General features: G+C 42.6%; 2 protein-coding genes across 3 annotated transcripts; both read left to right on the plus strand.

The window, feature by feature from the left end:
• The first annotated feature begins 2,282 nt into the window (after window positions 1–2,282).
• Window positions 2,283–109,999, plus strand: PLS1 (plastin 1). 2 transcript variants are annotated; one of them, XM_033958793.1, is made up of 16 exons: window positions 2,283–2,359; window positions 36,670–36,746; window positions 44,828–44,991; window positions 55,924–56,053; window positions 57,910–58,042; window positions 59,614–59,695; window positions 63,408–63,573; window positions 63,674–63,816; window positions 66,179–66,274; window positions 70,320–70,515; window positions 88,649–88,727; window positions 93,664–93,778; window positions 97,194–97,327; window positions 102,207–102,330; window positions 102,941–103,065; window positions 109,124–109,999. In XM_033958793.1, the coding sequence occupies exons 2-16, from the start codon at window positions 36,680–36,682 to the stop codon at window positions 109,257–109,259; spliced, it is 1,890 nt and encodes a 629-aa protein (XP_033814684.1). In that variant the 5' UTR covers window positions 2,283–2,359; window positions 36,670–36,679; the 3' UTR covers window positions 109,260–109,999. The 2 variants fall into 2 exon arrangements, with proteins under 2 accessions (XP_033814684.1, XP_033814683.1); XM_033958792.1 differs by lacking the exon at window positions 2,283–2,359 and adding an exon at window positions 3,419–3,570.
• Window positions 110,000–119,768: 9,769 nt separating this feature from the next.
• TRPC1 (transient receptor potential cation channel subfamily C member 1) lies at window positions 119,769–179,645 on the plus strand. The gene is made up of 13 exons (XM_033959499.1): window positions 119,769–120,466; window positions 131,226–131,380; window positions 138,248–138,349; window positions 141,928–142,130; window positions 143,504–143,635; window positions 147,194–147,389; window positions 149,272–149,608; window positions 152,174–152,313; window positions 155,457–155,600; window positions 170,753–170,931; window positions 172,754–172,955; window positions 174,964–175,158; window positions 177,531–179,645. The coding sequence occupies exons 1-13, from the start codon at window positions 120,340–120,342 to the stop codon at window positions 177,756–177,758; spliced, it is 2,340 nt and encodes a 779-aa protein (XP_033815390.1). The 5' UTR covers window positions 119,769–120,339; the 3' UTR covers window positions 177,759–179,645.
• Window positions 179,646–215,767: the final 36,122 nt, after the last annotated feature.

The raw sequence follows: 215,767 nt of genomic DNA on the forward strand, positions 1-215,767 counted from the left end.
CAGGAAGGCCGAAATCAACAACCGATGAACGATGTGTGAAACTTGTGGCTGATGCTCTTGAACAAGATATTCGTGCGGCGTACGAGGATCTTTCTGAAACCACAGGGATTCCACTGACATCAGTATACCAAATTCTGACAAATGATTTAAAAAAGATAAAAATTTCTTCACGATGGGTCCCCCATTTCTTGACTGCTGAACAGCAGCAGAGACGCCTGGCCAGTGCAACCGTGCGGAAACAAAAATTTGACATTGAAGGTCAGGCGTTCTTGAATTGCATTGTTGCTATTGACGAAACGTGGGTCAGAGACTTTGAGCCGGAGTTGAAATCACAGTCCAACGAGTGGAGAGCCCTATCTTCCCCATGACCAAAAAAATTTTGATGAGCTCAATCAAAAGTCAAACAAATTATGATTTTTGCTTATGATCATGAAGGTATCATCATCATCATCACAGACAAAGTTCCATGTGGAAGAAGTGTCACAGCAGTGTATTATTGTGATTTTTTGCTACAAAATGCACAAAACCTGACCTCAGTTGCTCTTGGCTGGGCCACTCGTTCTTCACAGCAATGCTCAGCTGCACATAGGGAATGTCGTCACTGAAAAACTATGCAAACCACAAACCTCAAATCGTTTTCTCCGATCTAATACACAAAATCTATTAATGGTCCCCTCATTAAAAACAATAGGAACGAGACGCCACGACATCTTCTCAGTTAAGGCACCGCTTGTTTGGAATACCCTTCCTTTGTATATTAGAAATACTAAAGATCTTAGCTCATTTAAAAATAATTTAAAAACATTCCTCTTTAAAGCTGCATTTAACCTCTAAATTCTTATCCTTCCATGTAAATTTTAATTCCAGAATTTTTGTACCCAAATCCTAATGTTCTTAACCTCCCCCCTCCAACCCTCTTTTTCTCCGCACTAGGAATAAAAATTTTGTAACTTTTTCCCTCACGTTTTCTCCACCTTATTCCAGTTTTGTAGTATCTGTCAATATTGTCAGTCTGAAATTGCCCTGTGTTATTTATTGTAGAAATTTTATTAATATTTTTAATGTTTTACTCCAATTGTACATTTTATGTAATTCGCTTAGAAATATTAAGCGAACCATCAAATTTAAATAAAACTTGAAACTTGAAACTTCAAATACGGCTGTGAGGTGTTACCTCATGCTCCCTACAGTCCAGACATGAGTCCACCAGACTTTGACCTTTTTCCAAAGTTGAAACAACCTATGCGTTGACATTGTTTTGCATCTCTGGAAGAGCTTTCTGCTGCCATTACCCGAACCATTTGGCAACTGAACAAAAACAGTGTCTTGGATGGAATAATGAAGCTTTCCGGACATTGGGACTCAGTCATTACAAAGCAGGGAGACTATATTGAAGGATTATATAGAAATACTTGAGAAAAAAAAAATAAACATGTAAATTAAAAAAAATAGTGTGTATTATTTATGAAATGACCCTCGAACAATGACTAGTAATCAGTTACTCTTATGTATTTTCCGTATCTGTCCCTGCAGGCTCACAATCTAACAGTGGTATCTGGGGCAATGGAGGTGACTTGACCTGCTAGCTCTTTCTGCAATGCTCTACTTGAGTTGGCACATTAGGACCCCTTTTCCCTCTGCACATTTCAAGTGCTTTCCTAACCAGAATGGAAAAAGTATGCTATGCTGTAGATATTTAACACACATATCTTCTACCTATTTGAGACATGAAGGATTAATTCAGCTTGTTGGTCTTTTTATCAGGGTAGTGGCTCCATATGGGTTATTTTTGTGTATACCCTAAGCCAGAGTAAAGAGGTCATGGATTTCATATACAGTACTGCTTTTCTGTGATACAACCAAACATATACAACTGCTTTAGATAGATTGTGATCCCACAATCTATGCCAGTGGTTCCCAAACCTGTCCTGGGGGGACCCCCAGCCGGTCAGGTTTTCAAGATATCCCTAATGAATATGCATGAGAGAGATTTGCATATAATGGAAGTGACAGGTATGCAAATCTCTCTCATGCATATTCATTAGGGATATCTTGAAAACCTGACTGGCTGGGGTCCCCCAGGACAGGTTTGGGAACCACTGATCTATGCTCAAGTACCTGAAAGTAAACTGCTTAGACCAGTGGTTCCCAACCCTGTCCTGGAGGACCACCAGGCCAATCGTGTTTTCAGGCTAGCCCTAATGAATATGCATGGAACAGATTTGCATGCCTATCACTTCCAATATATGCAAATCTCTCTCATGCATATTCATTAGGGCTAGCCTGAAAACACGATTGGTCTGGTGGTCCTCCAGGACAGGGTTGGGAACCACTGGCTGTTGGGAACCTCAATTGGCAGGTAGTATATAAATAACTTAAAAATAAAAATATTATCTTATCACTAACATGCTATTTTTGAATGGGTCCTATTTTATGCTATGAGACCTACTCACGTTTTTTTAGCACCAGTCATGGCGGTAACAGCTCCGATGCTCACTATGAGCTGCAAAAAGATTCATAAGGCCTCCCTTACGAATCTTTTTGCCACAGCTGTTAGACAAAGTTCTTAGTGATTCCTTCGTTTCTGATTAATGATGGTATTCCTGCAGAAGGGGCTCATGTCCCTGAAACCAAGCCTGGCTGAACCTCTTCTTGGTGGCTTCTTTGCGAACAGTGGCCCCTGCATTTTGATAATGTTAACTTTGGATAACAGAAAGAACAATAAGTTAATTGTTGCTGTTAAGATTTAAAATTGCTGCAGGGAGGTGTGGAACAGGCGGGAGTGTTGCATTTATATATGGAATAGATTACCATATGGCTCCAGAAAAAGGAGGACGGATTGAGACATCCGGGTTTTACTTCCATTTGTTTCAATAGAAGTAAAGCCCAGATATCTCTATCTGTCCTCCTTACTTCCATTGTTTCAGTAGAAGTAAAACCCAGATATCTCAATCTGTCCTTTTTCTGGAGCTATATGGTAACTCTATTTCCAATACAAAAATGAATCCCTCAGGCTGCTAAAGATACTTAAAAGCCATATAGAAAAAGCAGCATATGCCCACCTAAACAGGTGATAATTACACTTAATAGTGCACTCAAAATAAAATTTATAGACCACCATATATAAAGCTTAACAAATAAAACATAATATGTGTGGTATAAAAATGTTTGCTAAACACTGATAAGGTGATATATTTTTAATGTCCTAACTTAATACAGTACATTTATTGATTATATAATGTGGGAACTAATGCTTCCTTTTTAGGCTTGGAAGTCTGCAATTGAAACATCGCGACCTGATTGAGAATTAACTTTAAATTCTGTAGCTGCCTACTGAACTTAGCTAGCCAGTGTCTTTTTTTCAACCATAGCAACCAGGACAGCTAATTGCGTCATGAATGTTAAATGTTTAGGAACTGCCAATCAAAGCTGCTTAACTCTCCCATCTTGTGCTGTGATTGGTCTATATGGCTGCCTGTCCAGCAGCTGCCTACCTCTGTGTGCAGGTGGCTGGGAAGACAGTTTCATTGAGATTGTGGGCTTGGCAGCTGAAACTGGAGCGGGGATCAGGTACTGTAAGTAGTAAGAAATAAGGGAGTGGGGGAACGAGACTTTGTTGCGTTACACTTTTCCACGGAAGTGCCTTTATCCTTGGCTGATTAGAAAAGTTTTATTTTGCTTATTTCCTCACATGAAGCATGCATTCTCTTTTTTTATTCATGTGTTCTTTCAACTTGGAACATAATGGTTTTTGTGTCCTTTTGACCGTAGCACGGCAATAAATGGCTGATGTGCTGAGAGTTGTTTATCTTCTGGTGGAATATGATCTGGTCTAATGCATTGCTTTACTTGTGCAGAACAGAACAAAGTGTACCCTTTATACAGTAAAAAAAAATTTTTAACAACACATATAACAAATATGTTTTTGCAGAAATGTAAACACTTTAAAATGCTTGAGTCGGATTGTTTAAGAAAACATGTTGAATAATATACTTTGTGTAAATTTCCAGGACTTGTGTTTTTTTGTGGAATGTGTCTGTTTTTGTAGCAAACATGGAAAGGTTGTGAATATCCTCTCAGGTACGGTAATATCGGTTTCTAATGTGAACTCATGGTGGAGCTTCATCTAACTTGTCAGACCTTTGAAAGTTGACACACCTAGTGTTTTATGCCAATTCGTTCAAGCTTGTGTCAAATTTTTTAAAGAGTCTGAGTGTGTTTGTTTTCCACCAGTTTAGGCAAAATATTTTTAATTGTGACCTACATTTTTTGATCTTTTATACTGAACTACAAGACTTTCTGACCCCTCATGCAGACAGACACAGAAACATGGCCCCTGTTGGGTCCATCATTAAAGTAGGATTACCAGGAACTTGAAGGCCCTTTCTGCTTTTCTTGTGTTCCTTATTAAACATTCAGATATTTCCAGAGTTGCAAGTAACAAGAGGATTCACTGGGGATGAAGAGTAATCCCAATTTTTATTCAACAGAATAAATTATTTATTTGTTTAGTCCTACCTTGGTGGTTTTTTTAAATTACAATCTAATAAGATAAGAAACTCAGACAAGACACACAGGGGTCCTTTTACCAAACTGTTCTGAGTACTAGTGTGTGCTTATTGTAGCTTAAAAATGGCTTACTGTGGGGCACACTCAAATGTCCTGTGGTAAGTTCTGGGTTCATGCATGCACACCACAATTTTTTTTTTTTTTTAACCACAGGAGTGTGTCTGGGGGCAGAAAGTGAGTGTTTTTGTAATAATCAATGATTGCAGCTACACTGATGTGTGCTAAGGCCCAGATTCTGTAAATAGTGCCATTATAGTCGGCCGCCTTAAAAATGGCCACTGATGGCATGTCAATTATGCAACGGTGCTGTTTACAGAATTGCGGCTGCGTGAAAGGTAGGTGCCGGAAATGTAGGCCAGGGTTTTAAAGGCCTAATTTCTGGCACCTACCTTTCACAACAATCTCGCCTACGGAGGCAACTTATGATGCCTAATGGCACTTCTATTGTTAACCACGCCTGCAGCGGAGATAGACATTATAAGGTACCTCTATAGGTGGGAAAACGATGACCTTTTTGAAGGTGCCCTTAGGTGCTTCTATTTAAAAAAAAAAAAAAAAAAATTGAATTTAAATCAGTTTATAATTGGCACAGCCAGTGTGCTGATTAAACCAATTAAGTTAGGCAGGGTAGGGCACCATTTTTAGAATCTGGCCCTAAATGATTAGCGCATGAGCCCTTCTATTGCTAAAGTATACACATGGGGCCTGATTCTATAAATAGCACTCTAATCAAAGATGTTTAGTATTGCCTAACTTATGGCCGGATTCACTAACCTGCCCGATCGGGCCCGATCCGGGCAGGTCCGACAAATTCACGAAAGTAAAATATGCAGATGGGGGCGATCGAAGAAATACCCCCATCTGCCTGCATGGATCACGCATGCACAGAACATTGGAGCCGTGATCTTTTTTTTTTTTTTTTTTAGTAGTTTTGAGCCCTGCGAGCCCATAGTTTTAACCATCTTTAAACCCGTGGGTTAAAACCACGGGCTCGCAGGGCGGGGAAGGGCAGGGCAGGGCGGCAGGACTTCGGGGCAGAGAGCAGGATATGCAATCAGAAACCACTGAACAACTGGTCTCCAGCAGTCGCTTTTGGAGTTGATCGGCCAGCCCAGTTGGATTGGATAGATTGTGTAACGAATCGCTGCCTTCCCTACTTTTGAATGTCCCTCCCCTCATTTGCATGCGCGGATCGGAGGATGGTTGGCAGAGAGGTAAGTGAATCGGGCTAGAGGGGAATTTGGTCGCTAAGGGGTCGCAAATCGATTGGTACACGATTGGTTTGCTTTGAATCTAGCCCATAAATTCACACAGAACTTGTTTGTTAATGGGTTAAATGGCGTGGTAATCGATCACGCAATTAAAAACTCATTAAACAATTTTTAAAAAGTATCAATTAAGGTTACACATGGATATTGGTGCGGCGACTCCTTCGATGCTTAACGCCACCTACCTGAAAAGTAGGCATGGTTAGGGATGAAGAATAGCCATGGTTGACTTGGACATTGCTAGTCATTTTAGTTAGGTGCTGGTATATTAGGCCAGGAAAACCCTACCACAAGGACACCCAATGACACCTAAGAGTGACTAGGTGCCGCTAGGTGAGATTCTAAAAAGGATGCCTAGTAATTGATTGACAACTGAGCAGAACGACGCTTACAAGCTAGGCATTGCTAGATGTCACATTTAGAATCAGGCTCTTGGAGGCTCAAAATGTTGCCATTATTTCTCACATTTCAATCAAGGCTTCAAATACAGATAGTGACTATTTGTGATTTTTTTTTTTTCATAAATATAATTCAGTTATTTTCAATATTAAAATGTTGAAAAGTAAAAGTGAAAATTTTTTAATCTAAATGAATTTGAATGTTTATGGAGGATGGGTGAATGATCAGTAGCAAAAGCCTTGGCCATTGGTTCTACGGTTAAATTTTTAAATACTGTAGTTCAAATTCAGCCACTTAATGTTAATGTTTGTACAACATGTGCACATGTATTGTTGTATGGCAGAAAGAGTAAATAATTTCTACCAGAATTGTTCTGCTAAATATATATTACTCCTAATTGTCTATAAAGGATCTTCTTTTGGTTGCCTACTGAACTAGTTCACTATGGAACTAGTTGGCATCTTCCTATTGACACAATTGGACTTGATATACTGAGGAAGACATATTAGAGCAGTGGTGCCCATGTGTATTATATGTTTTCCAATGCCATCTTTACATGTGCAAGATGCATGGAGGGGTATTTTCAAAAATATGTCAAAGCCAGAGACATCCAGCTCATGTCAAAATGGATGTCCAACTCACAAGTATTTTCCAGCGGGAAATAGTCAAGATTTCCTGTTCGATAATACATGAGATGGACGCCCTTGTGCTGAGGATGTCAAGCATGAACAACCATTTTACAAACTGGAATGTCTGGTAGTGCTATAGAAATAATAAATAGTAATAATAGTAGTAGTAGTAGACTCAAAGGCAGAGACATCTGTCTGGCAACATTCTTAGAGGAATGGCCACCCAGACATTCCTGCAGAGCAGAGGAATAGCTTAGTGGGTAGTGCAGTCAATGTTAAACCAAGGTATAGTAAATATTTTTCTGTTTCTGGAGGGCTCGCAATAAAAAAGAGTTAAAGTGGGATCTGAACTTTGGTCCATTGCACTAACCACTAATCTACTCCTCAAACCTGCTGATAGAGCATGGTATCCCATTTCAGTCTCATTGGAGAGGGAGGGGGACAGCAACCACTGGGGTATTAAAGAGGTGTCATGTCTTAATCCCTCCAGTGGTCAGCTGCTCAATCGGAGCATCTTTTTTGTACCCTGGACTTAAGTGAAACGGGTCTAATTTGGTATATTCTTCTTTTTAGACCTGAATGTTTTTCCTCATTTTGGTAATTGCTGTTGGACCTCCTGATTTTGTGCTTTCCCTAGTCCCGCCCAAAACATGCTTATAACACACCTGCCCCCCTTGCAATTTGGATATACTGCAGTGTTAGACATCTCTTTTCTGCCTTTGCAAAACTGGGAGTTGAACATTTCAAACACATAGATGTCAATTTGGGCATTTTGAGATTACTGTATGCTTTGAAAATAAGTGCCATAGGTTTTATGAGGGCATGATCTAGGCATGTTTTGAACAGTTCAGACAGCATACATATACCAAGTCTATAAATGACACCAAAAAAATCTTTGTCAAAAGAGCACACTAAATAAGGTGATATTCTGCTTCATTTGTTTATAGCACTTTGATAGTAGCATTGATGCTTCTATAAGGGTTGAAAATGTGTGGAACAGTCTCCCGGAAGAGGTGGGGGAGACAGACTTTTAAGTCCTAGTTCACACTTGCTGTCTAACACCAGCTCTGGCAGGATACACATTTCAAGTTTGACATATTGTAATCACAAAATAGAAAATAAAATTATTTTTTCTACTTTTTGTTGTCTGGTCATTTTGCTTTTAGTCCCAGTTTCTCTTTCTGACTTTGTCTATCTTCTAATTCTCTTCCAGTGTCTGTCCATTTTTTTTTTTCCCTCTTCTCTCTTGTTCCAGTCCCTGTCTCCAACATATTGATTTTTCCTTTTCAACTTGTCTCCTTTTTTCTTTTCTGCCTCTGTCCACTCAAATCTCGCCCACTTTCTCATCCTTCTCATTTTTAAATTTTCAGCTACCTATCAATTTTCCATCTTCTCTTATTCTGTAGCTCTCCCATTTCCCATCTCACTCCTTTCCCAGCCTCCTATTTCCTTGTATCTCTCCTCCTCTCTCCTCTTGGTCCAGCATTTTGCTCCCTCTCTTTTCTGTTGTTCTTCTTCCCTCCCCTCTTGATGCTGAACAATGAAATGGAAGGAAAAAAGTAGATGCTGCATCTCTCTCTCTCCCTTCCACCCCCAGGCCTAACATTTCTCCCTCCCTTCTATCTCTATCTCCAACTTCCTTTCTCTTCCCAACTGCCCCCCATCCCATCTCTCCCCTTGTCTGCCTGCCTGCCTCCCTCCCTCCCCCCAGGCCCACCATTTCTTCCTTTTTCTTCCCAACGGTTCTCCCTTCAAGTATCTTTTTCCCTCTTTCTCCACACTACCCCAGATCTAGCCTCTCTCCCTCCAGCTTATCTTTCCCTCCAGTGCCGGTCCCAATCTCCTCACAGCCCAGCATGCCTTTCCCTCCAATGCTGGTCCCTCTCTCCTCACAGCCTGGCATGTCTTTCCTTCTGGCGCCAGTCCAATGTCACCGCCAAGCCAAGGAATCTGTCGGCCTCAGCAATTTGGCAGTGTTGTACGTGGCTACCCCTCCTGCTTTTTGCCTGCTGCGATCTGTCTCCAATGATGCGCAACTTCCTGTTTCCGCCTGGGTGGACCATGGCGCATGGAAGACAGGCGTGGGAGCCACGGACAACACTGCCAAATCACCGCCAAAGCCGGCAGACTTTCTGGCATGACGTTGGACTGGCGCGGGAGGGAGGACACGCTGGGCTCTGAGAAGGGGAAGTTCAGGAGCATTGCTGCGGGCCACATAAAAACTAAACTAAACTAAACTAAACCTTAGGTTTATATACCGCGTCATCTCCACGGAAGTGGAGCTCGACACGGTTTACAGGAATTAAAATAGAGAAAGGAACTCCAATGGGAAGGGCTGTTAGATAGGAAGGAAAGAGGGCTTTGAATAATGGGGGATGGGGGGGTGGTTACATTTTGGAGAAGAGCCAGGTTTTCAGATGTTTTCTGAAGTGTTGGAGGGAGGTCGAACTCCGAAGATGGGCGGAGAAGCTGTTCCACAGCTCGGTGATCCTGAAGAGGAGGGATGTTCCAAGTTTTCCTGTATGAGAAATGCCATTTAGAGATGGGAAGGATAGTTTAAATTTCTGAGTGGATCTGGTGGAGTGAGTACTCGAGAGCCAGGATAGTGGAAAGAGGGGAGGAAGGATGCCGTGAAGAGATTTGAAGGTGAGACAGGCGCACTTGTAGCGAACCCTGAGGGTGATTGGGAGCCAGTGAAGTTTAGACAGAAGCGGGGAGACATGGTCGAATTTGCCCTTTGTGAAGATTAGTTTAGCCGCGGTATTTTGAATCCGTTGGAGTCTGAGGAGACTTTTCTTTGTTAGGCTTAGGTAGATGGAGTTGCAGTAATCAAGTCTGGATAAGATGATGGATTGGACTAGGACAGCGAAGTGTTGTTGGTGGAAGCAGGATCTGACTTTTCTTAGCATATGAAGATTGAAAAAGCATTTTTTTACTAGGGAGTTGATGTGGTCGTTAAAGGACAGTGTAGAGTCGATGATGATTCCCAGAACTTTGCTAGAGTGCTCAAGCTGCAAGTTGGTGCCAGAGGGAAGTGGGATGTGGGAGGGTAGCTGATCCAGTTTCGGGCCGAGCCAAAGTAGTTTTGTTTTGGTCTCATTTAGCTTCATTTGAACGGTGAGGGCCCAGGATTGGAGATTTGTTATACAAGATGAGATGTTATCAGAGAGGTTGGTGAGGTTAGAGTCGGTCTCTAGAAGTATAAGGATGTCATCGGCGTAGGTGTAAAGTGTTTCAGAGGTGGATAGTTGGAGGAGTTTCAGGGAGGACATATAAACATTGAAAAGAATCGGGGATAGAGGTGAACCCTGAGGGACTCCGCAGATCGGTTTCCAAGGGGAGGATGAGGTACCATTCGTGCTAACGAGGTAGGAGCGGGAACGTAAGAATTTTGAGAACCAGTCTAGGACTGTGGAACTTATGCCAATTTCAGAAAGTTGGAGGATTAGTATGTCATGGTGGACAATGTCGAAAGCTGCGGAGAGGTCAAATTGAAGAAGAACAGCAAACTTATTGCGTGAGTGGAGTTGTTGGACTTTTGAAATTAAAGAGGCTAAGAGGGATTCCGTGCTGTAGTTGGGTCTGAATCCATGTTGGTAGGGTAGGAGAATGGAGAATCTCTCAAGATAGGATGAGAGTTGGGTGGCTATGATGGACTCCAGCATTTTGGTCAGGAGAGGGATGTTAGCTATTGGGCGATAGCTGGAAGGAGTGGAGGGGTCCAGATCAGCTTTTTTCAAAAGAGGGGATAGGGAAATGTGTCCCATTTCTGTAGTAAATAGGCCTGAGAGCAGGGCGGAATTTAGAAGTTTGGTAAGAGATGAGATGGCCTGTGCTGGAATGTTCTCGTATAAGTAGGAGGGGAAAGGATCCAAAATACAGGCGCAGGATTTTAACTTGAGGCAGAGTTTAGAGACCTGGGAATCAGAAACGAGCTCGAAGGCGGTCCAGAATCTATCGGCTGGAATGTGATTGGTCTCGGTTAGATTAGGGTTGGAGGTAGTGAGCACCAGAGAGTTGTAGGCGGGTGGATTCAGCAGGCTGGATTCAGCAGGCTGGATTCAGCCCCCGGGCCTTATGTTTGATACATGTGCTCTAAAGGAAAGAAGCCACCTACATTGCCTTTTAGAATACTAGCATAGCAAGCAAATTTGTATGTATATTTTAGGCAGGACCATCTAACACCAAGTGTAGAACTGGTGCTAATGCTTGCACCTAGATAGCTTAAAATGTATGTTTAATTGTACAACAGCAGCAAAAGAGACAGTCAGTTCTGCGCATGGAACATCCAATAGAAAAGAGCAGAACAAGCCTGGTCTTCAAAATCCGTTTTTATTGCAACCAATAGTGTATTTATGTATTTTGATATTATATATTTTAGGACTCCTGATGCAGGCGTGTTAGCGGAAACATGTTGCACGTCTAGTCCATAACTTAAACATATGATTTTATGACTTATTGATTGATTTGTTCATATGCTGCACTGTTGGTTGCAATAAAAATGGGTTTTGAAGATGAGGCTCATTCTGCTCTGTTTAACTTTGTACCCTGTTCACACTACACCCAGCTCCACCCATATGTATGCCCACCTTCAAACTACACGCTATAGCATTTGGGTACTATTTTATAGCATAGCATGTGGTCAAAATATTGCCATTTACGTGCATAAGTATACACATTTGAACTTATATGCAGTATTCTAATCCATTTCATACATTCATGGCACTAAGATGATGATGCCCTCCTGATAGAATTCCCTCCCATGTGATCAATTTAAAATATAAGTTGGCAATACCAACAATCTATTATTGAAGTTGCATTCTGTCGAGTAATGTTTTCTGACACACCTGTAGTCAGCTCCTCCATTAACTGGGTTGATAGAAATTACAAATAATTTGCACAATGTGGTTTATGCACTTCTCCAAGCAAAACTTCCCTGGTTGCTAAGAGAGCTCTTTTGTAGGCAACTCTTTTCTAAAACTCTTTTGTAAGGAAAGCCTATGAAGTTGAAGCAAACACCTATTGTGTGCTTTCTGAATGTAATTGGATTCAGTGGCAGGTGTAATGAGCATTTTTCCATAGGTACAAAATGGTAAAAGCTCTTTAGTAGATAAGGTCCTTAGTAATATAAATTACCTTGTTATTGGATATTCATCTAAGCTCAGTTTTTTCCATTTGGTTTACATCAGTGCTCTCAAACTTTTTTAGCTATGGCACACTAAACAGAGCAAATGTTTTTTGCGGGGCATTATAATTGAAATTATAAAATTGCAAAACCCAAAAAATTAAATTTGAGAGTTATTTATTTAAAGTTCTTTAAGCTATGTATGGGTAATTGTAACACAAAAAGGAACCAACAAAACCAGCAGTGAAGATGCAAAACAAAAAAACTAAACTGCAGGGAAATGTACAAGGTGTAGGAATTTATTAAAATGACAAAAATCTTAAAAACATATGATATATATAAAACATAGACATGAGCTACAGTAATTATATCCAAGGAACTGGTCCCAATTGTAACAACAGTGAAACTGAAGTAGATAGGATAGAATTGCAAATCAATACTATGGGCTCCTTTTACTAAGCTGCGCTAGCGGATTTAGCACGCATTTAGCGCACGCTGCAGTGCCGCACGCGCGCTAGACGCTAACGCCTCCATTGAGCTGACGTTATTTTTTCCGTGTAGCGCGGGGGAAGGGGCAGAGCGTGGTAAAATGCTACCTCAGCTTAGTAAAAGGAGCCCTATGGTTTTCTTGATTTTGAGTGCAAATTAACTCAAAATATGTCTCCACAGTCGTCAAGCAAACACACATTTCATCATCCATCATCTGAAGTCATTCTCTTTTTTTTTTTTTTTTTTTTTTTTTAATTTAATTTCTGTCAGAGCTGAAAATCCAAGTTCGCAAAGATAAGAAGATCCAAACGGTAACAAAGCCTTGATTGCTTTGTTTCTCAAGATAGGATAACTAACGCATAAAAAATGAAACTAAAATGACTTGCTGTTAGTTTTCAAGGACCAACCACGTCAAAGAATGATGCTTGTCTGGTCAGTTGTATCTTTATATACACAAATGCTCATAACATTGACAGACTCTTGCATGCATGACGTACATGTTATCTATTCTATTCTTATGAAGGGAATTTTTAAAAACAAAGTAAAATTCTGGAATCTCTTGTGGCACACCCAGAATCTCTATTTTTTTTCAGCTAAGCTATTCAAAACATTTTTTCTAGAAGTCAATGACATTTGCAATATTGATTTCTAAAGTAATATGCAATAACACTGCACAACAATTTTTTGGTTAAGTCTTGATTCCTGAAAAGTTTTTGGTGATTATGACAGGTACCAACTTGGTATGCTCAAATATGGTTTTGGTTTTACTGCATCACGTAAGAACTATGAGAAATAGACATTTTTATGTTTACTGACAATAAAATATATAGTCAAGTTTACGTTTCGCACAAACGACTAAATGAAACAGAATTAAAAGTGTTTTGCTCCCGAGTTTCTTTTATATTCAGTGTCTGGTGCATCACGTTGTAGCATCCAACAATAGTCGGCAAGCATTGACGGATTCCAATTGCCCTGGTATCGTTTCTCCATCGTAGCTATGTCTTGATGAAACCTTTCACCGTGCTCGTCACTCACAGCACCGAGATTTGCGGGGAAGAAGTCCAAGTGTGAATGGAGGAAATGAATCTTGAGTGACATATTGCACTTCATTCTCTTGTATGCTTTGAGAAGTTTGTCTACCAGCTGAATGTAGTTTGGGGCTCTGTAATTGCCCAGAAAATTGTCAACAACGTCTTTCAAGGCTTTCCAGCCAATTTTTTCCGGCCCAACTAACAGATCTTCAAATCGCTTGTCACTCATAACATGTCTGATCTGGGGGCCAACAAAAATACCCTCTTTGATCTTGGCATCAGTTATTCTTGGGAACATCTGTCTTAAATAACGAAAACCTTCCCCTTCCTTGTTCATTGCTTTCACAAAATTCTTCATGAGTCCCAGTTTAATGTGAAGAGGAGGCAAAAATATCTTTGTCGGGTCAACAAGCGATTCATGTGCTACATTTTTCTGTCCTGGAACTAACTTTTTACGGAGTGGCCAGTTCTTTCTAGAATAGTGCGACTCTCTGTCTCGGCTGTCCCATTCGCAGATGAAACAGCAGTACTTTGTATAGCCAAGCTGCAGTCCTAGTAACAGAGCAACGACTTTGAGGTCTCCACAGATATTCCAGTTATACCTGGTATACTGGACATACTTTAGTAACATTTCCATATTCTCATATGTTTCTTTCATATGTGCTGCATAGCCAACAGGTACTGAAGGATAAATGTTGCCATTGTGCAACAGAACAGCTTTCAGGCTTAACATTGACGAATCAATGAAAAGACGCCACTCTTCCGGGTTGTGATCACAACCAAAGACCGAGAACAATCCTTCAATGTCACAACAGAAACAGAGACTGTCGACTTGTGCAAAAAATTTGGTTATATCATGATGCCGGTCTCGAAACACAGAAATTTTCGTACCTGGTGATAGCAAACACCATTCCTGCAGTCTCGAACCTAGCAGCTCAGCTTTTGCTTTTGACAGACCCAAATCTCTGACCAAATCGTTCAATTCGGACTGTGTTATCAGATGTGGATCGCCTGATGAGGATGGTTCAAAATCCGGGTCAATGTCACTGTTAGAACCCTGCACTGCAGTTTCTTCATCTGGTTCGTCTAAGGTCCAATCCTCTGGTGGTTTCGGAACTGGAAGACTGTCATCATGTGGCATGGGTCTCATTGCTGAAGGCAGATTAGGATATTCAATTGACTTCTTGTTTTTGGCAGAGAAACCAGACACATTAGTCAAACAGAAATAACAGTCCGTCACATGGTCTTTCTGTTCTCGCCATATCATCGGAACAGCAAATGGCATCGTCTTTCGAGTACCTCTGAGCCAGGCTCTCAGACTAACAGCACATGTCGCACAGCAAATGTGAGGCGCCCATTGCTTGTCTTGATCACCTATTTTGCAGCCAAAATACAGATGATAGGCTTTCTTTACAAGGGCAGTCATCGAACGTCTCTGAGGCGTAAGTGTATATTCCCCACAGATATAGCAGAATGTGTCGCGGCTGTTACGACACCGACGAGACATATTGCCCGACACCAAAACGTCTATAGCATCAAGCTTACTTACTGTTATATTGCTACAGCTACTATACTACTATACTTTACTATACTGATACTATATACACACACGGACTATCTATATTAACCAAATGAGCAGGATCGGTGTATGGAAGCCACCATTATAGCATGGTGAGACAGCGCAAGCTCGTTCAGACCTGCCCAGACATGCCCAGGATGTCATCTTCCATAAAACAGCTTCCAACCTGGCTAGATTTTATGCATGGACATACCCAGGCGGCACAAACCGTTGTTGATAAGACACTTATGGGAGAAAAAATTGTTTGCATCCAAATATAAGAAAAAATCACGACAAAATTGAAGATTTCTCTGAAATGGTACGTGATGGGTAATTTTTGATGTAATATTCATGATCAGCACCCAAAATTCTATAAGAAACACCCAGCAGTGTTCAGGAAGCAAAAACTTTGTTGTGCAGTGTAATTGGATAGGGAGACCTTATACTTAGGGGTGTTACCCCAATTAGTCTTCAGGTCTCTGAGCATACATTTTCATAGATATATTGCACATTGTGAAAAGTGTTTCAGTTCATAGATTTCTGGGTTTTCTTTTGTGATTATAAGTATTTTCCCAGACTTCATCTTCAAGTGAATTTTTTCACATATTCTTTTTTTTCCCCTTATGTAATTGACTGAAGATGGTAATTGATCATGCCAGTTTTCAGTCAATGAAAAAAAATTAAAATGAGTAATTAAGAGTTTGGCGCTGAACTCTCAGGATACCTAGTGATGCCTAAGTGGAAGTGCCCTTCGACGCCTACTCTGAAAAGTAGGCATGGTTAGGGATGGAGAATAGGCGTGGTTGACTTAGGTGTTGCTAGGCATTGTGGTTAAGCTCATTAGCCAATCTATTTGCATGCACAAAGGTCTAGATTCACTTAGCAAACCGATCGTGTACCAATCGGTTTGCGACCCCTTAGCAACCAAATTCCCCTCCAGCCCGATTCACTTACCTCTCTGCCGACCATCCTCCAATCCGCGTAGCAAATGAGGGGAGGAACATTCAAAAGTAGGGAAGGCAGCAATTCACTACACAATCAATCCAATCCGACTGGGCTGGCCAATCAATTCCAAAAGCCACTGCTGGGGACCAGTCGTTCAGTGGTTTCCGACTGCATATCCTGCTCTCTGCCCCAACTCAAGCACAAATCTCCTGTTCTCTACCCTGAAGTCCTGCCGCCCTGCACTGCCCTTCCCCGCCCTGCGAGCCCGTGGTTTTAACCCGCGGGTTTAAAGTAGTTTAAAACCACGGGCTCGCAGGGTTCAAAACTACTAAAAAAAAAGATTGCGGCTCCGATGGGCATGCGCAGACCATCTACAGATGGTCTGTGCATGCGCACAGATCGCATATCCATGATCCATACAGGTAGATGGGGACATTCCTCCGATCGCCTCCATCTGCATATTTTACTTTCGAGAATTTGTCGGACCTGCCCGGGTCGATCAGGCAGGTTAGTGAATCTGGCCCAAAGTTGGGCACAGAAATTCGGGCATGATATATAGAATTGTAAAGATAATCCGCCCCTCTTGTAGTCCAGGATCGCCTTCAGTCCTGTCAACCTTTTCAACTTTCCCCTCCTTTTGTTCTAACCTTAGATGTCGTCTTCTTTATTTATTGTAGTTCTTCCCTTTTCCCTCTTGTTTTAGTCTGTCAGTTTTTCGTAAGTCATTTTTTTGTCTTTTTAAATTACATGACTCCCCCGATATTTTATTGTACTTTGCCTAGAAATCATGATAAGCAATTAATCAAATTTTAATAAACTTGAAACTTTTAATAGTAAGACTAACCTGGATGGTGAGTGGGAGTGCTATACACTGCCATGTGGAAGACCTGTGTTTGAATCCTCACCCAAGCTGCTTCTCTCTAGACAATTGAGGCAGAGGATGCTCTAGGCCAGTGTTCTTCAACCACCGGTCCATTGACCGGTGTCAGTCCGCATAAATTTTCTGCCGGTCCACAGGGCCTAAATGTCCATCGGGTCCAAGACAGCGTTCTTCAGCTGCCGGTCCACGGTGTGATCAATGCAGCGTCTTCGGGCCAGCTCCCTGAGTGCTGCAGTGCACAAAGCCATTGGAAAAGGCTTCTATGCGTGGCCTGTGTCTGATCCGGAGGCCTTCTCTCTGACGTTGCAATATCAGAGGGAAGGCTTCCAGATGAGGCACGGGACGCTGCCCACAGCTTTGTGCATTGTAACACTCAGGGAGGCGGCCCGAAGACACTGCGTTGATCGCACAGTGGACCAGCCCAAAGATAACACCAGGGGACAGGCCAGAAGGCAAGGCACATGGAGGGAGAGAGACAACGGAAGAGGAAATGCTTTTATTGTTTTTTTATTTAGTGATTGATTTGTCTGTTCAGGAAGAAATGCATTTGTTTCTTTTCCTCTGGGATTGTACTGCTTGCAGAGTCTTGCACCTTAGGGTTTGTTTGTGAATATTAGTATTTTTAGTTTTTGCATTTGCATGGGGTTATCTGTTTTCCGGTAGGAATGAATGTTTAAAAGCATACAGTGTGCTTTGTGTATTTTAATTTTGTGGTTAACCATTATGTGTTAATACAATTATATTGTGTGTATATATGAAAAATGAATGGAAAAAATGGTGTTACAATTAGTACTGTTATAGGGGCGGGGCCTGGGGCAGAGATTGAGTGGAGATGGGCACAACTTAGCCCAGTGTTCTTTAACTGCCGGTCTGCAGACTGATGCCGGTCCACAAAATAATTATTTTGTTTCTGCCGGTCCATAGGTGTCAAAAGGTTGAGGAACACTGCTCTAGGCCAAGGTTGTATATTCACTGCAGAGGAATCTCAACCATTGCAGAACAGTGCCATTTAGGACCATCCCTGCAACAGTTTAACTAAGTAGGTGAAGGGATATACAATAAAGGAAAACCCACAAGTACCTTTTAGTTAATAAACAAAAATATAAAACAGTAGCCCAGTAGAGCCTGGTTCTCATTGAGCTGGAAGTGCAAAAGGGCAGGAAGATACTGTCAATTTGAAAAAATTCCTAATATTACAAATGTAATCTATAAATCAGTGCCTTCATTTAGTTATTTGGATTTTATTAACTACCTTTGTGAAGTGATTCACCCAAGGCGGCATACAGCCAGATTTTAAAATCAGGTAATCTAAGTATTTTCCCTATCTGTCCCGGCAGGCTCACAATCTAATTATGGTACCTGGGGCAATGGAGGAGAATAACTTGCCTAAAGTCACAAAGAGCAGCGTTGGAATCAAACCCACAACCTCATGGTGCTGAGGCAGCAGCTCTATCCACTAGGCCACTCCTCACCAATGGGTGCCAATTCTATAACGGCATCTGTGCACCAAGATGCCATTTATAGAATACTCAGGGCAGGATTAATCCTAGACACACAAGTACACTGGGCCCCACTCCCACCCTACCCACAGCTCTGCCTCCACCCCTATCTGGCTATGCTACTGAACAATTCAAAGCTAACTATCCCAGTTAATACATTCCAAAATAAAATGCCTTTTCTTCTGTCTTTGTTGGACATTTTATTTTTACATCATGTTGGTCCCAGTTTCTCTTCTGCCTTTCTGTGTCTTCTACTAATTCTCTTTCCAGTGTCTACTATCCATTTGGCTTTTCTCATCTCTCCTGGCTTGTTTCGCTACACCTGTTTCTGATATACTGTTTATTCCCTTTTAGTGTTTTCCTTATTTTTTTTTTCTTTTCTCTCCTTTCCATTCAAATTTCATGCTCTTTCTCACCTTTCGTTTTATGTTTCAACTTTTATCTATTTTTCTCATGCTCTAGCTCTCCCATTTCCAATCTCACTCCTTCCCTACCCTCCTGTTCCCTATCTTTTCTCTATACCTCATCACATTTCTACCTTTTATAATCACTATCCTCCTGTCATTCTTCTCCTTGCCACCTCTCCCCTTATTCTCTCCCACATGTTTTTCACCATTTCCAGTATCTCTTATCCCTCCACTCTTAGCTCCACATCTCCTCTCCCTTCCTCTGCACTATCCTCTTGGCCCATCTCTCTTTCCTCTCCCTACCATGGTCCATCTCTCCTCTTTCTCCCCCATTCAGTTCTGCTCCTTCTTTCCTGCTGTTTTTCCCTACTCCTGCCCCATTATCCAAAATAGCTCCCTCCCTCCTCATCAAACATTTCTATCTCTCTTCCCTCCTTGTCCAGCATTTCTCCCTCCCTCCTTCCCATCCACAAGACCAACATGCTTTTGTTTCCTGATTGCAGCTCATTCAGCATCTCTTTCATCCCCTCTGCATCTTGTATATGTCTACCATCACTCTTTCTCTCCCCTTTCTGGTCTGGATCACACTCTCTTCCTCTCTACCATCTCCAACCCCACTTGTGGGTCAAGCATCCATATCCCCTCAAAACCCCCCCCCCCCCACCACACACACACACGCACACACACACACACACACACACACAGCCAACCACTTATCTCACTTGTACCCAGAATCCCTTCCCTGCTGCCCATGGTCTGGCATCTCTGTCTCCCTCTCTCCATGTCAAGGATCTCTTCCTTCCTTCCCACCACTCCTTTCTGGTCTGAGAAACTCTCTTCCTCTCTCAACTTTTCCAGCATTCATGTCCCCTCACCCTATCCCACCCCACCCTATCACCTCTCTCACTTTCATCTGTTCCTCCCCACCCTCTTTTCTGGTCTGGGTCTCTTTCTCTTCCCCCCCTCCCCACTTATGGGTCCAGCTCCATCTCCCCTTCATCCTGCGGGTCTAGAATCCATGTCCCTTCCTCCCTCCCCACACTTTTGGTCCACCATCCATGTTCCCTCCTGTCCCCCCCCTGCAATTGTGATCCATGGTCCATGCCCCTTCCCCTTCTGCAGGTCAGCCCTCTTTCACTCTGACCGCCCTCCCAACCGTGGCATCTCCCTGCCATCCTGCTTCTGACCCAACAGCCTCCCTCCCTCCCCCACATCGGTCTGGTCTCCAATCAACCCCCCTTACTGTCTGGGGCTAGTATCTTACACATAGACCCTCCCAAAACAGCGGTGGCGGCTGGTCAGTGGAGGCAGTGCTGTAAACAGGCTGCTTGCAGCCAGCCATGCCAGGGCTTTTCCTCTGCTGCATCAGACGTCCCGATGCAGTGGGGGGGGGGGGGGAAAGCCCTCTTTCAGCTGGGTTTCTGGTATTTTCTTATTGTAGTATACTTTCAAGAGTACAACAGGACACTGCACACATGCAGCAGCCTAAACTAAACCTAGGCGGAGAACCTGTTGAATGAAGCATGTTAAGAGAACAAGGTAAAAGTGATACAGCTGCTCTGAATGCCGGGGAGTGAAGAGTTGTTCAGAATGTTTTAACAGTGGGAGAGATAACTTCAGTCTCTGACAGCAGGATTGTTATTTGGCTATAACTGGACCCACCCTTGTTTGTTTTTAACATGCAATGTGGTGGAGACATTATTATTTATTTATTATACAAAGAAGAATCGTGGAAAAACTAAAGCAAGTTTAATTCCATGACTTTTACCTGGACTTCTGTACAGTGTCCTCACAGCCAATTATGTCTTCTGAATTCGGCTTACTTTTTCAGATTTGTAATGAGTGATCACAACTAATTTTGACCTTTCCACCTAATCATTTTTTTGTGAAAATGCACAGTGTTGACAGTTCCTTAGATTCCTGTGTAGGTTAGACCTCCTGCTAAAAAAGGTGGGTTTAAATTTGGTCCGGACTGCTTCCACAGTTGCATAGCTTCCACTATTTGACACCTTTAAGACTTTTTTTGAGGGAAATTCTATAAAAGGTGCCGAAAGATAGGTGCTAAATGGTGCCTAAGTTAGACAACTAACTTCATCAGTATATTGGCTTCAATTATGAGCTTTAATAAGCTCATAATTGAAAAAAATTTAAAATGAATTGGGCGATAAGCGTCTATCTTATGGCGTCTAATGGTGCCTAACTCCAAAGTAGGTGTGTTTAGGGGCGGAGAAGGACTTAGGCACCATTAGGCACAATTTTCTAAAGTATTTAGTCACCTATAATGTAGGTTTTTAAAACCCTGGCCTACATTGTAGGCACCTAATAAGCACCTAAGTTTTAGTTAGGCATGATTCTGTAATGGGCACCTAAGTATGACTGGCATGAATAAGGGACCTAATTTTATACACCTATCTTTTTAGGCACCCAGGTACAATAGATGGAGTGTGAGCCCACCAGGACAGATGGGGATAAATGCTTGAGTACCTGCATGTAAACCACTTGGGCTATAAGTCAGGGGTGTGAAACTCAATCACATAAGGGGCTGAAATCTAAAAGACTAAGTCACGGGCCAAATTTTTTATTAAGATACTTAGGGGTCCTTTTATTAAGATATGCTAACCGATTTAGCGTGCACTAAATGCGCACCTTAATAAAAGGAGCCCTTAGTCTTAGTAGAAGTATAGGGTTACAACCTCTCCAACCCCAGGCTGGCTCTGTGATGTAAATAAAAATCTTTTCCTCTCTCTTTTAGGTCCTAGTTCATGCCTGCTGTCTAACACCACCTCTGGCAGGATTCACATTTCAAATCTGACACATTGTAATCACAAAGCAGAAAATAAAATTATTTTTTCTACCTTTTTGTTATCTGGTCATTATCAAATCATGTTGGCTGATAACTCGCTTTCCAGGGTCTCCTTTCTTCTTCCCTTCTGTTTCCCTTCCCTCCTCCAGATGTCTGGCATCTTTCCTTTTGGCCTGAGATTTGGCCCTCTTTTCCTTTCCTCCCTCCATCCCAGATTCCTGCTCTCACATTAAAACAGCCTATATAGGATCGCCGGTCAGCTGTAGTGATCCTAGCAGGTTGCCGTCGGCCTCTGCAACATGTTCCCTCTGCCGCAATCCCGCCCCACCTCTGACGTACGGGATCGCAGCAGAGGGAATGTGTTGCTGAGGCTACGGCAGCCTGTTAGGATCGCTACAGCCGACCAGCGATCCTCTGCAGGCTGCTTTAATGTAAGACCGGGAAGCTGCATGAACCTACAGCTGATGCGGCGCTTGTACCTGATTGGGTAACAAAAATGTCTGCCGGCAGGCCAGCTTAAGTGCAAATTGGTAAATGTCTGGCGGGCCAAATTTTATTACACTGCGGGCCAGAGTTTGACATGTCTGCTATAAGTGGTGTATAAATACTAAATAATAATTTACGTATGGCAGATTTTAATTGCAGCCATTGACAGAATTGAAAATTTAGTAAGCGAAACTTGGTTTGCAATTCACTGAAAGTAAGCTATTTATTTTGCTCATTGTGCAATGATTTTAGATCCCATATATTTTTGTGTTGTCAACTGCACCATAATGTTTGATTTTTATCGATTTTTAATATGTTACGAGTATACCATAGTGAGCAATGAAATTGATACTAACCATGGATGCTCTGTCTAGAGACTGAACTATTTTGAATATGGTAGAGATTATGGGATTATAATGTGTAAAGAACATAAGAGCCTTACTGGGTCAGACCAGTGGTCCATCTAACCCAGTAGCCCATCTTCACGGTGGCCAATCCAGGTCACAAGTACCTTGCAAAAACCCTAAATAGTATCAACATTCCATGCTATGTTCTTATAAATCTGTATAAAGCAGGGGTGTCAAAGTCCCTCCTCGAGGGCCGCAATCCAGTCGGGTTTTCAGGATTTCCCCAATGAATATGCATGAGATATTAGCATACAATGAAAGCAGTACATGTAAATAGATCTCACGCATATTCATTGGGGAAATCCTGAAAACACGACTGGATTGCGGCCCTCGAGGAGGGACTTTGACACCCCTGGTATAAAGAAATAGGATCAAGGAGATCAGAGGTCAAGTTGTAACCATCTCGATGGTTTACTGAGATCAGATAAGCATATCCATTTTGCTCCTTATAGTAAAATAAAGGCTTTATGATATGTTAAAAGCTCTGGAAAATTTACACCGCCATCTTCTTTAGTAGCTTTAAGTTTTATGAGAAATTCTAGGAGGTTTATTATTCCATAAAAATGATGTTAATAATTTATCTAATTGTTTATAAAAGGAAGTAGGAAATAGTAAAGGATAGTACATATGGTATTTTTGGGACGACCATCATTTTTAGAGTATTGAGTCTCCCCATTAAAATAAACATAAGGGTGACTATGATATTGTTTCTTAACTCTGGTTTTATTTTCTGACTTGCTGTTAGTGATGTGTAACCTGTCACTAAAATCATCTGTAGTTCCTGAAGATTGTTACGCCGATTTTTAAAAAGTGTTCCAGGGGAGATCTGGGAAATATAAAAAATAAAACTGAAACACGTAGATAAACATGATTTAATGAGACTAAGTCAGCATGGGTTCAGCCGAGGGAGATCTTGCCTCACTAATTTGCTTGACTTCTTTGAAGGTGTGAATACACATGTGGATAAAGGTGAGCCGGTTGATATAGTGCATCTAGATTTTCAGAAAGCTTTTGACAGAGTTTCTCATGAGAGGCTCCTGAGACAATTAGAGTCATGGAATAGGAGACAAAGTTTAGTTGTGGATTAGGAATTGGTTATCAGATAGAAAACAGAGGGTAGTGTTTAAATGATCATTTTTCTCAATGGAGGAGAGTAAACAGTGGAGTGCCGCAGGGATCTGTACTTTGACCGGTGCTATTTAACTTATTTACAAACAATCTGGAAATTGGAACGACGAGCGAGGTGATTAAATTTGCAGATGGCACTAAACTGTTCAAAGTTGTTAAAACGCATGTGGGCAGACCTTAGGAAATTGGAAGACTGGGCATCCAAGTGGCAGGTGAAATTTAATGTGGACAAATGCAAATTGATGCATATTGGGAAGAATAACCTAAATCACAGTTACCAGGACGCTAGGGACCACCTTGGGGGTTAGCGCCCAAGAAAGGGATCTGGGTGTCATTGTAGACAATACGATGAAACCTTCCGCCCAATCTGCGGTGGCAACCAAAAAAGCAAACAAGATGCTAGGAATTATTTAAAAAGGGATGGTTAAGAAGACTAAAGATATTATAATGCCTCTGTATCACTCCATGGTGTGACCTCATCTGGAGTATTGTGTTAAATTCTGGTCTCCTTATCTCAAGAAAGATATAGCAGCATTACAAAAGGTTCAAAGAAGAGCAACCAATATGATAAAGGGAATGGAACTCCTCTCATATGAGGAAAGACTAAAAAGGTTAGGGCTCTTTTGCTTGGAAAAGAGACAGCTGAGGGGAGATGATTAAAGTCTACGAAATCCTGAGTAGAGTAGAACGGGTACAAGTGGATCGATTTTTCACTCCGTCAAAAATTACAAAGACTAGGGACACTTAATGAAACTTCAGGGAAATATTTTTAAAGCCAATAGGAGGAAATATTTTTTTCACTCCACTTAAGATCTGGAACGCGTTTGCTAGAGGTTGTGGTAAAAGTGGAAAGCGTAGCTTGTTTTAAGAAAAGTTTTGACAAATTCCTGGATGAAAAGTCCATAGTCTGCTATTTGGCAGGTCCTGTTCTTATATACATTACAGAAAGTTACCGAAATCAGTCTTGTTTGTAAAATTTTTAGAGAATTGAATTGATTGATGTCTACTTTGTAGTTCACTGGGAATGTCCAGTTTTCTATTTTTGTGAACTGCATCGATCCGTGAGGTATTGCAGTCTAGAAATGTAATGTAATTGATAGCATGGAATGTTGCTATTCTTTGGGTTTTGGCCAGGTACTAGTGACCTGGATTGGTCACTGTGAGAACGGATTACTGGGCTAGATGGACAATTGGTCTGACCCAGTAAGGCTATTATGTTCTTATCCCAATTCACTTTGTAACCAGACATGGAAGAAAATTGAGATATTAAATTCACTAAGACTAAAAGAGATGATTGTGGGCTGCATAAATATAATATGTCATTAGCATAAACTGATAGCTTAAATTCCAGGTTGCCTATCTTTGATGGAACTATTCTGTCTAATTACTGCTAATAGGGGTTCTAATAGTAAGTTAAGCAAAAGAGGGGGACATAGGGCAGCCTTGACGAATACCTCTATATAAGGTAAACGTTTGAAATACTATAGTTCTTTGTTTGCCATGATTCTAGCATTCAGCATATTATACATAATATGAACCATATGAATAAACTCACCTGGGAAACCAAAATGTTCAAGGACACAGAATAGATATTTCTATTCTACCCTATCAAAAGCTTTTTCAGCATTTAGTGAAACAGTCATTGTTAGTGCTTGCTGCTTTGATAGAGTGGAATGGAGAACATGACAAAATAATCTTGTATTATCTGCACCAAACCTATCTTTTAGAAAACCTACTTAATCTCTGTGTGAATTAAATGTCATTATTTTTATTTCAAGTCTAGTAACTAGTAGTGTAGCAAATATTTTATAGTCAAAATTTAAAGGGCGATGGGATGAATGAGGGTCTCTATTAGATTTTGTTAGAATGATGATATTTGCTTCAAGAAACATAGAAACATAGAAAGATGACGGCAGATAAAGGCTATAGCCCATCAAGTCTGCCCACACTATTTACCCACCCTCTTAAGTCTACTGACCCCCTAAAGTATAATTGTAATTATACTGTCACTCTACTGACCCGCTCATTCAAGTCCTAGTGACCCTATCCCTTAGCATGACCTCGTAGGGATCCCACATAGGTATCCCATTTGTTCTTGAAGTCTAGGATGCTGCGTGCCTCGACCACCTGCACTGGAAGCTTGTTCCAATGCTTAATCACTCTCTCCGTGAAGAAGTACTTCCTGGCGTCTCCACGAAACTTCCCTCCCTTGAGTTTGAGCGGATGTCCTCTTGTGGTCGAGGGTCCCTTGAGAAGAAAGATATCATCTTCCACCTCGATCCGTCCCGTGATGTACTTAAATGTCTCAATCATGTCTCCCCTCTCCCTACGCTCTTCGAAAGTGTAGAGCTGCAATTTGCTCAGTCTTTCTTCGTACGGGAGACCCTTTAGCCCCGAGACCATCCTGGTGACCATCCGCTGAACCGATTCAATTCTGAGCACATCCTTACGGTAATGTGGCCTCCAGAATTGCACACAGTATTCCAGATGAGGTCTCACCAAGGCTCTGTACAATGGCATCATGACTTCAGGTTTCCTGTTGACGAAGCTTCTCTTGATACAACCTATCATCTGCCGTGCTTTAGATGAAGCCTTCTCCACTTGAGTGGCTGCTTTCATGTCAGCACTGATGATTACTCCTAAGTCTCGTTCTGCCGTAGTCCTGGTTAAAGTTTCTCCATTCAGGGTGTAAGTTCTGCAAGGATTTCCGTTACCGAGATGCATGACCTTACATTTCTTGGCGTTGAAGCCCAGCTGCCAGTTCAAGGACCAACTTTCTAAAGTATGCAGGTCTTGCTCCATAGCATCCTGTAGATTATAGCCGTTTACTATATTGCATAGTTTGGCGTCATCAGCGAAAAGGGCTTCAAGGCAAAGTAACCTTAGAGTAAGATCCCCAATGAATATGTTGAAGAGGAGTGGGCCCAGGACTGAACCCTGTGGCACTCCGCTAGTCACCTCCGACATTTTAGAGAGGGTACCGTTAAACACCACCCTCTGAAGTCTTCCACTAAGCCAATCTTTAACCCATGCAGTTAGAGTCTCTCCTAATCCCATCGATTTCATCTTGTTCAGCAGCCTGCGGTGTGGGACGCTGTCAAACGCTTTGCTGAAGTCCAGGTACACGACGTCCAAGGACTCTCCTGAGTCCAGTCTTCTTGTTACCCAGTCAAAGAAGCTGATTAGATTGGACTGGCATGACCTACCCTTGGTGAATCCATGTTGGCTGGGATCCCGGAGATCTTCCTCGTTCAGGATCGTATCTAATTTATACTTAATTAGTGTTTCCATGAGTTTACACACTATTGAGGTGAGGCGAGCACTGCCAACGGTTCCGCCAGAACATCTTTCACTTCTCTGAGCACTCTTGGGTGTAAATTGTCCGGTCCCATGGCCTTGTTTACCTTTAGCCTTGCCAGTTCGTTGTAGACGTCCCCAGGTGTGAACACAAAATTCTGAAACGGGTCATCCACGTCTTGTTTTATCATCAACTGTGGTCCGTGTCCCAGTGCTTCGCAGGTGAAGACTGAGCAGAAATATTCATTTAGTAGTTCTGCTTTTTCTGAATCCGCCATCGCGTAGTTTCCGTCCGGTTGTCTAAGGCGTACTATACCATCTGTGTTCCTTTTCCTATCGCTGATATACCTAAAGAAGGATTTGTCCCCTTTTTTAATGTTTTTTGCCAGAGTTTCTTCCACTTGAAGTTTGGCCTCCCTAACTGCTGTTTTAACCGCTGCAGATCTAGTCTTATATTCTACTTTTAGTTTCTCTTCTCTGCGTACGTTTGTAGGAAAGAAATGCTTTTTTCTTCTCCTTAATGAGGTGCGAGATCTCTTCAGTGAACCATTGGGGTTTGTTGTTTCTTTGTCGTTTATCTACTGATTTTATGTAGCGATTAGTTGCTTCGTGTGTGGATGATTTCAGGTACGACCACATAGTTTCCACATTGCCGGTCTCTGCTTGGTCCTGCAGCGTCTGATGAACGAAATCTCCCATGCGTGTGAAGTCGGTGCCCCGGAATTTGAGCACCTCTGTTTTTGTAATTGATTTAGGGGACCCTTTCCCAAGGTTGAACCATACCATGTTATGGTTGCTGGAGGCTAGCGTATCTCCTACCGAGACCTCTGAGACGCTTTCCCCGTTGGTGAGTACCAGGTCTAGGATCGCCTGGGCCCTAGTGGGCTCCTTTACCATCTGTCTGAGATGTACACCTTTTATGGAGGTCAAAAGCCTCCTGCTGCTGCTGGTTGTTGCCGAAAATGTGTTCCAGTCTGCATCAGGCATGTTGAAGTCCCCTAGCAGTACAGTGTCGCCCCGTAGAGTTATATTCTCTATGTCTTCAATTAATTCTGCGTCCATGTCTTCCGGTTGTCTTGGAGGTCTGTATACCACACCAAGATACAGGCATTTTTTGCCACCTCTTGCCAGGTTTACCCAGAGGGACTCCCCGGTATACTTGACATCAGTGATCCTGGTGGTTTTGATGTCCTCTTTAATGTATAGTGCTACCCCTCCACCTAACCTGCCCTCTCTGTCCTGACGAAGTAGATTGTACCCAGGTATAGCCATATCCCACCCATGTGTGTCCGTGAACCAAGTCTCGGATATTGCCACCACGTCCAGGTTGGCATCCCTTATTTCAGTTTCCAGTTCTAGAATTTTATTGCCTAAACTGTGTGCATTAACATACATGGCCCTCCACACTTTGTGTTTGTGTTTGCTGAGTCCCTGTAAGGCTATTCCTGACTGAGTCTGTGTGGCTCCTAGAGAACTGTTTGCAAATTGGGTCCTTACTTCGGAAACAGAGTGTCGACTCGTCCCATCAGGATAGTTCCTTTCCACACCAGTATATGAGTAGGTCCCCTCCCCCAACTTACCTAGTTTAAAGCCCTGCGAAGCAGGCGGGCTAGTCGGTGTCCGAAGATGTTCTTACCTCTGCTGGTCAAATGGAGTCCGTCTGGTCCCTGTAGTCCCTGTAGCGCCTCTCTATGATCCAGGAATCCGAAGTTCATATCTCGACACCATCCTTGTAGCCATTCGTTCGTTCTCAGGATGCATTCATCTCTGGCTCTTCCCTTGCCTCTAACTGGGAGGATTGATGAGAAGACTACCTGCGCACTTGTCTGCTTCAGCCTCTCACCCAAGGCTCCGAAGTCTCTGGTGATGGTCTCCGGGGTGTTCCTGGCAGTGTCATTCGTACCTATATGGATAAGAAGCATAGGAAAATGGTCATGAGGTGTAAGTAGTTTACCCAGGCTGGTGGTGACGTCCCGTATTTTGGCTCCAGGCAGACAGCAAACCTCTCTTGATTGTGCATCCGGTCTGCAGATTGGTCCCTCAGTGCCCCTCAGCATGGAGTCCCCAATGACTATAACTCTGCGCTTCTTCCGTTGTGGAGGGGGAAGTCGGTCAGCAGATGGGGTTGCGTGTTGGGCCTGCTCCTGTTCTTCGAGTTCTTCGTGCTGGGCCTGCTCCTGTACCTTGTCGGCAGCTTCTTCCTGAAGAATCTGGAATCTATTCTTCAGGACGAGTTGAGGGGTTGATGTAGGGTTGGCCTGTTGGGAAGAAAAAGAAGAAGAGGATGAAGAGATTGAAAAAGGGGGGGGGGGATTTTCTATGTTTACCTGTGGAAGAGGTCACCAACTGCCAGGTGTCATTGCCGCCAGCCATTTCCTGTATCCCAAATGTTGGCTTCAAAGCTGATGATTTGGGTGTCTCGAGAATGGACTTGTCGTGGGTCTGCTCTGTAATTTGGGACAACTCCTGAACGACTCCGTCGATGTAGGCTTCATCCTCTCGGATGCTTCTCAGGCGAACCACCTCCTTCCTGAGGCTCCACAGTTCCTGCATGAGGGCTCCATCCAGCTGAGCAGCCTCCTCTGTCTGCGTGGAGACTGTAGTGTAGTGCCGGGGGGTGGATTCGGTCTGCACGGAGACCTCTGTCCGCCGTCCTGAGTCCTCCTCCCTTCGTACGCCGTCCGTGATCTCTTCCAGGGTTCCCATTGTGGCTGGAATGCTGGATTTGATTGTAGCCTTGGCGCTTCTAGTCCTCCCTGCCATTTCCAAGTTGTGAATTAGGTCTGCCTGTCAGTAATTAGAAAAAGAAAAGAGAGTTAGAAAGATCCTACTGAGGGCTAGTGCGAGATTATGAAAGATTTGGGTGTCTGAGAGAATAAGAAGTTAAGAGCTGAAGGTATCTTAAGGGTTGGCTGAGTGTGAGTTAGCTATTAGGATTCCCAATTATATGTTGATAGGAAAAGTCTTACAAAATTCTGATGGCAGGCTGGGTCTAGGAGCTTTAGCAGAGGCCATGGATTTTATTGCTGCAATTATTTTTCTTTTTGTTGATGGGTTGTTTTAATGCTGGGATATGTTGATTGTCAACCTGTAGTAGACTAATGGATTGTAAGAAATCCTTAATTGTTTGATTTGTACAATCACTTTCATAAATATATATTTCAAGGGATTCCTAAGCACATCTTGAGATATTTATATCCTTAAAGAAAGCTACAATGAAATTATTACCATGGCAAGCAGTATGTGATATTGATTTTGAAAGTACCATCAAGTAAACACACATTACAATTAAGTAGAGTTTTTTTTTAGACTGATGATGAGGTCTCAGGGTTTATGTATTTGACCCTTGTGTGCCTATTTATTGAGGTTTTTTTTCTCTACAATTAGTAAATATTGATTAGTATATATGATTGTTTTTGCGTTTGCATATTTTTCATTTTTTGCTGCAAGGTTTATCAACTGTATGCCTTCTAAATGATACACATTTGAGTTTTATATATATATATATATATATATATATATATATATATATATATATATATATATATATATATAAGATCCTCACTATTAAACATACAGAAAAGGTGAGAAGCTGGGCAAATGAAGGGAAAGGGCAAGGAAAAAAGGGGGCAAGAAAATCCCAATCAAAAAAAGAAGAAACCAACACAACAAAGTGGGAAAAATAAGGATCCAGTATCCAGGCAGACACAACTACTACTGCTACTAATCACTTATATAGCACTGAGACAGACAGATAATCCATATAGGGTTGGGGAAGCAGAACCCAAGGTGAGAGGAGTTAGGAGTCGAAAGCACTCTTGAAGAGGTGAGCTTTTAACTGGGCCTTGAACACTGTCAGAGACAGAGCATGCCGTAGGGCTTCAGGCAACAAGATAGAAGGGATGGAACCTGGAGTTGGCAGTTGAAAAAAAAGGGCACAGATAGGAGGGACTTACCAGCTGAGTGGAGCTCATGGGAGGGAACAAAGGGGGAGATAAGTGAAGAGAGATGTACTCACTCAGCTGCCCCTCACATTTGTAGGTCAGTAAGAGGAGTTTGAATTGTATTTGGAAACAGATGGGAAGCCAATGAAGATTTATTATCACAATGCTAAATAGTAATGTCCTAATCAAATTTCCATTGCTGAGAAGTCCATATAGGTTAGACAAACAAACAACCAGGATCCAACATGGTCTGTGTTTTGGCAAATTGCCTTCTTCAGGAGTGTGTGTGGAACACTAACCAACTGTCTTGGGTGGAAAAGCTGGATACTGGATCCCCTTTTTCCCCCACTTAGTTGTGTTGTTAAACAAGAAAATTTAAATATAAAAAATGACATTTAGAAGGACTACTCAGATGAGTCTCACTGAATGGGTCACTTGCCTGACTAATTCTACAGAAAATTTGGGCAGATTACCTCAGCACTATCTAGGTAGGGGGGCCAGTTAGGGGGGGGGTGGAGTCTGACCAGAACCAGGAAATATCTAGTTAGGGGCTATATTCAATCCAGGTAACTGCCAGAATAAAGCTAGGACAGCCAATAAACTGTCTTAATTTTATCTGGTTACCTATCCAGGTACTGGTATGAATATTGCTGATATCTGGATAGGCAGCACCGTCAAGTTATACCCAGATATTCAGTGTTGGCTGGTATCTTGGTTCTGATGCTATCTGGGTAAAAAACTGCAGTGGCAAGTGTATAAACAAACCTTGACTGTTGTGGGTCATATCTAACAGTTTCAAAGAGGGAAAACACCTGTATCTATTGAACCCATGTATACACTCTAAGGGATTAAGTTAGCATTTTTGGTGCTGCTACTCAGAAGTTTCAATCATCAAGAGAAGAAAATCAAATCTTACAATGGATAGCAAAATACCGGTAGTGTACAAATAATATTGCCCCAATAGTAAAATAATCAGGTGCTTACTGTGCTATAGGCAACTGATGGGTCAAAGTCCTTAGTGGGTACCGAGATCACCAAGGTGGAATTCCAGGTTGTAGCAGAGTCAGGTTCAGAGCTTATAAACCAAACGATCAGTTCAAGGAGTAATCAGTTAAGAACAAGCCAGAATTCCAGGAAAGCAGAAGCAAAGTAAGAATGCAGGCAAGGAAGCAGGAACAAGGGTAGGACAGGACTTCACAAAGTGGGTCCTTGGAATTTTGTGGAATTCAGTGCACCAGCAGGGAGTTAGGGCTGTTCAATCTAGAAACCAGTGGTTAGGTGGAGCTATAGCAACCCTCTGAGAAGGTGAGTTTTTATTAGGAGGCTCTTTTGTCTGAACCTAGATTTGTGGCTCAATTGTTTCAGGAGCCAGAAGCCATTAAGAACAGGAGAGCCTCACAATGATACAAAAAAACATACATACCATGACACAATCTAAAATCAAAGGCAATACAGCCTAGGTAGAAAATGACAGTCATTGAGGTCAAGTGGCAGCATCTCCAGCCTCATGTATACATAGTAACATAGTAGACGATGGCAGATAAAGACCCGAATGGTCCATCCAATCTGCCCAACCTGATTCAATTTAATTCTTTTTCCTCTTAACTATTTTTGGGCAAGAATCCAAAGTTCTGCCCGGTACTGTGCTTAGGTTTCAACTACTGAAATCTCCGTCAAAGCTCACTTCAGCCCATCTACACCCTCCCAGCCATCGAAGCACTCCTTAGCCCATCCTCAACCAAACGGCCATATACAGACATGGACAGTGCAAATCTGCCCAGTACTGGCCTTAGTTCTTCAATATTTACTATTATTTTCTGATTCTAGATCCTCTGTGTTCATCCCATGTTCGTACAATGTAGATGCAGCAGTTACTTGATCAAATGAGCATCTATAAAAAGCAGGCGGTATCGAGCTTCACCTTTGTATCCATACATACACACAGCCATGCAAACCACTGAAGCATTATTAGACCTTAAACTCATTTCTTTAGGTGCTAAATGTAATCAGGCAGTTGCAGCAGAAAAGATCTATATACCTAACTATTAAAATGTTTGTGTACTCAGCAGAAGAGATAGGTGTACACCTTGGGTGAATCTCTTAAAGGTGGTTAATAAATTCCAATAAATAATTTAAAAAAAAAAGATAGGAAGTAGAAAAGAGCATCTGAAATAACTCTTTCCCGGCATGTTTACAGCTATAGATTTTACTCATATGAATATCATTCCTGTAAGAGTTCAATAATGTATGCATTATTTGTTGATGATAACTACATCAGCCATGCTCTCTCTGTAATACAAATCCTTTACTGCATGGCTAATAAACTCATTGATGTGTCAGGCCAAATTGGGAAAATATTTACTTGAACTGGACTGACTAAAGAGGAAGGTGTATCGTTCCAGTGATTTGGCTGACTGACTCTGCAAGTGCTTCCCCCTGATCTACAGGATGAGGCAAATACAAGTAACCCTTTAGAGTTGGTTTTGTTTTTTTACTATTTTCTCAGCAACTGATTTGGAATTTCAGTGAGGAAATTTTATATACTTATTTAGACATTGTATTTATGTATTACTGCTAAACAATATTAGTCTTAAGCTATGTTGATCTTACTCACATTTTAGCATTACTACCTTGGGCAAATTTTTTGTGCATTAAAAATGTTCAAGCTAAAACACGGTAAATAATAATTCAAATGATTAACAATTGTGTCAGAATTTTGGTCACCGTGAATGCTCCAAGGGAGAAATTCTATATGCCAGGGGTAGGGAACTCCGGTCGTCGAAAGCCATATTCCAGTTGGGTTTTCAGGATTTCCCCAATGAATATGCATGAGATCCATTTGCATGCATATTCATTGGGGAAATCCTGAAAACCCAACTGGAATACGGCTCTCGAGGTCCGGAGTTCCCTACCCCTGCTATACGCGGTGCTTAAATTGTAGGTGCCTAAAGTGTAGGCACCTACATTAATAAAATTCAATTTCAAAATTAGGGTTAATGGTATCATTAATGAGCTTTAAGAAGCTCATAATGATTAAAAAAAAAAAAATTAAGGTCAATTGTGTGGTAGGTGCAAAATGACAAAATTTGTGCCAATGTTATCGATATGAAAAAATGAATTCAGAAATATTGTGTCACAATAAACTATTCAAAGCAATATGGGGTCCATTAACTGAATTTGTTAAATCTGAGTAATTGTATAAGCCTTTAATTCCTATTTGATTTGCACACACATCCAGGGAGGGAGGGGGGGGAAAATATATTTTGTAGTATTCTTTGATTGAATGTAAGTGCTGTTCAAGATATTGTGATCCCGATGTCTAAAACTACAGTATGTCCTTATGACTAAAGAGTCATGATCTGGGTGTATTTCAGGTAGGACTAGGGAGGAGCCAAATATGGATGTCTAACTCAGATTTCAGAAAGGGAAGGGACGTTTATGTACAAAAAGATGGATGTTGTTGTTTAGGCTTGATACCTGGCACATTCAGGTGATTGATCCCACCACAAAGTGAAACTGGTAAGGTATTCTGGTACTGACAGTTTGAGGAACTATGGACGTTCAATGCACTATTTTTTATTAACTTCTTAATAGACTTCCATGTGAAGTGGAGGAGTAGCTTAATGGTTAGAGCAGTAGGGTGAGAATCAGGGGCCTATTGTTCAAATCCCATTGCAGCTCTATGTGATTTCTTTGTTAATTGTGAGCCCCTCAGGGACAGAGAAGAATATTTAAGAGTATATAAGAAGCCCGAAAGCTATTGAAGCAATGTACATTCAGGTACAGCAGGCACCTTGGATGGTTCACAAAAAAAAAAAAAAAATCATAAAGAGATGCAAAGGGGAGCAGCTTGCTGGGCTAACCATTAGGCTACTCCTCCATGCCACATGACCATGATTAAATTAAAATCTCAAGGAGAAGGGAAACGTGAATCCAGATTTATTTATTTTTTTAAGTAGTTGACGGTGCCTCTGAAGCATGTTATTGCTACAAAATAAGGCACTGAAGCATGAATTATTTCCTTGTGCATTCAAATTCTTGCAAGTTTTAGCAACAGAAAGTAGAAAAACAACTATATTATTTTCACCTTCATATAGCAACAGAGCTCTCAACTTTATCTCCCATCATCAACTTTCCAATACTTCAAATTATGGGATTACAGCAGGAACATTTTATTTGTACATCCTCAGAATAACTATTGATACTAAGCCAACCATATATAATAGGGTGTAATAAAACCAGCAACGTGACTTCAGGGTTTGTATGGGAAAGGGCTCTTAATTAAGATTACAATACTTCCATGCTGAACATAATGCTATAAAAACTGAAACTGAATATGGCAGGGGCAGGAGTATCCTGCCTGTGCTGGCTGCACTCTTAAAATGGCTGCAGCGACCTCCAGAGGAAATCTCATGAGATTGCCACTGGAATTTGTGACAGCCATTTTAACTGAGGAGACAGCCGCTAGGGTGGAATGGTAAGCCCTGGTGGGGGAGTTGGGTGGGGGAGAGAGAGGGATAGGGATGGGGGAGTTCTTTTGGTTTTGGGTGGCAGAGCCAGCAGCAGAGGGATACAAAGGAGGAGGGAGGGAAGGGGAGGAATGCCAAACACCCCAGGAGAGAGAGAGAGAAGGCAAGGGAGGAATGCTGGATTTCATGGGGAGAAGGGAAGGCTCAAATATAATTTGAGATGCAGTTTGACTTTTTTTTTACTTTTTGCTAATAAAATTTCTGTTTGTTTGAATATATACAGTAAGCAAATGGCATGCCTATTTTTTTATAAACATACGGTAACTAAAATTAAGGTTATTGTTCAGCTGAAAATAGGGCATAAGTTTAGGAGCCTAAATTTAGGAGCTTAGATTTTTTTGAATATCATGCCCATGAAAGGCAATTCTACATACCAGGCACTAATATTTACATATGTGATATGCACTCATATATGTAGATATAAGCCAGTCTTCCACCTATGAATGCATGCCTATCGTGCATAGCATATTGTATTTGCAAGACAGGTATCACATCAGCAGAGCATGGGTAGAATATATGCAGGGTTTCCACTAATATAATTTATAGAATACTAATACTAGGTTACACTATATTACATAATGAACCCATGCGCCTACCATAGAGCCTCGGGGTGGGGGTGTGTCTAAATGGAGGCACCCAGTTATATAGAATTAACCCCATAATTCTTGTTATTAGGTTTATATCAGTGGTCTCAAACTCGTGGCCCACAGGCCACATGCGGCCCGCCATGTACTATTTTGAGTCCCCTGGTATGTTTATCATAATCACAAAAGTAAAATAAAACAGTTTCTTGATCATATGTCTCTGTAGCTATAAATTACAATATTATAGACTTAGCCAAAAGGAAAGATTTATAAACGATAGAGTTTTTACCTCATGCAAAACTGTAATTTCTTTAATAAGACATTAACTATTTTTTTCTGAGGCCCTCCAAGTACCTACAAATCCAAAATGTGGCCCTGCAAAGGGTTTGAGTTTGAGTCCACTGGTTTATATTATACCACGTTAAAATATGAGGAGCAAAAGATTTTCCTATGACGGATCCTTAGTCATTGTTTCAACAAAGGGCTGTGCTGTCATCTGGGCACAGTAATTATGTGTAGTAGCAGAGGCAGGTCAGCAGTACTTGAGTGATTAAGCTCAATATTTACCTTGTATGCCTTGATTCAGGCTACATGGTTAAGCAAACACTTCTTTCCAATGGACTTTCTGTAATGCTGTTCACTGATTTTTTTTTCCCCCTGGAATACTTACATCCGATGTTCCCCAACTGCAGGTGTTAGAAGATGAACAACATTACTGTTATTTCACGTGACGAGCTGGAAGAACTAAAGGAAGCATTTGATAAAATAGGTACGTCTTATATATAATGAACAGAACTAACTTACAATAGCCCAGATGCACTAAATACATATATACAAAATGGTAAAGAACATTTTAGTATACCTTTCTCAATATGGTATAATACTTCAAGGAGAACACGTCATTAACTAATCTTATTTGAGCTACCATATTTTTCACTCCATAAGACGCACCTGACCATAAGATGCACCCTAGATTTAGAGGGGAAAATAAGAAAAAAACATTCTGAACCAAATTCTCCTTGCAAGGCTCTGCACCCAACCCCACATTCTGTGCCAAGCTTTGCACTCTGTCCCTCCTCCCTGCCAGGCTCTGTACTTTGTCCCCCCTCTGGTGGTCTAGTAGTAGGCCGAGACAGGGCACAGGGCAGACAGGCCTAGTGGCTGGCAGGCAGGTAGGGACAGGGCACGCAGGCAGGCCTCCCCCTCCCAGGCCTGAGTTCTTTCGGGAAGGCAGCCGTGTGCTGCAAGGGAAAAGAAGAGGACTCAAGCCGCATCAGCCGTCACTGCAAGGGAGGGTGACGGAATGAAAAAAAAGGTAACGGGGGTTTGGGGGGATTGGGTATTCGCTTCATAAGATGCACCCTTATTTCCACCCCCTTTTTGGGGGTGGAAAAAGTGTGTCTTATGGAGCGAAAAATAAGGTAACTGCTTAGGATGTGTGCCATAGATAAGTGATCTTTGTTTTCCCTTCTAGATTGAGAAACAAATTTGACTATTGCTACATCCATCTACTGTAAGAGGCCATATTTACTGGGTGTGGTCTTCTTTTATATATGTGTATGTGTACCGTATTTTCACGCTTATAATGCGCATATGTGTATAACACGCATACGCGTATAGCGCATGGGTCCAAAGCATTTCTGTAAAAAAAATTCTATATAGCACGCACACGCGTATACCGCGCATGCTGCTAAAACCTCCTCCCGCCTCCTCCCTCTTCTGGCCTGCGAACCGGCATCACCCCCAGCACCGCAAAGACATCTCTTACCCGATTGGGCACCGGCACCAGCACCAATGCACAGGACGTGCCAGTGCCCCAAGATCCTCCCTCATTGGGCTGGCCTGGGCTGAGCGGTGCGAGGGAGATCCTCCTTCTTCCCTGTGCCGGGCTGGACTGGGCTTTGAGCATTTGCGAATGCTCAAAGCCTTCTGATCTCGCTCTCTCCGAGATTCTCAGATTCAGAATCTTGGAGAGAGTGAGACCAGAAGGCTTTGAGCGTATGGCCTCTTACAATACATGGAAGTAGCAATAGTCAAATACATATATAAATATATGTGTGTATATGTAAATGCGCATATATATATATATATATATATATATATATATATATATACACACATATATATAAAAGACCACACCCAGTAAATATGGCCTCTTACAGTACATGGAAGTAGCAATAGTCAAATACATATATAAATATGTGTGTATATGTATATGTGTGTGTGTGTATATATTTTATTGATTTTCCATTAATATACACCATAACGGAATACATGTTTGTACAAATAACCTTTGAAACAACAGAAAATGTAAGGGTACCCACGTGGATTCTTCATGGAAGCTTTAAGTAATGTAATGAATAACACTGGAAACTAAACAACTCGCCTCCCACCTCTCCCTTACCCTTCCCACCCCCTGAGAGCTCCAGCATCATGAACTCAATAGTAAACTACATGCCCTATGGGACAAACCATCCCATATAGGTGACCAAATTTCTTTATACCATTTCCACAATCAAAGTGACTCTTGCTTAACATCCAAATATTCAATTTTTTAACAATGTAAACATTTAATTTCTCCATAAGGTGAAAGTGGAGGTTTCAGATTGTTTCCGATGTAAAAGAATACATCTTTTTGCTAATACTAAAGCTTTATGCGGCAATGCATCCCTTCCCCCTAGACAGATCCAATGATTTGTTTTGTATTTAGTCCTGTTTTGGTTTATAGAAAGTTAGTGCAATATATAGTAATATACGTACATAACCATATGGCCTGTATCTATGAACTAGAGTTGCCTTTTCCGAGGTTAGAACAGATTGCAGCAAGAGTGCTACTGGTATAGGCCATGTGAAAGGACTCCTGTATGGAGTCTACAGGATATGAAGCACCTCGTGTGGTGGGAGGAGATATCAACTGTCTGTGTTCTAATGTCATAATATTCTACTTTTTGAGAGGTCAAATCTTTCTTGTTTATTTTGTGGGCTGAATTCTCAGTGTAGTTGTGTTTTTTGGTGGTATGCAAAAAGGTAGTATCATAATTACTATTTTTGTTAATATGGGTTTAGCATATTGAAAATGAGCTTGTAAATATAGACTGTGCTTATCCATCTTTCTTGATATAATGAAGTGATAAAACAAATAGCCATAGATATATATCACACACTAAAATATCTGTGCAAAGTCCTAACTGGGGGGGGACCCTTTTACTAAAGGATGTTAAACCCTAACACATGCTTAGTGCATGGAATCACTTACTGCAAAACAGTAGTTTGTCTTTTCCTGTGCAGTACATAGGCTAGTTTATTTTTCAAAAATATTTTTTGTAGGGGTGTGTGTCATGGGCAGGGAATGAGCACACAAGTGTTATGATTAGTGTATACTATCTCAATAACAGACATAACTCCCTCTTTTACAAACGCACGGTGTGGGTTTTAGCGCCAGCAGCAGCGGTAACTGCTCCAACGCTCATATGAGCGTTGGAGCAGTTACTGCCACTGTCGGCGCTAAAATGCATGCTATGTGTTCATAAAAGAGGGGGATAATGCGGGAGCATTCAGGGCCAGATTCTATAAACAGCTCCTAATTATCATACCATGAACAGATCAACGTAGTGGTTAAACTATTTTCATAAACTATGCATGATAAGATCCTTGGCTAGGATCCTCGATCTACCATCACTAAACATTCTAATCCACTCACTCGTAATTCAAAATTGGATTATTACAATTCTCTATAAAAAAAGAATCACGCAGAAAGAATTAAGATGATTAAAAATCATCCAGAATACAGCTATAAAATTATTACAAACTCCAAAAAGTTTGATCATGTCACTCTTCGCTTAAAAAACGCTCACTGGTTCCCGATATCGTACAGAATAACATGTAAACTTGCTCTCTTAACCTTCAAAATTACCCGTTTTTCTTGATAAACTGTTTATACTGTACTGCTCAATGAGGGCTCTTAGATCAAATGAACAACACCTTCTCTCCATTCCATCGTTGAAGGTGATCAACACGAGACGCACTACGATTTTCTCAGTCACAGCCCCCCCCCCCCCCCCAACTCTGGAACTCTCTACCTATTTACCTCAGGGAGGAATCTGTACTAAATAGATTTAAAGGCTTTCTCAAATGTTTTCTCTTCGAGGATGCATTTGAAAGCTATGATTTGGGCGTTAGTAATACTCAGCATACTTTCCTAACCAGCAGAGTTTCTTAACTTATTTTCCTCGTTTTTATTGAATCCTCCTTTAGTTCATCTCTTAAATGTTTCATTTTGTATAAATTGTAGTTCTTCCTTCTTTTTCCACTTGTCTCTAGTTAGTCTAGTTTTAGTGAATGTCCAGACATGTAGATTTTTTACGTGTCCCCCATTTTATTTGATGTATATTGCTTAGAAATATTTATAAGCGTTTAAATCAAATTTTAAATAAAACTTGGGAACTTGGAACTCGGTGGGTACCTAGCAAAGCAGCACCTACTGCATGTCAATCAAACTGAAGCACCGTTTGTAGAATTGTGCCTAGCAGCACCTAAATCAGCTTAGGTGCTGGTAGGCATCACAATATTAGGCACCAGTATATTAACCAACAACCCTAATAAAGATAGGCATTATCTGGTACAAGCCGGTCTTAATTGCTTTATGTTTTCATAAATTTTTAGAGACTGAAAGACTTCAAGTGCATGCGGTTACTTGATTTTAGAACTTGTCTTTGTAAGTGACCTAAATGCGAGCTATCACTGGTCAAAAGTCTCTTTTTTTTTTTTTAACTTTTTTTTGTTTTTATGAATCTGAAATATTCTTATAAATAATTGTGTGAAATCTTAGTCTTCAAATAAATCACCCCTTTGTGTACATTTAAGATTTTTTGTGCTATTTCTTTAATTTTTGTTTTACTCCTAATGGAGACCCATAATTTAATCTATATACTTAGCTTGGGTTTTACTCTGTCAAGCTGAATAGCTGAAATACGATGGAAGATCTCCGTTTCACTCTATGATTGTCTACAGAGCTTCATCAGGAAATGGGTATTCTCATAGTTTTTGAAACAACGGGAAATCAGAAGAAATACATGATATGAATTCTTATAGATTAATCTATAAAATTAATATAAGATTAATATAAAACCAGACCAGTATATTAAGCCTGGGTTTTCTTGGCCTAATATGCAGACGCTTAATATAGATGCTTACTAGTGCCTAACTCAATCTACACCCAAACTCTGCCCCTAACCAAGCCTAACTTCCAGGTAGGCACTTTGGTATGGACATCTACTGAGTTAAGTTGTTTTTTAATTGGTATTTCATGGTGCTTTCAATTAGCAGGGCCAATTTAACCAATTAAAAAAAAATAAAGTTAGGCATGTAACTCAGTAGACGCCTTTTATAGAATCAAGGTCTCAGTGCCTCCTAAATAGAAGGTGGTAAGTCCTCTTATGTTAATGTTTTGCAGGTCATGCACACTAATGGACAAATTTAGTGTGGGACCTGAAAAAATTTAACAAAGAGCCCTATTTTACTGCCACATTAAAAATGGGCTTAGTGCGCAGGGACAATCCCACATTAAACCAAGCTAAGCACATTTTTTTAATACATTTTAGTAAAAGGGCCCCTAAATGGGTAGCTGGCAAAGCATTATATGTTTATTTTTAACATGGTGGCATACTGATTTTAGCAAAATGTCATTGACATCCTTCGATTGAAGTGCAGTCTAATGGATAAAACATTAATATACAGTACAAACAGGTTCTGCTCTCTGATTATATCAATCCGAGCATGTCACTTTATGAAAATGTTATACTGGCCTATCTAGATGGGCTTGTGCAATACAACATTATTTCTGCACACTTTAAAATCTGTTCATGTACCAAAAGTGGTAGCAGGCCATCAGCCATAAATGAAACTGCACTTCTACCCAGCCAAGAGCTCCATAGCATTTTGTTAAACATTTTTATAATCTGGTGTATTATAAATCAACAGTGATATCAACATTTTTTTATTGTCAACTTTATCATGTTGTTTCACTGTCATACATTATGGCAGATAATCAAATGTTCTAGTCTACTCCACCATTTCCTGGTTTCTTTTGCCCCTCCTCGCATGTCAGCAATGTAGATCCTAGCAGGAGTGCAGGCTTCAAGCTTATTTTGTATTTGATATACTGCCCAATGGTGCAGACATTTGAGTAGTTCAGAAGCTAATCAGGTAATCTAAGTATTTCCCCCTATCTGTCCTGGCAGGATCACAATCTAACTATGGTATCTGGGGCACAAGGAACAGCACTAGGCCACTCCTTGACTTACTATGTGGGTAGTTGTTCTGTTGTAATCACTCTAATCTATTGCTGGAAGGGAAGTCAGAACCCTGTGCAGCCATGTCATAAGATCTAATAATTAAACAGCACCTTTAAGCCCAAAGACTCTCTCAAAGCTATTAATAACAAAGAAGATATGGGGAATATCGGGCTATAGCGAAGAAAGATTTAAAGGGCTGTGAGCACATATGTTCATAGTCGGATAATATTGGTTTTATTACAAAGAGACTTGGTTCAGTGAGCACCTTGACACTGAATTGCTATCGTACATTGAGTAGGGAAGAAAGGACAACAGGAGATGTAAAACTTTAAGTAATAAAATATTAAAGCAGCTGAAATGCAGGGGACATGGGAAAAGGTGGAGGTGCTATGGGTCATCTTTCAATGGAAAGATGGCACTTAACGTTTACAACAGATTGAACTACTGTACAGACATTTAAGCACTAGTAGAAAGGCTAGACAGATCTTTTCAATTAACTATATACATACAATTGCCATGAAAGGAAGTTGCTGCTGGTGAAATTTCAATCTACCAGATGTAGACTATACAATCTGAAAGAGAGAAAGGCTGGACTTCCTTCCTAGAAAGCTCATAATGTGAATGGTAATGGACTTCCCCCCCCCCCCCTCCCTTGCAAGATAGAAGCATCCCTAGCTGGAAATGTGCCCTGTGTGACATGCCCCCTAGCGCTCCTGCCTTACCTACTACATCATGGTGAAGCAGGGGAGGCAAAGGATACAGATTTAGGCATCCCTTGCACCCTATGTGGCCACACTAGCTGCAGATACCTCGATACGGCCCTACCACAAGATACTTCCCAGTGGAGAAAGTATCCTAATATCTAGGCAGGTGATTATCCAACACAGTATAATTTAATAAAGGAGAAAAGGCAGAATGGTGTCGTACAATGTTGTTAAAATGGGGTATACCTTAAGGCAGGGGTGTCCAATGTCGGTCCTCGAGGGCCGCAGTCCAGTCGGATTTTCAGGATTTCCCCAATGAATATACATGAGGTCTATTTGCATGCACTGCTTTCATTGTATGCTAATAGATCTCATGCACTATTCATTGGGGAAATCCTGAAAACCCGACTGGATTGCGGCCCTTGAGGACCGACATTGGACACCCCTGCCTTAAGGTGATGCTGAAAGGGTGTGGTTATCTTTATGTCGTAAAAGATTAGTGGATTAAATTGAAAGAGCGGGGAAACTTTCTCAGAAAATAAATAAAGCTAGGAAAAACAGAGAACAGTATGGTTTTCTAAAAAAGGTGGCTGAAAACGGGCAAACATGAATCAAAACACACCAGGGCAGGGCCAGGTTATTATGTTCTGAGGCGATGCGTAAGAGGCCCCATGTCATTAAAATGAATATATTATTTTCACAGAAAGGATATTAGACATCAACAACATACACAGAAGTTCCTGCCTGGTAAACCATGCTGCGCTAGCTGGCTGCTGATAGTAACACTTAATCAGGTAGTATCACTGAATATCACTGCTAACTGGCTAGGTTAGGGGTAGTATATAAACTAAATATAGTCAACCCAAGTGGTCAAAATATCCTATACTCGTATACGAAGTAGTTACCACTTAATATGAAAAATACACTGTATAGGTAACATAATCCTATTCAGGAAGAAAAGGCCTCAAATTCGGAGCATACGCGCAGTCCTATCATGGACTAGACGGTCAGCGTATTTTTACAGCTCCATACTCCAGTCATAGGCCAAACAACCTGGACTTAATTTTTTTGAAACTTTTTCTTAAGTGAAACTTAAATACTGTGATAAAAAGTCCAAACTTTTTTTAGGTGAAACTTAAGTATTGTGATTAAAAAGTCCAATCGTATACAATTTAAACTTAAGCTTGAAACATATTCAGAGTGTATTATTTGCTTAATAGGCAGCTGAGTTACTTATCTCAAGCAGTTTTTCTTTGTAGCTTGAACGTCCTGTTCTTTATTTATTATATAGCCTATTTAATGGCTAAGCCGATGCGGCCAGCGTTTCGTGGACACCATTATTCGTCCACTGCGTCAGGGCCAATAGCCAGAAGATCTTGAATGCTTTATAACTGCCAAATTTTCACAAGGCTTGGGGTGGAGCAGCAATTTAGCCAGTTGGTGGCGATATTCAGTGTTTCGGAAATATGGGAATGTGCAGGTAGGCTTCCGTCAAGTCTAAGGAAGCTAGAAATTCCCCTGGAGCTATTGCTGTGGTGATTGACCGCATGGTTTCCATGTGAAAGCATGGAACCTTCAGATCTAGAATGGGTCTCAGTCCTCTGAGCCTTTATTTGACACTATGAAAAATATGGAGTATCTGCCGGAGCCCAATTCTTCTGGCAGCACTGGCTCTATGGCCTGAATTTCTACAAGTCTTTATACTGTTGCCAAGACTCTGCATGTTTCCAAGTTTATTAGTCATTTGATATACCATCTATCGTAAATAACTAAACAGTTTACAATAAAATATTAGTAAAAAGGGTAAAATAACAACTCTCTGTAATTTTTTATTTCATTATTCACACCTGCAGACATTGACAACAGTGGCTATGTCAGTGACTATGAACTTCATGATCTTTTTAAAGAGGCAAGCCTTCCCTTACCTGGCTACAAAGTCAGAGAAATAGTGGAAAAAATTCTAGCAGCTGCTGATAGCAACAAGGATGGTAAGATAAACTTTGAAGAATTTGTGTCGGTAAGTAAATTAGTGCTAAGAAAATACTTTTTGGTGTAAATAAGTTTTTATTTCATTCAGAGCCTCTGATGTGTATACAACAGAATGCCAATTCTATTAGAATAGCCAAAGGCAGTTTTCTTATAGTAGCACTCTCTAATATCCCATCAATCATTCAATATGTTACATTAAATAAAATAATTTAAACACAATTTATATTATGTGGAGCAGGATCTTCAGAAGTGCTTCTGATTGGTATTTTTGCACCACTTGGGACTGCATATTACAATCATCATTATACGTTGTATATTAGCTCTTTATCATTTAACTTTTACTCATCCATCTATTTTATTTCCTTTATTTCCTTCTCTGTTAATATGCAGAGAAGCCCAGAATTGTAATGAGACATAGGGGCATATATAGGGGACATCCTTGAAAAAGCCGGTAGGCAAAACATGTCAGATGGTGTCCTCAACCGACAATTTTCAAAGCACATAAGTCTTTATAAATGTATATAAAATCTATAAATAATTAATTGAAAGGAAATAAAATAGCTGGATAATCAAAAGTTAAATGATAAAGAGCTAATATACCATACAATATATCAATGGCAATTGTAATGGACAATCCTGAGTGGTTCAAAACTACCAGTTGGAAGAGCTTCTGAAGATCCTGCTCCACATAATATAAAAACTGTGTTAAAATTATTTTATTTAATGTAACGCATTGAATGGTTGATGAAATTCAATTAGAATTGCACACTGTACTCAAGGTAAGGTCACACCATGGATCAATACAGAGGTATAATAACTCTTGAACATTACTACCTGTCCCTTGGATCCTTGCCCTGCCAGCTGCATAAAGGTTGTCCAGATGGTGATAAGAGACATGTGTATTAGTCATGTCTAGAAGATCTCACTGAGCCTGAAGCAGTCTAATGTTCATCCAGTTTTGAAGGGCCTTACTTTAGATATTCTCCCCTCCCCCCCAGTTCTTATTGGTCTATTTCTAGTTTGCTCCTTCCTACAAAATTGATAGAGCAGTTGGTGCTGGCATATTTGGAGAATCATCTTAAATGAACCCTTTCCACTGGTCTGGATCAACATCATCATGGGTTTCAACACTGTCATATTTTTATGCTTATTTAGTAAAGTGATTAATATATTGCTATTCACAAAGCATCAGAGTGGTTTACAATAAAAACAAAGGGTTAAATAATCAAAGCAATTTAAATGGCCAGCACAAGGTCCTGAACATTTAAATAGCTTGTTTCTTGCTAAGCGACGGTATTTTGTGGCACTTAAACAGACAGCACCACTGAATATTGCCTTTTAACAGCAACTCCTAATCAGCAAAATTAGGGGCAAGCATGGGAAGTGTGTGGCGCAGTGGTTAGAGCCACAGCCTCAGCACCCTGAGATTGTGGGTTCAAATCCTATGCTGCTCCTTGTGACCACGGGCAAGTCACTTAATCCCCCAGGTACATTAGATAGTGTATGAGCCTGCCAAGAAAGATAGGGAAAAAATGCTTGAGTACCTGAATGTACCACTTAGGCTATAAGTGGTATATAAATACTAAAATATGCTGTGGGCAGAGTTTGGGTGGAGTGACCACCTAGCCAGTTAGTGATGATATTTTTTATCAGAGGTATTGGAAAAAGTTGTACTTTCTCAGTTACAAGAATTTGGGGATAAATACGATATCATGGACAATTTTCAGTTTGGTTTCAGGCCAAAACATTCTACAGAATTATTGTTAGTATCAATACTGGACTTTTTGAAATGTAGTCTTGCTCAAGGGAACTGTTTTTCAAAATTATTTTCTTGGACATTTTATCAGCATTTGATACGGTCAATCATGAGATATTGCTTACAAAACTGGACTGGTTTCAATCATTATCTGAAAGAACATTTCAGGTAGTGATTGATCAAGATTTTTCAGAATGGTCTACTCTTGGTAAAGATGTGCCACAGGATTCAGCATTATCAGTTGTGTTCTGTAATATATGTCTACTGCCTCTATGTCAAGAATTTAAAAAATTGGATGTGAATTTTCAATTATATGCTGATATATAGTTTTTGATACCAGTGATTGACTGTGTTGGATGCATCTTCAGAATTGTTTTCAAGCTGTTAAAACTTGGTTACATCAAAACCAGTTAAAGTAAAACCGAGGTGCTATGCTTAGGTCGTAAAGAGAAGCTGATACAGTTTCCATCCAATATATTGTTAGATAAGATGGTTGTTCCTGTTTTACATCAATGCAAATAGGTGTTTTGTTAGATTCTACACTATCATTTTTTTAAGTACCAATTTGCAGAAATGAAATTATGTTTTGACATTGTTTCAGATCATTGGTTGGGCTGAGAACTTTTCAGCACCCCCTTGTAAATATTTTAGAGAACAAGTTTCAAAAATGTGCTCAGCTTGCAAAGTCTGTGGGTAGTTTGTTCTCCTAATTCTTGTATGTATTTTTAAAAGGAAAAGTCTCCCTGTACACTCCTTCAAAAATTATCTACAAATAAAACTAATCCATGGACTTTGCACTGAGGCCTAGATTCTATAAAATGCGCCTAACTTTAGGCGTGCTTTAGTCGTCCTTGTGGCGAAAGTGTCAATCAGCGTTATTTAGGCTCTATTTAGGCATCGTATAGGCACCGTTTGGACTTCCCACCAGAAAACTTTCAAATCTGATTGGGCGTGCTTTAGGTGTGGTTTGGGCAAACACACCTGTCCTGACTTTTAATCAATTCCTTCCCTTCTTAAAGCTTTTACTAGAAGCCATTTGTCATCTGCTTAGTCTGTAGAGGCACTGTTACCAAATTCTAAACAAAGTTCCTTCTATAGCTCTATGCCTTAAGATGCTACTTTTATCTTCCATAGGTCAGTTAGCAAATATTTCATATTAATTTTTCTACCAGAAAACCTTCAAACTCTTTGGCCATTCCTTTTCTTAAACATATTTGAGTTGATCTTTAAAATGATCTGCAGCAATTCTCAGATGACTAAAGCAGCCTGTTCTCTCTTCCTGAACCCCCCTCCCCCACCCCAACACACACTCCTCAAGCATGAAACCACAAACAGCCAAGCTGAATATACCAACAGGAATGTCTCTAGGGTACATCTCAAAAACATGTACCTTCCTTCAATACCTGTCCAAGCCCTCTGAAATTTTAGTAAACTCTTCTATCTGTTGCCCTGTGCAGATATTGCATAGAAGGAAATCCATTCCTACCACAATGGTTTATAGCAGAGAGAAGATGAATGTATCTGATGCACCTGTGCCTGCAATCTGCAGAATGTTGATGAAAAACAGCAAAGTCTACCACTTATGAGAGCTGTTAAAATGAGTAAAGGTGAGGGTGGGATTTGAACCCAGGAGCTTCAGAAGATAGACAAGGTGCAACAAGGTGCATTAACATGGTGAGCCACAAATGGCATCTTTCTGTTAGAAGAGATGTTTCCTCCCATGACAGCTTAGGATGTCCTAGCCATGGGAAGGAGAAAATAAGTTTGCCTGGAAAAGGAAATGTGCTGATAAAAACGGCAAAGTCCACCATCTAGACCAGGGGTAGGAAACTCCGGTCCTCGAGAGCCGTATTCCAGTCGGGTTTTCAGGATTTCCCCAATGAATATGCATAAGATCTATTTGCATGCACTGCTTTCAATGCATATTCATTGTGAAAATCCTGAAAACCTGACTGGAATACGGCTGTCGAGGACCGGAGTTCCCTACCCCTGATCTAGTCCCTCTTCAAGTTTCAAGTTTATTAGGATTTTATATACCGCCTATCAAGGTTATCTAAGCGGTTTTTTTTACAATCAGGTACTCAAGCATTTTCCCTCTTATGACAGCTAATAGGAAGCTGTTAGGAAGTTGGTAAAATGAGTAAAGGTGAGGGTGGGATTTGAACCCAGGAGCTTCAGAAGATAGACAAGGTGCAACAAGGTGCATTAACATGGTGAGCCACAAATGGCATCTTTCTGTTAGAAGAGATGTTTCCTCCCATGACAGCTTAGGATGTCCTAGCCATAGGACGGAGAAAATAAGTTTGCCTGGAAAAGGAAATGTGCTGCTAAAAACGGCAAAGTCCACCATCTAGACCAGTGGTTCTTAACCTTGTTGGAGGTACTGAACCCCACCAGTTTCATATGCGTGTTCACTGAACCCTTCTTTATTGGAAAAATAAAATATGATTTTTACAAATTCAAAACATAGGTATACAGTGAGGGAAAAAATAATATTAATTTTGAAAACAAAAAAGTTCTCCTATATTTCGAATAATAATAACATAATAATGAAATTTACTGCAAATCAGTGTGACTTCTGCTGTTGCCTCTCAGAGACCAGTTCAGAAATGTGCGGCTTTACCTTGGCAAGTGACACTCTCATGTCATTTTCGCAACAAAGTCTGTTCCTTTTCTTCGTTTTTATGTCCAGCATCCTCGAAAAGGATTGCTCGCAAAGATATGTTGTAACAAATGGTATGAAAATTTCCAGAGCTTTCTTAGCAATAACAGGGTACGTTACCAATTGTTGACACCAAAACGTTGAGAGCGTTGTTGTTGTTCTGAAGAGTTGCTGTTGAACCTGGCTCTGTGAATTTCAATGATTTCATCGAGGTATTCATCATTGACATCTGTTGTCTCAATACTAAACGTGAACGGCTGTCTCACCCATGCTGGATATGACTCTCTTGTAGGGAAGTATCCATCGAGAGACTTTGCAAGCTCATCTAAGTGCGTGGCAATAGTTTGCTTCAGTTCCGCGGGTACAGAAATGTCTCCGATTCCAGATACATTTTCGATCTTACTTACACAGTTGTCTAGCAGGGGAAAGTTTGCGAAGTTATCATTTTCTGTTCGTCATTTCCATAATGGTAGCTTTTTTTTTGAAAAGCTTTCAGGTTTTCTTCCGCTTCGATGATGTTGACTCCACCACCCTGCATCTACTTATTGAGATGATTGAGAGCTGCAAAGATATCAGCCATGTACGCTAAAATGAGAATGAACTCAGAATTTTTGAAGCAATCTGCATGACAATGTTGCTGCTCTTGCAAAAACAGAGCTAATTCCACACGCATGGCAAAAACATGATTCAGCACCTGTCCCTGGGATAACCACCGAACGTTAGAATGGTACAGAAGTACCTCGAATTCAGATCCCATTTCTTTACACAGCTCCTTGAAGATGCGGTGCTTCAGAGCATTGTTTTGCACATAGTTCACGCATTCCACAACAATTTTTAAAACTTCTGCCAGTTTTGAAGGCAAGGTTTTTGTTGCCAACGCGTGCCTGTGCAGAATGCAATGCGTAACAATGATGTGTGGTGCATCGGCATTTACTAGCGCACCAAAACCGGACTTTCTTCCGAGCATGGCTGGAGTTCCGTCCGAACAAACTGCAGAAACCATATCCCACGAAAGATTGTTGTCTTTGAAGAAGTCATCCACAAGTTTCTTCACATCAGTTGCCTTAGTTGTTGTTGTAAGAGGCTTACAAAATAAAAAATCTTCCTTTATCATGTCGTCTTTCACATAGCGCACGAATACTGCAAGCTGGCTTAGATTGGAAACGTCTGTGGTCTCGTCAAGTTGAAGGCTGAATTTTGCCGGGCTTGAAATCAGATCTCCAACTACTTGAGCCAAGATGTCTTTGCTCATGTCCTCTATTCTGTTGCTGCTGACGTCATTTGAAAGAGGAATTTCAGATAACTGAACTTCAGCCGCTTTTCCCAGCATAATATTCGCCATCTTCAACACAGCTAATTTTATGAGTGTTTCACCAATGGTGTGTGGTTTGCCCTGCTTTTCGATCAGGTAAGCAACTTTGTGATGCTGTGAGGATCGGTTTGTTGATGGGTACAAAGCCGAGAACAGGCAGAGTAGCCTTTTCATCGAATCTTGCTCTCTTCACCTTGAATTCAGCGAGCGTTGTGTTCTTGTATTTTCCATCTCCATGCAGCTTAAGGAAGTGTTCCCTTAGTTTTGCCGGGGCTAGACTAGAATTACTCAACTTGGCATTGCAAATAATGCAATTAGGACGCTGACTCCCATCATGTTCCGTTATACATGTGAATCCATATTGTACATATTCGTCCGACCACTTTCGTATTTTGCTCGACATAGTTAGTAAGGGATTAAAATATTAAGATAGGTATCACACGACATACCATCACAACAGTTACAATTCAACTACTGTGTGCATCAAATCCCCTGCAGCACAGATAGGCCAAGCGATGTTGCGTGATCATCTGCAGCCAATTATGGACAAGCGGGGCGTATCATCACGAATCATAAGCGCTTCGGTCACGTTCAATCATCTATCAGCTATTCAGTGATTTTGATCAAGACTGATTGTGTACTCGGTTTCTTGATCTATCAATCTGTAACTAACGCCTTATATACATCAATCAATTCCTGATCAAAATTTGTGATTTAACTGATAGATGATTGAACGTGACCGAAGCGCTATATGAGTCGGAGGTGTGTTTTGACCTCCGCCGAACCCGCGAGACTGACTCATCGAACCCCTGGGGTTCAGTCGAACCCAGGTTAAGAACCACTGATCTAGACCCTCTTATGACAGCTAATAGGAAGCTGTTAGAAAGTTGTTAAAATGAGTGAAGGTGAGATTTGAACCAGGGTACTTAAGAAAATGGACAACGTGAATTAACCTGGTGAGCCACAAATGCTTTCTTTGTGGTGATTGTGATATGATAGCTAATCAGATGATACATAGGCAGGACAGTCAACTAAGATATGAAAGGGCAGTGAGATTCACCTGAGTAGAAGCTGATGTAGCTCTATGGGTTAAAGTCCTGTGCTGTCATATGGAGGTTGTGAGTTCAACACCCAGTGCATCTTTTAATTGTGGCATACTGCCTTGAAGGTGCAGCATGATAATCTCACAATGAGGTCAGCTTTGTGAAGCTGAAGAGCTCCATTTTGCAATGAGGGAAAATGCATATTAAGGTTTGTATCTGGTTTTTCTCTTTAAGCGCTGAGAAATGAAGTAATGTGTGCAATAATGATATGTTTTTCATGTTCTTTCTTTGCTTTCAAGAAACAGCTGATTGCAACACTGTTTGTTGAGAAAAAAGGGGGTTATTTTTAAGGAGGAAAGCCAAAGGTGGTGTAATAACTAAATTATATTACTGTTTGAGCAGAAAAGTACTATGTTTTTCATCCAATATGTTTATATTGATGTGCTCTATTGATATGGTGGTTTATTAAATCTATTAGGAGGGAGAAAGAAGGAAAAAAAACCCATATTCAAACTCACTATAGGAAATATTGTGAAAGCTGAAAGCACACCTAATCTGTGTCTATAGGAAGTCTCCGGCTACGAAAGCTGAAACTGCATAGAAATGAAGCAAAAGCTACACTTAGACCAGCTTTTCCTAAAGTTAGGCTTAGGATTCAATGCTTACCAATGCCCACGAGCTCTTAGGCACTGCTAGGCATGATTCTGTGAACAATGCCTAGCATTTGATTGACAGCTGCACGAGGCCTGTGAGAACTCATGTCAACCAATCACTAACAGCTCTCCATGGGGCAGGAGCGTGGGAAGGCCGTTACTGCTGCGGTTCACTACAGGACCACCGGGAATTGTAAAAGGTGTGTGAAGGAAGTGGGAGGGAGATAAAGGAAGGCACAGTCAGCCGGGACAAGAGGCGGAAGGGATCCCTCCTGTCCTGGCCCACCACTGGACCACTAAGGATTAAGAAGGTACATGGGGGAGATGGGAGGCTTAGTAAGAGTTTTTTTTGAGTTGGCTGGGAGAGGAGGCGGGAGGGATCCCTCCTGTGTCGGCTCACTGCTGATCTACCAGGTCTTACGGCAGGCCTGGCAGAGGGCGGATGGGTGCTGATCCGAATATAAGCCGAGACACCCATTTTTGGCCCAAATATCTCGGCTTATATTCAAGTATATACAGTGAGTGTGTGCAGGCCAGATTTGATTAAGAAATATCACATGCACATTTGAAAATACAATGTTTCCAAATCCCACCTAGAACATTCCTTAAAGAATACCTTTCTTTAATTTGATAAAGTTGCAGGTGCTGTGGAACTCTGCAGGTACTTTTCAATTTTCAAACCACCCTTTTATCCAGAAAATCGAGTTGAAAATTGTTCTCTCCATGGTGAAAAAGTAGTCTGACTTTACAGTCTACTGCATTAATCACTAGGCTACTCCTCAGACTTGCAGTAGTCTGGGATTAAAAAGAAATATATTTTTTCACTGAATTTTTATTCTGCCTTGGTGGTTGGACAGCCATTGTGTACAATACTTGGAAACAAAGTATAATACAATTTAAAAAAAAAAAATTCCCTTCTATAATTCCTCCTGCAGGCAGTATATTTAGTAAAATACCCTGCCCTCACAGAATAATTAAATTAACTTATTGTACTCTAAGCACTGGAGCCGAATCCTGGCTCAAGTGTGGAGCTAAATTCATATCCTGATCATGTTCATCCTCAGCTACTGGACCGACTTTAGGGTTGCCAAGGTAAGGAAATATATGGTGTGAGGAGAGACTGTTTGTGTACATAGCTTAATCCATCTTTAAAGGAGTCTTGCTTGCTCCTTAAATAAACAGGGTTATAGAACTTGATGTGCATAAAAATAAGCTCAGAACTGCTTCCTGTTCATGTATTGTGACTGAAACTAGCTGACACCTGGTGAAGTTCACTGAAGGGAGCCACCAGTCCGTGTGGTTGTCAGTCAATCACTAGGCATCCTTAGGCATCTCTAGGCATTGTTGAGGTAGGTGCCAGTATATTAATATACTGGTGCCCATCTCGCATGCCTAGTGACTCCTAAGTTTCCCATAACTATTCTCCACCCCAACTAAGCCTACTTTCCAAGTAGGCATCATTAAGTATCAGAGAGTGCCTCAACTTAGGCATTACTAGGCACTACGGCCCAAATTCTGTAACCAGCGCCTATGTTAGGCACCTATTTTGGAGGCGCCCAACTAGATAAGCGCCTATCTAAATTGAATAACAAGCTCAATTAAGCTTTTTAATCAGCAATAATATTGATGCCTATCTAGAAGGAGCTATTCTGTAACAAGGTGCCTCTAAAAATTTAGGCGGCCTTCAAAAAAATAGATGCTATGCATGTTAGCCATGGGTGTGGCTTTGTGTTAGGCTCCTTGTTACAGAATCGCTGCTCTTAAGCATGCATAAGCGCTCGCATGGCCGCCTAACTTTTGGTTGTGCCTAGAGCTGGCCTATTTATTGGGTGCCTCCAAAATAGGTGCCGCTCAGCGTAATTCACTAAACAGCACCCAATTTTACTTGAATCGCGCTGTACGGTGCCTAACTTTTGGGCGCATATAGAATTTGCCCCTATGTGGAAATCCACATGTAACATTAATTGATTTTTAGTTTTTTAATCGGTTTTTAATGGCATGATCAATTACCATTCCAATTAAACAATTAAAAAAATTAACTTGTGCACGGATTTAGGTTAGGCATTGCTAGGCGTCCTTGATGAGCGTGCCTAGCGGCACGAAACCTTGGTACCACATATAGAATCGGGCCCACACCTGCATAAGTACTAGCAAGGTGCCTAAGATCTATTCTACAAATGCCTGCTGGACTTACATACCACTACTACTACTACTATTTATTTCTATAGCGCTACCGGACATACGCAGTGCTGTACAGAATCACGAAGAAGACTGTCCCTGCTCGAAGGAGCTTACAATCTACACAGACAAGACAGACAAATATAGAGCATATTTGCAAAGGGGGGAGGCATATACAGATGTGGCATGGGTGGGTCTGCCACTTACACATGTAACTTACAGAATACAGTAAGTTACATGCATCTCTTCTGCATTTAGATGCCTATACATGCCAGCTTTATGGCTGGTGAACTGTGGGTGACTAAATGGGTTTTATGCTACAGTATTTGTCTAGGTTCCATTATGAAATAAGCTCCTATCACATACTTGGAGAGCCTACATGGTAACAATTAAATGTATTTGTTCAGTTAGACAGTTAGGGCTCCTTTTAGGTGCACTAGCGTTTTTAGTACACGCACCGGATTAGTGCGCGCTGTAGCGCACGCTACCCGAAAAACTACGCTTGCTCAAGAGGAGGCAGTAGTGGCTAGCACACGCCGCATTATAGCGTGTGCTATTTCGCACATTAAGGCCCTAACACACCTTTGTAAAAGGAGCCCTTAGTGGTGGAAGAAGGAGTTAAAATGAAAAGGAGGTAGGGGAGATATGGTTTAGAGCAGGGGTGTCCAACCTGCAGCCCGAGGGCAGCATGTGGCTCCGTGAAGTATTTGGTGCGGCCCTGGTTGAGGGCGATGCAGTGTTTTCCTCTGCTGCTCCCAGGTGTTTACCGTCTTGCCAGCTCCCTCCTCTGTCTTGCTGCAGCGTCTGCGCGTTTGTGTGGCCTCAGAAAATTTTTTTTCGGCCAATGCAGCCCAGGGAAACCAAAAGGTTGGGCTTTTCTTTCTATGATGGAGTTCTTTTCAAACTTTGAATGCATCTTTTTTTTTTTTTTTTAAATTGTAAACCACTCTATTTGCTTTTAGAGAGTCGGTGTTGTATGTGTGTGTGTGTGTGTGTATATATATATATATATATATATATATATATATATATTTTTTTTTTTTTTAATATGTTTATTGACAAACAGGCAGTACAGCCAAAACGCAGTCACAAAACAGAGCAACAGTAGGTCAATCCAGAGCGGAACATAATATAATAAGTTTTCAAATCAAAGGTAAATCTTCGACAGGTCCTGGAGCGATTCTTCAATACCCGGCCCGAGTACACCTGTTTTATCAGGGGAAGAATCTCTCCTTTGATTTTGTCAGTGGTATTTTAAATAAACGAAACATGTAACTTTTTTAGAGTGCAGCATATACACATCATGTCGGTAACTGATTCTACAGCCATAACACTTTTTCTCTGTCTTGGGAAAAGGTCATGCAAGAGTTGAAAAGTAAGGAAATAAGCAACTCATTTAGAAAATCAATCAATAAAAAGGAGGGAATTACTGCAATTGGAGGTGTATCGGCAATATCCAGTGAGGGAACACAGCACTCTTATTCAGGTAAAGACTGTGGACTTTTCTTGTTAAAATCTACTTTTCTTTGGTTTCTAAGCTGTTATATTGTCTGTATAAAGGCAAAAAAACCCTAAGATTGCTAAAAAAAAATCTTTAATAAAATATCCTCAACAATTTGGCAATCAATATGGAGAGAGTAAAAATCTCTCACTATATACATCCCGCTACAAAGAGATTATACTGTGCAATGTTGAAATTCAACTCAAACTTAAAAGTTTTTAGGGAACAGACTTCAGTACTGGGGAACTAAAGATTCTATAAGATCCCCTGGGCTGGCGACTTATATGGGAACAAGCCCTGTAATCTAAAATGAGTCTGCCCCGTACATCATAATGTCTGAGCATTTTTAATGATAATTATAAGTGAAAAATCACCATCCCAAAACAAGTAAAATCACATATGCACGATATTCCCTCCTTGAGTAGGAGAAAAAGTCTTCAGTTTTCTATATCACTGTATATAATTCCACAAAATCAGCACAATGAAATATATCCAAGATATTAAAAATATCAACTTATCTGTGTTGAAAGGCAAGAACGGACTTTCCTTTTAACGCAGATAAATTGATCTTTTTGATATCTTGACTGGATGGAGGGGAAGAGAAAAGAGACAATATTTTACGTATGGATGGAGGGGAAGAGAGTTGGAGAAGGGTCTAGAAAGATGTGTAGGAACACCTAACCTCACCCAAGGCTAGGTGTGGGCGTGGTTTCACCCAGAAGTGGCCTTGGATGAGTTTAAGTGGTCCTAAGCTTCTCCCTAGTAGGCATACCTCAGGCCCACCATACTATAAAAGATACTGGGGGGGGGTGTTCAGGTCTGGGATGTGTGCCAAGGTGGGGGTTTCAAGTTTGAGGAAGGTCATAGATTGGGGATGATGGGTTTGAGTGGGGGGGCCTGCTGGCAGGAGGGAGTGGGCTCATGCCTATTGCAGATAGGGGTGTTCTTTTAGGGGTTCTGGCAGGAAGGATTGGGCATTCCTTCTGCTGCAGACAGTGTCGAGTGAAAGTATGGGGATGGCGGCAAGAGGAATTGGGCAACCCTCCTGCCATGGACAGTGTTTCGGGGGGGAGGGTCCGCTGACACTGCTGCTCAGTTGATCACGGCAGAGAGATTCCCTTTCCATGATCAACTCAGCAGCAATGCAATTCTATAATTGGGCGCCTGTGACATGGTTAGGGGGGTTAAGCATCTGTCCCTTAGGACAGACGCGATTCTGTATAGGACTTTGGTGTGCGATTCTTAGGCAGCTGCAGAAACTGGCGTCCTATAAAGAATTTCTCCCTGGATGTCTACATCCATTGGTAGATGTCATGGTCCCATGTAAGATACACGTTGGCTCTCCTTCAGCCCTTCTAAACCCAATATGGCCCCCCACTTAAAAATGAGCGAAGTCCACCGGCTTAGATGTATAAGTTCAGGCATTCTAATCCATGTGTGCAGCTGCCATACATGCCTTGCGGTTAGCACATAAAAACTTACTGTGAGCTGTCACAGGTACAGATAGCATGGATGTAGTTATTGTGCATGGGAAGATGTAGGGTATGTCCCCCCGCCTGCAGGTACCACAAAAGCTTTGCTTTTACTGTGTGGTAATTTGAGTGCTTATTGTGTGTTGCAAAACTTCACTGCACTTCAGCAAAAGGGCCCAAAACACTTCACTAAGTGGAGCAGAACTGACCAGTCTTTCCCAACATGAAACTGGTAGTGACAAAAGCTCTTTGCTAAGAAACTGGCAGTGGCAGCGAATCACCATTTTGGGTCAGCCTAGCAGTTCAGAGCTACAAAAGTATTACAGTTCATTTCTTTCCTTAACTAAAATGATGATTTTTGTCCCTCAGAGGAAGAAAAGTTTGCTTTTGTTAACTGGATAAATAAAGCTCTTCAGGACGACCCAGATTGTCGGCATCTATTGCCTATTAACCCTTCAGATGCTAGTCTATTTAAGTCACTCAGAGATGGCATCCTTCTTTGGTAAGTCCAGTAGGAATGGGTGAAAATGTCCTTCCATCTTGCACAGCTACTTGATTTGAGCCACTCACGGGTGAGGGAGGATCAGAGGGTAACAAGACAACACACATATGAAGTGGCTTCTTGTGTTTTATATTTCTCTTCACCAGTTATGGTCAATCAAAAGGGTTTTGTCTCCATAAGTGCTACTACCAGTAGGACTAGGTGGGCATCTGCAGTACCAAATTTGACAGAAAGGGAGAGGGAAAGTTAGGTGCTGGGGAATCTGCACTAAATTAGTATTCTCAAAGGGCATTCTGCTTAGAGCGCCCTGTGGAGAATACTAGCTTAGTGCCGATCTTGCGTCTAATTTTGGCCATGAGCACTTACGCCTGCTGAAAACTGGTGTAAATGCTGGTGTGTATCTAATGGGGTGGTTGGGTATGTAAATGATCCTGTTCTCTAACATCACACCTAAATTCTTGGAATGCTCTTGACCTGTCTATGCTCCTCCTATGGCCATTCACTTTCTTGAGTTATGCGTCACATGTTGGGTGCATGGCAGATCCACACAAACCCAAATGAAGGTTGATTAAAGCCAATTATTGGTTGTTAACGGCTCATTAAAGGCCCTTTTTACAAAGTGGTGGTAGTGATTCCTGGTGTGACAAATGCAAAAAAAAAAAAAGCCCATAGAAATTGTGCCAGGAATCGCTACCATGGCTTTGAAAAAAGGAGCACTAAATAATTAAGTTTGCACATGGATCTGGGATCCATGCCCAAATTTGTTCACCCAGCTTTGGTCGACCTAATTTGGTGGAAAGTGTCTTGACTAAAAGAATCTTACTTTTGTGCTTTCAACTGGCTTTTCTTTGAGATTAAGGAGACTTTACTTCAGAGATACCATCTGATATAGGGCTCCTTTTACAAAGGTGCGCTAGCGTTTTTAGTGCATGCACCAGATTAGCATGCGCTACCTGAAAAACTACCGCTTGCTCAAGAGGAGGCGGTAGCGACTAACACGCGAGGCAATTTAGAGCGCGCTATTCTGCGCGTTAAGGCCCTAACGCACCTTTGTAAAAGGAGCCCATAGTGTGTATGTGAAAGGTGGTCTTAACTGCTCTGTGTGGTTGTATAGTGGCCTTTCCTATTTTAATGGAATTCTTTTCAATCTTATTTTAATATTTTGGAAACCAGTTTGATCCTTTACTTTTAGCTAAGTGGTATATAAAGTGCTCTAATAAACATAAACAAACTCTAATAAATTTTCATCTATATTTGCCTATTCAATGAGACACAGTTTCCAGTTTCCTTGCTTCTGCTGTCACAAGAAAATAGAGAGGGGCACAAAGGAGATTTAACAAAGACCATTAACCTTTGTAGTTTTATCTCATGAATATTACATGAGATAGCAAAGAAATGTAATAGAAAAAGCATTTAATTAAATTCTGGCAGTATACTGAATTCAATAAAAATGTCATCTCGGGTTTTTGGGGTTTTTTTTTTTTTAATCTAGAAAACATCTCTGCTGTTTTAACATAAGTTCCCTTGATTTTGTTTAGTTAAAGTAAATTTCTATGTTTTTGTACCTTTAGCAAATTGATTAATTTATCACAGCCAGACACAATTGATGAAAGAGCCATCAATAAGAAGAAATTGACATCCTTCACTATTTCTGTAGGTATTTAATAAGACAAATAACCATAAGCTTCTACATTATATTCTAATATAGCCACATTTTTTTTTTCAGTTTGTTGTCAGGTGGATTTTTAGCCATAAATAGAATTTTATAAATTGTCTTTGTGCATAAAATTGGGTCACGCCTAAACGTTGGCAGAATGCAAGCTGGTACATATGAGTGTACCTATACAGCAGGAATAGTGGAACATGGGCAAAGATGCAATTTACGCATCTACATTTTAAAATACACCCAATTGTTTATATTGGAGGAAATTCTATAAATGGTGCTCAAAATTCAGCAACCCTCCCAAAATTAGCACTGAATACTATTTTATAATGGCTGTTCCCGGATAGGTGCAACTTCTAGAACAGCATTTAATGCCAGGATTCATGCTCAGTGGCGTAATAAGGGCGAGAGGTGCCCCTACCCCACCATCTTCCCCACCTCCCCTGCCACGCATGTGCCCTTTTCCCATTCCCCGTACCTTTTTAATTTCTCCAGCACGAGCAGCATGCCTATGTCGGTGTTGGCTCACTCTTTGACATCACTTCCTAGGCGTGGGTCCCGGAAGTGACATCAGAGAGAGTGCCGATGCTGACGTGGGCAGCAACCTCATGCCGAGGAAGTAAAAAAAAAAAAGTATAGGGAAAACAAGGAGCACATGCGTGGCAAGGAGAGGAGTGGGAGAGGAGGAGGAATGCCACACCCTCAGTGAGACTGCACCTGGGGTGCAGCATGCAAGTTGGGTGCGGGTCATCCGTATTCTATAACACTGCACATATTTTTAAGGGAACGCCCCTGGCCCGCCCATGCTTCTCTCATGGCCACACCCCCTTTGCAGATCTGCATGGAATACTTACAAGTTATACTATAAATAGGCACGTAAGTGTGTTTTCATGCAGACCTACCATTTCTGCCCTATTTTGGTACCTTGCATCTATTAGAAAGCTTTTCTAAACCAAAAATTCAGCATGGAAGTAGCACCTAATGTTTGGTGTCGTATATAGAATTTCTTCCATTGTACATGTGTACATATACCGTACTCTCAAGCAGGCATAATATCTATGCCTTCAATGTGGGCACAATATTTCTACTACTATTTTATAATGACACATAGGCATCTATGTGTCTTTATAAAATAGGTACCTTCCTGCCCTATTAACCTAAGTCTCCTGTTATAAAATAACTCTTAAAGACTGTACAGTTAGATAAGTCATTTTTTAGTGAGAAGCTCCTTTCATTTTCACCTGTATTGTAACAGATGTAATGTTTGATATTTTATTTGCTCAGCAGGGGGGGTGGTCCGCCCCGGGTGCACAGCCAGCCACCCTCCCTATTCTGCCGCTGCTGCTTTCCTTAATCAGCAGTAGCGGCAGTAAACAGTGGTGTCCGTGGGTTCTCACTCCGGCATTGTACAGCTTTTGGCCGGCTCCCCTGTTCAAAGCTGCGGGCGTTTACACCTCATGCGATCCGCGGCTGCGTCGTAAACGTTCCCTCTGACGTCATGACATTGGATAGAAGGCTTCTGACGCAGCCGTGGATCATGTGAGGTGTAGACGCCCGCGGCTTTGAGCAGGGGAACTGGTCAGACATGTTGGGCAGGGAAGAGAAATGCTGCTGCACAGGGAAGGGGGGAGGGTAGAAATGCTGCACAGAGAAGGGGGAGAAGGTAGAAATACTGTACAGGCAAGGGGGGGAGAAATGCTGCAAAGGCAAGGGGGGGAGGAAGAAATGCTGCACAAGCAAGGGGGGAGAAATGCTGCACAGGCAAGGGGGGAGAAATGCTGCTGATGCACAGGCAAGGGGGGGAGAAATGCTGCTGATGCACAGGCAAGAGGGGGAGAAATGCTGCTGATGCACAGGGAAGGGGGGAGAAATGCTGCTGCTGCACAGGGAAGAGGGGGAGAGAAATGCTGCTGCTGCAGCACCCAATTGGGGAGAGAGAGGGAACGAGGGAGAAGGAAGATAAGGGAGAGGAACCAGAGATGCCGAATCCATGGGAGGGAGGGAAAAGAAAAGAAGGAAAGGAGATACCAGACCATGGAGGGGGGAGGAAGAGATGCCATGGCATGGGGGGAGGGAAGGGAAGGAGAGAGAGATACCACACCATGGTGTGGAGTGGGAAGGAAGGAAGGAAAGGAGAAGAGAGAGAGATGCCAAAACATAGGGGAGGGGGTGGAGACAGAAAAATGGAGAGGGGGTGAAGCTGAAATGAATCGTGTGCAAAAGAGAGAAGGGACCCCGGATATACAGTTTATTGAAGGGACATAGAAAGAGGGAAGATGCCATATGGAAGAGAGAGAGGGTGGACAGTAGATGGAAGGGGTAGAGAGAGAGGGCTGAAGCTGGGTGGAAGGGGTAGAGAGAGTGTTGGTAGTAAATGGAAGGGGTAGAGAGAGAGGGCAGAAGCTGGGTGGAAGGGGCAAAGAGAGGGCAGATGTTGCATGGAAGGGAGAGAGGACAAACGCTGTATAGAAAGAAGAGAGCAAAGAGAAGATGATTAAAGCAGAAACGACAAAAGGTAGAAAGTTTTTATTTGTTAATTTGTAAGTGGTGATATGTATCAATTTTTGTCAAATTTACATCTACTGTCTTTATATTTTGCACAGTATTAGGTGACATGTGTCACTGTTTTTGGTAAATTGTATGCAGTCTAGTTTCTTGGCGGTTCAGTTTAACTTTTGTCTACATATTTCTATTTTTAGTTTGTGATTATTCCATATTGTGCGAGGGTGTATCTCTGTTCTGTGTGTATGAAAAGGACATAGTTTTCAGTTGGCATTGACTACAGGATCAATTGACTGTGCGGGATCTAGCTTGTTTAGTTTTACAATGTATGTATTGGTGTTCTAGTGCTCACTGCAGTGTTTAAGATGCTGCCTTTTCCTAGGTATACTCTTGTGCGATATGTGGATTGTTACTAAAAATCATATTTTTAGTAACAATCCACATGGGGGGGGTCACATATGCTAGGTATGCCACTGGGGAGGGGAACAGATGCATGGCAGTAGACTGTGGAAAGTGTCACTCATTGTGCATGTAGGGGAGTTTCTGGTCATTAGAGGAAAACTTCTACTGATGGTGGGGCTTGGGGATTCCAGGCAGCCATAGCAATGGTCCTTCAATTTTGGGTAGGCCTGAGTCCAAAGTGTGTGTTGGGGATGGGCATCCAGCCCCCTCCCTCCATGGTGAAGCTACAACTTCTTCGTGCTTCCAGCTTAGAATTAGCTTTCTGCAGGCTATGATATCCAAACTTTCCTTTGTAACCATGCAGAGTCCCTGCCCCCCCCCCCTTTAAACCCTGTCATCCATCTATCTCACACTTGCCATACTAGTAGCAATTTGTGGCTCATTCTATGACTGCATCTGAAATCTGGTTATAAGATGATGTCATTGCAGAATGACTGCGACACCTACTTCTAGGGGTTTTGTGAGTAATCCTGTGCAGCATCCCAAGGGAATGGAAATCAAGCCTGGGAACCAAACCCTAGTTCTCTGCATGGCAGTGTACGATTCTTCCTCTGAAGCATTAAATTGGCTCAAGTTTTCTGTGCAATAGCAAAACTAGCTGGGCACTACAGCTGGGATGCTGTGCGAATTATATGTTATTAAAAGATTGTTAATTTGTTTTAACTGGTTGTTTCTTGTGATTTCATAATGACATAATCATATATGTTAGTGTGAGGTTTTTGGTTTATTTCCCTCCAGGAAAATTTAAATCTGGCTTTGAATTCTGCTTCAGCAATTGGCTGCACAGTAGTGAATATTGGCTCACAGGACCTTAAAGAAGGAAAGCCTTATCTGGTATTAGGACTTTTGTGGCAGATTATTAAAGCCGGTCTGCTTGCTGACATAGAGATCTCCAGAAATGAAGGTAGATATGAAAAGAATATTGTGATGTGTATATAGGTTAAGATGAATTTACTCATCTATACTGATAATAATGCTGTTGTCCTGTTTTAAACTCTTCTTAGCTCTCATTGCTTTGCTAAATGAGGGAGAAGACCTGGAGCAGTTAATGAAACTTTCCCCAGAAGAGCTTTTGCTTCGTTGGGTTAACTACCATCTGGTGAATGCAGGCTGGCAAAAAATCACCAATTTTAGTCAAGATATTAAGGTAATTCAGAGCAACTGACAAATTCAAACTTGAGGTTTAGAGAAGTCCGGTGGTGCTTTTTAATTTTAGTTTTTCTTGCATTGAATGGTTTTCTAGTAGAGCGCTGCATTGGACCTGAGGAAAGGAGTTATGGTCTCTGAATTAGTAAAAAATGTATTAAAATTAGTTCAATAAACAGTATCATCTTATTTCCTTTTTCTATTAATAAACAATTATCAACACAGCTACAATAATACCTTATCCTAAAGAAAAAAATAAATAAATAAAACAAATAGAAACTTTTTTCTATCTTTGTTGTCTGGTTTCTGCTTTCCTCATCTTCCCATCATTCTCTTTCTTCCATCCACTGTCTGCCCTCTCTCTGCCTCTTCCATATGGCATCTGCTCTCTTTCTATGCCTCTTCCAGAAATTGTCTGCCTCTCCCTTGCATCTCTCCCTCCATTGGTGTGGCATCCATCTTATTCCCTTCCCTCCTCCAATGGTCTGGCATCTCTCTCCTCGCCTTCTCTTCCCTCTCCCACACACCCATGGTCTGGCATTTCACTCTCTCCTCTCCCTTCCCCCCACTTCCATCAGCATCTGCTCCCTTTCTTTTCATCCAACCCAATTCCATCCACTATCATAAGAACATAAGAATTGCCACTACTGGGTCAGAACAGTGGTCCATCGTGCCCAGCAGTCCGCTCCCGCGGCGGCCCTTAGGTCAAAGACCAGTGCCCTAACTTGAGTCCAGTCATACCTGCATACGATCTGGTTTAGGAGGAACTTGTCTAACTTTGTCTTGAAACCCTGGAGGGTGTTTTCCCCTATAACAACCTCCAGAAGAGCGTTCCGGTTTTCCACCACCCTCTGGGTGAAGAAGAACTTCCTTACGTTCGTACAGAATCTATCCCCTTTTAACTTTAGAGAGTGCCCTCTCGTTCTTTCTACCTTGGAGAGGGTGAATAACCTGTCTTTATCCACTAAGTCTATTCCCTTCATTATCTTGAATGTTTCAATCATGTCCCCTCTCAGTCTCCTCTTTTCAAGGGAGAAGAGGCTCAGTTTCTCTAACCTCTCGCTGTACGACAACTCCTCCAGCCCCTTAACCATTTTAGTCGCTCTTCTCTGGACCCTTTCGAATAGTACTGGGTCCTTTAAGTATGGCGACCAGTGTGCAAGTTCATCAAGCAAGATCTTCTTTTGCCATGCTGGCTGGTTCTTCTCAGATCGTGTCCGTCAAGGTGATCAATGATGCAGTCCTTTAATCTCTTCCCTTTCCTTGCACACCAATTCCATCAGCATCTTCCCCCTTTCTCTCCCCCCACCACCCTTCCATACCACACTGCCCCACCACCCTTCCTTACCATCCTTCCCACCACCCTTCCAAACCACCCTGCTCCCTTTCTCCCCCTCCACCACCCTTCCATACCACCCTGCCCCCTTTCTCTCCCTCCACCACCCTTCCATACCACACTGCCCCACCACCCTTCCATACCATCCTTCCCACCACCCTTCCATACCAGCCTTCCCACCACCCTTCCATACCACACTGCCCCCTTTCTCTCCCTCCACCACCCTTCCATACCACGCTGCCCCACCACTCTTCCATACCATCCTTCCCATCACCCTTGCATACCACACCTTGCCCCCTTTCTCTCCCTCCACCACCCTTCCATGTTCCTTTCTCTCTCTCCCTTCAAACATTGCAGCTGCCAGCTCTGCCCGAAAGCAGAATTAGAAAAGCTGACGGCAACAGCCCCCCCCCCGCATCAACGGCAATGTGGCCGGATCTATTACAAGTAAATGACGTCGGAGGGGGATGGACCAGCAGACACAGTCATCACAGGACCTTCCTTTAACAGAGATGGCTACATTGTCATCGCCAGGAGGGGGCCGTTGCCGATTCCAGTACTGCTCTGATAAAGGATCCACACCATAGAAATGTCTACCATCAATGTGTATCACATAGAATACTTTCAGAAGCATGTGTTGAGGGGCACTTTTTGATATTCTCACTTATAGCTACCATTGACTTGGTGAACATAGGCACATCTTCCTTTTGGGTGCATCGATGTGAATTTGTACTAGTATTCTACAGCAGACTCGGGGCACCCTGATTCCATTATAGAATTGGTGCTCCCTCTGTTGCATCGGGGCACTCAAAAGGAGGCACTATTTTATAGAAGTGCCCCCAAAGCCTGTTATGACCAGGAAGGTCGCTGCATGAATCACAGGTATCTCATTTTTATAAAGTGATGTAGTGATATTGAAGACAGGTTAAACAATAGCTAATTTTAACAGAATATGGTCCAGATAGAGATCTGAATGCACATACTGAAATTGGACATCCTCTTTTGTCATTTGAACATGTTTCTGTAGGACTCCAGAGCTTATTATCACCTACTGAAGCAGATTGCTCCCAAAGGAAGCAAAGGTGAAGGCACAGGAATCAATATTGACTTTTCAGGATTTGAGGTAAGTAATTTTATTTATTTATAACAATTTATTTACTTCAAAAGAAGAAATGTGAATTCATTGGGGGGTAATTTTAAGAAGCTTTTTCTTCACATAAAGCCATTTTACCTGCAGAAAAGACCTTTTTTTATATATTTATTTTTTTATTTATTGGCTGTGTGCATATGGACAAAATAGTCCTGCTATTTTTCCAGTTTGGATAGAGCAGAGGTGGGGTTGTGACATGTATACATATTTTTATAAAAACACCCTGGACGTACAGAGGGTATGTACATGCAATTACATCTTTTTTTTTTTTTTTTTTGAGCAGGTGTAAATTTGTGGGTGTATATATGTATGCTGCTAAGGCTGGTTCTGGGTGCCTGTATTATAAAGTTGCCTTCAGAAATTGGCATTTCTTTGGACTTTTCATATAGGCATCTAGTTATGATGTCGCTACTTTTATGCATTGTTCAGGATAGGTGTGGGCAGCCCTCAGGGTAGGATAAGTGGGTAGATTTTTTGGGAAAAGTATATTGTACAGATTCAGACAGTACAGCCTCAGGATGAACTGTAAGAACAAGAAAATGGCTAATTAGTATAGCATAGCATTCGTTCAATCTGTGGTTGTTTTTTAAAAAATTTTTTATTAATATTCTCCCCTTTTATCAAGCTGCGCTAGAGGTTTCATAGTGTGGGCTGGCAGATAAGTGCTCCTCATAGGAGTTCTATGAGTGTCGGAGCATTTATTGTGCTGGCTCGCGCTAAAAACCTTTAGCGGAATTTGATTAAAAAGGGCCCTTTATTTGATTTTTCTTTTACTACATATACTTTTTATAAGAATTTTAGAGCACTGTTCCTGGTCCCCTATAAATACTAATGACATTTAATCCATTTCTTTACAGCTTGTACAGGGGTAAACCAGTACACATATTTTTTAGTTGCAGTTGGGGAAGGCATTTCCAGAAAACGAGGTTAGACTAGGGCGGAAACATTGTTATACTTTTGTTTTCAAAACAGAAGTGGAAGAGTGTGTGGGGAAACTTTTTGATAGGCAGTTTTCAAAGTAAATATATATGCATACATTTACTTTAAAAATTACTTCCCCCCTCCCTCCGGAAGCGGTTTTTAGTGCAGCTGAATGCTCTGCGCTGCTCCCGAAGCTCATAGGAGCACATACAGCACCCCGGTCTGCACTAAGAAAAAAATGTTTCTGCCGTTTTGTAAAAGAAGGGGTGGGGGTTGGGGGGGGGGGGGTTAATGCAAAGCCTGCAAGTAAAAAGTATCCGTACTCTGAAGATTACGTGAACAGTCTGAAAATTGCCCTCATGCACTGTTTTACTATATGTGATGATACAGACTCTCATCTAATCATTTTATTTCTATTTCTTATTCAATTGTATAGTTAATCTTTTGTAAACCGCACAGAACTTCACGGTACTGTGTCCCTCAGGGATCACCCCCTATCCCCTATTCTCTTTAACATCTATATGTCCTCCCTGAAACTCCTCCAATTATCCCCCCTTGAAACAATCTATACATACGCTGATGACATCCTAGTCCTCCTTGAGACAGACCAGGACCTCACCAACCTCCACGAGAACATTACAGCTTGCAAAATGAGACTCCATTCCTGGTTCTTCTCGGTACAGATGAAACTGAATGAATCAAAAACAAAATTACTCTGGCTCGGCCCAAAATTAGAACACCTGCCCACCCTCTTCGCACTACCCTCAGGCGCTGCACTGCAGCTTGAGTTCTCAAGCAAGGTCCTTGGCATCATTATCGATTCTTCTCTCTCCCTCAATGATCACCTCAACTCCTTGGCTAAATCATGCTTTTTCAGCCTCCACATGCTGAGGAAAATAAGATCCTATTTTCGCCAACAACATTTCGCCGTCCTTGTCCAATCCATCATCCTCTCCAAACTAGACTACTGCAATGCCATCTACTTAAGCCTATCAAAAAAAAGTCTTCAAAGACTCCAGCTAATCCAGAATACTGCAGCCAAGTTGATCTTTGCAAAACACAAGTCTGACCATGTCTCCCCACTCCTAGCCAAACTTCACTGGCTCCCAGTGATTTCCAGAATCCATTTCAAATGCTCCTGCCTGGCTTTTAAGATCATTCATGGCATCCTTTCTCCCTTAATCCCACTATCTTATAACTCCTCGAGTCCTGACTCTACCAAACCCTCCCAAAGGTATAAACTATCCTTCCACTCTCTACACGGTATTCGCTATGCAGACAAACTGGGAAAATCCCTTCTCTTCAGAATCACAGGTCTTTGGAATGACCTTACTACCCCGCTGCGGAACCTGGGCTCCCTCCAATTATTCCGCAAGCAACTGAAAACCTGGCTTTTCACTAAAATGTAATTCTATCCCCCCTTACTCTTCTCTTCCATATATATAAGTTCATGTAAACCTTTTTTTTCCTTCTCTTCCTATATTTTAAGTTCTTGTAAACCGTGCCGAGTTCCACATCCGTGGAGATGATGCGGTATATAAACTTAAGGTTTAGTTTAGTTTAGTATATAAGTTGTTATTATTATGTCCTTGTCATAAATCAGTGACTGGGTATGCAGCAGTGTTTTCTGGTTCCAGCTGTGAAGCAGCTTGTAGTTCATAAACATCCTTTCTAAAGACAGACAGTGACTTTTCAACACAGAAAATTTAGGGATAAGATGCAAATCAATTTCTTTATGCTTTGTGTGTAGTGAATCTGGTCCTGAGTACTCAAGAACAGTCATTTTATGACTATAGCCTTATTTTAAGAATTAGAAACATACTATTAATATCTTTGGGCTCAACATCTATCTAGAACAGGAGCTCTTCACTTAGCCATTGTGGATACCCTGAAAACCTGGCTGGCTGGATGTCTTGAGGACTAAGGGCTCCTTTTACTAAGCTGCATTAGGGCATTAATGCGCGGAATAGCATGCACTAAAATGCCCTGCGCACTAGACGCTAATGCCAGCATTGAGCTGGTGTCGGTTCTAGCCGCGTAGCGTGGGTTTAGCACGCGCTAAAATGCTGCGTGTGCTAAAAACGCTAGTATAGCTTAGTAAAAGGAGCCCCAAGTACAGTGGTACCTTGGTTTAAGAGCATAATTTGTTCCAGAAGCATGCTCTTAAACCAAAACACTCGTATATCAAAGCAACTTTCCCCATAGAAGATAATGGAAACTTGAACAATTCGTTCCACCAACCCCCCCTCCCCCCCCGAGGCTACCGGCGCTGCTCCATCACCCCTCCCCCCGCTCTAACTGGCATTGCACCCCCCCGAACTGGCATCACACCCCCCCCACGAACGCCCCCCCCCCCCCGCGAGAACCGCAAAGCACCCCCTAGCTGAAAGCGGCATCCGCCCGCCCTTCCTCCCAAGCACTTGGTCCTTACCCCTTCTGCTCGTTGTAAGTGTGAATGCGAGCTCCCGCCTCTTGCCTGGGCTGGGCCTTGAGCATCTGCGCATGCTCAAGGCCTTCTGGCTCTCTTCTCTCTGAAATCTCGTTCTCTCCGAGAGAATGAGAGCCAGAAGGCCTTGAGCATGCGCAGATGCTCAAGGCCTAGCCCAGGCAAGAGGCGGGAGCTCGCATTCACACTTACAACGAGCAGAAGGGGTAAGGACCAAGTGCTTGGGAGGAAGGGTAGGCGGATGCCGCTTTCAGCACAGGGGTGCTTTGTGGTTCTCGCGGGGGGGGCGTTCGCAGGGGGAGGGTTTGCGATGCCGGTTCGGGGGGGTGCGATGCCGGTTAGAGCGGGGGGGGAGGTGCTCGTACACCAGAAAATGCTCGGTTTGTGAGGCAAAAGTTTGCTGAGTGTTTTGCTCGTCTTGCAAAACACTCGCAAACCGGGTTACTCGCAAACCGAGGTTCCACTGTATAAGAGAGATATGCATGTACTGCCTTCATTGTATACAAATCTCTCTCATGCATATTGATTGTGGATATCCTGAGAGCCTGATTGGTTGGGTATGTCTGTGGTGCTGAATAGCAGTGAGGCATCATGTAAATAATTTTGAAGTTCGCTGGTCATTCTTCTTTTGTTTTTAATTTGCCTTTGCAGGAGAAAAACGATTTGAAGAGAGCAGAGTGCATGCTTCAACAAGCAGACAAACTGGGCTGCCGGCAGTTTGTTACGCCAGCAGATGTGGTTGCAGGCAATCCTAAACTCAATTTAGCATTTGTAGCAAATCTGTTTAACACGCATTCTGCTCTGCACAAACCTCATGGCTCAAGTTTTAACCCTAATTTACTGGAAGGTGAGCTCTTCGGATATGTAGTTACTTTCTTAAATCTACAGTAGTTAGCCCTACCTAATTAATTTTATTTGATTAATAACTCAGGTTTACTATGAAAACATATTTTAGTTGTAAATTTTTTGTCAAAAGCTGACGGCAGTTTTGCCTATATGTGATTCACTGAGTTCTACCCTTTCTAAGACAAGCTAGATATCAGACCCTAATGTTTCCTCTGATGCAGCTTCATTACGTTACATTACCTTTTGTATTCAACCATAGCTCTTATAAGTTCAGGGCAAATCACAATAAATTCAACTACTGGAAACAGACCCAGTTAAACATAGTATAATAGCAAATTCCTTAAAATACAATAAACACAAATCATAATCAATATCAAGATAGAAATTTTTTAAATAAAAATGTTTTTAAAAGCTTTCTAAAACTGTATAACAAACTTCTGATCTAATTAGTAGATTTAAAACAAACCAGAGAAAATATTTATTCACACAATGTGTAGTTAAACTCTGGAATTTGTTGTCAGAGAATGTGGTGAAATCAGTTAGCTTAAAGGAGTTTAAAAAAGGTTTGGATAATTTCCTAAAAGAGAAGTCTATAGGCCATTACCGTATTTTCACGCAGATAACGCACACCCGTGTAAAACGCGCACACGGGTATAGCGCGCAGAAACCACGATTTTATGTACAAAAACTTTTGTATACCGCGCTCACGGGTATACCGCGCATGCAGCCTGACTGTCCTTTCGCCCGCCCCGACTCTCCTCTGGCCACCCCGACTCTCCTTTCGCCCTCCCCGACTCTCCGTGTGCTGTCCCGATTATCCGTTCACCCTCCCTGTCCCCATAGTCGGGTTGGGCCCATGTGCCTCAGGCCGCGCCCCCAGGTGGGACCTAAGGCTCCAGGGCCTATTCTGATTGGCTCACGCGCCTTAGGCCCCACCAGTAGGCGGAGCTTTGGGACGGATGGGCCAATCTGGCCTCATTCCGTCGTTGGCTGCCTGCCGGACAGGCGGGTTTGGCTCCCGTCTGTCCGGCCAACTACCAAAGGTACGGGGAAGGGGGGTGGAGGTGTCGTGGGGGTCGGCCAGGGGGGTCGCGGGTTGGCTGGGGGGGCGGTCGGAGGTTATTGGGGGGGGCGGTCGTTGGAGGGAGGGGGGTTTGCGTCGAGGGCAGGAGGGCCTGGGATCCCTCCTGCCCGTAATGTAGTGGGGGTAGGGGGTCGTCGTGGCCAGGAGGGTTTGGGCTCCTTCCTGGCCCGATATTGTCGGGGAGTTGGGGAGTCGGCCGGGCAAGAGGGCTTGGGCTCCCTCTTGCTCCGATCGTGGATGCGGGTGTGGGTGGGAGCGCGTGCGAGCGGTCGTTCGGGGTGGGGGTGCGAGCGGTCCTGCTGGGGGGGGGGGTGAATCGGGCATCGGGCGGGGTGGGAACTATGTAAAAAAATTTTTGTATACCGCGCTCATGCGTATAACGCGCGAGGGGTATGCGCGGTAGGTAAAAACGCGTATAACGCGCGCGTTATATGCGTGAAAATACGGTATTAAGATGGCTTGGGGAAATCCGCTGCTTATTCCTTGGATAAGCAGTATAGAATCTGTTTTGCTACTTGGGATCTAACTAGTATTTGGGACCTGGGTTAGCCACTGTTGGAAACAGGATATTGGGCTTGATGAACTTTTGGTCTGTCCCAGTATGGCAGTTCTTATTAAAAACAGCATGAGTAAATCATTCCAGATGTACCTGGTCCGGGGAAGAGCTGGTGAGTGTTGTTTAGCACTTAGGGTAGTTGGGGCATCCTTGAAACAGCTATCGGTGAAACATGTCGGATTAAAGCCCCTGACCGAATGTACCAAGCTGATAAAGCTAAGTGCTTATTTTTTCTAAATAAGATACATTTAAAATGTACAACTTTAACAAAAGCTATTGTGGGTAGAAGACACCTAAAAAGCTTAGTGAATGTATATAAAAAATGAAAAATATTTGACCAGTGACTATCAGATACTTAAAGCTCTAGGACCATGAGAATATTCGAGCCCTGAGTAGTATCGCTAAGGTCCTGGGAAGCTGATCTATATGAGCTTCTGTTTATGATATAGATTCCATCTGATAATAAAAAGATGCATTCCATTGCATAAATGACCTAATTTATTTTGGGGAGGGAAATTGAAAATAGAACTGCTTCCCTAAAGCACATCCTGATCTACCTACTAATGAGATTAATTCCAGCAGATAAGAACATAAGCAATGCCTCTGCTGGGTCAGACCTAAGGTCCATCGTGCCCAGCAGTCCACTCACGCGGCGGCCCAACAGGTCCAGGACCTGTGTAGTAATCCTCTAACTATACCCCTCTATCCCTTTTTCCAGCAGCAAATTGTCCAATCCTTTCTTGAACCCCAGTACCGTGCTCTGCCCTATTACGCCCTCTGGAAGCGCATTCCAGGAGTCCACCACACGCTGGGTAAAGAAAAACTTCCTAGCATTTGTTTTGAATCTATCCCCTTTCAACTTTTCCGAAAGCCGATACGATGGTCCTTGACCATATAAAATATTGAAGACCTATAGCCTGCATGAGCATTGCTTCATTGCCTCTTGGTAATACAATTAAAATTGTTGCTAAATAATTTAAATAGAAAAGTTTCATTTAAAGAAAGTATTAATAGAACTATGTACTGTTCACTATCCCCAAACAACAAGAACTAGTTTGTGCCCTAGGGAGATGACCAAATAGCAAATTTACAATCATTTGGCAATAAATATCTCTCAATCAAACTCAACAGATTAAACCTATAGAACCTCAGCAACACCACTCAAAGCTCAGATCCCTCATTTATTTAAGCTTTATGTGTTAGATCCTCAGCGGTAAAGCTTAAAGCAATGAGATTTCTGAGCTTTGAGATAGGTTTAATCTGTTGAGCTTGATTGAGATATTTATTGCCAAATGATTGAAGATTAAATATCTCGGAAGGTTGTTTGTGAATATGGAGTGACAAGTAGCAAATTTAAACATAGGAAAGGATATGTGTCTCCTACAAAGCATAAATAGCTGGTGTAACTCATTGCCACAGTGCTTCAAATAGGGATTGCACAAGTTGGTTGTACAGGTCACAGTTATAAAATGTCACCCTGGGTTCAGTGCATCAGTACGCCTAAACCAGGGCTGCCCAAGTCTTTGTCCTCGAGATCTACTGGCAGGCCAGGTTTTCAGGATATCCACAATGAATATGCATGAGAGAGATTTGCCTGCACTGTCTTCTTGGTATGCAAATCTCTCTCATGCATGTTCACTGTGGATATCCTGAAAACCTGACCAGCCAGTAGATCTCGAGGACCGGACTTGGGCAGCCCTGGCCTAAACCATGTCTATTGGAAACTGGAATGGTTTGAGATGAAGATTGAACAATAACATACCTGCCCTGCTTCTTATACATGTCCTCTAAGAAACTTCTACTTGTCTTCTGCAAAAGCAAGATGCTGGACTAGAGGGACTCCTAACTTGGCATAGTACTGCAATTATTTTATACGCTTGTTTTTATTTGAAAAAAAAAAAGACTTAGGAAAGGAACACAAATCAAATTATGCATGTATTTTAGCTAAACTATATTAGATTACTTTCTTAGTTCATAGTAAAATTAATAGTCAAAATTATTAGTATGAAGTGTGAGATCAGTGAACAGAATTGTTTCAGATGGCACAACATCTTTATTTACTTAAATCTAAAGAATTAAGAAAGTGATCTAGCTTGATTGGTAGAGAATGACACGGTGACAAAATTCATCACCGTCCCCGTCCCCGCGGATAACCGCGGGAAATAATCCCATGTCATTTTCTAGTGTCTATTTCAACCTCGGTCCTTCTACACTAGCATTCTTCAAAGCAAAGCTTGCGGGTCAGTGGTTGTGCCCAATTATACTCTGATTCTTCCCTCTCTCCTTAAAGAATGACATGAAGATGGTTTCCCGCAGTTATCCGTGGGGACGGGAACGGTGATGAATTTTGTCACCATATCATTCTCTAATTGGCTGGTGGTTCAGTGGCAGGACTATGTGCAGCTGTGCAGAGGCTCGTAGGTTCAATTCCTGGGCTGACTGGGGTTGAGGATACTGCAAAGAGGAAGAAACCCCTGTCACCACAAGAGAAACGCCTAAGGGGGTCTTTTACTAAAGTGTACTGTTTCTGTATTTACAATACCTTAAAAGCAAAACTTAAAATACTCAGTGACCAACATGCCCTCTGCAATTACCATACCGAAAACTGTACTAGCACACACAAATCTGGTTGCAGTCAGTAGATGCACTTAGCGCCTTCTGTTGACATACAAATAAATAAATATTGAGGCACTAACCCACCAAATTTTGTATCTGGTGCCTAAGGTTGGGTGTACACATTGGTGCGCATAACCAATGTGTGTGCACAACTTAATGGATTAATTGATCTAGTCAGTGCTGATAATTGGGAATTGTCACTAATTAAAAGTTACCCTCACAACTCGGAATGCGCTATTCTGTAAAAAGTATGGACCAGTTGCAGTGTGCAGATTTGAAAAGGGGGCGTGGTCAGGGCAGATCATGAGGATTTCTAGAAGTTTACTTGCATTGTTAATAGAACATGCCTGATGCACACACAACCTAGGTTGCAGGCATTTAGGCCTGGTTTTAGCTGGCCCAAGTGGGTGTGCCTAAGTTATGGCCCAATTGTAGAATTGTGCTACACACTGTTCTAATTGGCACCAATTTTTTGGGCATTATATATAGAATCGGGCCGTAAATGAACCTGCTTAACTTTTTATGTGCTTTCATGAATTTACCCCTTGATGATTGTGTTATTAGCTGTTTTGTATTCTATTATAGAATAAATATGCAGAACAAAATGTTTTAAAGAGTTTCATTTGAATAATATTAAATCTATATTTGTTTGATTGGTGATGGCTCCAAATTTGATGATTGTTTCTGTCAAATATTTAATTTATTAATTTCTTTATTTCAATTCATATCCTAAAAACTAACAAAATTTATTTCATCTACATTTAAAATCTACAATAACATGTAATAAAAAGTGCAAAGTGCTACTAATAACAAAATCATAGGCTGGGAAAAGCTACAGGTACTATCTCTAAAGCTTTAAAGTAGAGTCCATCAATCAATCTTCAAAGTTCTTAATGATGTTAAGTTTTGAAGCCATTCAGGCCCAATGAAGCTCACTTAACTTGATGAGTCAATTAAAGTCTCCATGTGTTTCAAGACTCACTCTGGCATTGCCACCTTTCTTACTTATATCTTCAACCTCCCTGATGATGGACTCAACTGAAACTCAGCTGGAGGCTTATGCAGATTGAACAATATAAGTAATCTAAACTGGAAAGCTTTAAGGATTAAGAAGAGAGAACCTCAACTGATTAAGCATTTCTAATTTGATCATTAATATAAGGAACAACTGACCTGGTCAAGCCTACAGATTACTACTCAAGGAGATATTGGGACTTTAATTGACTCATCATCAAGTTAAGAGAGAGCTTCATTAGGCCTGAATGGCTTCAAAACTTAACATCATTAAGAACCTTGAAGATTGATTGATGGACTCTACTTTAAAGCTTTAGATAGTACCTGTAGCTTTTCACAGCCTATGATTTTGTTATTAGTAGCACTTTGCACTTTGTATTACATGTTATTATAGATTTTAAATGTAGATGAAATAAATTTTGTTAGTGTTTAGGATATGAATTGAATTAAAGAAATCATTAAATTAAATATTAATTTTATGTTATGGTATTCTTGGTAAAGCATTTTAATGAATTGAATTTCAGTAATTGACTATATTTACCCTACTTTGTATAGTTGACTGTTTCTGTCAAACAGTATTGCTATTTTCTCCTGATTAATTGTTTCCTAAAATACAGGCAGTCCCCGAGTTACAGAAGCCCGACTTACATACGACTCATACTTAAGAATGTGATCGTGGCTTCATTTGATTTTACTGAGCAGTATTTCCAGTGGCATAGACTCCTACACTTCTGTAGCAGATTCAGGAATGAATCATAGCCACATTAAGAACAGTTTGTGGTTTTGCATGATGTAACTTAGAGGGAACACTGGTTAGGGATAGTTGGCCCTTTTGTCAGCTGGGAGCAGAGGTAAGCAGCAAGAATCTTAAAATTCACATGTTCTGAGTTACATACAAATCTGACTTAAGAACAGCTTTAAAAACGTAACTCATTCTTCACCCGGGGACTGCCTGTATATAAAATGACATATTCTTAAATTATTAGCGCTTGTTTGCCTATCAGTGTTTTTTGAAAGCAGAATATATATTTTTCAATTTACTTATCCCTTTCCTATTTTGCCTCATAAAATTCAGAATTGACTCCTCCTAATGTAGGTACTGTATGCTGAGGGCTTGTTTCTTTTTTTAAATTGTGTGCTTTCATTTGCTTGGACTTTACATCCTTTTCTGCATGTTCTGTAGAGAATGTCGGTTGAAACTTTCTGGTTCCTCCTCCCGAGTTACATTTTCAGGCATTTTGTTTTGTTCCCCTATTTTGGAATTCCTTACCAGAGGAAGTACCGTATTTTCACGCATATAACGCGCGCGTTATACGCGTTTTTACCTACCGCGCATACCCCTCGCGCGTTATATGCGTGAGCGCGGTATACGAAAGTTTTAAAACATAGTTCCCACCCCGCCCGACGCCCGATTCACCCCCCCAGCAGGACCACTCGCACCCCCACCCCGAACGACCACTCGCACGCGCTCCCACCCGCACCCGCATCCACGATCGGAGCAAGAGGGAGCCCAAGCCCTCTTGCCCGGCCGACTCCCCGACGTCCAATACATCCCCCCCCCCGGCAGGACCACTCGCACCCCCACCCCGAACGACCGCTCGCACGCGCTCCCACCCGCACCCGCATCCACGATCGGAGCAAGAGGGAGCCCAAGCCCTCTTGCCCGGCCGACTCCCCGACGTCCGATACATCCCCCCCCCCCCCCGGCAGGACCACTCGCACCCCCACCCCGAAGGACCGCCGACTTCCCGACAATATCGGGCCAGAAGGGAGCCCAAACCCTCCTGGCCACGGCGACCCCCTAACCCCACCCCGCACTACATTACGGGCAGGAGGGATCCCAGGCCCTCCTGCCCTCGACGCAAACCCCCCTCCCCCCCAACGACCGTCCCCCCCAAGAACCTCCGACCGCCCCCCAGCCGACCCGCGATCCCCCTGGCGACCCCCACGACCCCCCCACCCCCCTTCCCCGTACCTTTGGTAGTTGGCCGGACAGACGGGAGCCAAACCCGCCTGTCCGGCAGGCAGCCAACGAAGGAATGAGGCCGGATTGGCCCATCCATCCTAAAGCTCCGCCTACTGGTGGGGCCTAAGGCGCGTGGGCCAATCAGAATAGGCCCTGGAGCCTTAGGTCCCACCTGGGGGCGCGGCCTGAGGCACATGGGCCCAACCCGACCATGTGCCTCAGGCCGCGCCCCCAGGTGGGACCTAAGGCTCCAGGGCCTATTCTGATTGGCCCACGCGCCTTAGGCCCCACCAGTAGGCGGAGCTTTAGGATGGATGGGCCAATCCGGCCTCATTCCTTCGTTGGCTGCCTGCCGGACAGGCGGGTTTGGCTCCCGTCTGTCCGGCCAACTACCAAAGGTACGGGGAAGGGGGGTGGGGGGGGTCGTGGGGGTCGCCAGGGGGGTCGCGGGTCGGCTGGGGGGGCGGTCGGAGGTTCTTGGGGGGGGCGGTCGTTGGGGGGGAGGGGGGTTTGCGTCGAGGGCAGGAGGGCCTGGGATCCCTCCTGCCCGTAATGTAGTGCGGGGTGGGGTTAGGGGGTCGCCGTGGCCAGGAGGGTTTGGGCTCCCTTCTGGCCCAACTACCAAAGGTACGGGGAAGGGGGTGGGGGGGTCGTGGGGGTCGCCAGGGGGGTCGCGGGTCGGCTGGGGGGGCGGTCGGAGGTTCTTGGGGGGGCGGTCGTTGGGGGGAGGGGGTTTGCGTCGAGGGCAGGAGGGCCTGGGATCCCTCCTGCCCGTAATGTAGTGCGGGGTGGGGTTAGGGGGTCGCCGTGGCCAGGAGGATTTGGGCTCCCTCCTGGCCCGATATTGTTGGGGAATCGGCGGTCCTTCGGGGGGAGGGATGTATCGGACGTCGGGGGGGGGGGCATCAGGCTTTCAGGATGGGGACAGACCTTCAAGGGGGGACAGTGCACGGAAGTCAGGGGGGGTGAACGGAGAGTCGGGACAGCGCACGGAAAGTCAGGGCGGGCGAAAGGAGCGTCGGGCAGCATGCGCGGTATACCCGTGAGCGCGGTATACCAAAGTTTTGTACATATCATCGTGATTTCTGCGCGCTATACCCGTGTGCGCGTTTTATACGGGTGCGCGTTATTTGCGTGAAAATACGGTACTCGTACATGAAATAAGAAATTATTTGTCTTTCAGGCCTTTGGTTGACTTTGAAAAGCTATTTCTCTTGAGGGTCTTTGTAATTGGTACTGAATACTAGCTTTGATAATATTTTAAAGTAATGATTATATGTTATATCTGGATGGGTAGTTGGAATTTTTTTTTATTGTATTAGAGTCAGATGGATATACAAGTGGTGTGTACAATTTTCTCTTTATAGTTGTAATAGGGTTACCAGATTTTCCTCGGGGAAAATCTGGATGCATGGCCACGCCCTCAGACCCACCCAGTTCTAACTGTGTCATGATCTGTCTCAACTCCCTGCCCCACCCCCATTCGTGCGTCGGGACAGCATCCACGCCTGCGTGGATGTGACGTGATGATGTCATGCATGTGCATGCGACGTCACGGGTTGCATCCACGCGTTCACGGATGCTGTCCCAACGTCGGAAGTTTTTCAAAACCTGGACAAAGTGCTGGGTTTTGAAAAGCCGTCCGGACTCCCGGACATGTCCAGGGAAATCCGGACGTCTGATAACCCTAAGTTGTAAGCTGATGTTCAAATATGTAAGCAATAAATACAGCTTAAATTTATAGACAAAAAAGAAGTGGAGCTGTGGAGCTAGGGTAGGGGAATGGTAGGACCAGCTGGCTACCAATTCTGCACCGTATCTATAATAATAAAATGCTAGCCGCGTATGCGCACTCTCACCGCGTGTTCCCTGAGATCTGATCTGTCGCACTAGGCGAGAGTGCACATGCACAGAGTACGTCACCAGCCAACGATCGCCTCCACAAGCCTACTCCCAGCCAGCTGACGATCGCCTCCACAAGCCGGGACTGGGGCACAAAGAGCACCTCCTGCCCCTGTCCCCCCCGGGACAAACCAAAAAACGGAGCCGAGAGGAGTCCAGCAACTTTACGAACCGGCTCTTGCGATGACCCCGTCGCCCGGGACCCGAGTCCTTTGCCGCCCCACCCTTCCCTTCCCGCGGACCCGACTACGAACCTGGCGATTCCAGCGTGTGCAGCAGTCTTCACACGCTGCTTCGGGCCCTTCTACTGCCCTGATTTGCTCTGCTGCGTCTCTGATGATGTCATCAGGGACGTGCTGGAGTAAATCAGAGCAGTAGAAGGACCCGAAGCAGCGTGTGAAGACTGCTGCACAAGCTGGAATCGCCAGGTTTGTAGTCTGGACCGCGGGAAGGGAAAGGGGGTTAGAGGAAACGCTAATGCTGCTGCACAGGGAAGTGGTGTGGGGGGAGGGAAATGGAGGGGAGGGAATGCTGCTATGGACAGACAGACAGACAGACAGACAGAGGGAGGAAGAGAGACAGAAAGAAAAGAAAAAAGACACAGGGGCAGGGAGATACACAGAAAGACAGATAGACAAAGGGGGCCAGGGATAGAGAGAGACAGAAAGAAAGACAGCGGGAGGAAGAGAGAGACAGAAATAAAGACAGACAGACAAACATATATTCTAGCACCCGTTAATGTAACGGGCTAAAATACTAGTCATATATAAAATAGCTATCCTCTCTTTCAAGTCCCAAAACACTAAAGAACCGGCTTTTATCCACAAACTTCTTATTCCACATGAACCTACACGAGTCCTAAGATCCTTCTCTCAGCGTCTTCTTTATACACCATCCTTGAAAATCATTAGCACACGTCGGGCCACTTCATTCCTACAATATGGAAATCCTTACTTCTTTATATCGGGGCAGAAAAAAAATGTAGACAAATTTAAGGGAAATCTCTTCCAAGATGCATACGACTGTTAAACAGCCAGAGTAGTTCAAAAATCCTGATTCCCCAGCTTCCCTATTGTGGTTTACCTTTTATATATTCTTCACTTTTAATTTGTAGTTCTCCCAACTTTCCTATTGTTTTACGTTGGTCAGGTATTGTTCAGTGGGTATTTGTTTTATTGTCTCCCCCTTTTTAATACAAATTGTAAAACGCTTAGAAGCCTTGATTTGTGTTTTATCAAAATTTTAATAAACTTGAAACTTGAGAAGAGGGGCTGCATTAGAGAGTACTGTGACTGTTCTCTGCTCCACCTTAGGCTCCCCTCCTGCTCCCTGCAGGCTTCCTCAAAAAGAAGGGCTGAAGCAGAACACCCCTGCTATTCTGGAGGTTGGAATTCCAGAAATTAAACTAAGCTTTGTTAATAAATATCTTGATGCACTTCATTATTTTTCAAACATCGCTCATGAAACTTAAGGGTTCCATACAATTACACCAATATAATGGGAGGGGAGCAGAGGTTCAAAATTAATTATAAGAGCTCCTTAAGTTAAAAAAGGGGTTTAAAATCACTGCCATAATGAGGCAATAATCACAACCACAAAATAGGTTTCCAGCACCTCTCCTTCCCCTCTCTACCTCTACCCAAGGATGCCAGCAATCCCATTCCCCTCTAAGGCCTAGATTCACGAACCTGCCCGATTGAGCCCAATTCTGATGAATTAAAAAAAGTTGAATATGCAGATGGGACCGTGGGTTTAAACAAATCTGCTGCAGCCTATCCTCCCACTTACTGTAGCAAAACAGAGCTCAGGGCTTTCTTTTCCAGTTTGCACCTCAGTGTCTCATTTATAGCCCTCGCTGCCTGTTGCTTTAAATTTACACAGAGCAGCAGAGCCCGGCTACAGTTTTGTAACAGACTCGGCACTGCCAGTCCCTCTCTTGCCGCCCAGACTCTCCTGCTTGCCGCCTTCCCTGTAGTGTGAGCCCGCGGGTTTAAAGTGGGGCTGTACTGCGGCATGCAGCCCTACTTTAAACCCACGGGCTCGCACTGCAGAGAAGGCGGCAGAGAGAGAGAGTCACAATTCCTGCCATCTCTTTCTTTCCCTGCATCCTATTGGTTAGAAATCGGCAGAGCAGAGCTCGGAGCAGAGTAGGGGCAGGAGCCTCACGATTCCCCCGGTGCCTGAAACCTCTTCCTACACAGAAGATCGGGGCAGAGAGCAGGGCAATGGAGCAGGAGAGTCGGCAGAGACCTGTGCGACTGGTCCCAAGCAGTCGCTTCTATGCTTGATTGGCCAGCCCAATCGGTGTCCCAAATTTGTGCTGTGAATTGCGTCCCTGCCTACTTTGCATGCGTTTCTCCTCATTTGCATGCGCGGATTCGAAGCGGATCGCTGGAGAGCTTAGTGAATGAGGCCCGAGGGAAATCTGGTCGCAAAGGGGTCGCAAACCGATTGGTTTGCTTTGTGAATCTAGCCCTAAGAAAGGGTTACTATATGGATCCAGAAAAAGGAAGACGGATTGAGACATCCGGATTTTACTTTCGCAGTGGAAGTAAAACCCAGATGTCTTAATCCATCCTCATTTTTTGCTGGAGCCATATGGTAACTGTAACCCCAGCCCCCCAAATTGGCCAGCATCTCATCTCCCCTTCCCTACTGCTATCCCACATCTAGTATCTTCCCCCCCCCCTTTCCTCCCATCTTTTAGGCCACTGCTGATGCTCTCCTCCCATGCCAGCCCTGAGCTTAAAGAAGAGTGCTGCACAAGCCCTGTAAGTACATGTAAGGCCCATGCTGAAGCACCGCTGTATATCAACTCTTCCTTCCCCAGCAAGTCTGCCTTCGAGGAGGGTACAAGGCAACACTTAAGCATGGGCTTGTATTTACAGGGCCCACGCAGCACTCTTCTAGAAGCTTTGGGCTGTAGAGGGTGGCAGAGGCAGGCCCAGCAGGAGAAAGGCTCTCTCGCATGCCAGAGCCACATTGACACCCCCCAAATTCTACGACCCTAGGCAAACACCTACTCCACCTAGTGGCAGAAAGAGCCACAATCTTAAGCCTTCTGGGAACAGGGAAATACTGTATGTGAATGTAACTTGCCTTGATCTGCTGCTGATAATAGGTATGAACATTTAAAAGAACACACATATCAATTTACAGACACTGAAGCCCCTGTCAACAGGAGTTGATCTGTTCATGAGCCCTGACTGGATCATTGTACTTGGCTCCTCTTTAGGGCAGGATTAATTCGTTGAGGGCCCCTAGGCACCCAAGTACACTGGGCCCCCTGCCCCGCCCCACCCCACCATGCGCCCAGGCGGAAACAGGAAGCTGCATAAGAGGGAAGCTTTGGGCAAGCAACACCGCTTGCACAATTACAGTTCCCCCTGCCTTTCTTACCCGCGTTGCTTGCTTGTCTTACTTTCCGTCGATGGGGGTGGGGCCCGCGTTGCCGATCGATACTGGAGGGGCCCATCGCTGTTTGGAAAAAACAATGTTGATGCCCTCCTTCATCGGGCCCCCCTGACCATTTTGGGCCCTAGGCACGTGCCTACTTGGCCTATTGGTTAATCCTGCCCTTCTCCTCTTTGCTCATGGAATCCTGGGTGTCCTGATACCTACATAGGGTAGAGATGAGAATGTATGCTTAAATTCACAAATATAACAAACTCTCCACTCATAAATTATTCAGACGCCAAACATTTGTTCTCACGAAAGAAAAAGCCTCAGGTCATGGTGGGTCATTGAGCCGACCCTAACTTCCATGCATCATCGGCATAAAAACCTTTCGTGATTTGAACCCTTTTTGGTGCGTGTTAGCATTTTCTTAATATAAAAAATTTTTTTTACCAGCTTTGTTCCTTTGTTCAAATCACGAAAGGTTTTTATGATGCATGGGAGATTGGGTCGGCTCAATCACCCACTATAACCTGAGGCTTTTTCTTTCATGAGAACAAATGTTTAGCGTCTGAATAGTTTGAGTGGAGAGTTTGTTATATTTTGTGATTTTCTTCCTCCATTCCTCCTGATTTTTGGTCAATGCTTAAATTCATACATTTTTAAAGAGTCGGCAAACTAAACTGCTTTAAGGATTCATCAAAGGCATGAAGTATAGAGAGAGGCTTTATTGTTAGAAATTGAGTCAGAATTAGACAGGTTTTAAAATTACTAACAATTGCTTCAACACTGAAAGTGAGTCTCTGAAGCAAGACAAATATGGTGTGATCTGAAATCACATTTTAAAATCAGGGGTCTTCTTCTGCTCAGGGGCCGGAAGAGTGGAATAAGCTTCCATTTTATATCAGGCAGCTAAGGACTGTAAGTGCCTTTAAAAAATGATTGTTTTTTCTTTTTTTAAATTCTTTATTCATTTTTAAAAACTTACAATAAGTGTATCAGTATATAAAAACATTTTAAACTCAAGATACAACACTTAATAATCTGTAAAAATCCAGTTCAGAATTTATCTCCCTCCCCCCTCTAATCAATAACAATCTTTAAACACAGAAAACATATTTTAATCCCCATCCCCACATTCCTTACATTTATACAAAGACCAAAATCTACCCCCTACCCCCTCCTTGGACATGCATAGTTAAGGGGAAAAATAATATTCATTCATTACAATAATTTGTTAATGGCTCCCAAATATCCTGAAACTTTCTAAAATTCCCTTGCTGTGTGGCGATTACCTTTTCCATTTTATATATCTATATATATAAAATCGGAGGTATGTATGTGTGTATGTATGTGTGTATGTGCCGCGATCACGCAAAAACGGCTTGACCGATTTGAACGAAACTTGGTATGCAGATCCCTCACTACCTGGGATGATATGTTCTGGGAGTCTTGCGGCCCACCTACACACGTGGGCGGAGCTACAAACATAAAATCAGATTTCACCCATTCATGTCAATGGAAAAAATGTAAAAAGCTGCCATTCTCACAGTAATTCAAAAACGGCTTGACCGATTTGAACGAAACTTGGTATGCAGATCCCTCACTACCTGGGGTGATATGTTCTGGGGGTCTCACGGCCCACCTGCACATGTGGGCGGAGCTACAAACAGAAAATCAGATTTCACCCATTCATGTCAATGGAAAAAATGTAAAAAGCTGCCATTCTCACAGTTATTCCAACTACCTGGGGTGATATGTTCTGGGGATCTCGCGGCCCACCTGCACACGTGGGCGCAGCTACAAACAGAAAATCAGATTTCACCCATTCATGTCAATGGAAAAAATGTAAAAATCTGCCATTCTCACTGTAATTCAAAAACGGCTTGACCGATTTGAACGAAACTTTGTATGCAGGTCCCTCACTACCTGGGCTGATATGTTCTGGGGGTCTCGCGGCCCACCTGCACACGTGGGCGGAGCTACAAACAGAATATCAGATATCACCCATTCATGTCAATGGAAAAAATGTAAAAAGCTGCCATTCTCACAGTAATTCAAAAACGGCTTGACCGATTTGAACGAAACTTGGTATGCAGATCCCTCACTACCTGGGGGTGATATGTTCTGGGGGTCTCGCGGCCCACAACTCTATGTTGCTTGCTCAAGGGTGGGTTCACCCAAGAATTTATATGTTCTTGCTCCAGGAGGTGAAACTAAAATTGTTGTTTATAATCACGTTTTGCGTTAGTTGTATTGTATTCATTTTGTCAAATATTTCACATTATAATTTGAATATTGTACTTTTTATTAAGCTGTAAAAAAATAATTTCATTCACCACTATAAAGTATCTTTATTTGAATCCATTTACAGTGTTATTGCTATAATTAAATACCCGTGCAACGCCAGGGCATCAGCTAGTGTGATATAAAGAGTTCCACCAGAAAATGTAATTCAGTCTACCCCAATTTTTCCAATTAATCGTAATCTGTTGTATGGCAACCCCTGTCATAATAAGTAAAAGTTTATTATTGTTAAAAAATGATTGAAATGTCATCTGCTCTGTCTGAAGTATGGGAGCTGAATCTGTCGTATGATAATCAAATTGTTATGCACTTGATGTTTGTTGTAGGAAAGAAGAGAGGCTGATTGTATAATAATGGTGTTTTCATGCTATGATGATATGTGAAATTTTTAGTTTTAAGATTTTTATGTAGCAAGTCAGTTTTAATTGTGTGTATTATACTGTACTCCGCTTTGTAAAAAAAAACAAAAAGTGGATTATAAATAAATAAACAAACAAAACGGAGAGAGGAAAAGACGGAAAAAAAAAATCCTGATCCGTTTTCTGCATCTTGGCAAACAAATTTCTCTGTGCCTTCTGGAAAAGATTCCTGTTCAGTGGCATATTTAAACACTGTATACTATTTATAGCCTTTAAATCTTTCTGGCCAGAAGTGCACTTTTCAACTTGCATGATGTTCTGTTTTTTTTAATTGGGATTCTTTTCCAAGTTCTCAGCATGCAGTTTGTGTGAAATATTTTCTATTTATGCTTATTCTTTTCTTGGAAACTATTTTTTTTTTTTTTAATACACCAGCGGCATGATTTACTAAGGTGCCCTTTTACCAAGCAGCAGTAAGCACTAACACATGCTTACCGCCGCTTAAAATCCGTGGCCGCTGGATGTGCATAGTCACCAAGCACCAATTTCAGGCTAGGCGCACGCCAACCAAGCTGGAGTGTGTTTGAGGGGGGAGAGTAGGTGTTCCCTGTGCTAATCGGTTAGTACATGGGCCTTGGCACAGGAGCTCTTCCCACCTTCAAAATAGGTGGTGACAAGGGCTCAAATGCTAATACCTGCATGCTAATTTCAAAATTAGTACATGGTCATGAATGGGAAAAAAACAAACTGCAGCCATTTGAGAGCCATACTAAAAAGTGGGCTTATTGCGCAGGAAACCCATGTGCTAAAAATAGCACAGCCTACTTTCTATTGAAGCTTTGTAAAAGGTCCCTTAAGAGGGTTTATTTTCCCCATTCTATCTGGGAGAAAAACTTAGGGGGTTCAATATTCAGTGTGGTTTAAACAGGCAGAAGAGGCTCCTGGCCACTTCAACCACACAGAATGGGCTTTGCACCAATATCCAGCGGGACTTGGCTGGATGGCACCACTCCATATTGGATCTGACCACTCTAGCACAATTTGGACAATTCACAATTAAAGTGGACACAGTGTGACCCCCCCCCCAATTGTTTTATTGTTTAATTTTGTATCGCTTCAATAATACTTCATACGGAGGAGAAAAGACCTCAGTGAATGGGACAGACTACTATATTCATGACTCTGCAGTATTGCTAGCCCATATCCAAATTCAATCATAGATCAAAAAATCTCCTGATTTTCAATTGTCCCTTCCAAAATGAGGACTGTTAAGAGTATGTATTGCTTAATTCAGGGGTGTCCAACCTTATGGCTTCACTGGGCCGCATTGGCCGAAAAAAATGTTTCTGGGGCTGCACAAATGTGCAAATTCTGCAGCAAGACATAGGAGGGAGCTGTCAAGACGGTAAACACCCAGTGGCAGCAGAGGAAAACACTGCATCGCCCTTGACTGGGGCCACACAAAATACTTCACGGGGCCGCAAGTTGGACACCCCTGGCTTAATTATTTATGATGCTTTGAATTGTAGATTCTAATTTTTCTTTGTGTGGCAAGACTCTGTTTTCCATATAGTCGATGTTTTTTGATATATCTATAAATGACAAATAAAAAAAAGAAAACTTCCGAGGGTAAATACTTAATTTAACTACACAGTAATAGAAACAGCACTTGTCTCATGTCCCTTATGCAATTTGAATATGGGCTATCAGTACTGCAGAGTCATAAGCTCTAATTCATATTCTTCTTTTAGAAAACTGTTATAAACATACTTATTTGATTAATTTTTTTTCTAGAAAACTGGGATCATAATTCACTGGGAATGTACAGTATTTTATTATTTTGTTAACCACACAGAACTGCAAGGTAGTTGCGGAATACATGTGAAATGTTATGAATATAACAGTCTGTCCCATTCGCGGAGGTCTTTTTTCCTCTGTATGATTTTATGGAAGTGATGCATAATTAGAAATCAAGACAATTGAGGTAACACTGTTTTCATTGTAGTTGTGTATAGTAATATATTAGTTTGTGGACTCAGCTCCCTCTGTTGGACTATAATCTGGGCAATGCCAGAGTGGTCTGGAACAGAATTGTTGCAGAGCTAGAAGACAGGTGGTACCCGTATATTTAACTGGGCAAACAGTGCCATTTAAAAAGCTGTCTTCTCTTTGCCTTGTTAGGTATGTGGACACCAGATCTCATTTAGCCATCAGTAGTCAGCTTTTAAAGAAACACTGACTGACTGTGCTGCTGGCTGAATGTTGCCCATTAATAATTTTTTTTTAAATCTTTATTAATTTTCAAATATTAAACAGTGCATTGCAAAAATTTTAAACATAAACGAATCAGGAAAAGCATTTTAAATATACGAACATTCTGAAAACAATTATTTCCTTCCCCCCTTCTCCCATTCATCCATAAAAGTATAACCACATATAGAATTTCAATAAACTAAATACAAGAAATAATTAATTAATTAGGCCATTTGATCCCAAGTGACAAAAGTGAAGTGTCTTAGGCTCTTGAACGTTGCTCATCTCCAACTAATATTCAGACATGGGCTTTTTCTTGTATTTGTCTTTTCTGCATAGATAGAACAACAAAACTCTGGGTCAAAATGGACAACTGAGCTAGGCCTCACTTCGTCCTCACTGTATCTGAAGTCTTGTAGTTCTATTTTTGTAAGTGAATGAAACCAAAACTGACCCAGACTGTTCCTTTTGACCTTACCTTCTCCTTTTTGTGGGATTTCTCTGTTTATGCCTGCATTCTAAAAGTAATTCGCTCAATCCTATGGAAGAACTCTACAAGAAAATCATTTATACAAGATTTTTTTTTAAATCAAAAGCAACTTAATTTATGATTAGACAAGACTTTCCATGAACATTTAAATCTCTTACATCATTAATACCAATCTAATTGCATTACTATAGGAGAAACCAAAGAGGAAAGAACATTCCGGAACTGGATGAATTCCCTGGGTGTTGATCCATATGTAAACCATTTATACAGGTAACATTTTTATTACTACTACTACTATTTATCATTTCTATAGTGCTGAAAAGCGTATGCAATGCTATACTTATGACATGCAATTGATGGTCCTTTCTCAGAAGAGCTTACAATCTAATTTGGATAGACAGACAGGACATATAGGGTTAGGGAGTTTCTTGCAGAAAGAATGATAGGATGAATGTAGGTAATTTTATGGTGAGTGGGAGTTAGCAGTTGAAAGCAGCATAGAAAAAGTGGGCTTTTAGCGTCGATTTGAATACTGCTAGAGATTTCGCCTGATGTAATGACTTAGGTAGGTTGTTCTATGCATACAATACAGGAAGATAGAAGAGATAGAGCAGGGGTCTCAAAGTCCCTCCTTGAGGGCTACAATCCAGTCAGATTTTCAGGATTTCCCCAATGAATATGCATGAAATCTATGTGCATGCACTGCTTTTAATGCATATTCATTAGGGAAATCCCTGAAAACCCGACTGGATTGCGGCCCACAAGGAGGGACTTTGAAGACCCCTGAGATAGAGTCTGGAGGTGGCAGTGGAGGAGAAGGGTACAGATAGGAGGGACTTACCTAATGAACAGAGATCATGGGGGAGAGGAGGGTGGAGAGATATTGAGGGGTTGTAGAGTGAGTGCAATTGTAGGTCAGTAAGAGGAGTTTGAACTGTATTCAGAAACGGATGGGGAGCCAGAGATGTGACTTGAGGAGAGGAGTAATGTGAATGTGGTGGCTCTCGCAGAATATAAGTTATGTGGCAGAATTTTGCACGGATTGAAGGGGAGAGAGATGGTTGAGCAGAAGACCTGAGAGAAGCAAGTTGCAGTAGTCTAAGCGAGAGGTGATGAGAGTGTGGATAAGGGTTTTGGTAGGATGCTCGGAAAATAGAGGTCAAAATTTTGCTAATATTATAGAGGAAGATGTGACAGGTTTTAGCAATTTGTTAGATCTAAGCAGAGGAGAGAGAGGAGTCAAAGATAACCTCAAGGTTGCGAGCCAATGAGACAGGGAAGAAGAGAGACAGAGATCAACTACTTAGTTTCATTGTTCTGCCTGTAGATATTTTAGAAAATACTTTTCCAGCCGGATTTCTATGGCACATTTAATTAATAAATCTTTTCACTGAGAAAAACAATACAGTTATTTGAACATACTGTACATTGTCACAGTGACATTTTCTTCCCCAATAACAACTGTACTAACATCCCAAACCCAACCATCCCATAACCCCCCTTTCCCATGTGCAATGCAAGTATATAAACACTAAACAGATATGTAAATCAAGGCACATTTAAATTAATTGTGGTGATGTAATAGACTAATACTGTAGACCTCCAGCTTAACACGCCAATATGTCAACCCATGAAGCAGTTAATATCCAAAGCAGTCTTGGTGTGGGCAGAGTTGCACTTACCAGACTGCATTTGTGGACTTGTTCAAAGAGATTTGTTAGGCTTGGGATTCTGGAAAGATGGCTTGTATAATTGGCCCTTGTTTGGCAGCTTGACCCCTAGTGGTAGTACAGCAAGACTACTGTTAGGGATCACTGACACCATTTTGAACCCAGCACTGACAATGAGTGACTAGTGAATGCATCTGTCCTGCCCTACTAGACCCCAGGGATTATGTCAGGTAGGCCTGGGGGGGGGGGCTCTTTCTAGCATGGGGGTGTTTGGGAGGGTATCTGGATTTTGGGAGCCTTTGATACTCGTAGTATCTTGTTTAGGGGGGCTTCAAGAGGTATCTTGATGGGGAGTCAAGGGTGTTTTGATATTGGGGAGGGGCTTTGAGGGTGTTTATATATAGTTTCATAAATTCCACTAGTCTTGAATTTACTAAGAAATAAATATACATAACATTATTGACATAAAAGAAAAATCAACAGCACAAACCAAATCGAAGAAAAATGAGGAAAATCCAATCACTGCCATTTTCAATAAATAATAAAGATCCAATTCCAAATTCTAGGGAAGAGGAATTTGCAAAGAAAACAATATTAAAGGTATTAATGAGAGGATTACAAAAAGACTTAACTATTGCCCTGTTAAACAGAAAGATACTAAGTTGTATTTACTGAAAGACAGAATGAACTTTCAAAGACTCAGGATGAAGGAATCCCTTTGCATTAAACAATAATCTCTTCTATTTAATCCCTAATTCTTCATATCATCTAAATCCCTGCATATTTAATTTACGCAAAGAAGCATAAAACAGTGAGAAACCTTTGCAGACCTTAATTTATTAGGGGGGGTGTTAATTATCAAAGTGGGCTACTGTCAAGTTGGATTATTTTATCACAAGTCATGCTATTTTAACACAAGGTCCCATTTTATGGACAACCCCCCCCCCCCCAAAAAAAAAAATCCCAAAACAACATGATGTACTAAAATAGCCTGACTTCTGGTAAAAATAACTTGATGTAACAATAGCCGATGTTCATAACTTCCCCCCTAAATGGTTTAAAAGTCTGTTTATGAATATAATCCCTGTTTTTCTGTCAGGCTATCTTTTGTGAGGTTTACTGTACTGTATATACTTGAATATAAACTACTAGCTTTATAGCCCGTTACATTAACAGGTGCTAGAATATATGTGTGTGTCTGTCTTTATTTTTTTCTCTCTCTGTCTCCTTAGCCGCTTTCTGTATTTCTGTCTTTCTTTCTTTTGGCTGTCCACCACCACCCCTTGCGTGTTCCCCTTGTCCATTCTCCCTTCTTTTTACCTCCCCTGTGTCCACCACCACCCTTTCACTGCTCCCATTATCCAGCAGCAGCCCTTCTCCCTTTGTTTTACCTCCCCCATGTCCATCAGCACCTCTTCCTGCTCTCCCTGTCCAGCAGTAGGCCTACCTTCATTTCCCCCCCTGTCCATCAGCACCTCTTCCTGCTCCCCCTTTCCAGCAGTAGACCTCCCTTCCTTTCCCCCCCCTGTCCATCAGCACCTCTTCCTGCTCCCTCTGTCCAGCAGTAGGCCTCCCTTCCTTTTTTTCCCCCCCTGTTCATCAGCACCTCTTCCTGCTCCTCCTGTCCAGGAGTAGGAGGTAGTAGGCCTCCCTTCATTTTTTCCCCCCCCTGCCCATCAGCACCTCTTCCTGCTCCCCCTGTCCACGGGAGTTAGTACAGGCCCGGTCTCTGCCGTTCTCCCCAGAGTTTGTTCTTTACTCGGATAGAGAGTCCTTGCCGCCGCCACCCCCCCCCCCCTTCACTTCCTGCGGGCCCGATTACGAACCTGGTGATTCTAGCAGCGTGTGCAGCAGTCTTCACACGCTGCTTCGGGTCCTTCTACTGCCCTGATTTACTCTGGCATGTCCATGATGACATCATCAGTGACGCGGCAGAGCAAATCAGGGCAGTAGAAGGGCCCGAAGCAGCATGTGAAGACTGCTGCACACGCTGCTTGAATTGCCAGGTTCGTAGTCGGCAAAGGACTCGGACTCCTCTGGTCTGTCGCGGAGGCTGGCCCGGCTCCATTTCTCGGTTCGTCCCGGAGAGGGGGGGTGGTGCAGGAGGCGCTCTAAGTGTAAGGGAGCCGGGAGAGGAGCCACCGCTGCCGCTGTAAATTTTAAAATAAGGGAGCCAGAGCCGGCAAGACCGCACATCACCTTGTGGTCTGCGAGAGAGGGAGTGTTAGCCACGGATCTATGGATCACGGATCAAGGATCACAGATCACGCAGGTATGAGTGCACATGCACGGCTAGCGTTTTATTATATAGGATAGTGCTGCCCTGGTGGTCCATTGATGCAGGGAGTCAGAACCAGAGCCATCAATCCCTCCCTCACGGTGAGTATATATGGTGCCTGGTGTGTGGTCCAGTGATGCGGGAAGCCAGAACAGGAGCTACCATCAGGGCAGGATTAACCAATAGGTCAAGTAGGCACGTGCCTAGGGCCCAAAATGGTCAAGGGGGCCCGATGAAGGGCATCAACATTGTTTTTCCAAACGGCGATGGGCCCCTCCAGCATTGATCGGCAATGCGGCCCCCCCATTGATGGAAAGTAAGACAAGCAAGCAACGCGGGTAAGAAAGGCAACGGGAACTGTAATTGTGCAAGCTTGCCCAAAGCTTCCCTCTGACACAGCTTCCTGTTTCCGCCTGGGCGCATGGTGGGGTGGGGCGGGGCAGGGGGGCCCAGTGTACTTGTGTGCCTAGGGGCCTTTGACAAATTAATCCTGCCCTGGCTACCATTCCTCCCCCCCTTCTCCGTGGTGACTTTCGCCTCTGAAACAGCCTGCCCCCTCTCATCCCGGCTCCCCACAGGCCTACCTTAGGATCCTAGTTCTCCAGCAGTGAGCCAAGGTTGGAGAAACCCTTCTGTGCTCTCTCCTGGCAGTTTCTGTAGTAAAAACATGGCTGTCACAAGTTCCCATGGCAACTTTGCAAAACTGATGAGTCTCGTGAGGTTGCGATGGGAACTTCTGGCAGCCATTTTTTTTTAATATAGAAACTTCTGGATGGGAGCGTAGAAGGATCTCTCCAGCCCTGGCTCACCGCTTGACCACCAGGGACCTAAGGTAGGCCTGCGGGGGGACCAAGAGGGGAGGGGGAACGGGCTGGTTGCAGAGGCGAAAGTCACCACGGAAAAGGGAGGGGAGAGATGGTAGCTCCTGCTCTGGCTTCCTGCATCACTGGACCACCAGGACTGGGAGGGGGGAAAGGGGCAAACTGATTGATTGTCTGGCTGCAAAGCTGGCAGATAGGATACATCAGGGAAGGAAGGGATCGCTTCTGCCTCGATACTTGAATATACACCATTGGTTTATATTCAAGTTAACATTTTTCCTCTTAAAAAAAGGGGAAAATGTTATCTCAGTTTATATTTGAGTATATACAGTGCCTGGTGTGTGTCAGTAAGCAAAGGCAAAGCGTTGATTGTAATGTATTATTACCATACTTCAAATTTTTAGCCCCCCTTTTTTTTTTTTTTTATTCCTGTCTAGTGATCTTGTTGATGGTCTAATAATCTTCCAGCTCTATCAGATGATTCGTGTGCCTTTTGAATGGAGTCTTGTAAACAAATCTCCTTATCCTGCTCTTGGTGGTAACATGAAAAAGGTCAGTTTAAGAAGGGCTGTGTTTATTTGAAACACTTAAGGGCCTTTTTTTTATTAAGCTACGCTATAAAGTAGCCAGCACTATCCGCAGTATGGGTCTCTCATACATGCCGAACCCATTTTTACTGTGGCAGTAAAATGGCCTTGTGTTGATTTCCCCATTAGTGCACGAGCACTTACCAACACCTATTTTCTAGGCAGTAAGGGCAGAAACCATGTGCTAATCAGTTAGTGCATAGCGATATAGCTGCACTAACTGATTAGTGTAGTATGTGCCTACTCTCTACCCCCAGACATGCCCCAGTGCTAAAAAATAAAATCTGTTTGTTTTTTTTAGCAAGTGGGAAGTGCAAGCTGAACCCAAGCTACCACAGGAAGCCTGAGCGCGTTCTGCAGTACACTTTTTACCTTGCATGAGCCACATATTATCACATATTAGTTGTCAGAAAGCAATTGGTGTTTTGTGATGGTATTAAGTGCAGACCGCCTGTGCTGGATAAGATGACTTCTTTCATAGGGCAATTTCTACAAATGAGTTACTTTTGCAAAGTTTTAATTTGTGAAAATAAATTTCTCTGATGGGTAAACCCACTTATTGGCTAATAACACTGAGGCCCTGTTTTACTAAGGTGCGCTAACCAATTAACGCGCACTAATCAATGTAGTGCACACTAAACGCTAACGCGTGCATGTTAGTCTAAGGACGCGTTAGCATTTAGCGTGCGCTAATTGGTTAGTGCACCTTAGTAAAAGAGGGCCTGAATGAATGTTTTAGGGGTTAGTTTGGTTTCTGAAGTAACAATAAGGGGCTCATAATCGAAAGAGAAAAACGTCCAAAAACCGGCTTAAGTCGGCACTTGGATGAACATTTCTCAAAAACGTCCAAGTGCCGATAAAAAAAACGGGGTTTGGACGTATTTCTAAACGACCTAGGCCTTCATAGTGCTGCTCAACATCCAAAGCTAAACGGGGCGTTTTGGGAGGCGTGTCGAGGGCGGGAGTTTGGCGGGATGTGGGCCGGCTTAGACTTAGTCGTACGAAACAGAGCCACAAAATGCCACCTAAACTCACCAGATAAGCACAGAAAACACATAACACAGACCCCCCCACACTACCCCAGTGATCACCAACCCCCCCATAAAAATTTTATTCACAACTTTAAATTTCAGCCTCCAGACCATCATCACCTGGCCGCCTGGCATAGGAAAGCCTAGTCGTCCAGCCCAGAGGCAGCTTAAGTCGTCTTAGAGGTAGGTTAGGGACCCATAGAGAGGAGGACCCATGCCCATAAACCCCTGTAATCACTGCATTGATACATAAACAGGTGCACTGCCCTATACACCCCCTAAACCCTTTTGTACTGGCATATAAGTGGCTCCTTCAGCCATAAGGGCTATTGGGGTGGTAGATAAGTGGGTCTAGGGGATTCTGGAGGTGGTTTGGAGGGGCTCATCATTACCTATAAGGGAGCTGTAGGGAGGAGAAGCCATGGCACCCTTTTTTGTGAAGTTCATAGCAGTGCCCTGTAAGGTACCCCATTATTTAGGTGGCATGTCTGGGTATACAGTCCATCACTTTGTGGACCCCTCCCACGTCCAACAGGGCTTGTTCTAGACGTTTTGGACTTGGACGGAAAGTTGGACGGAAATGTAGTATAAAGATGGACGATTTAGCGGCTTGGATGATCAGATTGGCAGGACGTATAATTAGACGATTTTCAAAAGTCAAAAAAAGTTGGACATATCTTTCAAAAATGTTTCTTAGGCTCTTTTTAACTTTGGACGACTTGCAAGATGGACGTAAACGGACTTAGACATCCCTTTCGATTATGCCCCTCTAAGCATTTATTTCTTGTTCGTTTTTCCCTTGCTGATCCAGTTCCTTATGCATTTACCACTTTGTTTCTACCCTGCTGATCCAGTTCCTTATGCATTTACCACTTGTTGTTTCTCCCTTGCTGATCCAGTTCCTTATGCATTTACTACTTGTTGTTTCTCCCTTGCTGATCCAGTTTCTTATGCATTTGCCACTTGTTTCTCTCTTCTTGATCCAATTGCTTGAAGAGGTTTTTTTTCCCCTCTTCCTTTAATAATAAATGTAGGGATGGAATACAGCAAACACACACACGCAGGATACGAGTCGGGATGGAGACGCTGCCAGTGGCTAGCTCGAGTCCCTTTTATTATGCTTCTAAGCTTGTGATATCATAGTAACTCCCTCATTTAACCATCTAATGATTGGTGGATACAAAGGTACATGCTTTTACATCATGTCGCCCTCAACTCTGCACGTAGGCAAGGGCCTGATTAACACGTGGACAGACCTGAGTCTTTGCACGTATGCAATGCAATGCCTGTCAGCTGATGTCCTTTCCAAATAAGGACAGCTTAAATAAGATAAGGGTTAATATGTGACAGGAGTCTTGTGACAAGAGGGGAGGAGGGAATGCCTCAGCATTCTGTCATAAGGTGCTAACATTTTCCCTTGCTTTAGAATGGCTATATGGCAAGAGGGGCGAGGGAATGAGGAATGATTCATAATTCTTTCACAGGGCCTCTGATCAGTGTGCTGATATGGCCTTGTATCAGAACTGCATCCCTTCAAATAAATAGAAATTAAACAAAACAAAGTAAGATGATGCCTTTTTTATTGGGCTAACTTAATACATTTTTTATTAGCTGTTAAAGGAATCAAGTTAGTCCAATAAAAAAGGTATCATCTTACTTTCTTTTCTTTATTTTATTTCTGTTTCCTTAAAAAATGCTCTAACACGGCTATCCTACCACATTATCCTCACTTCCTTTGAAAATTCTGTTGCTTTCTTCCCTTTTGGTACTGATGAATTTTCACACATTCCTTCTACTCATTGGAATGCTTATCCAAGTTAATTAAGGAAACTAGATTCTGGAAGCTTTCTTTCATATTTCAACACCTTTTTTGCATTAGGATCTGACAATGCCATTACGTAAGCATGGAGGCCTATAATAGTAGATCAACAGGTGTAATTTATTTCTATAAGACCCATCCCTCGTTCAGATCGAGGAAAGTATACTCTAAGCATGCACTGATTCTTATAGATGATCTCATGAGCATGGTGGAGTTTTCTTGTTCACACTTCTAGTTTTCAAGAGGCCAGTCTACAATACCAAAACTATATGAGTGCAGGAAGAGCCAGTTGATTAATAGTCTGTATCTTATTCTATGATGTTAATACACTCTTGAATATTGGTTTTAGTCTTCTATTCTTTATTGATTGATTTTTTTTTTGTTAAGTGAATTGCAATTTCTTTTCTAATTACAGTAACAAAAATACTAAGTCCAGAGACAGAAAAGGTTAATAATCCACTGTGAAGTTGTTTTATTTTATGTTGTCAGACACTACTGTTTAGTAATGACTTTATCCATTTCATTGTTAGATTGAGAACTGTAACTACGCGGTAGATATTGGAAAGACAAAAGCCAACTTTTCCTTGGTTGGGATTGGAGGGCAGGACCTCAACGAGGGCAATCCCACGCTTACGCTGGCATTGGTGTGGCAGATCATGAGAAGGTATGAACATTTATTGTTGGAAACGAGAGCTGATGAATATGTCGGTGTTTCTGTCTGCATCAGAGCGCTTCATATGACACAAGTTTGCAATTAAATTGTAAGTTCTAGTGATCCAGTGCTTAAAGAAAGATGGACCTAGAAATCAACTCCAGGTAGTGTTACTGTGGAAGGTTTTACTTTGGGACATGTGTAAAGCTTTAAAGTCATTCAATGTGATTTATTGCTACACATTAAAGAAAAGGTTCATTGTTCCTGAATTCAGTAGCAAGTACTGTTTCACAGAACTAATTTGAACTGTGAGAATAGTAATATGTAGAAATAAAACAAAAATATAAAGGAAAAAATACCTTTTTTATTGGACTAACTTTTTTTTTTATTTTTTATTTATCAAATTTTAATACATTATCATTTATACAAATAATAAGGAAAAAGGAATTTTACAGAAATAAATAGACAAATCATATAACCTCCAAAGGGTTATCTCTATAATTTCCTCTAGTCCACATAATTTGAGAGAGAACAAATCAGGCATTAAATGAAACAGAAACATTTAAACATAATCATGATCAAAAAAAAAGATCAAACATTATGGTGTTTTAATACAAAAGAAACTCCAATTATTAATTATGTGGCGAAAGAAGAAGAAGAGCTCGCTTCATGATGTTGTAAAAATTGTTCTAACTGTATAGAGTCCCAATAAACAATCATTTTCCTGAAATTTAATCAAGCATTTACAAGGAAACTTTAAATAAAATGTAGCACCCAAGGCTAATACCCTAGATTTCAAAACCAAAAAGGATTTTCTTCTTAATTGTGTTGCTTGGGCCACATCTGGAAATATTAATACATTATCTCCACAAAATTTTGTTTGTTTATTTTGGAAGTAAGCTTTCATTATTAAGGATTTATCTATCTCTCTCGTACATGTTATAAGAAGTGTAGATCTAGTTTGGATTATATCCTGTGAGTCTTCTAAGAAACCAGTCAAATCAAAATCAATTTTTTCCAACTGATCTATACCCGGTTCTATGGAGACTTTTTTCCTCTGAGGAATATAATATAAGTTTGTTAGAGGCAAATTTTCTACGTCAGCCATCCCCAATACTTCCTTAAAATATTTCTTAACCAATATTTCTGGAGATATCAAATGAGTTTTGGGGAAATTGACTAGACGTAGATTTTTTGCTCTCTGCAAGTTCTCCATTTTTTCAAATTTCATATGAGTTATATGAAAATCCTTAACAGCTGTTGAGGAGACAGCTTGTAAGGTAAGCATTTGGGACTCTGTTGTTCTAATTGATTTTTCCATAATTTTTAAGTTTGAATCAACATTCACAAACTTATCAATCACTTCCTGTGAAAATTTTATATTCTGTGTCGCCACTGAATTTAATAACCTCTCCATTCGAGTATTAATTAGCCATAAATCTTTCAAAGTAACTTCCTGAGGTTCAGCCATGGGCTTTCTGGGAAACAAAGCCTCATTTTGAAAAGATAAGGCTTTTGGCATCACCCCATAAGATAATAAGGGTGATGACTGTTGCTCAGAGAATCACACCGGCCGAGAAGTGGAGCCAGAATTTGGCTCCAAAACGCCTGGAATACCTGGTGGAGGCGGTGGAGTTCTGCCTGGAGGACTAACAGATGCTCCTGAAAGCGAGTTCGCTCCTTGGCTATGGCTTAAGACACTAGATGAAACAAAATGTCTATCTATGGGACCTGTCAAAATAGGTGTAGACACCTTTGCTTTCCCTTTTCTTTTCCCCATATTACAATTTTAATTTTAATACATACGATTTCTCCCGTTTCTCCCAGTGTCTCCAAGGGGCTCCCAAGGGGCAGAACGTGCCCCTTAGGACATGCCCCTTTGGCCACGCCCTGCGGCCGCGCGCCGCAGTCGCGGCGTCCCTTTCAACCATGGAGAAAGGACCCGCGTGACGTCAGGCGTCTGTCTCCACAGGTGCCTGCAGGGATTCAGCTGGCCGACCTCCAGGCTTCAGTTGTTGTAAAAGCGCTGCAGTCCTGAGCAAATATTAAGTCCAGCAGGTAAATTACACCACAATCCTGTGTCTCCCCCCTTTTATTGGACTAACTTAATGTAGTTTATGATTTGTTTTCGAAGGTAACCCCTTCTTCCTCAGATCAGAAATGATTCTGTAGATTTCTGATCTGAGGAAGAAGGGGTTACCTGCAACAGCTAATCATAAACTACTTTAAGTTAGTCCCAAAAAAAGGTATTGCATTTTTCCTTTGCTTTTGTTTTATTTCTACATATCGCCTTGAAGAGTGGACTAATGGCCAGCACATCTTTTCACTCAGCTTAAATTGATTCTGTTAATTGAAAACTGCAATGAAATATTTTGAGAAAAAAAAAATGAATTAGATTGATAGGTGCCTAATTTGGAACGTTCCAAAAACTTCCAGATGTCTAGACCAAGGTGCCTATCAGAAAGCAGGTGTATTTAGGGGCTGATCATTGGCAGATCTTCGGCATGTTTTTCGTCTCAGCACCTAAATTGGAGTAAGCACTGGGATTTAGGCCTAAAAGCCTAAGGTTTTGATGCAATTCTATAAATGGTACCTAACTCAGATAGGCACCATGTAACACAGTGCATCTCAGTTGTCAATCTTTTAAGCGGTGTTTATAGAATCGGAGGCAATGTGCTTAGCATTTAGGTATGAGCACCTACATCAGTCATAGAGTTAGTGTGCTGGTACTCAATCACTGCAGATACATACATAACTTACATTATTCTGTGAGTTGTAATGAACCCTGCCCATTTTCTGCCCAAGCTCTACCTATGTGTACAAACTAAGGGGCCCTTTCATTAAGCCGCACTAAAAAAAAAGTGGCTTGCAGTATTCTCAGAGCAGATCTTTCCCGCTTGCTAAGGTTACTTTAAAGTGCTGCTGGGAAATGGCAATTGCCACACGTTAATTATTCCCCTGTAGACAGTAAGGTCTTTTGTGCTAACCATGCACTAATTAGTTAGCATGCAGTATCTGATTAATGCTGAACTATCTAATTAGTGCTGAACATGCTTACTCTTCACCCCCAGACCTGCCCTAGTGCTAAAAAAAATAAAAACTATTTTTAGCGCATGGGTAAAGCGCACATGCAAAAACTACTGCAGGACACTTGAGCGCACCCTGCAGAAGTGCCTTTTAACCTGTGTTAAGTAGATTAGTGCTTACTGCAGCTTAGTAAAAGGACCCCTAAATTAAGCTTCTCTCTCCTAAATTAAGCTACACCTAATCCCCCTCTTCTACGAAACCGCGCTAGCGTTTTATAGCGCAAAGAGCCGTGTTGAGCGGCCCGTGCTGCTCCCGATGCTCATTGAGTTCCTATGAGCATTGGGAGCAGCGCGGGCCATTCAGCACACCTCTCTGCGCTAAAAACTTCTACCGCGTAGAAGAGGGGGTAAATTAAGCTACATTTAAATTAAGCTTCTCTCCCTTAAATTAAGCTACACCTCCCAGAGAACTCTGTTCCTCAGATAAGCCACTCTTAGCATTACCCTTCTCCTCCACTGCCAATTCCAGACTTCGTTCTTTTCATCTAGCTGCCCCCTATGCCTGGAATAAATTGTCCGTCAAGCCCCTTCCCTTGCAGACTGAAAACCCACCTTTTTGATATAGCCTTCAATCCTTAACCCTACTCCTCTGCCCTCCAGCTCAGCCAGCTGATTAACCGTTCCCCTAAACTGTATCATGACATCCTGTTTGTCTTGGCTGTTTAGATTGTAAGCTCTTTCGAGCAGGAACTGTTTTCTTACTCTTTGTGACTCTGTGCAGCACTGCGTGCATCTGGTAGCGCTATAGAAATAATTAATAGTAGTAGTAGAATGGCACCTAGGTGGAGTTTTATCATTTATGTTAAACATTTATTCATGTAATGAGTGCATAAATATTAGCACCTGTTATAGAATCCCCCCACCCCCAAATAGGTCTATGAGTATGATATGATTGGTCTGCCAGGGCTTCCAGTTTGTGAATCGTATATAGCATGTAGAACGTGCTAACATAAGGATAGTTTGGCATAATTTTTTGGGATGTGACTGTATTTGTTTAAGAGATGTCTTGATAAGATTTTTCAATTTTGTATATTCCTGTTTAGGCTCCCAAATCGGCTAAAATCATTCACAGTTTCAGTCACCTTTGAAGAGGGTGCTTCCCTCAATACCCACATAATGGCTTTGAAAATTGCCTCCCCCCATAAGTGAGCACTTGTATGAGTTTTCTTACTATTTTACTATAGATGATGGTTAAGGTAATAGTAGTAATACAGTATAATCCCGTTATAATGGACTCGTTTATAACGGAACCTCGTATATAGCGGATGAAGTCTGCTGGTCCCGGCCGTGCACCTTTATAAACAAGCAAAAAATCATCGCTTATAGCAGACTCGCATATAATGGACTTTCGGATATAATGGACAACCAATTTGGTCCCCAGAGCTGCTTTTAGCTGTAGTTTTGTTCGGCTATATTGGACATGCAGGCTCCACCTACAAGGCGCATGGCGTGCCAGTGATATAGTATCAAAATGCAGCCCAGAAGAAAATGACAGATTATTTTTCTTTCCAGTACAGTACGACATAATGCTTTAGAACATCTTTTAGTGTTCTGGTTTTTCAATCATTTCATGCCATACCAATGTTTTGCTGAGTTTTGTTATTGATGTTGCTGATATGCTTGTGCAGTGACTGTTGTTCATTGATTGTACGTTGTTTCAAGTTGACCTAAATAAAGTTTTTAAAAAATGCAACGCTGGATATAACGGACTGTTTTTCCAGGTCTCTTGAAGCCCGTTATAACAAGTTATACTGTATCGCATGTTTAAAATACACATTTTTTTTTCTGTCTCACATTTATTCCAGATACACTTTAAATGTGTTGTCAGACCTTGGAGAAGGTGAAAAAGTTAATGATGATATTATTATAAAGTGGGTAAATCAAACTCTCGCAAATGCAAAAAAGACAACTTCTATCACCAGCTTTAAGGTAATTTGGAGATTATTGTATGGAAAAAGTCAAGAAAATGAGCTCAACTAAAAAGATGTCACATTATTATTGTATTGGTTTATTTCACTGCCACCATCTAAGATAATAAAAAGAGCAGAAATTTTATACCATACTGTATTGGGAAAATAAAACTTTTGTGTGTCACTGGGTATTATAATTAGCTCTATGGAAATGGCTGTAACAGATTAAAAAACAAAAAACACCTCAGATAAATGGTACAAACAGTGATGTGCATGAAGATGGCTCCTCAAAGCCACAGAAAGCAGAATGGGTATTTTGCCCAACACAACATGAATAACCAGAGAGTTGGGCGCGTGACCAGAAAATTTTTTATTTGGTCTTTCCAACCAAAAGGACTACCACTGCCCCCTGCTGGTAAAGTGATATAGCCAGGACTGACTTTTTGTTGGGATCCAAGTGTAACATGGATGGGCACTAAACCATGCAGATGTTGACACTATCTCCAAGTTCTTTCACTGAATTTTGCCACACAGGAAACTAAACTTTTTTAGAGCAAGGAAATCAGTTTGCTTTATCAGGAAGATATATTCATATGTGCTCACAAAATATTGAAATGCTTTCCTTTCAGGATGCATTCATTAGCACTAGTTTGCCGGTACTAGACCTAATAGATGCCATTGCACCAAATGCCATTCAGCCAGAAATGGTCAAGAGAGAAAACCTTTCGTACACAGATAAACTGAACAATGCCAAGTAAGTCTATAAATGAATAAATGCAGGCAACTACAGGATGAAATTTTGCTTTACTGACACAATTCATTACTTTCTTTCCAGATCTTTTAGATTTAGATGTGGAATGTTAGACATAGCAGAAAAAGCTTTTTTTGAGTAAGCCTGTCTCAGGTTAAGAAGTTAACAAACTTAGGCCCAGATTCACTAAAAATAGAGACTCAAACGCTGCTGGCCGATTCTCTGGCTGATTTTTAAACAGCGATTGATTCACCATCAAGTTTGCATGCAAATTATTTGCACAGAGGTGCAAATAATTTGCATGCAAACTCACCGACTCAATTGCTCAGCGAATGATTGAGTCGGTGCAGAGCCTTGAGAGTAGTGACAGGAGAAGCAGCCTCCTGTCACTGCTGACAGGGCTTCTGCAGGGTTATTTTTGGTGGTGTTTTTTTTTTTTTTATGGCATAGATATTTTGTGTGTATTACACATGCAAAATATCTGACCCCCACCCCCACCCCCCAAAAAAAGCGCTCCCTCCCTCCCTGAATCAAAAAACAGGTTTAGCGACGATCACTAACTTTAGTGAATCGGGACCTTATTAACTAATACATTTGTATTGGCCTAACTAAACAGTAGAGAATGACACGGGGAAAAAATCTGTCCCCGTCACCGCCCCGTCACCGGCCCACCATCCTCTGCACCGCCCCGTCACCGCCGTTCCCTTCACCGCCCCGTCACCGCCATCCCTTTCACCGCCCCGTCACCACCACTGCCATCCCATTCACTGCCCCGTCACCGTCCCCGCTGCATCCATATAAGCCTTAGTACTGTATTATTTAGCTTATTCCTTTCTTATAAATCAAAGTTCCTGCTGCTGAACTAGAGAAAGAGATGTTCAGCTGGCAGGGCTTTGTTTATAAATTTTTATCAACACAACTAATATACTATTTTATCCTAAAGCAAAAAATAAATAAATAAATATAATTTTTTTTTCTACCTTTGTTGTCTGATTTCTGCTTTCCACATCTTCTCATTGAATTCCTTCCATCCACTGTGTGTCTTCTCTCTGCGTCTTCCATTTGCTGTTACTGTGCCTCTCCCTTAACCCCCCCCCCCCCAATTGGTCTAGCACCCATCTTCTTCCCTCCGCTCCCGCATAGTCTGGCATCTGTCTTCTTCCCACTCTGTCTTCCACATTTCCCTTGGGGGTCTGTTCCTCTCCACCCTCCTTCAATGTCTGTTCTATTCCTTTCCACCACCACCCTTCCCTCCCTCCTTTACCATCTGTTCCTTTCTACTACCCTTCAGCTCCTCTCGCGTGGCCTATCTACCTTCCTTCCTCTTATTTTCATGGCACGTTACAATGTAATTTGTGCAAGCCACTGGAGCCTGCAAGCTCGGTCCCTGTCCCATCCCCACAAACCATCTCGCTTCTGTGCTCCTATTTTCTCCATTTCTAATATCTCCCCTATGTATCTGTCATTGCCCCCCCTGTGTCCATATACCATCCCCATGGCATGTCCCCTTTATGTCTCTGTCCCTATGCCCCATGCACATAATTTCCCCTCTTTCTGTTACCTTCCTGTGTCCAGATTTCCCCTATCTTCCTCTTCCATACCAGTGTGTCTCTTCTTTTCAACCCCATCTAGCTTTTTTCCCTCTTTCTTCCCCCCCCCCTGCTTCTAGCATCTGGCTCACCTGCCAGTCCTTCCCTTTCTTTCCTGCTGTGGGTTTTTCTTTCCGACTTCATCCCCTTGGCCCAGAATCCTTTTCCCTTTCACTCCCTCCTTCCAATTTGAGCCGGGAGCACTAGCGATCGCACGGTCCCCGCAGCCACTACCTGCCTGCCCAATCGATCCTAGTGTTTAGCCAGCTCTCTCCCTTCTCCTCACCTTAGTTTATAGGTTTTCTTTTTCGGCGACCTGCACGCTTTCCCAAAGAGCTGCGCACGCGCGGCTGTTCAGTGTTCAATCTTCTGCTCTGCTGCAACTTCCTGTTTCCGGTTGCATCAGAGCAGAAGATCGAAACTGAGCAGCAGCGGGTGCGTGGCTCTCTGATAGCGTGCGGGTCGCCGAAAAAGAAAATCTACAAACTAAGGTGAGGAGAAGGGAGAGAGCTGGCTAAACACTAGAATCGATTGGGCAGGCGGGTGTGAGCTACGGGGACCGCGCGATCCTTCATGCCTCACTGCGGGGACAAGACCATTCACCGCCCCGCGGGCGGTGAATGGCCTTGTCCCCGTCGCCGCAGCGACTGCTAGTTTTCTTCCCCGTTTTCGGCGGGTGACCCGCGGTTAAAATGCGGTGGCCGCGGGTAAACCGCCACCGTGTCATTCTCTACTAAACAGATAACCCCCTGTAGGAATTTTTGGATTTAGCTCATGCCTTTCTCAGTAGCTCAAAGCAAATTACATTCAGGTACAATAGGATTTCCTTATCTCCAGAGGGCTTACAAGCTACTTTTGTACCTGAGACAATGGAAGACCAATGACTTGCCCAAGATTACAAAGAAAGGCAGTGGGTTTTAAACTCAAGTTCCCTGGTTCTCAGCCTGCTGATCTAACCAGTAGGCAACTCCATTCTCTTAATGCATTTCAGAGGCAATTCTATAAATTGTCTTCCTGATTTATGAGCCTTAAATGCTTTATAGGCACCAAATATTGGTTGTTACATTAAAATGTGTACTAGATGCTCTTCTGTAAGGTAGTGCTATAACACATAACTATAGGGAGTATATACATCAGCACAGCATGGGCGGGCCATAGGCATGTTTCCAAGTGAGGTGCGTACATGTGTCACTTGCAATGGTGTAGCCAGGCATTTTTAATGGGTGTATCTCCTGCCCCTGCCTCTTCCCCAGCCTCTGTACCCATATGTTAAAAATTACCTCCGGTCCTCGCCCGGGCAGCGGCATTCATAGGCTGCTTGTGGCCTGCACCAGGGCTTTTGCTCTGAACTGTTCTACCCTTTAGAAACATGAAATTGCACCAGAAGTGGCATGCTGGTTCAGAGAGAGAGCCCTGGTGCAGTCCGCAGGCAGCCTATGAACGGAACTGCTATTGGCTCTGTCTGGGCAAAGACTGAAGGTGATTTTAAGGCATTAGGGTGCAGGGCTGGAAGGGGAAGGGAGGGATGCTGGGCTGTGCGCAAAGGGAAGAAGGGGAGAAGGGAGGAAAATATAGATAAACTGACAGGGGTTGCGTATGCAACATATGTATCTTGAAGGGCTATGCCATTGGTCACTTGGCACGTGTAAGTGTGCCCATTTACACCTGCCATTGACATGGTGTAAATGGTCAGGCCTAAACTTTGACATGGCCATGCCAACACACTAGTTTTCTACAATGGCATCTTAGCACACAGTTACTGTTAAAGAGGCCTAAACAGAGATGTCAGTTTGTAGAACTGTGTCCTTCAGAGCTAGCTTTCAGGAGCTAACAGGTCAGAAAAGATGGGTATAAGCTCCCAAATTTTCAATGATGTGTTTTGTATTCTGCATGGATGTTATCTTGTCTGTTGATGGTGGGAAGGGGTACGTTTCATTGAGAGCTTGTCATGTTAGGATGCATCAGTTTGTTACAGCTCTGTCTTTTGTATGAAAACTGCTCTATCTGTTTGGAATTGTTTTGTTTTGTCTAATAAACATGATTTAAATATAAAAAATTTATGGGTCCATATGTCCCTTGAGAGTGAGTCAGCAAGATTTATTAAAAAGTACCATCTATAAAGGTAGCATCCGTGGAGGGGCTTAATAAAAAGAAACGTCTAAGTCCATTTTGGGCCCAAGTCGCCAAAGTCGGCAGTGTCTAAAGTCCATTCTCAAAAAATACGTCCAAAATATTTTTTTTTGAGAATTGTCTACCTGCACGTCCAGCCGTTTGATCATCCAGGCTGCTAAGTGGTCTATCTTTATACCCCATTCTCATCCAAAAATTTGTCCAAGTCAAAAATGCCTAGACAAGACCTTTTGGACATGGAAGGGGCCAGCAAAGTGATGGACTGGACACCCAGACATGTCAATACAGTAGTGGGGCACCTTACAGGGCACTGCTTCGAACTTCACAAAAAGGGTGCCACATAAACATCTCACCACAACTCCCTTATAGGTCATGGTGAGCCCCCCAAAACTTACTAGACCCATATGTCTACCACCCCAGTAGCCCTTATGGCTTCAGGTGCCACCTACGTGGCAGTACAGTAGAGTTTTTTGGGGGGGAGTTGGTGGACTCGCATTTTTCACCATGAATGCATTGGTTAGAGTGGCTTATGGGCTTGTGTCCTCCTGTCTATGGTTCACTAGCCCACCCCCGGACTACTTAAGCCACTTCTGTGCAGCTTTACTAGGCTTTCAATGCCAGGTGCTAATGTTCTGGAGGCAGATATTTTATGGTGGTGGGTGGGGGGGGGGAGGTCAGTGATCACTTGGTGAGCGTGTAGGGGTCTGTACTTTGTCTCTACAGTAGTTATCTGGTCACTTTGAATATCTTTTGGCCACTTAGACTTGTTTTTACATTGCCTAAGTTGCTTCGTATAAGTTCTGTCTAGACAGCCTTGTTGAACTTTTGATTATACTTGCAGTATGACTAAGTCTAGGTCGGCCCATGTCCCGCCCAAATCTCCCCCTCACCACTCCTCCTAAAATGTCCCTTTTAGCTCTGGGTGTACAGCAGCACTGAAAAGGCCTAAGTCATTTTTAGATAAGTCTAAAACCCGGTTTGATTATCAGCACTTGGACAACTTGTCTTTTTGATCGTCCAAGTGTCGGTTTTTAGATGTTTTTTCTATTTCGATTATGAGCCCCTTAGCTTTCTCCAGTGGAAGGATGTTTTCTGTTGTTGACCTAATTCACTGGAATGAACTCCCAGCCAACATAAAGATGAACTAGTTTATCTTCCCTTTAGGAAAAAACTTGGGAATAGTTATTAAGTCAGTGGCAGTGAGCATTTGTTCTGGCGGCCGCTGGCCTTATTTCTAAATATTCATTGCCAGGCTATATTCAGAATTGAATATCCAGGTTTATTCCGACATCTGTCCTTTGTACGGTTAAGCAAAACTAGATAAGGACAGGATTGTGTTGTATGCAGTCTAGCTTGTAAAGTTAATTTAGGTGGTTAAATGCTGAATATTGGCACTTAATTGCATGTCTACCCACAAAATAGTTAGCTATCATTTTAATGATCTGTGGTGATATTCAGTGGCAGGAATAATTTCCAGTAAGTTAAATCACTTTTAATGTCATCCCCTTAGCTTTTTAACAAAGCATATTATGACTGATAGCATAGGTCGTAGATAGACATTTATGGGGCATTTCTATAAGCTGGCACCTACGAGGGGTCACTGAAAAGTTCTCAACCCAACCAAGAAAAGAATGATATGGAGCCATGAAACTTACAAGTTATTTCACACCTTTCTTGACACTTTTCGTTTCAGTGAAATGAAATGTGTCAAGAAAAGTGTGGAATAACTTGTAAGTTTCATGGCGCCACATCATTCTCTTCTTGGTTGAGCTGAGAACTTTTTAGTGGCTGTTGTAGAGCTATGTACCACTGAAGCACATAAGGCATCATTGACAGTTGCATGTGTGCCCTAGGCACTATTCTACTGTAAAAGGTAGTATCTTAGTGCAAGGGGGCATACACATGAGTGGAGCATGGGCAGGCCATAGGTATGTCTCCCATTTACACAGGTAGTTTACAGAATATTATAAATTATCTATGCTACTTGATGCACTTAGTTGTGCCAGCTTATGCCTGCTTTGGACATGGCATATGAGAGTGCCCCAATAGCAACATACACTCGTATTCTATAATAGAATCTTGGGACCAAGATTCTGTTATAGAATTAACACTTAAGTGCTCTGCATTGGGGCATCTAAATTGAGGTGCCAACTTTATAGATTTACCCATTACATTTTACAGGATTGTATATGGGAGACTGGGATTGAACAGGGGGTGTATTGAGAAGAGGTTCGTTGTATGTGTGTGTATTTTATGTGATTTTATGAATGGTTGTGCTGTAATTCAACAAAGGCAAAATATAAATTTTATTAGTAATATTTGCTTTTTCTTGTTTTTTCAAGGTATGCCATTTCAATTGCTAGAAAGATTGGTGCCCAAATATATGCCTTACCTGATGATCTGGTGGACGTAAAGCCAAAGATGGTTATGACAGTATTTGCATGCTTGATGGGGAAAGGCCTAAACAAATTAAAATAATGAAGATATTTCTCTTTTTGTTTTCTGCCATGTTAAAACAGTAGCACTAACAAAATTTCTTCTAGTCAAAGTTTATTTATTGAATTTTTTGAATACAAATAGAATCAAAGAGAAAATATTCTTCAATATGTTGTTAATCCAGTTGTGAGTTATACTGCTATTCCATAGCATCACTTGTTGTTATTATCTAACAAAATTTCTTATATGATTTGGTTGGCAGTTATCCGCAAAACCAACGACCAGATGCACAATTTTTTTCCCTATTTTATCGCTATGGGAAAAAATCGTATTACATCTGGGTCATATCATTATGATTCTCCTTTTTTCCTGTTCTGATTTTTGTAAGCTTCTAATGGGGTACTTAGACCATCGTGTATCTAAGTGAATTGTGAGGCTGCTCTCGTGATCATTATCAGAATCCTCTATGAGAAATTCACAAACAAGATTATAAGGAGAGCTGAAGTTTTTGGATCTACCAGAGTCCTAAAAGTAGGGTTATCATATTTGTGAAGACAACCTCCCCCCCCCCCCAGGACACATGGCCCCACCCCTCTCCTGGGCAGCTGCCAGCTTTGTGCATTCAGGGTCACAGCAAGCTATAATTGCGCCCTGTGCGACTTGCTCTTCATGGTGCCACCCCATCCTTTCTTGTATTTCCCCCACCCTCTCCCCATGATATATCAGACTTTCGGATGTGAGTTTTGTACTTTATTCAAAATTAAAGATACAACTCTTCTTTCCACCTTTGTTGTCTAGCCATCTTATTTTTCCAATCATGTTGATTTCAGTCTCTGCTTTCTGCTTTTCTCTACCTTCTCAACTCTCATGCCAGGTTTTTGTGTCAATTTGTCATTTTTCTCTCACCTCCTGTCGTCTTCATCCCCTCCACTACTACATCCATCTCTAACATTGAAGAATGCCGAGAGTAAAAAACCCACATTTTATTTCTCTCCCTCTCTTCATTCATTCTTACTAGTCTTCATTGTCCCTCTGTTTACTGTCTACCTACAGCGACTTCTTTTCTCTCACACCATACCTCTCATTTCCCTTTCTCTTATTCCCCAGTCTCTTACTAACTCTTTCCTACTACTACTATTAATTATTTCTATAGTGCTACCAGATGTGCGCAGCGCTGTACAGAGTCACAAAACCTTAAACAGTCCCTGTTCAAAAGAGCTTACAATCTAAACAGCCAAGACAGCCAAACAGTATGTCATGGATACAATTTAGGGGAACGGTTAATCAGATGGCTGGGATGGTGGGCAGAGGAGTAGGGTTAAGGATTGAAAGCTATATCAAAAAGGTAGGTTTTCAGTCTGCTTTTAAACAAGATAAGGGAAGGGGATTGGTGGACAAACTCAGGTAATTTATTCCAGGCATAGGGGGCAGCTAGATAAAAGGAACAAAGTCTGGAATTAGCAGTGGAGGAGAAGGGTACGGCTAAGAGTGGCTTATCTGAGGAATGGAGATCTCTGGGAAGTATATAAGGAGAGAAAAGAGAGGAGAGATATTGAGGGGCAGCAGAATGAACACACTTGTAGGTCATCAATAAGAGCTTGAACTGTATGTGATGGCAGATAGGGAGCCAGTGAAGTGACTTAAGGAGAAGGGTAACATGAGCGTAGTGAGGTTGGTGGAGATGAGTTGTGTAGCAGATTTTTGCACAGATTGCAAGGGGAAGAGGCGACACTGCGGGAGACCAGTTAGAAGTAGATTGCAGTAATCCTAAGTGTGAGGTTATGACAGCATGGACAAGGGACTAGGTAGTGTGCTGAGAGGGGAAGGGGCTAATTCTAGTGAGATTAAAGAGATAAAAGCATCAGGTCTTAGCAGCTTGTTGGATGTGCAGAGAAAATGAGAGGTTGGAATTGAAGACGACTCTAAGGGTTTGAGGAGACTGGAACAATGACAGTATTATTTACTGAGATGGAGAAAGGAGGAGGAGGAGCAGCTCAGTCTTGGACATATTTAGTTTCAGATGATGGCAAGACATCCAGGCAGCAATGTCAGCCAACCAGGCAGAGACTTTTACTTGGACTTTAGGTGACATTTCGGGTGTAGAGAGGTAGATCTGGGAGTCATGGAAGGAGATCAGGGCACTGAGGGAAGAGGTGTAGAGAGAAGAGGTCCTAGGACAGAACCTTGGGGTACACTAACCACTGGCGGGGTAGCAGCAGAAGAGGACCCACCAACACATACACTAAAGGTGCGTTGGGAGAGGTAAGAGGCAAATCAGAAAAGGACAGATTCACGGAATCCAAGCAAGGACAGTGTATCAAGGAGTAAGCTGTGATTAACAGTATCAATAGCAGCAGATGTCAAGAATGATGAGGATCAAGTAAAGGCCCTTAGATCTTCCCATGAACAAGTCACTGCAGACTTATTAAGGGCAGTCTCTGTGAAGTGTTGGGGGCAAAAGCCAGATTGTAGAGGATCGAGAATCTGTCAAATTGAAAGGAAGTCCAGGCAACGACGGAGAACAGCACGCTCGAGTAGCTTGGATAGGAATGGAAGAAGGGGAGACAGGGTGATAGTTGGATGGGCAGGTGGGGTCCAGCAAGAGTTTTTTTTGAGAAGTGCTTAACCACCGCATGTTTTAAGGCAGCAGGGACAGTTGCAGTTTAAACAGATAGATTGAGAATATGGCCTATGGGAGGGATAAGGCATATAATAGAATATATTTTCTAAGGTTTTCTTATCAGATATCAAAAGACCACACACAACCTTAGATATTTCCAATTAACCCGTTTAGAGACCTCAGCAGTGCAAACTGTGTGTAGATTTCATCCACAGATTCATTAGCACCAGAATCATCGGTCTATTTTTTTTATTTTTCATACATTTAATTGAATTCAATTTTCATTGACTATATTATATCAGATACTCATCTCTTTTATGAAGCATAGCAGGGGGATCTTCATGAAACAATATCTTATAAAGTTTACAGAGTCCTGATACTTAGTTAATATAGAACCACAGATGGTTTAGCACAGGTTATCTGATCATTCGTTGTACAGTAATTTCTTGTTTCTACTAGTTGTTTTCATTCCATCCATCTCGGTCAACTTGAAATGTTCATGGGTTTACATGTGGAAGGCAATTCTTCAAAGGGGTATCTATATTTAGGCACCTATTTGGAGCATCTTTTAAAGAAAAGTAGGAGCCTACTTTCTTTTAGAAAATCATAGTATAACTGGATATGCAAGGATGTATCTATTTAAATGTCACCACCATCTATTTAAATGTCACATCGACCACAAAGCTGGTATAAATGCTTGTGCTTAGATTCAGGTGGTGTATGCATAAGATATGCATGTAAGTATGCATCTTGTCCAGACTCTGCCCATGTGAATGCCAGCCTTCAAATTATATGCTATAGAAGATATACTTACTCAATAACATGTAACCAGATTGCCATTGATATATGTATGTGACTAGAATTACCAGCACCCACATCTGTACATGCTGCCTACATTTAGGTGGGTCCTTATACAATTATTCTTAAAGTCATTCATTCATTCTTATATTTCTAATTTCAGAGGTATCAATATTATATCTGGGAAGCAGCTGTTGCAGTGGTTAAAGCTACAGCCTCAGCACCCTGAGATTTTGGGTTCAAACCCACGCTGCTCCTTGTGACCCTGGGCAAGTCACTTAATCCCCCCATTGTCCCAGGTACATTAGATAGATTGTGAGCCCACCAGGACAGATGGAAAAAAAATGCTTGTGTACCTGAATAAATGTATGTAAACCGTCTGAGCTCCCCTGAGAGAACGGTATAAAAAATTGAATAAATAAATGACTTAACTGACAGTACAGCAATAAATTACCCAGCTGTTGAAATGCAGAACTGCACACTTCTTTTGGCAGAAAATGTATATCACACTATTTTTTCCACTTCATACTCTTCTGTTGTACTTTTGAGAACCCATCTGAATTCAATTAAACCACCATTAATTGGTATGCTTTCCACTATTAAGGGACAGAGGCAGAGGATAGCAAATAAACCAGAACTTCTTCAAAGCATTAGGAAGTCAGTTCTCCAAAGAATTATAGTGTTAGTGTTATCTCCACCATGGCACAGGATATAATTTTACAAAGGCAGTTGAGGCGTTCACCCTAAATAACTGATTCCATGGTTTTATAGCTAAAAAAAAATTGTAAACATTCTAAGTTTTCAGTGCTTGCTGTGAGTACCATTTTTGCTATTCACATATATTGAAAATGTATATAAAAATTCTGGTATAAATCTTGATTTATAAATCATGTAAAGTCAACTCTGCTTAAGTGCACACCCTTTCGACCGGGTCTCCATGTGCGCTTAATAGGAGGGGGGGGAGGCTGTAGTTAAGCTGGCTCAGTTTAAATATGGCGCGTGGGCTGCTGGAGCCTAAAGTACAGGAAAGCTATGCCCTACAGCTTGGGTGGAAGCGGAGCACTCACTTTCTCAGCTGTCCCAGGCCCAGCACTTAAGCTGCTGTGTAAAGCCTAGCCATTCCCAGTCAGAACGCGACTGCAATTAACTGGAGTGAACGTAATGTGAAACAATAGAGGTTGGACCTATGACATCAGTGCGCATAAGCGGATTGTGTGCTTATCCGAATTGCAAATATCTGGAGTTTACATCCATTGACTTTAATGTAAAAAAAAACCCACAAAAAAACGGGACCTTGGTGGTAGGCTGCGGATAACCAAAGCGTGCGCTTAACCGACGTGCACTTAGATGGAGTCGACTGTAAACCATATTTATAAATTGGCAACTCAATCTAGGTGCCCCAATACTATGCACTTAGCACTGGATTCTGTATAGATCATCCAAAGTTGGCCAGATTTGTGTGTAAAACTATTTGACTAAGTAGGTGCTAACAATCAATTATTAGTGTTAACAAGCGCTAAAAGCCATTAGTAGTTACATGCAGATTTGCACTATGCCCCTATTCTACAGTATAACCTGCGCACCTAATTTAGGCCCCCTTTTAACAAGCTGCGTTAGGGTTACAGTTACTTTATTGGATATACCACAATTCTTAACACAAAAAGTTAAACCAAAGCAGTTTACAATAATAAAAGCAAGGGTGGTATCTTCTAAAATCAGTAAGGACAAGCACCCAAATTAATCCAAATAAGCCTTTAGTTGTGACTTAACATTTTTGAACGATTATTTTTCTGCCCTTAAATATAGTGGAAGAGAGTTCCACAAAATGGGGGCCATTACCAAAAAATCTAGAATCCCTATTAGCATCGGAGCTTTTCCCCGCAGGGGCTGGCGATAAAATGCGGCTTGATTAAAAGGGGGGGGGGGGGCCTTAGCTCACATGCAACTCCAAAGAGGGCATGGCCAGAGGAGGGATATTGGTGGGTTAGGGGCATTTCCAAGATATAGGTGCATGGTTATTGAATACTTCAATTTCCGTGCCTGGCAGTAGTTTGAACGAGTGCTCACACTCAAAGTTAGGTGTGAAATTGCACATTAATATTCTATAAAGACATTTCCATGTCAATTGCAGGCATAATTTGGTGCACTTAGGTGCATCAACTGATGTGTGCAATTTATAGTATTGTATAAGCTGTACGTGTCTGAGAGACATACCCATGGCCTGCCCATGTTCTGGTCACACGTACACACCCTTGTAGTTAGGCACTATTGCACTTAAGCATACCATATAGAATACAGTAACACCTAGTGCACATAGGTGCCTGTTAATTAAAGGTACTTTAGACACACTTATGTAGCGTGTACCTCTAGGTAGGAGTTTATAGAATAGTAAAATAATGTGAACTGTCTGATATCTAATTTTTGAAATATTAAATCTTGTGTTTAGGAACATGTACTATAAATGAGTAGTTTGCTAATTTCTGCATTGCTCGAAGATATTTTGTACATATATTATGAAAGCCTGTCTGTCTAGAGCAGTGTTCTTCAACTACCATAGACCAATGCCGGTCCACAGAAATTTCCTGCCGGTCCACTCAAGCCCAAAGCAGTGTTCTTCAACCGCCAGTCCACGGTGCGATCGATGTGGTGTTATCTTCGAGCCAGCTCCCTCTTCCTAACTGATTCAGTGCACAAAGCCATGGGCAGTGGCTCCTATGGGCATTCTGCGCCTGAACTGGAGTGGAGATTGGGTAGAGATGGGCAGGGTCTGGCCCACAACTTAGCCCCGTGTTCTTCAACCACTGGTCCATGGACCGATGCTGGTCCACAGAATAATTATTTTATTTCTGCTGGTCCATAGGTATGAAAAGGTTGAAAAACACTGGTCTAGAGCATTAGTGTGTTTGTTTAAAGCCATAAAAATTAATTCCAAACCATTTAAAAATTTATACATATAGAGTTGATTCAGGTATTGGGCCTTGTGTGCACTTTGGGCCTGTTTTACAAAGCCGCACTACCGGCTTCTGCGCGGTAACGGCCCCAAAACCCATAGAGATTTAAAGGGCTTTGGGGCTGTTGCCATGCGGCAGCTGCTAACGCAGCTTTGTGAAACAGGCTGTTTGTGTATCAGGTTTATATACACTTTCACATTTAGATATGTACCTTCTATAATACCATGTATCAAAATAATGCTGTAATATATGTACTGCATTAAAAAAATTAATAAATGCACATTTCTTTTTCTTTTGATCCAACATTTCTCTTCTGCTCTTTTTTCTCAACTCAGTTGTGGCCAGGCTGGGAACTGTCATGAGCTTTCTTTAGCATCGCCTAGGGATTTTTTTTATTTTTTTTTTTGCTTCGCCCACACATAGGAGATGCTGAATTAGGCCATCATGTCAACAATCTTGCACTGGATGGTATTTGTTCTGGCTCTTTTTGAAGTCTGGAAGCTAAGCGTCTCTACTTGGCTGTTAGGTGTCTTAGGTAAAACATTTGAAAAATAGAGCTTGTCCTGACATCTCTGTTTATACTAGTCTAAAGGGTCACCATAATACAAGTTTCAGACCTGATTGTATCTTTGCTAAAAAACTTATTTTAAAAATCATCATGCCAAAGAAGAATCCAGCAAAGAACAAACGCAAGAAAACAGCAGAAGACAAACAAGAAGTGGGATTGGACAACAGTCGTTCCACTAAAAAAGAAACCCAAGAGATCATGCAAAGCATACGTTTATTATGTCCATCTACAAAAAAAAAAAAATCACCCTTTTACATCAGTAAGGCAATGGGTTGGAAATCATATTTAAACTCACAACTTTATGCTATGGTGCAAAGGTAGATCTAATACCATTTCTCAATGAAATACTGAAAAAATGAAAAGGAATTATGGTAAAAATCAAACTGCAGGAAAAATCCATAAAATGTGGTTTAAATTATTGTAAGTCCATGCAAGCAACTAAAGTAAAAGGAAAGTTCACACAAGGATAATAGAACATCACAGTTGTGTTTTTAGACAAATTAAAACTGCACCTTTTCTAGAACATTGGATGGAAAAACAACATAGTAACAAGATCAAGTTCTTTATATATAAAATCATTAAGAAGGGGGTGGGGGGTAACCTAGAGCAGAAGGTACTCTGCACAGAACAGAGAACTATTTTTATGTTTAAATGATTTTTATTATTCCAGCAGTAAGAAGCAAATACAAACATTAGTACCATTCAGGAAATAACATTTTCAACAATATAATCAGTTCCCCTCCCATCCCCCCCAAGAATCCATGACCAGTCCAACAGCTGAGAGTGGGAATAAAATCTTAAAGATTCAAAAGTCTACTGCGAGCACGCGGTGTGAGGTCCTGCCAGAAGTGCTCCCACACCTGACAAAATTTGCGACCCGGGTCAAGAGTCAAGTCTCCCACCATGCGTCTCTCCAGTGTTGCGTGCACTATCATTAGGGATCTCCATTGTGCATAAGACGGGGGATCACGGGAGAGCCAGTTGGTGAGGATGGCTTTTTTTTCCCATCAAAAGGGCTCTGGAGATAAATGCTGACAGTCCCCTGGGTTTAGGTGAGGCTATATTATAAAATCCAAATAACGCCCTCGGTTGCGGAAGCCATCGCCTTCCCCAAAGCGATGTGGTATATAGGCCAAGATGTCTCCAAAACTGTTGGATTGCGGGGCAGGCCCAAAACATGTGACTCAAAGATGCGTGAGCCTGATTGCATTTCGGACAAGAATACGACGCAGTAATCCCCATCTGGGCTGCACGTTCCGGTGGAATGTAAAGTCTAAGAACAATTTTCAATTGCATTTCCCAGTGAGTAATATTGGGTGACACCTTCTGAATGTTCTTCAGGACCCGTTGTAACTGTTGAGCAGTCAACGGTTAATGCAAGTCCTCAGCCCACGCTGTCGCTAATATATCCAGATTCGTAATTGGTTGGCAATCCCGGATCCCCACAATATGAAATCATAGAGGAATCCTCTGTTGGGCTGAAAGGCTGAAGAGTTCCGAAAGCAATGAACTCAATACACCTATTTGGATTGAATCAAGAACTAGATTTTATTCCTTTCTTATAATCCATCCGCACTGGGATATGGAATAATGGACTGTATCTACTTCTAGTTTGTAGATGGGTATTTTCAGCCCAGACAAGAAGAGAATGACATAGATATGGTTTAATCAATGATCTGAAACAATGTAAACCCCCCCCCTCATCATGTCTGCAGATTGGTACTTAACGAAATAAGTCTTTTCAGCTACAGTGGCAAAATAAAAGGTCAGAATTTAGGAAGTTGGTTGAGCGGGCTGAAAGTTCTCAGCCCGCCCAACCAGCTTCCTAAATTTTGAGCATTATTTTGCCACTGTAGCTAAAAGGACAGTTATACTACCCCCCCCCCCCCCCATTTTACTAAGCTGTGGTAGAGGTTTCCACCATGGCCCAGAGCGCTAAATGCTCCGAGGATCATAGAATTCCTATGAGCAACGTCGGAGCATTTAGCGCCCCAGGCCATGGTAGAAACACCACCACAGCTTAGTAAAAGAGGGCCTTATTTCGCTAAACAATTTCACAGATTTGCAGAAATGAAATTCTGTTTTGACATTGTTTCAGGTCATTGATTGAACCATATCCATGTCATTCTCTTCTTGGTGGAGCTGAGAACTTTTCAGCACCCCCTCGTATTGTGACAGGGGCGCCTAGTGGGTCAGTTGGGAGCCCCGCTCAGGATACCCTGCCGAGAAAAGATGGTTGTGACCTATGCACCAAGACACTGTGGCTCCCAGGCCCACGGCTGTGCAATCTCTGGAGGTACTGTATTAAGTTATGCCCAATAACAATCCCAAGTGTTTTTTTAATCCTTTGTAAAAGAAAACATAAAACAATGTCCATCTGATTAAAAAAAAAACCCACCCACTTTTCTTTATTTAGGGTTCACAATGCATTATTTTAGTCACATCAGGACACCTCATGCACTGGCTTTTCAATTCAAACATACAATTTGTAATCCACTTAACACAGGAGTATTTAAGTTCCTCAGGTTTGTCTTTTCAACCAGGCAAAGAAAACTTTTAATCCACATGACATCACTAGGTTTGTCTTTCAAACCAAAAAGAAAAACTTTTCTTCCTCCATTCCGTTCAGCATTAACCAGGCTCTGTCTTGGGAGTTTTCCCTCTTTAACATCTGTCCTGTGCAATAACTGCAAGATAGATGCAGACCATGCCCCCAACAGTAGGGTTACCATATTTGTGAAGTTAAAAAAAAAAAAAGAGGACACATGACCCTGCCCCTAGTCCTGCCTCCCACCAATCTCACCCCTGCCCCATCCCCACCTTTCACAAGTCTCGCCCCTGCCTACCCTTTTACCCATTTTGTTAGTCCCCCTTCCCATCTTCTGTTCCCTTTTAGGATATGACAATAATAGGTAATGTTAAGATACAATATTTTAAGCATTTTGCACTCCGCCCTCTTCAGGAAAATATCTGAAAAAAAATAAAGGAAAACAAGTCTCATTACCTTTCCCTCCCTCCAAACATTCCCCTGCAGGTGCTTCTCTCTCCCTCCAACCTTCCCATGGCTGCTTTTCCCCCCTCCCTTCCATTTTCCCCCCTCTCCTGCAGGTTCTTCTCTCTTTCCTTCCCTCCATGGGATGTACTTCTTTCTCTCCTCTGCCTCCCTCCTACCTCCTCAGCAGGGAGGTGATCCTGCTGCCGTCTAGGCCTCTCTGAAGTGACTTTCTGTTCCTGCCCAGGCGGTACCCTCTAGAGAAGACTTCCGGGGCAGGCTGACGGCAACAGTCTCACCTCGCTGCTACTGGTTGGCCCAAAGATTCAAGTTCAGCCGAGCCTGAGCAGGAGGTGGGGGAAAGGGCAGGCAGGTTAGGGCTGCTGCAGCATGATAACACGTTCTCCCCGGACAGTCCTCCAAAAAGATGACATGTCTGGGTAAATACCGACATCTGGTTGCCCTGCTAAAAGCCTGTCCGTTAACCCTTTGCTAATTTTGCAAGTAATGTCCAGTAACTGCAAAATCTAACTACACCTTAGTATACAAGCTCCCTTATGAGCTTCTACTTTTGGGTATGGAGGACATAGGTTGGGTTGCGAGTATGAAGAAATGGAGAGGCAGGGTTGCAAGACTGTCGAGGGAGGGAGATCAGGGATAGTTTTCATAAAAGGTGAATAAGAACCAAGGTTCTCTTGAGAGGACACTTGTTCAAGGTTGCCTCATTTAGATAAATGGTCAGGTTCGAAATAACTACGCATAGAGGGTATTAAACCTGACTTTGCATGGGACCACGCCTCCAGTTTCCATTAAAGTCCTTAATGCGGGTTCTTTGTTAACCTATGTGGGACATAGAAATATCAGCCCGTCCAAGTCCAGCCTACAGAACTGTACTGACTATTAAGACCAGAGTGCCTTTCAGTACTATCATCAGTCCTTTGGCTATAAATGACGAGAGAGGCACACGGAACAGACGAAAAGGAGAAACCATTTTCTGCATTCGGAGAGGGAATTCCACGTGAGGCGTCAGGAGCCCGCGGCGGGACCAGAGCCCGGGAGAGACACTGACCAATCAGGGAGTCGTTTACTTGTGAGCGGCGTGCGGGGAGAGTCAAGCGTGCGGTGCCTCGCGCGCCCGCAGTGTCACACACTGACTGGAGCGCGAGACGCGGAGGTGCGCTCGCCCGGTCGCTATGGCGTCTCTTTTCCAGAGCACAGACTCTTCCTCCCCCAATAAATTTTTGGACCTTAAGGACGTGAGGGAAGTGAAGGAAGAGACCACTCTGGACGAGAGGCTCTTCTTACTGGCCTGCGAGAAAGGTAGGTGGAGCGGCTGACGGTCCTTGGGAAGGGGGCTAGCGACGTTTGTTTACTTCCTTCCCAAACCCGATGTAAGCATCTCGAGCTATTCGTCGGGCATGATTCCTTGTTTGAAGGTCTTACAGGCCATATTGACAAGAGTAACTATAGAGATTTTAGGGATAGTTGTGCATTTAAAGATGAATTTGCCTACTTGATCCATATACAGTAGTCGTTGCAGATTTTTTAAATTTTATTTTGAATATGGTTGAATAAATGGGTACCTGCCTGCCCAAGGGATGTGATATTGTCATGCGTGACAACACACAATTTTATTGTGCAATATTAAGCTTATGTTATTTTTGGCTATGGGCATATGAGCTTTGAGATTAAGAATATATCCAATATCTGGTGTTAATACCCTGCCAAATAACCCTACTGGGAGCAGACAAAGCAGCAAGGGGATGTAAGTGTGGGGTTATTAAGGGAGCTTTGCAATGCCATCCTAATGTCTAATTGATTTCTGCTATTTAAGATAAACCTTGTGTAATTTCTATTTACTAAGCGCTTGCCAAAGTTTGAACAGCTAAACATCTGAATATTCTTGAGTAGAAATGCAGCTGAAGGCACTGATATAACTTAACTTGTGCTCTCATTTTTATCCCTACTATTTGTGTATTAACTTCCTTCTGCCCTGATTTTGTGGGACAGTGCACAACTTAGTGTTACCCAGCTAATTTAAAAAAATACTTTATGGTTATTTAATTATATCTTTATTTTACTCAGTGGCGTACCTAGGGTATGTGGCACCCAGGGCCCATCATTTTTTGACACCCCCCCCAATGTAAAAAAATATTTTTTGTAATGACCATGAAACGGAATAAATGGTCAGAATAGAAACAGGCAGTGAAAATTTTCTTATATTCCAAACATAACATAACATAAATTATGTCTGAATTGTCATGACATGAGAAGTACATATGGAGTAGTTGCAGGTGATGCTTGGGACAGTTCTGATTGTGTTAGTTCGGTTTTATGTGTTTTTTGAATAGAAGGGTTTTTATTTCTTTTTGAAGGTTTTGCAGTCTGTGGTCGATTTCAATTGGTTGTAGAGTTAGGGGGTCGAGTGTTGCAGCTCGAATGGCTAGGAGGTTGTCGAACAGTTTTTTTTCTTTTGACGTTTTTGGTTGGAGGCTGTGTGAATGGTGCGTGAGTTCTCCTATGTCTGTTTGAGGTGGATTGAATTATTTAGCTGAAGAAATTAGTTACCCCCTCATCCCACACACATTAATTCTCTTCCATTTTTGTTCCCATTATAAAAAACACTGATAAGTTCCCAGAAAAAAAATACATTAAAATAAGAAGTGAAAACAAAGGCCCCTACAGATGAGAACATAACATAAGAATAGCCTAACTGGGTCAGACCAATGGTCCATCATGCCCAGTAGCCCATTCTCATGGTAGCCAATCCAGGACACTAATACCTGGTCAAAACCCAAAGAGTAGCAACATTCCATGCTATAACAGATTATGGATTTTTTCTCCAGGAATTTGTCCAAATCTTTCTTAAAACCAGCTACACTATCTGCTTTTACCATAACTTTTGGCCACTTCATTTTTAAGTTTAGATCTTTCCTTTCAAACAGAGACCTTGCTAGATGTCAAATACAGCACAAGGTAACTTCACATGGACTTAGCTGTGCAGGAAATGTGAATCTCCTCATACACCCACCATATAGTGCAAAAATGTGCAAAGGTCTGTTTTTTTCTTTCGATCACTACATAGCCTAATGCCACACAAGCAGTGCTGTTACAAACATATTTTGTAGGTCAATGCTAAGGATAACAAAGTTTCCTTCCTTGGACCAGAAGGAGATACTGATAAACCACTGGAAGAGATCCCAAAACAACACCCAAAGACCCACTCAGTGTGTGAACCAGTTGAGTGGAGTGGACTAACTGGGGGTTGGAAATGGGCCCGGAGTTTGCTCAGCAGAATTTCCCAGACCACCTCTTCCTCTCAACACATTGACACGCTGCCACCACCACCATTAGGAACACCTCACTGGGTAGGCCAGCTATGCTATAAACTTTATAAAACACATTATTATATTTTCTTATAAAGCACATATTTTAACTGAACTCTCTGACATCCTCAGCCTTTCCATTCACAAAAATAGAAGGAAGAAAAGTACCCATTTCCTGCTGTCTCATGTCCCCAGCCTATACAATATTTTTTTTCTGCAGACCCTTCAAAAGTCTGACCAAATCCTCATTTCACTTGCATTATAAAGTACTGAGGATGCCATCTCTCCCCAATCCCAGGTCCTAAAGTCTAAGACAGTAGCGCAAACTAATGCTGCCAGATTCAGGAAAAAAAATTTTGATTCGATTCAGCCTATTGAATTGGTTTTTCAATTCGATTTTCCTGCTCAGTTGGGTGATTTTTTTAAAATCAATTGGGTGGGTTTTATAGGTTTTTCACCCCCTTTGGCTTCTCCTAACCACACTGGCGCTGTGGTGTAAATAAAATAAAGAAACACAAAGGACTTTTCCTCTCTCTGTTAAATCCTAGCTCACGTTTGCAGTCCAACACCAGCTCTGGCAGGATACACATTTCAAATCTGACATATTATAATCACAAAACAGAAAATAAAATTAATTTTTCTACCTTTTGTTGTCTGGTTATATTTCAAATCTTGTTGGTCCAAGGCTCTGGTTTTCTTCTGATAACTTGCTTGCCAGGGTCTCCTTCTTTCCATTTCCCTTCCCTCCCCAGGAAGTCTGGTATCTTTCCTTTTTTTCATCTCCCTCCACAGATCCACCTTTTCTTAACTACCTTTTCATCCGGCATCTCTCCCTCCTTCCCCACCACCCCAGAGTCCACCATCTCTCCCTTTCTTTTCCTAATTACCCTCCTATCCAGTATCTCTATCCCTCCTCCACACCATCCCTTGTGTCCAATTTCTCTCCCTTTCTGTTCCTTCCCTCCCTAAATCCCATGGTCCATCATCTCTCTCCCTCTCCTCTATTTTCAGACCTATTATTTCTTTCCCCTCCCCCAAAGTTTGGCATATGCACATCTCTTTGAACACCCCCTTCCCTCCGTGTAATTCTAAACCAGGGTCCCCCCAAAGGCCTGTCCCCCCCTTAAAGGTCTGCCTGTCCCCCCTTGAAGGCCTGTCCCACCCCCTTGAAGGCCTGTCCCACCCCCTTGTAGGCCTGTTCCCCCCCTTGAAGGCCTGCCTGTCCCCCCCCTTGAAGGCCTGTCCCCCCTTGAAGGCCTGCCTGCCTGCCTGTCACCCCCCTCCCCCTTGAAAGCCTGCCTGCCTGCTCGCCCGCCCCACCCTGAAGACCTGATGCCCCAACCCACCCCCGAAGGACCGCTCGCCCCCCTGGCCTCCCCGCACCACCTATGAAGCAGCCGCAGCAGAATCGCGACGTCAGTGATCCCTGCACCGCTTAGGCGCTGCTTCCTGCGCCGCGGTCCCGCCCCTCCTCTGATGTCAGAGGAGGGGCGGGACTGCGGCGCAGGAAGCAGCGCCCAAGCAGCTCAGGGATCCCTGACGTCGCGATCCTGCTGCGGGCTGCTTCGTAGGTGGTGCAGGAAGGTCAGTGGGGCGAGCGGTCCTTCGGGGGTGGGGGGGACTGAATGGCAAGGCCGGGAGCACCCCCTCAGGGCTGGCACCCGGGGCGGACTGCCCCTCCCGCCCCCCCCTTGGTACGCCACTGATTTTACTGTAATCCATTGCAGTCATTGCCCCCTGCATTATAAAATCTGTCCTGATCTCATATCTAGCTAAATTTGACACTTTGCCATTTGCCACTGCTCTAACTCAGCTCTGTGTGTTTGGGGAGCTTTGTGCTCACAAAAAAAAGAAACTAACCCTACAAAAGTCCAAAACTGAGCAAAATGTAGGGTGAAAGAATGACTCCTCGCTTGGGACTGTGTCTCCAGTACACCTTTATTCTATGTTCTTTATGTTCAGATAACCCAGCATAGATCCATATTTCGGCACAGTGCCTTCCTCAGGAGTGAAACACAGAATCTGATAGGGTGTAAGCTTCCACGGTTCTCAAGTACAAGTAGCAGCAGAATCGCCAAACAACATCAGCTTATTCAGCCTTAGCCTCTTCTCCAAAAGCACAGTTAAGACTTTAGTGTTCTTTGGCGATTCTGTTGCCACTTGTTCTTGATAGTACTGAGCAGGCGGTAGATTTTCGGCTGTCGCGCGCTAATCCAGTGCGTGCGCTAAAGCGCTTAGCGCACCTTCGTAAAAGGAGCCCTAGGTGTCTGTTAGGCGCCGGCAAATTAGGCCAGGAAAACCCTGGCCTAATATAGCTGTGCCTACCACAAGGATGTCTAGTCAAGCCTAGGCACCGCTAAGTGTGATTCTATAAGCAGTGCCTAGCGGTTGATTCACAATCACGCCATTTATAGAATCAGGACCTTAGTGCCTCTTAACTAGGAGGTGGTAGGTGCTGTGTGCGAATGGGAACAATAGTGCATGATCTGCAAGGGAAAAAAATGAAAATGCTCAACTTTAATGCTGCGGTAAATCTGGGTTTAGCGTGTGGGAAAGTCTCGCATTAGAACACACTAAGCCCAGATTTCAACTTAGGGCTCCTTTTATCAAGCCACGCTAGCGGTTCAATGCGCGTAATAGCGCGCGTTAAACTGCTGGCCATGCTAGCCGCTACCGCCTCCTCTTGAGCAGGCGGTAGTTTTTGGCCAGCGCCGGGGGTTAGCGCGTGATGAAACGTCGCGTGCGTTAACCCCGCTAGCCCGGCTTGATAAAAGGAGCCCTTAGTAGAAGGGCTCCTAAAACTAGTCATAGATATATTCAATTTGGCCAAAAATAAGTTAACATAGTAGATGACAGCAGATAAAGACCCAAATGGTCCATCCAGTCTGCCCAACCTGATTCAATTTAAATTTTTTAAATTTTTTCTTCTTAGCTATTTCTGGGCAAGAATCCAAAGCTCTACCCGAAACTGTGCTTGGGTTCCTACTGCTGGAATCTCCGTTAAAACCTACTCCAGCCCATCTACACCCTCCCAGCCATTGAAGTCCTCTCCAGCCCATCCTCCACCAAATGGCCATATACAGACACAGACTGTGCAAGTCTGCCCAGTACTGGCCTTAGTTCAATATTTAATATTATTTTCTGATTCTAGATCCTGTGGGGTTCATAATCGAAAGAGAAAAACATCCAAAAACCGGCCTAAGTCGGCACATGGACGAACATTTCTCAAAAACGTCCAAGTGCCAATAATCAAACCGGGTTTTGGACATATTTCTAAATGACTTAGGCCCTCATAGTGCCGCTCAACATCCAAAGCTAAACGGGGCGTTTCGGGAGGCGTGTCGAGGGCAGGAATTGGGCAGGACGTGGGCCGGCTTAGACTTAATCGTACAGCATGTATAACCGAAAGTTAAACTGAGCCTAGAGGAAACTTGGACGTTTTGACTTAGACCATCTAAAACATGGTCTAAGTCACTAATACCCACCTAAACTCACCATATATGCACTGAAAACACATAAAACAAACCCCCTCCCACCCCTATAAAAATTTTAATCATAACTTTAAATTTCAGCCTCCAGACCATCATCACCTGGCTGCCTAGCATAAGAAAGCCTAGTCATCCAGCCCAGAGGCAGCTTAAGTCATCTTGGGGGTGGGTTTGGGACCCATAGAGAGATGGACCCATGCCCGTAAGCCCCTGTAATCACTGTATTGATATTGAAACATGTGCACTCCCCTATACACCCCCAAATCCCTTTTGGACTGGCATATAAGTGGCTCCTGCATTGTCCAATCCATCATCCTCTCCAGATTGGACTATTGCAACTCTATCTACTTAAGCCTAACTAAGAAAAACCTCCACAGACTCCAACGGATTCAGAATGCCGCGGCCAAGCTAATCTTCGCTAAAAGTAAATTTGACCATGTCTCCCCGCTCCTGGCCAAGCTCCACTGGCTTCCGATAATCGCCAGGGTCCACTATAAATGCGCCTGTTTAACTTTCAAAATCCTATATGGTATCCTCCCTCCCTTTATCCCTCTTTCTTGGAATTCCTCAAACCCTAATACCACCAGATCCTCCCACAAATTAAAACTATCCTTCCCCTCGCTAAAAGGCATTTCCCACACAGGAAAGCTAGGGACCTCCCTCCACTTCAAAATCACTGAGCTCTGGAACAACCTTACCTCCCCTCTTCGGAACTTGAGCTCTCTCCAAGTTTTCCGCAAACATCTGAAAACCTGGCTTTTCTCAAAAAATATAAGTCTCCCTCCAACTTAGGAATCAAGAAAACTCTTATATCTTGGCATCCCAAGTCCTATAAATTTTCTTCACACTTCTACTTCTAACCCTCTGTTGTAGTTCCTTCCTATTTCTCCTACTGTAAACCGCGTCAAGCTCTACGAACGTGGAGATGATGCGGTATACAAACCAAAGGATTAGATTAGATTAGATAAGTGGGTCTAGGGGATTCTGGAGGTGGTTTGGGGGGCTCACCGTCACCTATAAGGGAGCTGTAGTGAGGGGAAGCCATGGCACCCTGTTTGTTAAGTTCACAGCCACTATTTAGGTGCCCTGTCTGGGTGTTCTTTCACTCACTTTGCAGGCCCCTCCCACGTCCAACAGGGCTTGTTCTAAACGTTTTTGACTTGGACGGACATTTGGACGAAAATGGACTAAAAAGATAGACGTTTTAGATCACATCTACAGGACGTATAAATAAAAAAGAGATATGAAAACTGAGTATAGCATTGGTAATAATTTTTTTTTTTTTTAGTTAGCATGACAGCCACATTACTTTATATATGGGAAATTATGCCAGTAAGAGGAGCTCTGTATTCCTAAAACAAAATATAGAGAAGCCAATAATTACTCTAGGCAGTTTTACCTGTTTGCCACTACTGAGCTGATTCTTGAATGTCCATGAGTGAATTGTAGGAGGCCAAAAGCCAAATAACTTCTTCTCATCTTAGAAGAGCAAGCAGCTTTGGAGCTGGCCATAGGGAGCACAGTGCGCTCGAAGCAAGGATCTCAAAGTCCCTCCTTGAGGGCCGCAATCCAGTCGGGTTTTCAGGATTTCCCCAATGAATATACATTGAAAACAGTGCATGCACATAGATCTCATGCATATTCATTGGGGAAATCCTGAAAGCCCGACTGGATTGCGGTCCTCAAGGAGGGACTTTGAGACCCCTGGATTTGTTCTTTCAATAAAACAGTGTCATTGGCCACTACCAGGAAAAGGACTATCCTAGATCAGGGCCCGATGTTGTAGGATATTTTACCAGTTAGATTGTGAGCCTTCCAGGACAGATAAGGAGAAATACGTAGAGTACCTGAAAGTAATTCGCTTCAAATAGAAGTGGTATATAAGTTTCAAGTTTATTAGGTTTTTATATACCGCCTATCAAGATTATCTAAGCGGTTTTACAATCAGGTACTCAAGCATTTTCCCTATCTCTCCCGGTGGGCTCATGATCTGTCTATTGTACCTGAGGCTATGGAGGACTGAGTGACTTGCCCAGGGTCACAAGAAGCAGTCTGGGATTTGAACCCACAACCCCAGGGTGCTGAGGCTGTAGCTCCAATCACGATTCCTATTCATTTTAGATTTAGAAGGGCTTTGAAAAATCAGTTGTTTTTCAAAGCACTTAATCATTGACACTATTTTTTTTTTCTTTCTTTTGCTATTTATTGTAAGATAATTTCATTATTGATTTTTATTCAGTTTTACTTTTGTATAGAATTTTAAGATACCAGTGTTGTATTGTTAATAGTTATTGACTTTGGTTTATTGTAATCTGCCCTGAACTTTGTGGATAGACGGAATGTACATACGTGAATTGAGGGGGCTATGGTAGGAGAAAGAAGAGGAATGTGAGGGGGTTGAAGGAGAGAAGCTAATGTGTTTGGATGAGGTGGTGAGTGAAGCAGACGAGTGAAAGGGCTGCTTGGATGGAGGGAGGGTACATGTGCACTCATTGAGAAAGAAATGCACTTGCCACATACTGTGTTCCTGCCACTTTCTTCCCAGCCCAGTCAACCATTTGGAGGGTAGTTGAGGGCCCGGGAAATACAGTACATTTGAATGAAGCCCTGGAGCAATTTTTGAATTATTGATGCAGAGGGTCTATATTTCCTTTTTCACTTTGTTCTTTAGCCTGAAAGAATCAGATTGTGGGGAGGGGAAGGGGGCAAGCTTTTTGATTTGCTTTTAGTTTGACCTGTGTGGATCAGGGAACAGTAAAGGAAGGGAAAATATTATGTACTCAATCTTTATTTGCACAGTTTTTTTTCCATAAAAGGTATAGTGTTTATCCCTTTGAAGCAGAGTTTCTCATAAGAGAATTTACCATAGTTAGAAAACATTTCAACACAGCTGACCAAAGAGTCATCTATGTTAAAGTGCTCATGCATGAAAATATAGCATTACTGTATATAACTGTTGGTAAATTTTGCTGGCCTGAACAAATGATTTTAAATAGTATTACTAATCTGTAGGCAAAGATCTTATTTCTTGAGATGAAGTCAAGCAATATTTGTATATAATTAAAGAAGCAGAAAAGAGAAGGTCTGGTTAGTATGTACCATAAACTAGAAGATTCACTCAGCATGACTGTATATTTAGTTGAGGAATTGGCTGTGGTGTGTGCATGTAATCAAGGTTTGGCTAGGGTAAATATGGATGTGCAATGCATGTGAAGGGAGTGGTGGCTAATACTATATTCTTCGCTCCAAAAAAGTGGGTGGAAAAAAGAGTGCGTCCTATGGAGCGAATACCCAAACATCCCCCACCCCCCGGTTACCTTTCTTTAATGTTGGTGCCCTTTCACTGGACGCGGCTGCCTCTCTAGCGGCAGAGCAGTGCGCAAGGCTGCCTGCCTGGTCGGCTGACGTGGCTGCCTCCTCTTCCCTTCTGTAGCGGCAGAGCGGTGCACAAGGCTGCCTGCCTAGTCCCGCGCCGCTTCCGTTCTCGTGGGAAGTGTCACGGGACCAGGCAGGCAGCCTTGTGCGCTGCTCTGTCGCTACAGAAGGGAAAGAGGAGGCAGCCGCGTCAGCCAACCAGGCAGGCAGTCTTGTGTTCAGCTCTGCTGCTGGAGAGGCAGCTGGAGATAGCGAGTCCTGCTTCCCACACACTCCCCGCGGGCCGGGCGCAAGCAGTAGACATCGGATCTGGAAGCCGCTGGGAGTCCAAGCATGGCAGTGCAGCCCTGAAGAGAGCGAACGGCGGCGGCTGGTTCTGTCCTCCCATTTTCCTCCCTCCTATCCCCCATGGTAGTGCTGGGCAGCACATCTGGGCCTCAGCTGCCTCCACCACCGCTCCTCCGGCTCCCTTCACGTTTGGGCGGGACATGGCGGAACGAGCACGTCAAGCTGCACTAGAGGAACTAAAGGTACGGGGAGAGGTTGGGGGGGGGGGTGCCTGACTGCTTGCCTCAGGGGGGGTGGGGGTTCCTTGCCTTGCCTGCCTGCCTGTCTGTCTCAGGGTGGGGATGAGGAGTACAGAAGGAAGGAAATGACAATCCAGCATAAGAACCAGGACAATTAGGGAAGGGAAAGAGACAGAGGAAAGAAATGTTGAAGGAGGAGGGAGCATAGGGACAGGGACAAGGAATAATGCTGGAAAGGGGAGGAATAAAGATATAGAGATGAGATACTTAATGGAAGGGGAGGAAATGGATAGTGAAGAAGAGAAGAAAGATTATGTACTTTGGGGGCCCTGCCTGCCTGCTTGCTTGCCTCGGGTGGAGGGCCCTGCCTGTCACTAGGCCATTAGGCCTGCCTGCCCCTGCCTACCACTAGACCACCAGAAGGGGGACAGGGTACAGAGCCTAGCAGGGATAATTTGGTTCAGAATGGGATTTTTTTTTCTTGTTTTCCTCCTCTAAATTTAGGGTGCGTCTTATGGAGCAAAAAATACGGTATATGTTTTGTATGGAGAGCTACCGTGTTTCCCTGAAAATAAGCGCTAGCATGATTTTCAGGATAGGTCCTAATATAGGCCCTACCCCAAAAATAAGCCCTAGTTAAGATCCTTCCCTCCCATCCCTTTGTGCACCGGAACACCACCTTAGATACCTCAGAAGCCTCAAAACCGGTGGCAGCACTCTGAACTGGCTGCTTCGCAGCCTTCCCTCTGCCACATCACTGATGATGTGATCAGTGATACGGCAGAGGGGAAAGACCCGATGAAGAAAACCATGAAGCAGCTAGTTCAGAGTGCTGCCACCGGTTTTGAGGCTTTGGAGGTATGTAAGGCGGTTGGTGTGTTCCGGTGCACAATGGGATGGGAGGGATAGATATAACACGGTTAGAGGGTCAGTGGGGTTCTAGTGCGCAAAGGGATGGGAGGGAGGGATAGGTAACAGTGGGGAGGGTCAGTGATGTTCTGGTGCACAACAGGAAGGGAGAGATAAGTAGAACATGGCAAGTGTCAAGGTTACATACTGTGTTTCCCCGAAAATAAGCCCTGGTGCGTTTTTTGGAGCACAAATTGATACAAGACTCTGTCTTACTTTCGGAGAAACACGGTAGTTAATTATTTTGTAGGCTAGTACATTGTTTTCACTGAACTGTCCTAATAGTAAACTTGATTCCTGAAATGAATTGGAAAAGACGCATATTTTAATATGAACATTCAGTTAATAAGGCATCCTTTTAAAATGCGTAGAGAACACATGATATCAAAGAGTATACAAAAATAAATATAAGAACCAATCTCAAATACATAATGCTTTTTTGTTGCTTGTTTAGGTGACTATTATATGGTTAAGAAGCTGTTGGAAGAGAATGGAGCTGGTGAAATGAATATAAACTGTGTGGATGTGCTTGGGAGAAATGCTATAACTATTGCCATCGAGAATGAAAATTTAGACATACTACAGCTTTTACTGGACTATGGATGCCAGGTATTGTTAGTAAATTGTCTTACTGATGCCAGTATTTCACAGTAAGTTGCACGAATTAAGCCCAAAATTGTATAATAATCTACATTATCAATGTATTTTGTGATCTAAGGTGTAAACGCCATCTGTGCAGATTTTTAGGACACTTTGCTCTAGCACCTATTAGTAGGGTTACAATATGGCTCCATCAAAAGGAGGATTAAGCAGTTGGAAAAATTTACCTGGGAATAAATAATAAATGAGACTCCCCTCCTTTTTTTTTTTTTTCCTTTTTTTTTCGCTTTTCTGACCTTTGGAACAGTATTCTTCCTGTTTTTAAAATATGACAGGTTAGTTGGACTTGCCACATCCTTCCTTTGTCACCTTCAAGTTATTCATGCACTGGGGATAGTTAGCTCTCTCAAGATTTCATTGGGAGAATAAATTTTCATCAGTTCTTGAAAGCATGGTGTGATCATTCCACTTATTGTTTTAAGAGTGGCCAGAGCAGTGTTCTTAAGTGCAAGGCCTGGGAGCCAATGGAAGCCCCTGGAGATCTCTAGGGCGGTCCTAAGCTCATGACAGATAGGAGGAAGTGGATGGGAGGAAGGTAAGTGGCAGAGGGAAGGCCGTGAAGCGGCCCGTTCAGAGTGCTGCTGCTGCCGATGCTTTAGGAGGCCTCGGAGCAGAAGTATGTCAGGTCTCACCGGGGTGGGGGTCGCTGAACCGACGAGTCTGATTTTTTTCGGTACGTATTTATCTTCCCCTCCTACTGCTGATGGTGGGCAACAGCCCAGAAATAATGGAAGCCTGTAAATTTATTTTATTTTTTTTTTTCAAAATAGGGATGGAGTCGAGGAGTGTCTGGGACATTCAGGGGGGCTACGAGGTCGATCTTAACTAGGGCTTATTTTCGGGGAAACACAGTACAACTCATAGCTCTCTTCAACTATTACATGAGCTAGCCACTGCTGCCTGCTCTTTTCTGAAACTAACCCAAGCTGACCTTTGTTCTTTCTTATATATTCTGGTTCCTTTCTCCAGGAGAACAAAACATACTGGCAAGAGCTCTCCTTTTTTATCAAGCAACATTTCAATAGAAAAACACAAATAAACTAAAATGGCAATTCACAGTGAGCAGGCATTTTACTGGACAAATATCCAGGCAAGCAAACCACACCACACTTAAATCTTTTTTTTTAAAGGTCGATGGCTTTTCCACTCTAAAAGTAGCATTCATTGAGATTAATGGAAACATTTTGCTTGAATGAAACATTTAACATACTGGACTAGAAAGATTTACAGTATACTTCATTAGAAAGAGCCTTGTCCATGCTAAATTTCTCTTAAGCTTTGTCTAACAGGGACAAACTAATGTTGCTACTTGTGGACTAAAACCTCATAAAGCAGTGTTCTTCAACCGCTGGTCCATGGACTGGTGCCGGTCCGCAGAAATTTTCTGTCGGTCCACAGGGCACCTTCATCGGGCCCAAGAGATTGTTCTATAGCCGCCGGTCCTCGGTACGATCAATGCGTCGTCCTTGGTCCAGCTCCCCGAGTGCTGCAGTGCACAAAGCCGTGGGAAAAGGCTCCTACCTGTGGCCTGCGCCTGACCCGGAAGCCTTCTCTCTGATATCGCAACGTGAGAGGGAAAGCTTCCAGATGAGGCGTGGGACGCGCGCGAGAAGCTGCTTCCCACAGCTTTGTGCAGCACTCGGGGATCCGGCCCGAAGACTCTGCGTTGATCGCACCGTGGACCAGCCTGAAGCTAAGACCGGGGGCAGGCCAGAAGGCAAGGCACATGGAGGGGGAGAGACAACAATGGTAGGGGAAATGCTTTTATTTTTTTTATTTAGTAATTTTACATCTGCCCTAATTGTCTGTCCTAACTGTCTGTTCAGGAAGAAATGCATTTATTTGGTTTTCTCTGGGGGTTGTTCTGCTTGCAGAGTCTTGCATCTTAGGGTTTGTTTGTGAATATTAGCACTTTTAGTTTTTGGTCCGGCATTTGCAAGGGGTTATCTGTTTTCTGGTAGGAATGAATGTTGAAAAGCATACAATGTGCTCTGTGTATTTTAATTTTGTGGTTAACCTTTATGTGTTGTTAATACGATTATATTATATGTGCGTATATATGAAAAAGGGATGGAAAAAATGGTGTTACAATTAGTACTATTATGGGGGCGGGGTCTGGGCGGAGATTGGCACAACTTAGCCCAGTGTTCTTCAATTGCTGGTTCGTGGACTGGTGCCGGTCCACAAAATAATTATTTTATTTCCGCCGGTCCATAGGTGTCAAAAGGTTGAAGAACACTGTCATAAAGGATCCAGCCCTTGTGTTGAGCTGGTTGGGTGGTGGTTTGGAACACTTCATAAAACTGATGAGGCTGTTATTGGCTGACTGATTACACTGGTCAACAAGCATTTTGCTACTGGAGTGTCACCTGTACCTTAACAAGAGCCACATGCTGACTAAATTTGGAAACAGTTTTCGTCTATCATATTCTGTTTTTAAGTTATGTGTCAATTTGTGTTTATATCATTTTTGCCAATAACACTACTGTGAAGCGTCAGTATTTTACTGTTTCTGTAACACAATATTGCATTTTAGGACAGCTCATTGATCACATATACGAGTAATTTGAAAGTTTATACTAAAAAGTGATAGTGCTGCTTTTCTACCCTGTGAATTTTTATATTTTGTTTGTTTTTGACTAAGATATTATAATTATTATGAACAGACGAGGTTGTGTTAACCATCCTGATAATTTCTGCTATGTCTGCGGACAATTTATAGCACAAGATTAGCGAAAGAATCTGTTCAGCAGACTTCAAAGTGCGTACAAGCATTGTTTTGGCAGATACAATGTGAAGCACTTGCCGTTAGTACATTGTGAGAAAATCTATCTTCCAGCACTTCACATAAAACTAGGGCTGCTGAAAAATTTTGTCACGGCGATGGACAGAAACGGTGATGCGTTTCAGCACCTAAGAAGTACATTTGGTTTCGAGAAAAGTGAAGCCAAAATCAAAGAAGGTGTTTTTGTTGGACCCAAAATCAGTGAACTGATCCTTGATGATGCGTTCAAACAGAAGCTGAACCCAGCTGAATCAACTGCATGGGAAGCATTCGTGCTGGCTGCTCAGAATTTTCTTGGTAATCACAGATCAGAGAATTATGCTGAGCTTGTGGAGAACATGCTGACAGCATATCAGCTAATGGGTGCCAGAATGTCACTTAAAATGCACTTCTTACATTCTCATCTCGACTTCGTCCCACCCAATCTTGGTGATGTCAGCGATGAGCATGGGGAAAGATTTCATCAAGATATCAAGGTGATGGAAAGCAGATATCAGGGAAAGTTCAATTCCAGAATGATGGGAGACTATTGTTGGTTCTTGCAAAGAGAGACAAATGTACAGTACAAGCGTAAAAGCAAGTGTCTCAAACATTTCTGAACATGCTGATATCACTTTTGTGTGACTTAAGAGAGGCATAAATATATGCTGTAACATGTCTCCTTATTGTCTTCATGCTTGTTTTCAGAGTAAACTCCTTAACACGAGTTTGGTGGGACACAGTTCATACTCGTAATATTGTGCCGATATGGCAAACTGTCTAAAAAATCAGTAACGTGTATCTCAAAAACCTGACATGCATACTGATTTTCAAATCAGAGTCATTAAATTAACTAAGAACACTTCTTAAGTTCTCAGTAGCAAAGAAAAACTTCTTTTTTTGTTGACCAGTGTTATACATAGCACTGTTTGCACATAATATTAATAAAACTAGAAACAGCAGTGTAGGTTTGTAGTTAAACTACAGTAATATAAAAAAAAAAAAATTGAAACTTGTTCAGCAGTCTTATAAGAGGGGACACTTATTTAAGCAGTTTCCAGGACCTGTTTCTAGGACCAAGGGCTTATTTTATCAAGGTGCGCTACGGGGGTTAGCGCGTCGGACATTTCATCACGCGCTAACCCCTGCGACACACGAAAAAAACTAACACTTCGTCAACGGAGGCGTTAGCAACTAGCGCGGCAGGGAGTTGAATGCGCGGTATTCCGCGCGTTCACCGCCTACCGCAGCTTGATAAAAGGAGCCCCAAATCTTTCCAATGTCTTTTACTGATACTATTGAGGAAATTGAAGGAAAGAGATAAATTTCTGTGTCATCTGCAAATAAGTATAATAGACACACAGGAAGGGGTCTTGAGAAGCATAAATTGTTTAGGGTTTTTAAAGTGAGCCTAAGCTCACTTGTGCATTTGTTTGCAAAAAATCCATTAGCCACACATCAGTCAGAAGAAAAAGAACTGGAAATGGTTAAACAAGAAAGAACTCTAATGCTTGAATACATGATAATTCATAGCCTTGCCATATCATAATTTGACCTGCATATTTGGCTCATGCTTGATTTAGGGGTGTGTGACTTGGGCTAGGGGGAATATTTGATTCTGTGGGAGTACTTGATCTAGGTGGGGGGGGGGGGGGTGTTAGAAAATGTAGCATACAGGAATGGTTGATTTGAGGGATGAGGAGGATGACCAGGACAGTATCTACCCCTATAAGTTAACGGTTTGTGTTATTCCAAAGCTTGGTGGTTCTTAGATATGTTGAGAGTGCTGGATTCAGTATTGGACTTCTAATGAGAACCAAAGAGGAAAACGTTAATGCCTAGAAGGGTTTACCATTAGAGGTTGTGAAGATTGGAACTCTGATAGAAAACAATTTTCAAAACTCATATAAATGTGTCTGAAAATTACCATAGCAGAATGTGTATTTTTAAGTGCTTTTAGAGGTAGTATGCTCAAGAGTGTGTTAAAATAGCAAGAGGATAGTAATACATGTGGGTTTCGTCTTTTTTTTTTTTCCATGGAGAAAGTAACCACACAAAAAACAGATGCAATTGGCCATGGACACTTTGTACCTGCAGCAATTATAAGGGAGTTCTGTAATTAGATATACACGGTAGTGCATCCCTTCGGGTGCACATATGTTGTAAAAATAGCATGCATCCTATATTCTAAGGGCGCACTTTAGTATTATAGCATGCAATTTCAAAGGGGTCATGCATGTGGACAGAACATGGGTAGGCTGCCCAGAATTTGGGGAGAGAGATTTAAACCCAATTAGAACGTCTGAAAATACTACAAGTGTTATCAGTTAATGGTAAAGGAGAAGAGAGCTGGGTTGCACAACTAGCTTTTACTATATGGCTCCAAGTCTATTGTAAACAAGAAGTTCTTAGCTGTATAGGTGGCTGGGCTATAGATGGAACAATAAGAGGCTATACTGTAATGGTGCGGGAGGAGCTTGGGCAAGTCAGGGATGTGCCTGGTATTTATGTGCAAAAGTTATAAAATACTGTCAGTTCTGTGCCTAATTGAGGGAAGTTAAGCACAAGCATTTATCAGCCATTGAGCTGGTGAACTGTTTGTGCCTAAAGCTAGTCGTGTAACTTGGACTTGTACTTTGTGTTCTATAATGGCCATTATAAAATTTGTGCTTAGCACATACCTGTTAGACAGCAAACTTTAAGCGACCTTTTGAGAATTACTTCTATACTTTGTTCCTAAGATATTGAACTGGATTCATTTACCATATTTTTTGCTCCATAAGACGCACTTTTTCCAGCCCCAAAAAGGGGGTGGAAAAGTGAGTGCGTCTTATGGAGCGAATACACCTTATTTCCCCCCCCCCCCCGAATACACCTTCCCCTCCTCCTCGGTACCTTTTTAAAAGTTGCAATGCTCTCCTGCCGATGGCTGTCTTTGTAAGCAGAGCGGTGCAATGCAGGAGCACAACCTTTGCGCTTCCTGCTTAGTCCCGCGCCACTCAGTGATTGGCTGACATCAGCCAATCACTGAGCGGCGCGGGTCCAGGCAGGAAGCGCAAAGGTCGCGTTCCTGTATCGCGCCGCTCTGCTCTGCTTACAAAAACAGATCAGGAGAGCACCGCAACTTTAAAAAGGTACTGGGGCGGCTTGGGGCTGGCAGCTTCAGGTGTGAGCAGCTTCCTTCGCTGCAGGCAGCTTCGGGTGCAAGCAGCTTTGGGCAGGTTCCTTTCCTGCAGGCAGCTTCGGGTGCGGGTAGCTTTGGGCAGGTTCCTTTTTCTGCAGGCAGCTTCGGGTGCGGGCAGATTCTGGCTGTGGGCTGGCTGCTTCAGGTGCGGATGCCTTCAGGCTGCAGGCGGGATGCTTCATGTTGCTTAGCACCAGACGTACCCTCTATAGAGGAGGAAATTTTTTTTCTTGGTTTTTCCTCCTCTACAGGGGGGTGCGTCTTATAGACCGAAAAATACGGTAAGTGCTGGTGCTCAAATTAATGTGTGTAGTCCATGCCACTATTCATATAGATAGCAATACTGAATATACACAGTATGACCATCATGCTGATGCTATTCATTTACCATAGTGCGGTTTTTAGCACCGACCATGGTGGTAACAGCTGTGATGCTCGTAGAATTCCTATGAGCGTTGGAGCTGTTACCACCGCGGCCGGCGCTCAAAACCGTGCTACGATTTTGTAAAAGGGGGAGGTTAGTTTAGACCTGCTATAAACTATCCATTTGGCAGTTAAGTATTGCCACTAAACAAATAATTTAAAGCCCTCTCTCACTCTGCCCGAAACTCGGACCCATTCGCATGAATATTAGTGGGCTGTTCAGTCATAGTATCAAAATGAAAATATCTCTATAAGTTTTTAAAGTATACAGTTAAGTTAAACATTCACTTGCCACGGGTGAATGTATAACTTCATTTGAATACAGGGCTGGTAGATTTTAATGTAGCTAACAGCAAGCTGGAAAGACAGAACCCTGATGTGATAACTGTTAAGGTTTGACTATATATGATATTATTGACTTTCCTTAAATTTGGTAAATTCTTAGTCCACAGATGCACTTTTAGTAGCGATCGACTCCGAAGTGGTGGGAGCTGTTGACATACTTCTTAACCATCGTCCAAAGCGATCAACCAGGCCAACTATTGTAGTAAGTACCTATTAAATATTAAATTACTTTCTTTTTATTGCAGTCAGAGTATACCAAAATCACATAAGTGTTAACTGTAGAGAAATAGCTTTGAATATACCTTTCATTTCTTTCCTATGGGAAGTCTTATGCTGCTCCGTTCTGCATTAGTTGTGCCTGCCGTTCTTAGTGAGATTGTTTGTTAGTTTTTCAGCTCTTAAAAAAGCATATAAGTACAATAACAGCAATTACAAAACATTTTGACAAAAACAATAGTATTTTTTTTTAAAATTCTTTATTGATTTTTAATCAAAAACAGTGTCATTCAAATGAAAGAAAAGATATTCCACATATTACTAATAAATTGTGGGACTCGCGGGAACTGACGCAGCCATTTGGAGGGCAGCGCGGGCCCAGGCGGGAGCGCGGAGGGCTTGCTGCTGGCGTCCGCGCTCCTGGCCTGTGCGCCGCTGGCGAGGGAGGGTTACACGCTGGACCACCAGGACATTAAGCAAATAGGGTATGGATATTTAGGTTAGGTAGGGAACACTTACAGGTCATGGACCTGGGGGGGGGGGGCCGCCGCGGACTGCTGGGCACGATGGACCCCTGGTCTGACCCGGCTGAGGCAATTCTTATGTTCTTATTAGATCTGGACCATGAGAAACACAGTTATTTTGTAGTAAATACACAAGCTTATATTCAAAGAAATGTAAATACTTGAATATAAGCTAACCCAAATATAAACCGAGGTAAACTCTCCCCCAAAAGGAAGAAAAAAAGGTTGACTTAAATATAAACCAGGGAGGGGTGGGTGTTACATTACATTACATTACATTAGTGATTTCTATTCCGCTTGTGCCTTGCGGTTCTAAGCGGATTATAAATTAGAAGACTGGACATTTCCAGTAGCGTTGCAGTACATAGAATCAGGAAAGTGTCAAGTTACAATTGTTAGTCTGGGCATTTCCAGAAGAAATTGAAAGCAAATAGTAGATAGTGATAGGTTGTTGTGATGAATAGAAATAGTAAAGTCAGGATTCTGAAGTATTGCTATGGTGGTGATGGTGGTGGTCATGAGAGTATTTTCTAGTGCTGTTGTGAGGTTATGATGATGGGAAGTGTTTTTTGAAGAGATGAGTTTTGATTTCTTTTCGGAATACTTTAATGTCTGTTGAATTGATCAGTAGATTGGAGATGGTGGCATCAATCTTTGCTGCCTGTGTCGCTAAAAGGCTGTCGTATATTTTCTTTCGTCTTGTTCCATTGAGAGGGGGGTAAATGAATAGGCTCTGAGTTCTCTTTGATCTGTGTGAGAGGTTACGGTGTAGTCTGTTGTTTAGGTAGCTGGGTGCTGTTCCGTGTGTTACTTTGTATAGTAGACAGTAGAATTTGAACTGGGATCTTGCTTTTATTGGTAACCAGTGTGAGTCTAGGTATGCATTGGTGATGTGGTCATATTTGCCAAGGGAGTAGATGAGTCTGAGGGCCGTGTTCTGAACAGACTGTAGTTGTTTTATCATGTAGTTTGGGCATGATAGGTAGAGGCTGTTGCAGTAATCTACAATACTTAGTACTAGGGATTGTACTAATAACTTGTATTGATCTTTGTTGAAGAATTTTCTTATTTTTCTTAGGTTACTTAGGGTGTGTATTTAATATTCAAGTGCCCTGACCTGCCAGGCTCTCTGCACCCAGCCCCCCTCCCTCCCCTGTTCTGGCTCTGCACCCAGTCCCCCTCTTTTCCTGTTCTGTCTCCTGTCCCCTCTCCCTCCCTCCCTTCCAATGCTTTGCAGGCCTCCACAAGGCCTGCCGTGAGACCTGGTGGTCCAGGACAGGAGGGATCCCTCCCGCCTCCTGTCCCAGCCAACTGTGACAACTTTGACCTCCCTCACATCTCTCCTGCATACCTTTCAAATCCCTGGTGGTCCAATGGTGAACTGGGGCAGGAAAAATCTTCCTGCACTCCTGCCCCGTGCAGAAGCTGATTGAAATTTTGGTTTAGTTTACAGCCCCAAAACCAGGCCCCAAATTATTTGTTTTACCTGAGATTATTTTAATTTTCAGTCATGTTTTCATTTTTTTGGCTGAAAATGACCATGTGTGTTTTTGGTGGAGGATGAAAATTTTGTGCATTGTCTCACTTGTCTGTCTTCCTTCACCCTCATAGACCCACTTACAATTCTTGGCGGTCTACATTTAGGATAGGAGTGAACCCCAATTACTCCTGCCCATTTCTGCTGTGCTCTCAAAATGGCTGCCACGACTGAGGCATCGCTCCTGCCCTAACTATACCAGTAGACCCAAAAAATATATGGGAAAATAAATTCATACACACCTGGTGCAAAATTTTTTTTCAAAAGAAATCACACACAATATGCACCAGTCCTATTTAGGAAAACCAATACATTCAGACAATTTATTCAGTGGTCAGAGCTGTATAGATGTCGAGATCGTTAACAGAGCGATGAAGCCCACCGTTAAACGGCTCGTCTCCCAATCATCACACAGTGTAACTTGTGTTATACAACACTACGTGCTTTAAATAGTTTAAATCATATAAACCAACGTGAACTTAGCTTTGGAAGACATTAATGAAATTTCCTGTAGTGGGTCCTGCAGGTCCTATCACGTTTTGCCAAGCGGCTGCTTCAGAGAACCCTGTTGATCTTCTAAAGGACTCTGCTCTCACTTTCTCAGCTTCGAAATGTTAAAGATGAGACAGCGAGAGCAGAGTCCTTTTTATACCCGTGGACCGGCAGAAATAAAATAATTATTTTGTGGACCGGCAAACTACTAAGACCGAAATAAAAAACACATTTTCGCCCCGTCTCTGCAAGCTCGATCCCCACAAACCATCTGATCCCATCTGCACAAGCCTCAGTTATGATTTTATAGTGAACGTATTTTATTAAAGTATAAAAAGAAACAATATTCTGTAAATTGTCATTTTATAAATATAAATATTCAGAGCAAGGACCAACAAAACCCCTGTCTCCCCTTCACATATATCCCCTCTGCTATCAAGAAAACTGAACAAGCCAAATTATTACAGAATGCTACACAGAAATATCATGCTAACAGAATACTGCAGTCACACATGATAGGAATAGTGTTAGGCTTTGCAGTCCCCAGTTATGTCTCTAGCAGGATATATATTTCAAATCTGATATACTGTAATGACAAAATAGAAATAAAATGATTTTTTTTCTACCTTTTGTGGTCTCTGCTTTCATCTTCTTTCCACTCTTCCTTCCAGCATCTACCCGTTCCATCCACTGTGTGGCCTCTCCTCCTTCCATATGTATCTGACTTCTTTCTATGCCCCTCTCCCCTTTCCATCCAGCCTGTGCCTCCTCTCTCCTTTTTACATCATCCAGTCCAGCATTTATGGTTTGCATTAGAAATATTTTCACTGCTTTATCAAAATGCTGGACTATTGGAACTGTATGAAGTCCTTTAAAGGGTAGACCACTCTCTATCTCCACTTGCTGGTCAACAGGCATAGCCCATAAGTGCTGGATTGGTTTGGGGGACTAAAGGAAAGAAAATTACTAGGTAAAACTTAATTTCTAAATTTTTTAACATATCTATTTCAGAAACTAATGGAACGGATTCAGAACCCAGAATATTCAACAACCATGGATGTGGCTCCTGTTATCCTAGCTGCTCATCGTAATAACTATGAGATTCTTACTATGCTTTTAAAGCAGGATATATCGCTTCCAAAACCACATGCAGTGGGCTGTGAATGTACCCTTTGCACAGCAAAAAACAAAAAAGACAGCTTACGACATTCCAGGTTTGAAATAGAGGAGCTGCTTATTGTGTATAATAACAGAAGTTAAATATTTAATTTGAATTTGTGGCCCTTGTTGCATGTTCTTGAAACATTTCATACTTCCTGGTTAGACTTATAAATGTTATTTTAGGCATATGGATTAGTAATCATACAAGATGCTATTCTATAATATTATGCTTAAATGCAATGGTGTGTAGTTTGCGGGTGGGTCTATATAGAGGCATGTAATTACTAACAAGTTACAGGGCTCCTTTTGCAAAGGTGCGCTAGCGTTTTTAGTGCACGCACCAGATTAGCATGCTACCCAAAAAACTACCGCCTGCTCAAGAGGAGGCGATAGCAGCTAGCGCGCGCAGAATTTTAGCGGAGGACCTAGAGCCTTGGACTCAGCTTTGTCTGAGTTCTCCAGGGCTGAGATCTGTAGGAGGCACATTTCCAAGGGAGGAGACCCTTTTCAGAGCTCTCCGAGGGTGCATTGGCCACGCGTAGGACTGCCGGGGTCCTTGAGACCCTCATTACAAGACTTCACCCTGGATTTTGTGAGCCTTATGTGAGCTTGATGAACTACTGGGCTTGATGAACCTTTGGTCTGACCCAGTGACATAGGCCCCCTTAGAGTGATGGCTTGTAGGTTAACCTATGGCAGAATTTAATAACCTATGGGGCCAATTTGGGCCTCATAGGAATAGTCAGGAAAGGCACGTGAGCATGAAATCACACACACTACCAGTATTACAGATACTGTTAGATGGAGTTAAGGGCTGAATATTGGCACACAAATAGGAAACTGTTTGTTTAGTAAAGGCAGGGAAAAATCTAAAGTCTTTAAAATGTGCTACATGTTAGGCTCTGGGTAATATTTTTCTCCAGTGTTTACCATTACCAGCAAAAATTAATTGAAAATGCCTAAGATAGACAGTGACAAGAAGAGCTCTTAGCTTAATCTTAGAGATCAAAGGATATTAAGTCAAAGAACTGCAAGGAAATACAGAAGCAATAAGTTCATAGTATTTAGGATTTGATTATATGTCATTTCCTTAAATTTATAAATTGATTAATGCAATTTGTGTGGGTAGACCTGTTTTTAATAGCATGTAGAATTGCTTTGAATGATTGCATTTACCAAATATCAGTAAATCCTTCAGAAATCTGGGGCTCCGTAGTTATAACAGCTTCTCGTAAGGGTGACTGTACCAAGGTCTGTCCTTTTGGAAATCTTTGATCTTTCCTTTAGGCAAAGCTTCCAGAAAACATGCCATTGAACTTTAAATCCGTTGTAAACAAATTAATATGAGTAATATGATAATTAACCAGCATTCGGTCATATTCTTAAACATAGTATCTCAGCCTTCTTGAATCTTTGCCTGGTACAGGTTCCGTCTTGACATATACCGGTGCTTGTCAAGCCCAGCTCTAATCATGTTGACAGAAGAGGATCCAATCCTGAGAGCATTTGAACTAAGTGCAGATCTGAAAGAGCTCAGTCTTGTAGAAGTTGAATTTAGGTAAATAAAGAAAAAACTTATACTAAAAATATGATGGCTGTACTTGTTTTTCCTGAGGTTTCTTTCTGTCTCCTGGGTTTTCTCTATATACTTTCCTAATCATCCTACCAGACCAGCTAGAACTAAGTGGTAGCAGATGAAGTCAGAAATCAAGACTCCCTTTTTTTGGCACTTCCCTTTAAGGGAATAGTGCAGCAGGAAGCACTTTAGGAAGCTCTCTGTCTCAGCAGATGGTGGCATGTTGGTGCCAGTGGATTAATAAAGTTCCTGGGGCAATATAGCCTTGCATGGACCTGACCTCCCTTGGTGGAGCACATAGTTGAGTTGGGTGCGTTACAGGCATTAGTTACTAGCTGACTGAGGCCCAGATCCACTAAAGAAAGTGACTCAATCGCTGTTGGCCGATTTTCAAACAGTGATTGTTTCACTATCAAGTTTGCATGCAAATGATTTACACGGAGGTGCAAACCCACTGACTCAATCACTCAGTGAGCGATTGAGACATGCGCAGAGCTCTGACAGTAGTGACAGGAGAATCAGCCTCCTGTCACTGTTGTCGGGGCTTCTGCTCTTTTTTTTTAATGGGACAGATGTTCTGTGTGACTTAAACGCGCACCATCTGTCCCATTAAAAAGCCGACAATCACCCCCCCCCCCCCGAGCGACCGTTCTCCCGCCTGCCTGCCCGCTTACCAAAAAAAAACAACAGGAGGGATGCCCACTCCCTCCTTCCACGACTCCCACCGGCCCACTCGCTTCCCTGAAAAAAACGGCAGGAGAGATGCACATTCGCTCCTGCCACCTGACGCACACCCCCCCTCCCAGTGCTGAACTTAAATATGGCAGGAGGGATGCCCACTCCCTCCTGCCATTAGCGGCATCGGCATCCCCCACAGCCCCCACTGAACACCCCCCCTCCCGCCAAACAGCCCCCGTGCCGAAATGGCAGGAGGGATACCCACTCCCTCTTGCCACTGCAATGCCCCCTCCCTTCTCCTCCCCAGTGTTCATACCTTTGGCGTTGTGAGCAGGAAAAACCTCAAACACCTCCTGCTCCTGTTTCTCCACCTTGCCTGCTACACCACTGGGCCTTAGGCACCTCCCTGGTGCATCATGTGATTCATGGGGAAGGGCCTAAGGCTCTGATTGGCTCAGATGCCTCATGCTCCTCCCTTGGGAGGGGCCTGAGGCGTCTGAGCCAATCAGGGACTTCCTTAGGAAGGTGCCTAAGGAAGTCCCTGATTGGCCATTTGTTTTGGCTAACATTCCAAATTATAGTTCCCTCTTTTTTTCCAAGCCAAGACTAGTTTCTACTTTTAAGAAACCTTTCTTTTCTATTCTATAGTTTCATTGTGGAATGCTCTTCCTGTCAAAACTTGGATGGAAATTAATTATTTGAAATTTTGTAAATTACTTCAATTTTAGTTGTTTAACAGATTCTGGCAGCCATGTTAGGGTTTTTTATTGCAGGATGTGGCAGTAAAAGCTCTGATGCTCATAGGAATTCTATGAGCGTCGGAGCTTTTACCGCCATGGCCTACGATGAAAAACCCTAACGTGGCCTGATAAAAGAAGGGGGGTCTATGCTTAATATTTTAACTTGGTTGCTTTATTTTGATTTCATCTTGCTCTATTGTGTGTATTTTATTATTATAATTTTTTTAATTTCTTTTATGTTCAGAGCCTCTGATTTGATACGGTATATAAAATTTGCTATATTACATTAATGGTGGAGTGTTTACAAGTAAATGAAACCAAACCAGGCTGATGGAGAGCTTTCTGAAAAATATTGGACTCCTGTTTGGGATGCTTTGACAGTGTTATGCTATTGCTTATGGAGGAACTTTCTCTCTGGGTTCCCATTGTAGCTAGCGTCAAGTTTAAGATATTAGTTTCCACTTTTAAGGCTTATTATACAGGTGTTTTCTGTTTATCTTTCCTGTTTTGTGCTCCCTTATTCGTCATTGAGGGCATTTTGATATTCTCAGGGGAATCTAACAATTCCTACTTCATGGAAAATTAGATTGCTCTTTATTCTATAATCTGCATTGGCCTCTGTGGCACCTCGTGATAGAATTTGTGGCCCAGTTTTCAGCTAAAGATAGCACTCTTTACTAAAGTGTATACTTAAGGATGCTTTTGAGAGGTTTGCATGTTTTATATTATACAGAAGCCCCCCCCCCATCCTTTTATTTCTTTTCTACAAAATATGTAACTTATCCTATTCGCATCTAAGTGTATCCTTTTGTGATTTTGCATTTTTAAAATGTATTCTTTTTAAAATATTTTTAGTAGTTTTTCCATAACAAATGCTTCAGAACAAAAGAGAAGATAAGTCAAGCAGAACAATATTTGTCAAAGAGCCTCACATACAGATTCAAATATGAGGCTAATTCTAACTATAACTCCCTTAATTTTCCCCATCTCCCCATCTGTTCCTAATCTCTCTTTTCCCATGCTCGCCTGTATATACTGTTCAATATTGATCTGAGTAATATGCTTTGAAAACATCAGCTATGATTTCTCCATGTAGTATAAATATCCCATTTTTTTTGTGCTGTTAACTTTGACATTAAATAAAGTCTAATTTGTGCAAAACCATCTCTAAAGTTGGTATATGGATTTGTTTCCAGAAATGAGCCAATAGTAGCTTGCCAACAGCATAGAGATGTATGATAAATTTGTGGACTGTTTTAGTTGCTCTTGGGATAAGTAATATTTGTAATCTGTTGTAAAACAATAATTATATATTTCCAAAAAAAGTTGGGCTTTAGGACAAGACCAATAAACATGATAAAAGTTGCTCCACATTGCCTCCAACACAGGGTGGATCTTGTGTTATAGATCTGATGTAGTTGGTGACGGGATAATCGCGTGCCAGATCCCAGCGCGCCGACAATCCAGCGCCGAGAATTCGGCGGAAGACAGAAGCGCGCGGGGGATAAAGTAATTTTTAAAGAGCTCCGACTGGGGGTTTGGGGTGGCAACCCCCCCACTTTATTGGTTAGTGTTTGCGCTGCCGTTGCGGGGGGGGGGGGGGGGTGAAACCTCCCCACATTATAGAGAAAATGGAATTTTTCCCGAAAAAAAAATCAGAAAAAGTTCCGTTTTCGCTATAATGGAGGTTTCCAACCCCCCGAACCCCCCTCCAACAGCAGCGTGAACACTAACCAATAAAGTGAGGGGGTTGCCACTCCAACCCCCCCGTTGGAGCTCTTTAAAAATTACTTTTTCCCCCGCGCGCTTCTGTCTTGCGCCGAATTGTCAGCGCTGGATTGTCAACGCGCAGACGTCTTGCGCTCCACTGTCTATGAACCGATGTAGTTATTCTGGAGTATTGTATGTTTACTGTTTTTATGCTTTTTTGGATTATACAAACTGCCTTGATATTTTGGGATGTTATGACTTATATGTGGATAAGTAAATAAATAATAAAAACTCATGAATAAAAAATAGCAAACAACTCGCGAGCTATGAAACAATGTTAAATAGCAGTTTTCCACTGAAATAGGATATTTTGGTACTATCAGTCCATCTGATTAAGTTTGGATTTTTGCAGGAATGATTATGAAGAACTTGCCCAGCAGTGCAAAACTTTTGCCAAAGATCTTCTTGCACAGGCTCGGAATTCTCGAGAACTGGAAGTTATCTTAAACCACCAATCCAGTGATGAGCCTCTGGATAAGCGAGGACTACTGGAGGAGAGAATGAACTTGAGTCGCCTCAAACTTGCTATTAAATATAACCAAAAAGAGGTTTGTGACTATGTAAATGGAAGTGATTCTTATAAATCACCTAAGTTTGTGTGTTTGGAAGAATACTGTGCTGTGAATGATGGAATACATTTTTGCTTAAGTAGTATCATAATAGCTCGTGTTTAAAAAAAAAAAAATCTCTCCCTCTTCCTTTCCCCCTTTTTCTCAGACGGCCTACCTAAGCAACACAAAGAACCCTCACTAGCTTTGTGTACTGGAGGGATGTTTTTGCCAAAATGTGACCTCATGGGCCTATTCTATTGGCAGCTACCTTCATACATGCCTACCCCAATTGGTTCTGATAGACAGCAATGTGTATATGTGTTTTATGTAAAAGATTGGATATGTGTGTGTACAGAGACAGGATTTGATGTGTGGATAAGAGAGGCTCTTCTTTAGCAACTTGAAAAATGCAATTGGCCATACTATAAAGTCATACGATGGCATTGGGCTAGAAGATCTCATAAGCTAGTGTAAATTTCTGATGATGCACAGTCTCTCTCCCGTGCACAGCAGTGCTTGCAGTCTCCTCAGTTTTATCCCACTCTGCCGAATAAGTGGAAAACAAAGCTGACCCTCAAAAATTTTTCTGAATAGTTTTCTTTTTTTTTTTTTTTCCAACAGTCCTTTGTCTGGTTTTGTCTTTTCATGCTTCTCTTACTTAATACAACAATAAAAGGGGACAAAGGTAATTTTTAAAATGTCTTCAAAATGGAACCCTGGCTGAAAATATTTTTCATGTAGCGCGTGGTTAGTGCACGCTAAAAACTCTAGCGGACCTTAGTAAAAGGAGCCCTTAATCTTTCACAACTCTACTGTTATTTCTTGATTCTCCTTACAATTTGTGCTCTGATTGGTTAACTCCTGCATATGACAATCTTTCCAGTCACTGAAATCCTGGCAGATGCATGTGATCCTCTCCTGCCAATCAAGTGCTTTTTTTTCAGTGACCTTGAGTGTCATTCACTCTATTAGTCCCTTTTCTTGCTCTCTCTCACCTTGTGGGCCTTCTTGCTTTCTCTTCTCTATAAGGCAGGCTCTCCACCTTGTCCCAGATCATGCTGCTCTGCTCTGACCTCTCCAGAGAAAGCAGATCCCCTTTTCATCTTATAAGCATTCCCATCAATACTTCCCATTTTATTTTAGATTTATTAACTGCCTTTTCATGAAGAGATTCACCCAAAATGGTTATCCAAGTCTTGCCGCATCTGGGTATGTAGAGGTAGTGTGTTAAGTGATTTACCCAGAATCATAAGGAGCAAGCTGGGATCAAACTTGCAACCTTAGGGTTTTGAGTCAGCAGCTCTAACCACTAGGCCACCTCCTCCACAAGACCAACCTTTCAAGCATAATTTTCTACAATACATCAACTCATGCAACTGATTTTCCATACCTGTCTCTCTATAAATATCTGTCAACTTATCTGCAAGTTTGAATATCCAGTACAAAGACTTGCTCTGGGGTGAAAAGACTTCTAGTTTCAACTTCCGCATGCTGCAAGTACTTTTCTAATTAAACAATTGAAATTCAGGGAGAATAAGTCTGAGAATGTTGGAGTGCTAACTGTCTGGATAATAAAAGCATATGTAGCCTTTATTGTGCCAGAAACAAAGGCTACTCATTCTGCGTCAGCTTTCTCGGTACAGCTTCATTGATGGGTAATAGCTCATCATGACCAGCAGGTGGAGACTGAGACCAAACTCTTGATTATAGTACTTAATAGCTGACCTTCTCACTATCCATCAGTCTTCTCTCAGTCTCCTACAGGTGCTGATCTTGGTGAGCTGTACCCATTTCCCCATTTTTCCAGCTAAGCTGGATTTGGATGAGTTTATTAAAGAGTATATGGTCAAAATGGGATATTTCTGCTTTTGTTTTTCAGTTCGTGTCTCAGTCCAATTGTCAGCAATTCCTGAACACCGTCTGGTTTGGGCAGATGGCAGGCTACCGACGCAAGCACACCTGCAAGAAGATTTTGATTGTTATGACAGTTGGCATTTTTTGGCCAGTGTTATCTTTCTGTTACTTACTAGCCCCTAAATCTCGGGTGGGTCGAATAATTCACACCCCTTTCATGAAATTTATTATTCATGGTGCATCCTATTTCACATTTTTGTTGTTACTTAACTTATACTCTCTGGTGTACAATGGAGACAAGAAAAACACAATGGGACCGCCTTTGGAGAGGATTGACTTTCTTCTCATTATTTGGTTGATTGGTAAGTGCCAACATAATTAAAAAACTTACACAGCAACCAAAAAACTCCAGTGTAACGCAATATAGGACAGCAGATAATGATGGTCCATCCAGTTGCCCAACAGTCAAGTTGATTAAACCAACAATTTATTAACAACATTTGACTTGCTTAATCCAACTTTTAGCTGTCTGTCCCTACCCCACTATTGGTATATTGTATCCAATTGCTAGGAATGACTTTTAACAAAAATTCCAGTGCCGGTGCTAGGGTAGTGTAAAAGATGGGAAAGCATTTGGGAAGGAAACAAGATGTCTCATTTACTTTGTTATATAGTTCATTTAGGGCCCTTCAATGTAATTTTTTTTTCAGGTGCAAAGAATAGAAGAATGCAAGAAGGCACCCATGGGAACATTTTTTAATTTGCATGGAGGGGCATAATAAAAAAAAATCTAAGTTCCTATTTAGCCTACGGCCCTAGACGCCGAAAGTCGGCAGTAGGGAAATGTCCATTTTCGAAAAAAACATTCAAAATGTGTGGGTTGCTTTTTTTGAGAATGGCCTACCTGTATGTTCAGACGTTTAATTGCCCAGACCGCCATTATGTCTATCTTTAAGCCCTATTCCCGAAAAAAAATTTGCCCAAGTCCCAAACACCCAAAACAAAACCTTTTAGGCATGAGAGAGACCAGTCCTTAACCTAAAACCATGATTCTCTATCTGGCGTCTGTGGAACCATCCCTCTCTCCCCCCCCCCCCACCACCCCCTCCCTTGCAACATTCACAACAGAAGGGCAACAATCCCCTCCCCTGCAACAATCCCTCCTGCCCGAACCTACCACGATCCCCCGCAATGTTTCCTAACAGAAGGGATGCCCAATCCCTCCTTCCCGAACCTGCCGCAATCTCCCTGGTGATAGCGATGGGAACATGTACAGAATTAAAAAACCAAAAAACAACCCAACAGTATTGAGCCACTGAAGTGAAGCAATTCTCCACCTGTCCACTCCCTCCTGCTGCAAATGAGTGCCCCCGATCCCACTTCTGCTGCGTTGCACAATCACCCGACACTGATAACCCCCCTCATGGCAGAGGGAGAGATGCCCACTCCCGCTGCTGACATCAAGCAACGCCCATCCCTTCTAACTGTAACCCCAACCCTGGCATCCTGTTCCTCTGTCTTGATTGTTTAGTTGTAAGCTCATTCGAGCAGAGACTGTCTCCTTTGTGAGCCTGCACAGTGCTGCGTACGTCTGGTAGCGCTCTAGAAATAATAATAGTAGATGTAGCGGTAGTAGAACAGATTGGCTCCTCAATGCCCACCACAGCTCCAGACAGCATGCCAATTGGAATATTGGCTGTTTTCTTTGCAGATCACACGCCATCTCTTTTCTGTTCGTCATTCAACTAGTTTCTAACCTCTATCCCCTTTTTTGCGAACGCATAGCGTAGGTTTTAGTGCCGACAGCAGTGGTAACTGTCCAACGCTCATAGAATTCCTATGAGCATCAAAGCAGTTACTGCTGCTGCCGGCACTAAAACCAGTGTTATGTGTTCGTAAAAAAAGGGGCTAGTGAATTGCATAGTGATCCACCCTCAGGACACCATTAAAGCATTAGTTAAATAAAAGCATAATAACTCTTGATTTTAAAAGGTAGGTAATCATATCTATTCTCCTTACTACTCCATGTAGTTTATATTTCCTGATAAATACCTTTGTAGTTCACAGTCAAACCTCGGTTTACAAGTAATGCAGTTTGCGAGTGTTTTGCAAGGCGAGAAAACACTGTTGCAAACCGAGCGTTGACTCGATTTGCGAGCCCCCACCCATGACAACCAGCATTTTCCGCCCGCTCAAACCCTTACAGTAATCTGGCACCCAGCACCAACCCACAGGATGTGCCGGTGTGGGAAGAGCCTGCCTTTTGTTGCTGATCTCTTCTGGGCTGGGCTGGGCCTTGAGCATCTGCGCATGCTCAAGGCCTTCTGGCTCTTGCTCTCTCCGAGATTCTAATGAGATTCTCGGAGAGAGCGGGAGCCAGAAGGCCTTGAGCATGCGCAGATGCTCAAGGCCCAGCCCAGCAGAGTTCAGCGGCAAAAAGCAGGCTCTTCTGGCACTGGCATGTCCTGTGGGTTGGTGCTGCATGCCGGTGCCAGATCGCAGTAAGGGTTTGGGTTAGCGGCCGATGCTGGTTCTCGGGGGGGGGGGGGGGGCTCGCGGATGGGGGGTGATTCCAGTTCTAGGAGATGGGGTGGAAGTGCGCCTGTGGCCTCGGGGGTGGGGGATCTATTTGGAATATGGTGAGGTGGGGTGGAAGCGAGCAGCGCTGGTGGCCTTGTTGGGGAGGGAAGTGGAACCAACCAAACAAGTTTCCCATACTTCCATACTTCCATATGGGGAAACTCACTCTGATATGCAAACACTTTGGTTTACGAGCATGCTTCTGGAACGAATTATGCTCGCAAACCAAGGTTCCACTGTATTTTATTTTTAAACTGAAGTATTTAGCTGCATGCCAGTACCAATACAGACATTTAAATGTATGCTGGTCTGCAATACAGTGAGATAACATCCTCTTTTTCTCGCAGGAATGGTATGGTCAGATGTTAAGAGACTATGGTATGATGGATTAGAAGATTTCTTAGAAGAATCTCGCAATCAGTTGAGCTTTGTCATGAATTCTTTGTATCTGGCAACCTTTGCTCTTAAAGTAGTTGCTCATAGCAAGGTAAAGATATTTTATTTTTTAAAATAAAATATGTAGCACATGATTAGGCTGAGAGTATGGATATATTTGACATAGTAAAAACTTTAATGACAGGACTAATTTTGCAAGCTTTGTAGTCCCTTTTTTTAATATAACTTTATTCAAGAAAACCCAGTGCAAAGATACACACTGTGATCATTCTAGTTTTATCTTAAACAACTGAAAAGTTTGTACCTGACTGTGTATTACACAGTCAGGTACAAACTTTTCAGTTTTTAAGATAAAACTAGAATGATCATTGTCAATAGCCACATAAGGAAGAGGAATCCAGGTCTTTGCTCTTATGACCTGGACTCAACTACCATAGCAATTAACCAACTGATTGTCTTCGTCCCCTTCATCCTCCCTTCCCTTGCCAGACCCCCCTCTGGTAACAGTGGGCACACTGGCTTCTGCAATCTACTTAATATTTGACTTCTCAATGTTGGGGAAAGATTGTAGATATTCAAGGTCCACACTGCAAGAAATGTTTTACTCCGGTTCCTGGAGAAGTGTGCCGCCAAGGAGTCCCATACTATCAAGGTATGAAATTTATTCCTCCAATACCATATGTTGGATGGGGAATCCTGCAACCAGTGATTGAGAATACATTTCTTCTCAAGCTATAGCTTTTGTTCAGTAATAAGCTATCTCCTGAGAATTGACCCCCCCCCCCAAATCCGGTGACCCCTAGAAAGGAAGATAATTTTTAATTTAATTTTAATTTTTTTAATTTAATTCTTATATACCGCTAATAACAGTGAGGTTTCTAAGCGGTTTACAAAAATGAATGCATTAAAAGATACAATAAATAAAAATAAATAAGATAGGTACTTGGAAATTCCCTAACTGTCCCAAAGGCTCACAATCTAACTAAAGTACCTGAAGAGAAAATTTATGAAAAATAAAGATAAAATATAAAGACAGAGATAGAGATAGAAATGAATATTCCACCAAGTAATGAATAAATAAATTTAAAGATAGAATTATAAATAAATAAGTAAAATAAATAAAAAAATAGAGATAAGAAATAAGTATCAAAAGAAATAAAAATATATATATTTAAAGTGTTCTCCCCTGCTGGATCGGGGGAGGGGTGTAACTGATCAGGTGCCCTGCTGGAGAAGGGCTCCCGATACTGCTGCCTTCCAAATGACAGGGAAAGGCATATCCCAGCAAATACTGCATGCAGGACTATATATTTAGCCAAAAGGCTCTAATGTTAGGACAGAACCAAAAACTGACTAAAAGAGTTGTTAGCCCTCTGGCATTTTAGGCACACTGAGGTAAGTGCACCCCCAAAGTGGAAGGTCACCCGAAACTGACACTCCTGAAGCTCTGTATTCTGGACCCTACCTGGAATATCAGCTGCAAGAGAAGATAGAGAGTTCAGCCGGGGGCACCCACACAGATCTTTGTAGTCTTATAGCATACACTTATATTTTATTATGTTACAAAATTTGTTGAGTATAGTAAGTTAATATGCTGTGTTTCTTAGTGACAAAAAATGCTGCTATTCCATAATATGCCTCCAGCACAGATGGCTTGTGTTTTCCGATCAGCACAGATGGCTTATGTTTTTTGACCAGGAGGTGGAGACTGAGAACTTCTGAGTATGGCTATAACCCTGCTGTGCATTGCCCAGAAGCTAGTTGTTCTCAGTCTCCAACAGGTGGTGGATATGCAGGATTACAGTCTTGGTCAGATAGTGGGGTGTTAGATCTTTGAGTTCTGGTTTAAAAAAAGATTTAGGAAGACTTTCTGTTTAGGTTTTCTATCAGGCCTAGGCTATTTCTGAATGTTGGACAGGGGTTGAGGACTGTGGGGGTCTCTTTCACCTCAGGGGTCTCACACCTGGGTGGTCCATGGTATCCGTAGAGTTGAACTGCAGGAGCTCATCAACCAGATGTCTTCAGTTTTTTATGATTTGAGGAAGATGCCAAGTGAGCTGCACAGACAGTAGACACTTAGCTGAAGGGGATTGGTAAGCTCTCCTGGTTCTTTCCTATGCATCAGGACATCAATAATGTTCAGGCACAGTGAAATTTTCCCAATGATCTGTTTTGGGTGATAAGGTCTATGGTTCATTTGTATCATATCAGGATAAGGAAGTCTTCTGTCCTCTGATGGATGACTACTACTACTACTGTTTATCATTTCTATAATGCTGAAAGGTGTATGCAGCGTGATACATTTAATGGTCCCTGCTCAGAAGAGCTTATAATCTAATTTGGACAGACAGGACATATAGGGGTTGGGGAGTTTCTTGCAGAAAGAATGATAGATGGACATAGGTATCTTATGGTGAGTGGGAGCCATTGTTAAGCTTCAGGATTTGCACACCCTAGAATCATAGTAACAAGGCTTAAAATATATATGATATTGGATGTTGGATAGTAAACTATTGTTGAACCTGATGAAAAGCGATATTTTGATGATTGATAGGAGTATGGCTGTTCCATTGGGGTTTGATATCCTGCCTTTCTGTGGTTACTATCAAAGTGGTTCACACATTATATGCAAATAACTTATTTTGTATCTGAGTCAATAGAGAGTTAAGTGACTTGCCCAGAGTCATAAGGAACTGCAGTGGGAATTGAACCCAGTTCCACAAGTTCTTTGGCCGATATGCTATTAGGCTATTCCTCCTCTCCACCGCTTTTACCTGCTGTTTCTATTTTATTTATATATTTATTTATTCGATTTTTTTTTAGCCCGTCCTCCCAAAAGAGCCCAGAACGGGTTACAATGAATATATTGGTGCGTTAAAATTATAAGATAGGCACTTAGAAATTCCCTCACTGTCCCGAAGGCTCACAATCTAACTAAAGTACCAGGAAAAATGACAATTAGAAGAGTAATAAAGAAAGACCTGATGAAGCTTAGGGGTGCTAATTAAGAAATGTTAGCAACTTAATCCATCAAAAAATGATCTCGAAATATTTTGTTGGGTTTTATTTCCATTTTTTCAAAGAGAAACAGGTGCACATTTTGGAATGCTTATTCTCTGATTATGCTTGTTCATTAATATGTACTGTTCCAAAAATGTGGTAGGGATTGTTTTGAATTTTCTTCCTGAAATCATTGTAGCTTTCTGCTATTTTCTTTTATCTCTTTTTTTCTAGCATTATCGCATTTCAGACAGGAAGGATTGGGATGCATTCCATCCAACTCTGGTAGCTGAAGGTCTTTTTGCCTTTGGTAATGTTCTCAGTTACCTGAGACTCTTCTTTATGTACACAACCAGTTCTATCTTGGGTCCGCTGCAGGTAAATTATGAATGCTGTTGTAAGACAAAAAGCTTTACTTTCACCACTTGTGTACATTATTGATCAGCTCTAAAGTTACAAGCATAGAAATGTGGGTGGTGACACATAGCAAATTATAGCATAGTAGCTGGAAGAGCCAAAGGAAACTATTATTACATCCTGTTCAAAAGGGAATTTAAATATCCAGAAATAAAATGAAAAAATCACCTATCTGTGTTTATTGCTGATATTATTTGTTTTGATTTTAAGATCTAGATTTATCATTTGGACTGGTTGTTTGACAAGTAAACTTCCTGATATATTTTTAAAATGATTTTTCCCACATCGTTTTGATTTGAATAATTGTCAAAATTCTAAATAAAAACTTTCAATAGTCTTTACATTCACCAGCAGCTAAAGGGACACTTCATACAGTATTTTCCAAAATCCAGACCACCATACATGTTTAAATAGTTGTATTTCAGTGATATGTCAATATTTACGTGCCTAAGTGCTTTAGTGAGTAACTGCGTGGAGGCATTCATATGGATGGGACATGAGCAGGCCTTGGGCAGATCATGCATTTATGTTCAAAACTTATAGAATATTGTAAATTGCATGTGAAAGTGCCAACATTTAGCTGCAAAAGGCAAATGTAGTTTCAAGCAGCAGGTTAAGAGGACAAATATTAGCTGACATTAGCATTGTTACTGTAGGTATTCAGGTTGTTGAATCTGAGTAGCAGCCTGAGCCTCAAAAACATCTGAGCTGTATGGGTTTTTTGTTGTTGTTGTGGTTTGAGTATATAGCTCATTTCTGAGAGCTTTGATGCACTAGCAGTGTGTGTAATCCAGCTGTTGAAGTATCTGCATTAGAGGTGAACATAGACAGGAGAATAGTCAAATACCAATTCCCTTAGAGTGACCAGATTTCTCTAAGAAAAGCCAAAATAACTCAGATGTAGTGAAAGTCCAATAGTAAATGACTCTCCTCAAAACAATGCAAGAGGAAAATAAAGCATTCACTGACAGGCCTGAAATTCACTGATAGGCCTGAAATATAACCCCAGGGGTGGAAAAAGCCTCAGACGACTGACCCTCCCACCATACTACTACTACTACTATTTATTATTTCTATAGCACTGAAAAGGCATACGCAGCGCTGTACATTGTAACATACACCACAAAGTGGTATGAAAGTGTTCAGGCTATAAACCTCATTGGCATAAAAAAAACTACCCCTGGACTACAAAACAGGCTGTGTGCGGTGCAGAGGAGTGTGTGGCGCAGTGGTTGGATCTACAGCCTCAGCACCCTGGGGTTGTGGGTTCAAACCCCGCGCTGCTCCTTGTGACCCTGGGCAAGTCACTCAGTCCTCTATAGCCCCAGGTACGTTAGATAGATTGTGAGCCCACCGGGACAGATAGGGAAAATGCTTGAGTACCTGATTGTAAAAACCGCTTAGATAACCTTGATAAGCGGTATATCAAATCCTAATAAACTTGTGTATAAACTTGTGTAAACAAAATGAGAAATCAAGCACGTCAAAGATAGATGAAAAGATCATCTCAGAAAGATGATCGGTACACCAACGATTGCCAGCGTTTCACAATTCTGCTGCCTCAGTGTGTAACAAGACCAATCGACCACTTCAGAGTGGGACTCTGAACAGCGTGTATCCACGCATTCAAAGATTTCTCTCTGAGATAGCTGAGGGGAGTTATGATCGAAGTTTACAAAATCTTAAGTGGTGTAGAATGGGTACAAGTGGATCGATGGAGTTACAGAGTAATAATTTTGAAACCAATAACAGGAAATATTTTTTCACTCATAGAATTGTTTATCTGTAGAATGCGTTGCCAGAGGATGTGGTAAGAGCGGTCAATATAGCTGGTTTTAAAAAATGTTTGGACAAGTTCCTGGAGGAAAAGTCCATAAACTGCTGTTGAGACAGACATGGGAGAAGCCACTGCTTGCCCTGGATTGGTGCCATGGAATGCTGCTACTATTTGGATTTTTTGCCAGGTACTTGTGACTTGGATTGGCCTCTGTGAAGATGGATACTGGGCTAGCTGGACCATTGGTCTGATTCAGTAAGGCTATTCTGTTCTTAAGTTGTCACCATTCATGCTTTCTTCTATTTCAGCCACATCTTCTGTGTCAATAAGGGTCTTCAAAAATTGGTGAGATGACAAATGATTTTAAATACATATTCATGTTGGTTTATAGGAAGAAGAGAGTGGCTGTGGTTCACTAGATGTCCAAAGATAGTTTTTAGATCTGTTCCCCAGCCCAAGTCTAAATAGCCCTTCTTGATATGCTGACAACAGAGACTGACACCAAGTTGCTGGAAAAATATATCAGTTTATTTATCTTAGCTAGTAAATACCAATATGACAAAGGTTCCTGCTAATTAGGCAGGTAGTTTTCTATTGCTAAGCATAACAGCATCAATAAAAACAGAGCAACTATCTTCTAACAAAGTTAGACTGGATTCCAATTGACTCAGCTCACGATTACAGTCCATTGCAGCTGTGCCTTTATCCAGATGCTGTGAACTCTCCAGGTAATGTAATTCCCTTTGGCAGTAGCTCACTGGCATGCCAAAGGAATCTGGGGAAGGGGTGAGCAAGTGAGGGTGAAAGCAAGAGAAGTTCTTTCCAGAAAGTTAAGAACATAAGAATTGCTATACTGGGACAGATCGAAGGTTCAGCAAGTCCAATATCCTGTTTCCAACAGTGGCCAACCCAGGTCCCAAGTACCTAGCTAGATCCCAAGTAGCAAAACGTATTATCCCAGGACAAGCAGGCAGGTATTCTCACTAGTGGGTGACGTCATCCGACAGAGCCCCGATACGGACATCTTGAAAGCATGTCTTGCTTGAAGAAACTTAGAAGTTTCGAGATGCCCGCACCGCGCATGCGCCAGTGCCTTCCCGCCCGATGTACCGGGCGTGTCTCCTCAGTTCTTTTCTTTCCGCGGAGCTGAGAAGTTATCTTCAATCTGCGCTGACTGAATTTCAGTTTTTCTTTGCCTTCTTTACCCGCGTTTTGGTTTATTTCTTTGAATTCAACTTTACTTTACTTTATTTAAAAAAAAAAAAAAAAAGTTCAAAATTATTTCTTCCGGCGGTTCGGCCGGCCCGGCCTCGTGGCTGCGGCCTACCTCTTTCGACATTGCAGCGTCGATTTTCCGGCCTATGTCACGGCCAATCACCGGTTTTAAAAAGTGCAGCAAGTGCCAGCGTGCGATTTCGTTGACGGACCCGCATCGACGCTGCCTTCAGTGTCTTGGTCCGGACCACGTTCCGAAATCGTGCAGGCCTTGTTCCACGCTCACTGCGCGCTCGTTCAAGCGGCGTTGCTTACTTTGGGAGTCGATGTTCAAGATGGAGACTGCCAAGGATCTGTCTGCTTCTACATCTGCTGAGGTTTCACCGGTCCGCTCGAAACCTGCATCGACGACTTCCGCATCCAACATCGTGAAGCCAGCATCGTTTACACCGGCTGCGGCTTCCAGTTCCGTTGCGGCGCCTGCCTCTGTCTCTTCGGTTCAGGTACCGCCTTCCACTGTCCCTCCCGTGGTCATCAAGGTGCCCAAAGCTACTAAGCAGAAGCACTTGGCCGCGAAGGAGCGCGAAGACCGTGCAGGAGGACCCCCTTTCGGTGCGGATCCCTCCATATTGGCTTCGCTTCGATCCCTGCTAGAAGCTCAGTTTGTCGAGCTTATGCATACTATGGGACCCCGGCTTATCGCCAACATTCAGGGTGAAGTCCGAGCACCGGTCCCTGAGGGCGGTCCGCCCCCTCCCCCTCCCCCTCACCGTTCGATCTCGCTGCTCGACGAGGGGGATCGGCAGAGGGCGGCGGATGCCTCCAGGAGGGCTTCCCTTCCTGATATGCCACCTTTAGAGCCCATTACTCCTCCAAGGCAACAGGGCGCTGGGATGGTCCCTGATATTCGGAGTCCTGGGCATACTGCATCGCAGGAAGAGTTCTTCCGCACTCCATACCAGACTTGGGTGGCGCTGCGTGAGTCCGCGTCCTTGCCACCTCTGCGATCCACCGCTTCGAGCCCCATCCATTCCTTAGAGGCTTCGGGGGATCGTGCGATGCACAGAAGTTCTCGCTCCCCATCCCGGCACCGGGAGGGGCATCGTTCTCGTCATTCATCTCGACACTCCTCACGTCATTCGGAAGTGTCCCCACAGAAAAAGATGCAACGTTTGGGATACTCATCGTCCGATGTTTCCCAACCGGAGGGACCAGAGTATGAGGAACCATCTACCTCTTATTCTCCATGCCGGTCTCAGCTCTCCCTAGACCCGGAGGCTTCCACTTCGTCTAGTCCGTCTCGGCGGCCGGCCTTGGCGGACCAGTTGTCTTTCTCATCTTTTCTCCGACAGATGGCGGATGACTTAGATGTGACTTTGGATACTGGATCTAAATATTCTAAAGAGTATTTGGATACGATGCATTTGCCTCACCCTCCGGCGGAGACTCTTCGGCTTCCTTTGCATAAATTGCTGGACCAGACTTTCATGCGCTGTTTTGAGACACCGTATTCTATCCCTGCGGTTCCCAGTAAGCTGGATGCTCGATACCGCATCGTTCACCACAAGGGGTTTGAGGGAGCTCAACTTTCTCATCAGTCTCTGCTGGTCGAGTCTTCTCTCAAGCGTTCTCACCCTTCCCAGGTCTACGCTTCTGTGCCTCCGGGCAGGGAGGGGAGAACGATGGACAAGTTTGGTAGACGAGTTTACCAAAATTCGATGATGGCGACTCAAGTGCTCAATTACAATTTTTTCTTCTCTTCCTATTTGGATTTCTTCTTGCCGGTCCTCCGCAAGTTCGTCCCTTTCATCGATGCTGAAGCTCGTTTCCAGTTTGAGGAGGTGGTGGCAACCCTGTCCCAGTTGCGGCTGCAACTGATGCAATCCTCCTACGATGCCTTCGAGCTCTCGGCACGTGCTGCGGCCTGCTCAGTCGCCATGCGTCGCCTGGCCTGGCTTCGCACTATTGATATGGATCCGAACCTCCAAGACAGATTGGCTAATGTGCCTTGTGCGGGAGCGGATCTATTCGATGAGTCTATCGAGACTGTTACTAAAAAGCTTTCGGACCACGAGAAGTCTTTTCAATCCATTCTGCATCCTAAGCCTAAGCCTCAACAGTCTCGTCCATCTAGACCGCCTCAAATCTACCAGAGGCGTTATCAACCAAGACAGGCTCCCCTAGCGAGACAGCCTGCGAAGAGGCAGCCTCCACAGAAGTCTCAGCAGAAGCCTCAGATGCCGGCTGCACCCAAGGCCACTCAGCCCTTTTGACTCTCTTCCAGGGAGCATAACCGACGTTCTGTCTTCCCTTGTTTTTCCCATCGGGGGTCGACTCCACCATTTTTATCATCAATGGGAGTCGATCACCTTGGACCTTTGGGTCCTTACCATCGTAAGAGAGGGATACTCTCTTCATTTCCAACGGGTCCCCCCGGACCACCCGCCAAGAGAGTATCCTTCCAACTCGATGCAGACCGCTCTTCTTCTACAGGAGGCGCAGGCTCTGCTTCGGCTTCGAGCCGTCGAGCCGGTGCCAGTAGATCAGCAAAACCGGGGGTTCTACTCCCGGTATTTCTTGGTTCCGAAGAAGACGGGCGATCTGCGTCCCATTTTGGACCTTCGAGTCCTCAACAAGTTTTTGGTCAAGGAGCGGTTCCGCATGCTGACCCTTGCTTCTCTTTACCCCCTACTCGAGCAGAACGATTGGTTATGCTCTCTGGATCTCAAGGAGGCCTACACTCACATCCCGATACATCCGGCCTCCCGCAAGTTTCTCAGATTTCGGGTGGGACATCTCCATCTGCAGTATCGAGTGCTTCCATTCGGCCTTTCCTCGTCTCCCAGAGTCTTCACGAAGTGTCTGGTGGTGGTGGCCGCTGCACTCCGGAACATGGGTCTCCAGGTGTTTCCATACCTCGACGACTGGCTCATCAAGGCACCTTCGGCCCCAGTGGTCATTTCGGCGACCTTGACTACAATTTGTTTCCTGCAGAGCTTGGGCTTCGAGATCAACTTCCCCAAATCACATCTTCAGCCCACCCAGTGTCTCCCCTTTATCGGGGCTGTTCTGGATACCATTCAACTTCGAGCATTCCTTCCTCCTCAACGCATGGATGCTCTCCTTCTACTCTGCCAGTCGGTGTCTTCTCGCAAGTCCATCTCGGCGAGACACATGATGGTCCTCTTGGGCCACATGGCATCTACAGTTCATGTGACGCCTTTTGCCAGACTACATCTCAGGATTCCTCAATGGACCCTGGCATCTCAGTGGACTCAGGTGTCCGACCCGTTGTCCCGTCACATTATCGTCACTCCTGCTCTACGGCAGTCTCTTCTCTGGTGGATGACCTCTTCGAATCTATCCAGAGGTTTGCTGTTTCACTCTCCTCCCCACCAGAAGGTTCTCACGACCGATTCATCGAACTATGCATGGGGGGCCCATCTGGATGGTCTTCGCACTCAGGGGTTCTGGACCAGTGCAGAACGACTCCATCAAATCAATCTTCTGGAGCTCAGAGCCATCTTCAATGCTCTCCAAGCCTTTCAGCATCTGCTTCACGACATGGTGATCCTTATTCGCACAGACAATCAGGTCGCCATGTATTATGTCAACAAACAAGGGGGCACGGGCTCGGCCCCTCTTTGTCAGGAAGCTCTTCGAGTCTGGGATTGGGCGGTTCGCCACAACACCTTCCTCAGAGCGGTCTACATTCAGGGGAAGGACAACGTCTTGGCAGACAAATTGAGTCGTCTTCTCCAACCTCACGAATGGACGCTCCATTCCAAACCCCTTCATCAGATCTTCGCTCAGTGGGGAACGCCTCAGATAGACCTCTTTGCAGCGCCCCACAACTTCAAACTGCCTCAGTTTTGCTCCAGGATCTACACTCCTCTCCGCCTCGAGGCAGACGCCTTTCTACTGGAGTGGGGGAATCGCTTCCTTTATGCGTTTCCTCCTTTTCCTCTCATTCAGAAGACTCTGGTCAAGTTAAGATCAGACCATGCCACCATGATCCTGATTGCTCCTCGGTGGCCCAGACAACCTTGGTTCTCCCTTCTACTTCAACTCAGCAGCAGGGAGCCAATACTTCTTCCAGTATTTCCTTCACTGCTTACTCAACATCAAGGTTCACTGCTTCATCCCAACCTGCAGTCTCTCCACCTGACAGCTTGGTTCCTTTCAACATAACCCCTCACCAGTTCTCTCAAGCTGTGAGGGAGGTCTTGGAGGCTTCCAGGAAGCCTGCTACTCGTCAATGCTATTCCCAAAAATGGACGAGATTCTCGACTTGGTGTATTTCCAATGCTACAGAACCTCAGAAAGCTTCTCTATCGTCTGTATTGGACTATCTTCTACACCTGTCCCAGTCTGGTCTCAAGTCTACCTCTATACGAGTCCACCTGAGTGCTATTGCGGCTTTCCATCAGCCTCTACAAGGGAAACCTTTGTCTGCTCATCCTGTGGTTTCCAAATTTATGAAAGGTCTTTTTCATGTCAATCCTCCTATCAAACCTCCTCCTGTGGTTTGGGATCTCAATGTAGTCCTGTCTCATCTGATGAAGCCTCCGTTTGAACCTCTCAAAATGGCTCCACTTAAGTATCTCACCTGGAAGGTGGTTTTCCTGGTGGCCCTCACGTCAGCTCGCCGAGTCAGTGAGCTTCAGGCCCTAGTGGCAGATCCACCCTTCACTGTATTCCATCATGACAAGGTGGTTCTCCGTACTCATCCAAAATTCTTACCTAAAGTGGTCTCTGAATTTCACATCAATCAATCCATCGTGCTTCCAGTGTTTTTTCCAAAGCCTCATTCTCATCCTGGAGAATCTGCTTTGCACACTCTGGACTGTAAACGTGCTCTGGCTTTCTACTTGGATCGCACAAAGCCACACAGAACTGCACCTCAACTTTTCGTCTCCTTTGATCCAAACAAGTTGGGACGACCTGTATCGAAGCGCACCATCTCTAACTGGATGGCGGCTTGTATCTCTTCCTGCTATGCCCAGGCTGGATTATCCCTTCCTTGTAAGGTCACAGCCCACAAGGTCAGAGCAATGGCAGCCTCTGTAGCCTTCCTCAGATCGACACCGATTGAGGAGATTTGTAAGGCTGCCACTTGGTCCTCGGTTCATACATTCACCTCTCATTATTGTCTGGATACTTTCTCCAGACGGGATGGACAGTTTGGCCAAACTGTATTACAAAATTTGTTCTCTTAAGTTGCCAACTCTCCCACCATCCCATTGGGGTTAGCTTGGAGGTCACCCACTAGTGAGAATACCTGCCTGCTTGTCCTGGGATAAAGCAATGTTACTTACCGTAACAGTTGTTATCCAGGGACAGCAGGCAGCTATTCTCACGTCCCACCCACCTCCCCTGGGTTGGCTTCTCAGGCTAGCTACCTGAACTGAGGAGACACGCCCGGTACATCGGGCGGGAAGGCACTGGCGCATGCGCGGTGCGGGCATCTCGAAACTTCTAAGTTTCTTCAAGCAAGACATGCTTTCAAGATGTCCGTATCGGGGCTCTGTCGGATGACGTCACCCACTAGTGAGAATAGCTGCCTGCTGTCCCTGGATAACAACTGTTACGGTAAGTAACATTGCTTTCTATGCTGCTTGTCCTAGGAATAAGCAGTGGATTTCCCCAAGCCATCTCAATAATGGCCTATAGACTTCTCTCACACACGAGCAGCAATAACTTAGTTGGATAGAACCAGTCCTTAGCCAGGAATAAATATGGGAGCAGTTTTTGTTAATTCACCTTTGTCCCAGATACCAGGGCTGCAGCAGCTAATCCTCATGCAGAAATTCATCTTGATTTGTTGAATATGGTTCTGTGCTGCATATGAAATGGAGGCTCAGTAGGTCTCACAGGTTTCAGTTTATCATGGTCATGTTATTTAGCCAGTGGATTTTTGGTTCCATGCATGAATTAGCACAAACATGCTAAATTATTATGGATCTTAACTTTTTTGTGAATGTTCTGTCCCTATTTTATGTGTGCATTTACTCAGTTTCTTGTATAACTAGTGTAAGTGTTTATGCTAAGATGTGCTCTGTGGATTTAAATCCCCAGAAGGCTTTGCTTCTTCCAGAGAGCTAGGCTGCAACCATAGAGCTTATGCCCACCCCCCTTCTTGTTCATTCTGAAAGAGAACAGTTGTCATATCAGATCAGTTGTCATATCAGATCAGAGCCCAGTGAACAGGGCAGGCAGGAGCAAGTCGGGAGGCAGGCGAAGAGGAGCTGAGAGAGGAGAAAAGGAGGAAGAAGGAAGGAATCGGAGAAGCAGGGCAGGCGAGAGTGAGGGGCAGAGGCGAGAGCTAGCTCCGCCCACCCCTCTGACGTCAGCCAGGCACCGATCCGAAGCTCCCCCTTAAAAGGGGAGGAGCCAACGGCGCGATAACATCAGAGCCCAGTGAACAGGGCAGGCAGGAGCAAGTCGGGAGGCAGGCGAAGAGGAGCTGAGAGAGGAGAAAAGGAGGAAGAAGGAAGGAATCGGAGAAGCAGGGCAGGCGAGAGTGAGGGGCAGAGGCGAGAGCTAGCTCCGCCCACCTCTCTGACGTCAGCCAGTCACCGATCCGAAGCTCCCCCTTAAAAGGGGAGGAGCCAACGGCATCCAGCCGTTCGGCGAGCGCTAAAGGCGCTCGCCTTAGCGAGAGCGCCTTTGCGAAGGGCCTTGCAAGGGACGAGTATCTACTATCAAGAACACCGAGGAGGACTGAACGGTAAGGAAGCGACAAACACAGAAGGTAAGGAAGAGACAGACGCCAAGGGAACAAACCCACACATACATTCAAGGTGAGGTAGAGCGGAGACAGCACACACAAAAGAGACAGCAAGGCAAGCAATATAAGGAAGCAGCAGGCAAGGGACACAAGCACACACGAGGGAAGCAAGAAATGGAAGCCCAAGGAAGTCAGAAGGTGAGCTTTCCGGTCTTCTGTATCGGCTGCAATATGTATGACTACCTCCCTTCGGGGATCCAGGCATACATTTGCAATCGATGCATGGAGATGGATAGCTTGAAATGTCAGGTAAGACTATTGGAAGGAACAGTGATGGAACTCGAAGACAGAATCCGAGCACAGGAGAAGATTCTAGTGGAGTACAGCCCAAACGACGAGGTCAAGGAACTAGAAATGTTCATAGAGGAAGCTCATCAGCACCACGTAGAGATCCCAGGGCTGGAAAACTGTACTCAGGAAACCCATGTGAGGAGAGAAGACACCCATGCAAACACAGAAGAAACCGAAGACGAGGTAGGAGACAACCGCACACCAGGAGGAATAGTGAGAGCACAGGAAGACATCGCCCCACCCAAAGAACAGGAAACAATTTCAAGAGTATCATTGGAGGAAGAAGACTGGCCTTACTCCAAGGACGTGGACCTACGCCCCCCAAGGAACTCCCGAATAAAGAAGATGGGGATCATCGTAGGCGACTCCATTATACGACATGTGGACAGCCACACCGCAGGAGGAAGAGAGGACAGAGTCGTCACCTGTCTGCCTGGATTAAGAGTGAAGGATGTGACCAACAGGATCTCCAGGATCATAGATGGCGCAGGGGGAGAGGACACCGCTGTGCTTATCCACGTGGGAACAAATGATGTGAGCGGGCGGAAGTATGACAGGGAAGAGCTGAAGGGCCAGCTCCGCTCACTCGGAAGACAACTGAAGATCAGGGAGGTGAAGGTGGCCTTCTCTGAGATCCTCCCAGTACCAAGAGCTGATGGAAAGAGACAAGGGGAATTACAAGCAATCAACGCCTGGATGAGACGATGGTGCGAAGAAGAAGGCTTCGACTTCGTGCGCAACTGGACGGCGTTCTGGGGAAAAAGCAAGTACTACAGAAGGGACGGACTACACCTCAACAAGGAAGGAGCAAGAGTTTTGGCAGGCAACATGAAGAAGGCAATCGAGAAGGCTTTAAACTGAAAGATAGGGGAAAGCCGACAGTCGACCACCGGTCGATGGCACGGATAGCAGGATGCCCCGACGAAGAAGCCAAGTACTACTACTCCTACACAAGAGAAGACGACCTCACAGCCAATAAGGGAGAAAAAGCAGGAAGGGACAACTCAGACACAGGAGGGGACGACTACACAGCAAACAAGGGTGATAACACAGGAGCAGTAAAGGATACCGTAATTGAAACTATAGGGACGGCCAAGAGTAGAAGGTCCAAAAAGGTAACACGAAGGGAACTTAGATGTATGTATACGAATGCTAGAAGTCTAGGTAACAAAATGGGGGAACTAGAGACAATAGCAAGACATGACATATTGGATATCATTGGCATAACAGAAACATGGTGGAATGAAGAAAACAAATGGGACACAGTACTACAGGGATACAAACTGTATAGAAGAGATCGAGTAGGGCAGAAAGGTGGAGGTATTGCTCTATATGTTAAGGAGGGAATAGATTCTGTTGAAATGGTTACAACAGAAATAAAAGAGAAGCTTGAGTCACTCTGGATCAAAATTCCTGGTCAATATGGCGCAGATACGAAAATTGGCCTTTACTATCGTCCCCCAGGACAGGCGGAGGAAACTGACTCAGAAATGATGGAGGAAATCAAACAAGAATGCAAGACAGGCAATGTAATTATATTGGGAGACTTCAATTTCCCAGGGATAGACTGGAAACTAGCAACCTCCAACTGCGGCAAGGAGGCCAAGTTCCTGGAGGTGCTAGGGGATTGCTTCCTGGAACAAATGGTAAAAGAGCCGACAAGAGGCAACGCCACCTTGGACTTGGTCCTGAATGGCCTCACGGGACCGATAACAGAAGTGGAAGTCATGGTTCCACTGGGAACAAGTGATCACAATGTAATCAACTTTAAACTTGACATCGGGAAAGGGAAACATGCCAAAACCTTAACCACCACCTTAAACTTTAAAAAGGGTAAATATGATTGTATGAGAGCCATGGTAGAAAAACGACTCGAGAAGATGGTGGACAAACTTGAAACGGTAGATCAGGCATGGTCCCTACTGAAAAATACTATCACAGAAGCACAAGATCTCTACATTCCGAGGATTTCCAAAGATCGGAGAACAAAGAGCAAAAGAGAACCGGCATGGCTTACCATACAGGTGAAGGAAGCCATAAAAGAAAAGAAGGACTCTTTCAAAAAATGGAAATGCATAAAGACAACCGAAGCCTGGAACAAACATAAAGATGATCAGAAGAAATGTCACAAGGCGGTGAGGGATGCCAAACAGGAATATGAGGAAAAAATAGCCCAGGAGGCCAAAAACTTCAAGCCCTTCTTTAGATACGTGAAAGGGAAAAAACCTGCAAAAGAGGCAGTGGGACCCCTGGACGACCAGGGAAGAAAAGGGTACATCAAGGAAGATAAACAAATCACAGACAAACTAAATTCCTTCTTTGCGTCCGTCTTTACGAAGGAGGACACCTCAATAATACCTAAAGCGGAGAAAGTGTTTGCAGGAGAAATAGAAGACAGCCTCACCACAGTTGAAGTGGACTTAGACCAGATATACTATCAGATCGACAAACTTAAAAGTGACAAATCCCCTGGACCGGATGGAATTCACCCGAGAGTCTTAAAGGAATTGAAGGTTGAAATCGGAAAGTTATTGCAAAAACTTGCAAACCTGACAATCAGAACTGGACAGATACCGGACGACTGGAGGATAGCGAACGTCACGCCAATTTTCAAAAAAGGATCGAGAGGGGAACCGGGCAACTATAGGCCTGTGAGTCTTACGTCTGTCCCCGGCAAGATGGTTGAAGCACTGATCAAGGATAGCATAGTCCGGCACTTGGACGCACACGACTTGATGAAACCCAGTCAGCATGGATTCAGGAAAGGGAAATCATGTTTGACGAATTTACTCCAATTTTTTGAGACCGTGAACGAGCAAATTGATAGTGGGAAGCCGGTGGACATAATATACTTGGACTTCCAGAAAGCGTTTGACAAAGTTCCACACGAAAGACTTCTCAGGAAACTACAAAGCCATGGCATAGAGGGAGATATACAAAGATGGATAGGCAAATGGCTGGAAAACCGAAAGCAGAGAGTGGGCATAAATGGGAAGTTCTCCGACTGGGAGAAAGTGACTAGTGGTGTACCCCAGGGCTCGGTACTTGGGCCGATCCTTTTTAATATTTATATCAATGACCTGGAGGAAGGAACATCCAGTGAGATCATCAAGTTTGCAGATGATACAAAACTATGCCGGGCAATCAGATCGCAGGAGGATAGAGAGGAACTCCAGAGCGACTTGTGTCGGTTAGAAACATGGGCGGAGAAATGGCAGATGAAGTTCAATGTGGAGAAATGCAAGGTAATGCATTTAGGCAATAAGAATAAGGAATACGAGTATACAATGTCAGGTGCAACTCTGGGGAAGAGTGAACAAGAAAAGGACCTGGGTGTACTGATAGATAGGACCCTGAAGCCGTCGGCACAATACGCGGCAGCGGCAAAGAAGGCAAATAGAATGTTGGGCATGATAAAGAAAGGAATCTCGAGTAGATCGGAGAAAGTTATAATGCCGTTTTATAGGGCAATGGTCAGACCACACTTGGAATACTGCGTCTAACATTGGTCTCCCTACCTAAAGAAGGATATAAAACTGCTGGAGAGGGTGCAGAGACGAGCAACAAAACTGGTGAAGGATATGGAGAAACTGGAATACGAGGATAGACTTATAACACTAGGATTGTTCTCCCTTGAGAAAAGGAGACTGCGTGGGGATATGATCGAGACCTTCAAAATACTGAAAGGAATCGACAAAATAGAGCAGAGAAGATTATTTACATTGTCCAATTTGACACGGACTAGAGGACATGAAGCTAAGGGGGGACAGGTTCAGGACTAATGTCGGGAAGTTCTGCTTCACTCAGAGAGTGGTTGACACCTGGAATGCCCTCCCAGAGGAGATTATTGCGGAATCGACCGTCCTAGGCTTCAAGAGCAAACTAGATGCATATCTCCTTAAGAGAGGCATATAAAGATATGGTGGACTATAAATTACGCCAGGTGTACACCTGGCAGGGCCTCCGCGTGTGCGGATCGCCGGACTTGATGGACCGAAGGTCTGATCCGGAGATGGCAGTTCTTATGTTCTTATATTTTGTAAGACCGCATGGCTGTATGAGAACCTGAGTTTAGCATTATTCCTCACCAGGTTTTCACCCTTTATTTCTAACAATCTAACACAGCTTAGTTTTATATCTAAGTCTGAAGATCAGTGTTATTTCCACAAGGTTGGACATACTCCCAGCTCCATTTTTGGATAGGGAAAGCTGGTAGAGTGAGAAGATTCTGTGCCATCAATTGTGAGTGTTTATTCTTTACTTCTTGTTATTAAAGTAAGTTGTTCAAGAAATACAGAGTTTGGCTGATAACACTAAGTGGTCCTTTTACAAAGCCGTGCGAGGGCCTTAACATGCGGAATAGCACGTGCTAAATTGCCACACGCGCTAGCCGCTACCGCCTCCTTTTGAGCAGGTGGTAGATTTCCGGCTTGCGCGCGCTAATCCGGTGCGTGCGATAAAACCGCTAGCGTGGCTTTGTAAAAGGAGCTCTAAGATTACAGAAGTAAGGGTTAACAGAATAGGAGCCTCTTACAATTGCCAATATAACTCTGAGGAGTCTTTGTTTTCAGTACAAAGCCAGAGGAGACTTAAAAGTGAGGAAATCTACAAAGACTATGGTAAAGCCATAACTGTTTAGTGAGCTATAGTCGGCACACTAAGCTGTATTTACTTTTTAATACTTGTGTTTAATGATATATTAATAGCTAGAATTCAAAAAAGTTATTTTGTTTCCCTGGACCTCTTTGAATTTTAGATATACAGAGTATTTTGACAAAGTTGTAATAATATGTAGTGGATTGTTTTGAATAGGTATGAATTCAGTCTGTTGTTTCATCCTCTGCTTATGGATTGCACCATTTTCATATGTATGACAATCCATCTTGAACAGTGAAAAATGTTTGGCCCTTTCTCATAAAGTCTTTATAGACAAACACTGACTAGGTTCTTTAGATCTATAAGCATAATTGTTTTACTCCTTTAGGAGGAGAAAGAAAAAAAGCTGAATTATTAATTATGAAAACTCCTTGCATTTTACAGATATCAATGGGGCAGATGCTGCAAGACTTTGGAAAGTTCCTGGGGATGTTTCTTCTGGTTTTGTTCTCGTTCATCATTGGTTTGACCCAACTGTATGACAAAGGATATATTACCGAGGAGCCACCAAAGGACTGCAAAGGAATCTTCTGTGAACAGCAAAGCAACGACACATTTCACTCGTACTTCTTTTTTTGTTGTTTTTTAATGCACATTTTCATTATAGAAAAAATAGCAAAAGGCTGGGTGTTACTTAAGCTATCTTCTGCTTACATTATTAATCACAGTTTATGTTCCCTTTTCAGTATGTTGTATTAGTGGTCACTAATGCATTGGCCATTTTTCTCAGATAGCTTTGGTGCAAAGATAAATAGTATTGAATGGCATGTTTTAAGAAATAGCATTAAAGTAGTTCATTCAGAACAGTGAATGAAAGTAGTATATGTAAACTGAATAATTTACATGTGTTTTATGTAGATGTTTTTTATTTGCTGCTGTAAATGTTTTTATGGGATTTGTCTTTCCATCTTGTTGGATGAATTTGAAAAAATATTTTAATAATGCGACTGTTAATGTTTTATTGTTTTTGTTCTGTCGAAACATATTTTAGTATTTTTAATATGTACGCATGTAATTTTGTAAACCGCGTGGAGGGGCATAATCAAATAAAACATCTAAGTCCATTTTGGCCTAAGTCGCAAGTCACCCAAAGTCAGACACAGGAAAAGGTCCATTTTCGAAAAATAAGTCCAGCATATTTTTTTTTTTTTTTTCAAAAATCGTCCAACTGTACGTCCAGGTGTCTGATCGCCCAGACAGCTAAGTCGTCCATCTTTATTCCCCATTTTCATTCAAAAATTCATCCAAGTCACAAACGCCTAGAAAAAGACATTTTTGAGCATGGGAGGGGCCAGAAAAGTGATGGACTGGACACCCAGACATGGCACTAGAGTAGTGGGGGTACCTTACAGGGCAATGCTGTGAACTTCACAAAAAGGGTGCCATAGAAATATCTCACTACAGCTCCCTTATAGTGAGCCCCCAAAACACCCCCAGCACTTACTAGACCCACCTATCTACCACCCCGTAGCCTTTATGGCTGCAGGGGCCACTTATATGGCAGTACAAAAGGGTTTTATGGGGGAGCATATGTTTCACCATGCATGCAGTGATTAGAGTGGCTTATGGACCTGGGTCCGCCTTTCCATGGTTCACTAACCCACCCCCAAGACCACTTAAGCCACTTTTGTGCAGCTCTACTAGGCTTTCCTATGCCAGGCTGCCAGGTGCTGATGTTCTAGAGGCAGATATGTAAAGTTATGATTACGATTTTTAGGGGGGGGAAGTCAATGATCACTGGGGCAGTGTGTTTGGGTTCGTACTTTGTGTCTGCAGTGGTTATTTGGTCACTTTGGATACCTTCTGTGGACTTAGACCTGGTTTTAGATGGCCTATGTCACAACGTCCAAGTTCCATCTAGGCCAGACATGGGCGACTACGGTCCTTGAAGGCTGGAATCCAGTCGGGTTTTCAGGATTTCCCCAATGAATATGCATGAGATCTATTTGCATGCACTGCTCCCAATGCATATTCATTGGGGAAATCCTGAAAACCCAACTGGATTCCGGCCCTCGAGGACCGGAGTTGACTACCCCTGGTCTAGGCAGTGTTGTAAAACTTTTGGTTATACATGCAGTACAACTAAGTCTAGGACGGCCCACGTCCCACCCAAATCCCGCCCTCACCACTCCTCCTAAAACGCCCCTTTTAGCTCTGGTCGTTCAGCAGCACTGTGAAGGCCTAAGTTGTTTTTAAATACGTCTAAAACTTGGTTCAATTATCGGCACTTGGATAACTTTTGTTACTGATCATCCAAGTGCCAATTTAGGCTGGTTTTTAGACATTTTTCTGTTTTGATTATGAGCCCCATAGTATTTATGCGGTATATAAATTTTTAAATAAATGTACACGTTTGCTAGTGCTTGTCTTGTCTTCTCTTTGCAGGTTCATCGGCACATGCTACGCTCTCTTCTGGTACATCTTTTCCCTTGCACATATTGCACTGTTTGTCACCAGGATCAGATATCATGAAGACCTGCATTCCTTTGTGGGAGCTTTTATCGTTGGTACATACAATGTTGTGGTCGTGATAGTTCTAACTAAGTTGTTGGTTGCAATGCTGCATAAAAGTTTTCAGCTGATCGCTGTAAGTGGTTTCCCAGAATATCTTAAAACTCTACTGTTTGTGAATTAAACAGATGCAGCTATTTAAGAATTAAGAACTTTGTGGAATTTTTTTGTTGATGTTGTAAAATTTAACATGTACATACTTACTACACATTTCCCTCCATATTCGTGACTTTGGTTACTCGTAGTTTTTATCTTGATGGTTCCATCTCTCAAATGATGTCATCCTGGAGTGCTGAGAAAGTTTAGTACATTTTTTTTTCAGTGTGGTTCGGCAAACAGCAACGTCGGAGATAAATGTGCAGAGAGAAAATTTTAGCACTTGCTTTAGTGTAGTGCGGCAAATGGCAGCATCGGAGAAAAGTGTGAAGAGAGAAAATTTTAGCAAGAACTGCAATACCTAGCTTGTTTTTGAAAGCAATCGCAAATAACAATGATAAGTTTTATTCGTGATTTCATGGTGTTCACGGGGGCTATTCCAAAAACCTGTGAATATGGATTACAAGCCCGGAGGCAACATGGATTCACTAGAGATAGGTCTTGTCAGACAAATCTGATCAATTTCTTTGGGTGACAAGAGAATTGGATAGAGGGAGTGCGCTCTAGATGTGTATTTAGATTTTAACAAAGCCTTTGACAGTGTTCTACACAGGCGTCTAATAAATAAGCTGAGTGCCCTCGGGATGGGCCCTAAATTGACGGGCTGGCTCAGGAACTGGTTGAGTGGAAGACAGAGGGTAGTGGTCAATGGAGATCGCTCTGAGGAAAGGATGTTACCAGTGGTGTACCTCAAGGTTCTGTTCTTGGGCCTGTTCTTTTTAACATTTTTATAAGCAATATTGCTGAAGGGCTGTCGGGTAAGATTTGCTTCTTTGTGGATGATACCAAAATCTGCAATAGAGTAGACACCCCGGATTGTGTGAATAACATGAAGACAGACTTAGCGAAGCTTGAAGAATGGTCTGAAATAAGAAATGCAAGGTCATGCATTTGGCTGCAAAAGCCCAAATGAATGGTACAGTTTAGGGGATGAAGAACTTATGTGCATGACAGAAGAGCGGTACTTGGGTGTGATTGTATGTGATGATCTTAAGGTGGCCAAACAGGTTGAAAAGGTGACGTTGAAAGTTAGAAGAATGCTAGGGTGCATAGGGAGAGGTATGGCCAGTAGGATGCTCCTATAAAAGACTCTGGTGAGACCTCATTTAGAATATTGTGTGCAATTCTGGAGACTGCACCTTCAAAAAGATATAAAAAGGATGGAATCGGTCCAGAGGAAAACTACTAAAATGGTGCGTGGTCTTCATCATAAGGCGTATGGGGACAAACTTAAAGATCTCAATCTGTATACTTTGGAGGAAAGGTGGGAGAGGGGAGATATGATCGAGACGTTTAAATACCTACGTGGCATAAATGCGCATGAGTTCAGTCTTTCATTTGGAAGAAAGCTTTGAAATGAGAGGGCATAAGATGAAGTTAAGAGGTGATAGGCTCCGGAGTAATTTAAAGAAATACTTTTTTACAGAAAGGGTGGTAGATGCGTGGAATAGTCTCCTAGAAGAGGTGGTGGAAACAGAGATTGTGTGTGAACTCAAGAAAGTGTGGGATAAGCTCGTGGGATCTCTTAGAGGAAAAGATAATGGTTACAGTGGATAGGCAGACTGGATGGGCCATTTAGCTTTTATCTGCCATCATGTTTCTATGAATATGATAGGAAAAAGTTATTCATGTTTTTTTTCGTATTCGTAGGCTGTCTTTGAAAGTTTCCCCCGCGAACATGGAGAGAGAAGTGTATTTTCTAGCTTCCAATTATAATAAGATTAAAGTTTTTGGTCAAAATTAAAAATTTCTCTGTTTAGCAAAGCTGACTTACATTTACGATGCAGTCCTTGTATGCCAAAGTGAGATGTCATAGAGTATATAGGAAAACCGTATTGTGGTAAAAATATTAAGTTTGCTGCACACTTGTTTTTTTCAACATCATTCATTTATTGCCTGCAACTGATGATCTTTTCCTGATACTGTAGAATCATGAAGACAAGGAATGGAAGTTTGCCCGTGCCAAGTTGTGGCTGAGTTATTTTGATGACAAATGCACGCTACCGCCACCTTTCAACGTTATTCCTTCTCCCAAAACCATGTGCTATCTCTTCAGTAGCATCCGAAAATGGATTTGCTCTCATACGTCCACAGGGAGGATTAAGCGACAGAATAGTTTAAAGGTATGATTGTTTGCACAACATGACACAACATGAAACTAAAGCTTGAGAAATTGAAATAGAACTGTAGAAGAATTTATGGTTCAAAATTAGATTATATTTAGATATATGTATAAAAAAAAGTATAAAAAGATATGTGAATTAACAATCACTGTGCCACACATTGACCCTCCAGACCAAACATATTCCTGACATAAGATGGAGACTGAGAAGTACTAGATTTCTAGGATGTGCAATCGAACTGAGGGTTCACCATATACAATATAAAGGGGTTATGGTGAGATGTGTACCTAGGACTGCTCTGTTGGGGTGTCTTTATAACCAGTTTACTAAAAATGCTAACCATTCCTACATACCCAATGGCTCATTTTAAGTGATTTTCTTTTAGACGTTTCTTTCCAAAAATGGTTCAAAAATATAGACACACTGAGGTCATTTTTGAAAAAAAAGGTGGATAGTTTCTTGTTTTGAAAATGGTCATGTTAGATGTCATATTGAAAATGCCCCTCTTCATGAAATTGTGATTTGTTGATCACTTAATATTCCCTTTTTGCATCACGAGTAAAGGTAGATTGTTTAATTTTCTTATTACTTTGGCAGTAAAATTGATTGTTAATAATTGAGGGACTTACTTCCAAAACCCGCTAAGTCCTCTCTTGGCAAAAAATGAGCTATACTTTCGTATGGACAAAGGATATTGTTATCTAGCAGTGTAATTAATTGTTGAGACAGACAGACAGGGGGCCAGGGAAGAGACAGAAAGACAGACAGAGACACACAGACGGGGACAGAGACAGAAAGAAAGAAAGGGGGGCAGGGAGAGAGAAAGAAAGAGATAAAAAAAAGAAAGAAAGAAACGCCTCAGTGCCCCATTGTGCTAAAAGTCTACACATCTATTCTAGCACCCATTAAACACTTAAACACTAGTATGATATGTTTGGATAAACAGGCAACAGAAAAATGTTTTGCAGTTTTACTGTTTAGTTCAATATTTTTAACTCATTATGGGCTTCTTTTACAAAGCTGCAGTAGCAATTCTCCCCAAGGCAAATGCATCGAAATCCATTCAATTTCTCTGAGCTTCAGTGCATTTGCCACGATGGCAAAAGGAGCCCCATATGATTAAATTTCAAGATGTATGTGATAAGACTGACAGAGAATGAAATGCATAGGTTTCTGTAAAATTCAACATTTTTTTATATATATAACACACAACTCATGCAAGATTTTAAACACATCATGTTGTTAGCTTTTCAAATATATATTTATTCCACCTCTTATAGGAACTGGATGAATATCTCAAGTAAAAGGAAGTCAGAATGTGTCACCTTGTAATATGGAAATTTAACTTATATGTATTTCCTGGGTATTGCCCAAGTTCTCTTGTTATGTAATCTGCTTAGAACCTGAATAAGGAGCTTATGGACTATAAGAATTACTATAATGTAATTTTATGCTTACATGAAAAATTATTTCTTCTCTGCAACTAAAATGAACTTAGCAAGTTTTAGAAATAATCCCTTGAATTGGAAAAATGCTGCTGCATTATCTGTAGAGTTATGTCTGCCAAGTTTATAAATACGAAAAAGAGATTGCTGAGAGAAGTGGATTTTTGCATAAGTTCAACGATACGCAGTCTCTGATTGATGTTATTCTGCAGCTGCAACTCATCGCTTGATTGTTTAGTTTGATCCGTTTGTTGATGTTGTAGATATTTTTCACTTTCAGTACAAACTGAATAAAGTTTTCCTGATCTACGAGCTCGTAAAAAAGAAATTATATCACTGTAGGTTGCTTAAATCAGGCTGACGGCATACTTCCATTTCACAAGCAGGAGCAAAACAGGCTCGTCACACAGATGCTTCTCGCCAACTAACGTGAAGGGATTTCAAAGAACAAGTGATCACATGCCATTTCTTGCGGAATGGAGGCCATATTTTTCATTTAGCTTGTATTTGGACACTTAACCAAATATTGTGGGAATTGTGGATCCTGTTATTTAGGTGATCAGTGGTGTGAAGCTAAAGTAGTGCATGTATTTTTTAAAATCAAACGTACACGTGCTGTTTCATTCTTCTAACTCATATACAGTCCCACAAGAGCATTTTGTTTTCCCATAGCTAAAATTACTTATGTTGTGGAAGTTAGCACATACTTTTTGTTGGGCGGAGGAGAACAATTTTCATCTTAGAAATTGTACTCAGGTACTGGCTTTGAAAATTATCTTTATTACTTCTATAGGAATGATCATATTGGAGTTTTCATACTGTATAAGGAAATTTTAGAAACCAATTCATAAATCTTAATTCTGTTGCAACATTGCAGCTTGTGGAATACTGTGATGTAGAATCTAATCTAACCTTTTCTGTGTTAAGGAATGGAGAAGTCTGAGGCAAAAGAGGGATGCGAACTACCAAAAGGTAATGTGTTGTTTGGTCCATCGTTACCTGACGTCCATGAGGCAGAAGATGCAAAGCTCTGATCAGGCTACTGTGGAAAACCTTAATGAACTGCATCAGGACTTATCAAAATTCCGAAATGAAATGAGAGACCTACTTGGCTTTCGGACATCCAAATATGCTATGTTTTATCCAAGAAACTAAGATTGTTCCATTTCATTCTCGTCAAGGGTTATGCACAGATTGCAGTAACAAAGGCCATGGCTCCTCCTTTGGGTAGAACGCAAAATTTTTATGCCTGTCCAGTCAAGCATAGTTGGCCAGTGACATCAGGCTGATCAGGACTTCCTGCCCATGTTTCCTTTAGTCATTATGATGGTGAGGTTGTGTGTATTGTTCCTTCAAAAAATTCAAGCATGAAAAAAAAAAGTCTGTGAAACCAGAGGTAAAAGACTTTAGCAACCAACTAGGAAAAAGGCTGGGGAACCACTCACTAAGGAAGTCAATTGTTTTAGTAACTCTCCAGCAAAAAAAATCTAGCAAGCTGCAAATAGAGAAGGATATAGAAATTTACATAAAAGGACACTCTTTGTAAACAACACTCGGTTTCTGTTCAATATGAGTTGACCTCTAAAAACAAAAAACCCCAAACAAACCTCAACAAAAAGGCGCTTTCATATGTTGCAGCCTTCCTAGAGTGATTTAATCTGTGAGTCCTTAGGGCTATTTAGAAACATAGAAACATGACGGCAGATAAAGGCCAAATGGTCCATCTAGTCTGCCCATCCACAGAAACCATTATCTCTTTCTCTCTCCGAGAGATCCCACGTGTCTATCCCAGGCCCTCTTGAATTCAGACACAGTCTGTTTTCACCACCTCTTCCGGGAGACTTATCCACGTATCTACTACCCTTACTCCGGAGCCTATCACCTCTTAACTTTAATCTTTAATTTAAAAAGAGCTGCTACTACTGTGGAAAAGATAGTGTTAAATAGTACCTTCTTATTACATGTCAGATGGCAGGTAAGGGAAAATCATCTCCTTTGAGCTGCTGAAGCTACAAATATTCTGTGAGGAAGGAGCTTTTCAAAGATACCTAAATCTTGGGGAACCTTGTAGTCAGCTAAGATTAGGGGGTGACGTACCAGGGTGCTCTGAGCAGAGTAATAGTCCTTCCCCTGTTCTTATTTAGATCCTTCTGTAATTGAGTGGCTGGATAAGAAAATGTTGGGAGAAAAATAGTATGATAATGTGTTTCTCAGTAAGAATTAATCTGTTTAACAAATATCTGGCTTAAGTTTTGATATTTGCAGCTCAAGCAATGATGGGAGATGGTACAACTTGCAGAAGACTCACTGATTATTCTTCTGAAGTATGCTTGCTTTGGTAGTCCATTTGATTTCAAACAGTTATTTGAATTGCAGTCAAAAAAGGTTGGGAAAAAGGCCTACACATTGTATAATTACAACACCTAGTGGCTAGATTTAGGACCAGTGAATGAAAGGTTCTGATATAAAACTGTCACTAATTGTCTGGGCTAGGTAAGTTAGGAAGGGATATCAAATAGTTGGGGGCGATCTGCTAGGTTCATGGTTCCAGAACTCAGCCCTGGTTCCCAGTCAAGCCTGAGTAGCTCAAAAGAGCAAGAGAACTGCTGGATCCCATAAAAGCAGCACCCAAAAAAAAAGACTGTCAATGATATTGCAAGAAGTAAGCGTGGTTTTCTTTAAAGACGAGTGGTTCATCTTAGTTACAGAAGTGTCTGTTTGGATTTGAATGGGCACATGTTTTCAGAGACCTCTGAAAGGCAAAAGGCTTTTACTGCTTATACTTTACATGGTTGCTCTCGCTTGTCCACCAAGATCATCAGGAAATGTCTTCTGGTGCTGTAGCCATAAAGAAGTTCTGAACTTTTTCTTGTTTTCAGTTTGTTTTTCTTTATCAGTCCTCTGAACTGGCCTTCTGAAGTTTTTCACTTGGACTCCTTTTTTTCATTTGATATCTATCATGTCATCAAATTTTCTTTTCAGGTGAGGAGTGTGAACCATATAACTTATGATACATTTGAAATAATATTTTTTTTTCTGGATTTTCATTCTTTTGTGTTTTTTTTTCCAATTCTTTATTCATTTAAAAAAATTTACAATAAGTGTAACAGCATATATAACATTTTAAACTCAGATACAGCACTTAATATTCTGTTAAAATCCACATCAGAATTTATCTCCCCTCCCCCCTAATCGGTAACATTCTTTAAATTCAAGAAAATCTGCCATAAACCCCATTCCTATATACCTTATTTAATAATCAAACCAAAAAACCCTTCCCCCCCCTCCTGGATGTGCATTTTTAAGGGGAAAAATAATATTCAGTCATTACAATATTTTGTTAATGGCTCCCAAATCTCCTGAAATTTTCTAAAATTCCCCTTTTGTGTGGCTATTGTCCTTTCCATTTTAAAAATGTGACATAAAGAGTTCCACTAGAAACTGTAATTAAGTCTCTCACAGTTTTTCCAATTAGTCATAATCTGTTGTATGGCAACCCCTGTCATAATAATATTAAATGCTTCTGTCATTGTAGTTGATAACTGCAGATGTGTAGCAGTGAATCTTCGGCCTTCATGAAGATGTTCAGAAAGGAGAAATTAGACCTTACCTGCTAAATTGCTTTCCTTTAGTTCCTCAAGACTGGCCTAGATAGTTGGGTTATACATACCTGCTAGCAGGTGGGTGGAGACTGAGAGCTGCAGAATTCTGGTGAAGCCTATATGTTAGCTGCGCAGTCCCTCCCAGGGTCAGCATGAATATAACAAGCAGAAAGAACTAAGAAACACAACAAGAACCAACAAATCTGTCCTAACCCTGCTCTCTCATGGCTTCAAAATCCCAGATGATATGCAAGAACGCTGCACTGCAGCTGCAAAGGAAGCAGCTGCCTCAAACAGCGAGAGCGGTCACACAGAATCTGCTGCTGAAAACAAGCTGTCTAATGCTGTTTGCAGGAAAAAGAAATACTTCCAGCCAAAAGGCAGCACTCCCTCAGCAACTACACTAAAACAAATTCCCCGGGGAAGATGACAACCAAAAACTCAGAAGGCCACATCATAACAATATGAGCGGGTTCTAGGCCAGTCTGGAGGGACTAAAGGAAAGCAAATTGGCACGTAAGGTCTAAATTTCTCCTTTCTTAGCGTCCCTCCAGACGCCTAGATGAATGGGAAGTGCCAAAGCAGTGAACATAAAGGGTGGGACCCTCAAATATCTTTGAGTCCCAGAAGCAATATCCTGATGATTGAGAATATCTACGTAGTAGTACATAACAAAGAAATGCAACTAAGACCAATCTGCCGCTCTACAAATCTGCACTGGTACGAAATAGCTCTCTGCCCTAAAGCTACCTGCTCTCTGGTAGAATGTGTTTTAAGGGCATCTCGGATCAACCTGCCACCAAGACGTAATGCTGAATCAATGGCTTCCTTAATGCAACGTGCTATAGTAGGGTGAAACACCACTAGGTCCTTTCTCCTGTCAGCTAATATAACTGACTATTCTTACCAAAGCACAAAACTGGCTCTCCAGGCTACTTCACTACTACAGGGAACTGACTGAGGCACAAAAAAGTCTGCAATCTCTTCAGTACTGGCACTCAAGGACACTTCCCTACCTCAGGGAGAAAAAAACCAAGGCATAAAACAGTCTGCAGACAGAATCAACAATATAAGGAAAATGCTATACAGTACTCCCTTGAAATTCGTGGGGGTTCCGTTCCAGGAACCCCTGCGAATTTTGAAAAACCGGCCTGTCAAAAGGCAGGGGAGGCAGAAGAGGCAGCTGGAGTGCTGGTGGGTGAATAAAATCATTCACGGTCTACTCCGACCGCCTCTTCCTGTAGTAAAGTCAGGCTACACCAATCAGGAGGTGCGTTGACACGCAGCTCCTGATTGGTGTAGCCCAACTTTAGCCGCCGCGTTTTAGCAACTTTAGCGCTACAAAGACTCGAAGCAACGCTTTAATTGACAGATATAAGATCTCATATCTCAGTGTACACCCAAAGACTCCTAAGACTCCTGATGCAGGCCGGGAGGCCGAAACATGTACATGTCGAGCCATTGAGTTACTTTGGATGAATAAAGATATTGGATTTATCAGATGAGTTGAAAGACACTTTTTTCTGCACCATTCTGATTGGACAATTCCACTTTGGTTTTGCTCTTTTGAGTTTTGTGGATTTGTTTCCCCTGTTCCTGTGTGCCCAACTTTACTACAGAAAGAGGTGGTCGGAGCAGACCGCGAATGAGTGAGTTCGCGATTCGTGAACCGCAAATTTGCGGGGGAACACTATACTCTATTGGCAGAAATAATAAATTGCAGTGAAACACTACAATTGAATCACCATATCAAAAGCTATTGAAGCATGCTGAATTAGAGCTCTATCTAGTAGGAGCTAGGGCCTAATAAGAACATAAACATTGCCTCTGCTGGGTCAGACCAGAGGTCCATCATGCCCAGCAGTCTGCTCACGCGGCGGCCCATCAGGTCCAGGACCTGTATAGTATTCTTCTATCTATACCCTTCTATCCCTTTTTCCTTCAGGAAATTATCTAATCTCTTCTTGAACCCCAATATCCCCCATGATCAATACATCCAGAAGGGAATTGGAAAATGTGCCAAAGAAAGCTGAATGGCAAAACTGCAGTGCTCACCTTAAATGTGAGATGTAGAGGCAGCTGTATTATGAACTTAAGGTCCTGCATCTTCTACAAGCGGGAATGAAGGAAAGATTTTGCTAAAACCTCGAGGGCAAAAATTAACTCTTCAACCTAGGTAGGACAGAATGAAAACAAAAAAACTAGAGGAAAAAGGTAGACACATATCAAAAGTGACAGTAATGCAATCTGTAAATACCTAGGAAGAAATCCCAGCTGCTCTCTAAAAAGAGAAAATAAATTAATTTTGGTCCACAAACAGGGCTAAAGTTAGCCAAAGTGGAGGAAAAAAAATGAAAATCTAGCTGGTACTAAAAGATACGTAGTTGAAGCTGTTAGGGTAAACCACTTGACATGTGAGTTGAGAAAAAGAGGACAAAAGCCCAGAGAGCACAAGGAGGCTGAGGGAAGCTTAGTTTAATAATAACAATAATAAAAAAAAGGTTGACATGGGACCAAAAGGCTAATACTCGGTGAGGTTGTAAAATTAAGATCAGGTGAGCCCATGCATTCAAAGACTATTAAAAAAAAAAACTACAAAAGTTAACCTAGATAGAGGACACAAATGCTTCTGGAAAAGTCAGATATGTTGCTGAGCTGGGAAGCTAAGCAACTGAATAGTTAGTTATAAGTCAGCTCCCTTGGGACAGGAGACATATCCAGTCCTGTGGTACAGCTTTCCCAGCAACCTTCCTTCCTTCTACTGCCTCCTGAAGGAATTCACTCAGAGAATATCACGCTAGCACTCTGCCAACTGCATTACACAGAAGCAGACTAGGCTCCACTGAAACTGAGATTTGAGTTCCACGCATCCCACAACATAAACATTGCTTACTGCATGCCAATAAGGTAGACCTAGCATGTGAGACTAAGGCTCGTGAATTCAAGGTGATGAGCTTTGCTGAATCTGGGCCACTAGGCTTGGCTGAGTCCAGGCTGCCAAGCTTGGCTGAGCCTGAGTTGTTAAACTTGGATGAATTAGATCTGAAACTATACTGAGAAGACCCTTAACAGAACCTATTAGGTTAAGCTCAGCTAAAGCCCAAATGAGTTAAGCCAGAGTAGTTGGCAAAACTAACTGAAGCTGTGGGGCTAAACTCTCTTGAACCCATGAGAAAAGAAAGCAACATTAGAGCAGGAGAATCAGAGCAGCTCAGGAGAATAAGTGACAATTGAACTATATGAATGCAGGACTACTACTACTATTTATAATTTCTATGGCACTAGTAGATGTAGGCTGTCCTGCCCACATATGCCGGTACTTTTCCCGAGTTTAGTGAATCGCTTATTTACTTTTTCCAAAAAATAATAGGGCTAGGGGGCACGCAATGAAGCTGCAAAGTAGTAGATTTAAAACAAACTGGAGAAAATATTTTTTCACTGACCCCCCCACCCCCACCCCTTTTACAAAACCGTAGCATGGTTTTCAGCGCTGGCTGCGGCAGTAACAGCTCTGACAATCATAGAATTCCTAACATAGTAACATAGTAGATGACAGCAGATAAATGACAGCTGCATTGGCTGCCAATGGAGGCGCGCGTAAAGTTTAAATTTGCCTGCTTCTGCTTCAAAGCACTACACGGACTTGCCCCTAAATATATAACTGACCTTTTCGTCTTCTCAGCCAACAGACATAAGAGAAGCTCACATTCCAACTTCATTTCCCCTCCAGTGAGAGGTTGTAAACTGAAAAAACACCATGAACATCTTCTCTCGCACCAAGCAGCATCATGGGGTAAAGACCTAGAACAATTGCTTTCGCCCACTACTTATGAGGAATTTAGGAAACGTCTGAAAACACACCTGTTCCTAAAGTATCTAGACAACTGATCATCTCTTCTCTCTCCCCTCTATAGCGATTAACTTGTTCTATTGATCACTCTCTCCTCAAAAATGAATTTCCTGTCCTATTAACCCTCTTTCTTTCTCCCCTCTTAAAGTCAATCAATTTGTACCTTTGCTTAATCTTTGTAAACCGCATAGAACTTCACGGTATTGCGGTATATAAGCTGTTATTATTATAAAGACCCGAATGGTCCATCTAGTCTGCCCAACCTGATTCAATTTAAATTTTTAAATTTTTTCTTCTTAGCTATTTCTGGACAAGAATCCAAAGCTCTACCTGTTACTGTGCTTGGGTTCCAACTGCCAAAATCTCCATCAAAACCTACTCCAGCCCATCTACACCCTCCCAGCCATTGAAGCCCTCCCCAGTTCATCCTCCACCAAACGGCCATATATAGACACAGACCGTGCAAGTCTGCCCAGTACTGGCCTTAGTTCAATTTTTAATATTATTTTCTGATTCTAGATCCTCTGTGTTCATCCCACGCTTCTTTGAACTCAGTCATCGTTTTACTCTCCACCACCTCTCTCGGGAGGGCATTCCAGGCATCCACCACCCTCTCCGTAAAGTAGAATTTCCTAACATTGCCTTTGAATCTACCACCCCTCAACCTCAAATTATGTCCTCTGGTTTTACCATTTTCCTTTCTGCAGTAGAGCTGTTACCACCGTGGCCAGCGCTAAAAACCACGCTACGGTTTTGTAAAAGAGTGAGTGTGTGTTAATGTGTAATTAGGTTATACCTGCGGAGGCACTGGATTTTTCTTGTTTAATTAAATGTATACCAGGGATCTCTATGAGTGCAGAGCTTAGGCAGTGTCAAAATACGGAGTGGTTCATCGTGCTTATTTTACACAAGAACAGGTTTATAAGTCTGGGGGTTTAGATACTCCAGTTTGACCTAAATGTTAACAGGGTTCCCTCATTTTGTCATGCTTTTTGGACCAGTCCAAAAATAAAAGCATTCTGGAGAGCTATTATGTGCTACCTGGAACGCTATTGTCCCCTGCAGATATTCTCTTAGATAAATATGAATCTTTTCATATACCTGCTGATTAGGAATGCTGCAGTCTTGGGTAAAAAAAAAATAATCCTTAGTGTCTGGATGCAATTGGCCACACCCTCTTTTTGGGCTTGGCAAAATCACCTTCACAACTTGATGGGTTTTGAACAAAGGCATGCTTGTCTTAATTACAAATGGAAACAACTATTCTTGAGTATTTGGGGGGGTCTTATATTCAGTCTTTGCCACAGAAAGCCAGGGGCCTCGTACTCAAATCTAATTTTTCAGGATTGTAGAAAGTGTGGAGAAGCTGGGAGATCCCCATGGTAAGGAATGCATGCTGAAGAGCGAGCTTGAATGTCCTTTTTTTCATGGGAGGGTTGGGGGGGGGGGTTAATTCACTCAGGGGTTTGATTAGGATAGGACATAGTCTTAGAAGGGAGTATAAGTCCAGCTCTCCTAATCTTTTGTTATATTTTATAGGGATCTTTGCTTAATCCGTTTAGTAGGAAGGGAGGAGAAAGGGGTTGGGATTATGTGGGGGTTGTTCTTTCACAGTTTGCTAATATGGACTTGATTTTAGTTCAGGTTTGGGGCTAGGAAGTGGGATCCTGCACTGCATTGCTTGCTGTATGTCATTTGCTTACTCCTCATAACTGGTCTTCCTGTATGATTGTCTTGGTGAACTATTAGAGAGAGGTTTAGATGAGTGAATGTTACTGGGAATTACAGTTTGCAACTTGTTCCTCTGTATGCTTTATGGAAATGTTTATATTTTGTTCAATAAAAAAAAAAAGATTTAAAGTAAATGTGTAATTAAACTCTGGAATTTGTTGCCAGAAAACATGGTGAAAGTAGTTAGCACTGCGTGGTTTAAATAGATAATTTCCTAAAAGAAAAGTCTATAAACCATTATTAAGATGGACTTGGGAAAATCCACTGCTTATTCCTAGGATAAGCAGCATAAAATCTGTTGTACTCTTTGGGATCTTTCCAGGTACCTGTGACCTAGGTTGGGCAATGATGGAAACAGGATTCTGTCAACTCGTATGTTCTTATGTACCTCCGGTTAAGTGAGTTACCCCGCCCACTACACTAATCATCAGGGTACTCCTCCCATTGGCCAGTGCAATGAGCTGAATACCAAATGGCACTATGGTTATTGTTAACATCTTCTATCAACCACCCGCTACACCAGATAAGTGAATTTATTACATCTTCTACAGTTTGTTCATAGTGAGTGGTTTGGGACCTTAAAGGGCGATGATGGTCCCACAATAACCATAGTCTGTTGTTATCACAGATTAATTTGGTTACGGGTCTGAGCACTTTACAAACGTATTTTGGAAAATATATATATTTAAAACATAAGCATTTAGAGCTGTGATTTTGAGAGTAAACTGCTAAGAGGAGACAATATCATTCTACTGAAACCTAAGGACAGTGCTGGGCAGACTTCTACAGTCTATATCTTAGAAATACCAAAGAAAGACAATTTAATCATAAATTGATCATGAGTGTAACTTGGGCAGACTGGATGGATCATTCTGCTGTCATATACTATATTACTGGTATTCATCTAATGGAAGTTCTTTCTGAGCTACTGGATATCTTTATACTGAAGTAGCTGACTTAGAAGATTTTTTTTTTTTAAGTGGTAGTAACTTCAGTGTGCAGAATAAGTGAGATCCAGACTCTGGTAACTGATCCACTTTCTCCTCATTTTAATAGCAGGCTGGTTCTGTGTATTTATTCAAAGTTCCTTGCTAAGGTAGTGTCTTATTTCTACATTAATCAGGCAGGTGTTCTGCCAGTATTTTTCCCAAAACCTCATACTCACAGTTGAAAATCCATTGCAGCCACTGGATTGCAGGAGAACTGTTAGCCTTGCCTTTGGAGAAGACCAAAGCCCTCAGAAAGTCCACCCAGATTTTTGATTCTGTAACCCTATTAAACTGGGAGCTGCTATTACCAAACACACGGTATCTAACCCTGCTTCTTTTCCAATGGCAAGAGTGGGCCTACGTAGGGTAGCCAGGCAACCTATACTGGTGCTGAATCTACTTGTCCCTCTGGTCCTGAAATGTTAGCAGCAAAAGCAGAAGGGGGAAGGGAAAAGAAAATAATGCACTCCTGATGTGCATCTGCTGCAGGTGGATACTTACCTAGTGAGAGGGCAGGCCCAGGAAGACAGAGTCAACTGGCAATGAATTTCAGCCTGATCTAGATGTTGCAACAGGAGGCCTAAATTTGGCCAACTCTCCATGCACTCTGACCCCCATTCCTCCTGTCAGCCAGCATACTTAAGTGTCCCCAAGCCCTGATCCGCCCTCCCTCCCAATAGTATATATATATATACACATATACACACACACACATGATCCACCCTTTGTCCCATAATTTAAAATTAGCTGAAGGGTTGATTCCAACTCCTTCCCCTAGATCTCCAAGTTTCCAACTTTATTTAAAATTTGATTAAACACCTATCCAAATACTAGGCAATTTACAAAGATAAAAATAAAGGGGGGCATATTTAAAAACAAAAAAATATATTCAAAATATGAAAAAACATTGATAAACGTGCAATAACACATACATTATACAAAAGGTAAGGGGGTTGAACTACAATAAGTTATAAGAGAACATAAATAGGAAAACCAATAGGGCTAAATATATTGTCCCATTTCTCTTCCCCTTCCCCTTGTCTCCCCTATAACCCCTACTCTTCCCACTGCTGTTTCATTTTTTAGAAAATTATGTACATGTTTTTTTAGCTAAATCTCCTGAAGGCACTATAAATAAGTTCTTATCAAAAGACTTTCATTGTCTATTAATACATTGACTCTCAAATGATATAAAACTACAGTCTTCCCTTTGATTCTGTCCGTTTCATCCAGATATTCACTTTTTTTTTTTTTTTTTTAATAGAAAGCATTCTTTAGTCATTTTCTACCCTACATGTATATACAAGGGGGTGCTGAAAAGTTCTCATCCCAACCAACATTCAAAATTCTGAGCGCTATTTTGCTGCTGTAGTTGAAAAGAGTGTTATTTTATTTTGCAAAGTGCCAATTTGCAGAATCGTAATACTATATTTTGAAACATGATGACAGAAAAAGGCCAAATGGCCCATCTAGTCTGCCTATCCGCTGTAACCATTATCTCTTTCTCTCTCTGAGAGATCCCACTTGCCTATTCCAGGCCCTTTTGAATTTAGACCACAGTCTCTTGTCTCCACCACCTCTTCTGGGAGACTGTTCCACACATCTACCACCCTTTCTGTAAAAAAGTATTTCCTTAGATGACTCCAGAGCCTATCACCTCTTAACTTCATCCTATGCCCTCTCATTGCAGTTTCCTTTCAAATTAAAGAGACTCGACTCATGCATATTTACATTACGTAGGTATTTAAACGTCTCTATCATATTTCCCCTCTCCCGCCTTTCCTCCAAAAGTATACAGATTGAAATCGTTAAGTCTATCCCCATACGCCTTATGATGAATACCATTTTAGGAGCCTTCCATGAAACGACTCCATCCTTTTTATATCTTTTTGAAGGTGCGGCCTCCAGAATTGTACATAATATTCTAAGTGAGGTCTCACCAAACTCTTATAGAGGGGCATCAATACCTCCTTTTTCCTACTAGCCATATCTCTCCCTATGCAACCTAGCATCATTCTAGCTTTCACTGTCACCTTTTCAACCTGTTTGGCCACCTTAAGATCATCACATAAGAACACACCTAAGTCCCGCTCTTCTGTTGTGTATATAAGCTCTTCACTCCCTATCTGTACCGTTCCCTCGGGCGGGGGGGGGGGGGTTGTTTTGTTTATTTTTTTTTTACATTGTTTCAGGTCATTGATTGAACCATGTCAATGAATAGTGTGGAATTTTCAAGTGTGGAACTCCGAGCCATCATGAAGTTCCTATTCCTGAAGAAGAAAACTCTAAAGGAAAACCATGAATGTATGATGCAAACATTGAGTGACAAATACCTGTCATACTCCACAGTAAAGAAATAGTGTGCAAACTTTCAGCGCAGAGATTTTGAGACTGAAGATACAGCAAGGTCTGGGAGACCTCAAACGGTGTCAATTTCTGAAATTGTTGACCATGTACATGATCTAATTTTGGCAGATCAGTGAATATTGGCTAAACCAATTGCTGAGACACTATAGATATCCAGGGAATGTTTGTTTTTTTGGGTTTGTTTGGTTTTTTTTGGGGGGGTGGTATAATCCACACGCAGGTGGGTATACAGAAGCTGTCATCCAAGTGGGTGCTCAAATGTTTGAATGCTGCAGAGAAACAACATTGAGTGAACACTTCCAAGTTGATTTTGTAGCATTTTCAGTGAGCTGGTAATAATAATAATAATAATAACTTTATTTTTCTATACCGCCATAATCAAACGACTTCTAGGTGGTTTACAATGAAAGAAGGCTGGACAATCAGCGAAAAGGCAAAAAACTGTGGCACTGATGATCTTGATAAAAACTTTATTTGAACAAGGTGCAGAGAATAACAAAGTAAAATATACAATAACAAAAAGAAACACAGTATATAATTTGTGGCATAGACCCAAATTATATACTGTGTTTCTTTTTGTTATTGTATATTTTACTTTGTTATTCTCTGCACCTTGTTCAAATAAAGTTTTTATCAAGATCATCAGTGCCACAGTTTTTTGCCCTTTGCTCTGCTTCTGTTTTTGTTGAACTATCTTGGTGGACATTTTTATCTTTCTTGCCAACACTTTGGAACAACTAGTTGTTGTTGATGAAACATGGCTACAGCACTATGATCCTTAGACTAAATCCATGCAATTGTGGCATTCAGGTTCTCTATAGCCAAGGAAATTCAAGTCCCAAAAGTCAGCAGAAAATATCACGGCCACAGTGTTTTGGGATCAGGAAAGTGCTGTACACTTCCCCCTCCCTATTCGTGGTTTCGATGTTCGTGGTTTCAATTATCCGTGGGTTTTTCCCCCAGGCCCCCCTCTTGAGAATCGCTCATTAGCTTTAAAAAAACAAACAAACCAGCCCCGGGACTTGGAGGGAGGCGATCAGAGGCGGCGGGAGGGGCGGTCGGAGGCAGAGGGAGGCGATCGGAGGTGGAGGGGGGCGATCAGAAGTGGCGGAGGGGGGGGGGGTCGATCGGAGGTGGCGTGGGGGCGATCAGAACATGGACCTTACCTGGTGGTCTAGCGGTGATGCGGGGCAGGAGCGATCTTCTTACACTCCTGCCCCGTGCAGAGCCGTGCTGTGCGTTCCCGTGGTCACCAGATTTTGCTCCATCTACTTTCTGTTTCTAAACCTTAAAAAGAGTTTGAAAGGATGACAGTTTTCGAGTGATTGCAGCAGCGGAGCAGTATTTCAGGGATCAGACATCAGAGTATTTTTTGGGAAGTGTTACAGATACAGTACTTCAAGCACAAGGTGCCAAGTATGTTGAACTTGGGGGGGTGAATATGTGGAATAACTTGCAAGTTTCATGGCTCCACATCATTCCATTCTTGGTTGGGCTGAGAACTTTTCAGCACCCCCTCATATACATTACATATTGTAATTTTTGCATTTAGCATGCAGCTCTTCATTTATAGAATTGATCTGTCACAGTTTTGATATACTTTCCACAAATATCCAGACATTAATTATTCAATCCATGAAACACTTTTTCACTTAATACTGTGCTTATCTCGCTTCTCTAAGCGTCTGATAAACAGGGATTCTTTCTTACTGCCAATTATAATTACTTTAATTTTCACAGTCTGCATCAAGGGTTTTGTTGTAGCTGTGGTAACACAAGACCACAGTTTCTTTCCTGTTAGTGCTTGAAAAGTTTTAGGTGCCCTTTTACAATAAGAAATAATGCATGCTTACTTTAGCAAAACAAGAAAGGCTTACTGTGGGGTGCACAGTACTTTGGAATGTGCACGTATTATCTGCATTCTGAAAGAATACATTTATTTTTTAGTGCTGGGAGCAGGGTTGGGCCTGGCCTAGTACCTGGATGGGAGACTGCCTGTGAATACCAGGCACTGTGGGCTGAGGGGCTCTATGTTGGACAGCTACGACATAGTGAAGCCACACACTGCGTAGGAGAAGGCAATGGCAAACCACTCCTGTATTGTGCCATGAAACATCACAGGGTGGATTCCTCTCTGTGCACATTGCCACGAGTCAGTGACCGACTCAGTGGCATGAGCCATTCATAGTGTTTTTAACTACAGGCGAGTACATAAATATTGTATAAACCAGATCCTTTAACAAAGTCCTGCAAAAAGGGTGTGTGTGTGTGGGGGGGGAGGGAGGTGGAATGTGGCAGTGCTCAAGCACTGGCCTGTGGCTAAAAATCCCCATGCTGGTGCTAAGTCCAGTTGTCCCTTCAATCCCAGCAGGAGGAAGAAAGAGGGAGATAAAGCTGGTTGTTGAACAAGAGGGTTTGGAGGGTATGGGGAAATGTTGGCCTATGAGAGGAAAGAGGCCTTCAGCTGTGTGCCCCTCTACCTCAACCCCAGGGGCAGCTCTAGGCTTGCCTAGGGCATTGGATATTCTCAGGCTAGCTCTGCTTTCTTCCCACCCTAATTCTGCCCTCAAATTTGAGTGGCCAAGTTGTAGCTTCTTAGTGAAATTTAGGAGGCATGACTAACGTGACCATTTATTTTTTTCATCAAAACAGGACATCTATTAATTTTCAGTCCCACCCCCAATCCTACCGTAGCCCCACCCCCAATCCCACCCTAGCCCTGCCCCCAATTTATTCCATTCATTTTTCATGTACACACAATATCTTATTATTTCATAATGGTGACCATAAAATTTAAAAAAACACAAAGTACCCTATACGCAGAGAAAATGTTAATTATAAGACTATAACATAAGAACATAAGAAGTGCCATCCCCGGAACAGACCCTAGGTGCATCAAATCCGGTTATCCGCACACGCGGAAGCCCGCCAGGTGTACCCTGGCATAGTTTTAGTTCCCATATCACTCTGAGCTTCTCATAAGGAGAAGTGCATCTAGATTACGCTTAACCATGTCACTTTATGCCTCTCATAAGGAGATATACATCTAACTTATCCTTAAATCCTATCATTTATATTTGGGGGGGGGGGTTCAATTATGTCACCTCAATAAATAGACAAATATAGTGCAAAATATAGACAGCAGATATAAATTCTCAAAACTGACACATTTTTATCACTAAATTGAAAATAAAATCATTTTTCCTACCTTTGCTGTCTGGTGATTTCATGAGTCTTTGGTTGTGTTTCCTTCTGACTGTGCATCCTATCTTTCATTTCTTTCTGCATTCAGGCCCAACAATTGTCCCTTTCTATTCCCTCCCTCCTTCCTTCCTATGTCCTTAGTGTCCCCAGCACCTCCTTCCTATGTCCTTAGTGTCCCCAGTGCCCCCCCTTCCTATGTCCTTAGTGTCCCCAGTGCCCCCCTTCCTATGTCCTTAGTGTCCCCAGTGCCTCCTTCCTATGTTCTTAGTGTCCCCAGCGCCTCCTTCCTATGTCCTTAGTGTCCCCAGCGCCTCCTTCCTATGTCCTTAGTGTCCCCAGCGCCTCCTTCCTATGTCCTTAGTGTCCCCAGTGCCCCCCTTCCTATGTCCTTAGTGTCCCCAGCGCTCCCTTCCTATGTCCTTAGTGCCCCCAGTGCCTCCTTCCTATGTCCTTAGTGCCCCAAGATCCAGTGTCAGTTCTCCTTTTTTTTTTTTTTTTTGTTTTAGTTCAATAAATTTTTATTGAGTATTTTGAAAAATACAAGGAGCAATTCAGATACATAAAATAATATAACGTTTTGTATATATATGGTCTATAAATATAAAATTAACTATAAAGGACTATAGTATTAAGAAAAGCTCAGAGTAATGGAGTTGTTTGTGAAGACTGTATGAGAAAAAGATGAGAGAGAACAGAGTAAAAATTAAAAGAGAAAAGAAAGAAAGAGGAAAAGTGAAGAAAAGAAAGGGAAGACAGGAGTGTCTACAAAGCAGAGCGTACATATGAATCTAAGAATGACCAGGGTGATTTCTTGCTTTTCAAATTCATGGAGATTCGGAGTGTGAATTTATTCTCGTATGCGTATGATTCAAATCTATGATACATACATAGTGAGTTCCACCAAAACGTATAATCTAATAACGAAAAAGATTTCCAATTTTTCAGAATGTGCATGAGAGCAGTCACAAACATGGTATCAATGAGTTTTGGAGGACATTTTGATTGCGCGAAGCAGGGATGTTGGGATTGAAGGATTATTATGTCCATAGAAATCTCTTCTAAGCAGTTAGTGATAGATTGTATGGTATTCCAAATTTGGGTCCAAAAAGAGCGGACTAAAGTACAATGAAAAAACATATGATTAAGAGTTCCCTCCTCTTTCAAACAATTCCAGCAAACAGGGTCTAGTTTTAAGTTGGCTTTCCACATGCGGAATGGGGTCCATATTGCATTTCTAATAATAAAAAACATTGATTGTGAAACTCTAGAAGATAAAAGCGGGCGGTTTGTTGAAGACCAAAAGAGTTCCCAGTCAATGTCAGAAAGCGGAGTGGTGAGTATATTATCCCAGTGTTTCATAGATTGATTTGAAAAAGTGAAGAAATGATCTCTCAGAATATTATAGAAAAAAGATATAGCTTTTCCTTTTGATAGAGACCATAAAGACCAATGGCAGATAGTATTTTTGGACGACATGAAGTCATACCGTATATTCACAGAAGACAGCACTTCAATGAGTGAGATCCACTGTGAATAAGCAGAGGAAGGCAATAGGTATGTGGAGCAGAGTATATCAAAAGGAATTGACTTAGTGAGAATAGACAATTGATGAGCAAACCATATACCTGCTCGCTGCCACCTTTTCCATGAAAGGGATTTGCCTTGGTTTTGGATTTTGGGATTATTCCAAAGAGACATGAGTGGGCTAACACTAACTGAGATCTCAGCTATATTATCTAAATGATGGAGAGCATGCTGCGTTGAATTCAACAGAGAATACTTTCTCAGATGTCTAGGTATTGATATCGTTAGTAAGCAGGAGATATGTAGAGGTTTGCATAGAAAACACTCCATTTCAAACCAAGTAGGAGGGTCTTGAGAAAAGGAGTCATTAACCCAGTAAGCTCCATATTTAGCTAATGAAGCAATATAATAATGGTAGAAATCCGGGAAGTTAAGACCACCGTTAATTTTAGAGGCCTTCAGCTTGGCTAGAGCAATTCGAGTTTTTTTCTTGTTCCATATAAATTCAGATAGCTTCCTATTTAGCCAATGGAAAAATGATTTCTGGCATAAAAGAGGAAGCATAGAGAGAATGTAATTAATTTGAGGTGCTAGGGTCATTTTGATGGATGCTATCCTACCCCACCAAGACAAATAAAGTGGAGACCACCGAGATGTAGTGTTAAGAACTAAATTTTTGATTTTAGATATATTAAGATCTTGAGCAAGGACCGGATCCTTGTGTATTAAAATCCCCAAGTATTTCACAGCTTCATTAGACCATGTGAATGGAAAGTTAGCCAAATCTGATTGAGAAATGTTATTGTTCAGAGGAAAGATTTCTGATTTCTCCCAATTGACAGAATATCCAGAAAATCGGGAGTATTGTTTGATGATGTGTATAAGATGAGGAAGAGAAGATTGAGGGTTCCTAAGAAAAATTAAGACATCATCAGCATAGGCTGCTAATTTTAAGTTTTGATCAGAAGAGGGAATACCGTTAATTAAGGGGCATTGTCGAATAGCAGAGAGAAGAGGCTCCAACACTAAATTGAACAGTAGTGGTGAGAGAGGACACCCCTGTCTAGTGCCTCTGTGAAGGGAAAATTTATTGGATAGAGAATTGTTAATTAGAATATGAGCGGTGGGACTGTGATATAATGTTTCTATCCATTTTGTGAAAAATGAGCCAAAATTATACCATTTCAGGACACAGAAAAGAAAAGGCCATTCCACTCGATCAAAGGCTTTTTCAGCGTCTATAGCTAGGCCTATTATTGGGTCTGTCAATGTTTTAGCGTGAGCATTAAAATGGTGAAAGAGGCGCAGGTTATCTCCTATATATCTTTGTTTGATAAACCCCGTTTGATCTTTATGTATAAGATGTGGAATCACTTTGGTAAGTCTTAATGCAAGTTCTCCTTTGTACCTTTGTTCCAGGTCTCCCTCTCTCTCTCTCCCTCCTCTGTTATGATCTTGCCTCTCTCTGCTCTTCCTCAGGGGCTCTCCCCCTCTGTCTGCACCTCCCAAAGACCTGCTTCTGCCTCCTGTCTTTCCCCTTTAGTCCAGGCCTTTATCTCTCTAGTCTTTCTTCTACTTACAACCCCCCTTCTCTGCCATTTTCTCTCCTTCCTTCATCCCTCCTTCCTATGTCCCCTCACTGCCTTCCAGCCTTTGTCCCACCCCCTCCCAAAAAAGCCTGTCGGCCTACATCCCCCAAAGCCAGTCTCCCCCAACCTCCCCAGAGCCAGCCTGTCTGCCTACCTCCTCCAGAGCCTGCCTGCCTGCCTCACCCAAAGCCAGTCTGCCTGCCTTCCCCAAAGCCAGACTGCCTGTCTCCAGCAAAATCAGCAAGCCTGCCTGCCTACCTCCCCCAAAGCCTGCCTACCTACCTCCCTCCCCCAGAGCCAGCCAGCCTGTCTGCCTACCTCCTTCCCCCCCCCCCCCACTTCAGAAAACAAAAGCCTCCCTCCAGGCCCGATTTAAACTTCTCCTGGTCCACCGCCGCTGCTCCTCTGCTTACCTCCCTGACGCTAATCGCGCCCAGAAGCCTTCTTCCCGACATCAATTCTGATGTCAGAGAGGACATTCCGGGCCACCCAGGCAGCTATTGGCTGGCCCGAAATGTCCTCTCCAACTTCAGAATTGACATCGGGAAGAAGGCTTCCGGGTGTGAGTAGTGGCAGGGAGGTAAGCAGAGGAGCAGCAGCGGTGGACCGGAGGAAGTTTAAATCGGGCCTGGAGGGAGGCTTTTTTTTTTTTTTTTGGTGCAGCAGGGGAGGGACAGGAAGCGATCGCCTGTCCTGTTGTCCATGCGCACAGTTTTGGACGCTGTCCCTGAAAACGGGACATTTTGGCATCCCGAAGCTGTGTATGGAGACAACGGGACAGGGGATCTGAAAACGGGACTGTCCCGTTCAAAATGGTCACCTTAGGCATGACACTCATTTTGCTTGGTGCCTTTATGCAGGAAATGGGATATCCAGGTCAGGATTTACTCAGTTCCCTGGGTATTTTACAAAAAATTCTGCTGAACATGGAGCATTTTGTAAAATACATATAAGGATGTTAACAAATACATTTTACTTCCGAGGGAATTTTGCACAAAACAGAGTTGAGTTTCTTTCCCCCTCCCCCCCAAGAAATTGTGCGGCAGAATAAGGAGGAAGTGAACTGTTGCAAATTGGATCACTTCCTCATTTTCTGCTGGCTTTAAACCAGGCTGCTCATGTGAACCATGGAGCTGCAGGAGGCCTATGTTAAGTATAAACCTGTAGAGGAGGAGGAAGTGACCTGAAGTGAAGGTTCACATTCTCCTCCTCCTGCTGTGGTGATCCCTGCAGTGGAGGGGAACAGAGCAGCTGATATCTGCTGAATGTGCCGTGGGGAAAATTTGGGGGCAAGATAGAAAACGGGGAACGATGCATCATGAATATGCCATGGGCAGAGCAAGCTGAATGTGCCATTATAGCTATGGGGTGAGTGGGTGCAGAGCAAGGTGAATGTCCAGGGGAGGCTGAGAGGTGGGCAGAGCAAGGTGAATGTTCTGGGGTGGGGGTGGTGTGCAGAGCAAGGAATGGGTGAATGCACCATCATTGCCGTTGGGTGGGGGTGGGGCAGAGAGTAATGTAAGTATGCCATCATTGCCATAGGGAGGGTGGGAGGAGGTACAAGGTGGATGTAAATCATTGTCATTGGGAGTGACAGAGAAAGGTGAGAGTATGCCATGGGGAGGGAGGGAGAGCAGATCAGTAGAGTAAGTGAGAGTGCAACCTGGAGATAGGGGTGGGGAGGGGCAGGAAAAGCTGAAGGTGGGAGAGGCGACGGAGAAAGCGGAGATGGGGTGGGGACAGAACAAACAGAAATAGGGGTCTTTCTGGGAGTTAGAAGGAGAGAGAGAACTGCAGTTGGAGCGAGAAATGGAACTGGGAAAGCTGGAGCCTGAGGGGGGGAAATTCTGTGCATCAACAGTACAAATTAACATTGCAGAATTTTTACATATTGTGTACAGAATTCCCCCAGGAGTATTCTTTGTAGGCATGCACAGGATAAGCAGCAATTAAAAATACATTCAGAAAAAGCATCATCATCACTTGATGAATTTCTCTGTGCAAGAGTCAGCGATTATGAGTGTCTGTGCTGATTTTCACAATTTCCGTGTATAAGTGCTGGCAATTATACACACAAGAATTGTATTCCAGGAAATTATAAATGTAGCCAATTAAGGAGTGAAGATCCAAAGAGGATTTTTTTTTGTGTGTGTGTTTTTTTTTTTTAAATATCTTCCTCTTTAATCACTCACTTCAAGCTCTGGCCAAAATGAGTACTTAGCGTGTCTTCGAAACTTGAAAGAGATGCAAAAGCTAATGTGGAATTATTTTAAAATCTATGTGTATTCCCATTGTTAAAATGGGAACTATGGATTGGATTCTGTAAAAGGCACCTAAATCGGCCAGCACCTTGAAGACTAGGGGGCACTCGATGAAGTTACAGGGAAATACTTTTAAAACCAATAGGAGGAAATTTTTTTTCACTCAGAGAATAGTTAAGCTCTGGAACGCGTTGCCAGAGGTTGTGGTAAGAGCGGATAGCATAGGTGGTTTTAAGAAAGATTTGGACAAGTTCCTGGAGGAAAAGACCATAGTCTGTTATTGAGAAAGACATGGGGGAAACCACTGCTTGCCCTGGATCAGTAGCATGGAATGTTGCTACTCTTTGGAATTCTTGCTATTCTTTGAGGATGCTGCATGGAATGTTGCTACTATTTGGGATTCCGGAATCTTGCTTACTCTGAGATAATAGAATATGGCTACTCTGGGTTTTGGCCAGGTACTAGTGACCTGGATTGGCCACTGTGAGAACAGGCTACTGGGCTTGATGGACCTTTGGTCTGACCCAGTAAGGCTATTCTTATGTTCCTATGGCCATTTACAGAATCACGTCTAACAAAAGGTGCTGGTCTCCATCCCAAAATATACCCTTTTAGGCATTAGGTGCTGCTAAGTGCCATACAATAAACACCTACTTTTTTTTAATTGGGTAGGCACCTTTAAGCAAATTAATTATTTTTTCAATAATGAGCTTGTTTAAGCTCATCATTGAAGCTATTAAGGTAATTTGGGCAATTAATTTAGGATGCCTCTTGTAGAATCTGGCCCTATATGTATGTTTTCAGGTCACCTAAGATATACCGAAAGCACACATCTCTTAGAATCTGTACATACTGATGCTGTTACAAAGTTATCATTAAATGGATGAAATTTTACTAATAAACTAATAATAAACTATATCCCTCTCTGACTTAGAGAAATATGTTATAAAGAGCTATTCATTTGGGGAAGAATATAACTCTGCCTGTTTCTAATTCAGCTCTGTAATATACATATTAAGTATATCTCTGTAAACCGTACCGAGCTCTGCGCATGCGGAGATGGTGCGGTATACAAACCTAATGGTTTAGTTTAGTTTAATATATGTGAATATTTATTCAGGAACTAAGACTCAGACCATTTTTATAGGCAAACTAAAAATTTATTTATTTTAGAGCAGAATTCATGATTTAAAAAAACATTAAAATCAAACAGGTAAAGCAAGTAGGATCGTTAAGCCAGGATAATAGACTACACTAGACAAAATTTTTACTAAGGTCAAATGATTCAAGTTACTCACAAATGCTGCTTGAAACAAAGTCCTGCAGATGGAGAGGAGACCGCATGGTAGGGCCTAGCTAGAGAGCTAAGCATATGGCATGTGCAGGCACATGGTTGCAGAGAGAGAGAGAGAGAGAGAGAAAGATGTTGCAGCATGGTGATCCAGGGGAAAGAGAGAAGAAGAGAGAGAAAACCAAGCATGTGTCTGGCTTTATAGATGTGGCTGGCTTGAAAACTGGACCCATGATGCATAACAGCTGTCCCATCCTTGAGGCTGGCATCACATCCATTCATGGAGCAGTCTTTCAATTTCCTATTTCTAGGCAGATGATGTCATCTGATTGAATCTTCTTTGAGTGGCTTAAAATGGTGTCCCAATACAGAGTATTGTTACTGTCCTTGCTGAATGTGGTGTGACTCTATGTCTGAGTGGCTTAAAATGGAGGATGAGCTTCTTTTGTTAGTAGTCCAGATATGAATTTGGTGTGAAGAGATGCTGGCCTATATCCTGTTAAAGTTCTGTTTATCTCTGGCTTCCACCCTGGCCTGAATAATTGTACTTAACACTTTCTGAAGGCAGATGGCTCAGTCTTTCCAAGTTAGAAATCACTATCAAAATTACTCATTTAACTTAAATTCAAATAGAAATTCATTTTATTTTAAATCCATAATTAAAAATCACATCCCGTTTTGGGTCAGGCAATAATTCAAGCAAACTTAACTAATTTACCTCCAACAAAACTAAATGTATCATGCTACATATTTTAACTCCAAGCAGAATTCTAAAAATCATATCATGATAACAGTGACATACCTAGCATATGTGACACCCGGGGCCCATCATTTTTTGACCCCCCCCATCTATATGAAAAATATGATTTTTAGTAACAATCCACATATCGCACAACAAGAGTGTACCTAGGAAAAGGCAGCATCTTAAACACTGCAATGAGCACTAGAACACCAACACATACATTGTAAAGCTAAACAAGCCAGATCCCGCAGTCAGTTGATCCTGCAGTCAATGCCAACTGAAAACTATGTTCTTTTCATACACACAGAACAGAGATACACCCTCGCCCAATATAGAATAATCACAAACTAAAAATAGAAATATGTAGACAAAAGTTAAACTGAACCGCCAAGAAACCAGACCCTGAATACAATGCAACACCACAAAAACAGTAACACATGTCCTCTAATACAGTGCAAAATATAAAGACAATCACCACTTTACAAATTAACAAATAAAAATAAAACAAATAATGATAAATAAAAAAATACCATTTTATTGGACTAATCCCCGTAAGCTCGGTCTCCATCCCAGCAAGCCACCTGATTCCATCCACACAAGCCTTGAATTGTTTTATATTGAACTTATTATATTAAAGTATAAAAAGAAACAATATTCTGTACAATTGTCAATTTATAAATCAGCGTCTTCTCCACACTCTCTCTTCCCCATTTCCCTTCAGCGTCCTCAGCCCACTCTCTCTCCACTTTCCTTCAGCGCATGCACATAAAAACAAGCAAGTAATTTTATATCATTTTCATAAGTACATACATAAGTACATAAGTAGTCGCCTCCGCCGGGGCAGACCAGAGGTCCATCCAGCCCAGCGGTCCGCTCACGCGGCGGCCCACCAGGCATATTGCCTGGTCAGCGGTCCCTGACTAATTTTATTGCCTTCCTCTACAGTTATCTCTAAACCTTCCACTGCTCTTATCTGTACCCCTCAATCCCTTTGTCTTCCAGGAACCTATCCAGGTCATCCTTGAAACCCTGTACTGTGCTATTTCTTATCACGGCCTCCGGAAGGGTGTTCCATGTGTCCACCACCCTCTGTGTGAAAAAGTACTTCCTTGCGTTTGTTTTAAACCTGTCCCCCTTCAATTTCATCGAGTGACCCCTTGTTCTTGTGGTTTCTTTCAAATTGAAAAATCTGTCTTTGTCAACCTTTTCGATGCCCCTCAGGATCTTGAAGGTCTCTATCATATCTCCTCTGAGTCTCCGCTTTTCCAGGGAGAACAGCCCCAGCTTCTTCAGTCTGTCAGTGTATGTAAGGTTTTCCATACCCTTAATCAGTTTAGTTGCTCTTCTCTGGACTCCCTCAAGCATTGCCATGTCCTTTTTGAGGTACGGTGACCAGTACTGCACACAGTATTCCAGATGCGGGCGCACCATAGCCCGGCACAGTGGCAGGATGACTTCCTTCGTTCTGGTCGAGATACCCTTCTTAATGATACCTAACATTTGGTTTGCTTTCCTCGAGGCTGTGGCGCATTGTGCCGACGCCTTCAATGTCGTGTCTACCATCACTCCCAAGTCTCTTTCCAGATTACTGACCCCTAGCATTGATCCCCCCATTTTGTAAGTGAACATCGGGTTCCTTCTCCCTATATGCATGACCTTGCATTTCCCTACATTGAAGCTCATTTGCCACTTTTTCGCCCATTCTTCCAATGTCGTAAGATCCCTTTGGAGATTCTCGCAGTCAACCGTGGTTTCAACCTTGCTGAATAGTTTGGTGTCATCTGCAAATTTGATGACCTCGCATTTTGTTCCCGCCTCCAGGTCGTCAATGAATATGTTAAACAGGAGCGGTCCCAGCACCGATCCTTGAGGAACCCCGCTCGTGACCCCTTGCCAGTCCGAGTAATGGCCCTTTACACCAACCCTCTGCTTCCTGTCTGCCAGCCAGTTTTTGATCCATCGGTGGACCTCCCCGTGCACCCCATGGTTCCATAGCTTCCTGAGCAACCGCTCATGTGGTACCTTATCGAAGGCTTTCTGGAAGTCTAGGTAAATTATGTCTATGGGTTCTCCTTTGTCCACCTGGTTGTTTACCCCCTCAAAGAAGTACAACAAGTTTGTGAGGCACGACCTACCCTTGCAGAACCCATGCTGGCTCGACCTTAGCTGTCCATTTTTTTCGATATGGTCACAGATGCTGTCCTTAATCAGTGCCTCCATCATCTTTCCCGGGACCGATGTGAGGCTTACCGGCCTATAGTTTCCCGGGTCGCCCCTCGAACCCTTCTTGAAGATGGGCGTGACATTAGCTATTTTCCAGTCCTCCGGGATCTCTCCAGTTTTTAGAGATAGGTTGCATATTTGCTGAAGTGTCTCTGCTATTTCATTCCTTAATTCCTTGAGCACCCTTGGGTGAATGCTATCCGGACCTGGCGACTTGTCGCTCTTTAGCTTGTCTATCTGCCTGAGGACATCCTCCTGGCTCACCTCTAATTTGACCAGCTTGTTATCTTGATCTCCATTTTCTATTTCCTCTGGTTCCGGAATGTTGGATGTGTCCTCCCTCGTGAAGACCGACGTAAAGAAGTCATTTAACTTGTCAGCTATTTCTTTTTCCTCCCTCACTACTCCCTTTCTATCCCCATCATCCAAGGGCCCCACTTCTTCCCTCGCTGGTTGCTTCCCCTTTACGTACCTGAAGAATTATTTGAAATTTTTTGCCTCTCCCGCTAGTCTCTCTTCATATTCCCTCTTTGCTCTCCTAACCACTCGGTGGCATTCCTTCTGGCTTTCCTTGTGTTCCTTTTGGTTGGCCTGCGTTTGATCCTGTTTCCATTTTTTGAACGATGCTTTCTTGTTACTGATCGCCTTTTTTACAGCTGCCGTTATCCATGCTGGGTTCTTTATTCGATTTTTCTTGCACTCTTTTCTGAACCTGGGGACGTACAGGTTCTGTGCTTCATGCACCGTACGCTTGAGCAGGGTCCAGGCGCTTTCTACGGACTCTACCTTCCTTGTGCTGCCGTTGAGTTTCTTCCCCACCATTTTCCTCATTGCACCATAATTCCCTTTTCTGAAGTTGAGCGCTGTTGTTGTGGTTCTTTTCACCCTGGATGATCCCAGTTCTAGTCTGCACTGGATCATGTTGTGATCGCTGTTTCCCAGTGGGTCTAATACCGCTACTTCCTTTGCAGGTCCCCCCAGTCCACTGAAGATTAGATCAAGAATAGCTTCTCCTCGTGTAGGTTCCATGACCAGCTGTTCCAGGAAGCAGTCCCTCGTGGCTTCCAGGAATTTGGTCTCTCTCTCGCAACTTGAGTGCCCGATACTCCAGTCTATCCCAGGGTAGTTGAAGTCTCCCATCACCACCACACTTCCATTCTTGCATACCTGCCGCAGTTCCGTCTCCAGGTCCCGGTCGATTTCTTCCGATTGGCCAGGCGGACGATAGTATAGACCCAATTTGATGTCTGCTCCAGATCCTCCTGGTAGCTTAACCCATATTGATTCCAAGCCTTCCGACCTTACTGCTGTTTCCATTTTGGTTGAGGGTATGGAGTCTTTTATGTATAGCGCTATTCCTCCACCCTTCTTGTGTGTCCTGTCTCTCCTGTAAAGTTTGTACCCTGGTATGACCACATCCCATTTATTATCATCAGCCCACCACGTTTCTGTGATTCCAATTATGTCCAGGGCTTTTTGACTGGCTATAATTTCCAGCTCTCCCATTTTGGCCCTGAGGCTCCTCGCATTTGTGTAGAGGCAATATAGGTCCTGATTTGTCGCCCGCCCTGCTGTTTTCTTTCCATGGCTCGGCGCTCCCACCTGGCTTGCCTTTACTCGGTCATCCACCTCCCGTGGCGTGTCCGTTTTGCCCCCATCCAGTATCTCCTTTTTTGGATGGTCCTCTTGCTCCCATTGTTCTCTTTCAACCATGCCTGTTAGGCTCGTTTGTGCACTGGGCCCCTGCATTGCATCTGTGGGCCTTTTTTCTGAAGATTTCCACTCAACCCTTTTGTTTAAAAGTTCCCTCCCAGTCCCTTTGTCCAAAAAGTCCCTCTCAGCCCCTTTGTCCAAGAGTTCCCACTCGGTCCCTTTGCCCAAAAGTGTCTCCTCAGTCCCTTTGTACAAAAAGTCCCTCTCAGCCCCTTTGTCCAAGAGTTCCCACTCGGTCCCTTTGCCCAAAAGTGTCCCCTCAGTCCCTTTATCCAAGAAGCCTCTCATAGTCCCTTTGCCCAAGAATTTTCTCTCAGTCCCTTTGTCCAAAAGATCCCACTCGGTCCCAAGCTCTCTTTTGCAATGTCCTTGTTCGGTATCATTTTTTGATACCAATGTCCGGTGTGTCGAGGCCAGATCGACTTCCGGCTTTCCCCTTCTCTTCAGTTTAAAGCTAGGTCTATGGCGTTTTGGATGTTTCTTGCCAGCTGCCTCGTCCCAGCTGTGCTCAGGTGCAGTCCATCTCTCTTGTAGAGCTTGTTCTTCCCCAAGAAGGTCGTCCAGTTTCGAACAAAGTGGAATCCCTCCTCCTCGCACCATCTCCTCAGCCATCCGTTCATTACTTGTAGTTCGCTCTGTCTTCTTGTGTCTGCTCTCGGTACTGGTAGGATCTCCGAGAAGGCTATTCATTCATACAAATTAAAGTCTAAATAATGCCAGTCACATAACAAAACATGATTTTACAAAAATAATTCCCTGCACAGTCAAGCCTGCAAGGATTACTAGATGTCTTTCAGCAGCACCCCTCCCTCCCCCTTACCTTTGTGGCCAAGTCAAAATGATCTGCCAACAATAAAATTTTAAAAACACAAAGCACACTGTACGCAGAGAAAATGTTAATTATCATTTATATTCCGTGGGTTTTCAAAGAGGTCAAGGCAGATGACTTTATGCAATGTCACCTCCGTAACAACTATACAAAAATAGATAAATATACCCCCTCCCTTTATACTAAACCGCGATAGTGGTTTTTAGCACAGGGAGCTGCACTGAATGCCCCACGCTGCTCTCGACGCTCATAGGCTCCCTGCGCTAAAAACCGCTATTGCGGTTTAGTAAAAGGGGGCCATAGTGCAAAATATAGACAGCATATATAAATTCTCAAAAAGGACACATTTTGATCACTAAATTGAAAATAAAATCATTTTTCCTACCTTTGGTAATTTCATCAGTCTCTGGTTGCACTTTATTCTTCTGACTGTGCATCCAATATTTCTTCCCTTCTTTCAGCCTCCTGTATGCTTCCTCTCCTCCAGACCTCATTCCCTCCCCAAACTTTTTCTTTGTTTCACCCTGCCCCCTTCTTTCTTTTCTCTCTCTCCATACCCCCTTACTTTCTGTATGTCTGTCTTTCTCTCTCTCTCTGTGCCCCATTTCTTTCTTTGTTTCACCCTGCCCCCTTCTTTCTTTCTCTCTCCATGCCCTCTTCGTTCTGTATGTCTGTCTTTCTCTCTCTCTCTCCGTGCCCCATTTGTCTTTGTTTCACCCTGCCCCCTTTCTTTCTTTCTTTTTTTCTTTCTTTCTTTCTTTCTCCCTGCCCTCCTCTCCCCCATGCCACCACCATTGGGAAAATGCTGCCACCGCCACTGGGGAATAGGCTGCCACTGCCGCCATCGGGAACAGGCTGGCGCCGAGTTCGCCCTGCTTCTCTTCTCCGCGGGGCCGACCAATTCTTGCTGCCCGACATCAATTCTAATGGAGAGGACATTCTGGGCCAGCCAGGCAGCGATTGGCTGGCCCAGAATGTCCTCTCCGATGTCAAAATTGACGCGGGTGGCGAGAATTGGTCGTCCCCACAGGGAAAAGCAGGGAGAACTCGGCGCCGGCCTGTTCCCGATGGCGGCGGCGGTGGCACTCAAGTGGCTAAAGAGCCGCAGTTTGTCGGCCTAGGGAGAACACTGGAGGGTGGCCAGCTGTGCACCCCTTTGGGGCATAAACCGGGGTGGACCGCTCCCCCCACCTTGGTATGCCACTGTCTATACCTCACTCCCTCCCTATGACCAAAAATTCTCCTTTCTTCCATTCCCCGTGTACACAACCATCTCTTTCCCTCCCTTCCTCTCTCCCAAGTCCATGCCTTCTGTGTCCAAAAACGCACTCCCTCCCCCAACTCTTTCCCTCTCTTTCTCCATCCTCTCTCCCAAGTTCATGCCTTGTGTCCAAAAATACACTCCCTCCCCCCTTTTGTGTTCCGCGTTTGCCTCCTAGCCCTCATCTTAGCAACTTTCTCAGCCAAATACAACTCGAGCCGCAAGGCTCGTCTTCTGTTCCTACCTGCCCTGCTGTGCATACAGAGCTGACAAGAAGTCTTCCCCGATGTCAGCGCTGACGTCGGAGGGAGGGCTTAAGCAAAGCCTGCCCTCCGACGTCAGCGCTGACATCTGGGAAGACTTCCGGTCGGCTCTGTGTGCGCGGCAGGGCAGGTAGGAACAAAAGACGAGCCTCCCGGCTCGAGTTGTATTTAACCCCGCGGGTCCCCCGTCGTCCCCGTTCAGCTCTGTCTTGTGCACCCCTTTGGGGCGTGCACCCAGGGATGACCGCCCCCCTCCCCCCCCAGGTACACCACTGCATGATAATGAATTGAGGAATTGCAACATTGCACTACATCAATTTATTACATGTTTAATGAAATAAAAGAAAATAAAGGTAGTTTTTAATTAATTAAGGGAAGGGAAGGAGGCTTTGGTATAAATGATTATTTAAAACTGAACAGAATATGGACTTGGGATAACATGTTATGGGAGGTCCTATGTACTGAAATCTGTTTACATCATATGATATACTACCTTCCTAGTTTATTAATTGAGGGTTCAGTGATTGATAAAAAGTCTTTTAAAAAAAAATGATAAACAATGGTAGTTTAATTTGATCATGAAATGGAAAATGAGTTTCAATGTACATTTTTGACTAATTTTAAATAATGAAAAGTAAATGAGATAATGTCCTACAGCCCTGTATACTAAAGTTATTCTAGCTTGGGTAGGATTTTTTGAAAAGGATCTGTGTTTTTTGTTTTTGATTCTCAAAATTGATAATAGGACATATTTAAATAATAATAATAACAGTTTATATACCGCAGGACTGTGAAGTTCTATGCGGTTTATAATGATTAGAAAGATGCTACAAATTGAATGGAACATACATAGTTAGAGATTAGGGGCTAACACTTTACGGGATCAGATTTAGGGGAGAGATTGTAATGGGAGCGATTGTACAGATTTGTTACCTAGGTAATTCAAGAACAGGTATGATTTTAGGTATTTCCTAAATTCACCATAGTTATTTGCATGTATAATTTAAACTCCAGCACAACACATGTGTATGCAATCTACATGTGCAAAAGCCACTCCAGGCTTCTCAAATGAACTAAGTTTTTTTTCAGTTCCAAACTTTTATTGAAATTTTATATAGTAACATAAACAAATTGCTCATAACACTATTAACACAAAGCTTAGGACATTAAAAGACGAAATCCTTGAAATGAAACTCCCCCCCCACCTCCAATTTGCAGAGGGTGAAAAACCAACATCTATCCATATCTACATGCATACATCTCCATTCTTTCACTATAATTCAACTAATTATCTACAAACTCTTGTACGAGGGCCCATAATGATCTAAATTCGGCCCCTTTATCCTCTCTTCTCCATTATGACCGCCTCATATTTCCCAACTAAACACTCTGAATTCCACCGAAATTGGAAAGATAACAAGGATGAATTTTTCCAGGTTTTCAAAATGGTTTGGATTGCTACAGCAGTAAGTATAGCGACCAGTCTTTTATGAATATTAGTGATATCAGCAGAAGCAAAGAGGTTAAATATCACTTCAACATATGTTAAGGGAACATTTATATGTTATAATGTTTGAATGTGATGCCACACCTGTTGCCAGAAGTCATGAACCCTAGGACAATAGAATAACATATATACTAAATTTAACTGCTCAGCTTGATACATTCTCAAAGGCTTTTTCTCTAGCCACATTAGATTCCTTTATGAAAATTCATCCCCATTTCATTTTTAAGAGGGTCATTTTTGAAAGAGTCCAGAGAAGAGCAACAAAAATGATACAGGGCATGGAGAACCTTTCATATGCTGAGAGATTAGAGAGAAGCTGGGGCTCTTCTCCATAGAAAAGCGGAGACTTAGAGGGGATATGATAGAAACTTACAAGATCATGAAGGGTATAGAGAAAGTAGAGAGGGTCAGATTCTTCAGATTGGCCGGGGAAACAAAAACTAGAAGGCACTCGGAAAAGTTGAAGGGAGACAGATTCAGAACAAATGCCAGGAAGTTCTTCTTCACTCAGAGGGTGGTGGACACCTGGAATGCGTTTCCAGAGGAAGTGGTAGAACAAAGTGGGATTGTGGGATTCAAAATGGGACTGGACAAGTTCCTGAAGGAAAAGGGGATTGAGGGGTACAAATAGAGGGGTATTATGCAATGCGGAATGCTTTAGAGTAATAAATGACTTACAGGTCATTTGACCTGGGGGGCCGCCACGGGAGCGGACTGCTGGGCATGATGGACCTGTGGTCTGACTCAGTAGAGGCGATGCTTATGTTCTTATGTTAAGTAGGCAAGGATTCTGAAAATGGATATTTCCTTTGGTAAATTAGTTCAGATTCAGAAGTACGCATTGAAAGGGGTCTATAAAGAGATAGCTGTTTCCATACATGAAGGGATTTTGGTTGTACCTTAAGGCAAGTCACATTCCCACATGGCTTGTAGTCTTAAATTTGTGAAGCAATGGGTAGTAAAGTGGCTTGCCATAGATTCCAAGGAGCGTTGGCAGGATTTGGACTGGGTTTCCTTGGTTCTCAGCCTATTTGCTGAACACTAAGGGCTCCTTTTACAAAGGCGTGCTAGTGGTTTAACGCACTTAATACCGTGCGCTAAACCACCGGCCGCAATAGCCGCTACCGCCTCCTCTTGAGCAGGCGGTAGTTTTTAGGCCAGCACGGGGGTTAGCGCATGATGAAAAGTCACACGCATTGACCCCGCTAGCGTGGCTTAATAAAAGAAGCCCTAAGGTGTTAATGAATTTGTGTCTCCCATTAAAGTATTTAGGAAAATATGTGGGATATATAGCTCTGAACTTCTACACATCCTGCTTCCTGCAAATCAAAAATGTAGTATTTAAAGAACACACGCTCTTGAGATAAAGTAAAGTTGTTTTAATTCCCTCTGGTTAATTCTGACCATGTTGTGTATACAGTATGTTATGCATATGCTGCATGTTTCTAAGAAAAAAAAAGATTAAGTAGAAACAGCAGATATATTGAAATCATTTTGAACTTGTACATCACCAATGGAAATTTTGTGCTTTCTCATGCTGTTACTTCCAGCAAAGTTTACATACTATTATAATAATGTTGCTTTGCATTGTAATTAATTACTTGTGATAAAATCTGTGTAAGATCTGAAACTTATTTTATTCCAGCAGTTTCCAGATTAATTGGAACCAGTCTCTACTGTGGCTGTAGTATTATGAGCCATTTTCAACTGCTGCCTTGTTCTCCTTTTTTTTTAACCTTCTTTTCTTCTTTGTCACACAGTGACATCCTCCAGAATCCAGTGGGTGCCATGACTTCCATGGTAATGTAATCACAAACACGAGTATTATGTAATTCTTACATATCTCAAGCAGGGACAAATGTTTTAGTTTTTGTGAGAAGCAAAACAAAAGAAAGGCAAAGCTGATGTCACAATACAACACAAGGGATTTTATTGAAAGTTCCTATGGGAAGTCCCAACTAGGATCCTGTTTTCAGCAGAACACTGCCTTCCTCAGGGGGGTCATACCAAACTGATAACAGGATATTACAGTGGCATCTCTATTTCAAGTAGTCCTGAAAGAAGTACTGACAGCCAAACTTCACTGAGAGTTCCTTGACAAGTTTCTTTAGAATTTTGGCTTTCAGGATTGCCAAAAATTCAATTCTCCCTGTCCAGTTCCACTTCTAGTCCTCTTTTAATAGTAAGATATTGAGCTCTCAAAATAGGTGGCATACTATCCACTTGAATCAGTAGGTATTTCTGTACCATCTCTACTGCTGACATAATGAGGGACCTAGGAAAATTCAAAATGGGGGCAGGGTGGTCTACCCCGGGCACGGTGTTTCTAAGGGTGCTGCACCCCTCCTTCTCTCCTTGCCATGTGCCCCTTGCTTTCCCCAATACCTTTTTTACTTCCCGGCGTGAGGTTGCTGCCTGTGTCAGCATCGGTGCTCTTTCTGACGTCACTTCTGGGACCTGCACCTAGGAAGTGATGTGAAAGGGTGAGCTGACACTGATGTGAACATGCTGCTCATGCCATAGAAGTTAAAAAGGTATGGGGAAAGGGAAAGGGGGGGCACCCCCCTGAGCGCCACTCACTCTTGCTACGCCACTGATGGCTTCTAATACCGCTGTGTAACATGGGACGGTAGGGTTCAATTTTTCAAGATTCTCCTTCAAGCATTGATAGATTATTGTAAAGAGTAAAAATTTTAAGATATTATGGGGGAGGGGGAATTTTTTTGATTATTATTGTGATAAATCATTTTCATAAATGAATAAGGGAGGGGAATAATATTTTATTATATATGGATCAATTATAGGACTTCAAGTGTATTTGAAAATTCAATTGATAAATATCATTATTGTACTTGATTTAAGATTTGAAATGAATAAAGATTATTAAAAAAAAAAAAAAAAGATTCTCCTTCAAGCATTGTGCGCATTCCTTCACAGTTGCAGCCCTTGGTAATTTTCTGAGAGCTGAGATGCAGAGAGCTATCCAAGAAAGCCCTTTCTCTGAGAACTGAGCCAATCCTACGGTACTTTCTGAATTTCATTGACTAGAATTACAAAGATATTAAATATTTTATTAAGCATAGATTCCATGTGAAAAAAAGCTATTATGAAAAAGAAATGAAATGTGAGACAATGCACAGGTCAAAAAATTGACATTATTGACTAAATAGCCATCTAATTGGACATAAAACAAGCCGTTTTTATAACACTTTATTTCTGTGCATATTGTTTTGAATATCCAGTTTGCAGCATACCATTCCATAATTCAAAGTGCTGCTGTAAGGTAGATTAGCATCATATCTACATCACATTCATTTTTTTTAGGGGGGGGATTCAAAATATAGTTTCCAAGTATACCTCCCAAATACTTCTTTCTATTTGGTTGTTTTCAGAGGCATTTCTATGCATAAAGCACAGCTCTTTTAAACTAAACTAAACCTTAGGTTTATATACCGCACCATCTCCGTAGACGCAGAGCTCGGCACGGTTTACAGGAAATAGGATGAGAGAGGAACTCCAGTGGAGGGTTTAAGGATTAGGTGTAAAAGGGTGAGGATGGGTGGGAGAGGCCAAAGAGGGGGGGAAGTGTTACAGTTTTGAAAATAGCCAGGTTTTTAAGTGTTTACGGAAAAGTTGGAGGGAGCTTGAGGATCGGAGCGGGGAGGTAAGGTTATTCCAGAGCTCAGTGATTCTAAAGGGGAGGGATGACCAAGTTTGCCTGCATGAGAAATACCTTTTGTGGAAGGGAAAGATAGTTTAAGAGTTTGGGAGGATCTGGAGGAGGTAGGAGTTGGGGAGTTCCAGGATAGAGGGATAACGGCAGGAAGGATGCCATGTAGGATCTTGAAGGCTAGGCACGCACATTTGAAGTGGATCCTGGGGATTACTGGGAGCCAATGAAGCTGAGACAGTAGTGGCGAGACATGATCAAATTTGCTTTTCGCGAAAATAAGCTTAGCCGCGGCGTTCTGAATCCGCTGAAGTCTATGGAGGCTTTTCTTGGTTAGGCTGAGGAAGATAGAATTGCAATAGTGCAATCTGGAAAGGATGATGGATTGTACTAGGACTGCAAAGTGTTTTTGATGAAAGTAGGGTCTGACTTTCCTTAGCATGCGAAGGCTGAAGAAGCATTTTTTTTTACCAGGGATTGGAGATGGTCATTGAAGAATAGAGAAGAGTCCAAGGTGACACCCAGAACTTTGCTTGAAAACTCGAGCTGTAGTGAGGAGCCGGAGGACAATGGGATGGAGGAGGGTAAATGGTCTAATTTTGGGCCGAGCCAAAGGAGTTTTGTTTTGGACTCGTTCAGTTTCATTTGTACTGTGAATGCCCAGGATTGGAGGTTCGTTATGCATGAGGATATGTTCGTAGAGAGGTTAGTGAAGTTTGAGTCGGTCTCAAGGAGGATGAGGATGTCATCAGCGTAAGTGTAAAGAGTTTCAAGGGGGTATAGTTGGAGGAGTTTCAGGGAGGACATGTAAATGTTAAAAATGATTGGGGAGAGGGGTGAGCCTTGCGGGACACCACAAGTCGGGATCCAGGGGGAGGATGAGATGCCGCTCATATTGACCGTGTAAGAGCGGGAGCGCAAGAATTTGGAGAACCAATCTAGAACTATGGAGCTAATGCCTATCTCGGAGAGTTGGAAAATTAGAATGTCGTGGTGGACAACGTCAAAAGCTGCAGAGAGATTGAATTGTAGAAGAACAGCGAACTTGTTACGGGAATACAGTTGCTGAACCTTAGAGATTAGTGAGGCCAATAGGGATTCGGTGCAGAAGTTGGGTCTGAAGCCATATTGGTAAGGTAGGAGAATAGAGAATCTTTCTAAGTAGGAAGAGAGCTGGGTAGATATGATGGACTCAAGCAGCTTGGTGAGGAGAGGGATATTTGCTATTGGACAATAGCTGGATGGTATGGAGGGGTCTAGGTCTGCTTTTTTCAGTAGTGGGGTCAGTGCGATGTGTCCCATTTCAGTAGAGAATAAGCCCGATAGTAGGGCATGAGTTTGGTAAGAGATGTGATGGCCTGTGTGGGAATTATCTCAAATAGGTAGGAGGGGAATGGGTCCAAGATGCAGTTGCAAGATTTTAATTTGAGGAAGAGTTTAAGGATCTGAGAATCAGATATGAGCTTGAAGGCAGTCCAGGATCTGTTGGCAGGGATGGGGTTGAAAGCAGCTAGGGTAGGGTTAGGTTCGGAGGGCACCAGAGAGTTGTAGGAGACTGCGGGCGGGAAGGAGCGTCTTAAGGTAGTGACCTTATTATTGAAGAATTTTGCTAGGACCTCGGCTGAAGGAGATGAGGGGAGAAGGATGGAGTCGTTTTTAGTGGTTAGGGAGCCCCAAATATTGAACAGTGTGCTATTCTGGTTGTTGGATCTGGAGATCTTGTCTCCGTAGAAGTTCTTCCTTGCTTTTTTTAATATTGAATTGTAGAGCTTGATATTGACTCTCCAGGCCTGTCTATCAGAAGGGGATTTGGATTTTTTTCCATTTTCGCTCTAAAGCTCGACATTTCTGTTTCAGGTCTCTGTGGAGTGGAAGGTACCAAGGGGCTTTATGGAGGTAGGTAATGGATTTAGTGGTTTGAGGGGCAAGGGAGTGGTAGGTAGACTTGGAGAGGGCGATCCAGTTGTGCCAATTGTTTTCAGAGTCTGCAAGCTTGGGAGTGGAGGGGAAATGGTTGAGGAATTTGGTCCAGAACAGATCGCTCGAGATTTTTTTCCAGAAGGTAATGGAATTATGGGAGCAGGGTGGGGATCCAAGATGAGACATGAAGATGGGGAGGCAGAAGGCCCCTAGGAAATGGTCAGACCAGGGGACGTGTTCCCAACGAGTGTCTAAGGCAGAAGTTTTATAAGCGGTGAGGTCGAGGAACCAGATGAAGTCTAGGGTGTGCCCCTTTTCATGGGTAGGAGCGGATGCGGGTGGGGGAGAAACCTAGGGAGGTGAGGAAGTCATTGAATTCAGTCGTGTCCTTGCTGGTGGTGTCGTCAAGGTGGAGATTAAGTCTCCGATGATTAGTAATCTTTGGAATTTGAGAAAGGCGTTAGTTATGGTCTCGAAGACGAGGTTGGAGGATTTGGACCAAGGGATAGGTGGACGGTATAGTAACAGGATGCCCAGTGGGTGAGGGCGGAGTTCATCATTGACTGAGGCTAGCATATATTCTAGTGAAGCGTGGCTGCCTCTTTCGAGGAGCTGGACATCAAAGAAGGATTTGTAGAGGAGTACCAGGCCACCTCCTTTGCGGTTGATTCTGGGTGAGAAGAGGCCTTGGTAGCAGTGGGAGCAGAGTTCATTTTGTGTGAAAAGGTCGTCTTTTGAAATCCATGATTCTGTGATGCACAGGAATCCAGGGTCAAAATCTTCGAGGAGGTCCTTCAGAATTTGAGTCTTGTTGCATGCGGATCTGGCGTTGCAGTAAAGGGTTGGGACAGGGGTGAGAGAATTAGAGGCATGGTTGGGAAGGTTAGCATGGGGGACAGGCTTTAGAGAGGCAGGGTTGATTTTGCGGGGGGTTTTTTGCACTGAAATGGGGCTTCTGAAAATTTTACTCCACAAAACAGGAAGATGGTGTGTTACCTTAATCATAACCACCCTTCATGCACACCACAAAGAATAAATGCAGGAACCCAACTGCATAATAGAATTACAACTCATCAAAAATAATAGTGTGGCGAAAAGACCTCCATTAGTCTTCGTAGGTCAGAAAAAAACTCTGCATCAAGATTATAAATTGTTCTCAAGATAACAGGCTTTACATTTTTAATACATTCACATATCCCAAAATAATGTAAGGCTGTAAAGTGCACTGCATTCTTAAAACAAACACTTAGAATGCTGCTTCAAACAAGGAAAAAATTTGTTCCACCCCTACTTAGCTGCATGTCCTCATGCTTCCCTCCTCGTCTTACATGAGTGGCATTCAGCAGATATATAACCCAACGGGTTGCTTTTGAAAATCTCCAAATAGAAATATGTAATGGGGTTTTCCGAGGGGTGGAATTAGGGTGGACAGTATACGCACAATAATGTACATACTTTTGATTATCCAAAAGCATGCATGAGAGTTTTTATGCATAAATACGAGGGTTCTTCAAAAAATTTCCGCACTTTCATATTTTTGTGGGAAATGGTTGCGGCAGGAGAAGTGGTAAGAGAGACTTGTTAGTAGGATGCTAGGAAAAATGTATCGCAAAACAGGGTGATTATGTGGAAAAGTGATGTAATTTGCTTTTGAGATAGTTAATAAATAGTGTATAAAAAAAAATAAGTGTGGAAACCTTTTGAAGATCCATTTGGCCAGGTTTGTGCATGTACTTTCCCCAAATCAGTTTTTAAAGGAAATCTCTTCTTTTTGACTTTTTTTTTTTTTTTTTTTTTTAAATCTATGTTTAAAAAAAAATACAAATTTTACACAGTCAGCTTTGCCAATAGTTGTTCCCCCAATAGGATTGGGGAGGGTTTAAAATTTGTACATGTGGAGGGGCATAATCAAAACATATGTCTTAAGTCCGATTGGGACGTATAGTGCTAGATGCCCAAGGACAGCAGTAGGAAAATGCCCATTCTCAAACAATATGTCTCTATGGTTCACTAGCCTACACCCCAGGCTATTTAGGCTTTCCTATACTAGGTGCTGATGTTCTGGAGACAGGTATGTACATTTTTATTCCGATCTTTGCAGGGATGTGAGGATGTCCGTGAACACTGGGGAAGTGTGTGGGGGTCTTTACTTTGTCTCTGCAGTGGTTATCTGGTCACTTTGGATACCTTTTGGGCACTTCTGTTTTTACATCGTCTAAGTCACAACGTATAAGTTCTGTCCAGGAAGTCTCATAAAACCTTTGATTATTCCTGCAGGATGACTAAGTCTAGGTCGGCTCACATCCTGCCCTAACCACTCCTCCAGAAATGCCCCTTTTAGCTCTAAATGCACAGCGGCATTCAGAGACCTAATAAGTTCCTGGATACATCCAAAAAATAGGTTTGATTATCGGCACTTGGACAACCTGTGTTTTTAGGTTGCCTAAGTGCCGACTTGGGCGGGTTTTTAGATGTATTTAAGTTTCAATTATGAGCCCCATACTTTATAAAATATGCACATGTGTGTAAAATAAACCAGGAAATTTGTATATACTAAATAGCAAGTATAAATTTGTGCATGTTGCTTTTTTTTTTGCGAAGAACTTTCAATGACAGTATGAGCCTGAT

This window comes from Geotrypetes seraphini, chromosome 9 (genome assembly GCF_902459505.1).
Source record: "Geotrypetes seraphini chromosome 9, aGeoSer1.1, whole genome shotgun sequence".
In the NCBI taxonomy this organism is placed as follows: domain Eukaryota; kingdom Metazoa; phylum Chordata; class Amphibia; order Gymnophiona; family Dermophiidae; genus Geotrypetes; species Geotrypetes seraphini.

Coding starts and splice junctions, on each gene's coding strand:
- TRPC1 (XM_033959499.1), top strand. CDS start 120,340: ATGGCGTCTCTTTTCCAGAGCACAGACTCTTCCTCCCCCAATAAATTT. Junction 120,467..131,225: donor CTTACTGGCCTGCGAGAAAG/GTAGGTGGAGCG, acceptor TTGCTTGTTTAG/GTGACTATTATATGGTTAAG. Junction 175,159..177,530: donor AGCGACAGAATAGTTTAAAG/GTATGATTGTTT, acceptor TTCTGTGTTAAG/GAATGGAGAAGTCTGAGGCA.
- PLS1 (XM_033958793.1), top strand. CDS start 36,680: ATGAACAACATTACTGTTATTTCACGTGACGAGCTGGAAGAACTAAAG. Junction 36,747..44,827: donor GGAAGCATTTGATAAAATAG/GTACGTCTTATA, acceptor TCACACCTGCAG/ACATTGACAACAGTGGCTAT. Junction 56,054..57,909: donor AACACAGCACTCTTATTCAG/GTAAAGACTGTG, acceptor TTTGTCCCTCAG/AGGAAGAAAAGTTTGCTTTT.